Here is a 267738-nt window from a genome sequence, read left to right on the forward strand (position 1 = left end):
AGGGTATCCCAAGGGTGGAGTTGGGGTTGGGGTCAGGGGAGGAGTTCTTAGCAACACAAGAAGGCTGAGATCAAATTCCTGCCTCTTAGCAACAGCAGCACTCCACACAAAACGCGTCCCCAAATCCTAAATTCCCTCTAAAACAACTGAGAAATTATGGAACTTCAGATCTATTTGATCAATTTCCTTCATTTAACCCAGTTTTGGGTGTCCTTAAAGGATGAAGGTGAAGTAGAGGAAAATTAAGGCCAAATGAAAAGGCTAAGCAGCCAGGTGTGTTCCCAACATGGATCACAGGGAATGTGGCTCACCTGGGCTGTGCCCAAAGTGCCTCCTCCAGTGGGGGATGGAGCTGGAGCAGCGCACGAAGCTCTGCCCGCACTCGGGGCACTCGCAGGGCTTCCCTTAGTGGTGCCTCCGTTGGTGCCGGGTCAACTCAGAGCTGCTGGAGAAGCTCTTCCCACAGTGGGGACACTCGTAGGGCCTCTCCCCAGTGTGGATGCGCCGGTGGGTGATGAGGGTGGAGTTGTGCTTGAATCCATTCCCGCAGTCAGGACAGCGGAAGGGCCTCTCCTCTGTGTGAATCCGATAGTGCCGGAGGAGATGGGAGCTGGTCGGAAACCTCTTCCTGCATTTATCACACTCGTAGGGCCTCTCCCCAGTGTGGATGCGCCGGTGTCTGATGAGGGTGGAGTGGTGCCTGAATCCCTTCCCACAGTCAGGGCATTGGAAGGGCCTCTCCTCTCTGTGAATCCGATAGTGCTGGACGAGATCGGAGCTGGTCTGAAACCTCTTCCCACACTTGGAACACTCATAGGGCCTCTTCCCAGTGTGGCTCCTCTGGTGCTTGATCAGTTCGGAGTTCCACCTGAAGCTCTTCCCACACTCCACACACGTGTGGGGCTTCTCCCCATCATGGAGCTGCTCATGGAGCACCAGCTCCGAGCTCTGGCTCCATCTCCGGCCGCCTTCCCGGCCCAGGCTGGTTCTTTCCGCCTCAGATCCCCACCGGCTGCGTTTGCAGCCCCTCCTCGTGCGGCATCTCCGGGGCTTTTCCTCCCCGTTGGCTTCCTGCGCCGTGGAGCCGCTCAAAACGGCCTCTGCCACCAGGTTCTGCCGCGGGCATTTGTCCTCCCTGCTCTCCATGCTCAGCTCCTGCTCTGGGGGAGGAAGGACAAGGACAGGATGGGATTTGCCTCCGTGCCACAGGCAAGGGCAAGGAGATCCCCCCAGGCCTGAGCTGCAGCCGGGGCCGTGCTGGGCTGGGAGATGGAGCAGCACAGAGGGGAAAGGGGCACTGACTTCCTCCTCACCTGCCTCAGTGTCCCGGGGCATCTTCCTCTTCCTCGCAGCCTCCCTGGGGTTGGCAATGGGAAATCCTGGTTTGGGGAAAATAAGGGATGAGCGCGTTTGTAGAAGTGTAAGGGGGTAGGACGGTCGGGACAGATGGAGATGAGAGATCTCTGCAGCCAGGTCGTGGAACTTGCGGTTTATTGCAAAGGGCCTGGGTGCAGGGCCCTGCTGGGAGCTGCCAGGCACAGCTCGGAGCAGGCCCGAGAGAAGAGAGGGGTAGAGAGGGTGGGAGGGTAAGAGGGGAAGAGCGTATGAGAGTAAGGTTCCCGTTACAATACAATCAATCTTCTTCTGTGTTGAATATTCTATTTCTCACTAACCAATCTAGCACAAGATACAAATCCTAGAGCATTTACATACAGCCTGTAAAAATCATTACATCACTATACTGTGTTACATTTTAAACCCAAAATCTCCTCCTTGGACCCTTTCTATTGAGCTAGTAGAGTCTGCTCTGACCCTTGGATCTGTCTGCAAGCAGAAGGAATTGTTTCATCAAAAGGGGATTACCTTCAGTTGGGCCACACCGTTGTTTTCCAGTTGTTCACTAACTGAGGTATCTCAGAGCTTGCTTTCATTTTAATCTTCCTTATACTTTTTATGTTCACAAAATCTTTTGCCAGACAATCATATTTATAAGGCTTTTCTGTTTCATCTTCCCCAACACACATTGAGTTTGAAGGTCCCTCTGCCCAAGTCCATCTCTACAAGTCACTGGCCATCTGGGCTCCAGAAAAACCTCCCAAACACCAAGATACAGCCCTGAAAAAGCCTCCCAGGAGTTCCCCATCCCTGGTCCCTCCCCTCTGGTGTTCAGAGGGTTCCTCATGTCCCAGTAGCTGGGGGTCACGCTTGGATTGGGGGTCCCCTTCTCCTCGGTGCCTGCCCTGCCCAGGCTGCTGGCAGTCCCAGCAATGCCAAAAGCTCCCCCCGCTTCACTCTCCCCATTCCAGGATGCGGGGGTTTTTGGGCTCCGGGGCTCCCTTCTCCCCTCATTCTCTGCTCTGGGCTGTGAATGAGACGAGGGCTGGTTGTCCCAGGCCTGCCAAGTGAGTGCTGGAGTCTCCCACGCTGCGTTTCCAACTTTCCTCGAGGGAAGCTGCCAGTAAAGAGACACAGCGAGTGAGAAGAGGAGTGAGAGAATCCCCCGGGGTAACTGGGACTGGGTCCCAGAGAGGGGCTGGACCCCTCGGAGGTAGGGAGCAGAGGAGTTTTCGAGCCCAATCCACTAGGAAACGGGACAAAAGGGGCTCCTAAAAATTCTGCGGGATTGAGGGATAAGAGTGCCCAAGTACATCCAGAATTAAAACCCGCTGGGTTGAGGAATTAACATTCCAAGGGCATCCAGGGTTGAGCAAAATTTTGCCAGATTGAGGATATGCTCAAGAGCATCTGGGGTTGGACAACACAGTTGGGTTGAGGGATATCCAAGAGCACGGGGACTGGCAAGAAACACCTAAACTTGTAGTAGGTGATGTGAAAGTGTAGTATATGGTAGAGATAATTCATGCTATTAATGTATAAAATATTGTAAAATCCACACTAAGTCTCTTGACCATCCTGGCAGGGAGCAGTGTGTTATTCATATACATCTAGTTCCTGGACTTGGTTGAGATAAACATCGGGGTTTTTAATGAAAGCATAGAAGCTTCCAGGGCGATAATCGCTGGCTTCCCCGGGTCACCAGGTCCAGCCAAGAGTGATAACGCCTCGTGGATTACAGCTACCAAGATGATCCACAGCCCCACTCTGATGCATGTGAATGCTGACTTCCCCAGAGTCTACTGACAACATCAGACACCGGGACTGAGTCTTTGTCTACCTCTGCACAGGTAAAGACACGGTTATGCATGGGAAGAGACACAAAGAACATTCGGTCATCTCTGCCTCGAGCAGAATAAACTGTAAAAGAACTCGCTGCGTCAGGCAGCATTTGTGAACAGGGGGAGACTCTGACATTCGGAGCTCAGATCCGTGTTCACCCAGCACCGAACCCGGGCTCGACGCTGACCCCTGCCTGTGGTGGTTTTGACAACCGAACTTCTGTCTTGCAGACAAATTAATAAATCTTTGCTAAAATTTCTTATAAGTTTGGCTCTCGATTTGATCATTTATAACAAAAGGTACCTTATTGTTGCCTTGTTGTGTGTGAGAGTGAGTCACACACAAAATCAGCCTCAGCTTCCCGGGCGGGTGGGAAGGGGGGCTGTGGAAAGAGGAGTGTGTGACCCACAAATAAGCCATTGTTCTCCTGGGCGTGTGGGGGCTGTGGCATAAGGCACAGGTGACCTGCAAAGGGGCCATTGTCCCCAGGGCGTGTGAGGGGGCCGTGGCTAAAGAGTGTGAGTGACACACACATCAGCCTCACAGGTGAACGGCACCGGAGGCAGCAGAGTCAGGGCCCTCCCAGGAGGCCCGGAGATACTGAGACCCAGAGGCCACCCCAAGGTGAGGGGGGGCCACAGGGACCCTCGATTCTCTGAGGGTGGGAAAGAATGTGTGGAAGTGAAAGAGAAATAAAAGTGAGTGAATGTAGATGAATGAAAGTATAGGTAATGTAGATTCTGTATTTTAAGCTTTACTATATCTCCTTGGAGGGAGGTGTATTGTACTGAAAGTAGTGTGAGAAAAAACTTTTTTATTTTTGTGTGTGTAGTTGAAAGAAAAGTGGTATTTAGGTTGTTAGAGAATGTGAAAAACAGAGGAAGAGGATTAATAGATAAGATCTTGAAAATGAGACAGAAAACCAGTAAGTTGGATACAGGGAAAAAAAAAAAAAAAGAAATAGTCCTTTGGGAGTTATGTTTACTAAAAGAGATAAAACTCCTTGCAAAAGGAGAAAATACAGGGTATGCAGTAGTCAATTGGAAAAACATGCAAACTATGGAAAAAGGGAAATTAACCTCAAACTAGTAAGCTCAAACTTGTGAATTATATACTTTAAAAAGAGCACTAGAATATTTAACACAAATAAAGGAACTATATATACTGATTCAAGGTATGCCTTTAGAGTAGTACATACCTTTAAAAAATTTGGAAAGGGAAAAGATTATTTAATTCAAGAAGAAAAGGATTAATACATGAGGAACTTATTTTAGAGGCATTCCAATTACCTAAAAGAGATAGCTATAGTACATATTATGGAACTCCAAAAGGGAAAGACTCCAGAAAGAGGAGGAAATAATTTGGCAGATCACAAAGCTAAGGATGCAGCAGAAAATGGAGCTGAAAGAGTTATGTTAATAGTAACTCCAAACGAGGAAAAACTGGAAATTCCAAAGTTTAGGGAAGCTGAGAAAAAGGAATTAAACAAGACAGGAAGTGAATAAGAGAAATCAGGGAAATGGAAACTTCTTGATAGAAGACAATTTCAAAATAAAATGTGCTTCTAGGGAAATATTAGAAGACTTGCATCAGAAAATCCGCTGGGGTACTCAAGCTTTGCGTGATCATTTTTTAAGGAACTATACGTGCACTGGGATTCTCGGAGTAGCCAAGCAAGTAACTGAAAGATGCTTAATTTGCCAAAGGATAAATAAAAAGGTGATGAGAAAAACAACATTAGGAGGTCCTGAGTTAGCTCGTTGGCAATTTCAAAGTATCCATGCAGAAGTCTGGATTTGTTAGGTTCTGGGTTTATTTGTTAAAAAAACCCATTTAATCTAGAAGAAAGAGAATATGCCATATGTAAGACAGGAGATTTTAGGAGAATAAAAATCTTTGAAATATCAGAAAGCCCCGAGAAAAAAACAAGAAAAGAACAAGGGGAAATGAAAGGGAGGGGAGCAGGAGGAAAAATCAGAAAGAGAGTGGGATCCTCTGCAGGTCTTGCCCCCTCCGTTCGCGGCCCAGGTGCCTGTCCCGGGTCCCGGCTCGCTGCCCGCCTCAGCTCCGCCTGCCCCGGTTTCCATCCCAGGTGCGGCCTCACTGCCCAGGGCAGCTCCACCTGCCCCGGTGCTCTCGCTCAATTTGTGTGCCCTGCTCCCACTGCCTGGCCCGCGGCCGCTCTGCCGCCCATGCTGGGGAAGATGGGGGTTGCTCTGTCCTGCCGCCTGCTCCGAGGTCATCGCGCCCACCGCACCCAGGGGGGTCCCAGCCATCCCATCCCCGCCTGCCCTGCCCGTGCCACCTGCGCTGGGCACCGCCGCTGCTGCCGGGCTCTCCCACCTGCCTTTGCTCTGCCGGCAGCTGCCGGATCAGCCGCCATCAGCCATGTGGGGGCTACCCACGCTCCGCCTCGGGCTCCACGGGAAGATCCCCCTCTGCCGATTCCGGCAGCAGACCCTGCCCACACTCCCACCGAGCCTCGGCGGGATATCCTCCCCTGACCCCGTCCTGCTCTGAGTTACGTCCCCTTGGAAACCACAGCTCCGGCTGTTCAGGGAAACTCTCTCTCTACAGGAAGCACCTTATCGAAACACTAGGAGCTCAGTTAATAGACAGCCCTCTCCAAATACTGTCCCAAAATAGGGGAGAAAGGCTATAGAAGGTAAAAAAGTGAAAGAGTTAGATGAAGGGATTGCTCTATTTCCGTTCAGAGAGATTCCCATGGGAGGGATGTGCTGCCCCGCCCCGCGGGAGCCACCAGCGCCCCAGCCGGCCGTGCCCGGAACTGCACCCAAGGGCAAAGCGCCGTAGCCCAAAGGCCGGGACTGGGTCCGGGCTCTGTTTGCTGTCACTGCCGCAGCTGTTGGTGTTTCTTTGCTTTATTCTACACACTAGTAAAGAACTGGTATTCCTACTCCCATATCTTTGCCTGAGAGCCCCTTGATTTCACTAGTCTAAAAATTAAGAGGGAGGGGATTTGCATTCTCCATTCCAAGAGAGGCTTTTTCTGCCTTCCCAAGTGGACACCCATCTTCTAAAGCAAGACAAGCACCCACAGGCACTGAGGGGGCTGCAGGAGGGGCACAAGAAGGACCTGCAGCACTTGGGCACAAAGGCACACCAGGTGAATGCAAGAAGGGAGCAGCAAAAGGCCAAGCTCAAGGCAAAGGCCAGGGCACAGTTCCTACAGCCCCTGAGGGATCAACCCCAGGGCCCAAGGGGGCCCCAGCACCCAGGGCACGGGCTCGGCCACAAGCACCCGGCACAGGCATTGCCCTCCTCGGCAGGGGAGAGCCCACCCAAACAGCCCCTGGCAAGGAACCAGGGCTCCAGCTGCAGGGCACAAGGACACTGCAAGCACAGACAGCAGCACCCTCAGGACCAGCAAGTCCACCCCTTGATGGACATGGACTGGCAGGGCTGTCACAGCTCCCATCACACCAGGGACCCTCCACACTGCAGCCCTTGAGAACATTCAGGGTGGACTTGCATTGAGAGAAGGCATTCCCTGATGGACACAGGGGCCCCTCAATGCAATATGAATCTTCGACATATGGGGGGGAAAATGCTAAAAGTATGTTTTATTAGTCAGGAGTTAAGTGGGAAAGATGTGTGGGTTTATTCAACCACTATTGGTACATCTGGGAGAGGGATTTGAAATGCATGAATTTTGACTTGGTCCGAATTGTTATCATGATTTACTGGGAAGGGATTTGATCGCTAAACTACGAATGCAAATTAATATGTTAAAAGGTGATACAGAGGCCAGTACTGTTGTACCTTTGTGTCAAATGTCTGGCGAGGCCTATGCTCAAGTGAATCCAGAAGTGTGGGCAGGCCCAGGGAAATAGGGAAATTTAGATATGGAGTCTCCCTAAAGCACTCTGTACCAATCAGGACAAGTGGTGTCTAACAGCAACACCCTGTTCCAGGGGAGGGAAGGAAGGGGAATCAGACACAGCGCAGGTCACCGCCCCATGCTCAGCTCAACCCACCCAGCTGTGGGTGCTTGTGAGAGCCTGGCACTGAAATGCCCTGAGCAGGAAGGCTTCAATATCTTCTGCTGACACCATGGCACCTAACAGGGGGGCAAAAGCAATTCTCACTGCTTCAGCAACCACTGGAGCAGATATCAAGGCACATTCTCCCACAGGAAGCTGGGCTGGCACTGAGCCTGCCCTGGCACTTTGCTGCTGCCAACACCCAGCCAGGACATCGGCTCCTGCCTAAGGAGTGCCAAGCAGCACCACTGGTGGCCAAGGGGCCCATGCCAAGTGTCCCCGAGGCCAGAAACAGCCGCCAGCACAGCTCAACACGGGGGACCCCTCAGCCTGGCCTCAAGGACTCTGAAGCCCCGCAGATTTGCACTTCCCGCCTGCAGCAGGACAATGGGAGGCCGCCCCTGAGCCTGCCCTGAAGGCAACGCAGCAGCAGCCAGGGCTCCACAGCGGGCCAAGCCCCTGCGCCTGCCCACAGATCCTCGCCTGGAATCCTCTGCAATCCTGGCCACCCTCCTCTGCCATCTCCAGCCACTGGGGCCAAGCCTTGCTGCCACTGCTGCAGCTTCAGCGCTGCCTGGGCCGGCACTGCCACAGCTGCTGGGGAACACCACGGCACAATTCCACTCTGGGGCTCACTGACACCCACACTCTGGGCTGCCTGCCATTGCACTGCTGTAAATGTACCGAGTTTGGTTCTTTTAAACCTAATTTCTCTACTCAGGCTTGGTTTTCTTTGCCTTGGGGAAATGAATTTTAAAGGATTTTTTTAAGGGGTGTTACACCACTCAATGAAGATGAGTTTAGCACCTGAACAGACTGGGAACAGCACAGAAGACCCCCACAGAGATAACGACCAGCAACAAAACATCAACATTGCCCAGCAGCAGGAAGAGAAGCTTCATTCCAGGCAGCCTCCAGAGGAGCTTTAGAAATGTAAATGAACACTGCTGGGCAAAGTGTGGACAATGCACCTGGGTCCCTTGCCTGGGGCAGGAATTGGGCTGATTCCCTCTGCCCCTCACCCCAAGCTCTGCCTGCTTGCACTGATGGAATTTGCACAGCTCAAGGCAGAGCCCAGGGGGAGGATATCTGACCCTGCAACAGAAACGGCTGAAGCTGCAAAGGGAAACAGCACATTGAGAACGTTGGGAAAACTTCACTATAAATAAATGGGAGGGGAATCATCCCGCTGCCCACTCCAACATGTGCTGTCACTGTCTGTGGGGTTTTTTTGCTAGCAAAAATTCAGGGAAAGAAGCTGGGAATCCAAGGATTTGATGATTTAATTAGAGAAAAGCAGTCAATTGATGCAGCCCTGGCTGGAGAGAGCGCCCAAAAATAGGGAAAAGATGAACGGCCACCAGAACAAATCCTACAACACCATGGACCAGCCCCTGCGAACCCAAACCAATTCATATCAGGAGCCACAGAACCCATTTCTCATTGCAATGGCATCATTAGATTACAAGCTCTGCTCGGAATAATAACCAACCAGACAGCTCCAGCTCCTGACCTTCCTCCTGACCAATCCACTGAAATGAGGAACACAACACTTAACCATGGGATGGGATCAGATCATCTCTTAACAGAAAAAGGAGGAGTTTGTGGAAAATAATTGACACAAACTGCTGTTGGCAAAAAGATGAAAAAGGAAAAGTGGTGAAACAGATAACAAAGGAATGAAGAAAGTAGCTCATGTACGGATTCAAACGCGGAAAGGATGGGAATGGGACACGGTTTTGTGGCTCCGTGGCAGATCATGGGTTAAACGAATGCTGTTTCTCCTCTGATGTGCTGCAGCAACTCTCATCTTTTTACCATGCTCCACACCTCGAGAGTGCAGCTCATTCAGCAGCTGAGCGAGGGGCCAGGAACTTGTAGATAAGGAAGCAACGGGCGAAACCACCAGCTTCAATAAATGTTACTAATTAACATGGACTGCTGCTCACACAAAGTCCCGCTAAATTCCCGAACTTCCAGAAGAACAAGGATTTAACAGAGCCGTGAATATCGGCTGTTATACAAAAGTGGGGGTGCACATTAACGAGGACATGCAGTTACAGGATCGGGAGGTCTGAACCTTCCAAGTACCTCAGCCAGTGCACAAAGGGAGAGGGAGATGAGGCCGGGAAAATGAGGATAAAAAGGAGGCTGCGAACTACAACAATGGCAGAGAGCGCACGACAAATGCCCCACGGCCTCTCCCTCTGCTCAGCAATAAAGTCACTTTTACAGGACTCCTCTGTCTCCTCTGCGCACAGAAACCTCCGGCCACGGGAATTTCCCCGCACAGCCCCGGGCACGGGGCAGCCCCCTCTGTCCCAGCCACAGCAACCGGGCCGAGCCAGCGCTGCTCCGGCAGCGGCTCCTGCCGAGGCAGCGGCCGCAAGGAGACCGCGGGCAGCCGCTCCCGCAGCGCCCTCACGCCAGCGACAACACGGGCCGGACACGGCACAACGAACCCGCCCGAGCCCCCTGCCGCCCCCGAGGCCCGCAGCCAGCCCCGAGCCCCCGCACAACCCAGCCCGGCTCCCACCTGCGCTGCGGCCGCCTCCGAGCTCCGCCGCCGCCTCACCGCGCTCCGGCCGCTGCCGCCGCTCACGGGACCGCACACACGCTCCGACAATGGCGCCGCTGCCCAGCCACGGCCGCCCTCAGCCCGCCACCGGGGCCCTGCTCCGCCCCGCTCCCACCAATCAGCGCGCCACAAACACGACTGACGGCACTATCACCCAATCGCCGCCAGGGGCGGGCTCTGAACACAGCACAGCCCCGCCCCGCGTTCTCCGGGCCCCCCGGGCTGCGTGAGGGCAGAGCCGGAGCTGAGGAACAGCCCTGGAACGGGCCCGGCCCGAGGGGGATTGAGCTGAAAACACAAACAAACTTCTCCGCACCTCCCGCCACGGCTTTCCCGGCACTGCGGCTCCGGTGGCTCCGGCTCAGCGGGAAGCCCTGGAGCCTCACTTCTCCTACCCCTAATTAGGAGCATCAGGGCATCGCTTTGATTTCCCTCAAAGAGAGAAAACCGCCCCAAAGCCCTGTGGATGAGTGGGGGAGGGGAGAGATTTCTGACAGAAAACTCCTAAAATTTAGAGCAGGATAATGAGAAGTAAGTGAAGAGCCTTAAATGCAGCTTTCCCCCACGCCTCCCTCTTTCCAGCTGCACCTCCTACCCCGGCAGTGCCGCAGACAGGGAATGGGGCCGGGCTCAGTTCATGCCCCGGGGCTTCTCCCTCTGCTCAGGGACAGGAGTCGTTCCCCTGCTGCACCCTGGGCTCTCTCCCACCGGAGACTTCTCCAGGAACTTCTCCGAGCTGAGTCCATCCCATGGGGCACAGCCCCCTCCAAGTGCTGCAGCGTGGGTCACTGTGCCCCGGGGTCAGTCCTGCCAGGACAGGCTGCTCCAGCGGGGCCCTCTGGCCGCGGGGTCACAGCCTCCTCTGAGGCATCGCCGTGCTCAGCGTGGCTGCTCCGGGGGCTGCAGGGGGATCTCTGCATCCAAATGGATCTGCAGGCGGATCTCTACAACCCCATGGATCTGCAGGGAGATCTCTGCATCCCCGTGGATTTCCAGGGGGATCTCCGCAGCCCCATGGATCTGCAGGGGGATCTGTGCATCCCCATGGATCTCCAGGGGGATCTCTGCATCCCCGTGGATCTGATGGGTGATCTCTGTGTCCCCATGGATCTCTGCATCTGGCACCGCCGTTTTTGGAGGCACCAGGAATAGGCTGAGCTCTGCCTGAAGCTCTTCTCACATTCCCCAAACCGTTCCCAGCACAGGGAGGCTTTTACCTCCTCTCAGCTCCCCAGGCTGGGTTTGCAGACCCTCCTCGTGGGGGATCTCTGGGGCTTTTCCTCCCCATTGGATTCCTGAGCCGTGGAGCCGTTCCAAATGGTCTCTTCCACGAGGTTCTGTGGCAGGGATTTGTTCTCCCTGGTCTTTGTCCGCAACTCAGGACTTGGGGGAGGAAGGACAAGGATAGGAAGAGACAGGGAGAAAGGAAAAGGAAAAGGCAGGAGGAGAGGAAGGAACAAGAAGGAGCAAGGGAGGAAGGAGATTGGAAAGGAACATGGATGGATGTAGGACAGAATGAGGAGAAGGAGGAGGGTGGTCAAGGAGAAGATGGGATTTGCCTCCATGCCAGAGGGAAGGGGAAGGAGATCCCCCCAGCCCATCCCTGGCAGGATGGCGTTGGCAGTGAGGCTGTCCTGCAGCGATGCTGGGCTGGGAGATGGAGCAGCAGAGAGGGGAAAGGGGCAGTGATTCCTCCTGCCCTGCCTGGCTGTCCCAGCCTGGAGCATCCTGGCGCTGCCGAGGCCCTTGGAGCGTCCGGCACTCCGGAGCCTGAAGCTCACGGCTGCTTTATAAAGCTGACAAAGTCGGCAGGATGGGTCTGGGTATGATCGGCAGCAAACTGGGCTTATTGGTACAGGAACAGGGCACAGAGCTGAACAGGGCCCAGGGACAGAGACAGGGTGCAAGCTGAGGGCACAGGGGGTTTTTATATGGGGTAGTGAGGGTGGAGCTGAGGGTCAGGGTCCAATGGATATGGGGGAAAATGGGGCAAAGGAGGGGTTAAGGGTCGGGTCAGCTAATAGGGAAACAGGGGCAGAGGAATGCAGTAAATTAGAGCCAATGGAGGGACAGAGAGGGAGAACATTCTAGGGACTCACCAAAGATGGGTAATAGGGGGTGAACTGGGGTTATTAGGCCAACAGGCCAATGGGGTAACATAACTTTCCATAAATCAGCATGTGCCTGCAAAGATCTATGGGAGAAGCAAGCTTCTTACCATAACCTTAAAATCTATTCTTCTTATTGGGGACCAGTCCCCCACGGGTGGGAGACTGAGACTCCCATGGGCTTCCACACCAGTGCATCTTCTTTTCCTCGCAGCCTCCTTCTCCTCCATCCAGACAAAGGTTAGGATTGACAAATCCTGGCTTTGGGGGAAGAACAAGGGGTGAGCACCTTGGGTTTTGTGAGAAATGAGCCTCACTCTTTAGAATTTTTGAAAGTTTAATAAGGAATAATAAGGGGCAGTAACAGGGCTGGGTGTTCGGCGATGGCCAGAGGCACACTGGTTAACCACAGCAACTCTTCTTGTCTAGTTTTCCCATTGTATTTTTCAAATTCATATTCATAATGATTATACATATTCAAACATTTCTTTGAAGTCGTTTACATGTTCCAGGAATTCTTCAGGTTGGTTTGACCCCCAACTCGCCGTTTTAGAGCACGTGCAGGAATCGTGGATTGCTGTTTTGAGGGTTGTGTGTCACTCCCTCACAAGGGCCCCTGTTCTGTGGTTTCAGCAGGTGACAGTTATTGACAGGGGAAGGGTCAGTGGCAGGGGTCCTCATCACATCCCTTCCTTAAATGTTATCTGACCATGCAGATGGTTTTAGCTATTTCCACAAGTACTTGAAATGAACATTAGCTATTTCACAAATATCTCTGAAGTGTTATTGTCAGTTATTTACAGAAATAAAAGCATTGATTATTATTTCACAACTACAGCTACTTGTGCAAAAGTTAACATTCTAATGTACAACACATGGCATCCACTGTAATATTTTTCAAAAGCCAAAACTATAATGTATGTTTTTCATACTCTCCACAAACTAAAATATCATCCATAAATGATGTTCTGAGGATATGAGCTACACAGGGGCCAGGGCATTGGCCACAAAAAGCTGGCAAATTATACTATAGCAAAAGCAGTTAAAGGTGATTACGAACTGCACTCTATCAAAATCAGTGTGATTAAGAATATTTTGCAGAAGTCAATACATAATAGCAAAAGCCAACACTACCCAGTTATTTATAACAGACCCAGGGCAGGTTTTTCCCTTGCATGGAGCACTTGGGCCTTCCCCGGGCCCCTTCTGCCCTCGCGCAGAGCCGGTGGCATTTTCCAGCACACCCAGTTTGTAACCAAGAGCCGGGTGCAGCCGAGAAGGCTCCAAGCGCCTCCTTCCAGGCTGACTCTGCAGGTGCCGAGGCTGCTCTGGGCTCTGCCAGGGCTCTGCTGGGGCTCAGCTCTGGGCTAGGCTGCGCCCGCTCTCCCCTCACATTGCTCCGGGCAGCTGAGGCACAGCGGGAGAAGGAAGGGACACGGCAAGGCAGTTGAGGGTTAAGAGAGTTTTTATTCAAACAACTGCCGTAACAAACAGGCTGTCATAAGAACCATAACAAACATGCAATCCTAACTACCCTAACCAACTAGTAGTGCTAACTATCATAACTAACTAGTTGTCCTGACTACTAGAACTGAAAGCTGTCCTCAAGGGCTTCATCTCCTCTGCTGCTCCCTCAGTTGCTTTGCTGCAGTGATCAGAGGGGTCAGGCTGGAGAGAGGCTTGGCTGATGATAAAAATGGGTGCTGTCCAAAGGACAAAAAGCAAAGAAATGAACTGTTACTTTCCAGAGTCAAGTTCCTCACAGGATCTGTTGCAACAGGACAAAGGGAAATGGTTTGAAACTCAGGAGAGGGAAGCAGGCTCAGATTAGATCTCAGGAAGAATTTTTTAACCAGCAGAGTGGGGAAACACTGACAGAAGGTGCCCAGAGATGTGGGAGGTGCCTCCTCCCTGGAAACATCCAGGCTCAGGTCAGGCAGGGCTCTGGGCCCCCTGAGCTGCTTGAAGATGTCCCTGCTCGCTGTGGGGCACCAGGCCCAGATGAGCTCCAAAGGAGCTGCCAAGCCACAGCAGGCGAGAATTCTGCTCGCTCTGCGTGTGGAACGCAGCCAGACTGGAGACTGTCGGAGGGGGCCCCACAAGAAAACCCCTCCCTGGCGCTGCTGCTTCCCCTGCAGCCCCTGGCCCTCAGCTGCAGCAGCTCCTGGGCAGCCCAGCGCCGCTCCTCGTCCGGCTCCAGGCTGCACTCGAGGCAGTTCCGCAGCAGAGCCGACAGGCGCCGGGGCTCCTGCAGCTGCGGGGCCCCGTTCTGCCGGATCAGAGCGCGAGCCTGCAGGGAAAGCAAACTCAGCGCTCTGCCAGCTCCCTTCATACCCACACAGGCTCACATCCAGCCCGGGGCCTCAGCCCCAGCTCCAGGGACACTTTCCTCCCTGCCACAGATGCTGCTCAGAGCTCATTTTGCTATGCCAGCCAAAAAACCCAAACCCTGGGGCTGCCACAGCCACTGCAACATCGAAATGATCTCGCCTTGAGAGCCAGTTTCATTGGCTGACTCTGTCAGTAGGAACCTCCATCAGAAATAGCACATTTTGCTTCTCCAAACGTGGACACCAGCTTTACAGGCCATTTTCCTTAGTCAGTGTGGTCCACCTGTGTTATTTCAGAGGATTCTTTCATCAAGAGCATCTCTGCAGTGCCACTGACACTCAGAATCTTCATCTGTGTTGAGGCATGAGTCCTCTGGGAATTCCCTTCCCATGTACAGAAACCTCCAGCTGCTGCTCCCAGCGCAGGGTCCCCCTGTGCTCACAGGCCTCTGCAGCCACTGGAGAATTTGCCTCTTACCATGGCCGCCGTTTCCCTGAAGTAAGGAGGTTCTCCTTCCACCATCCCGATGGTCACAGTGCCAAAGGCCCAGATGTCCACCTTGGGGCCATAAGGAGATCTGGTCACAACTTCTGGGGCCATCCAGTGAGCAGTGCCCAGCATGGAGCTGCGCTGGTCCTGCTCAGGGCTGAGCTGAGCGCAGAGGCCAAAATCAGCTGAGGACAGAAACAAACCCTGTCAAAGGCAGCTGGAATGAGGAAACCAAGCACCAAGATTCCCCACTCTCAGTCTGAGAGTGCAGTAGTGAAGTCAGCTGGAAAAGCCTTCAGGGCTGTAGCCAAGGAAAGATGGAACTGGACTCTTCAAGAAACCCTCAGCTTTCATGCAGTGGCTTTTACTGATTCCCTTGGAGCTTTAGATTCCCACTGCTGCCCCTCTGGCAGGGCCATAGGCAGAGCAAAGGCACTGCTGGCACCCTGCTCCTCTGCTGAGCTCTCTGCAGGGGCAGCCGCTCTCAGCTGGCAGCAGGGGCCGGGCTGTGCCCCCAGCAGCCCTTGTGGGGCTCTGGCCCTCCCTGGGAAGCAGCCCCACACCCGCAGCCCGGGAGCGCCGTGCCTGGCCAGGAACACCCACCCAGCCTGACAGAGGCGTCCATGCCCAGGAGGATGTTGGAGCTCTTCAGATCCCTGTGGATCACCCGCTTGGAATGGAGGAAATCCAGGCCCTGCACACACTGAGAGAGAACAATGTGGTAAATAGGTATGATTCGTGCTGATAAAATTGAAACAGTCATCAATATTGATACAGTAATTAATATTTGGAAATAATAAAACAGTTAAAAGTTGTAATGGCAAAGAAGAAAGGGAGAGGAGGGGCTCTACCCCCCTCTCCTGGCAGATGTTCAAGGATAGGAGGAAAAAGCAAGAGAGAACAGTTACTAAAAATTAACTGAGAGAAGTGAAAATCTGGTTGGGTCCCAGGAAAATGCCCGCTATAAGAGATTTATTGCTTTGATGCTAAAATATAGTAATATCTTAGTTTTGGCTTGCATTATCCTGGCTTGGTGCGCATGTGTAACCCAAAGGTGAATTAAAGGACAATGAAGAAGACTATACGGCCTTCATCAGTGACGACCCCCAAAGACTTGTGCGACCACCAAACCGAGTGGTGGCGCATGCGTGGTAAAGGTGGTGAGGAGGGCGGAGACAGAAAAGTGACGAACCAAAAATAGGAGGAGATGGCATTGACACATGGCATATAAGGGGCGACTTTCACTTGGCAAGATTGTACGTGAAGTGGCAAGGGTCATTGAACCCTGCCCTCCGTACCCCGCGGTTGTTTTTGCTTATGCGCTATTATTTGAACCATATTATCCCTTATTTATATATTTGCTAAACTATTTAATTAAAATTGCTGCTACCTTAAATATTGTTTGGGGTTTTTTTATGATGGGATTATTGGGCAAATATAACACCTGCGAGCAGAGAAGGACACCTGTCAGGGCTGGGCTGGCTGCTGAGAATGCCTCGGGCAGGAGGATCCTCCGGCAACGAGCCCAGAGCCACTCTGGGCACTGAGGCCTCCGTGTCCCACAGCAACGGGAACACCACGGGGACGTGGCGCTGTTCCTGTGACATCCCAGCAGCAGCTCACACAGAAACCGCCTGGAAGGTTCTCCTGTGTCACAAAGGAGCACAAAGAACCCTCCCAGGGCACAGCCTATGGCCCAAAGAGTGCAAGAGGAACTCAGAAAATGCATCAAACAAGGACACCCCACAGCCCAGCCTGAACACTGAGGAGGAAGAAGGACGCACCAAACCAAAGGAAACGTGACCTTTAGTCACTGATAGTTCTGACTAAAAGCAGCGAGCCTTGTTCCCTCTGGGATCTTTGTTCTAGTTCTAAAAACGAGCAAGGTTCCCCACTCTAAATACACAGAAAGCAGGAACTGGGGAGGAGGTGGGATTAGGAAGGAGGAGGAGGAGGAGGAGGGAGAGAGGAAAAGGAGGAGCAGGAAGAGGAGGAGCAGGAGCAGGAACAGGAGGAACAGGAGGTTCCAGTGCCCCCTGTGGCCGCAGCCGCGGGACCATCGCCCCCAGCTCGTCCTGCAGGTGAGCGGGGAGGGGGAGCTCGTCCCAAATCCATCAGGGGGGTCCCTGAGAGGGTTTTTTATTGGGGTGTGTTTGGAGCTCGCAGATTGTGAAATTGACCCCAAATATCATCTGGTGTCTCTGGGAGGTTTTTTTCTCTGTGTGTGTAGGTTTGGATCTTGCAGGACCCCAAAGCTGAGCCCCTTGGGGGGATCTTTGGGGGCCCACGTGGCCATTGTCCAGTATGGGCAGGGGAGGACATTGGTCCTGGGGACCCCCAGAATGGAGAGAACCAGAGAGGGGCGATCCCAGAGCTGGGGGACCCCGGCAGACTGGAAAGGGGGGGAGCCTGGGGAGGAGGGACCCCTGGGATCCCTGGGACCTCAAAGCAGAGCATCAGGGGAGAAGGGACCCCATGGACCCCCAAAAGCCCCTGGATCATCCCTAAGCAGGACGCCGGAGAATGAAGAACCCCTGGAACCATTGGACCCCTGTGATCCCAAGGAAAGGAAACTTCTGGAACCCCAAAAGTGGAGAGATCAGCAATAGGGAACTCCTGGGAGAGTTTTTTCGGGCTAAATCTTGATGTGTGGAGATTTTCATGGACACAAGACTCCTGCTGAGTTCCAGAGATGGACCTGGCCAGCTGGAGCCTCTACTCCATGGCGCTCCCACCTTGGTTTCCCCCAAACCAGGGTTTGTCATTCCCAAGCTGTGTCCGGATGGAGGAGGAGGAAAAGCCCCAGAGATCCCTCACAAGGAGGGGCTGCAAACCCAGCCCAGGGAGGGGTGAGGAGGAAAGAGCCCCCCTGAGCCAGGAAGGCGGCCGGAGATGCAGCCAGAGCTCAGAGCTGGTGGAGAAGCCTCATGGCAGGGAGAAGCCCCACAAGTGCTTGGAATGTGGGAAGGGTTTCAGCTCCAGCTCCACCCTGATGGAACACCTGAACATCCACACTGGGGAGAGGCCCTGGGAGTGTGGGGAATGTGGGAAGAGCTTCAGTGGGACCTCCGACCTCAGCAAGCGCCACAAGATCCACACTGGGGAATGGCCCTAGGAGTGCTTGGAATGTCAGAAGAGCTTCAGGTGGGATTGAGAGATCGTCACTCACCAGCACTTCCTGAGCAGGGAGAGGCCCTGCGAGTGTCCCGACTGTGGGAAGAGCTTCGTGCGCTGCTCCAGCTCCATCCCCCATGGGAGAATCTCCCCTGGATGATCCCCAGTGACCCCCATTAGGCAGAGCCCTGGTGACCCCTGTTCTGGCTGATCCGTGTTTGGAAGGAGGAAGGTGTTGGAGAGATTTCTTTCCCTTCTCCTTGTGCTGCTGTGATTTGGTTGGTAATAAATTCCCTCCGTGTGTCCAGGCCAGGTCTGTTGTGCCCGTGCGGGATTTGCTGAGGGATCTCTCCCGGTCCTTGTCCTCACGCAGGAACCCTCAGTTCCATTTTCTGTCCCTGTGCGGCTGCGGGGGGCAGGGACAGAGCGGTTCTGGGGGTGCCTGGCATCGGGCCAGCGTCACCACTCGCCACGGGCAGCCCTGAGATGCCGCGCACCTGGGCACGCATTGCTGGGCTCACCTGAGCTCCCACCTGCCCAGCGCCCCAAGGTTCCCCCTCCCCAAAATACCCCCAGCCCGGGGCTGCAGCGTCCCGGAAAGGCCTCAGCCAATGGCGGCGCAGGCAGGCGGCGTCTTAGCCAATGAGAGCTCGGGGCGTTGGATTGCCTCATCGGTTGCCGGGCAGAGCCCGTGGCCGATCGCTGCCCCCAAGCGGCGGCAGCCAATGAGAGCGCGCGGCGCTGCCGAGCCCGCCCTGCTCCGGACTGGCGCTCCCAGCGCAGCGCGGCTGCTTTGGGGCTGCTGCTCCCTGCCCGGCCCCGGCCATGGGGCGAGGGGCGGCAGCTGGGGCCCTGCTGGTGGCACTGGTGGTGCTGGGAGCCCCTCCGGCTGCGGGGGCGGAGGTCTCGGGTGAGCGGGGGGCGGGAGGCGCTGGGACAGCGGGGAGGAGGGGGAAAAGGGGCGAAGGGGGGAGCTCGGAATGGAGGGGGAGGAGGAGGGGACCCCCCAAAGGGAGAGCGGGAGGGGAGGGGTGGGAGAGGGTGGGGAAGAGGGCAAAAGCGGAGGGGGGGACCTCAAAACTGATCGATATGGGGACTGGGGATTGGGGAATTTGTGGGAAAATGGGGAAATGGCAACCGAAAGTGATTTGGGGAGCGGCCGGAGGTGGGAGGGGAGAGGATGTGGAAGGGGAAATGGGAGAAGGGCGGCAAAGAGGAAGCGGCAGCTCGGGCAGGAGGGTCCCATGGCGGCCGAGGGGCACAGGGGGTGAGGAGTGGGGATCCTTTGTGGACCCGGAGCTCTGGGGGTGCTGGGGGAGGGCGTTGGAGAGGCACCCACCGATCTATGTTCTGCACACACAGGGGTGTCCCAAAGGATGACAAAGTCCGAGTGTTACTTCATTAACGGTACGGAGAAGGTGAGGTACGTCCAGAGATCCATCTACAACCGGGATCAGTTCATAATGTTCGACAGACACGTCGGGCACTTTGTGGGGTTCACCCCCTATGGGGAGAAGTTGGCCAAGCGCTGGAACAGCAACGCGGTATTCATGGAGGATAGACGGACTGCGGTGGACTGGTTCTGCCGGTGCTGGTACAAGATTTTTACCCCGTTCATCATGGAGCGCCGAGGTGAGCGCGAGGCAGAGCGTGTCCCCTCGGGGCCTGACCTGCCAGTGACCCTGGAGCCCCTCAAAATCTCCATGGGCATCGGCCCAGAGCCCTCAGCCCTCCTTGTGCCGACCCCCGGGGTCTCCAGATCCTCCCAGTCCCTCCCAGTGTCCCCCCCCGCGCGTCCATTTCAGCGACCCGTAAATTTGACGCTTGACAACCAATGAGATCGCATCGTGTTCATGACTCATCTGTTGCCAGGCAGACCCGCAGCACGGAGTGCCTCGCGCCGGACTCGACCTCCCAGTGGCGCGCACTTCATTCCCAGTTCCTCCCAGTGCCACCAAGATCCCTCCCAGTGCCATTCCAGTCCCTCCAAGACCATGCCCAGTTCCTCCCCAGTCTCTCCCAGTCCATTCCCAGTCTCCTCCCAGTTCATTCACAGTTCACTCTTAGACCTCCACCCTCTCTCCCAGTTCCCCCATTCCTTCCCATCTCTCTGTGTCACCCAAGTCCCTCCCAGTCTCTCCCACTCCCTTCCAGCACATTCCCAATCCATCCGAGCCCATTCCCAGTCCCTCCCACCACATTCCCCAATCCATTCCCTGTCACTCCGAGTCCATTTCAGTGCGTTCCCAGTCCCTCTCCAGCCCAGCCCAGCCCTCCCCTCTCTCTCCCAGTGCCCCCCAGCTGATCCCAGTGTGTCCCCGCTCTCTCTCCCAGTGCCCCCCAGCGTGTCCATCTCGCTGGTTCCCCCCTCGAGCTCCTAGCCCGGCCCTGGCCACCTGCTCTGTTCCGTGATGGATTTCTACCCTGCTGCCATCCAGGTGAGGTGGTTCCAGGGCCAGCAGGAGCTCTCGGAGCACGTGGTGGCCACCGACGTGGTCCCCAACGGGGACTGGACCTACCAGCTGCTGGTGCTGCTGGAAACGCCGCCCCGGCGCGGGCTCAGCTACAGCTGCCAGGTGGAGCACGTCAGCCTGGAGCAGCCCCTGAGGCGGCACTGGGGTACGGGGGAGCCCCTGGGGGCGCTGGCAGAGCCACTGGGCTGTGCTGGGAGGCACTGGGAGGGAGCTGGAGAGAGCCGGGCTGCAACTGGGAGAGGAGCTGGGGGCTGGGCAAGGGCTGGGAAGGGGTTTGGGGGACGCTGGGGAAAGTGGGATGGGGTTGGGGGGTCCTGGTGGGCACTGCGAGGGAGTTTGGGAGTACTGGGTGTCACTGGGAGGGAGTTTGGGGGCGCTGGGTGTGACTGGGAGGGAGTTTCGGGGTGCTGGGTGTGACTGGGAGGGATCGCAGTGAGCACCGAGGGGCTGGAAGGAGATCGGCGATGGCAAAGCGGGGCTCGCCATGAGCTCGGTTGTGCTGGACACAGACCAGCAGGGCTCTGGCTGAGTCCTGCTGGGGCTGCCAAGGGACTGCGAGAGGCTTTGGGGGTCCTGGGGCGCTGGGGGCACCTGGGAGGGGGCTGTGGGATGCTGAGAGGGACGGGAGGGGCTTTGGTGGCTCCTGGCCAGGCCAAAAAGGGATCGGGGGGAGCTTTCAGGGGGTTCTGGCTGGGCTGGGGACCACAGGGAGGGCGCTGGTAGGGGCTCGGGGTGTCCCTGAGAGGTTTTGGGGGTGCTGAGCCCTGCGGACCCCCCAGAGATGCCGCCGGACGCCGCCCGCAGCAAGATGCTGGCGGGCATCGGGGGCTTCGTCTTGGGCTTCGTCTTCCTGGCGCTGGGGCTCGGCTCCTCCCTGCGCAAGAAGGTCAGGGCGGGTGCCGGGGGTGGCGTCCCCGCCGTGGCGGAGCGTGTGCGCTCCCGCCGGGCCCCCAGCCCGGTGTCACCCCCTTTTCTCTGCCCACAGAGCTCCTGAGCCGGCGGCGGCCGCAGCCCCTCCCCGTGGGCTCGGGCCCGGCCGGGACCCCCCGCTCCGTCCCCGCTCCGCTGATTTTGGGGGGGTCCCGTGTCCCCCCAGCCCCGCTGGTGCCCTGCCCCCGCCCAGTGCCCGCTCCCAGTGCTCCCAGTAAAGCTTCCCAGTTGGGCCCGGGGGGCGATGGGGACGGATCTGGAAAAAGGGAGGGGGACAAAGGGTGGAGGATTGTGAGAGTTTGTCCAAATTTTCCCTCATCTGCCTCATGATCGTCATTGGGGACCAGTGAAGAGAAGACCCTCCCTGCCTTCTCTGTAGGAAAAAGTCACATGCCACAAGGCCTGGAGACCAGAACTCAGTGCTAAGCCATTGTTTTCACAGCTGTTGTTTGCTGTATGCTAAGAAGGGGACACTGTGCTCTTTGTGCAACAACAGCCTTGGAAGCTGTCCCACCTCTCGGCCTGGCTGGACTTCTCCTGAGTTTCAGGTGGTCCCCCCACAGAAGACGCTCACCTGTTTTACAACCACCGTGACAGACAGACTGGGATGTAAGGAGCCTCTCCATCAAGGACTGAGACATGGAACCCCCATGTGAAAAGGCCCCTCTGCTCCTTCCAAGGACTGGGACTGAAACCCCCAGCCCGGGGCAGGTGTGTGGGGGAGGTGTGGTAGACAGGGAAAGGCGCTGCGGAAGATCTCGCGATGTCACGGAAAGCCAGGACCCTCTGATCCCCTTAGATAAGACCATCTGCTTCCCATAGATAAGAAACTAACATAGGAATGTAACCCGCCTAACCAAATTCCAGTAACTTTCCATCCCCTACCCAGTAACAGTCCACCTCTTACTAACCATAGAAGGTAAAGACAGACCCATGCTGACGTAGAGACCCCTTAGACTATAAAAACCCAAGAGACGAGATAATAAATGCCTTTTGACCGTCCATCACATTGATGTCTGCGTGTGTCATTGGCCCGAGTGGCCCTGGTGAGTGGGCCACCGTGCTGTTCGTCTGAACCAGGTCGCCTGCCTTGCATCAGAAGGCAACAAACTGGTGCCGAACCGGGACTGCTGCAGCCCCCGGGGTTCGGGTATTCTCCTGGCCAGAGATCAGCGGCTGCTGGCAGCAGGTCTGACCACAGCGGGAGGGACGCCTCCGGACCAGCGTGGACCATGGAAGCCATTGCGAAGGTCGTAACAGAGATGCATGCACAATGGGGTATAGAATGTAAACTTAGGGATTTATCTCTCGCATTGCCGAGACTGATTAAGCTTGGGGCTATTGAAAGCCCCGTGGACGTCCTACATTCGGACGTGTGGGATAATTGTACAAAAGCCCTGGCGGAGGACACCATGTCCTTGGGCTCAGGGAAAGCCCTAAAATCGTGGGGCAGGGTTGTCCAGGCTCTGCAAAAGGCTCGACAAGAGCAAGAAACCTGGATAGCCGCGCGAACCTGTTTATTAGCCGTGCCGCAGTTGGGGGTGGGCGCGGCGACACAAACCGCGGAGGGGCCTGACCCGGGCGGGCGCGCGGAGGCGCGAACGCCAAACCCCCCTCAGTGAGCGGATTCACCATCGGAGGGGGGGGAACACCCGCGGACGTTCTGGCGGGGGCTCGCGGAGGAGGCGCGGAACGCGGCCGAATCGGCGGACCCCGTAGGGACCGATAAAAACGCCCCCCCACCTTATGCGTTTGAAAATGGCGCCGAACCGCGTGGTCCGGGCGGAAAGGAGGAGGCGGGGGGCGGAAGCGCGGTCAGCCCGCTTAACAACGCATGCGCGGGCGAGCGGGGAGACGGGGCGGCCCCCGCGGAGGCGCGTAAGATCAATCAGAGCCCTCAGTTCACATTAGGTCCTTATAGGGCAAGGACCTCCCCCAGCAGGAGGCGGGGGGACCCCATGGAGAGGGAACGGCCCGACCCCCGCAGGAGGGGGCGGGGTCGGAGTCCGGGGGAAAGGCAGAGCAGCCCGGAAGCGTCTCCTTATTCAACTTCCGGCTCGGACTCGGGCTCGAGCTCCGAGCCCGAGATAGGATCGGAGGATTCCGATCTGGATTACGGCTTTAACAGAGAGAGGGAAGCGGCATGTAAGGTCACTAGTCACAGCGCTCCCGCGTGGGTGAAGGGGTTACCAGAGAAAAACCAAACCCCGCTCACAAATTGGCGGAAAATAAAAATGGCTTGCGCGGAATGGGCTCCGTCTGCCACTTTAGTGTTCCCGGTCCGTGTGGGGGGGGCAGGCGGAAACCAAAGGACTTATTCACCAGTCAATCCGAAAGATGTGCAGGCAATTGTTAAAGCGATTGCAGATAAGGCAATTAATTGTGCCATGGTTTGCACACTTATAGACGGCCTTTTTGGTGGGGACGATATGCTTCCCTTCGATATTAAGCAGACATGTAGAATGATATTCGATGGTGCAGGGATGATCGTTTTCAAACAAGAATGGGAGGATAATTGCATAAAGCAGCTAGCCTTGGTAACAGGGGCAGACCACCCACTGCACGGCTCCAGCATACAGAGGCTCATGGGAACAGACCCCACCATGATCACCCCCCAGCAACAGGCTGAGGGCCTGTGAGCCCATGAGGTCATGACAACGACCCGAGCTGCCCGAGAAGCCATCCGTGACGCTTCTAAAGTGGTAGCTAAACCCTCTCCATGGTCTTCCATAAAACAGGGTGAGAGTGAGAGCTTCACTCAATTCGTGGATAAGCTCCAGGCCGCATTAGATTCCTCTACGTTACCCTCAGAGGCGAAGGGTCCCGTGCTGGCAGAGTGCTTACGCCAGCAATGCAACTCAGCCACTAAGGACATTTTAAGATCACTGCCACAGGGGTCCAATATAGCTGCCATGATCAGACACGTTGCAAAGGAGGAACACCTAGCTCCCATCCAAGCAGCAGTTCAAACTGCAATAACCAGCGTGATGGCATGCCTTAAGTGCGGCCAGGCAGGCCACTTGGCAGTAAACTGCCCCCAGCCAAGGCGCCTATCAGCAGCTGCTCCACCACGCCAAGCGGGAGGCAGGGGACCGTGCTGGGGGTGTGGAAGGAAGGGGCACTTAGCTAAGGAATGCAGATCCAGACCCCAGGGAAACGGGAGAGGGAGGGGGTGGCCGGGCCGTGTTCAGCCCCCTCCCACCTGGAATATGCAGCGGCCCAGCTACAGCAACCCCCAGTGGGGCAGGGGACCCTCATACCCTATGCCCCCACAGGGAGCAGTCACCTTTGCATCCCCCCCAGCAATACAATGGCAGAGTTGTGCAGCACCCTCAATACCTTCGCACCCCCCACCACCACAAGCCGTGCCGGAGTCACAGGAACAGCAGGGGACGCCCCAGAGCGGGATCCCTGGGTGGCCTTGGTCATAAAAATAGGGAAGGAGCCCTTGATGGTGTGGGGGACATGCCGCCTTTACGGCAGCCAGGATCCTCACGGCATAGGGCTTCAGTTTTGGGCGGACACGGGATCAGACTGCACGATTATTCCCCAAAAGCATTGGCCCGGACATTGGCAATTCAAAGAAGTCCCCCCAGTGAACGGAGTGAGGGGGCAGTCCCGGGCATGGAAAAGCACCCAGCTGGTGGCTATAACACTTCACACGAAAAAGGGACCAGAACAGACAGTAGCAATCTACCCCTACATTTTGCAGAATTCTCCACCCCTGTTAGGAAGGGATGTTCTCTCCTTGCTAGGATTTCGGATCACAAATTTATCATGAGGGCCACTGCCGTACACCCTCCGCTGCCAATCAAATTGACTTGGAAATCATCAGACCCTGTATGGGTTGAGCAGTGGCCCCTGACAGAGCCTCGAATGGCAGCCTTGCTAGAACTGGTCGATCGAGAATTGCAAAAGGGTCACATAGAACCCTCCACCAGCCCATGGAACACCCCGGTATTCGTAGTCCCCAAAAGGTCCGGACAAGGCTATTGTCTCGTCCACGACCTGAGAGAAGTGAACAAGACGATTCGACCCATGGGTCCAGTCCAGACACTGCTACCCGCGAACTCAGCCATCCCCACAGGACAGCCATGTGCAGTACTGGACATCAAGGACTGCTTCTTTTCAATACCCCTGCACCCTGAGGACCGAGAGCGATTCGCCTTTTCCGTGGCATTTCGGAACGGCGAGCGGCCCAACCTTCGCTTCCAATGGAGAGTACTTCCACAAGGCCTGGTCGACAGCCCGACCATATGCCAAATCACCGTGGACAAAGCACTGACGCCAGTCCGACACTCCTACCCCACCGCAACCATCATTCAGTACATGGACGACATCCTGGTCGCAGCACCATCGACAAGCCAAGTGGATCAACTGGTTACCACAGTCACGGAAACCCTTCAAGCCAACGGCTTCGAGATCGCGAGCGCAAAGATCAAGAGAGGACCCTGCGTGACCTTCCTGGGAGTAGGCATCACGAGCACCCACGTGACACCCCCCGAGATGAAGATCAACCGAGACATCGAGACGCTCAACGACGTACAACGCCTGGTGGGATCGCTGCAGTGGCTTCGCAACATCGTCCTGATTCCTCCCGAGGTCATGGACCCTCTGTACGACCTCCTGAAAGGAAAGAACCCCTGGGATCCCAAGGAGCTGACACCGCAAGCAACGAGCTCCCTCGACTTCATCGAAAACCAAATGGCCACTGGCACGCTTGCCAGGTGGAACCCAGCCATGCCACTGGACTTGTACGTCCACTTTACACCGAAGGGGGGAGTGGGAGCACTGGCCCAAGGACTTGCAGAAAAGGCCCGACCGATCCAATGGGTGGTCCTCGGAAGACCCGCTCGTGCATTTTCCCCAGGAATCGAGTGCATTGCCAACCTCATCATGAAAGGCAGGAGACTCGCCTTGAAACACTTAGGGACAGAGCCGACAAGCATCCACCTTCCGTTTCGCAAGCGACCAACCACAGAGTCAGCCGCAATATCGGAGTACCTGGCCCTTGCTCTCTCCGGCTTCGGAGGAGAAATCTCCTACTCCTCCAAGCCACCCTGGACCAAGCTGCTGACCATAGTCGACATGGACATGCCACTGAAGGTCAAGGACAGACCGCAGCCGGGACCAACGGTCTTCACAGACGCTTCCTCCACGACTTCAACCGCAGCAGCAGTGTGGCAGGCAGGAGAGCAATGGCACTGCGTCAAAGCGAGGGACCCCACACTGTCAGTGCAACAGGTGAGGCAGCAGCAGTGGTTTTGGCGTGCGGACTCTTCCAAGACGAACACCTCAACATCGTAACAGACTCCATATTCGTGGCAAGGCTCAGCCTAGCCATGGCAGGACCAGGAGTGTCAACATCAGCAGCAGCCCTAATGTTGGAAGAAGCACTCTCCTCGCGACAGGGTACCGTGTCAGTCATCCACATCAACAGCCACGACCCAGTCAAAGGTTACTTCCAGATCGGCAACGACAAAGCGGACGCCGCAGCGAAAGGCGTTTGGACCTTGCAAAGAGCTCGTCAACTGCACGAGTCGCTCCACATCGGAGTCAAAGCACTGGCGAAGAGATGCGGAATCTCGACGGCGGACGCCAAACATGTGGTAGCCACTTGCCCTCATTGCCAGAAGTCACCCCTTTGGTCCTACGGAGTCAACCCGAGAGGTCTCAAGCCCTCAGAAATCTGGCAGTCGGACTTCACCTGGTGCGAAATACTGAGGCCCCGAGCATGGCTTGCAGTGACAGTAGACACTTATAGCGGAGCGATTGTAGCTACGCAGCACCCCAAAACCAACTCCAAAGCCACAATTCAGCACTGGCTGACAGCCATGGCTTGGCTAGGTATCCCCAATCAGATCAAAACGGACAACGGCTCCAACTTCAAATCCAAACAAGTGCAGGAATTCGCCTCGAAATGGGGTATCACGCTAGTGCACGGCATCCCACATAACAGTACCGGACAGGCCATAGTAGAGAGAGCAAACCAGACCCTGAAAACCAAGATAGAAGTGTTGGCAAAAGCAGAGGGCTTTGCCAACGCCATTCCCCCAGGAGATCAGGCACGCATGCTGGCAACCGCCTTGCTGGCACTGAATCAATTCCCTAGGGGAGACGAAACAAACAGTCCCGTTCAAAAACACTGGGTCACTCGAACGTTAGAAGAGGGCCCGCAGGTGGTAATCAGAAACGAGCTAGGCGAGTGGGAACAGGGTTGGAGGCTGATGCTCACAGAGCGAGGGTACGCAGCAGTCAAAAAGGACGGCAAAATCAGGTGGTGTCCACTTAAGTCGATTAAACCGGACCTTCAGGGCGAGCAGAATGAGACTGACGAGAATTGCGAGTATCTGTTTACAGGACCTGCTCGTGGGACGCCCTCGTGACGCGTACTTCCCGGTTCCGGACGAAAGCGACAGACCACCAAGCCGCCAAGCAGCACCCGAGAGACCCGCACGGGTGAGACCCAAGCACCAAGGGTGTTTCTGTGCGATTTTGCTGTTGGGGCTTGTTGCCAGGGGGCAAGCCAGCCCAGACCACTACCCCCATCAGCCCTTCAGGTGGGTCATGCGACACCTTAGTAGGGGCAAAGCGCTCAGACAAATCACCACACCGAACACCCCATCCTTCGTGCTCCGCATCACCGACCTGTTTCCAGGACAGCCAAGGGTAAACCCCTATTCCCCACACGTCACACACTTGTACCTATCCTACTGGTGCCCAGCTTCAAACCCTGGGAAAAGCTACTGCAATCACCCAGGGTGGGGATATTGTGGGCACTGGGGCTGCGAAACCATAGTTACAGATGCCAGGCCATCGGGGCCTGGGTGGGATCCACAAGAGCCAGACAAATTCTTACAGTTCACCTGGGCACCCATCGGTTGCAAAATACCCCTCTTCTTTCACGGGAACTTCCATCGAAACCAACATAAAGTCCCTAGATTTCGGGCATGCACTGAGTACAACATGACGGTCTTGCAGCCAGATCACCCTAGCTGGGCCACAGGCAGAACGTGGACAGTAGTCCTTCAAGGGTCAACAGAGAGGGCGAACGTGCAAATTATCAGGCTTCAACCGTCAGCACCCCGAGCGGTCGGACCCAACAAAGCGATTAAAAGCGTGCCGAAAGGGAGAAACATAACCTACCCCAAAACCTTACCCACAGGGGTCAGCAATGTCCCAACCGGTCAAGCGGAGACCTTTCAGATGAGCCGCTTAACCGAGTCAGACTCAGACCCAATCCTTCGTATGTTAGAAGCTACCTTTGTATCCCTGAACGAATCCAACCCTAACCTAACCGAGTCCTGCTGGCTTTGTTACGATGTCAAACCTCCCTTTTTCGAAGGAGTCGCCTTAAACACTCCCTTCAGTTACTCCACAGCCGACGCCCCTCACCAGTGCAGATGGGACACCCCTCGCAAGGGAATCACCCTGAGTCAAGTCACAGGCCGAGGCAGATGCTTCGGCAATGCAACCCTAGCTAGGCGGAAAGGCAACGTCTGCACCAAAATAGTCAAGCCTAACAGGAAAAACAATAAGTGGGCAGTCCCAGCCGCATCTGGGATGTGGGTTTGCCAGCGATCCGGAGTGAGTCCTTGTGTGTTCCTTCCCAAATTCAATGACTCTAACGCCTTCTGTGTCCAAGTTCTGATTGTTCCTAGGATCCTGTACCACTCAGACGAAGAAATGTACCATCTTCTTGAGGGACCCGGCCGGATCCACAAAAGAGAAATATTGACAGGTATAACTGTCGCGATGCTGCTCGGCCTGGGAGCAGCTGGAATGGCCACAGGAGTCTCAGCCCTAGCGACCCAGCACCAAGGACTGTCCCAGGTGCAAGCAACAATTGACGAGGACCTGCAAAGGATCGAGAAATCCATCTCCTTTCTAGAGAAGTCGGTCTCCTCACTCTCGGAAGTGGTCTTGCAGAACAGGCGAGGCCTGGACCTCCTGTTCATGCAGCAAGGGGGCCTGTGCGTTGCCTTGAAGGAGGAGTGCTGTTTCTACGCAGACCACACGGGAGTCGTGAGAGACTCAATGGCAGAACTCCGGAACCAACTGGCTCAGAGACAGAAAGACAGGGAGGCCCAACAGGGCTGGTACGAGTCCTGGTTCAATCAATCACCTTGGCTAACCACTCTGATTTCTGTCCTGATAGGTCCATTGGCCATGCTGATTCTAACAGTCACCTTCGGCCCATGCCTGCTGAACAAGCTGGTCTCGTTCGTTCAGAGCCGCCTGGAACGGACCAACATCCTGTACCTAGGCCGACGACAATTGCTGTGAAATCAACCAGAGAAATCAACCAGAGAATTCAACCAGGAAACACCGTCAGTCACAAGATCCTCCGAACTTGTCTGACAAAAGCTTACTCAGGACTCCCAAGACCCTTTTCCCTTGTCAAGCTACAACCTTATACCTCACTTAAGCACCTATGAGCATGACTACCTCATTCATTTGTGAAAAGGGGGGGGAGATGTGGTAGACAGGGAAAGGCGCTGCGGAAGATCTCGCAATGTCACGGAAAGCCAGGACCCTCTGATCCCCTTAGATAAGACCATCTGCTTCCCATAGATAAGAAACTAACATAGGAATGTAACCCGCCTAACCAAATTCCAGTAACTTTCCATCCCCTACCCAGTAACAGTCCACCTCTTCCTAACCATAGAAGGTAAAGACAGACCCATGCTGACGTAGAGACCCCTTAGACTATAAAAACCCAAGAGACGAGATAATAAATGCCTTTTGACCGTCCATCACATTGATGTCTGCGTGTGTCATTGGCCCGAGTGGCCCTGGTGAGTGGGCCACCGTGCTGTTCGTCTGAACCAGGTCGCCTGCCTTGCATCAGAAGGCAACAGGGAGGCAAGCTGACCGAAGCGAGATGTTTGCCTGCAGGTTGTGACCGCTGGACCAAGAAGACAATGGCTCTCGCTTACTGCCAAGAGCATGGACTACCTGTTACATCTATTCCTTATTGTGTCTGTTTCCCTCCCTTGCAATTTCCAATAGAGTTATCATAATAAAAACCTCTGAGTTAGCGAGAGACTTTGAGATCTCCCAGACGTAACCGGAAGATCCTCGACTGGACTGGACCAAAGGACTTCATCTCTACGTTTGGTAGCTCTATCCCCTCTTTCTTTTTCTCTCTTTTGTCTCTCTCTTCCTCTATCTTTTTCTCTCCCTTAATCGCTTTATTGCATTTTGCTGTGGTCATTCAATAAAGGTGCATTTGTTTCGATTATCATTGCAAACCCCCTTGTACTGTGTCGGTTCTTTTTGCACCCTGAGATCAAATCCACGAACCATCACGAAACCCGTCCGTGAGGACGGATTGTGACACCCCCTGAGGACCCCTCCCCAAATTCCTCCCCAAAGCATCCCCAACACCCCCAGACCCCGCTAAAACCCCCTCAAGTTCCCCCCAGATCCTCCCCAAATCCCCCTCAAACCTCCTCAAGACCCCTCCCCAAATTCCCCTCACGACCCCTCCAGGACCCCTCACCTGTCCCTGCGCCTCCTCAGCAGCTCCCGGAGCCCCCCGTCCTCTCCCAGCGCCTCCCCCGCTCTCTCCAGCGCCTCCCGCAGGACCCGCCCGAGCCCGGGGCGGCTCCCGGGGGTCCCTGAGGGGGTCCCGGGGGGCGGGGCGGAGGGAGGGGGCGCCCGCTCCATGCCCGGCCCCGGGGTCAAGGGGCGCTGCTTCGGGCTCGACTCTGATTGGCTGGTACGCGTGGAGAGGGCGGGAGTTGCTATGCGGAGTTGGCCAGTGATTGGTTGGTTTCGTAGAGGGTGCGGTGATTGACAGGAGATGGGTGGGGGAGGCGGGCTTTGCCGAGGGGAGGCACGCGGTGATTGGTTGGATAAAGGCAAAGAAGACGGGAGGTGCTGAGGGAAGACGCCCGGTGATTGGTCGGTTCAGGACGAGAGAGGCGAGAGCAGCTGAGAGGAGAAAGGCGGTGATTGGATTGTTCGGTGTAAGAGGTGGGCGTGCCTGAGGGGAGGCATGCAGTGATTGGTTGGTTCGGTGCACAGAGAGGCTGGTGTTCCTGAGGGGAGACCCGCGGTGATTGGATGGTTTGGAGCCGGGCGCGCAACTACTGGTTGGGAAAAGTCCGGGATTTTTTAGGGAACATTCCCGGATTTTTGGGGGAAAACTCTCAGATTTTTAGGCAAAAATTCCCGATTTTTGCAGGAGAAATATTCCTGGAGCTTTTGACCCTATGTGACCCCAAATAACTCAAATAACCCCAAAACACTTGGAAAAAAATCCCAATAACCACAAAGAACCCCAAATAATACCTAGAAATGCCCCAAATAACCCCAAAAAACGAAAAAAAAACCTCCACCAAGTTAAAGCCAAAAAACCCCAAATGGTATCAAGCACACCGAAAAAAACCTATATACACCAAGATTAACCCCAAGAATCCCAAGTACTTCCAAATAAACCCACATAAACCCAAACAAGCCCAAACAAACACAAATAATTCCAAATAAAATCAAATAATTCCTAATAACCCCAAATAAACAAGAAATAAACCAAGTAAAACCCAAGATAAACCCCAAATAGTCCATCAATAACCCCAAACAAACCCCAAACAAACCCTAAATAAACCCAAATAAACCTCAAGAAACCCCAGTTCCTCCCGTCCCCACCCCAAAGCAGATCCCGACCAATCACAACGCGCGGCACTGATGATGTTCCACTTGCTGCGCACAAACTCAGAGCACTGGCCCCGCTCAGCGACTTTCAGCCAATCAGCGCCCGGCCCGACTCTGACTCATCACTTGCCAGCCACAGACCAAGGCCTCTCACTGCGGTAAATACTCAGAGATCACGCGGGGTAATTTCCAGCCAATCAGAGCGTGTCTCGCTGATGACTCATCAGTTGCCAGGAGCGGAATTGGCAGGGTTGGGGGGGGGGGGGAAGGTGACCCTGGGGATGGGCTGGGGACTCCAAATTAATCCAAAATGGGGTCGGGACTCCAAAACGGAGCAGGAGGGGCCTGGAGCCCCCAAAACCAAACACAGGAGGGGACTGGGGGAACGATCAGAAAGGAGAGAGTGGGGAAAAGAGGGTCGGGGCCCCAAAATTGAGCTGGGAGGGGAATGGGAACCCCAAATTGAGGTAGGAGGAGAATGGAACCCCCAAATTAAGCTGGGACGGGTATGGGGTCCAAAAACTGAGCTGGGAGGAGGATGGGACTCCCCAAATTGAGCTGGGAGGGGGGTTGGACCCCCACACAGGATTAAGCCAATTTTGTTCCTGGAATATATAAAATACTTCATGGATATGCAACAAGGACATGAATATGCAACGCATTGATGTAATGGGAGACAAGGACCATCGAGCAAAGGTTGTTATGGCCACCAAGACCCCCCAGTTATGTTCGGGGACACCCCTTAATTAATCTGGTTTTAATTACATCAGCTTGTTGCATATTCATAGACCCTCATGCATATACATAAACTAATTTACATCTTTCAGGAACTATTTGACATGGCCCAGCCTCGGGGGTATCTCCCCATTAGAGGAGCCTCCACTGAAATGGAAAATGTAAACCCCCTCCCTTTGATTATTATTACTATTTTTATTATTAGTAGTAGTAATAATAATAATAAAAATAATAGTAATTTATTTTGAAATTAAGGGGCTCTCAGGCAAAGATATGGGAGCAGAAAAAACAGTACTTTATTAGCAAAAATTAAAAATACAAATGCAGTAATACAAACAAAAAGAAACAGTGACAGAGTCAGAACCCTCTGGGAATTCAGTGAAAAAAGCTGATCCTCTTAGAATCCAGTGGGAAGGGGCTGATCCTCAGGGAATCCAGTTGGAAAACGGATAATCCTTTGGGAATCCATTTCTTACCCCCCAAAGACAGGGCAAAGGCAGGGCCATGGAGTTTCTATAGGGTATCCAAAGGGTGGAGTTGGGGTTTGGGTCAGGGGAGGAGTACTTAGAAACACAAGAAGGGTGAGATCAAATTCTTGCCTCTTAGCAACAGCAGCACTCCACACAGAACACGACCCCAAATACTAAATTCCCTCTAAAACAACTGAGAAATTATGGAACTGCAGATATGAATTTCCTTCATTTAACCCAGTTTTGGGTGTCCTTAAAAGATGAAGCAGAGGAAAATTAAGGCCAACCCAAAAGGCAAAGCAGCCAGGTGTGTTCCCAACATGGATCACAGGGAATGGGAGTGACCAGGGCTGTGCCCAAAGTGCCTCCTCCAGCGGGGGATGGAGCTGGGGCAGCGCACGAAGCTCTGCCCACACTCGGGGCACTCGCAGGGCTTCCCTTACCGGTGCCTCCGTTGGTGTTGGGTCAAGTTAGAGCTGTGTGAGAAGCTCTTCCCACACTGGGGACACTCGTAGGGCCTCTCCCCCGTGTGGATGCGCCGGTGAGTGACGAGGGTGGAGTTGCGCTTGAATCCCTTCCCGCAGTCGGGGCAGCGAAAGGGCCTCTCCTCTGTGTGAATCCGATAGTGCCGGAGGAGACAGGAGCTGGTCGGAAACCCCTTCCTGCATTTATCACACTCGTAGGGCCTCTCCCCTGTGTGGATGCGCCGGTGGGTGATGAGGTGGGAGTTTTGCCTGAATCCCTTCCCGCAGTCGGGGCATTGGAAGGGCCTCTCCTCTCTGTGAATTCGATAGTGCTGGAGGAGATTGGAGCTGGTCTGAAACCCCTTCCCACATTTGGAACACTCGTAGGGCCTCTCCCCAGTGTGGGTCCTCTGGTGCCTGATCAGTTCGGAGTTCCACCTGAAGCTCTTCCCACACTCCACGCACGTGTGGGGCTTCTCCACATCATGGAGCTGCTCATGGAGCACCAGCTCCGAGCTCTGGCTCCGTCTCCGGCCGCCTTCCCGGCCCAGGCTGGTTCTTTCCCCCTCAGATCCCCGCCAGCTGCGTTTGCAGCCCCTCCTCGTGCGGCATCTCCGGGGCTTTTCCTCCCCGTTGGCTTCCTGCGCCGTGGAGCCGCTCAAAACGGCCTCTTCCACCAGGTTCTGCCGCGGGCATTTGTCCTCCCTGCTCTCCATGCTCAGCTCCTGCTCTGGGGGAGGAAGGACAAGGACAGGATGGGATTTGCCTCCGTGCCACAGGCAAGGGCAAGGAGATCCCCCCAGGCCTGAGCTGCAGCCGGGGCCGTGCTGGGCTGGGAGATGGAGCAGCACAGAGGGGAAAGGGGCACTGACTTCCTCCTCACCTGCCTCAGTGTCCCGGGGCATCTTCCTCGCAGCCTCCCTGGGGTTGGCAATGGGAAATCCTGGTTTGGGGAAAACAAGGGATGAGCGTGTTTGTAGGAGTGTCAGGGGGTAGGACGGTTGGGACAGATGGAGATGAGAGATCTCTGCAGCCAGGTCGTGGAACTTGCGGTTTATTGCAAAGGGCCTGGGTGCAGGGCCCTGCTTGGAGCTGCCAGGCACAGCTCGGAGCAGGGCTGAGAGAAGAGAGGGGAAGAGAGGATGAGAGGGTAAAAGACTAAGACAGGCAAGAGCATAAGAGAGTAACGTTTGCATTACAAAACAATAAATTTTCTTCTGTGTTGAATATTCTATTTCTCACCAACCAATCTAGTACGAGATACAAATCCTACAGCATTTACATACAGCGTGTAAGAATCATTACATCACCATACTGTGTTACATTTTACACCCTAAAAACTCCTCTTTGGACCCCTTCTGCTGAGCTACTAGGCTCTGGATCTGCCTGCAAACAGAGGGAATTGTTTAACAAAGGGGATTACCTTCAGTTGGGCCACATCATTGTTTTCCAGTTGTTCAATAACTAAGTATCTCAAAGCTTGCTTTCATTTCAGTCTTCCTTACACTTTCTATATTCTCAAAATCTTTTGCCAGACAATCATACTTATAAAGTATTCCTGTTTCATCTTCCCCAACGCACATTCAGTTTGAAGGTCACTCTGCCCGAGTCCGTTTCTGCAACTCACCAGCCACCTGGGCTCCAGAAAAACCTCCCAAACACCAAGATTCAGCCCTGAAAAAGCCTCCCAGGGGTTCCCCATCCCTGGTCCCTCCCCTCTGGTGTTCGGGGATTCCCCCCTGTCCCAGCTGCTGGGGGTCACGCTTGGATTGGGGGTCCCCCTTGTGCCAGGTGCCCGCCCTGCCCAGGCTGCTGGCAGTCCCAGCAATGCCAAAAGCTCCCACTGCTTCACTCTCCCCATTTTGGCAATGCCGGGGCTGTTTGGGCTCCCGGGCTCCCTTCTCCCCTCATTCTCTGCTCTGGGCTGCAGCGGCTCCAAGGAGTCCCCCCTGCCCCTCTCCAGGCTCTTGAGGCTCCCGCCAATGGCGGCACTCCCCCCTCTCTGGGCTCCCCACTTTGGGCTCCTGGGGGACACAGGGCTCTGCTCCTCCAGGCTGCCTCTGCCGGCAGCCGCCACCGCCACCCCCGATGTCCTCCCAAGGAGCCTTTTCCGCTCAGCCTTGGACTTCTTCATTCTCCAAACATCCCCCCAAAAAACCCAACCCAGGGACCCCCCGGGATATCTGGGTCGAGCTCCCCCTCCTCGCTCACCAGTGCGATGGGGGGGCGATGATCCCACAGCTGGGGGCTGCGAATTCAGGCAGCGATCGATGGCATGGTTCCCTCAGCTCAGCCTTGATCCGCCTTTGTCCCTCCTCTTCCTCTTCCTCCCAGTCCTCCCCTTCCATCCCCCATCCTCCTCCCCCTCTGTGTTATCCCCACCTCCTTCCATCACTGCTCTCTCTCCACCTTCATCCCTCCTCTTCCGTTCCTCCTCCCCCTGCTCCTCCTCCCTAACCCCACCTCCTCCTCCCCCTTCATCCCTGCCCTTCCCTCCCTCCTCCTCCTCCCCCCCCAGAAGCAGCCACACCCTTGGTGCCCCATTCCGCGGCAGGAGCGGGGATGGAGCCGGGACAGGTCGGGATGGGCAGCGCGGGGCTCTCGGCTGCTCCCAGCCGCTGAGGGCGGGGGGAACCCGGCCCGGGCCAGAGGAGAGGCAAACTGGGCAAACTGGGGGCTGCACATCCAAACTGGGCCTTGCTGGGGACCCTGCCTGGCCACTGCCAGCCCCTGGGGCTCCTCTCGGCACATCCGCCAGGGGAGAACGCACACAGGGCTGGGGGATCCCAGCAGTGGCAGCACTGCCAGGGACTGGGCTGGACTGGGATCGTACTGGGAGTGACTGGGACTGTACTGGGTTTGTACAGATATCATACTGGGATCATACTGGGACTGTACTGGCTTTGTACTGACACCGTACTGGGATCATACTGGGATCATGATGGGACTGTACTGGGCTTGTACTGACATCATACTGGGATCATATTGCCATGCCAGGGCAGACTGTGATCGCACTGATGGACACTGGGATCATACTGGGAGTGAGCAGGAGCCTGCAGGAGGCAACCGAGACCATGTTAGGAGCAAATGGGATATAGTGGGAGTGACTGGGATTATGCTGAGGATGACTGGGAGCAGCTGTGAGTAACTGGGATCATGGTGGGAGCAACTGGGAGGAACAGGGAGTGACTGGGTGCATGCTGGCGGCGACTGGAAACTGCTGGGCTTGTACTGGGATGAACTGGGATCATACTGGTGGTGACTGGGATCATACTGACATTGAGTGCCACTACTCTGAGGCTGACTGGGAGTGCTTGGGAGCAAATGGGATCATACTGGAAGGAACAGGAAAGATTGTAGAGGGAACTGGGGTACCCTGGGAGGTACTGGGAGTGACTGGAAGGAAAGTGAGGGTGAAAGAGAGGAACTGGAACCATGTGGAGCACAACTGGTTTATTCTGGCAGAGACTGGGAGCACACTGGGCTCATATTTGGATCATACTGGGAGGGACTGGACTAATACTGGGAGGAACTGAGTGTCACAGTGAGCACACCCTGCACATCATCCCCCATACTGGGCCTGACTGGGAGCAACTGGGAGCAAATGGCATCATACTGGGACTCACTGAGTTGATTGAGGAAGCAACTGGAACCATGCTGCCAGCAGCTGGGACCAAACTGGGAGAGACTGGAAGTAAGTGGGATTATACTTGTGAAAAATGCGTGTTTTGTGATTGGGTTTTCGCAAATACTGAAATAAATATTATACGTCCTCTGTTAGAATGTACTGCTGTATTAATTCTCGTAAGTAGTGAGTTAAATATGGTTTTAGGTTATTAAAAAAATGTTAAAATAGAAAATATGCATGGTAAGGGGCTTTTTTTAAAGAAAGGACTTGCAGCGAGACAGCAGCCACAGGATACCTAAATCTTTCAGAGAAAAACAATTTATTGCTCTCTTATCAGAAGAAATTAACTTCTTCCCACCTCGAAGTCGCTGTTAGGATTCAGAGGAAGAAGCTGGCACTGACCAGACAGAATCCTGTGTTTGAACGGAATTTATGCATCATGTATGAAGTGTATGAATATGCAACAGGCTATTGTTTTTAAGGGTTAATCATGTGATAACAAGTGTCCTTTTTCGGGCTCCTGCTGCCCAGAAAAGGGTACCCGGACATCCGTAACTCTTGGTATTTATTGTCTCATATTGTCCTAATTCGATTTCTCCAAATTGTGATTACTCTAATTGTATTACTATTTTTCATAACCATTCTATTACTATTAAACTTTTAAAATTTTAAAAGCAAGTGACTGGCGTTTTTCACAATTGTGGTAGCAGAGGATGGTTACTAACACCTCGCTGTTGGTGTTTTAGGAGAGTCAGAGTGGGGAAGGCGCGCCCTGCCCCGTTGGCAGCCTCGCTCTGTTCCCCCTGGGGTGACTGACAGACGCAGGTTATGGTGGACAAAAGGAGACAATAAAACAAAGAGAAGGGAAAAAGGCTCCCTACAACCGCGGTAATTGGCCCCCTAAGAGTAGTAATGTGCACGAAGAACCCGGGACGGAAAAGAGATTGGTAAGTATTTCTCAGGGGGGCAGGTACAGGGGGATGAATGTGTGTGAATGAGAGGAGGGCTGGTTGTCCCAGACCTGCCAAGTGAGTGCTGGAGTCTCCCACGCTGCGTTTCCGACTATCCGCGGTAAGTGGCCAGGAAAGAGACGAAGTGAATGTTAACAGGAGTGAGAGAATCCCCCGGGGTAACTGGGACTGGGTCCCAGAGAGGGGCTGGACCCCTCGGAGGAAGGGAGCAGAGGAGTTTCCGAGCCCAATCCACTAGGAAACGGGACAAAAGGGAACCCTAAAAATCCTGCTGGTTTGAGGGATAAGAGTGCCCAAGAGCATCCAGAATTAAAACCTGCTAGGTTGAGGAATTAATATTCCAAGAGCATCCACGGTTGAGCAAAATTCTGCCGGATTGAGGATATGCTCAAGAGCATCTGGGGTTGGACAGCACAGCTGGGTTGAGGGATATCCAAGAGCATGGGGACTGACCAGAAACACCTAAACTTGTAATAGGTGATGTGAAAGTGTAGTATATGGTAGAGATAATTCATGCTATTAATGCATAAAATATTGTAAAATCCACATTATGTCTTTTGACCATCCTGGCCAGGAGCAGTGTCTTATTCATATACATCTAGTTCCTGGACTTGGTTGAGATAAACATCGGGGTTTTTAATGAAAGAATAGAAGCTTCCAGGGCGATAATCGCTGGCTTCCCCGGGTCACCAGATCCAGCCAAGAGTGATTATTGCCTTGACGATTACAGCTACCAAGATGATCCACAGCGCCACCCTGATGCATGTGAATGCTGACTTCCCCAGAGTCTACTGACAACATCAGACACCTGGACTGAGTCTTTGTCCAACTGTGCACAGGTAAAGACACGGTTATGCATGGGAAGAGACACAAAGAACATTCTGTGATCTCTGCCTCGAGCAGAATAAACTGTAAAAGAACTTGCTGCGTCAGGCAGCATTTGTGAACAGGGGGAGACTGACATTCGGAGCTCAGATCCGTGTTCACCCAGCACCGAACCCGGGCTCGACGCTGACCCTTGGCTGTGGTGGTTTTGACAACCGAACTTCATTCGCACAGACTAATAAATCTTTGCTAAATTTTCTTATACGTTTAGCTCTCGATTTGATCATATATAACAAAAGGTACCTTATTGTTGTCTTGTTGTGTGTGAGAGTGAGTCACACACAAAATCAGCCTCAGCTTCCCGGGCGGGTGGGAAGGGAGGCTGTGGAAAGAGGAGTGTGTGACCCACAAATAAGCCATTGTTCTCCTGGGCGTGTGGGGGCTGTGGCATAAGGCACAGGTGACCTGCAAAGGGGCCATTGTCCCCAGGGCGTGTGAGGGGGCCGTGGCTAAAGAGTGTGAGTGACACACAAATCAGCCTCACAGGTGAACGGCACCGGAGGCAGCAGAGTCAGGGCCCTCCCAGGAGGCCCGGAGATACTGAGACCCAGAGGCCACCCCAAGGTGAGGGGGACCACAGGGACCCGCGATTCTCTGTCAACAGGGATCCACTCTGTGTCCTGAGGGTGTGAAAGAATGTGTGGAAGTGAATGGGAAATAAAAGTGAGTGAATGTAGATGAATGAAAGTATAGGTAATGTAGATTCTGTATTTTAAGCTTTACTATATCTCCTTGGAGGGAGGTGTATTGTACTGAAAGTAGTATGAGAAAAAAAATTTTTATTTTTGTGGGTGTAGTTGAAAGAAAAGTGGTATTTAGGTTGTTAGTGAATGTGAAAAACAGAGGAAGAAGATTAATAGATAAGATCTTGAAAATGAGACAGAAAACCAGTAAGTTGGATACAGGGAAAAAAAAAAAAGAAATAGTCCTTTGGGAGTTATGTTTGCTAACAGAGATACAACTCCTTGCAAAAGGAGAAAATACAGGGTATGCAGTAGTCGATTGGAAAAACATGCAAACTATGGAAAAAGGGAAATTAACCTCAAACTAGTAAGCTCAAACTTGTGAATTATATACTTTAAAAAGAGCACTAGAATATTTAACACAAATAAAGGAACTATATATACTGATTCAAGATATGCCTTTAGAGTAGTACATACCTGTAAAATATTTGGAAAGGAAAAAGATTACTTAATTCAAGAAGAAAAGGATTAATACATGAGGAACTTATTTTAGAGGTTTTAGAGGCATTCCAATTACCTAAAAGAGATAGCTATAGTACATATTATGGAACTCCAAAAGGGAAAGACTCCAGAAAGAGGAGGAAATAATTTGGCAGATCACAAAGCTAAGGATGCAGCAGAAAATGGAGCTGAAAGAGTTATGTTAATATTAACTCCAAACCAGGAAAAACTGGAAACTCCAAAGTTTAGGGAAGCTGAGAAAAAAGAATTAAACAAGACAGGAAGTGAATAAGAGAAATCAGGGAAATGGAAACTTCTTGATAGAAGACAATTTCAAAATAAAATGTGCTTCTAGGGAAATATTAGAAGACTTGCATCAGAAAATCCGCTGGGGTACTCAAGCTTTGTGTGATCATTTTTTAAGGAACTATAGGTGCTCTGGGATTCTCAGAGTAGCCAAGCAAGTAACTGAAAGATGCTTAATCTGCCAAAGGATAAATAAAAAGGTGATGAGAAAAACAACATTAGGAGGTCCTGAGTTAGCTCGTTGGCAATTTCAAAGTATCCATGCAGAAGTCTGGATTTGTTAGGTTCTGGGTTTATTTGTAAAAAAAACCCATTTAATCTAGAACAAAGAGAATATGCCATATGTGCGACAGGAGATTTTAGGAGAATAAAAATCTTTAAAGTACCAGAAAGCCCCGGGAAAAAAACAAGAAAAGAACAAGGGGAAATGAAAGGGAGGGGAGCAGGAGGAAAAATCAGAAAGAGAGTGGGACCCTCTGCAAGTCTTGCCCCCTCCGTTCGCGGCCCAGGCGCCTGTCCCGGGTCCCGGCTCGCTGCCCGCCTCAGCTCCGCCTGCCCCGGTTTCCATCCCAGGTGCGGCCTCACTGCCCAGGGCAGCTCCACCTGCCCCGGTGCTGTCGCTCAATTTGTGTGCCCTGCTCCCACTGCCTGGCCCGCGGCCGCTCTGCCGCCCATGCTGGGCAAGATGGGGGTCGCTCTGTCCTGCCACGCGCTCCGAGGTCACCGCGCCCACCGCACCCAGGGGGGGTCCCGGCCATCCCATCCCCGGCTGCCCTGCCCGTGCCACTTGCGCTGGGCACCGCCGCTGCTGCCGGGCTCTCCCACCTGCCTTTGCTCTGCCGGGAGCTGCCGGATCAGCCGCCATCAGCCATGTGGGGGCTACCCACGCTCCGCCTCGGGCTCCACGGGAAGATCCCCCTCTGCCGATTCCGGCAGCAGACCCTGCCCACACTCCCACCGAGCCTCGGCGGGATATCCTCCCCTGACCCCGTCCTGCTCTGAGTTACATCCCCTCGGCAACCACACCTCCGGCTGTTCAGGGAAACTCTCTCTCTCTACAGGAAGCACCTTATCGAAACACTAGGAGCTCAGTTAAAAGACAGCCCTCTCCAAATTCTGTCTCAAAACAGGGGAGAAAGGCTAGAGAAGGGAAAAAAGTGAAAGAGTTAGATGAAGGGATTGCTCTATTTCCGTTCAGAGAGGTTCCCATGGGAGGGATGCGCTGCCCCGCCCCGCGGGAGCCACCAGCGCCCCAGCCGGCCGTGCCCGGAACTGCACCCAAGGGCAAAGCGCCGCAGCCCAAAGGCCGGGACTGGGTCCGGGCTCTGTTTGCTGTCAGTGCCGCAGCTGTTGGTGTTTGTTTCCTTTATTATACACACTAGTAAAGAACTGGTATTCCTACTCCCATATCTTTGCCTGAGAGCCCCTTGATTTCACTACTCTAAAAATTAAGAGGGAGGGGGTATGCATTCTCCATTCCAAGAGAGGCTTTTTCTGCCTTCCTGAGCAGACACCTCTCTTGTAAAGCAAGACAAGCACCCACAGGCACGGAGGGGGCTGCAGGAGGGGCACAAGAAGGCCCTGCAGCACTTGGGCACAAAGGCACAGCAGGTGAATGCAAGAAGGGAGCAGCAAAAGGCCAAGCTGAAGGCAAAGGCCATGGCACAGTTCCTACAGCCCCTGAGGGATCAACCCCAGGGCCCAAGGGGGCCCCAGCACCCAGGGCACGGCTCGGCCACAAGCACCTGGCAGAGGCATTGCCCTCCTCGGCAGGGGAGAGCCCACCCAAACAGCCCCTGGCAAGGAACCAGGGCTCCAGCTGCAGGGCACAAGGACACTGCAAGCACAGACAGCAGCACCCTCAGGACCAGCAAGTCCACCCCTTGATGGACATGGATTGCCAGGGCTGTCACAGCTACCATCACACCAGGGACCCTCCACACTGCAGCCCTTGAGAACATTCAGGGTGGGTCTGCATTGAGAGGAGGCATTCCCTGATGGACACAGGGGCCACTCAATTCAATATGAATCTTCGACATATGGGGGGGAAAACGCTAAAAATATGTTTTATTAGTCAGGAGTTAAGTGGGAAAGATGCGTGGTTTTATTCAACCACTATTGGTACATCTGGGAGAGGGATTTGAAATGCATGAATTTTGACTTGGTCCGAATTGTTATCATGATTTACTAGGAAGGGATTTGGTCGCTAAACTTGGAATGCAAATTAATATTATAAAAGGTGATACAGAGGCCAGTACTGTTGTACCTTTGTGTCAAATGTCTGGCGAGGCCTATGCTCAAGTGAATCCAGAAGTGTGGGCAGGCCCAGGGAAATAGGGAAATGTAGATATGGAGTCTCTCCAAAGCACTCTGAACCAATCAGGACAAGTGGTGTCTAACAGCAACACCCTGTTCCAGGGGAGGGAAGGAAGGGGAATCAGTCAAAGCGCAGGTCACCACCCCATGCTCAGCTCAACCCGCCCAGCTGTGGGTGCTTGTGAGAGCCTGGCACTGAAATGCCCTGAGCAGGAAGGCTTCAATATCTTCTGCTGACACCATGGCACTTAACAGGGGGGCAAAAGCAATTCTCACTGCTTCAGCAACCACTGGAGCAGATATCAAGGCACATTCTCCCACAGCAAGCTGGGCTGGCACAGAGCCTGCCCTGGCACTTTGCTGCTGCCAACACCCAGCCAGGACATCGGCTCCTGCCTAAGGAGTGCAAAGCAGCACCACTGGTGGCCAAGGGGCCCATGCCAAGTGTCCCTGAGGCAACAAACAGCCGCCAGCACAGCTCAACACGGGGGGACCCCTCAGCCTGGCCTCAAGGGCTCTGAAGCCCCGCAGATTTGCACTTCCCGCCTGCAGCAGGACGATGGGAGGCCGCCCCTGAGCCTGCCCTGAAGGCAACGCAGCAGCAGCCAGGGCTCCACAGCGGGCCAAGCCCCTGCGCCTGCCCACAGATCCTCGCCTGGAATCCTCTGCAATCCTGGCCACCCTCCTCTGCCATCTCCAGCCACTGGGGCCAAGCCTTGCTGCCACTGCTGCAGCTTCAGCGCTGCCTGGGCCGGCACTGCCACAGCTGCTGGGGAACACCACGGCACAATTCCACTCTGGGGCTCACTGACACCCACACTCTGGGCTGCCTGCCATTGCACTGCTGTAAATGTACCGAGTTTGGTTCTTTTAAACCTAATTTCTCTACTCAGGCTTGGTTTTCTTTGCCTTGGGGAAATTAATTTTAAAGGATTTTTTTAAGGGGTGTTACAGTGCTCAATGAACATGAGTTTAGCACCTGAACAGACTGGGAATAGCCCAAAAGACCCCCACAGAGATAACGACCAGCAACAAAACATCAACATTGCCCAGCAGTAGGAAGAGAAGCTCCATTCCAGGCAGCCTGCAGAGGAGCTTTAGAAATGCAAATGAACACTGCTGGGCAAAGTGTGGACAATGCACCTGGGCCACTTGGCTGGGGCAGGAATTGGGCTGATTCCCTCTGCCCCTCACCCCAAGCTCTGCCTGCTTGCACTGATGGAATTTGCACAGCTCAAGGCAGAGCCCAGGGGGAGGATATCTGACCCTGCAACAGAAACGGGTGAAGCTGCAAAGGGAAACAGCACACTGAGAACGTTGGGAAAACTTCACTATAAATAAATGGGAGGGGAATCATCCCGCTGCCCACTAAAACATGTGCTGTCACTGTCTGTGTTATGTAGGTTATATTAGAGCACTGGGGGTTTTTGCTAGCAAAAATTCAGGGAAATAAGCTGGGAATCCAAGGATTTGATGATTTAATTAGAGAAAAGCAGTCAATTGATGCAGCCCTGGCTGGAGAGAGCGCCCAAAAATAGGGAAAAGATGAACGGCCAGCAGAACAAATCCTACAACACCATGGACCAGCCCCTGGGAACCTGAACCAATTCATATCAGGAGCCACAGAACCCATTTCTCATTTCAATGGCGCCAGTAGATTACAAGCTCTGCTCAGAATAATAACCAACCAGACAGCTCCAGCTCCTGACCTTCCTCCTGACCAATCCACTGAAATGAGGAACACAACACTTAACCATGGGATGGGATCAGATCATCTGTTAGCAGAAAAAGGAGGAGTTTGTGGAAAATTAAATTACTCAAACTGGTCTTGGCAAATAGATGACAAAGGAAAAGGGGTGAAACAGATAACAAAGGAATTAAGAAAGTAGCTCATGTACGGATTCAAACGCGGAAAGGATGGGAATGGGACACGGTTTTGTGGCTCCGTGGCTGATCCTGGGTTAAACGAATGCTGTTTCTCCTCTGATGTGCTGCAGCAACTCTCATCTTTTTACCATGCTCCACACCTTGAGAGTGCAGCTCATTCAGCAGCTGAGCGAGGGGCCAGGGACTTGCAGATAAGGAAGCAACGGGCGAAACCACCAGCTTCAATAAATGTTACTAATTAACATGGACTGCTGCTCACACAAAGTCCCGCTAAATTCCGGAACTTCCAGAAGAACAAGGATTTAACAGAGCCCTGATTATCTGCTGTTATACAAAAGTGGGGATGCACATTAACGAGGACATGCAGTTACAGGATCGGGAGGTCTGAACCTTCCAAGCACTTCAGCCAGTGCACAAAGGGAGAGGGAGATGAGGCCGGGAAAATGAGGTTAAAAAGGAGGCTGCGAACTACAACAATGGCAGAGAGCGCACGGCAAATGCCCCACGGCCTCTCCCCCTTCTCAGCAATAAAGTCACTTTTACAGGACTCCTCTGTCTCCTCTGCGCACAGAAACCTCCGGCCACGGGAATTTCCCCGCACAGCCCCGGGCACGGGGCAGCCCCCTCTGTCCCAGCCACAGCAACCGGGCCGAGCCAGCGCTGCTCCGGCAGCGGCTCCTGCCGAGGCAGCGGCCGCAAGGAGACCGCGGGCAGCCGCTCCCGCAGCGCCCTCACGCCAGCGGCAACACGGGCCGGACACGGCACAACGAACCCGCCCGAGCCCCCTGCCGCCCCCGAGGCCCGCAGCCAGCCCCGAGACCCCGCACAACCCAGCGCGGCTCCCACCTGCGCTGCGGCCGCCTCCGAGCTCCGCCGCCGCCTCACCGCGCTCCGGCCGCTGCCGCCGCTCACGGCACCGCGCACACCCTCCGACAATGGCGCCGCTGCCCAGCCACGGCCGCCCTCAGCCCGCCACCGGGGCCCTGGTCCGCCCCGCTCCCACCAATCAGCCAGCCACAAACACGACTGACGGCACCATCGCCCAATCGCCGCCAGGGGCGGGCTCTGCACACGGCACAGACCCGCCCCTCGCTCTCAGGGCCCCCCAGGCTGCGTGAGGGCAGAGCCGGAGCTGAGGAACAGCCCTGGAACGGGCCCGGGCCCGAGGGGGATTGAGCTGAAAACACAAACAAACTTCTCCGCACCTCCCGCCACGGCTTTCCCGGCACTGCGGCTCCGGTGGCTCCGGCTCAGCGGGAAGCCCTGGAGCCTCACTTCTCCTACCCCTAATTAGGAGCATCAGTGCATCGCTTTGATTTCTCTCTAAAAGAGAAAACCGCCCCAAAGCCCTGTGGATGAGTGGGGGAGGGGAGAGATTTCTGACAGAAAACTCCTAAAACTCAGAGCAGGATAATGGGAAGTAAGTGAAGACCCTTAAATGCAGCTTTCCCCCACGCCTCCCTCCTTCTAGCTGCACCTCCTACCCCGGCAGTGCCGCAGACAGGGAATGGGGCCGGGCTCAGTTCATGCTCCGGGGCTTCTCCCTCTGCTCAGGGGCAGGAGTCGTTCCCCTGCTGCACCCTGGGCTCTCTCCCACCGGAGACTTCTCCAGGAACTTCTCCAAGCTGAGTCCATCCGACGGGGCACAGCCCCCTCCAAGTGCCCCGGGGTCAGTCCTGCCAGGACAGGCTGCTCCAGCGGGGCTCTCTGGCCGCGGGGTCACAGCCTCCTCTCAGGCAACGCCGTGCTGCAGCGTGGCTGCTCCGGGGGCTGCAGGGGGATCTCTGCATCCCCATGGATCTGCAGGGAGATCTTTGCATCCCCGTGGATCTGCAGGGGGATCTCTTTACAGCCCCATGGATGTCTGTGTCCGGCACCGCCATTTTTGCAGTCACGAGGAACAGGCTGAGCTCTGCCTGAAGCTCTTCTCACATTCCCCACGCCTTTCCCAGCCCAGGGAAGCTTTTACCCTTTTACCTCCTCACAGCTCCCCAGGCTGGCTTTGCAGCCCCTCCACGTGTGGGATCTCTGGAGCTCTTCCTCCCCGTTGGATTCCTGTACCATGGAGCCGTTCCAAATGGCCTCTTCCACGAGGTTCTGTGGCAGGGATTTGTTCTCCCTGGTCTCTGTCCGCAGCTCAGTGCCTGGAGGAGGAAGGACAAGGAGAGGGAGAGACAGGGAGAAGGGCAAAGGAAAAGGCAGGAGGAGAGGAAAGAACAAGAAGGAACAAAGGAGGAAGGAAATGGAAAAGGAACATGGATGGATGAAGGACAGAATGAGGAGAGGAAGGAGGGCAGACAAGGAGAAGATGGGATTTGCCTCCATGCCAGAGGAAAGGGGAAGGAGATCCCCCCAGTCCATCCCTGGCAGGATGGCGTTGGCAGTGAGGCTGTCCTGCAGCGATGCTGGGCTGGGAGATGGAGCAGCAGAGAGGGGAAAGGGGCAGTGATTCCTCCTGCCCTGCCTGGCTGTCCCAGTCTGGAGCGTCCTGGCGCTGCCGAGGCCCTTGGAGCGTCCGGCACTCCGGAGCCCGAAGCTCACGGCTGCTTTATAAAGCTGACAAAGTCAGCAGGATGGATCTGGGTATGATCTGCAGCAAACTGGGTTTATTGGTACAGGAACAGGGCACAGAGCTGAGCAGGACCCAGGGACAAAGACAGGGTGCAAGCTGAGGGCACAGGGGGTTTTATATGGGGTAGTGAGGGTGGAGCTGAGGGTCAGGGTCCAATGGATATGGGGGGAAATGGTGCAAAGGAGGGGTTAAGGGTCGGGTCAGCTAATAGGGAAACAGGGGCAGAGGAATGCAGTAAATTAGGGCAAATGGAGGGACAGGGAGAATATTCTAGAGACTAACCAGAGATGGGTAACAGGAGTTTAACTAGGGTAATTAGGCCAACGGGCCAATGGGGTAACATAACTTTCCAGAAATCAGCATGTGCCTGCAAAGACGTATAGTAGAAGCAAGCTTCTTACCATAACCTTTAAATCTGTTCTTCTTCTTGGGGACCAGTCCCCCACGGGTGGGAGATTGAGACTGCCATGGGCCTCCACACCAGTGCATCTTCCTTTTCCTTGCAGCCTCCTTCTCCTCTGTCCAGACAAAGTTTAGGATTGACAAATCCTGGCTTTGGGGGAGGAACAAGGGGTGAGCACCTTGGGTTTGTGAGAAATGAGCTTCGCTCTTTAGAATTTTTGAAAGTTTAATAAGGAATAATAAGGGACAAATCAGTAACAGGGCTGGGTGTTCGGCGATGGCCAGAGGCACACCGGTTAACCACAGCAACTCTTCTTGTCTAGTTTTTCCATTGTATTGTTCAGATACATATTCATAATGGTTATACATATTCAAACATTTCTTTGAACTCGTTTACATGTTCCAGGAATTCTTTAGGGTAGTTTGACCCACATCTTGCCTTTTTAGAGTACGTGCAGTAATCGTGGATTGCTGTTTTGAGGGTTGTGTGTCACTCCCTCACAAGGGCCCCTGTTCTCTGGTTTCAGCGGGTGACAGTTATTGACAGTGGAAGGGTCAGTGGCAGGGGTCCTCATCACATCCCTTCCTTAAATGTTATCTGACCATGCAGACGGTTTTAGCTATTTCCAGAAGTATTTAAATGAACATTGGCTATTTCACAAATATCTCTGAAGTGTTATTGTCAGTTATTTACAAAAATAAAAGCATTGATTATTATTTCACAACTACAGCTACTTGTGCAAAAGTTAACATTCTAATGTACAACACATGGCATCCACTGTAATATTTTTCAAAAGCCAAAACTATAATGTATGTTTTTCATACTCTCCACAAACTAAAATATCATCCATAAATGATGTTCTGAGGATATGAGCTACACAGGGGCCAGGGCATTGGCCACAAAAAGCTGGCAAATTATACTATAGCAAAAGCAGTTAAAAGTGATTACAAACTGCACTCTATCAAAATCAGTGTGATTAAGAATAGATTGCAGAAGTCAATACATAATAGCAAAAGCCAACACTACCTAGTTATTTATAACAATCCCAGGGCAGGTTTTTCCCTTGCATGGAGCACTTGGGCCTTCCCCGGGCCCCTTCTGCCCTCACGCAGAGCCGGTGGCATTTTCCAGCACACCCAGTTTGTAACCAAGTGCCGGGTGCAGCCGAGAAGGCTCCAAGCGCCTCCTTCCAGGCTGACTCTGCAGGTGCCGAGGCTGCTCTGGGCTCTGCCAGGGCTCTGCTGGGGCTCAGCTCTGGGCCAGGCTGGGCCCGCTCTCCCCTCACATTGCTCCGGGCAGCTGAGGCACAGCGGGAGAAGGAAGGGACACGGCAAGGCAGTTGAGGGTCAAGTGAGTTTTTATTCAAACAACTGCCATAACAAACAGGCTGTCCTAACTACCATAAACTAACTACCAGTGCTAACTACCCTAACCAGCTACCAGTGCTAACTACCATAACTAACTAGTTGTCCTGACTACTGTAACTGAAACTGTCCTCAAGGCTTCATCTCCTCCGCTGCTCCCTCAGTTGCTTTGCTGCAGTGATCAGAGGTGTCAGGCTGGAGAGAGGCTTGGCTGATGATAAAAATGGGTGCTGTCCAAAGGATACAAAGGAAAGAAATGAACTGTTACTTTCCAGAGTCAAGTTCCTCACAGGCTCTGTTGCAACAGGACAAAGGGAAATGGTTTGAAACTCAGGAGAGGGAAGCAGGCTCAGATTAGATCTCAGGAAGAATTTTTTAACCAGCAGAGTGGGGAAACAATGACAGAAGGTGCCCAGAGATGTGGGAGGTGCCTCCTCCCTGGAAACATCCAAGCTCAGGTCAGGCAGGGCTCTGGGCCCCCTGAGCTGCTTGAAGATGTCCCTGCTCGCTGTGGGGCACCAGGCCCAGGTGAGCTCCAAAGGAGCTGCCAAGCCACAGCAGGCGAGGGTTCTGCTCGCTCTTCGTGTGGAACGCAGCGAGACTGGAGACTGTCGGAGGGGGCCCCACAAGAAAACCCCTCCCTGGCGCTGCTGCTTCCCCTGCAGCCCCTGGCCCTCAGCTGCAGCAGCTCCTGGGCAGCCCAGCGCCGCTCCTCGTCCGGCTCCAGGCTGCACTCGAGGCAGTCCCGCAGCAGAGCCGACAGGCGCCGGGGCTCCTGCAGCTGCGGGGTCCCGTTCTGCCGGATCAGAGCGTGAGCCTGCAGGGAAAGCAAACTCAGCACTCTGCCAGCTCCCTTCACACCCACATGGGCTCACATCCACCCCGGGGCCTCAGCCCCAGCTCCGGGTGCACTTTCCTCCCTGACACAGATGCTGCTCGGAGCTCATTTTGCTATGCCAGCCAAAAAACCCAAACCCTGGGGCTGCCACAGCCACTGCAACATCGAAATGATCTCGCCTTGAGAGCCAGTTTCATTGGCTGACTCTGTCAGTAGGAACCTCCATCAGAAATAGCACATTTTGCTTCTCCAAATGGGGACACCAGCTTTACAGGCCATTTTCCAGAGTCAGTGTGGTCTGCCTGTGTTATTTCAGAGGATTCTTACATCAAGTGCATCTCTGCAGTGCCACTGACACTCAAGTAAATGCATTCCTGATGCCCCATCCCAGAAAGTGCCAGGCAAGAAACAGGAGGTTTGTGATGCTGAAAGCTCAGGCTTGGTGACACAGAGAAAGTAGCTTGGACTAGAAAAGAAATATGTTAGACTATGAGGATGTTAAACAATCATCTTCATGTTCTCAACAAGTTTCCCAGTGAGAAGAATCAGGGGGCAGATCATCTTGCAAAATGTCTTTTAGAAGCTCCTGCAGAAACCTTGTCGTGTTTGGGGCTGGGATTTGGGGTTGGTTTGGGGTTTTCTTGCAAGATAACATTAGAGCTGATGCACTTGCTTCACATTTCCAGGTCATCCTGACAGCCAGATGAGCTGCAACCACATAAATTGCAAAGCAAATTGTTGCTGGAGACTGAAGAATATTCTCCTTTGTTGGGGCTGGAGTCCTCTGGGAATTCCCTTCCCATGTGCAGAAACCTCCAGCTGCTGCTCCCAGTGCAGGGTCCCCCTGTGTTCACAGGCCTCTGCAGCCACTGCAGAATTTGCCTCTTACCATGGCCCCCGTTTCCCTGAAGTAAGGAGGTTCTCCTTCCACCATCCCGATGGTCACCATGCCAAAGGCCCAGATGTCCACCTTGGGGCCATAAGGAGATCTGGTCACAACTTCTGGGGCCATCCAGTGAGCAGTGCCCACCGTGGAGCTGCGCTGGTCCTGCTCAGGGCTGAGCTGAGCGCAGAGGCCAAAACCAGCTGAGGACAGAAACAAACCCTGTCAAAGGCAGCTGGAATGAGGAAACCAAGCACCAAGATTCCCCACTCTCAGTCTGAGAGTGCAGTAGTGAAGTCAGGTGGAAAAGTCCTCAGGGCTGTAGCCAAGGAAAGATGGAACTGGACCCTTCAAGAAACCCTCAGCTTTCATGCAGTGGCTTTTACTGAGTCCCTGACAGAGCCGTCCATGCTCAGGTGCATGTTGGAGTTCTTCAGATCTCTGTGGATCACCTGCTTGGAATGGAGGAAATCCAGGCCCTGCAGACACTGAGAGAGAACAAGAAACACCAGGGCAATAACCAATGGCCGGAATATATCACACAAGAAAGGACAGTTCAGAATTCTGCCAGCAGCAGCTTTGCTGTGACAGGCCAGGAGTGCAGTGCACACAAGCTCCAGGCAAACGGTTCAAGGCAAAGCTGAGAACAGCAAATCAAATCCAAAACAGACAGCGAGTACCACAACAGCAGGAGAGAGAACAAGAACAGAGCAGAAGTGCAGTGATGCTGGCAGGCCATTCACTGCAGAGGCTCTTTCTTCTCCAGCTCACAAAAACAACACAGAAACAAAGCCCTGAGCATGGAGCCACTCCTGTTCTCACACCCTGTTTGGAAGGACCATCGTGTCCCAGCCATGGAGTGACAAGCAGGATCCCTCACCTCCCGACTGACAGCTGCCATCTCTCCTTCAGCCATGCGTGTCTGTCTGACAACGTCCTGCAAAGTTCCTCCATCCATGTATTCCATCACCAGCCAGAGATCTCCATCAACAAAGAAGCTGGAAGAGGAAAGCAATGGCATGGAGATGAAAGTGCCGAGCTCAATTCCCCCATGGAAAAGCCTGGAGTGGAGTTTTGTTTCCAAGTCACTTGTCAGTGAGGACAGAATCAGAATCATCCCCTTCCACCATTCCTTCCAGAACAAGGACACGCGGTTGTCCGGTGTAGCTCCGTGCACCGCTCCAGCTCCACCTCCCGTGGGAGGATCCGCGCTGGATAACCCCGGGCGGCCCCCAGGGTGAAAGCCCCCCGGCTTGAGAACAACTGGTTGGGGGCTCCGCATCTTCCTCGCCCCCGCTGTAGACACCATGATGAAGGCCGGAGCATCCCCGCTACTTTTCTTGTTTCTGGTCCTCTCCTTATGTCCCCCCCTCCTCTTCCTCCCGCCTCTCCTTCCCCGGTTCAATCGCTCCTCCCGCTCCTCCTCGTTCCTCATCCACCTCCTTCCCCTCTCCTCTCTCACGTCCCCCGCCCCTTCCTCCTCCTCTTCCTCCTCCTCCCGCTCCCCCCGGGCCCAGCCCCCACCCTTTGTCCCCCTCCCTTTGCCCAAATCCGTCCCATCGCCCCCCCCAAACCCCTCCCCATCGCCCCCCAATAAACGGCCCCGGGCCCAACTGGGAAGCTTTATTGGGAGCACTGGGAGCAGGCACTGGGCGGGGGCAGAGCGCCAGCGGGGCTGGGGGGGACACGGGACCCCCCCAGAATCAGCGGAGCGGGGACGGAGCGGGGGGTCCTGGCCGGGCCCGAGCCCACGGGGAGGGGCTGCGGCCGCCGCCGGCTCAGGAGCTCTGTGGGCAGAGAAAAGGGGGTGACACCGGGCTGGGGGCCCCGGCGGGAGCGCACACGCTCCGCCACGGGGGGACGCCACCCCCGGCACCCGCCCTGACCTTCTTGCGCAGGGAGAAGCCGAGCCCCAGCGCCAGGAAGACGAAGCCCAAGACGAAGCCCCCAATCCCCATCAATATCTTGATGCGGGCGGCGTCCGGCGGCATCTCTGGGGGGTCCGCAGGGCTCAGCACCCCCAAAACCTCTCACCGACACACCAAGGCGCTCCGAGCGCCCCCTACAGGCTCATTCCAGTCCCTTCCAGTCGCAACCGGCATCCTCTAAACCCCCTGCCCTTTGCACCCAGCGTCCCCAGTCTCCCTCCCAGTGCCCACCACGACCCCTTCAACTCCATCCCACCCTCCGCAGCATCCCCCAAACCCCTTCCCAGCCCTTGCCCAGCCCCCAGCCCCTCTCCCACTTCCAGCCCGGCTCTCTCCAGCTCCCTCCCAGTGGCTCCCAGCACAGCCCAGCGGCTCTGCCAGCGCCCCCAGGGGCTCCCCCGTACCCCAGTGCCGCCTCAGGGGCTGCTCCAGGCTGACGTGCTCCACCTGGCAGCTGTAGCTGAGCCCGCGCCGGGGCGGCGTTTCCAGCAGCACCAGCAGCTGGTAGGTCCAGTCCCCGTTGGGGACCACGTCGGTGGCCACCACGTGCTCCGAGAGCTCCTGCTGGCCCTGGAACCACCTCACCTGGATGGCAGCAGGGTAGAAATCCATCACGGAGCAGAGCAGGCGGCCGGGCCCGGGCTGGGAGCTCGAGGGGGGAACCAGCGAGATGGACACGTTGGGGGGCACTGGGAGAGAGAGAGGAGAGGGCTGGGTTTGGCTGGAAAGGGACTGGGAATGGGCTAGGGAGGGACTGGGAGCGATTGGGGTGGCGCTGAGAGAGATGGGACAGGGTAGGGCACACTAGAACGGATGTTGGACGTCCGGGCTTGAACGGCGAATGAACTGGGAATTAATTTTGAATGGATTTGGAATAGGCTGAGAAGAGGAGGGAGGGACTTTGGAAGTACTGAGAGCGACTAGCATGGCACTCGGAGGGATTTTGGTGGCCCTGGAATTAACTGGCAATGAAGTGCGCGGCACTGGGAGGCCGAGTCCAGCGCGGGGCCCTCGGGATTTCAGCGCCAGGGACTCTGCATGGCAACCGATGAGTCATCAGAGAGACGCGCTCTCATTGGCTGAAAGGAGCCGGCTACACGGACAACCGGGATGGATACGCTGGGCAGGCACAGAGATGGACTGGGACGGACTGGGAGAGCCACGGGGGTCACTGGGTGGGACAGGAGGCCCCGGTGTTGTTCCGAAGGCGGGCTGAAGGCCCTGGGCTGATTCTCAGAGACGTTTTGAGGGGTTCCAGGGTCATTGGCAGGGCAGGACCCGAGGGGACACGCTCTGCCCCGCGCTCACCTCGGTGCCCCGTGAGGAACGGGGCAGCAAGCTCGTAGCCGGCCCGGCAGAACGTGTCCACCGCAGCCCGATTATCCTCCAGTATTTCCGGCATTCCGTTGTAGCACCGAGCCTGTGTCTCCCCATAGGGAGTGTCTCCCACGAACACCCCCACGTCGCTGTCGAACATCATGTACTGCTTCCGGTTGTAGATGTACCTCCTCACGAACCTCACCTTCTCCGTACCAATAATGAAGTGACACTCTCTCGTTCTCATCTCCTGGAACACTCCTGTGAGTGCAGAACGCAGATCCGGGGTTGTCCCCCCAGCATGCCCCCAGCGCTCCGGGGGCCACCCTGGATCCCCACTCCACACCCGCTGTGCCCCACGGCCGCCATGGGACCGTCCTGCCCGCGCTGCCGCTTCCTCTTTGCCGCCCTTCCCCCATTTCCTCTTTCACATCCGCTCCCCTCCCACCTCCGGCCGCTCCCCAAATCACTTTTGGGGTCCCATTTCCCCATTTTCCCACAAATCCCTCAATCTCCAGCCCCCTCCCGCTCAATTTTGGGGTCCCCCCTCCCCTTTTCCCCCCTTCCCCACCCTCTCCCAACCCTCCCTCCCCTCCCCGCATCCCTCAGCCCCTCCCGCTCTCCCTTTGGGGAGTCCCTTCTCCTCCCCCTCCGTTCCGGGCTCCCCCCTTCGCCCCCTTTTCCCACTTCTCCCCCCCTGTCCCAGCGCCTCCCGCCCCCCGCTCACCCGAGAGCTCCGCGCCCGCAGCCGGGGGGGCTCCCAGCACCACCAGTGCCGCCAGTAGGGCCCCAGCTGCCGCCCCTCGCCCCATGGCCGGGGCCGGGCAGGGAGCAGCAGCCCCAAAGCAGCCGCGCTGCGCTGGGAGCGCCAGTCCGGAGCAGGGCGGGCTCGGCAGCGCCGCGCGCTCTCATTGGCTGCCGCCGCTTCTGAGCAGCGATGGGCCACGGGCTCTGCCCGGCAACCGATGAGGCAATCCAACGCCCCGACCTCTAATTGGCTAAGCCGCCTCCTGCCTGCGCCGCCATTGGCTGAGGCCTTTCCGGGACGCTGCAGCTCCGGGCTGGGGGTTTTTTGGGTAGAGGGAACCTTGGGGCGCTGGGCAGGTGGAAGCGGGGATAGAGAGGCGCGGGCTGTGCTGGACCAGCCAATGAGAGCCGGTCATTTCACATTTAACCCCATTTTTTGGGTTACTGAGCTCGTTCAGGATTTTCTGTTCAGAACCCTTGGTCCCGCTGTCCTGGTTTGAAAAGGAAGTGAGTTTGTTGGGATGCTGTGGTCAAACCAGTCAGTGTTCAGATTTAAATACTGGCACCTGGTGTGGCCCCTGAGGACATGGATTCACCTCTGAGCACACAGGGGGTTAAAAGCAGAGAACTCCCGGGGGAAGCTGTCTTGGTTCCGGTGGGTGAAAGGTTCAGAGCTGCCCTGCCCGGCTGCGGGCTGGGTGCGGGAGGGGAAGCCATGCGGCCGGGTGAGGGGAGCCGGGCCTTGGACAGAGAAGGGAGCTGAAGGCCCCTGCACGATGGAAGGGTGGAGGAGTACTGAGAGGCATCGGGCAGCGGCCACAGAGAGAGGGGGAGAGCCGGTGTCTGTGCCTGTGCCACCTTGAAATTTGCCATCTTGTGCTGGCAGCACAGCCGAGAAGGAGAAGGGGTGCAGAGAGAAGGTGCCCGGCAGGGCCAGCGTGGGAGTTCTGGGCAGGCAGAGCCCGAGATTTTAACCCTTTTCTTGGATGATGGAAACCTTACAAATGCTGATCCTCCTGGAGCTGAATGAGAAGATAGGGATGAAATAGGAGAAAATGGGCAAGTGTGATGAAAGTCCATGCAAGTGAAAGATGTCAAAAGAAGTTGAGAAGAATCCTAGGCGGGAGGAGATGATGGAGTGGCCTTTGGCTGGACTTTTCTTGCGTAGCCATGGACAGAACCATTTTTCCTGTGACACAGAGACTACATTTAGGGGGAGACAATGGCTTGGAGCCAAGAGAGTGCAGTGATATGATGTGAAAGAGTGGCATGAACAGAGATGGATGAGGAGGGTGGTGGTGCCCTCTGCCTTCAGTGAGGAAGAAGATCTTTGTTCTTGAGACCCCTCGGCCCCAGGGGGTGAATTTGGGAGGGACAGGTGTGTCGCAGATATTTCTTCACAGAAATCCTTTCTTTTGGATTTCTGCATCTTCTGGAGGGCAAAGGCCTCAGAAGACAAGGTAAACAATTATTATCAGCTGCTGTGGAATGTAACAGGGGCACCTTGATTGGCTCATGCTTCTTGTTTATAATTAAGGGCCAATCACAAGGTGCAAGCTGGGGACTGAGTCCTTGGCCACAGCTTTGTTGTGGATTTCTTTCTATCTATTCTTAGCTAGCCTAGCAGCTCTGCAAATCTCTCTCTTTATTCTATTTAGTATAGTCATAATGTATTATATAGCATATATCAATAAATCCAGCCTTCTGATCTAGAAACAAGATTCATCGTCTCTCTCTCACCAGCAGCGACCCACTCAGGGCACTGTAATATCTGGTGACTCCTCGTGTCAGAGCAGAAATTAATTTGATAAGACCAGAGGAGCAAATTGCTGCACTGGGTAAAAATCCTGTATGTGTAGCATTTGATGGTTGCTTTGAAGCGACCAAAGAAGTGGATTCAAGCCAGGAGCTGAAGAACTGAAGATCCTGATTTGGACAGAGTTCACAGCCAAGGCTGACCACAACGAGAACCTTCTTCTGGAAAACCTTCAGGAAAGATGATAGAAAAGAGCAGCAGACCTGTGGAGCTGGCCAGAGCAAGCTGGACTCTTTCAGAAGGTACTGTTCATTTTTCTATCCCTGATGAACCAGCCCTTCGTAGCTTTTGGCTGTTCGTATGGCAAACACATGCCTTGCCAGAAGAGATTCAATTCTCCCCTTCAGAGGAGAAGCTTATTGCCCTCTGGAAACACTGGTGTAGAGAAGATGGTTTCTTTCTGTCAAAAACAGATCTCTATGAGTTCTTTCGATGGGCAAAGCTTTTTGTGTTTTTTACTGATGTCCTGTACACTTTGGATGTCTTTGTCTGGGAGTGCATGGACTCCATTTTCCAGTTTGTCTGGAGCCAGGGACGTGTCCTTCCTTCTATCTACCCAGCATTTATAAAGCTTTTCCCAGTTCTGAAAGGCAGAGCAGCATCTTTTCAATGGATCTCTAACTGTTATGGACAGGCCCCGTTTCCACCGTCCCTGGGAGAAGACCCGGTGGGGGAGGACATTCTGCTTCCCAGCCCCCACTGCTTCGCGGCGGGGGGGGCTGAAACTTCGCCGTACGAAGAAGTTTTTTTTACTCTTTCTCTGGAGCCTGCGCAGAGGCAACTTTCTCCTTCCCCCCCCTTCTCTCTCTCCGGGGGGATGGGAGGAGGCGGCGCCGCTCAAGCCACAGCCGGCCTCTCAGACTCCACCTCCTTCACACATGGGGGCGGCACCAGTCTCTGAGGCCTCCCCGGCCCTGCCAGCTCCGCCTCTCCGAGTGATCCCATCTCCGCCTGGAGAGGCGGTCCCGCCCACGGCTTCATCGGCCTCCCCGCCCCTGTCAGCGCCTGCGTCGGAGAAGGCAGAAGAGACAGCACTTCCTGTGGTTGAGCTGTTGCTAAGCAGCGGCGATGCTCCTCCGCCGCTTCTCCCGGCTCCGCTGCTGCCTGTGTGCGCTCCGACGGAGACTGCGACTGCGCCTCCGCAGCGGACCCCGGAGTCAGCGGCGGGGGACGGCGCCGGCCCCGTGCCGTGCCTGCCGCCGCTTTCAGGGCCGGGGGACGCGGCGGCGGCGTGTTCCCGCGCGTCCCCGCCGCCTCGGGCCGGGGCGGTCCCTGTTCAGGATGGTGCTGGAGGCGGCGCTGAACCCGCGGGACCCTCGGAGCAGCCCGCGGCTGCACCTACACCCAACGTGATTTCCCGCCCGAGTGTTTCGGGTTGTCCCGGGGCTGCCCCTGCTGGGGGAGCTGGGACAGGGGAAGAGGGTGTCGGTCTCTCCTTCTGTGGAGGGGGGGCTGCCCGCCAGCTGACTCTGGGGGCAGCCTGCCTGCCTGCGTTCAAGATCAGCATTCTCGGCGGGTTGGGGAGTGTTTGGTCGGTTGCTGTCCCATGGGGGCTGCCATCTCTGCCGCCCCTCTTGTGCCCTAGTGGTGAGGGGCAGGTGGGTTCTGCCGAAAGTTCTGCCTTTGGTCCCCAGCCCGGTGGGGGTGGTGCTGTGAGGCAGATGGGAGACACACCTGATGCATTTGCATTGCAGAGGCAGGGGGCACAGCGGGAAGCGATCATGGCTTGCTTGCTGTGGGGAACAAACATTCCTAGATAGGAGTTGAGGATTTTTGGGGCTGCTTCTATTTCCCTGCTGCTGGCATGCCTCAGTGGTTTTGGGGAAAGGAAGCATCTCACTATCCGTGCTGCCATTGTGCTGGCAGCAGGGTTCAGGCCTGCGGGAATGCAGAGCCTGCTTTATGGGTTGGGCCTGGGCCGTTGGGCTCAGATAGTTCCTGGGCCGGGCCCACTGCGTGGCCTCCTTATGTTTTTGGGGATTCTGGTTCTGCCTACCGGTCCTGGTCCCTCTTTGTGAGCCAGTTTTGGGGTTCCTGGTCCAGCATGGGCCAGGGCCCCCAGGGCCTTTTCCTTCTCTGGCACTGCTCTGCTTGGCTGCTGCTCTTTTGTTTTTCAATTTAAAAAAAAAAAAATTTAAAATTAAATAAAAAAGATTAAAAATAGCGGGCAGCAGCTCTGAAGCACTGAAGGGCCAGAAAGGACATTCCAAAGTTGTCCAAATTGTTTAAATTGTTTGAAAATTGTGTTAAGACGGTCAATGGTTTTTTGATAACTATTGATGGAACTCTTTTGCAGAAGTTTGTTTTCAGGACCAAAAAGGACTCTCAGATATTCCAAGGGAAAAACTTCGGCTCTTGGACTGTTCCTGAAACTCAGCTGCATTGGACTTGAATTTTCCTTGCATTGTTTCTTGCAATTCTCTTATATTGTAGGATTGTTTTAGTGATTTGTTAGTATTCTATATTTTATAGGTGAAGGAATTTCCTGTTCATTCCACATCAGCATTTTTCTTTTATTTTATACAATTTAGAAAGGTGAGATGTCGCAGACATTTCTTCACAGAAATCCTTTCTTTTGGATTTCTGCATCTTCTGGAGGGCAAAGGCCTCAGAAGACAAGGTAAACAATTATTATCAGCTGCTGTGGAATGTAACAGGGGCACCTTGATTGGCTCATGCTTCTTGTTTATAATTAAGGGCCAATCACAAGGTGCAAGCTGGGGACTGAGTCCTTGGCCACAGCTTTGTTGTGGATTTCTTTCTATCTATTCTTAGCTAGCCTAGCAGCTCTGCAAATCTCTCTCTTTATTCTATTTAGTATAGTCATAATGTATTATATAGCATATATCAATAAATCCAGCCTTCTGATCTAGAAACAAGATTCACCGTCTCTCTCTCACCAGCAGCGACCCACTCAGGGCGCTGTAATAACAGGTGTCCCAAAAGTGAGAGACTGTGCTCATATTTGGAACTGGGCAAAGCATCCTTAAAAGGGGAACCCCAGAAGCAGCTCTGGTCCATGTGCAGTGGTCAGAGCACTGGGCATGGAAGGAAGATGTCACCATGGGAAATGATCTCCGGGCGGTGCCACGTGAGACATGGAAACGCAAGAGGTTTCAACTGTGTTTCCTGGGGAAGCCTGTGGCACAAGAGGGACTCCTCTCTCCCTGATGAACTGAGAGTTGATTATCTGAGGGGTGGTGATGGACTGACAGTTGGTGACCTGAGGGGTGGCAACTGAATTGCGAGTCCAAGGTTTTGCCTTACTGTGATGTATTGGGAATTTGGCTGGGGGGAGGAGGAATGTTTGGAAGGTTTTCATTCTTTCTGTGTGTTTCTTTTATATATTGTAAGTTAAGAAAGATTTTTTTCTTTGTATTCCGAAGCTGGAGCCTGCTTTGCTCTATTCCTGGTCACATCTCACAGCAGACACCAGGGAGAATGTATTTTCATGGGGGCACTGGCAGTGTGCCAGCATCAAACCGTGACACCAGGGAAAATGGCTGCTCATGCCAGTCCATCCCCTTGCCCAGAAGGCACCCGCTTGTGTTTGGGCACGAGCTGCTGGCCACAGCCAGACGGGCAGCACCCGCAGCATTGGCCATCAGACGCTGGGCTGATGTTTTCATCCAGAGAGAAAGAAAAACAGCCACAAGCACACAAGGCAACTTGACAGCATCTCTGTAAGTATGTCATTGTCCTGTGAATGTCAATAGTGGATGGTGGTTTTGTGCTGCAGATAATCACTTCTGAGCAAAAATCATTCCAGGAAGGGACAACAGCTTCTGCCTTCTGACAGATACCAAGTGTGGCCACCAATTGCTCCAAGTGCTCCTGCCAACAGCCACCTGCAGAAAAGATCACATAGACCCCAAGGCACGCTGGCTTTGGCTGTCCTCTGGCAGAGATGTCCCCCGGGGCCACAGGTCTCTGTGGCAGGAGAGAGGAATCAGCATTGGCAGGCCTTGGGGATGGCAAATCTCCTTTGGCAGAGACTCTTCCACAGCTGCTGCTGCTGTCAGCGTTGCCCAGGGGACAGAGCAGCATTGGAGCTCCGGGTCACACGTCCCGTGTCTGTGTCACGCCCCTGCGAGTGTGCCGGTCACCCAGCACCGGGACTGGTCCCAAAGAGGCCGTGGCAGGGCCTGTGGAAGGCCCCGGTGCCCTTCCTGCTCTGCTGCGCTGGCAGCCGTGGGAGCTCATTCTGCTGCCCTGAGCAGGCAGAGCAGAGGAGCAGCTGCTTCTTGTTTGGGCCCTTGCTAAAGTTGCTGCTGGGCTGTGTCTTCAACACTTGGGGCAAGGTCTTGCCTGCAAGCTGGGGCAGTTTGGGTGGGGTGGGGGTGTCCCCAGGGCACGTGGAGGTGTGTCCTGGGGCTCTCTGTGACACAGTGCACTGTGGTCACCGTGGGATGGAAAGGGACAGGGTGACCCTTTGTGACACGCCGTGACGTAGGTGCTGGCGGCGCCACGGCCATGCCACAGTGCTCAGTGCACGCGACGGGACAGGACGGGACAGAGCAGTGCTGTGAGGAGCCCCCGCACAGCCAGCTCGTTCCTTGCTGACCCGGAGCTTTTCCGAGGCGTTCCCTGTGCAGGTGACCTCGAGGCCAGGCTGCGGGACCGGGGACATGGAGCATTTCCCAAGCGTCTGCCATCCCTGCGGCCCATGCCCTCGAGGACAGACTGCGGGACTTGCAGTCCTATTTCCTTCTTGAGACTTCTCTCTTGCTGCTCCCCTCGAGGACTTCCTGTCCTGTAGCCTTCCCGAGGCTCCTCTGTTGCAGGTGCCTTCAAGTCACGACTGCAGCACTTGCTCATCTTCAGCCCTTCTGAGGCCTCTCTGCTTCAGCAAGCACTCCTACCTGCAAAGAGTGACATGGAGCAGAGAGCCCCCAGCGTGCCCAAGCTGGCCTGGCTGGTGGAGGAAGAGGCTGGAGCTACCTCAGCACAGCAGCCTGAAGAACTGGAGCAGTTCCAGCTGCTGCAGGAGCGTGAGTGTCAGAGCTGGGCCGCAGGGCTGGTGCCTGTAGCCAGCTTGGCCCCATCCCATCCCATCCCATCCCATCCCTGTGGACATATCCATGGATAGGACAGAAGCTGGGCTGGAGCCCCTGGCAGCCGCGCTCCATCCTCCGGGGCATCCCAAGGCTCTCACTGCCTGGGGAGCCCAGGGCTGGGCTGTGTTCTCTGCCCTCTCCTGCAGCCCCTCAGCTCTGGCTGCGCTCGCGCTTTGCCAGATGCAGCCAAGGACGGGACACAAGAACAGGAAGTCGCCCGTGGCCGCTTGGGCAGAACAGCGCAGGTACCTGCGGCCATCCCCACCTGGGCTGGGCCTGCTGGCACTGCTCAGCCAAGCACCAGGCTTGGAGCGCTCCATGGATTCTCCCTCTCTTGCTGCCCTTCTCCTGCAGACCCTCTGTGAATTCATCATGTGCCTTTGGCAGGAAGAGACCGCCGGTGCGGGCACAGGCGTCTTGGCCAACCTTCCGTTCCTCGATGCCGAGACCGGTGCTGCCATGCTGGATTTGCTTGTGGAGAAGGGTGTGTCCAATCCAACACAAGTAAGCAGCCTGGGGCAAGGGCTCGATGGCCCCAGCAGTGGTGTGGCGCCTCCAGCCGGGTCTGCCGGGCTCCCTCGGCCTCTGAGACCCGGCCCAATGCGGTTGGAAGGGAAGCACTTCTCAGGGGAAGTTGCTGCTCTGGCAGCTCTGCGAGTCTCCCCGTGCCCTCTGCAGGTGCCCGCCATGGTGAGGTACATCCACCAGTGGCTCACGGCCAATGAGTCTGCTGGGCACAGGCTGGACAAGGCCCTTTTGGAGCTGACCCAGGAACAGCCCTGTGACGTGCTGATCACCCTCTTGCGCTGGGCCCCATCGTGTGACAGGTAGGGCAGCCCCACGTGCCTTGAGGGCTTAGGCTTCACTGGCCCGTCACCCTGTAGAGCCTGTCCCTGCTGGCTGCCAGACAGGCGGGCAGTTCCAGGATCCTCTGGCTCCTCTGTTTTCCAGTGCTGCCATGTCAGCTCCTGAGCCTGGTGCCACGCTCCCTCCCTGCCCCTCCGGGCCTGTACCCACGTGGGCTGGCTGGCCGCTGCCGGCCAGGGGCAGTGGGCAGAGGCAGGGCTGAGGGCCAGCGCGGGGCCCTGCAGCTGCCCAGGCCACGGTGCTGTGGCCGAGCCCGCCCTGACACAGAGCCCTGACCCCACAGAGCTGCCGCCACCATGTGGGCAACCATCATGTCCTCGAGCAGGACTGCGGAGCTGGCGCTGCAGCTGCTCCTCCATGTGCTGAGCACCTGGCCAGTGCACAGCGTGTGCACCTCCGATGGGGACGACGCAGGAGTCTTTGCCCTGGCTGTGAGTTTCTGGTGCCGGCCTTTGCCAGCCCCCAGGCCGCCTCTCCAGCAGCAAGCTCTCTGTGCTCCCCCCAGCTGCATCTCCCTGCCTCAGGCACTGGGCTGAATCCTGCCTTAGGGGCAGGGCTCAGGGGCACCAGGCCGGCTGCTGCCCCCGTGTCTCCCTCGACCTCTCCCTTGCACACTCAGGCCCTGCCACATGGATGTCTTGGCCACTGAGCATTGTCCCTGGCTGTTTTATTTCTTGCAGGCAACCGTGGCACTGTGGAAAATCTTCAATCGGGCCTGGCGCTCTCCTGTCGTGCTGGACTATTTCCCCAGTCTCTTTCTGCATCTGCTCTTCCAAGCTTACATCAGCACGCAGGAGATGCCAGAGGAGGTTGAGACCTTCTGGCAGGGATGCCAGGAGCAACACGGCCTCTCTGCCAACCCCAACAGGTGCTCCGTGCCAGTCCTCCCAGTCTCCCCGTCCCTCCCATGCCCCAGGGCAGGAGCCGGGGCTCCCAGCGTGACCTGGCCTTTGCTCTGCACACAGCTTTGCGCTGCAGACCCTGAAGGCCCTGCTCTGCCAAATGCGCTATGAGCACGTGGTGCTGTCCATGGAACGCAAGCGTGCCTGGGACACGCTGCTCCGTGCCGACACCCACCACTGTGCAGTGGGTCTGCTGGCCAGGTGAGACCTCGTTGTCCCCACCGCCCCTCTCCTTTGTGCCCGCAACGCCCCACGCAGTCCCCGTGCTCGTGGGCGGCAGGGCATTATCACCAAGGGAGGGATGAGCAGACTGGAAAAGGCCGGCAGAGGAGGGTGCCCGGGAACAGCCGCCTCCCAAAGCGCCCCGGGGAGCTCGGGAGCAGAGCAGAGCTCTGCCAGTCAGCCCTGGGTGAGGTTTGCCTGCCCGGCCCAGGAGCAATGGTGCCTTTTCCTCCCTGCCAGGGAGATGCGCTGTGTCTCCATCATCTGGTGCTGCAGCATGGCATCCTGCCTCTTTGAGCTGCTCAGCCAAGGCGTTTCAGACTGGGAACTGCCCGCCCTGGCCTTCCTGGTGGAGGTGAGCCCCATGGCCAGCGCTGCCTGGCTGAGCTGCCTCCCAGCCCTCTGCCCTCTCGTAGCCGCAGCTGCCTGGGACGCTGCCTGTGCCCTGTGCTGCTGCCTTGGCTCGGCCCTGTGCACTTCTGAGCTCCTGCCAGCTGGGCACCTCTGTGCCTGCTCTGTGCCTTGCAGCTCCTGGATTGCCTGGACTTGAGCGAATGCGCTGAACAAGTCCTGGAGATCCTGACAAGGCACCTGCAGAGCCAGTCCAGGGAGATGCGTCGCGTGGCACTCCGAGGCCTCGTGGGGCTCACCTCGATGGTGAGAAGGAGGCAGCAGCTGAAGCTGTGCTGGCAGTGTGGGGCTGGGGCAAGCAGCCCCTTGGGCTTAGCTGGGCTTTGGCAGCTCTGGCAGCTGCTCTCAGCTCTCCAGGCTCGCTGTTCAGCTGCCTGAGTGCTTTGGGACAGGCCTTTGTCCTCTGAGCCCTGCAGCAGCACCAGCAGCAGCAGCAGCAGCAGCAGCAGCAGCAGCAGCAGCAGCAGCAGCAGTGTGGGGTTGCCCAGCCTTGTTTTGCACACAGGATCCAAGCATGTACAGCCTGAGCGAAAGCCTTGTGAAGCTACTGTGGGATAGGGATGAAGACATCGTGGAGAAGACCCTCATTGTGCTCAGCCTCCTGATGCTGCAGAAAGACCTGGCAATAGCCAGCCCCATCGCCCTGCAGCTGGCTGAGGCGCTCTGGCACCTCTTTGACAATGTGAGGCTCTGTGCCGCCAGCCACGGGCACTTGGGTGCTGCCTTGGGCCTGGGCACAGGGGGGCCTGGAGCAGCGGATGTGGAGGGCTTTGGCTTCCTTTCCAACAGGACAACAGCCTTGTGCAGCTGCTCTCCATTCGCCTCTTCCAAGACGTGATCGCCTTTGTAGTGGCAAAGGGAGAAAAGCCCCTGAAGAAGCCTGTGAGCCAGAGCCTGCTCCCACTCTTCTTCCACTGCCACGATGAGAACCAGTGTGTGGCACAGGTGAGGCCTCCTGGGTGTCCCCATGGGATGGGGGCTCAGCTGTCTCCCCACCCCCTGGCACCTGATGGGCTCCAGCCTCCTCCCGGCCCTGGCACAGAGATGCGGCTCCTGTGCCCTGGGCTGCGGTGCCATCTCTGGCTCTCTGCTGCTCTGCAGGCCTCTCGGGAAACGCTGCTTTCTGCAGTGAGCTTCCTGAAGAGGAAGGATCTCAAGCAGCTGCTGCAGACGGATCAAATGTGGAGATTTGCCGAGTGCTTGGTAAGGACAGCCTGGAATGCCCAGCCCAATCCCCGGAGTAGCCGCCTGCCTACGGCGCCCAGTCTGTGGGGCTGGCAGCTGTGGCCCCTGCCCAGTGCCGCACGCAGGGGCACCGGCCTGCGCCCCACACGCCGCTCCCTTCCCTGGGCCGTGCGGGCTCTGCTCCAGGCTCCTGTGGCCCCAAGGCCGGTGCCGACGGAGCCCCGAGCCAGCCGGGCTCTGCTGCGGGGCGGCACCGCGGCTCGCCGGGCCCTGTGCCCCGTGCCGAGCCCGGCGCCTGCGGCTGCTGGCCGGGCCTCGGGGCTCTGTGGGCAGGGGGAGCAGCGCCGGCCGCAGGGAGCGCCCGGCCCAGGGGCAGGGCCCGCATCAACTCTTTCCCTCCGTGCCCTGCTGCTCTCTGCAGCTCAGGCAGAGGACAGGAGCCGAGCGGCCGAGCACCTGCGCCTGGCCCTGCCCTACCTGCGGAGCGCACAGGAGCCCCTGCGAGAGGCGGCCGTCAGGTTCATGGGTGAGCGCCAAGCCCGGCTCCCACCCCGGCCCGCCCCATTGCCGCAGCTCGGCCCCGGCCCCGCCCGCTGTGCCGGCAGCAGGATCCGGGCGCGGGCATGGGCAGCCCCCGCTGGCCTGGGCATTGCTGCTGCCGCCCTCTGGCAGCCGTGCCCTGGGGCGGCAGCGTGCGCCAGGGGCCCGGGCTGAGCCCTGCCGGGCCAGCAGGGCGTGTGGCCTCAGGGCTGGCAGCGCCCGTGGGCGGCAGCTGTGGCTCTGAAGGCAGGACACGCTCTGTGCTCCCCAGGGATGGCCGGGCGCTACCTGACAGGGCAGCAGCCGCAGTTCCGCATCATCTGCAGCGGTGAGTGAGGCCCGCGGGCTCTCGGCGGGGGCTGCCGCTGGCAGCTGCGTTCCCTGGCCCGCCCGCCGACGGCTCCGCTCCCTGCGTGCCCCAAGGGCAGCGGGGCCACAGCACAGACACCTTGCAGGGGCCTGCGGGACATTCCTGGCCAGCAGCTGCCAGCTCGTCCTTCTTGGCTCCTGCTTCCTCCAGGCCGTGCCAGCAGCTGCGTGGCACGGACGAGGCTGGAGGCTCTGCCCAGCTCCCCGCAGATCCAGCCTCTGACTGTGCCTCTGTTTCTCTCTCTGCAGCCCTTCAGGACATGACGGATGACAGCAGCCCTGCCATCTCATGCCTGGCGCTTCAAGCTCTGCACATCCTTTTAGCTGTACAGAGCGTTCCCTCCTCCCGGCTCCAGAGGATGCGAGACCAACTCCGCCGCCTCTGGAAGTCGCGGCCTTTCCTGTGTGCCCGTGGCTGAGTGTCCTGCCGCGGCGCTGTGCAGAACTGATCCGGGAGGCTGCGTCTGCTGGGGCCGCCTGAGCCTGCGGGGAACACCTCTCCTCTGCCAGCACTTCCTTTCCCTTCACCCACCAGAGGAACATTAAATTGCTGTGTTGGATACCCGGGTGTCCAGGAGCTTTCTCTTGGTGCACAGTGTCTTCAGGCCAATGGGGAAGAGGGGAAAGGCTGCTTGGTCTGCGCAATTTGCCCGAGCGTGTGGTGTGGAAGGGAAAGTGGCCAAACGCCCCTCGGCCTTTGGTGGTTCCTGCAGGAATGTTTTTGTTCCTGCATCAAGTTTTCTGGAGCTGGGGGAACAAGTGTGTTCCGTGTTATGAGAGTCTGTCTGAAATATCCCTCATCTGCCTTACGATTGTCATGGAGAGAGACCACCAAAAAATTAAAACGCTCGTTTGCTGATCCGGTGGCCGGGAAAGTCATGTGCCTGAGGCCTGAAAGCGTTGCTAAGTTGCTGTTTTCACAGATGTTGTTTGTTATACGCTACACTGAGCTCACAGGGCATCCTGCCCTTTTGCACAATAGCTCTGGAATCCTCCCTACCTCTCAGCCTGGCTGGTTTGAGCGTTAGGGTGGTCCCCTCCTCCAAGAGAAGACCGTTCATAACCACCGTGACAGACAAGTAGAGATGTAAGAAACCTCTTCATCAAGGGACTGAGACATGAAATCCCTACGTGAGAAGGCCCCTCTCACCTTCTTCCAGAGACTGGGACCAAAAGCCCCAACTCGGGGGAGGTGTACAGGGCGAGGAAGGAAAGCTGCCCAAAGCAAGATGGATGTTGCAGGTGTAGGCAGTGGACAACGAAAACAATGACTCTCGCCTGCTGCCAAACTTGGACTGTGTGTATCCTTATTTCCCACCCCCCCCAAAGATACAATAAACTACCTTTGTTTCGGCTGCAAAATCCATCCCCCTTGCCCCAATGAAAAAGAGTATAATTGGGGTCCAGATGAACTGGGCCTCTGAGACTTCCCCGATGCAACAGGCGGGTCCTCGACTGGACTGGACCAAAGGACTTCGTCTCTACGTTTGGTAGCTCTATCCCCTCTCTCTTTCTCTCTCTCTCTCTTTTGTCTCTCTCTTCCCCCATCTTTTTCTCTCCCTTAATCCCTCTATCGCGTTTTGCTGTGCTCATTCAATAAAGGTGCATTTGTTTCGATTATCATTGCAAACCCCACTGTACCGTGTTGGTTCTTTTTGCACCCTTAGATCAAATCCATGAACCATCATGAAACCCGTCCGTGAGGATGGATTGTGACACCCCCCGAGGACCCATCCCCAAATTCCCCTCCAAAGCACCCCCAGCACCCTCAGACCCCGCTAAAATCCCCTCAAGTTCCCCCCAGATCCTCCCCAAATCCCCCCCAAACATCCTCAAGACCCCTCCCCAAATTCCCCTCACGACCCCTCCAGGACCCCTCATCTGTCCCTGCGCCTCCTCAGCAGCTCCCGGAGCCCCCCGTCCTCTCCCAGCGCCTCCCCCGCTCTCTCCAGCGCCTCCCGCAGGACCCGCCCGAGCCCGGGGCGGCTCCCGGGGGTCCCTGAGGGGGTCCCGGGGGACGGGGGGGGGGGAGGGGGCGCCCGCTCCATGCCCGGCCCTGGGGTCAAGGGGCGCTGCTTCCAGCTCGGCTCTGATTGGCTGGAGCAGCGCGGAGAGCGCGGGAGTTGGTGACGGGAGATGCCCGGTGATTGGTTGGTTTCGTAGAGGGCGGGGTGATTGACAGGAGATGGGCGGGGGAAGCAGGCTTTGCTGAAGGCAGGCGCGCGGTGATTGGTTGGATAGAGGCAAAGAAGGCGGGAATTGCTGAGGGAAAACGCCCGGTGATTGGTCGGTTCAGGTCGAGCGCGGCGAGAATAGCTGAGAGGAGGAACGCGGTGATTGCTTTGTTCGGTGTGTGAGAGGCGGGCGTGTCTGAAGGGAGGCATGCAGTGATTGGTTGCATCGGTGCACAGAGAGGCTGGTGTTCCCGAGGGGAGACCTGCGGTGATTGGTTGGTTTGGGGCCGGGCGCGCTGCTATTGGCTGGGAAAAGTCCGGGATTTTTAAGAGAACATTCCTGGTTTCTTGGGGGAAAACTCTCGGATTTTTAAGGAAAAATTGCCGATTTTTGCTGTAGAAATTCACCCGGAGCTTTTGACCCTAAGTGACCCCAAATAACTCAACCCCAAAACACCTGAAAAAAAACCCAAATATCCCCAAACAACCCCAAACAATACATAGAAATCCCCGAAATAACCCCAAACAAATCCAAAGAACCCCAAAAAACGAAAAAAACCTCCCCGAAATTAAAGCCAAAAAAACCCAAATGATATCAAGCACACCGAAAAAAAAAAACCCCATATACACCAACATTAACCCCAAGAACCCCAAATAATTCCAAATAAACCCACATAAACCCAAATAAACCCAAACAAACACTAATACTTCCAAAGTACCCAAATAATTCCAAATAACCCCAAATAAACAGAAATAAACCAAGTAAAACCCAAGAGAAACCCCAATTAGTCCATAAATAACCCCAAATAAACCCCAAACAAACCCTAAATAAAGCCAAATAAACCTCAAGAAACCCCAGGTCCTCCCGTCCCCACCCCAAAACAGATCCCGAATAATCAGAACGCGCGGCACCGATGCACTGGCCCCGCTCAGCGATCTTCAGCCAATCAGCGCCCGGCCCGACTCTGACTCATCACTTGCCAGCCGCAGACCAAGGCCTCTCACTGCGGTAAATACTCAAAGACCGCGCGGGGTAATTTCCAGCCAATCAGAGCGTGTCTTGCTGATGACTCATCAGTTGCCAGGAGCGGATTTGGGGAGGGGGGGAAGGTGACCCTGGGGATGGGCTGGGGACCCCAAATTAATCCAAAACGAGGTCGGGAGCCCAAAACGGAGCAGGAGGCGCTTGGAGCCCCCAAAACCAAACATGGGGGAGGGGACTGGGGGAACGATTGGAAACGGGAGGGAGAGCAGGAAAAAGAGGGGGGTAGGACCCCAAAATTGAGCTGGGAGGGGAATGGGACCCCAAAATTGAGGTGGGAGGGAAATGGGACACCAAAATTAGGCTGGGAGAGGTATGGGATCCCAAAACTGAGCTGGGAGAGGGATGGGACACCCCAAATTGAGCTGGGACGGGGGTGGGACCCCAAACAGGACGAAGACAATTTTGTTTGTTCCTAGAATATGTAAATGAGTTTGTGGATATGCAAAAAGTCTATGAATATGCAACAGGCTGATGTCATGGGCGACAAGGACCAAGGGGTGAAGGTTGTTATGGCCTTCAAGACCCCCCAGTTATTTTTGGAGACACCCCTTAATTATTCTGGCTTGATTACATCAGCCTGTTACATATTCATAGACCCTCATGCATAACCATAAACTCGTTTACCTATTTCAGGAACTATTTGACATGGCCCATCCTTGGGGGTGTCTCCCCATTTCAGGAGCCTCCACTGGAATGGAAACTATATACCCCCTCCCTTTGATTATTAATAATAGTAATAACAATATACTAATACTAATACAAATACTGCTAGTACTAATAATAATTTGAAATTAAGGGGCTCTCAGGAAAAGATATGGGAATAGAAATAACAGTTCTTTATTAGGAAAAATAAAAAATACGAATGCAGTAGTACAAACAAAAAAACAACAGTGACAGAGTCAGAATTCTCCTGGAATCCAGTGAAAAAGGCTGACCCTCTTGGAATCCAGTGGGAAAAGGGCTGATCCCCTGGGAACCCAGTAGAAAAAGAGCTGATCCTTTGGGAATCCAGTGGAAAAGAGCTGATCCTCTGTGAATCCAGTGGGAAAAGCTTGATCCTCTAGGAATCCAGTGGAGAATCAGGCTGATCCTTTGCAATCCAGTGGGAAAAGGGCTGATCCTTTGGGAATCCATTTCTTACCCCCCAAAGACAAGACAAAGGCAGTTTTTATAGGGCATCCCAAGGGTGGAGTTGGGGTTGGGGTCAGGGGAGCAGTTCTTAGCAACACAAGAAGGGTGACATTAACATCCTTCCTCTTAGCAACAGCAGTACTCGACACAGAACGCGTCCCCAAATCCTAAATTCCCTCTAAAACAACTGAGAAATTATGGAACTTCAGATATATTCAATTAATTTCCTTCATTTAACCCAGTTTTGGGTGTTTTTAAAGGATGAAGGTGAAGCAGAGGAAAATTAAGGCCAAACCAAAAGGCGAAGCAGCCAGGTGTGTTCCCAACATGGATCACAGGGAATGTGAGTGACCAGGGCTGTGCCCAAAGTGCCTCCTCCAGTGGGGGATGGAGCTGGAGCAGCGCACGAAGCTCTGCCCGCACTCGGGGCACTCGCAGGGCTTCCCTTAGTGGCGCCTCCGTTGGTGTTGGGTCAAGTGAGAGCTGCTGGAGAAGCTCTTCCCACACTGGGGACACTCATAGGGCCTCTCCCCAGTGTGGATGCGCCGGTGGGTGATGAGGGAGGAGTTGTACTTGAATCCCTTCCCGCAGTCGGGGCATTGGAAGGGCTTCTCCTCCATGTGACTCTGATAGTGCCGGAGGAGATTGGAGCTGGTTGGAAACCTCTTCCCACACTTGGAACACTCGTAGGGCCTCTCCCCAGTGTGGGTCCTCTGGTGCTGGATCAGGCCGGAGCTCTGGCTGAAGCACATCCCACACTTGGAGCACTTGTACGGCCTTTCTCCAGTGTGGATCCTCTGGTGCCTGATCAGGTGGGAGCTCAGGCTGAAGCTCTTCCCACACTCTCCACATTCATGGGGCTTCTCCCCAGTGTGGATCCTCTGGTGTGTGATCAGGTGGGAGCTCCGGCTGAAGCTCTTTCTACATTCGGAACACTCATAGGGCTTCTCCCCAGCATGGATCCTCTGGTGCACAATCAGGTGGGAGCTCTGGCTGAAGCTCTTCCCACACTCCCCACACTCGTAGGGCTTCTCCCCAGTGTGGATCCTCTGGTGCTTGATCAGGTCACACTTCCACCTGAAGCTCTTCCCACACTCCCCACACGTGTGGGGCTTCTCCCCATCATGGAGCTGCTCATGGAGCACCAGCCCCAAGCTCTGGCTCCATCTCCGGCCGCCTTCCCGGCCCAGGCTGGCTCTTTCCCCCTCAGATCCCCGCCGGCTGCGTTTGCAGCCCCTCCTCGTGCGGCTTCTCCGGGGCTTTTCCTCCCTGTTGGCTTCCTGCGCCGTGGAGCCGCTCAAAACGGCCTCTGCCACCAGGTTCTGCCGCGGGCATTTGTCCTCCCTGCTCTCCATGCTCAGCTCCTGCTCTGGGGGAGGAAGGACAAGGACAGGATGGGATTTGCCTCCGTGCCACAGGCAAGGACAAGGAGATCCCCCCAGGGCTGAGCTGCAGCCGGGGCCGTGCTGGGCTGGGAGATGGAGCAGCACAGAGGGGAAAGGGGCACTGACTTCCTCCTCACCTGCCTCAGTGTCCCGGGGCATCTTCCTCTTCCTCGCAGCCTCCCAGGGGTTGGCAATGGGAAATCCTGGTTTGGGGAAAACAAGGGATGAGAGCGTTTGTAGGAGGGTTGGGGGGTAGGACAGTTGGGACGGACAAAGACAAGAGAGCTCTGCAGCCAGGTCGTGGAACTTGCGGTTTATTGCAAAGGGCCTGGGTGCAGGGCCCTGCTTGGAGCTGCCAGGCACAGCTCGGAGCAGGCCTGAGAGAAGAGAGGGGTAGAGAGGATGAGAGGGTAAAAGACTAAGACAGGCAAGAGCATAACACAGTAACATTCCCATTACAACACAATAAATTTTCTTCTGCGTTGAATATTCTATTTCTCACTAACCAATCTAGTACAAGATACAAATCCTAGAGCATTTACATACAGCCTGTAAGAATCATTACATCACCATAATGTGTTACATTTTAAACCCTAAAAACTCCTCTTTGGGCCCCTTCTGCTGAGCTAGTAGGGTCTGGATCTCTTTGCGAGCAGAGGGAATCGTTTCATCAAAAGGGGATTACCTTCAGTTGGGCCACACCATTATTTTCCAGTTGTTCACTAACTAAGGTATCTCAAAGCTTGCTTTCATTTCAATCTTCCTTATACTTTCTATATTCCCATAATCTTTTGCAAGACAATCATATTTATAAGGCTTTCCTCTTTCACATCCCCCAACACACATTGAGTTTCAAAGTCCCTTTTGCCCAAGTCCATCTCTACAAGTCACTGGCCATCTGGGCTCCAGAAAAACCTCTCAAACACCAAGATTCAGCCCTGAAAAAGCCTCCCAGGAGTTCCCCGTCCCTGGTTCCTCCCCTTTGCTGTTCAGGGGTTCCCCCCTGTCCCATCAGCTGGGGATCACGCTTGGATTGGGGGTCCCCCTTGTGCCCGGTGCCCGCCCTGCCCAGGCTGCTGGCAGTCCCAGCAATCCCAAAAGCTCCCCCTGCTTCCCTCTCCCCATTTCGGGATGGCAGGGATTTTTGGGCTCCCGGGCTCCCTTCTCCCCTCATTCTCTGCTCTGGGCTGCAGTGGCTCCAAGGAGTCCCCCCTGCCCCTCTCCAGGCTCTTGAGGCTCCCGCCAATGGCGGCGCTGCCCCCTCTCTGGGCTCCCCACTTTGGGCTCCTGGGGGACACAGGGCTCTGCTCCTCCAGGCTGCCTCTGCTGGCAGCCACCACCGCCACCCCCCGATGTCCCCCCAAGGGGCCTTTTCCGCTCAGCCTTGGACTTCTTCATTCTCCAAACATCCCCCAAAAGCCCAACCCAGGGACCCCCTGGGATATCCGGGCCGAACTCCCCCTCCCCGCTCACCGGCACGATGGGGGGATGATGATCCCAGAGGTGGGGGCTGCGAATTCAGGCAGGGATCGATGGTGTGGTTCCCTCAGCTCAGCCTTGATCCATCTTCGTCCCTCCTCTTCCTCTTCCTCCCACTCCTTCTCTTCCGTTCACCCTCCTCCTCCTCTGTCTTATCTCCACTTCCTCCTTCCCTTTATCATTGCCCTTCCCTCCCTCCTCCTCCTCCCCCAGCAGCCGCCACACCCTCAGTGCCTCGTTCCCGCAGCCCTCGCAGCCCGCGGCAGGAGCGGGGATGGAGCCGGGACAGGTCGGGATGGGCAGCGCGGGGCTCTCGGCTGCTCCAGCCGCTGCGGGCGGGGAGAACCCGGCCCGGGCCAAAGGAGAGGCAAACTGGGCAAACTGGGGGCAGAGCACAAAGTGAAGGATGCAGCAGAAAGACTTAAGTTAATATTAACTCCAAACGAGGAAAAACTGGAAATTCCAAAGTTTAGTGAAGCCGAGAAAAAAGATTTAAACACGACAGGAAGTGAACAAGATAAATCAGGGAAATGGAAACTTCTTCATGGAAGACAATTGCTTAATAAAATGTGCTTACTAGGAAAATATTAGAAGACTTGAATCAGAAAACCCACTGGGTAGTCAAGCTCTGTGTGATCATTTTTTAAGGAACTATGGGTGCATTGGGATTTTTGGAGTAGCAAAGCCAGTAACTGAGAGATGTTCAATTTGCCAAAGGAGAAATAAAAAGGTGAAAAAAAAAACAACATTTGGAGGTCATGAGTTAGCTGGTTGACCATTTCAAAGTATCCATGCAGACGTTTAGATTTGTTAGGTTCTGGGTTTATTTGTAAAAAACCCCCATTTAATCTAGAAGAAAAAGAATATGCCATATGTTAGACAGGAGATTTCAAGAGAATAAAAATCTTTGAAGTATCAGAAACACCAAAGACAAAATAAGAAAAGACAAAGGGAAATGAAAGGGAAGGGAACAAGAGAAAAAATCAGAGAGTGGGATCCTCTGCAGGTCTTGCCCCCTCCGTTCGCAGCCGAGGCGCCTGTCCCGGGTCCCGGCTCGCTGCCCGCCTCAGCTCCGCCTGCCCCGGTTTCCATCCCAGGTGTGGCCTCACTGCCCAGGGCAGCTCCACCTGCCCCGGCGCTGTCGCTCAATTTGTGTGCCCGGCTCCCACTGCCTGGCCCGCGGCCGCTCTGCCGGCCATGCTGGGGAAGATGGGGGTTGCTCTGTCCTGCCGCCTGCTCCGAGGTCACCGCGCCCACCGCACCCAGGGGGGGTCCCAGCCATCCCATCCCCGGCTGCCCTGCCCGTGCCACCTGCGCTGGGCACTGCCGCTGCTGCCGGGCTCTCCCACCTGCCTTTGCTCTGCCGGCAGCTGCCGGATCAGCCGCCATCAGCCATGTGGGGGCTACCCACGCTCCGCCTCGGGCTCCATGGGAAGATCCCCCTCTGCTGATTCCGGCAGCAGACCCTGCCCACACTCCCACCCAGCCTCGGCAGGATATCCTCCCCTGACCCCGTCCTGCTCTGAGTTACATCCCCTTGGTAACCACAGCTCCGGCTGTTCAGGGAAACTCTCTCCCTCCACAGGAAGCACCTTATCGAAACACTAGGAGCTCAGTTAAAAGACAGCCCTCTCCAAATTCTTTCTCAAAACACAGGAGAAAGGCTAGAGAAGGTAAAAAAGTGAAAGAGTTAGATGAAGGGATTGCTCTATTTCCGTTCAGAGAGGTTCCCATGGGAGGGATGCGCTGCCCCGCCCCGCGGGAGCCACCAGCGCCCCTGCCGGCCGTGCCCGGAACTGCACCCAAGGGCAAAGCGCCGCAGCCCAAAGGCCGGGACTGGGTCCGGGCTCTGTTTGCTGTCAGTGCCGCAGCTGTTGGTGTTTGTTTGCTTTATTATACACACTAGTAAAGAACTGATATTCCTACTTCCATATCTTTGCCTGAGAGCCCTTTGATTACACTGGTCTAAAAACGAAAAGGGAGGGGGTTTGAATTCTCCATTCCAAGAGAGGCTTTTTCTGCCTTCCCGAGCAGACACCTCTCTTGTAAAGCAAGACAAGCACCCACATGCACTGAGAGGGCTGCAGGAGGGGCAGAAGAAGGCCCTGCAGCACCTAGGCACAAAGGCACAGCAGGTGAATGCAAGAAGGGAGCAGCAAAAGGCCAAGCTGAAGGCAAAGGCCAGGGCACAGTTCCTACAGCCCCTGAGGGATCAACCCCAGGGCCCAAGGAGGCCCCAGCACCCAGGGCATGGGCTCGGCCACAAGCACCTGGCAGAGGCATTGCCCTCCTCACCAGGGGAGAGCCCACCCAAACAGCCCCTGGCAAGGAACCAGGGCTCCAGCTGCAGGGCACAAGGACACTGCAAGCACAGACAGCAGCACCCTCAGGACCAGCAAGTCCACCCCTTGATGGACATGGATTGCCAGGGCTGTCACAGCTACCATCACACCAGGGACCCTCCACACTGCAGCCCTTGAGAACATTCAGGGTGGGTCTGCATTGAGAGCAGGCATTTCCTGATGGACACAGGGGCCTCTCAATCCACTCTGAATCTTAGACCTAGGGAGAAAATAGTAAAGGAATGTTTTAATTTTTAAGGGAATGAGTGGCAAAGATGAGTAGGTATGATTTCTTCAACCACTATTAGAAGCTGTGGGGGATAGGTCAGAAATAAATTAATTGCTTTTTCTTCCTCCTGTGATTGTAATTAACTAGGAAGGAATTTGTGAGCTGGATTTTAATACTGCAAAAGGGATACAGAGGCCAGTTCTGTTCTACCTTTTGCCAAAATCTGACAAGGCCCATAGTGAAGTGAACCCCAAAGTGTGGGCAGCCCCAGAGAAAGAGGGAAAATTAGATATGGAGCCGCTACAAATTACTTTAAAGCAACCAGGACAAGCAATACCCTGTTCCAAGACAGGCAAGGAAGGGCTCACAGCCTGGTATTGAGTCCCTGTTAAAGGCAGGGCTTTTGGAGCCAGGGATGTCTCCCTACAACACTCCTATCCTGCCAGTCAACAAACTGGATGGATGGACAGCAGGAGGAAACACAGAATTTTCAGGTGTTAAAATGAAGATTAACTGAGGCGGCTGGCCTGGGCCTTCCAGACAGGGAAAAAGAATTTGAATTACAGGTGGATGTTAAACAGGGTCTTGCCTAAAGAATTCTTTTGCTAAAATGTTTAACTCTATATAGGATCTCCTATAGTTCACGTCTGACATCAAGTTAAAGGTCTGACAACGAAAAGAGCCTCTAAATGGATGAGCAGGGCTCGGTTATTACAGTATGAAACTTGTTCAATGGTGCAGGAGGATTTAGAACTGAGGACAGGGCAAGGGTTTAACCCAGCCTCCTGTTTGAACAGCCTGGAGAGGGGCTGGCAAGGAACCCAGGACTGCACTCAAGGGACAGAGCTCCACACCCAGGCTGCGACAGATTGATGATGGGACATTCCCTGGCCTGAGGGAGAAAATGTGTTTGTGGATGGCTCTGCAAGGACAGCAGAAGGGAAAAGAGCTACAAGACAGGCTGTTATTAAGGAAGGGGAATCAGACACAGCGCAGGTCACCGCCCCATGCTCAGCTTAACCCGCCCAGCTGTGGGTGCTTGTGAGAGCCTGGCACTGAAATGCCCTGAGCAGGAAGGCTTCAATATCTTCTGCTGACAGCATGGCACCTAACAGGGGGGCAAAAGCAATTCTCACTGCTTCAGCAACCACTGGAGCAGATATCAAGGCACATTCTCCCACAGCAAGCTGGGCTGGCACAGAGCCTGCCCTGGCACTTTGCTGCTGCCAACACCCAGCCAGGACATCGGCTCCTGCCTAAGGAGTGCAAAGCAGCACCACTGGTGGCCAAGGGGCCCATGCCAAGTGTCCCTGAGGCCACAAACAGCCGCCAGCACAGCTCAACACGGGGGACCCCTCAGCCTGGCCTCAAGGGCTCTGAAGCCCCGCAGATTTGCACTTCCCGCCTGCAGCAGGAGGATGGGAGGCCGCCCCTGAGCCTGCCCTGAAGGCAACGCAGCAGCAGCCAGGGCTCCACAGCGGGCCAAGCCCCTGCGCCTGCCCACAGATCCTCGCCTGGAATCCTCTGCAATCCTGGCCACCCTCCTCTGCCATCTCCAGCCACTGGGGCCAAGCCTTGCTGCCACTGCTGCAGCTTCAGCGCTGCCTGGGCCTGCACTGCCACAGCTGCTGGGGAACACCACGGCACAATTCCACTCTGGGGCTCACTGACACCCACACTCTGGGCTGCCTGCCATTGCACTGCTGTAAATGTACCGAGTTTGGTTCTTTTAAACCTTATTTCTCTACTCAGGCTTGGTTTTCTTTGCCTTGGGGAAATTAATTTTAAAGGATTTTTTTAAGGGGTGTTATAGTGCTCAATGAAGATGAGTTTAGCACCTGAACAGACTGGGAACAGCACAAAAGACCCCCACAGAGATAACGACCAGCAACAAAACATCAACATTGCCCAGCAGCAGGAAGAGAAGCTCCATTCCAGGCAGACTGCAGAGGAGCTTTAGAAATGCAAATGAACACTGCTGGGCAAAGTGTGCACAATGCACCTGGGTCTCTTGCCCGGGGCAGGAATTGGGCTGATTCCCTCTGCCCCTCACCCCAAGCTCTGCCTGCTTGCACTGATGGAATTTGCACAGCTCAAGGCAGAGCCCAGGGGGAGGATATCTGACCCTGCAACAGAAACGGGTGAAGCTGCAAAGGGAAACAGCACACTGAGAACGTTGGGAAAACTTCACTATAAATAAATGGGAGGGGAATCATCCCGCTGCCCACTAAAACATGTGCTGTCACTGTCTGTGTTATGTAGGTTATATTAGAGCACTGGGGGTTTTTGCTAGCAAAAATTCAGGGAAATAAGCTGGGAATCCAAGGATTTGATGATTTAATTAGAGAAAAGCAGTCAATTGATGCAGCCCTGGCTGGAGAGAGCGCCCAAAAATAGGGAAAAGATGAACGGCCAGCAGAACAAATCCTACAACACCATGGACCAGCCCCTGGGAACCTGAACCAATTCATATCAGGAGCCACAGAACCCATTTCTCATTTCAATGGCATCATTAGATTACAAGCTGTCCTGGGAATAATAACCAACCAGACAGCTCCAGCTCCTGACCTTCCTGCTGAGCAATCCACTGAAATGAGGAACACAACACTTCACCATGGGATGGGATCAGATCATCTCTTAACAGAAAAAGGAGGAGTTTGTGGAAAATTAATTGACACAAACTGCTGTTGGCAAAAAGATGAAAAAGGAAAAGTGGTGAAACAGATAACAAAGGACTGAAGAAAGTAGCTCATGTACGGATTCAAACGCGGAAAGGATGGGAATGGGACACGGTTTTGTGGTTCCCTGGCAGATCACGGGTTAAACGAATGCTGTTTCTCCTCTGATGTGCTGCAGCAACTCTCATCTTTTTACCATGCTCCACACCTTGAGAGTGCAGCTCATTCAGCAGCTGAGCGAGGGGCCAGGGACTTGTAGATAAGGAAGCAACGGGCGAAACCACCAGCTTCAATAAATGTTACTAATTAACATGGACTGCTGCTCACACAAAGTCCCGCTAAATTCCGGAACTTCCAGAAGAACAAGGATTTAACAGAGCCGTGAATATCGGCTGTTATACAAAAGCGGGGATGCACATTAACGAGGACATCCAGTTGGCGGATCGGGAGGTCTGAACATTCCAAGCACTTCAGCCAGTGCACAAAGGGAGAGGGAGATGAGGCCGGGAAAATGAGGATAAAAAGGAGGCTGCGAACTACAACAATGGCAGAGAGCGCACGACAAATGCCCCACGGCCTCTTCCTCTGCTCAGCAATAAAGTCACTTTTACAGGACTCCTCTGTCTCCTCTGCGCACAGAAACCTCCGGCCACGGAAATTTCCCCGCACAGCCCCGGGCACGCGGCAGCCCCCTCTGTCCCCGCCACAGGAACCGGGCCGAGCCAGCGCTGCTCCGGCAGCGGCTCCTGCCGAGGCAGCGGCCGCAAGGAGACCGCGGGCAGCCGCTCCCGCAGCGCCCTCACGCCAGCGGCAACACCGGCCGGACACGGCACAACGAACCCGCCCGAGCCCTCTGCCGCCCCCGAGGCCCGCAGTCAGCCCCGAGCCCCCGCACAACCCAGCGCGGCTCCCACCTGCGCTGCGGCCGCCTCCGAGCTCCGCCGCCGCCTCACCGCGCTCCGGCCGCTGCCGCCGCTCACGGCACCGCACACACGCTCCGACAATGGCGCCGCTGCCCAGCCACGGCCGCCCTCAGCCCGCCACCGGGGCCCTGGTCCGCCCCGCTCCCACCAATCAGCCAGCCACAAACACGACTGACGGCACCATCGCCCAATCGCCGCCAGGGGCGGGCTCTGCACACGGCACAGACCCGCCCCTCGCTCTCAGGGCCCCCCAGGCTGCGTGAGGGCAGAGCCGGAGCTGAGGAACAGCCCTGGAACGGGCCCGGGCCCGAGGGGGATTGAGCTGAAAACACAAACAAACTTCTCCGCACCTCCCGCCACGGCTTTCCCGGCACTGCGGCTCCGGTGGCTCCGGCTCAGCGGGAAGCCCTGGAGCCTCACTTCTGCTGTCCCTAATTAGGAGCATCAGGGCATCGCTTTGATTTCCCGCAAAAAGAGAAAACCGCCCCAAAGCCCTGTGGATGAGTGAGGGAGGGGAGAGATTTCTGACAGAAAACTTCTAAAACTCAGAGCAGGATAATGAGAAGTAAGTGAAGACCCTGAAATGCAGCTTTCCCCCACGCCTCCCTCCTTCCAGCTGCGCCTCCTGCCCTGGCAGTGCCGCAGACAGGGAATGGGGCCGGGCTCAGTTCATGCCCCGGGGCTTCTCCCTCTGCTCAGGGACAGGAGTCGTTCCCCTGCTGCACCCTGGGCTCTCCCCCACCGGAGACTTCTCCAGGAACTTCTCCAAGCCGAGTCCATCCCACGGGGCACAGCCCCCTCCAAGTGCTGCAGCGTGGGCCACTGTGGCCCGGGGTCAGTCCTGCCAGGACAGGCTGCTCCAGCGGGGCCCTCTGGCCACGGGGTCACAGCCTCCTCTCAGGCATCGCCGTGCTCAGCGTGGCTGCTCCGGGGGCTGCAGGGGGATCTCTGCATCCAAATGGATCTGCAGGGGGATCTCTGCATCCCTATGGATCTGCAGGGGGATCTCTGTATCCCCATGGATCTGCAGGGAGATCTTTGCATCCCCGTGGATCTCCAGGGGGATCTCTGCATCCCCATGGATCTGCAGGGGGATCTCCGCAGCCCCATGGATCTGCAGGGGGATCTCTGCATCCCCGTGGATCTGCTGGGTGATCTCTGTGTCCCCAGGGATCCCTGCATCTGGCACCGCTGTTTCTGGAGGCACCAGGAATAGGGTGAGCTCTGCCTGAAGCTCTTCTCACATTCCCCAAACCCTTCCCAGCACAGGGAGGCTTTTACCTCCTCTCAGCTCCCCAGGCTGGGTTTGCAGCCCCTCCTCGTGAGGGGTCTCTGGGGCTTTTCCTCCCCGTTGGATTCCTGAGCCGTGGAGCCGTTCCAAATGGCCTCTTCCACAAGGTTCTGTGGCAGGGATTTGTTCTCCCTGGTCTCTGTCTGCAGCTCAGTGCCTGGGGGAGGAAGGACAAGGAGAGGAAGAGACAGGGAGAAAGGAAAAGGAAAAGGCAGGAAAAGAGGAAGGAGCAAGAAGGAACACGGGAGGAAGGAGATGGGAAAGGAACATGGATGGATGTAGGACAGAATGAGGAGAAGAAGGAGGGTGGACAAGGAGAAGATGGGATTTGTCTCCATGCCAGAGGGAAGGGGAAGGAGATCCCCCCAGTCTATCCCTGGCAGGATGGCGTTGGCAGTGAGGCTGTCCTGCAGTGATGCTGGGCTGGGAGATGGAGCAGCAGAGAGGGGAAAGGGGCAGTGATTCCTCCTGCCCTGCCTGGCTGTCCCAGTCTGGAGCGTCCTGGCGCTGCCGAGGCCCTTGGAGCGTCCGGCACTCTGGAGCCCGAAGCTCACGGCTGCTTTATAAAGCTGACAAAGTCAGCAGGATGGGTCTGGGTATGATCTCAGCAAACTGGGTTTATTGGTACAGGAACAGGGCACAGAGCTGAGCAGGACCCAGGGACAAAGACAGGGTGCAAGCTGAGGGCACAGGGGGTTTTTATATGGGGTAGTGAGGGTGGAGCTGAGGGTCAGGGTCCAATGGCTATGGGGGAAATGGTGCAAAGGAGGGGTTAAGGGTCGGGTCAGCTAATAGGGAAACAGGGGCAGAGGAATGCAGTAAATTAGGGCCAATGGAGGGACAGAGAGAGAGAACATTCTAGGGACTAACCAGGGATGGGTAATAGGGGGTGAACTGGGGTAATTAGGCCAACGGGCCAATGGGGCAACATAACTTTCCATAAATCAGTATGTGCCTACAGAGATCAATGGGAGAAGCAAGCTTCTCACCATAACCTTGAAATCTATTCTTCTTATTGGAGACCAGTCCTCCACGGGTGGGAGATTGAGACTCCCATGGGCTTCCACACCAGTGCATCTTCTTTTCCTCGCAGCCTCCTTCTCCTCTGTCCAGACAAAGGTTAGGATTGACAAATCCTGGCTTTGGGGGAAGAACAAGGGGTGAGCACCTTGGGTTTTGTGAGAAATGAGCCTCACTCTTTAGAATTTTTGAAAGTTTAATAAGGAATAATAAGGGGCAAATCAGTAACAGAGCTGGGTGCTTGGCGATGGCCAGAGGCACACCGGTTAACCACAGCAACTCTTCTTGTCTAGTTTCTCCAGTGTATTGTTCAAATACATATTCATAATGGTTATACACATTCAAACATTTCTTTGAACTCATTTACATGCTCCAGGAATTCTTTAGGTTGGTTTGACCCCCAACTCGCCGTTTTAGAGCACGTGCAGGAATCGTGGATTGCTGTTTTGAGGGTTGTGTGTCACTCCCTCACAAGGGCCCCTGTTCTGTGGTTTCAGCAGGTGACAGTTATTGACAGTGGAAGGGTCAGTGGCAGGGCTCCTCATCACATCCCTTCCTTAAATGTTATCTGACCATGCAGATGGTTTTAGCTATTTCCACAAGTACTTGAAATGAACATTAGCTATTTCACAAATATCTCTGAAGTGTTATTGTCAGTTATTTACAAAAATAAAAGCATTGATTATTATTTCACAACAACAGCTACTTCTGCAAAAGTTAACATTCTAATGTACAACACATGGCATCCACTGTAATATTTTGCAAAAGCCAAAACTATAATGTATGTTTTTCACACTCTCCACAAACTAAAATATCATCCATAAATGATGTTCTGAGGATATGAGCTACACAGGGGCCAGGGCATTGGCCACAAAAAGCTGGCAAATTATACTACAGCAAAAGCAGTTAAAAGTGATTACAAACTGCACTCTATCAAAATCAGTGTGATTAAGAATAGATTGCAGAAGTCAATACCTAATAGCAAAAGCCAACACTACCTAGTTATTTATAACAAACCCAGGGCAGCTTTTTCCCTTGCATGGAGCACTTGGGCCTTCCCCGGGCCCCTTCTGCCCTCGCGCAGAGCCGGTGGCATTTTCCAGCACACCCAGTTTGTAACCAAGAGCCGGGTGCAGCCCAGAAGGCTCCAAGCGCCTCCTTCCAGGCTGACTCTGCAGGTGCCAAGGCTGCTCTGGGCTCTGCCAGGGCTCTGCTGGGGCTCAGCTCTGGGCTAGGCTGCGCCCGCTCTCCCCTCACATTGCTCCGGGCAGCTGAGGCACAGCGGGAGAAGGAAGGGACACGGCAAGGCAGTTGAGGGTTCAGAGAGTTTTTATTCAAACAACTGCCATAACAAACAGGCTGTCCTAACTACCATAAACTAACTACCAGTGCTAACTGCCCTAACCAACTAGTAGTGCTAACTACCATAACTAACTAGTTGTCCTTACTACTGTAACTGAAAGCTGTCCTCAAGAGCTTCATCTCCTCCGCTGCTCCCTCAGTTCCTTTGCTCCAGTGATCAGAGGGGTCAGGCTGCAGAGAGGCTTGGCTGATGATAAAAATGGGTGCTGTCCAAAGGATACAAAGGAAAGAAATGAACTGTTACTTTCCAGAGTCAAGTTCCTCACAGGCTCTGTTGCAACAGGACAAAGGGAAATGCTTTGAAACTCAGGAGAGGGAAGCAGGCTCAGATTAGATCTAAGGAAGAATTTTTTAACCAGCAGAGTGGGGAAACACTGACAGAAGGTGCCCAGAGATGTGGGAGGTGCCTCCTCCCTGGAAACATCCAAGCTCAGGTCATGCAGGGCTCTGAGCCCCCTGAGCTGCTTGATGATGTCCCTGCTCGCTGTGGGGCACCAGGCCCAGATGAGCTCCAAAGGAGCTGCCAAGCCACAGCAGGCGAGGATTCTGCTTGCTCTGTGTGTGGAACGCAGCCAGACTGGAGACTGTCGGAGGGGGCCCCACAAGAAAACCCCTCCCTGGCGCTGCTGCTTCCCCTGCAGCCCCTGGCCCTCAGCTGCAGCAGCTCCTGGGCAGCCCAGCGCCGCTCCTCGTCCGGCTCCAGGCTGCACTCGAGGCAGTCCCGCAGCAGAGCCGACAGGCGCCGGGGCTCCTGCAGCTGCGGGGTCCCGTTCTGCCGGATCAGAGCGTGAGCCTGCAGGGAAAGCAAACTCAGCGCTCTGCCAGCTCCCTTCACACCCACACAGGCTCACATCCACCCCGGGGCCTCAGCCCCAGCTCCAGGGGCACCTTCCTCCCTGCCACAGATGCTGCTCAGAGCTCATTTTGCTATGCCAACCAAAAAACCCGAACCCTGGGACTGCCACAGCCACTGCAACATCCAAATGATCTCGCCTTGAGAGCCAGTTTCATTGGCTGACTCTGTCAGTAGGAACCTCCATCAGAAATAGCACATTTTGCTTCTCCAAATGTGGACACCAGCTTTACAGGCCATTTTCCAGAGTGAGTGTGGTCTGCCTGTGTTATTTCAGAGGATTCTTACATCAAGGTCATCTCTGCAGTGCCACTGACACTCATGTAAATGCATTCCTGATGCCCCATCCCAGAAACTGTCAGGCAAGAAACAGGAGGTTTGTGTTGCTGAAAGCTCAGGCTTGGAGACACAGAGAAAGTAGCTTGGACTAGGAAAGAAATATGTTAGACTATGGGGATGTTAAACAATCATCTTCATGTTCTCAACAAATTTCTCTGTGAGAAGAATCAGGGTGGAGATCAACTTGCAAAATGTCTTTTAGAAACTCCTGCAGAAAGCTTGTTTTTGGGACTGGGATTTGGGGGTGGTTTGGGGTTTTCTTGCAAGATAACATTAGAGCTGATGCACTTGCTTCACATTTCCAGCTCATCCTCACAGCCAGATGAGCTGCAAAAACATAAATCCCAAAGCAAATTGTTCCTGGAGACTGAGGAATATTCTCCTGTGTGGAGGCTGGAGTGCTCTGGGAATTCCCTTCCCATGTACAGAAACCTCCAGCTGCTGCTCCCAGTGCAGGGTCCCCCTGTGCTCACAGGCCTCTGCAGCCACTGCAGAATTTGCCTCTTACCATGGCCGCCGTTTCCCTGAAGTAAGGAGGTTCTCCTTCCACCATCTCGATGGTCAGAGTGCCAAAGGCCCAGATGTCCACCTTGGGGCCATAAGGAGATCTGGTCACAACTTCTGGGGCCATCCAGTGAGCAGTGCCCAGCATGGAGCTGCGCTGGTCCTGCTCAGGGCTGAGCTGAGCGCAGAGGCCAAAATCAGCTGAGGACAGAAACAAACCCTGTCAAAGGCAGCTGGAATGAGGAAACCAAGCACCAAGATTCCCCACTCTCAGTCTGAGAGTGCAGTAGTGAAGTCAGCTGGAAAAGCCCTCAGGGCTGTAGCCAAGGAAAGATGGAACTGGAATCTTCAAGAAACCCTCAGCTTTCATGCAGTGGCTTTTACTGATTCCCTTGGAGCTTTAGATTCCCACTGCTGCCCCTCTGGCAGGGCCATAGGCAGAGCAAAGGCACTGCTGGCACCCTGCTCCTCTGCTGAGCTCTCTGCAGGGGCAGCCGCTCTCAGCTGGCAGCAGGGGCCGGGCTGTGCCCCCAGCAGCCCTTGTGGGGCTCTGGCCCTCCCTGGGAAGCAGCCCCACACCCGCAGCCCGGGAGCGCCGTGCCTGGCCAGGAACACCCACCCAGCCTGACAGAGGCGTCCGTGCCCAGGAGGATGTTGGAGCTCTTCAGATCCCTGTGGATCACCCGCTTGGAATGGAGGAAATCCAGGCCCTGCACACACTGAGAGAGAACAATGTGGTAAATAGGTGTGATTCATGCTGATAAAATTGAAACAGTCATCAATATTGATACAGTAATTAATATTTGGAAATTATAAAACAGATAAAAGTTGTAATGCCAAAGAAGAAAGGGAGAGGAGGGGCTCTACCCCCCTCTCCTGGCAGATGTTCAAGGAGAGGAGGAAAAACAAGAGAGAACAGTTACTAAAAATTAACAGAGAGAAGTGAAAATCTGGTTGGGTCCCAGGAAAATGCCCGCTATAAGAGATTTATTGCTTTGATGCTAAAATATAGTAATATCTTAGTTTTTGGCTTGCATTATCCTGGCTTGGTGCACATGTGTAACCCAAAGGTGAATTAAAGGACAATGAAGAAGACTATATGGCCTTCATCAGTGAAGACCCCCAAAGACTTGTGCGACCACCAAACCGAGTGGTGGCGCATGCGTGGTAAAGGTGGTGAGGAGGGCGGAGACAGAAAAGTGACGAACCAAAAATAGGAGGAGATGGCATTGACACATGGCATATAAGGGGCGACTTTCACTTGGCAAGATTGTACGTGAAGTGGCAAGGGTCATTGAACCCTGCCCTCCGTACCCCGCGGTTGTTTTAGCTTATGCGCTATTATTTGAACCATATTATCCCTTATTTATATATTTTCTAAACTATTTAATTAAAATTGCTGCTACCTTAAATATTGTTTGGGTTTTTTTTATGATGGGATTATTGGGCAAATATAACACCTGCGAGCAGAGGACAGCTTCTGGGCTGGCTGCTGAGAATGCCTCAGGCAGGAGGATCCTCCGGCAACGAGCCCAGAGCCACTCTGGGCACTGAGGCCTCCGTGTCCCACAGCAACGGGAACACCACGGGGACATGGCGCTGTTCCTGTGACATCCCAGCAGCAGCTCACGCAGAAACCGCCTGGAAGGTTCTCCTGTGTCACAAAGGAGCACAAAGAACCCTCCCAGGGCACAGCCTATGGCCCAAAGAGTGCAAGAGGAACTCGGAAAATGCAGCAAACAAGGACACCCCACAGCCCAGCCTGAACACTGAGGAGGAAGAAGGACGCACCAAACCAAAGGAAACATGACCTTTAGTCACTGATAGTTCTGACTAAAAGCAGCAAGCCTTGTTCCCTCTGGGATCTTTGTTCTAGTTTTAAAAACGAGCAAGGTTCCCCACTCTAAATACACAGAAAGCAGGAACTGGGGAGGAGGCGAGATTAGGAAGGAGGAGGAGGAGGAGGGAGAGAGGAAAAGGAGGAGGAGGAAGAGGAGGAGCAGGAGCAGGAACAGGAGGAACAGGAGGTTCCAGTGCCCCCTGTGGCCGCACCCGCGGGACAATCGCCCCCAGCTCATCCTGCAGGTGAGCGGGCGGGGGGAGCTCGTCCCAAATCCATCAGGGGGTTCCCTGAGAGGGTTTTTTTACTGGGGTGTGTTTGGAGCTCGCAGATTGTGAAATTGACCCCAAATATCATCTGGTGTCTCTGGGAGGTTTTTTTCTCTGTGTGTGTAGGTTTGGATCTTGCAGGAGCCCAAAGCTGAGCCCCTTGGGGGGATCTTTGGGGGCCCACGTGGCCATTGCCCAGTATGGGCAGGGGAGGACATTGGTCCTGGGGACCCCCGGGAGAGAAGAGGAGGGGAACCCCTGGGACCCCAAGAATGGAGAGAACCAGAAAGGGGTGATCTCAGAGCTGGGGGACCCCGGCAGACTGGAAAGGGGGGGAGCCTGGGGAGGAGGGACCCCTGGGATCCCTGGGACCTCAAAGCAGAGCATCAGGGGAGAAGGGACCCCATGGACCCCCAAAAGCCCCTGGATCATCCCTAAGCAGGACGCCGGAGAATGAAGAACCCCTGGAACCATTGGACCCCTGTGATCCCAAGGAAAGGAAACTTCTGGAACCCCAGAAGTGGAGAGATCAGCAATAGGGAACTCCTGGGACAGTTTTTTTGGGCTAAATCTTGATGTGTGGAGATTTTCATGGACACAAGACTCCTGCTGAGTTCCAGAGATGGACCTGGCCAGGAGGAGCCTCTACTCCATGGCGCTCCCACCTTGGTTTCCCCCAAACCAGGGTTTGTCATTCCCAAGCTGTGGCCAGATGGAGGAGGAGGAAAAGCCCCAGAGATCCCTCACAAGGAGGGGCTGCAAACCCAGCCCAGGGAGGGGTGAGGAGGAAAGAGCCCCCCTGAGCCAGGAAGGCGGCCGGAGATGCAGCCAGAGCTCAGAGCTGGTGGAGAAGCCTCATGGCAGGGAGAAGCCCCACAAGTGCTTGGAATGTGGGAAGGGTTTCAGCTCCAGCTCCACCCTGATGGAACACCTGAACACCCACACTGGGGAGAGGCCCTGGGAGTGTGGGGAATGTGGGAAGAGCTTCAGTGGGACGTCCGACCTCAGCAAGCACCACAAGATCCACACTGGGGAATGGCCCTAGGAGTGCTTGGAATGTCAGAAGAGCTTCAGGTGGGATTGAGAGATCATCACTCACCAGCACTTCCACACCAGGGAAAGGCCCTGCGAGTGTCCCGAGTGTGGGAAGAGCTTCGTGCACTGCTCCAGCTCCATCCCCCATGGGAGAATCTCCCCTGGATGATCCCTAGTGACCCCCGTTGGGCAGAGCCCTGGTGACCCCTGTTCTGGGTGATCCGTGTTGGGCAGGGGGAAGGTGTTGGAGAGATTTCTTTCCCTTCTCCTTGTGCTGCTGTGATTTGGTTGGTAATAAATTCCCTCCGTGTGTCCAGGCCAGGTCTGTTGTGCCCGTGCGGGATTTGCTGAGGGATCTCTCCCGGTCCTTGTCCCCACGCAGGAACCCTCGGTTCCATTTTCTGTCCCTGTGTGGCTGCGGGGGGCAGGGACAGAGCCGCTCTGGGGGTGCCTGGCATCGGGCCAGCGTCACCGCTCGCCACGGGCAGCCCTGAGATGCCGCGCACCTGGGCACGCATTGCTGGGCTCACCTGAGCTCCCACCTGCCCAGCGCCCCAAGGCTCCCCCTGCCCAAAAAACCCCCAGCCCGGGGCTGCAGCGTCCCGGAAAGGCCTCAGCCAATGGCGGCGCAGGCAGGAAGCGGCTTAGCCAATGAGAGCTCGGGGCGTTGGATTGCCTCATCGGTTGCTGGGCAGAGCCCGCGGCCGATCGCTGCCCAGAAGCGGCGGCAGCCAATGAGAGCGCGCGGCGCTGCCGAGCCCGCCCTGCTCCGGACCGGCGCTCCCAGCGCAGCGCGGCTGCTTTGGGGCTGCTGCTCCCTGCCCGGCCCCGGCCATGGGGCGAGGGGCGAGGGGCGGCAGCTGGGGCCCTGCTGGTGGCACTGGTGGTGCTGGGAGCCCCCCCGGCTGCGGGCGCGGAGCTCTCGGGTGAGCGGGGGGAGGGAGGCGCTGGGACAGCGGGGAGAAGGGGGAAAAGGGGCGAAGGGGGGAGCTCGGAATGGAGGGGGAGGAGGAGGGGACCCCCCAAAGGGAGAGCGGGAGGGGAGGGGAGGGGAGAGGGTGGGGAAGCGGGCAAAAGCGGAGGGGGGGACCTCAAAACTGATCGCAATGGGGACTGGGGATTGGGGAATTTGTGGGAAAATGGAGAAGTGGCACCCCAAAGTGATTTGGGGAGCGGCCGGAGGTGGGAGGGGAGAGGATGTGGAAGGGTAAATGGGAGACGGGCGGCAAAGAGGAAGCGGCAGCTCGGGCAGGAGGGTCCCATGGCGGCCGAGGGGCACAGGGGGTGCGGAGTGGGGATCCGTTGTGGCCCCGGAGCTCTGGGGGTGCTGGGGGAGGGTGTTGGAGAGGCACCCCCCGATCTATGTTCTGCACACACAGGGGTGTCCCAAAGGATGACAAAGTCCGAGTGTTACTTCATTAACGGCACGGAGAAGGTGAGGTACGTCCAGAGATCCATCTACAACCGGGATCAGTTCATAATGTTCGACAGCGACGTGGGGCACTTTGTGGGGTTCACCCGCTATGGGGAGAAGTTGGCCAAGCGCTGGAACAGCAACGCGGTATTCATGGAGGACAGACGGACTGCGGTGGACTGGTTCTGCCGGTGCTGGTACAAGAATTTTACCCCGTTCATCACGGAGCGCCGAGGTGAGCGCGAGGCAGAGCGTGTACCCTCTGGGCCTGCCCTGCCAGTGACCCTGGAGCCCCTCAAAATCTCCCTGGGCATCGGCCCAGAGCCCTCAGCCCTCCTTGTGCCGACCCCCGGGGTCTCCAGATCCTCCCAGTCCCTCCCAGTGCCCCCCCGCGCGTCCATTTCAGCAACCCGTAAATTTGACGCTTGGCAACCAATGAGATCGCATCCTGTTCATGACTCATCTGTTGCCAGGCAGACCCGCAGCACGGGGTGCCTCGCGCCGGACTCAGCTTCCCAGTGCCGCGCACTTCATTCCCAGTTCCTCCCAGTGCCACCAAGATCCCTCCCAGTGCCATTCCAGTCCCTCCAAGACCATGCCCAGTTCCTCCCCAGTCTCTCCCAGTCCATTCCCAGTCTCTTCCCAGTTCATTCACAGTTCACTCTTAGACCTCCACCCTCTCTCCCAGTTCCCCCATTCCTTCCCATCTCTCTGTCACCCAACTCCCTCCCAATCTCTCCTACTCCCTTCCAGCACATTCCCAATCCATCCGAGCCCATTCCCAGTCCCTCCCACCACATTCCCCATTCCATTCCCTGTCACTCCGAGTCCATTTCAGTGCGTTCCCAGTCCCTCTCCAGCCCACCCCAGCCCTCCCCTCTCTGTCCCAGTGCCCCCCAGCTGATCCCAGTGTGTCCCCGCTCTCTCTCCCAGTGCCCCCCAGCGTGTCCATCTCGCTGGTTCCCCCCTCGAGCTCCCAGCCCGGCCCCGGCCGCCTGCTCTGCTCCGTGACGGATTTCTACCCTGCTGCCATCCAGGTGAGGTGGTTCCAGGGCCAGCAGGAGCTCTCGGAGCACGTGGTGGCCACCGACGTGGTCCCCAACGGGGACTGGACCTACCAGCTGCTGCTGCTGCTGGAAACGCCGCCCCGGCGCAGGCTCAGCTACAGCTGCCAGGTGGAGCACGTCAGCCTGGAGCAGCCCCCGAGGCGGCACTGGGGTACGGGGGAGCCCCTGGGGGCGCTGGCAGAGCCACTGGGCTGTGCTGGGAGCCACTGGGAGGGAGCTGGAGAGAGCCGGGCTGCAACTGGGAGAGGAGCTGGGGGCTGGGCAAGGGCTGGGAAGGGGTTTGGGGGATGCTGGGGAGGGTGGGATGGGTTTGGGGGGTCCTGGTGGGCACTGGGAGGGAGTTTGGGAGTGCTGGGTGTCACTGGGAGGGAGTTTGGGGGCGCTGGGTGTGACTGGGAGGGATCGCAGGGAGCCCCGAGGGGCTGGAAGGAGATCGGCGATGGCAAAGAGGGGCTCGCCATGAGCTCGGTTGTGCTGGGCACAGCCTGGGAGGGCTCTGGCTGAGTCCTGCTGGGGCTGCCAAGGGACTGCGAGAGGCTTTGGGGGTCCTGGGGCGCTGGGGGCAACTGGGAGGGGGCTGTGGGATGCTGAGAGGGACGGGAGGGGCTTTGGTGGCTCCTGGCCAGGCCAAAAAGGGATCGGGGGGAGTTTTCAGTGGTTCCTGGCTGGGCTGGGGGCCACAGGGAGGGCGCTGGGAGGGGCTCGGGGTGTCCCTGAGAGGTTTTGGGGGTGCTGAGCCCTGCGGACCCCCCAGAGATGCCGCCGGACACCGCCCGCAGGAAGATGCTGACGGGCATCGGGGGCTTCGTCTTGGGCTTCGTCTCCCTGGCGCTGGGGCTCGGCTTCTCCCTGTGCAAGAAGGTCAGGGCGGGTGCCGGGGGCAGCGTCCCCCCCGTGGCGGAGCGTGTGCGCTCCCGCCGGGGCCCCCAGCCCGGTGTCACCCCCTTTTCTCTGCCCACAGAGCTCCTGAGCCGGCGGCGGCCGCAGCCCCTCCCCATGGGCTCGGGCCCGGCCGGGACCCCCCGCTCCGTCCCCGCTCCGCTGATTTTGGGGGGGTCCCGTGTCCCCCCCAGCCCCGCAGGCGCTCTGCCCCCGCCCAGTGCCTGCTCCCAGTGCTCCCAATAAAGCTTCCCAATTGGGCCCGGGGGGCGATGGGGACGGATCTGGAAAAAGGGAGGGGAACAAAGGGTGGAGGATTGTGAGAGTTTGTCCGAATTTTCCCTCATCTGCCTCACGATCGTCATTGCGGACCAGTGAAGAGAAGACCCTCCCTGCCTTCTCTGTAGGAAAAAGTCACATGCCACAAGGCCCCGAGACCAGAACTCAGTGCTAAGCCATTGTTTTCACAGCTGTTGTTTGCTGTATGCTAAGAAGGGGACACTGTGCTCTTTGTGCAACAACAGCCTTGGGAGCTGTCCCACTTCTCAGCCTGGCTGGACTTCTCCTGAGTTTCAGGTGGTCCCCCCACAGAAGACCCTCACCTGTTTTACAACCACCGTGACAGACAGACTGAGATGGAAGGAGCATCTCCATCAAGAACTGAGACATGGAACCGCCATGTGAAAAGGCCCCTCTGCTCCTTCCAAGGACTGGGACTGAAACCCCCAGCCCGGGGCAGGTGTGTGGGGGAAGCAAGCTGACCAAAGCCAGATGTTTGCCTGCAGGTTGTGACTGCTGGACCAAGAAGACAATGGCTCTCGCTTACTGCTGAGAGCATAGACTACCTGTTACATCTATTCCTTATTGTGTCTGTTTCCCTCCCTTGCAATTTCCAATAGAGTTATCATAATAAAAACCTCTGAGTTAGCAAGAGACTTCGAGATCTCCCCGACGTAACAGCGGATCCTCAACTGGACTGGACCAAAGGACTTCGTCTCTACGTTTGGTAGCTCTATCCCCCTCTTTCTCTCTCTCTCTTTTGTGTCTCTCTTCCTCTATCTTTTTCTCTCCCTTAATCTCTTTATTGCATTTTGCTGTGGTCATTCAATAAAGGTGCATTTGTTTCGATTATCATTGCAAACCCCCTTGTACCGTGTCGTTTCTTTTTGCACCCTGAGATCAAATCCACGAACCATCACGAAACCCGTCCATGAGGACGGATTGTGACACCCCCTGAGGACCCCTCCCCAAATTCCTCCCCAAAGCATCCCCAACACCCCCAGACCCTGCTAAAACCCCCTTAAGTTCCCCCCAGACCCTCTCCAAATCTCTTCAAGACCCCTCCCCAAATTCCCCTCACGACCCCTCCAGGACCCCTCACCTGTCCCTGCGCCTCCTCAGCAGCTCCTGGAGCCCCCTCGTCCTCTCCCAGCGCCTCCCCCGCTCTCTCCAGCGCCTCCCGCAGGACCCGCCCAAGCCCGGGGCGGCTCCCGGGGGTCCCTGAGGGGGTCCCGGGGGGCGGGGCGGAGGGAGGGGGCGCCCGCTCCATGCCCGGCCCCGGGGTCAGGGGGTGCTGCTTCGCGCTCGGTTCTGATTGGCTGGTACGCGTGGGGAGGGCGGGAGTTGCTATGGGGAGTTGGCCAGTGATTGGTTGGTTTCGTAGAGGGTGCGGTGATTGACAGGAGATGGGCGGGGGAGGTGGGCTTTGCCGAGGGGAGGTGCGCGGTGATTGGTTGGATGAAGGCAAAGAAGATGGGAGCTGCTGAGGGAAGACGCCCGGTGATTGGTCGGTTCAGGATGAGAGAGGCGAGAGTAGCTGAGAGGAGAAACGCGGTGATTGGATTGTTCGGTGTGAGAGGTGGGCGTGTCTGAGGGGAGGCATGCAGTGATTGGGTGGATCGGTGCACAGAGAGGCTGGTGTTCCTGAGGGGAGACCCGCGGTGATTGGATGGTTTGGAGCAGGGCGCGCAACTACTGGTTGGGAAAAGTCCGGGATTTTTAAGGGAACATTCCCGGACTTTTGGGGGGAAACTCTCAGATTTTTAAGGAAAAATTCCCGATTTTTGCAGGAGAAACATTCCTGGAGCTTTTGACCCTACGTGACCCCAAATAACACAAATAACCCCAAAACACTTGGAAAAAACCCCCAATAACCACAAAGAACCCCAAACAATACCTAGAAATCCCCCAAATAACCCCAAAAAACGAAAAAAACCCCTCCACCAAGTTAAAGCCAAAAAACCCCTAATGATATCAAGCACACCGAAAAAAACCCCATATACACCAACATTAACCCCAAGAACCCCAAATACTTCCAAATAAACCCACATAAACCCAAATAAGCCCAAACAAACACTAATACTTCCAAATAAACTTAAATAATTCCAAATAACCCCAAATAAACAAGAAATAAACCCAGTAAAACCCAAGATAAACCCCAAATAGTCCATCAATAACCCCAAAGAAACCCCAAACAAACCCTAAATAAACGCAAATAAACCCCAAGAATCCCCAGTTCCTCACGTCCCCACCCCAAAACAGATCCCGACCAATCAGAACGGGCGGCACTGACGACTTTCCAACTGCTGGGCTCAAACTCAGAGCACGAGGCCCGCCCAGCGATTTTCAGCCAATCAGCACACGGCCCGACTCTGACTCATCACTTGCCAGCCGCAGACCAAGGCCTCTCACTGCGGTAAATACTCAGAGACCGAGCGGGGTAATTTCCAGCCAATCAGAGCGTGTCTTGCTGATGACTCATCAGATGCCAGGAGCGCATTTGGTGGGGGGGGGGAAGGTGACCCTGGGGATGGGCTGGGGACCCCAAATTAATCCAAAACGGGGTCGGGACCCCAAAACAGGGCAGGAGGGGCCTGGAGCCACCAAAACCAAACACGGGGGAGGGGATTGGGGGAACGATCGGAAAGGGGAGGGAGAGTGGGGAAAAAAGGGTTGGGACCGCAAAATTGAGCTGGGAGGGGATGGGACCCCCAAATTGAGGTGGGAGGGGAATGGGACCGCCAAATTAAGCTGGGAGGGGAATGGGATCCCAGAACTGAGCTGGGAGAGGGATGGGACACCCCAAATTGAGCTGGGATGGGGGTGGGACCCCAAACAGGAGGAAGCCAATTTTGTTCCTAGGATATGTAAATGAGTTTATGGATATGCAAAGAGTCTCTGAATATGCAACAGGCTGATGTCATGCGAGACAAGGACCATCGAGCAAAGGTTGTTATGGCCACCAAGACGCCCCAGTTATTTTCGGGGACATCCCTCAATTATTCTGGCTTGATTACATCAGCCTGTTGCAGATTCATAGACCCTCATGCATAACAATAAACTCATTTACATATTTCATGAACTATTTTATATGGCCCATCCTTTGATTACTACTACTACTACTACTACTACTAATATTAATAATAATAATAATAATAATTTGAAATTAAGGGACTCTCAGGAAAAGATATGGGAATAGAAATAACAGTTCATTATTAGGAAAAATTAAAAATACGAATGCAGTAGTACAAACAAAAAAACAACAGTGACAGAGTCAGAATCCTCTTGGAATCCAGTGAAAAAGGTTGATCCCTTGGAATCCAGTGGGAAAAGGGCTGATCCCCTGGGAATCCAGTGGAAAAGAGCTGATCCTCTTAGAATCCAGTGGGAAAAGCTTGATCCTCGAGGAATTCAGTGAAAAATGACGGTGATCCTTTGGAATCCAGTAGGAATAGGGCTGATCCTTTGGGAATCCATTTCTTACCACCCAAAGACAGGGCACAGGAAGCGGAGTTTTTATTGGGTATCCCAAGGGTGGAGTTGGGGTTGAGTCAGGGGAGGAGTTCTTAGCAACACAAGAAGGGTGACATTAAATTCCTGCCTCATAGCAACAGCAGCACTCCACACAGAACCTGTCCCCAAATCCTAAATTCCCTCTAAAACAACTGAGAAATTATGGAACTCAGATATATTCAATCAATTTCCTTCATTTAACCCAGTTTTGGGTGTTTTTAAAGGATGAAGGTGAAGTAGAGGAAAATTAAGGCCAAACAAAAAGTAGAAGCAGCCAGGTGTGTTCCCAACATGGATCACAGGGAATGTGAGTGACCAGGGCTGTGCCCAAAGTGCCTCCTCCAGTGGGGGACGGAGCTGGAGCAGCGCACGAAGCTCTGCCCACACTCGGGGCACTCGCAGGGCTTCCCTTACCGGTGCCTCCGTTGGTGTTGGGTCAAGTGAGAGCTCTGTGAGAAGCTCTTCCCACACTGGGGACACTCGAAGGGCCTCTCCCCTGTGTGGATGCGCCGGTGGGTGATGAGGGTGGAGTTCTGCTTGAATCCCTTCCTGCAGTCGGGGCACTGGAAGGGCCTCTCCTCTCTGTGAATCCAATAGTGCTGGAGGAGATTGGAGCTGTTCTGAAACCTCTTCCTGCATTTATCACACTCGTAGGGCCTCTCCCCAGTGTGGATGCGCCGGTGGGTGACGAGGGTGCAGTTGCGCTTGAATCCCTTCCCGCAGTTGGGGCATTGGAAGGGCCTCTCCTCTCTGTGAATACGATAGTGCTGGAGCAGATGGGAGCTGTTCGTAAACCTCTTCCCACACTTGGAACACTCGTAAGGCCTCTCCCCAGTGTGGATCCTCTGGTGCTTCATCAGGCTGGAGCTCAGGTTGAAGCTCTTCCCACACTCCCCACACTCATAGGGCTTCTCCCCAGTGTGGATCCTCTGGTGGCTGATCAGGCTGGACCTCACGCTGAAGCTCTTCCCACACTCCCCACACTCGTAGGGCCGTTCCCCAGTGTGGATCCTCTGGTGCACAATCAAGTGGCAGTTCCACCTGAAGCTCTTCCCACACTCCACGCACGTGTGGGACTTCTCCCCATCATGGAGCTGCTCATGGAGCACCAGCTCCGAGCTCTGCCTCGATCTCCGGCCGCCTTCCCGGCCCAGGCTGGCTCTTTCCCCCTCAGATCCCCGCCGGCTGCGTTTGCAGCCCCTCCTCGTGCGGCATCTCGGGGCTTTTCCTCCCCGTTGGCTTCCTGCGCCGTGGAGCCACTCAAAACGGCCTCTGCCACCAGGTTCTGCCGCGGGCATTTGTCCTCCCTGCTCTCCATGCTCAGCTCCTGCTCTGGGGGAGGAAGGACAAGGACAGGATGGGATTTGCCTCGGTGCCACAGGCAAGGGCAAGGAGATCCCCCCAGGGCTGAGCTGCAGCCGGGGCCGTGCTGGGCTGGGAGATGGAGCAGCACAGAGGGGAAAGGGGCACTCATCGCCAGCTCGGGGCTGTGCACAAATCACAAACAGGACTGGACTGCTGGGAATGCGTCCTGAGCTGTGTGATTTTCCAACCATCTGTCTCATTACTTGGTTATGACAATGGGAAGATGCCTGTAGCTCACTTCACAGGTAGCAGACAAAGGACTTCATGTTAAAACTTACTTTAAAAGGTTTTTGACCAATCACACAAAACAAAAGAATATTGACAGTAGTTCTATCCAAGCACTATAAGCTCATTGAGGGTTAAAAAAATGCTTGCTTATTTCAAGTACAATACCTGCTTGTAAGCCTTAAAAAACAATGCACAGAGCTCCACTATTAAGCTTGGAACTTCCTAATATCTTGCTAGATACACTTTTCCGCAGGTTAGGGAGTTATTCTAGATAAGTTAATGCACACAGATCATTGCTCTATTCCTCCTTACTTTCTACTTCTTATATGATTTTTCTGCTGATCAATCTATTGCCTGCTACAAAGCTCAAATCAGTTCTACTGTCTCTGAGGTTTGTCTTTTGCAGTTTTCTCAAAACCATCTGATTTTAAGCATTCCAGACACACTGACTTCCTCCTCACCTGCCTCATTGTCCTGGAGCATCTTCCTCTTCCTCGCAGCCTCCCAAGAGTTGGCAATGGGAAATCCTGGTTTGGGGAAAAGAAGGGATGAGCACATTGAGTTTGAAGGTGCCTCTGCCCAAGTCCATCTCCACAAGTCACTGGCCATCTGGGCTCCAGGAAAACCTCCCAAACACCCAGATTCAGCCCTGAAAAAGCCTCCCAGGATTTCCCCGTCCCTTCCCCCTCTTCTCTGGTGTTCAGGAGGTTCCCCCCTGTCCCAGCTGCTGGGGGTCACGCTTGGATTGGGGGTCCCCCTTGTGCCCGGTGCCGACCCTACCCAGGCTGCTGGCAGTCCCAGCAATGCCAAAAGCTCCCCCCGCTTCGCTCTCCCCATTTTGGGATGCCAGGGCTGTTTGGGCTCCCGGGCTCCCTTCTCCCCTCATTCTCTGCTCTGGGCTGCAGCGGCTCCAAGGAGTCCCCCCTGCCCCTCTCCAGGCTCTTGAGGCTCCCGCCAATGGCGGCGCTCCCCCCTCTCTGGGCTCCCCACTTTGGGCTCCTGGGGGACACAGGGCTCTGCTCCTCCAGGCTGCCTCCGCCGGCAGCCGCCACCGCCACCCCCCGATGTCCCCCCAAGGGGCCTTTTCCGCTCAGCCTTGGACTTCTTCATTCTCCAAACATCCCCCAAAAACCCCAACCCAGGGACACCCCGGGATATCCGGCCGAGCTCCCCCTCTCTGCTCACCGGCGCGATTGGGGGGGACAATGATCCCACAGGTGGGGGCTGCGAATTCAGGCAGGGATCGACCGCGTGGTTCCCTACCTCGGCTCAGCCTCGATCTGCCTTTGTCCCTCAGCTTCCTCCCGCTCCTCCTCTTCCTTCCCCCCTCCTCCTCCCCCTCTGTCTTACCCCCACCTCCTTCTCCTCTTCCATCTCTCCCATTCCATCCCATCTCCTCCTCCTCCTTGCTAACCCCCCCTCCTTCCCCTCCTTCCATCGCTGCTCTCTCTCCGCCTTCATCGCTCCTCTTCCATCCCTACCCCTGCTCCTCCCCTCTAACCCCACCTCCTCCTCCCCCTTCATCCCTGCCCTTCCCTCCCTCCTCCTCCTCCCCCAGCAGCAGCCACACCCTCGGTGCCCCCTTCCCGCAGCCCTCGCAGCCGCGGCAGGAGCGGGGATGGAGCCGGGACAGGTTGGGACAGCGCGGGGCTCTCGGCTGCTCCCAGCCGCTGCAGGCAGGGGGAACCCGGCCAAAGGAGAGGCAAACTGGGCAAACTGGGGGCAGAGCACAAAGCTAAGGATGCAGCAGAAAATGGAGATGAACGAGTTATGTTAACATTAACTACAAACGAGGAAAAACTGGAAATTCCAAAGTTTAGGGAAGCCGAGAAAAAAGATTTAAACACGACAGGAAGTGAAAAAGATAAATCAGGAAAATGGAAACTTCTTGATGGAAGAAAATTACTTAATAAATGTGCTTCTAAGAAAATATTAGAAGACATGCATCAGAAAACCCACTGGGATACTCAAGCTTTGTGCGATTATTTTTTAAGGAACTATGGGCGCACTGCGATTTTTTGAGTTGCAAAGCAAGTAACTGAAAGATGCTTAATTTGCCAAAGGATAAATAAAAAGGTCAAGAGAAAAAAAACATTAGGAGGTCGTGAGTTAGCTCATCGATCATTTCAATGTATACAAGCAGAAGTTTAGATTTCTTAGGCTCTGGATTTATTTGTAAAAAAAACCATTTACCTAGAAGACAATATGAAATATGTTAGACAGAGGATTATAGAAGAATAAAAATCTTAAAAGTATGAGTAACCTCCGAGAAAAATAAAAGGGGAAATGAAAGGGAAGGGAAAAAGAGGAAAATCAGAAAGAGAGTGGGATCCTCTGCAGGTCTTGCCCCCTCCATTCGCGGCCCAGGCGCCTGTCCCGGGTCCCGGCTCGCTGCCCGCCTCAGCTCCGCCTGCCCCGGTTTCCATCCCAGGTGCGGCCTCACTGCCCAGGGCAGCTCCACCTGCCCCGGCGCTGTCGCTCAATTTGTGTGCCCTGCTCCCACTGCCTGGCCCGCGGCCGCTCTGCCGGCCGTGCTGGGGAAGATGGGGGTTGCTCTGTCCTGCCGCCTGCTCCGAGGTCACCGCGCTCACCGCACCCAGGGGCGGTCCCAGCCATCCCATCCCTGGCTGCCCTGCCCGTGCCACCTGTGCTGGGCACCGCCGCTGCTGCCGGGCTCTCCCACCTGCCTTTGCTCTGCCAGGAGCTGCCGGATCAGCCGCCATCAGCCATGTGGGGGCTGCCCACGCTCCGCCTCGGGCTCCACGGGAAGATCCCCCTCTGCTGATTCCGGCAGCAGACCCTGCCCACACTCCCACCGAGCCTGGCCGGGATATCCTCCCCTGACCCCGTCCTGCTCTGAGTTACGGCCCCTTGGTAACCACAGCTCCGGCTGTTCAGGGAAACTCTCTCTCTCTACAGGAAGCACCTTATCAAAACACTAGAAGCTCAGTTAAAAGACAGCCCTCTCCAAATTCTTTCCCAAAACACAGGAGAAAGGCTGGAGAAGGTAAAAAAGTGAAAGAGTTAGATGAAGGCACTGCTCTATTTCCGTTCAGAGAGGTTCCCATGGGAGGGATGCGCTGCCCCGCCCCGCGGGAGCCACCAGCGCCCCTGCCGGCCGTGCCCGGAACTGCACCCAAGGGGAAAGCGCCGCAGCCCAAAGGCCGGGACTGGGTCCGGGCTCTGTTTGCTGTCAGTGCCGCAGCTGTTGGTGTTTGTTTGCTTTATTATACACACTAGTAAAGAACTGGTATTCCTACTCCCATATCTTTGCCTGAGAGCCCCTTCATTTCACTACTCTAAAAACGAAAAGGGAGGGGGTTTGCATTCTCCATTCCAAGAGAGGCTTTTTCTGCCTTCCTGAGCAGACACCTCTCTTGTAAAACAAGACAAGCACCCACAGGAACTAAGGGGGCTGCAGGAGGGGCACAAGAAGGCCCTGCAGCACTTGGGCACAAAGGCACAGCAGGTGAGTGCAAGAAGGGAGCAGCAAAAGGCCAAGCTGAAGGCAAAGGCCAGGGCACAGTTCCTACAGCCCCTGAGGGATCAACCCCAGGGCCCAAGGGGGTCCCAGCACCCAGGGCTCGGCTCGGCCACAAGCACCTGGCAGAGGCATTGCCCTCCTCGGCAGGGGAGAGCCCACCTAAACAGCCCCTGGCAAGGAACCAGGGCTCCAGCTGCAGGGCACAAGGACACTGCAAGCACAGACAGCAGCACCCTCAGGACCAGCAAGTCCACCCCTTGATGGACATGGATTGGCAGGGCTGTCACAGCTCCCATCACACCAAGGACCCTCCACACTGCAGCCCTTGAGAACATTCAGGGTGGGTCTGCATTGAGAGGAGGCATTTCCTGATGGACGCAGGGGCCTCTCAATCCACTCTGAATCTTAGACCTAAGGGGGAAAATAGTAAAGGAATATTTTAGTTTTAAGGGAATGAGTGGGAAAGATGAGCAGGTATGACTTGTTCAACTACTATTAGAAGCTGCAGGGGATAGGTTTGAATAAAATTAATTTCTTTTTCTTTCTCCTGTGATTGTAATTACCTAGGAAGGAATTTGAGAGCTGGATTTTAATACTGTAAAAGGGGTTGCAGAGGCCAGTTCTGTTCTACCTTTGTGTGACAAGATTGAAAAGGCCTATGCTGAAGTGAACCCAGAAGTGTGGGCAGAGACAGGGAAAGAGGGAAAATTAGATATGGAGCCACTACAAATTACTTTAAAGCAACTAGGACAAGCAATACCTTGTTCCAAGAGAGAGAATGAAGGGCTCACATCCTGGTATTGAGTTCCTGTTAAAGGCAGGGCTTTTGGAGCCAGGGATGTCTCCCTACAACACTCCTATCCAGCCAGTCAACAAACTCGATAGATGGACAGCAGGAGGAAACACAGAATTTTGAAGTGTTAAAATGAAGATTAACTGAGGCAGTTTTCCTGACCTTCCAAAAAGGAAAAAGAATTTGAATTACAGGTGGATTTTAAACAGGGTCTAGTCAAAGGAATTCTTGTGCTAAAATGTTTAACCCAGTGGCCAGAGAGGGGCCTCGCCTGAAAAGTGATGACAACAGGAGGATCTCCTATACTTCAAGTCTGGCATCAAGGTAAAGCTTTGACAACCTAAACAGCGTCTAAATGGATGAGCAGGGCTCGGTTATTACAGTATGAAACTTGTTCAATGGCACAGGAGGACTTAGAACTGAGGACAGGGCAAGGGTTTAACCCAGCCTCCTGTTTGAACAGCCTGGAGAGGGGCTGGCAAGGAACCCAGGACTGCACTCAAGGGACAGAGCTCCAGACCCAGGCTGGGAGAGATTGATGATGGGACATTCCCTGGCCTGAGGGAGAAAATGCGTTTGTGGATGGCTCTGCAAGGGCAGCAGAAGGGAAAAGAGCTACAAGACAGGCTGTTATTAAGGAAGGGCAATCAGACACAGCGCAGGTCACCGCCCCATGCTCAGCTTAACCCGCCCAGCTGTGGGTGCTTGTGAGAGCCTGGCATTGAAATGCCCTGAGCAGGAAGGCTTCAATATCTTCTGCTGACACCATGGCACCTAACACGGGGGCAAAAGCAATTCTCACTGCTTCAGCAACCACTGGAGCAGATATCAAGGCACATTCTCCCACAGCAAGCTGGGCTGGCACACAGCCTGCCCTGGCACTTTGCTGCTGCCAACACCCAGCCAGGACATCGGCTCCTGCCTAAGGAGTGCAAAGCAGCACCACTGGTGGCCAAGGGGCCCATGCCAAATGTCCCTGAGGCCAGAAACAGCCGCCAGCACAGCTCAACACGGGGGGACCCCTCAGCCTGGCCTCAAGGGCTCTGAAGCCCCGCAGATTTGCCCTTCCCGCCTGCAGCAGGAGGATGGGAGGCCGCCCCTGAGCCTGCCCTGAAGGCAACGCAGCAGCAGCCAGGGCTCCACAGCGGGCCAAGCCCCTGCGCCTGCCCACAGATCCTCGCCTGGAATCCTCTGCAATCCTGGCCACCCTCCTCTGCCATCTCCAGCCACTGGGGCCAAGCCTTGCTGCCACTGCTGCAGCTTCAGCGCTGGCTGGGCCTGCACTGCCACAGCTGCTGGGGAACACCACGGCACAATTCCACTCTGGGGCTCACTGACACCCACACTCTGGGCTGCCTGCCATTGCACTGCTGCAAAATGTCCCGATTTCGGTTATTTTAAAACTTATTTCTCTGCTCAGAAAGGTTTCTCTACTCAAAGGTTTGCCTTTGGGAAAGGAATTTTAAAGGTTTTATTTAAGGGATGTTACACCACTCAATGGAGATGAGTTTAACATCCCAACAGACTGGGAATAGCCGAAAAGATACCCACAGAGATAACGACCAGCAACAAAACATCAACATTGCCCAGCAGCAAACAGCAACCAACAGCTACCCCAGACACTGCCCCCGGCAGAGCTGGAGACACCTGGGCTGGAAAAGGCTGAGAAGGAAATCCAGGAGTGTGGACCGAATTCACATTAGAGGGGAAGAAATCCGGGTCCAACAGGAAACCAAATACTAAAAACTTACACAACTTGGAAGCAATGAACATTAAAGCAGTGGATTTAGACTGGTTCTGACGACATAAAGTTTAGGAAAAATCCAGTAAAACTCACATGGCATGGAATGATTTTCTCTGCACAGCTGGGCTATTTGTGAAAAAAATTATTTCTGTTGCACATCCTGGCCAGAACCAAGCAATGCCTTGACTCTCTAACACTAAAGAGATTCTTGCAGAGTTTTGGTTTTCCCTGCAGTTTCAGTGACAAAATTACAACATGAGAAAAAATTTTCATAATATTCCCACTTTATATGGTCAGGTAGGTTTGGGACAGAAGTGTGAAAATCAAGTTTTGTTCTGCATTTTTCCATGTTTGCCTTTATGTTGCATTTTGCAAAACTGAACAGCTTTAACCATAATACTTTGAACTCATAAAGAGTTAATAATTTTTTTAAAAAAAAACAGATTCTGGGGGACCACATGTGACTCACCAGATGGCTGCCCTGGAAGAGAAGCTCCATTCCAGGCAGCCTGCAGAGGAGCTTTAGAAATGCAAATGAACACTGCTGGGCAAAGTGTGCACAATGTACCTGGGTCTCTTGCCTGGGGCAGGAATTGGGCTGATTCCCTCTGCCCCTCACCCCAAGCTCTGCCTGCTGGCACTGATGGAATTTGCACAGCTCAAGGCAGAGCCCAGGAGGAGGATATCTGACCCTGCAACAGAAACGGGTGAAGCTGCAAAGGGAAACAGCACATTGAGAACATTGGGAAAACTTCACTATAAATAAATGGGAAGGGAATCATCCCTCTGCCCACTCCAACATGTGCTGGCACTGTCTGTGTTATATAGGGTATATTAGAGCACTGGGGATTTTTTGCTACCTAAAATTCAGGGAAATCAGTTGGAAATCCAAGTATTTCATTATTTAATTAGAGAAAAGCAGTCAATTGATGCAGCCCTGGCTGGAGAGAGCGCCCAAAATTGGGGAAAAGATGAACGGCCAGCAGAACAAATTCTACAACACCAGGGACCAGCCTCTGGGAACCCGAACCAATTCATTTCAGGAGCCACAGAACCCATTTCTCATTTCAATGGCATCATTAGATTACAAGCTCTGCTCAGAATAATAACCAACCAGACAGCTCCAGCTCCTGACCTTCCTGCTGACCAATCCACTGAAATGAGGAACACAACACTTAACCATGGGATGGGATCATATTGCCTTTTAGCAGAAAAAAGGGGAGTTTGTGGAAAATTAAATTACTCAAACTACTGTTGGCAAAGAGATGACAGGAAAAGTGGTGAAACAGATAACAAAGGAATTAAGAAAGCACCTCATATTCCAGCCCAAACGTGGAAAGATGGGAATGGGACACGGTTTTGTGGCTCCCTGGCAGACCATGGGTTAAACGAATGCTGTTTCTCCTCTGATGTGCTACAGCAACTTTCATCTTTTTACGATACTCCACACCTTGAGAGTGCAGCTCATTCAGCAGCTGAGCGAGGGGCCAGGGACTTGTAGATAAGGAAGCAACGGGCGAAACCATCAGTTTCAATAAATGTTCCTAATTAACATGGACTGCTGCTCACAGAAAGTCCCGCTAAATTCCTGAACTTCCAGAAGAACAAACCCTTTACAGAGCCGTGAATATCGGCTGTTATACAAAAGTGGGGGGGACATTACCAGGACATGCAGTTGGCAGATGGGGAGATCTGAACCTTCCAAGTACCTCAGCCAGTGGGCAAAGGCAGAGGGAGATGAGGCCGGGAAAATGAGGATAAAAAGGAGGACATGCAGATGGCAGATGGGGAGATCTGAACCTTCCAAGTACCTCAGCCAGTGCACAAAGGGAGAGGGAGATGAGGCCGGGAAAATGAGGATAAAAAGGAGGCTGCGAACTACAACAATGGCAGAGAGCGCACGGCAAATGCCCCACGGCCTCTTCCTCTGCTCAGCAATAAAGTCACTTTTACAGGACTCCTCTGTCTCCTCTGCGCACACAAACCTCCAGCCACGGGAATTTCCCCGCACAGCCCCGGGCACAGGGCAGCCCCCTCTGTCCCAGCCACAGCAACCGGGCCGAGCCAGCGCTGCTCCGGCAGCGGCTCCTGCCGAGGCAGCGGCCGCAAGGAGACCGCGGGCAGCCGCTCCCGCAGCGCCCTCACGCCAGCGGCAACACCGGCCGGACACGGCACAACGAACCCGCCCGAGCCCCCTGCCGCCCCTGAGGCCCGCAGCCAGCCCCGAGCCCCCGCACAACCCAGCGCGGCTCCCACCTGCGCTGCGGCCGCCTCCGAGCTCCGCCGCCGCCTCACCGCGCTCCGGCCGCTGCCGCCGCGCACGGGACCGCACACACGCTCCGACAATGGCGCCGCTGCCCAGCCACGGCCGCCCTCAGCCGGCCACCGGGGCCCTGCTCCGCCCCGCTCCCACCAATCAGCGCGCCACAGCCACGACTGACGGCACCATCGCCCAATCCCAGCCAGGGGCGGGCTCTGCACCAGGCACAGCCCCGTCCCGCACTCTCCGGGCCCCCCGGGCTGCGTGAGGGCAGAGCCGGAGCTGAGGAACGGCCCTGGAACGGGCCCGGGCCCGAGGGGGATTGAGCTGAAAACACAAACAAACTTCTCCGCACCTTCCGCCACGGCTTTCCCGGCACTGCGGCTCCGGTGGCTCCGGCTCAGCGGGAAGCCCTGGAGCCTCACTTCTCCTATCCTAATTAGGTGCATCAGTGCATCGCTTTGATTTCCCCCAAAAAGGGAAAACCGGCCCAAACCCCTATGTATAAGTCGGGGTGGGGAGAGTTTTCTGACAGAAAACCCCAAAAACTCAGAGCAGGATAATAAGAAGTAAGTGAAGACCCTTAAATCCAGCTTTCCCCCACGCCTCCCTCCTTCCAGCTGCACCTCCTGCCCAGGCAGTGCCGCAGACAGGGAATGGGGCCGGGCTCAGTTCATGCCCCGGGGCTTCTCCCTCTGCTCAGGGACAGGAGTCGTTCCCCTGCTGCACCCTGCGCTCTCTCCCACCGGAGACTTCTCCAGGAACTTCTCCGAGCTGAGTCCATCCCACGGGGCACAGCCCCCTCCAAGTGCTGCAGCGTGGGTCACTGTGGCCCGGGGTCAGTCCTGCCAGGACAGGCTGCTCCAGCGGGGCCCTCTGGCCACGGGGTCACAGCCTCCTCTCAGGCATCGCCGTGCGGCATCGTGGCTGCTCCGGGGGCTGCAGGGGGATCTCTGCAGCCCCATGGATCTGCAGGGGGATCTCTGCTGCCCCGTGGATCTCTGTATCTGGCACCGCTGGTTTTGGAGGCGCCAGGAATAGGCTGAGCTCTGCCTGAAGCTCTTCTCACATTCCCCAAACCCTTCCCAGCACAGGGAGGCTTTTACCTCCTCTCAGCTCCCCAGGCTGGGTTTGCAGCCCCTCCTCATGTGGGATCTCTTGGCCTTGTCCTCCCCAGTGGAGATGGGAAAGGAACATGGATGGATGAAGGACAGAATGAGGAGAAGAAGGAGGGTGGACAAGGAGAAGATGGGATTTGCCTCCATGCCAGAGGGAAGGGGAAGGAGATCCCCCCAGTCCATCCCTGGCAGGATGGCGTTGGCAGTGAGGCTGTCCTGCAGCGATGCTGGGCTGGGAGATGGAGCAGCAGAGAGGGGAAAGGGGCAGTGATTCCTCCTGCCCTGCCTGGCTGTCCCAGTCTGGAGCGTCCTGGCGCTGCCGAGGCCCTTGGAGCGTCCGGCACTCTGGAGCCCAAAGCTCACGGCTGCTTTATAAAGCTGACAAAGTCGGCAGGATGGGTCTGGGTATGATCTGCAGCAAACTGGGTTTATTGGTACAGGAACAGGGCACAGAACTGAATAGGGCCCAGGGACAAAGACAGGGTGCAAGCTGAGGGCACAGGGGGTTTTTATATGGGGTAGTGAGGGTGGAGCTGAGGGTCAGGGTCCAATGGCTATGGGGGAAATGGTGCAAAGGAGGGGTTAAGGGTCGGGTCTGCTAATAGGGAAACAGGGGCAGAGGAATGCAGTAAATTAGGGCCAATGGAGGGACAGAGAGAGAGAACATTCTAGGGACTAACCAGGGATGGGTAATGGGGGGTGAACTGGGGTAATTAGGCCAACGGGCCAATGGGGCAACATAACTTTCCATAAATCAGCATGTGCCTGCAAAGGTCTATGGGAGAAGCAAGCTTCTCATCATAACCTTGAAATGTATTCTTCTTATTGGGGACCAGTCCTCCACGGGTGGGAGATTGAGACTCCCATGGGCCTCCATACCAGTGCATCTTCCTTTTCCTTGCAGCCTCCTTCTCCTCCATCCAGACAAAGGTTAGGATTGACAAATCCTGGCTTTGGGGGAAGAACAAAGGGTGAGCACCTTGGGTTTTGTGAGAAAGGAGCCTCACTCTTTAGAATTTTTGAAAGTTTAATAAGGAAAAATAAGGGATAAATCAGTAACAGGGCTGGGTGCTTGGCGATGGCCAGAGGCACACCGGTTAACCACAGCAACTCTTCTTGTCTAGTTTCTCCAGTGTATTGTTCAAATATATATTCATAATGGTTATACACATTCAAACATTTCTTTGAACTCGTTTACATGCTCCAGGAATTCTTCAGGTTGGTTTAACCCCCAACTCGCCGTTTTAGAGTACGTGCATGTTTTGAGGGTTGTGTGTCACTCCCTCACAAGGGCCCCTGTTCTGTGGTTTAAGCAGGTGACAGTTATTGACAGTGGAAGGGTCAGTGGCAGGGCTCCTCATCACATCTCTTCCTTAAATGTTATCTGACCATGCAGACAGTTTTAGCTATTTCCAGAAGTACTTTAAATGAACATCAGGTATTTCAAAAATATCTGTGTTATTATTGTTATTATTATTATTATATTTTTTGTTATTATTGTTATTCTATTGTTATTATTGAGTTATTATTGTCATCTATTTACAAAAATATAAGAATTAGTTATTATTTCACAACTACAGCTACTTCTGCAAATGTTAACATTCTAATGCACAACACATGGCATTCACTTTAATATTTTTCAAAAGCCAAAACTATAATCTATGTTTTTCACACTGTCCACAAACTCAAATATCATCTATAAATGATGTGCTGAGGATACGAGCTACACAGGGGCCAGGGCATTGGCCACAAAAAGCTGACAAATTATACTACAGCAAAAGCAGTTAAAAGTGATTACAAACTGTACTATATCAAAATGGTTGTGATTAAGGATATTTTGCAGAAGTCAATACCTAATAGTAAAAACCAACACTACCCAGTTATTTATAACAGACCCAGGGCAGGTTTTTCCCTTGCATGGAGCACTTGGGCCTTCCCCGGGCCCCTTCTGCCCTAGTGCAGAGCCGGTGGCATTTTCCAGCACACCCAGTTTGTAACCAAGAGCCGGGTGCAGCCCAGAAGGCTCCAAGCGCCTCCTTCCAGGCTGACTCTGCAGGTGCCGAGGCTGCTCTGGGCTCTGCCAGGGCTCTGCTGGGGCTCAGCTCTGGGCCAGGCTGCGCCCGCTCTCCCCTCACATTGCTCCGGGCAGCTGAGGCACAGCGGGAGAAGGAAGGGACACGGCAAGGCAGTTGAGGGTTAAGAGAGTTTTTATTCAAACAACTGCCATAACAAACAGGCTGTCATAAGAACCATAACAAACATGCAATCCTAACTACCCTAACCAACTAGTAGTGCTAACTATCATAACTAACTAGTTGTTTTAACTACTAGAACTGAAAGCTGTCCTCAAGGGCTTCATCTCCTCCGCTGCTCCCTCAGTTGCTTCGCTGCAGTGATCAGAGGGGTCAGGCTGGAGAGAGGCTTGGCTGATGATAAAAATGGGTGCTGTCCAAAGGATAAAGAGGAAAGAAATGAACTGTTAGTTTCCAGAGTCAAGTTCCTCACAGGCTCTGTTGCAACAGGACAAAGGGAAATGGTTTGAAACTCAGGAGAGGGAAGCAGGCTCAGATTAGATCTAAGGAAGAATTTTTTAACCAGCAGAGTGGGGAAACACTGACAGAAGGTGCCCAGAGATGTGGGAGGTGCCTCCTCCCTGGAAACATCCAAGCTCAGGTCAGGCAGGGCTCTGAGCCCCCTGAGCTGCTTGAAGATGTCCCTGCTTGCTGTGGGGCACCAGGCCCAGATGAGCTCCAAAGGAGCCTGCCAAGCCACAGCAGGCGAGGATTCTGCTTGCTCTGCGTGTGGAACGCAGCCAGACTGGAGACTGTCAGAGGGGGCCCCACAAGAAAACCCCTCCCTGGCGCTGCTGCTTCCCCTGCAGCCCCTGGCCCTCAGCTGCAGCAGCTCCTGGGCAGCCCAGCGCCGCTCCTCGTCCGGCTCCAGGCTGCACTCGAGGCAGTCCCGCAGCAGAGCCGACAGGCGCCGGGGCTCCTGCAGCTGCGGGGTCCCGTTCTGCCGGATCAGAGCGCGAGCCTGCAGGGAAAGCAAACTCAGCACTCTGCCAGCTCCCTTCACACCCACATGGGCTCACATCCACCCCGGGGCCTCAGCCCCAGCTCCAGGGGCACTTTCCTCCCTGCCACAGATGCTGCTCAGAGCTCATTTTTCTATGCCAACCAAAAAACCCAAACCCTGGGGCTGCCACAGCCACTGCAACATCCAAATGATCTTGCTTTGAGAGCCAGTTCCATTGGCTGACTCTGTCAGTAGGAACCTCCATCAGAAATAGCACATTTTGCTTCTCCAAATGGGGACACCAGCTTTACAGGCCATTTTCCAGAGTCAGTGTGGTTTGCCTGTGTTATTTCAGAGGATTCTTACATCAAGGTCATCTCTGCAGTGCCACTGACACTCAAGTAAATGCATTCCTGATGCCCCATCCCAGAAAGTGCCAGGCAAGAAACAGGAGGTTTGTGATGCTGAAAGCTCAGGCTTGGTGACACGGAGAAAGTAGCTTGGACTAGGAAAGAAATATGTTAGACTATGAGGATGTTAAACAATCATCTTCATGTTCTCAACAAATTTCTCTGTGAGAAGAATCAGGGTGGAGATCAACTTGCAAAATGTATTTTAGAAACTCCTGCAGAAAGCTTGTTTTTGGGACTGGGATTTGGGGGTGGTTTGGGGTTTTCTTGCAAGGCAACATTAGAGCTGATGCACTTGCTTCACATTTTCCAGGTCATCCTCACAGCCAGATGAGCTGCAAAAACATAAATCCCAAAGCAAATTGTTGCTGGAGACTGAGGAATATTCTCCTGTGTGGAGGCTGGAGTGCTCTGGGAATTCCCTTCCCATGTGCAGAAACCTCCAGCTGCTGCTCCCACTGCAGGGTCCCCCTGTGCTCACAGGCCTCTGCAGCCACAGGAGAATTTGCCTCTTACCATGGCCGCCGTTTCCCTGAAGTAAGGAGGTTCTCCTTCCACCATCCCGATGGTCACAGTGCCAAAAGCCCAGATGTCCACCTTGGGGCCATAAGGAGATCTGGTCACAACTTCTGGGGCCATCCAGTGAGCAGTGCCCAGCATGGAGCTGCACTGGTCCTGCTCAGGGCTGAGCTGAGCACAGAGGCCAAAATCAGCTGAGGACAGAAACAAACCCTGTCAAAGGCAGCTGGAATGAGGAAACCAAGCACCAAGATTCCCCACTCTCAGTCTGAGAGTGCAGTAGTGAAGTCAGCTGGAAAAGCCCTCAGGGCTGTAGCCAAGGAAAGATGGAACTGGACCCTTCAAGAAACCATTGAGGAAGGGGCAGGGGATGTGAGAGAGAAGAGGGGAAGAAGGCGGGAGGAGGAGCAGGGCGGGGGGAGCGATTGAACCGGGGGAAGAGAAGGGGGAGATGAGGAGAGGAGCAGAAACAGGAAAAGTAGCGGGGACACCCCGGCCTTCATCGGGGTGTCCACGGGGGAGCCAGGAAGATGTGGAACCCCCAGCCAGGAGTGTTCCCAACACGGGGGGCTCTGACCCTGGGGGTCACCCGGGATTATCCAGCGCGGATCCTCCCACGGGGGATGGAGATGGAGCGGCGCACGGAGCTCGTCCCACACCGGGCACTGCGGGATCCGCGGGCAGCGACCCCTCCCCCCGGGCCCAGCCCCCACCCTTTGTCCCCCTCCCTTTGCCCAAATCCGTCCCATCGCCCCCCCCAGATCCCTCTCCATCGCCCCCCAATAAACGGCCCCGGGCCCAACTGGGAAGCTTTACTGGGAGCACTGGGAGCAGGCACTGGGCGGGGGCAGAGTGCCCGCGGGGCTGGGGGGGACACGGGACCCCCCCCAGAATCAGCGGAGCGGGGACAGAGCGGGGGGTCCCGGCCGGGCCCGAGCCCACGGGGAGGGGCTGCGGCCGCCGCCGGCTCAGGAGCTCTGTGGGCACAGAAAGGGGGGTGACAGCGGGCTGGGGGCCCCGGCGGGAGCGCACACGCTCCGCCACGGGGGGGACGCTGCCCCCGGCACCCGCCCTGACCTTCTTGCGCAGGGAGAAGCCGAGCCCCAGCGCCAGGAAGACCAAGCCCAAGACGAAGCCCCCGATGCCCGTCAGCATCTTGCTGCGGGCGGCGTCCGGCGGCATCTCTGGGGGGTCCGCAGGGCTCAGCACCCCCAAAACCTCTCACCGACACACCAAGGCGCTCCGAGCGCCCCCTCCAGGCTCATTCCAGTCCCTTCCAGTCGCAACCGGCATCCTCTAAACCCCCTGCCCTTTGCACCAGGCGACCCCAAACTCCCTCCCAGTGCCCACCACGACCCCTTCAACCCCATCCCACCCTCCGCAGCATCCCCCAAACCCCTTCCCAGCCCTTGCCCAGCCCCCAGCCCCTCTCCCACTTCCAGCCCGGCTCTCTCCAGCTCCCTCCCAGTGGCTCCCAGCACAGCCCAGTGGCTCTGCCAGCGCCCCCAGGGGCTCCCCCATACCCCAGTGCCGCCTCAGGGGCTGCTCCAGGCTGACGTGCTCCACCTGGCAGCTGTAGCTGAGCCCGCGCCGGGGGGGGGTTTCCAGCAGCAGCAGTAGCTGGTAGGTCCAGTCCCCGTTGGGGACCACGTCGGTGGCCACCACGTGCTCCGAGAGTTCCTGCTGGCCCTGGAACCACCTCACCTGGATGGCAGCAGGGTAGAAATCCGTCACGGAGCAGAGCAGGCGGTCGGGGCCGGGCTGGGAGCTCGAGGGAGGAATCAGCGAGATGGACACGCTGGGGGGCACTAGGAGAGAGAGAGGAGAGGGCTGGGTTTGGCTGGAGAGGGACTGGTAATGGGCTAGGGAGGGACTGGGAGCGAGTGGGGTGGCACTGAGAGAGATGGGACAGGGTGGGGCACACTGGGACGGATGTTGGACGTCCGGGCTTGAACGAAGAATGAACTGGGAATTAATTTGGAATGGATTTGGAATAGGCTGAGAAGAGGAGGGAGGGACTTTGGAAGTACTGAGAGCGACTAGGATGGCACTCGGAGGGATTTTGGTGGCCCTGGAATTAACTGGGAATGAAGTGCGCGGCACTGGGAGGCCGAGTCCAGCGCGGGGCCCTCGGGATTTCAGCGCCAGGGACTCTGCATAGCAACCGATGAGTCACCAGACAGACGCGCTATCATTGGCTGAAAGGAGCCGGCTACACGGACAACCGGGATGCACACGCCGGGCAGGCACAGGGATGGACTGGGACGGACTGGGAGAGCCACGGGGGTCACTGGGTGGGACAGGACGCCCCGGGGTTGTTCCGAAGGCGGGCTGAGGGCCCTGGGCTGATTCTCAGAGACGTTTTCAGGGGCTCCAGGGTCACTGGCAGGGCAGGGCCCGAGGGGGACACGCTCTGCCCCGCGCTCACCTCGGTGCCCCGTGAGGAACGGGGCAGCAAGCTCGTAGCCGGCCCGGCAGAACGTGTCAACCGCAGCCCGATTATCCTCCAGTATTTCCGGGATTCCGTTGCAGCACCGAGCCTGTGTCTCCCCATAGGGGGTGTCTCCCACGAACACCCCCACGTCGCTGTCGAACATCATGTACTGCTTCCGGTTGTAGATGTACCTCCTCACGAACCTCACCTTCTCCGTACCAATAATGAAGTGACACTCTCTCGTTCTCATCTCCTGGAACACTCCTGTGAGTGCAGAACACAGATCCGGGGTTGTCCCCCCAGCACGCCCCCAGCGCTCCGGGGGCCATCCCGGATCCCCACTCCGCACCCGCTGTGCCCCACGGCGGCCATGGGACCGTCCTGCCCGCGCCGCCGCTTCCTCTTTGCCGCCCTTCCCCCATTTCCCCTTTCATATCCTCTCCCCTCCCAACTCCGGCCGCTCCCCAAATCACTTTTGGTGTCCCATTTCCCCATTTTCCCACAAATCCCTCAATCTCCAGCCCCCTCCCGCTCAGTTTTGGGGTTCCCCCGTCCCCTTTTCCCTCCTTCCCCACACTTCCACCGCTCCCTCTCCTCCCACCACCCCTCAGCCCCTCCCGCTCTCCCTTTCGGGGATCCCCTTCTCCTCCCCCTCCATTCCGGCCTCCCCCCTTCGCCCCCTTTTCCCACTTCTCCCCCCCCTGTCCCAGCGCCTCCCGCACCCCCGCTCACCCGAGAGCTCCGCGCCCGCAGCCGGGGGGGCTCCCAGCACCACCAGTGCCACCAGCAGGGCCCCAGCTGCCGCCCCTCGCCCCATGGCCGGGGCCGGGCAGGGAGCAGCAGCCCCAAAGCAGCCGCGCTGCGCTGGGAGCGCCAGTCCGGAGCAGGGCGGGCTCGGCAGCGCCGCGCGCTCTCATTGGCTGCCGCCGCTTCTGGGCAGCGACCGTCCACGGGCTCTGCCCGGCAACCGATGAGAAAATCCAACGCCCCGACCTCTCATTGGCTGTGCCGCCTTCTGCTTGCGCTGCCATTGGCTGAGGCCTTTCCGGGACCCTGCAGCCCCGGGCTGGGGGTTTTTTGGGGAGGGGGAACCTTGGGGCGCTGGGCAGGTGGGGCGGGGATGGAGAGGCGCGGGCTGTGCTGGACCAGCCAATCAGAGCCGCTCATTTCACATTTAACCCCATTTTTTGGGTTACTGAGCTCGTTCAGGATTTTCTGTTCAGAACCCTTGGTCCCGCTGTCCTGGTTTGAAAAGGAAGTGAGATTTTTGGCATGCTGTGGTCAAACCAATCAGTGCTCAGATTTGAATATTGGCAACTGGTGTGGCCCCTGAGGACATGGATTCACCTCTGAGAACACAGGGGGTTAAAAGCAGAGAACTCCCAGGGGAAGCTCTCTTGGTTCCGGTGGGTGAAAGGTTCAGAGCTGCCCTGCCCGGCTGCGGGCTGGGTGCGGGAGGGGAAGCCATGCGGCCGGGTGAGGGGAGCCGGGCCTTGGACAGAGAAGGGAGCTGAAGGCCCCTGCAGGATGGAAGGGTGGAGGAGCACTGAGAGGCATCGGACAGCGGCCACAGAGAGAGAGAGAGAGCTGGTGTCTGTGCCTGTGCCTCCTTGAAATTTGCTACCTTGTGCTGGCAGCACAGCCGAGAAGGAGAAGGGGTGCAGAGAGAAGGTGCCCGGCAGGGCCAGCGTGGGAGTTCTGGGCAGGCAGAGCCTGAGATTTTAACGCTTTTCTTGGATGATGGAAACCTTACAAATGCTGATCCTCCTGGAGCTGAATGAGAAGAGAGATAGAGATGAGATAGGAGAAAATGGGCAAGTGTGATGAAAGTCCATGCAAGTGAAAGATGTCAGAAGAAGTTGAAAAGAATCCTCGGCGGGAGGAGATGATGGAGTGGCTTTTGGCTGGACTTTTCTTCTGCAGCCATGGACAGAATCATTTTTCCTGTGACACAGAGACTGCATTTAGGGGGAGGCAATGGCTCGGAGCCAAGAGAGTGCAGTGATGTGATGTGAAGGAGCGGCATGAACAGAGATGGATGAGGAGGGTAGTGGTGCCCTCTGCCTTCAGTGAGGAAGAAGATCTTTGTTCTTGAGACCCCTCGGCCCCAGGGGGTGAATTTGGGAGGGACAGGTGTCCCAAAAGTGAGAGAGACTATGCTCATTTTTGGAACTGGGCAAAGCATCCTTAAAAGGGGAACCCCAGAAGCAGCTCTGGTCCATGTGCAGTGGTGAGAGCACTGGGCATGGAAGGAAGATGTCACCATGGGAAATGATCTCCGGGCGGTGCCACGTGAGACATGGAAACACAAGAGGTTTTAACTGTGTTTCTTGGGGAAGCCTGTGGCACAAGAGGGACTCCTCTCTCCCTGATGAACTGAGAGTTGATTATCTGAGGGGTGGTGATGGACTGACAGTTGGTGACCTGAGGGGTGGCAACTGAATTGCGAGTGCAAGGTTTTGCCTTACTGTGATGTATTGGGAATTTGGTTGGGGGGAGGAGGAATGTTTGGAAGGTTTTCATTATTTCTATGTGTTTCTTTTATATATTGTAAGGTAATAAAGATTTTTTTTCTTTGTATTCCGAAGCTGGAGCCTGCTTCGCTCTATTCCTGATAACATCTCACAGCAGACACTAGAGAGAATGTATTTTCTTGGGGGCACTGGCATTGTGCCAGCATCCAACCGTGACACCAGGGAAAATGGCTGCTCATGCCCGTCCATCCCCTTTCCCAAAAGGCACCCGCTTGTGTTTGGGCACGAGCTGCTGGCCACAGCCAGACGGGCAGCACCTGCAGCATTGGCCATCAGACGCTGGGCTGATGTTTTCATCCAGAGAGAAAGAAAAACAGCCAGAAGCACACAAGGCAACTTGACAGTATTTCTGTAAGAATGTCATTGTCCTGTGAAAGTCAATAGTGGATGGTGGTTTTGTGCTGCAAATAATCACTTCCAAGCAAAAATCATTCCAGGAAGGGACAACAGCTTCTGCCTTCTGACAGATACCCAGTGTGGCCACCAATTGCTCCAGGTGCTCCTGCCAACAGCCACCTGCAGAAAAGATCACATAGACCCCAAGGCACATTGGCTTTGGCTGTCCTCTGGCAGAGATGTCCCCCGGGGCCACAGGTCTCTGTGGCAGGAGAGAGGCACCAGCGTTGGCAGGCTTTGGGCATGGCAAATCTCCTTTGGCAGGGACTCTTCCACAGCTGCTGCTGCTGTCAGCGTTGCCCAGGGGACAGAGCAGCATTGGAGCTCTGGGCCGCACGTCCCGTGCCTGTGTCACGCCCCTGCGAGTGTGCCGGCCACCCAGCCCCGGGACTGGTCCCAAAGAGGCCGTGGCAGGGCCTGTGGAAGGCCCCGGTGCCCTTCCTGCTCTGCTGCGCTGGCAGCCGTGGGGGCTCATTCTGCTGCCCTGAGCAGGCAGAGCAGAGGAGCAGCTGCTTCTTGTTTGGGCCCTTGCTAAAGTTCCTGCTGGGCTGTGTCTTCAACACTTGGGGCAAGGTCTTGCCTGCAAGCTGGGGCAGTTTGGGTGGGGTGGGAGTGTCCCCAGGGCATGTGGAGGTGTGTCCTGGAGCTCTCTGTGACACAGTGCACCGTGGTCACCGTGGGATGGAGAGGGACAGAGTGTGCCAGGGTGACCCTTTGTGACACGCCGTGACGTAGGTGCTGGCGGTGCCACGGCCATGCCACAGTGCTCGGTGCACACGACGGGACAGGACGGGACAGAGCAGTGCTGTGAGGAGCCCCCGCACAGCCAGCTCGTTCCTTGCTGACCTGGAGCTTTTCCGAGGTGTTCCCTGTGCACGTGACCTCGAGGCCAGGCTGCGGGACTCGGGGACGTGGAGCATTTCCCAAGCGTCAGCCATCCCTGCGGCCCATGCCCTCGAGGACGGACTGCGGGACTTGCAGTCCTATTTCCTTCCTGAGACTTCTCTCTTGCTGCTGCCCTCGAGGACAGACTGCAGGACTTCCTGTCCTGTAGCCTTCCCGAGGCTCCTCTGTTGCAGATGCCTTCAAGGCACGACTGCAGCACTTGCTCATCTTCAGCCCTTCTGAGGCCTCTCTGCTTCAGCAAACACTCCTAACTGCAAAGAGTGACATGGAGCAGAGAGCCCCCAGCGTGCCCAAGCTGGCCTGGCTGGAGGAGGAAGAGGCTGGAGCTACCTCAGCACAGCAGCCTGAAGAACTGGAGCAGTTCCAGCTGCTGCAGGAGCGTGAGTGTCAGAGCTGGGCTGCAGGGCTGGTGCCTGTAGCCAGCTTGGCCCCATCCCATCCCATCCCATCCCATCCCATCCCATCCCATCCCATCCCATCCCATCCCATCCCTGTGGACATATCCATGGATAGGACAGAAGCTGGGCATCCCGAGGCTCTCCCTGCCTGGGGAGCGCAGGGCTGGGCTGTGTTCTCTGGCCTCTCCTGCAGCCCCTCAGCTCTGGCTGCGCTCGCTCTTTGCCAGATGCAGCCAAGGATGGGACACAAGAACAGGAAGCCGCCCGTGGCCGCTTGGGCAGAACGGCGCAGGTACCTGCGGCCATCCCCACCTGGGCTGGGCCTGCTGGCACTGCTCAGCCAAGCACCAGGCTTGGAGCACTCCATGGATTCTCCCACCCTTGCTGCCCTTCTCCTGCAGACCCTCTGTGAATTCATCATGTGCCCTTGGCAGGAAGAGATCACCGGTGCGGGCACGGGCGTCTTGGCCAACCTTCCGTTCCTCGATGCCGAGACCAGTGCTGCCATGCTGGATTTGCTTGTGGAGAAAGGTGTCTCCAATCCAACGCAAGTAAGCAGCCTGGGGCAAGGGCTCGATGGCCCCAGCAGTGGTGTGGCGCCTCCAGCCGGGTCTGCCGGGCTCCCTCGGCCTCTGAGACCCGGCCCAATGCGGTTGGAAGGGAAGCACTTCTCAGGGGAAGGTGCTGCTCTGGCAGCTCTGCGAGTCTCCCCGTGCCCTCTGCAGGTGCCCGCCATGGTGAGGTACATCCACCAGTGGCTCACGGCCAATGAGTCTGCTGGGCACAGGCTGGACAAGGCCCTTTTGGAGCTGACCCAGGAACAGCCCTGTGACGTGCTGATCACCCTCTTGCGCTGGGCCCCATCGTGTGACAGGTAGGGCAGCCCCACGTGCCTTGAGGGCTTAGGCTTCACCAGCCCGTCACCCTGTAGAGCCTGTCCCTGCTGGCTGCCAGACAGGCGGGCAGTTCCAGGATCCTCTGGCTCCTCTGTTTTCCAGTGCTGCCATGTCAGCTCCTGAGCCTGGTGCCACGCTCCCTCCCTGCCCCTCCGGGCCTGTACCCACGTGGGCTGGCTGGCCGCTGCCGGCCAGGGGCAGTGGGCAGAGGCAGGGCTGAGGGCCAGCGCGGGGCCCTGCAGCTGCCCAGGCCACGGTGCTGTGGCCGAGCCCGCCCTGACACAGAGCCCTGACCCCACAGAGCTGCCGCCACCATGTGGGCAACCATCATGTCCTCGAGCAGGACTGCGGAGCCGACGCTGCAGCTGCTCCTCCATGTGCTGAGCGCCTGGCCAGTGCACAGCGTGTGCACCTCCGATGGGGACGACACAGGAGTCTTTGCCCTGGCTGTGAGTTTCTGGTGCCGGCCTTTGCCATACCCCAGGCCGCCTCTCCAGCAGCCTGCTCTCTGTGCTCCCCCCAGCTGCATCTCCCTGCCTCAGGCACTGGGCTGAATCCTGCCTTAGGGGCAGGGCTCAGGGGCACCAGGCCGGCTGCTCCCCCCGTGTCTCCCTCGACCTCTCCCTTGCACGCTCAGGCCCTGCCACATGGATGTCTTGGCCACTGAGTGTTGTCTCTGGCTGTTTTATTTCTTGCAGGCAACTGTGGCACTGTGGAAAATCTTCAATCGGGCCTGGCGCTCGCCTGCCGTGCTGGAGTATTTCCCCAGTCTCTTTCTGCATCTGCTCTTCCAAGCTTACATCAGCACGCAGGAGATGCCAGAAGAGGTTGAGACCTTCTGGCAGGGATGCCAGGAGCAACACGGCCTCTGCACCAACCCCAAAAGGTGCTCCGTGCCAGTCCTCCCAGTCTCCCCGTCCCTCCCATGCCCCAGGGCAGGAGCCGGGTCTCCCAGCGTGACCTGGCCTTTGCTCTGCACACAGCTTTGCGCTGCAGACACTGAAGGCCCTGCTCTGCCAAATGCACTATGAGCACGTGGTGCTGTCCATGCAACGCAAGCGTGCCTGGGACACGCTGCTCCGTGCCGACACCCACCACTGTGCAGTGGGTCTGCTGGCCAGGTGAGACCTCGTTCTCCCCACCGCCCCTCTCCTTTGTGCCCGCAACGCCCCACACAGTCCCCGTGCTCATGGGCGGCAGGGCCTTGTCACCAAGGGAGGGATGAGCAGACTGGAAAAGGCCGGCAGAGGAGGGTGCCCGGGAACAGCCGCCTCCCAAAGCACCCCCGGGCTGCTCGGGAGCAGAGCAGAGCTCTGCCAGTCAGCCCTGGGAGAGGTTTGCCCGCCCGGCCCAGGAGCAATGGTGCCTTTTTCTCCCTGCCAGGGAAAGAAATGAAAGAAACCTCTTCATCAAGAGACTGAGACATGAAATCCCTATGTGAGAAGGCCCCTCTCACCTTCTTCCAGTAACTGGGACTGAAAGCTCCAACTCGGGGGAGGTGTACAGGGTGGGGAAGAAAAGCTGCCCAAAGGAAGGTGGATGTTGCAGGTGTAGGCGGTGGACAACAAAAACAATGACTCTCGCCTGCTGACAAACTTGGACTGTGTGTATCCTTATTTCCTACCCCCCCCCGCAAAGATACAATAAACTACTGTTGTTTCGGCTGCAAAATCCATCCCCCTTGTCCCAGTGAAAAAGAGTATAATTGGGGTCCAGATGAACTGGGCCTCTGCGACCTCCCCAACGCAACAGGCGGATCCTCAACTGGACTGGGCCAAAGGACTTCGTCTCTACATTTGGTAGCTCTATCCCCTCTCTCTTTCTCTCTCTCTCTCTCTCTTTTGTCTCTCTCTTCGTCTATCTTTTTCTCTCCCTTAATCCCTCTATCACGTTTTGCTGTGGTCATTCAATAAAGGTGCATTTGTTTCGATTATCATTGCAAACCCCACTGTACCATGTTGGTTCTTTTTGCACCCTTAGATCAAATCCTTGAACCATCACAAAACCCGTCCGTGAGGATCGTGACACCCCCCGAGGACCCTTCCCCAAATTCCCCTCCAAAGCCCCCCCAGCACCCCCAGACCCCTCTAAAACTCCCTCAAGTTCCCCCCAGAGCCTCCCCAAATCCCCCCCAAACTTCCTCAAGACCCCTCCCCAAATTCCCCTCACGACCCCTCCAGGACCCCTCACCTGTCCCTGCGCCTCCTCAGCAGCTCCCGGAGCCCCCCGTCCTCTCCCAGCGCCTCCCCCGCTCTCTCCAGCGCCTCCCGCAGGACCCGCCCGAGCCCGGGGCGGCTCCCGGGGGTCCCTGAGGGGATCCCGGGGGCGAGGGGTGGGGGGAGGGGGCGCCCGCTCCATGCCCGGCCCCGGGGTCAGGGGGCGCTGCTTCGGGCTCGGCTCTGGAGCGGCGCGAGGAGGGCGGGAGTTATTGAGGGGAGACGCCCGGTGATTGGTTGGTTTCGTAGAGGGCGAGGTGATTGACAGGAGAGGGGCGGTGGAGCCGGGCTTTGCCGCGGGGAGACGCCCAGTGATTGGTTAGATTGAGGAAAGAGAGGCAGGCGCTGCTGAGGGGAGATGCCCGGTGATTGGTTGGTTCAGCTTGAGAAAGGCAGGAGTAGCTGAGGGGAGACCTGTGATGATTGGTTGGATCGGCGCATGGGGAGGCCGGTGTTCCTGAGGGGAGACCCGCGAAGAGTGGATGGTTTGGGGCGGGGTGCGCCATGATTCGTTAATTTGGGAGATGTAGTGCAGTGATTGGATGGTTTGGGGCAGGACGCGCCGCTATTGGCTGGGAGAAGCCGGTGATTTTTAAGGGAACATTCCCAGTGTTTTGGGGAAAAAGTCGCGAATTTTTAAGGAAAAATTCACATTTTTTGCAGGAGAAATATTCCTAGTTTTTTGAACCCACATGACCCCAAATAACCCAAATAACCCCAAAATACTTGAAATAAACCGCAAAAAACCTCCAAACAATACCTAAAAGTCCGCCAAATAACCCCAAACAAATACAAATTGCCCCAAAAAACAAAAAAAACCTTCCAAATTAAGTCAAAAAACCCCCAAATAATTTCAAATACAACTAAAAAATAATTTCATATACAACAACATAACCCCCAAGAACGTCAAATAATTCCAAATAAGCCCAAACAAACCCAAACACTTCCAAATAAACCCAAATACTTCAAAATAAACCAAGTAAAACCCAAGATAAACCCTAAATAGTCCATAAATGACCCCAAATAAACCCCAAACCAACCCCAATTAAACCCAAAGAAACCCCAAGTAACCCCAGTTCCTCCCATCCCCACCCCAAAACAGATCCTGACCAGTCAGAACGCATGGCACTGATGACGATCCAGTTGCTGGGCAGAAACTCAGAGCACTGGCCCTGCTCAGCGATTTTCAGCCAATCAGCGCCCGGCCCGACTCTGACTCATCAGTTGCCAGGCACATACCAAGTCCTCTCACTGCGGTAATACTCAGAGACCGTACGGGGTAATTTCCAGCCAATCAGAGGGACCCCCAAATTGAGATAGCAGGGAATGGGATCCCAAAACTGAGCTGGGAGGGGGATGCGACATCCCAAATTGAGCTGGGAGGGAGGTGGGACCCCCGAACAGGATGAAGCCAATTTTGTTCCTGGAATATGTAAAGTACTTTCTGGATATGCAAAAAGTTGATGAATATGCAACAGGCTGATATCATGCGAGACAAGGACAACTTAGCAAAAGTTGTTCTGGCCACCAAGACCGCCCTAGTTATTTTCAGGGACACCCCTAATTAATCTGATTTTAATTACATCAGCCTGTTGCATATCCATAAACCAGTTTACATATTTCAGGAACTATTTTACATGGCCCATCCTTGGGGGTGTCTCCCCATTTCAGGAGCCTCCACGGAAATAGAAAATGTACACTCCCTCCCTTTTACTAGGACGACTACTACTACTACTACTACTATTATTATTATTACTATTATTATTATTTTTACAAACTATAAAAATATTAATGCTTTTGAAATTAAGGAGCTCGCAGGCAAAGATATGGGAGTAGAAATAACAGTTTTTTATTAGGAAAAATAGAAAATAGAACTGCAGCAGTACAAATGAAAAAAAAAACAGTGACAGAGTCAGAATCCTCTGGGAATCCAGTGAAACAGGTTCATCCGCTTGGAATACAGTGGGAAAAGGGCGGATCCTTTGGGAATCCATTCCTTACCTCCAAAAGACAGGGCAAAGGCAGAGCCGTGGAGTTTTTATAGGATATCCAGAGGGTGGAGTTGGGGTTGGGGTCAGGGGAGGAGTTCTTAGCAACATAAGGAGGCTGAGATCAAATTCCTTCCTCTAGGCAACAGCAGGACTCGACACAGAACGTGTCCCCAAATCCTAAATACCCTCTAAAACAACTGAGAAATTATGGAACTTCAGATATATCCGATGAATGTCCTTCATTGAATCCAATTTTGGGTGTTTTTAAAGGATGAAGGTGAAGCAGAGGAAAATTAAGGCCAAACCAAAAGGAGAAGCAGCCAGGTGTGTTCCCAACACGGATCACAGGGAATGTGAGTGACCAGGGTTGTGCCCAAAGTGCTTCCTCCAGTGCGGGATGGAGCTGGAGCAGCGCACGAAGCTCTACCCGCACTCAGGGCACTCGCAGGGCTTCCCTTAGTGGTGCCTCCATTGGTGTTTGGTCAAGCTAGAGCTGCTGGAGAAGCTCTTCCCACACTGGGGACACTCATAGGGCCTCTCCCCAGTGTGGATGCGCCGGTGGGTGACGAGGGTGGAGTTATCCTTGAATCCCTTCCCGCAGTTGGGGCATTGGAAAGGCCTCTCCTCTGTGTGAATCCGATAGTGCCGGATGAGTCTGGAGCTGGTCGGAAACCTCTTCCTGCATTTACCACACTCGTAGGGCCTCTCCCCAGTGTGGATGCGCCGGTGGGTGATGAGGGTGGAGTTATCCTTGAATCCCTTCCCGCAGTCGGGGCATTGGAAGGGCCTCTCCTCTCTGTGAATCCGATAGTGCTGGAGGAGAACGAAGCTGGTCTGAAACCTCTTCCCACACTTGGAACACTCGTAGGGCCTCTCCCCAGTGTGGGTCCTCTGGTGCCTGATCAGGCTGGAGCTCTCTCTGAAGCACATCCCACACTCGGAACACTTGTACGGCCTCTCCCCAGTGTGGATCCTCTGGTGCTTCATCAGGTGGGAGCTCTGGCTGAAGCTCTTCCCACACTCCCCACACTCATAGGGCCTCTCCCCAGTGTGGATCCTCTGGTGCACAATCAGGTCACAGTTCCGCCTGAAGCTCTTCCCACACTCCACACACGTGTGAGGCTTCTCCCCATCATGGAGCTGCTCATGGAGCACCAGCTCCGAGCTCTGGCTCCATCTCTGGCCGCCTTCCCGGCCCAGGCTGGCTCTTTCCCCCTCAGATCCTCGCCGGTTGCGTTTGCAGCCCCTCCTCGTGCGGCATCTCCGGGGATTTTCCTCCCCGTTGGCTTCCTGCACCGTGGAGCCGCTCAAAACGGCCTCTTCCACCAGGTTCTGCCGCGGGCATTTGTCCTCCCTGCTCTCCATGCTCAGCTCCTGCTCTGGGGGAGGAAGGACAAGGACAGGATGGGATTTGCCTCCGTGCCACAGGCAAGGACAAGGAGATCCCCCCAGGGCTGAGCTGCAGCCGGGGCCGTGCTGGGCTGGGAGATGGAGCAGCACAGAGGGGAAAGGGGCACTGACTTCCTCCTCACCTGCCTCGGTGTCCCTGGGCATCTTCCTCTTCCTTGCAGCCTACCAGGCCTTGGCAATGGGAAATCCTGGTTTGGGGAAAACAAGGGATGAGCGCGTTTGTAGGAGCATTGGGGGGTAGGATGGTCGGGACAGACAGAGACGAGAGAGCTCTGCAGCCAGGTCGTGGAACTTGCGATTTATTGCACAGGGCCTGGGTGCAGGGCCCTGCTTGGAGCTGCCAGGCACAGCTCGGAGCAGGGCTGAGAGAAGAGAGGGGTAGAGAGGGTAAGAAGGTAAAAGAGTAAGACAGGCAAGAGCATAAGAGAGCAACGTTCCCATTATAACACAATAAATTTTCTTCTGTGTTGAATATTCTATTTCTCACTAACCAATCTAGTACAAGATACAAATCCTACAGAATTTACATACAGTGTGTAAGAATCATTACATCATCATACTCTGTTACATTTTGCACCCTAAAAACTCCTCTTTGGACCCCTTCTATTGAGCTAGTGGGGTCTGCTCTGACCCTTGGATCTGTCTGCAAGCAGAGGGAATTGTTTCATCAAAAGGGGATTACCTTCAGTTGGGCCACACCATTGTTTTCCAGTTGTTCACTAACTGAGGTATCTCAGATCATGCTTTCATTTCAGTCTTCCTTATACTTTCTATATTCTCAAAATCTTTTTCAAGACAATCATATTTATAAGGTTTTCCTGTTTCACCTTCCCCAACACACACTGAGTTTGAAAGTCCTTTTTCCCCAGGTCCATGTCTACAAGTCACCGGCCACCTCGGCTCCAGAAAAACCTCCCAAACACCAAGATTCAGCCCGGAAAAAGCCTCCCAGGAGTTCCCCGTCCCTGGTCCCTCCCCTCTGGTGTTCGGGGGTTCCCCTCTGTCCCACCTGCTGGGGTCACGCTTGGATTGGGGGGTCCCTCTTCTCCTCGGTGCCCGCCCTGCCCAGGCTGCTGGCAGTTCCAGCAATCCCAAAAGCTCCCCCTGCTTCGCTCTCCCCATTTCGGGATGCTGGGGCTGTTTGGGCTCCCGGGCTCCCTTCTCCCCTCATTCTCTGCTCTGGGCTGCAGCAGCTCCAAGGAGTCCCCCCTGCCCCTCTCCAGGCTCTTGAGGCTCCCGCCAATGGCGGTGCTCCCCCCTCTCTGGGCTCCCCCCTTTGGGCTCCTGGGGGACACAGGGCTCTGCTCCTCCAGGCTGCCTCAGCCGGCAGCCGCCACCGCCACCCCCGATGTCCCCCCAAGGGGCCTTTTCCGCTCAGCCTTGGACTGCTTCATTCTCCAAACATCCCCTAAAAACTCCAACCTAGGGATCCCCAGGGATATCCGGGCCGAGCTCCCCATCCCCGCTCACCAGCGCGATGGGGGGGCGATGATCCCACAGGTGGGGGCTGCGAATTCAGGCAGGGATCGACAGCGTGGTTCCCTCAGCTCAGCCTCCATCTGCCTTTGTCCCTTCCTCCCCACTCCTCCCCTTCCATCCCCCATCCTTCTCCCCCTCTGTCTTATCCCCACCTCCTTCTCCTCTTCCATCCCTCCCCTTCCATCCCATCTCCTCCTCCTCCCTAACCCCACCTCCTTCTCCTCCTTCCATTGCTGCTCTCTGCCTTCATCCCTTCTCTTCCATCCCTCCCCCTGCTCTTCCTCCCTAACCCCACCTCCTCCTCCCCCTTTGTAATGAGTTCATGTCTTAATTTGTTCAGCAAGTTGCTAAAGACTACGAAAAGGGGAAAAGTCAATAATAGAAAAACCACAAAGAAAGATGTAACAAGCTAGTATGTTGCAAGATGAATATAACGGGCTAATATACTGCAAAATAAATGTCATAAGGCTTAAACTGCAAAATGTTAGAAGCTATTATGTTGAAAGGCTAAATAAGCAATGTGTAACTATACGTAGCTATGTGCCTATTGTTAGCAGAGGAGTAAGGGGCAAGGCTGTTGACACGGGTAGCGGGCCTGCTATGATTGATAGCACAATATTTGCTTATCTGCTCAGTAAGCTTAAAGTTCCAGGAACCAGAGCAACCATACCAACTAAGGAAAGGTTGACCGTGGGGCAAGAAGTGAAAGAATACCAGCCTTCATCCTCGGACCACCGGGAGGCAGACTACGACTGCCTAGCAACAGGAGGAGAATGCACAGAGTACTACCCTGACAGACACGCCAATCCGGAAGCAGGACTGTATATAAACCCCACGAAATACCAGAAGCGGGCGGCAGTTGGTGGAGCGGAGACTCCCCTGTCGCCCAGCGCTGATTTGCTTTTTGCCTTGCTTGCTGTAATCAATAAAAATTCTTAATCTGATTATACTCACTCGGCAGATTGTCCACTCCAATTTATAACACCCTTCCATCCCTGCCCTTCCCTCCCTCCTCCTCCTCCCCCAGCAGCAGCCACACCCTAGGTGCTCCCTTCCCGCAGCCCTCGCAGCCCGCGGCAGGAGCGGGGATGGAGCCGGGACAGGTCGGGATGGGCAGCGCGGGGCTCTCGGCTGCTCCAGCCGCTGCGGGCGGGGGGAACCCAGCCCGGGGCAAGGGAGACACAAACTGGGCAAACTGGGGGCTGCACATCCAAACTGGGCATTGCTGGGGACTCTGCCTGCCCACTGCCAGCCCCTGGGGCTCCTCTCGGCACATCCGCCAGGGGGGAACGCACACAGGGCTGGGGGATCCCAGCAGTGGCAGCACTGCCAGGGACTGGGCTGCACTGGGATCGTACTGGGAGTGACTGGGACTGTACTGGGCTTGTACTGACATCATCCTGGGATCGTACTGGGAGTGACTGGGAGTGAACTGGGCTTGTACTGATATCATACTGGGATCATACTGGGAGTGACTGGGACTGTACTGGGCTTGTACTGACATCATACTGGGATCATATTGCCATGCCAGGGCAGACTGTGATCGCAATGATGGACACTGGGATCATACTGGGAGTGAGCAGGAGCCTGCAGGAGGCAACCGAGACCATGTTAGGGGCAAATGGGATATAGTGGAAGTGACTGGGAATATGCTGAGGATGACTGGGAGCAGCTGTGAGTAACTGGGATTATGGTGGGAGCAACTGGGAGGAACAGGGAGTGACTGGGTGCATGCTGGCGGCGACTGGAAACTGCTGGGCTTGTACTGGGATGAACTGGGATCATACTGGTGGTGACTGGGATCATACTGGCAGTGAGTGCCACAACTCTGAGGCTGACTGGGAGTGCTTGGGAGCAAATGGGATCATACTGGAAGGAACTGGAAAGATGGTGGAGGGAACTGGGGTACCCTGGGATATACTGGGAGTGACTGGAAGGAAAGTGAGGGTGAAAGAGAGGAACTGGAACCATGTAGAGCAAAACTGGTTTATTCTGGCAGAGACTGGGAGCACAGTGGGCTCATATTTGGATCATACTGGGAGGGACTGGACTAATACTGGGAGGAACTGAGTGTCACAGTGAGCACTCCCTGCACATCATCCCCCATACTGGGCCTGACTGGGAGCAACTGGGAGCAAATGGCATCATACTGGGACTCACTGAGTTGATTGAGGAAGCAACTGGAACCATGCTGGCGGCAGCTGGGACCAAACTGGGAGAGACTGGAAGTAAGTGGGATTATACTTGTAAAAAATGCATATTTTGTGATTGGGTTATTCCAAATATTAAAATGAATATTATATGTCTTGTGTTAGAAAGTACTGCTGTATTAATTCTCTTAATTAGTGAGTTGAATATGGTTTTAGGTTATTAAAAAATGTTAAAATATAAACTATGCTTGGTAAGAGGCTTTTTTTAAAGAAAGGACTTGCAGCGAGATAGCAGCCACACGATACCTAAATCTTTTAGAGAAAAAGAATTTATTGCCCTCTTATCAGAAGAAATGAACTTCTTCCTGCCTTGAAGGCACTGTTAGGATTCAGAGGCAGAAGCTGGCACTGACCAGACAGAATCCTGTGTTTGAATGGAATTTATGCATCATGTATGAAGTGTATGAATATGCAACAGGCTATTGTTTTTAATGGTTAATCCTGTGTTAACAGGTGTCCTTTTTCAGGCTTGTGCTGCCCAGAAAAGGGTACCCGGACATCCGTAACTCTTGGTATTTATTGTCTCATATTGTCCTAATTCGATTTGTCCAAACTGTGATTACTCTAATTGTATTACTATTTTTCATACTCATTTTATTACTATTATGGTTTTAAAATTTTAAAAGCAAGTGATTGGCGTTTTTCACAATTTGGTAGCAGAGGATGGTTACTAACACCTCGCTGCCAGTGCTTTAGGAGAGTCAGAGTGGGGAAGGCGCGCCCTGCCCCGTTGGCAGCCTCGCTCTGTTCCCCCTGGGGTGACTGACAGACGCAGGTTATGGTGGACAAAAGGAGACAATAAAACAAAGAGAAGGGAAAAAGGCTCCCTACAACCGCGGTAATTGGCCCCCTAAGAGTAGTAATGTGCACGAAGAACCCGGGAAGGAAAAGGGATTGGTAAGTATTTCTCAGGGGGGCAGGTACAGGGGGATGAATGTGTGTGAATGAGAGGAGGGCTGGTTGTCCCAGACCTGCCAAGTGAGTGCTGGAGTCTCCCACGCTGCGTTTCCGACTTTCCGCGGTAAGTGGCCAGGAAAGAGACGAAGTGAATGTTAACAGGAGTGAGAGAATCCCCCGGGGTAACTGGGACTGGGTCCCAGAGAGGGGCTGGACCCCTCGGAGCAAGGGAGCAGAGGAGTTTTCGAGCCCAATCCACTAGGAAATGGGACAAAAGGGAACCCTAAAAATTCTGCTGGTTTGAGGGATAAGAGTGCCCAAGAGCATCCAGAATTAAAACCTGCTGGGTTGAGGAATTAACATTCCAAGAGCATCCACGGTTGAGCACAATTCTACCGGATTGAGGATATGCTCAAGAGCATCTGGGGTTGGACAGCACAGCTGGGCTGAGGGATATCCAAGAGCACCAGGACTGGCCAGAAACACCTAAACTTGTAATAGGTGATGTGAAAGTGTATGGTAGAGATAATTAAAGCTATTAATGTATAAAATATTGTAAACTCCACACTAAGTCTCTTGACCATCCTGGCAGGGAGCAGTGTCTTATTCATATTCATATCTAGTTCATGGACTTGGTTGAGATAAACATCGGGGTTTTTAATGAAAGAATAGAAGCTTCCAGGGCGATAATCGCTGGCTTCCTCGGGTCACCAGGTCCAGCCAAGAGTGATTATTGCCTTGACGATTATACAGCTACCAAGATGATCCACAGCCCCACCCTGATGCATGTGAATGCTGACTTCCCCGGAGTCTACTGACAACATCAGACACCTGGACTGAGTCTTTGTCCACCTCTGTACAGGTAAAGACACGGTTAGGTTATGCAAGGGAAAACAAGAGATCAAGGATAGTGCACCCCAGAAAAGGAGCAGGGATCCCCCAGCACAAGCCAGGATAGATGTTGGGGAACAGGGAAAGCAGGATAAAGGCAGGGGGAAAAACCAGCCCAGCCCCAGACACCTGCAGCTCTCCCCAGTGGCTGCTCCGATCCTCAGACCTGCTTAGTTTTAGGCAGCACTAAATAAAGTCAACTCAATTTTAACAGCATAGTTTTGCCTTTAAAATTAAGTCCTGAAATGATGCAAAGCAACACATCAAGGATAGTGCAGGCCCAGAAAGGAGCAGGAATCCCCCAGCACAAGCCAGGATCTCTGCCTCGAGCAGAATAAACTGTAAAAGAACTCGCTGCGTCAGGCAGCATTTGTGAACAGGGGGAGACTCTGACATTCGGAGCTCAGATCTGTGTTCACCCAGCACCGAACCCGGGCTCGACGCTGACCCTTGGCTGTGGTAGTGTAGATGACCGAACTTCTGTCTTCCAGGAAAATTAATAAATCTTTGCTAAATTTTCCTATAAGTTTGGCTCTCAATTTGATCATTTATAACAGAAGGTACCTTATTGTTGTCTTGTTGTGTGTGAGAGTGAGTCACACACAAAATCAGCCTCAGCTTCCTGGGCGGGTGGGAAGGGGGGGGCTGTGGAAAGAGGAGTGTGTGACCCACAAATAAGCCATTGTTCTCCTGGGTGTGTGGGGGCTGTGGCATAAGGTACAGGTGACCTGCAAAGGGGCCATTGTCCCCAGGGAGTGTGAGGGGGCCATGGCTAAAGAGTGTGAGTGACACACAAATCAGCCTCACAGGTGAGCGGCACCGGAGGCAGCAGAGTCAGGGGCCTCCCAGGAGGCCCGGAGATACTGAGACCCAGAGGCCAACCCCAAGGTGAGGGGGGGCCACAGGGACCCGCGATTCTCTGTACACAGGGATCCACTCTGTGTCCTGAGGGTGGGAAAGAATGTGTGGAAGGGAATGGGAAATAAAAGTGAGTGAATGTAGACGAATGAAAGTATAGGTAATGTAGATTCTGTATTTTAAGCTTCACTATATTTCCTTGGAGGGAGGTGTATTTTACGGAAAGCAGTGTGAGAAAAAAGTTTATTATTTTTCTGTGTGTAGTTGAAAGAAAAGTGGTATTTAGGTTGTTAGTGAATGTGAAAAACAGAGGCATAAGATTAATAGATAAGATCTTGAAAAATGAGACAGAAAAGCAGTAAGTTGGGTACAGGAAAAAAAAAAGAAAAAAATAGTCCTTTGGGAGTTATGTTAGCTAACAGAGATACAACTCCTTGCAAAAGGAGAAAATACAGGGTATGTAGTAGTCAATGGGAAAAACATGCAAACTATGGAAAAAGGGAAATTCACCTTAAACTAGTAAGCTCAAACTTGTGAATTATATACTTTAAAAAGAGCACTAGAATATTTAACACAAAATAAATGAACTATATATACTGATTCAAGGTATGCCTTTAGAGTAGTACATACCTTTAAAATATTTGGAAAGGAAAAAGATTACTTAATTCAAGACGAAAAGGACTAGTACATGAGGAACTTATTTTAGAGGTTTTAAAGGCATTACAATTACCTAAAAGAGATAGCTATAGTACATATAATGGAACTCCAAAAGGGAAAGACCCCAGAAAGAGGAGGAAATAATTTGGCAGATCACAAACCTAAGGATGCAGCAGAAAATGGAGCTGAAATAGTTATGTTAATATTTACTCCAAATGAGGAAAAACCGGAAATACCAAAGTTTAGGGAAGCCAAGAAAAAGGATTAAACAAGATAGGAAGTAAACAAGATAAATCAGGGAAATGGAAATTCTTGATGGAAGACAATTACTTAATAAAATGTGCTTCTAAGACAATATTAGAAGACATGCATCAGAAAACCCACTGGGGCACTCAAGCTTCGTGTGATCATGTTTTATGGAACTATGGGTGCATTGGGATTTTTGGAGTTGCAAAGCAAGTAACTAAAAGATGCTTAATTTGCCAAAGGATAAATAAAAAGGTGATGAGAAAAAAAACATTGGGAGGTCATGAGTTAGCTCATTGACTATTTCAAAGTATCCAAGCAGAAGTTTAGATTTGCTAGGCTCTGGATTTATTTGTTAAAAAACCCATTTAATCTAGAAGAGAATATGCCATATGTTAGACAGGAGATTTCAGGAGAATAAAAATCTTTGAAGTATCAGAATGCGCCGAGAAAAAACAAGAAAAGGAAAAGGGGAAATGAAAGGGAAGGGAACAAGAGAAAAAATCAGAGAGTGGGATCCTCTGCAGGTCTTGCCCCCTCCGTTCGCGGCCCAGGCGCCTGTCCCGGGTCCCGGCTCGCTGCCCGCCTCAGCTCCGCCTGCCCCGGTTTCCATCCCAGGTGCGGCCTCACTGCCCAGGGCAGCTCCACCTGCCCCGGCGCTGTCGCTCAATTTGTGTGCCCTGCTCCCACTGCCTGGCCCGCGGCCGCTCTGCCGGCTGTGCTGGGCAAGATGGGGGTTGCTCTGTCCTGCCGCCTGCTCCGAGGTCACCGCGCCCACCGCACCCAGGGGGGGGTCCCAGCCATCCCATCCCCGGCTGCCCTGCCCGTGCCACCTGCGCTGGGCACCGCCGCTGCTGCCGGGCTCTCCCACCTGCCTTTGCTCTGCCGGGAGCTGCCGGATCAGCCGCCATCAGCCATGTGGGGGCTACCCACGCTCCGCCTCGGGCTCCACGGGAAGATCCCCCTCTGCCGATTCCGGCTGCAGACCCTGTCCACACTCCCGCCGAGCCTTGGCGGGATATCCTCTCCTGACCCCGTCCGGCTCTGAGTTATGTCCCCTCGGTAACCACAGCTCCGGCTGTTCAGGGAAACTCTCTCTCTCTCTACAGGAAGCAGCTCATCGAAACACTACGAGCTCAGTTAAAAGGCAGCCCTCTCCAAATTCTTTCCCAAAACACGGGAGAAAGGCCTTAGAAGGTAAAAAAGTGAAAGAGTTAGATGAAGGCACTGCTCTATTTCCGTTCAGAGAGGTTCCCATGGGAGGGATGCGCTGCCCCGCCCCGCGGGAGCCACCAGCGCCCCTGCCGGCTGTGCCCGGAACTGCACCCAAGGGCAAAGCGCCGCAGCCCAAAGGCCGGGACTGGGTCCGGGCTCTGTTTGCTGTCAGTGCCGCAGCTGTTGGTGTTTGTTTGCTTTATTATACACACTAGTAAAGAACTGGTATTCCTATTCCCATATCTTTGCCTGAGAGCCCCTTGATTTCACTAGTCTAAAAATTAAGAGGGAGGGGGTTTGCATTCTCCATTCCAAGAGAGGCTTTTTCTGCCTTCCCGAGCAGACACCTCTCTTGGAAAGCAAGACAAGCACCCACAGGCACTGAGGGGGGCTGCAGGAGGAGCAGAAGAAGGCCCTGCAGCACTTGGGCACAAAGGCACAGCAGGTGAGTGCAGGAAGAGAGCAGCAAAAGGCCAAGCTGAAGGCAAAGGCCAGGGCACAGTTCCTACAGCCCCTGAGGGATCAACCCCAGGGCCCAAGGGGGCCCCAGCACCCAGGGCACGGCTCGGCCACAAGCACCTGGCAGAGGCATTGCCCTCCTCGGCAGGGGAGAGCCCACCCAAACAGCCCCTGGCAAGGAACCAGGGCTCCAGCTGCAGGGCACAAGGACACTGCAAGCACAGACAGCAGCACCCTCAGGACCAGCAAGTCCACCCCTTGATGGACATGGATTGGCAGGGCTGTCACAGCTACCATCACACCAGGGACCCTCCACACTGGAGCCCTTGAGAACATTCAGGGTGGATCTGCATTGAGAGGAGGCATTCCCTGATGGACACAGGGGCTTCTCAATGCACTATGAATCTTCGACATATGGGGGGGAAAATGCTAAAAATATGTTTTATTAGTGAGGAGTTAAGTGGGAAAGATGTGTGGTTTTATTCAACCACTATTGGTACATCTGGGAGAGGGATTTGAAATGCATGAATTTTGACTTGGTCCGAATTGCTATCATGATTTACTGGGAAGGGATTTGATCGCTAAACTTGGAATGCAAATTAATATCATAAAAGGTGATACAGAGGCCAGTACTGTTGTACCTTTGTGTCAAATGTCTGGCGAGGCCAATGCTCAAGTGAATCCAGAAGTGTGGGCAGGCCCAGGGAAATAGGGAAATTTAGATATGGAGTCTCTCCAAAGCACTCTGAAGCAACCACGACAAGTCGTGTCTAAAAGCAACACCCTGTTCCAGGGGAGGGAAGGAAGGGGAATCAGACACAGTGCAGGTCACCGCCCCATGCTCAGCTCAACCCGTGCAGCTGTGGCTGCTTGTGAGAGCCTGGCACTGAAATGCCCTGAGCAGGAAGGCTTCAATATCTTCTGCTGACACCATGGCACCTAACAGGGGGGCAAAAGCAATTCTCACTGCTTCAGCAACCACTGGGGCAGATATCAAGGCACATTCTCCCACAGCAAGCTGGGCTGGCACAGAGCCTGCCCTGGCACTTTGCTGCTGCCAACACCCAGCCAGGACATCGGCTCCTGCCTAAGGAGTGCAAAGCAGCACCACTGGTGGCCAAGGGGCCCATGCCAAGTGTCCCTGAGGCCACAAACAGCCGCCAGCACAGCTCAACACGGGGGGACCCCTCAGCCTGGCCTCAAGGGCTCTGAAGCCCCGCAGATTTGCACTTCCCGCCTGCAGCAGGAGGATGGGAGGCCGCCCCTGAGCCTGCCCTGAAGGCAACGCAGCAGCAGCCAGGGCTCCACAGCGGGCCAAGCCCCTGCGCCTGCCCACAGATCCTCGCCTGGAATCCTCTGCAATCCTGGCCACCCTCCTCTGCCATCTCCAGCCCCTGGGGCCAAGCCTTGCTGCCACTGCTGCAGCTTCAGCGCTGGCTGGGCCTGCACTGCCACAGCTGCTGGGGAACACCACGGCACAATTCCACTCTGGGGCTCACTGACACCCACACTCTGGGCTGCCTGCCATTGCACTGCTGCAAATGTACCGAGTTTGGTTCTTTTAAACCTTATTTCTCTACTCAGGCTTGGTTTTCTTTGCCTTTGGGAAATGAATTTTAAAGGGTTTTTTTAAGGGGTGTTACACTGCTCAATGAAGATGAGTTTAGGACCCGAACAGACTGGGAACAGCACAAAAGATACCCACAGAGATAACGACCAGCAACAAAACATCAACATTGCTCAGCAGCAGGAAGAGAAGCTTCATTCCAGGCAGCCTGCATAGGAGCTTTAGAAATGCAAATGAACACTGCTGGGCAAAATGTGGACAATGCACCTGGCTCTCTTGCCTGGGGCAGGAATTGGGCTTATTCCCTCTGCCCCTCACCCCAAGCTCTGCCTGCTGGCACTGATGGAATTTGCACAGCTCAAGGCAGAGCCCAGGGGGAGGATATCTGACCCTGCAACACAAACAGGTGAAGCTGCAAAGGAAAACAGCAAAAGGAGAATGTTGGGAAAACTTCACTATAAATAAATGGGGGGGAATCATCCCTCTGCCCACTCCAACATGTGCTGGCACTGTCTGTGTTATATAGGTTATATTAGAGCACTGGGGGTTTTTTGCTACCAAAAATTCAGGGAAATCAGTTGGGAATCTAAGGATTTGATGATTTATTTAGAGAAGAGCAGTCAATTGATGCAGCCCTGGCTAGAGAGAGAGGCCAAAAATGGGGAAAAGATGAACGACCAGCAGAACAAATCCTACAACACCATGGACCAGCCCCTGGGAACCCGAACCAATTCATATCAGGAGCCAAAAAGCCCATTTCTCATTTCAATAGCATAATTAGATTACAAGCTGCCCTCGCAATAATAACCAACCAGACAGCTCCAGCTCCTGACCTTCCTGCTGACCAATCCACTGAAATGAGGAACACTTAACCATGGGATCAGATCATCCGTTAGCAGAAAAAAGCGGAGTTTGTGGAAAATCAAATGACTCAAACTGCTGTTGGCAAATAGATGACAAAGGAAAAGTGGTGAAAAAAAAATCAACAATTGAAATTAAAAAGCAGCTCATGTATTGGTCCAAACGTGGAAAGCATGGGAAGGAGACACGGTTTTGTGGCTCCCTGGCAGACCATGGGTTAAACGAATGCTGTTTCTCCTCTGATGTGCTACAGCAACTCTCATCTTTTTACCATGCTCTACATCTAGAGAGTGCAGCTCATTCTGCAGCTGAACGAGGGGCCAGGGACTCGTAGATAAGGAAGTAAAGGGCGAAACCACCAGCTTCAATAAATGTTACTAATTAACTGCACTCCCGCTCCCAAAAGTCCCGCTAAATTCCTGAACTTCGGGAAGAACAAAGACTTAACAGAGCAGTGATTATCGGCTGTTATACAAAAGTGGGGATGCCCATTAACGAGGACATGCAGTTACAGGATCGGGAGGTCTGAACCTTCCAAGTATCTCAGCCAGTAGGCAAAGGGAGAGGGAGATGAGGCCGGGAAAATGAGGATAAAAAGGAGGCTTCGAACTACAACAATGGCAGAGAGCGCACGACAAATGCCCCACGGCCCCTCCCTCTGCTCAGCAATAAAGTCACTTTTACAGGACTCCTCTGTCTCCTCTGCGCACAGAAACCTCCAGCCACGGGAATTTCCCCGCACAGCGCCGGGCATGGGGCAGCCCCCCTCTGTCCCAGCCACAGCAACCGGGCCGCGCCAGCGCTGCTCCGGCAGCGGCTCCTGCCGAGGCAGCGGCCGCAAGGAGCCGGGGGCAGCCGCTCCCGCAGCGCCCTCACGCCAGCGACAACACGGGCCGGACACGGCACAACGAACCCGCCCGAGCCCCCTGCCGCCCCCGAGGCCCGCAGCCAGCCCCGAGCCCCCGCACAACCCAGCGCGGCTCCCACCTGCGCTGCGGCCGCCTCCGAGCTCCGCCGCCGCCTCGCCGCGCTCCGGCCGCTGCCGCCGCTCGCGCAACCGCACACACGCTCCGACAATGGCGCCGCTGCCCAGCCACGGCCGCCCTCAGCCCGCCACCGGGGCCCTGCTCCGCCCCGCTCCCACCAATCAGCGCGCCACAACCACGACTGACGGCACCATCGCCCAATCCTAGCCAGGGGCGGGCTCTGCACACGGCACAGCCCCGCCACGCGCTCTCAGGGCGCCCCGGGCTGCGTGAGGGCAGAGCCGGAGCTGAGCAACAGCCCTGGAATGGGCCCGGGCCCGAGGGGATTGTGCTGAAAACACAAACAAACTTCTCCGCACCTCCCGTCACGGCTTTCCCGGCACTGCGGCTCCGGTGGCTCCGGCTCAGCGGGAAGCCCCGGAGCATCAGTTCTCCTGCCCCTAATTAGGAGCATCATTGCATCGCTTTGATTACCCTCAAAAAGAGAAAACCACCCCAAAGCCCTGTGGATGAGTGGGGGAGGGGACAGATTTCTGACAGAAAACTCCTAAAACTCAGAGCAGGATAATGAGAAATAAGTGAAGATCCTTAATTACAGCTTTTCGCCCCACGCCTCCCTCCTTCCAGCTGCACCTCCTACCCCGGCAGTGCCGCAGACAGGGAATGGGGCCGGGCTCAGTTCATGCCCCGGGGCTTCTCCCTCTGCTCAGGGTCAGGAGTCGTTCCCCTGCTGCACCCTGGGCTCTCTCCCACCGGAGACTTCTCCAGGAACTTCTCCGAGCTGAGTCCATCCCATGGGGCACAGCCCCCTCCAACTGCTGCAGCGAGGGTCACTGTGCCCCGGGGTCAGTCCTGCCAGGACAGGCTGCTCCAGCGGGGCCCTCTGGCCACGGGGTCACAGGCTCCTCTCAGGCATCGCCGTGCTCAGCGTGGCTGCTCCGGGGGCTGCAGGGGGATCTCTGCATCCCCAGGGATCTGCAGGGGGATCTCTGCAGCCTCATGGGTGTCTGCATCTGGCACCGTCGGTTTTGGAGGCACCAGGAATAGGCTGAGCTCTGCCTGAAGCTCTTCTCACATTCCCCAAACCCTTCCCAGCACAGGGAGGGTTTTACCTCCTCACAGCTCCCCGGGCTGCCATTTGCAGCCCCTCCTCGTGTGGGATCTCTGGGGCTTTTCCTCTCCATTGGATTCCTGTGCCATGAAGCCGTTCCAAATGGCCTCTTCCACGAGGTTCTGTGGCAGGGATTTGTTCTCCCTGGTCTCTGTCCGCAGCTCAGTGCCTGGGGGAGGAAGGACAAGGAGAGGAAGAAACAGGGAGAAGGGAAAAGGAAAAGGCAGGAGGAGAGGAAGGAACAAGAAGGAACAAGGGAGGAAGGAGATGGGAAAGGAACGTGGATGGATGTAGGACAGAATGAGGAAAGGAAGGAGGGCAGACAAGGAGAAGATGGGATTTGCCTCCATGCCAGAGGGAAGGGGAAGGAGATCCCCCCCAGTCCATCCCTGGCAGGATGATGTTGGCAGTGAGGCTGTCCTGCAGCGATGCTGGGCTGGGAGATTGTCATGGGATGACCGCTTTTATCCCAATATCGTGTATTATGTCTGGCAGCTGTGTTTTTTTCTCTCTCTCTCTCTCTCTTTTCACCCGCCCCCCAGCCGTCTTGCCGCGGCGGGGCGGGGAGGGAGGAGGGAGGGGGACTGGGTGCACTTTGGCTTTTGGGCTTTTGGCTGCTTGGCTGGCTGGCCTGCTTGCTTCTGCTTGCTACTTCGCTTGCTTGCTACTGCCTTAGCCCTAGCTGATAGCTGCCTTTTTTTCCCTTTGCTGCTTTCTGCGCTGTTTTTTTTTTCCCCTTTCCTTCGTCCTCTCTTTCTTACCCTCCCCTGAAGATACTGGACCGGCTCCGGACCTGACCTGGGACGTCCGGCGGGATCTCCGGAGCCTGCGAGAGACGCTCGGCACCCTCCACAACACTGACTGGTCTTCTTTTCTTTTCTTGTGTTGGGGAGTGTTCTTTTGTTATTTGCCAATAAATAGGTTTTGTTTTCCACTTTGCTCCTCCAAGGAATTCCTTCCCGAACCTGGTATTGGGGGGGGAGGGGTGGTTGGAGGTTTGTTTTTTTTGGGGGGGACTCCCTTTTGGAGATTTCCCCTAATTTGTGCTAAACCAGGACAGAGATGGAGCAGCAGAGAGGGGAAAGGGGCAGTGATTCCTCCTGCCCTGCCTGGCTGTCCCAGCCTGGAGTGTTCTGGCGCTGCCGAGGCCCTTGGAGCGTCCGGCAGTCCGGAGCCCGAAGCTCACGGCTGCTTTATAAAGCTGACAAAGTCGGCAGGATGGGTCTGGGTATGATCTGCAGCAAACTGGGTTTATTGGAACAGGAACAGGGCACAGAGCTGAGCAGGGCCCAGGGACAAAGACAGGGTGCAAGCTGAGGGCACAGGGGATTTTTATATGGGGTAGTGAGGGTGGAGCTGAGGGCCAGGGTCCAATGGATATGGGGGAAAATGGTGCAAAGGAGGGGTTAAGGGTCGGGTCAGCTAATGGGGAAACAGGGGCAGAGGAATGCAGTAAATTAGGGCCAATGGAGGGACAGGGAGGGAGAACATTCTAGGGACTAACCAGGGATGGGTAATAGGAGGTGTGTTGCCTTCTGATGCGAGGCAAGGCGGCCTGGCTCTGAGGAAACGGCACGGCGACCCTAACTCTCCAGGGTCACTCGGGCCAAGAACACATGCTAGCACCAGTATGGTGGACGGTTCAAGACCTTTATTGTCCCGTGTCGTCGGGTTTTATACTGGGAGAGTTTTCTCTCTACGTCAGGGGGTCTTACTTTACTGTAATTGGTTAGTAAGGAGTCGAAAGTTACTAATGTTAGGGGGGACTACATTCTTGGGTGATCCTTTATCACTAGGCATTAGGGGGAGAGGAATTCTACTGCCTTCCGTGACATCGCGAGATTTTTCCAAGCGCCTGACCCTATCTACTACATCTGCCCCCCCTTTTCTGCAAATGAACCAAGTAGTCATATGCATAGGTACTGAGATGAGGCATGGGGTTGTTGACAGAGAAAGGGGTTTGGTAAACTTGGGTAGAAAATCTTGTGACTGGCAGTGTTCCCTGGTCGAATTCACAGCAGTGAATTGCCGGCCTATGAACAGAATGTTGGCCCGTTCTAGGCGGGTCTGAATGAATGAGACTAGCTTGTTCAGCAGGCATGGTCCGAAGGTAACAGCTAAAAGTAGCATTGCCAATGGACCTATTAGGGTAGAAATTAGGGTGGTTAGCAATGGTGATTGATTGAACCAGGACTCGAACCAACCCTGTTGGGCTTCCCTGTCATTCTGTCTCTGAGCCAGTCTGTTTCGGAGTTCTGCCATGGAGTCTCTCACAACTCCCATGTGGTCTGCATAGAAGCAGCACTCCTCTTTCAAAGCAGCACACAGGCCCCCTTGCTGCATAAACAGGAGGTCTAGTCCTCGCCTGTTCTGCAAGACCACTTCTGAGAGTGAGGAGACTGACTTCTCTAGAAAGGAGATGGATTTCTCGATCCTCTGCAGGTCCTCGTCAATTGTTGCCTGCAGCTGGGACAGTCCTTGGTGCTGGGTCGCTAAGGCTGAGACTCCTGTGGCCGTTCCAGCTGCTCCTAGGCCCAGCAGCATTGCGATAGTTATACCTGTTACTATTTCTCTTTTGTGGAGCCAGCTGGATTCCTCGAAAAGGTGGTACACTTCTTCGTCTGCGTGGTACAGGACCCTAGGAACAATCAGAACTTGGACACAAAAGTCATTAGAGTCATTGAATTTGGGAAGGAACACACAGGGACTCACTCCAGATCGCTGGCAAACCCACATCCCAGATGCGGATGGGACTACCCACTTATTGTTTTTCCCGTTGGGTTTGACAACTTCGATGCAGACGTTGCCTTTCCGCCTAGCTAGGGTTGCATTGCCAAAGCATCTGCCCTGGCCTGTGACTTGACTCAGGGTGATTCCTTTGCGGGGGGTGTCCCATCTACATCGGTTGGGTGCATCTGCTGTGGAGTAACTGAAGGGAGTGTTTAAAGCGACTCCTTCGTAAAAAGGAGATTTGACATCGTAACAAAGCCAGCAGGATTCGGTTAGGTTAGGGTTGGATTCGTTCAGGGATAGAAAGGTAGCATCTAACATACGAAGGATTGAGTCTAAGTCTGACTCGGCTAAACGGTCTATCTGAAAGGCTTCCGCATGGCCGGTCGGGATATCAGCGACCCCTGTGGGCAAGGCTTTGGGGTGGGTCGCGTTTCTCCCTTTCGGCACGCTTTTAATCACTTTGTTGGGTCCGACCGCTCAGGATGCCGACGGTTGGAGCCTAACAATTCGCACATTTACCTTTTCTTTTGGCCCTTGAAGGACTACTGTCCACACTCTGCCTGTTGCCCAGCTAGGGTTATGTGGCTGCAAAACTGTTATGTTGTAGCCTGTGCATTTCCGAAATTTGGGGATTTTATGGCGATATCGATGGAAGTTTCCAGGTATGAAGATGGGTGTTTTGCAGCCAATGGGTGCCCAGGTGAACTGTAAGAATTTGTCGGGCTCTTGTGGATCCCACCCAGGCCCCAATGGTCTGGCATCTGTGACAATGGTTTCGCAGCCCCAGTGCCCACAGTGTCCCCACCCTGGGTGATTGCAGTAGCTTTTCCCAGGGTTTGAAGCTGGGCACTAGTAGGATAGGTACATGTGTGTGGCGTGTGGGGAATGGGGGTCTACCTTTGGTCGTCCTGGAAACAGGTTGGTGATGCGGAGCACAAAGGATGGGGTGTTTGGTGTGGTGATTTCTTTGAGCACCTTGTCACTACTAAGGTGTTGCATGACCCACCTGAATGGCCAATGGGGGTAGTGATCTGGGCTGGCTTGCCCTCTGGCAACAAGCCCCAACAGCAAAATCACACAGAAACACCGTGGATGCTTGGGTTCCACCCAGAACTGAAACCCTATGACATGGGGATCCTGACTGCCGTAAAGGCGGCGTGTCCCCCACACTATCAGGGGCTCCCTCCCTATTTTCATGGCCAGGGCCACCGAGGGATCCCGCGCTGGGGCGTCCCCTGCTGGTCCTGTGACACCGGCGTGGCTTGTGGCGGTGGGGGGTGTGAAAGCATTACTGGTGGTGTTGTGCAGTTCTGGCATTGCGATGTAGGTGGGGATGTAAAATTGACTGCTCCCTGTGGGGGCATGGGGTATGAGGGTCCCCTGCCCCACTGGGGGTTGCTGTAGCTGGGCCGCTGCACATTCCAGATGGGAGGGGGCTGAACACGGCCTGGCCACCCCCTCCCTCCCCCGTTTCCCTGAAGCCTGGATCTGCATTCCTTAGCTAAATGTCCCTTCTTCCCACATGCCCAGCACGGTCCCCTAAGTTCTCCTTCTCGTGGTGGAGCAGCTGGTGATAGGTGCCTTGGCTGGGGGCAGTTTACTGCCAAGTGGCCTGCCTGGCCACACTCAAGGCACGCCATCACACTGGTTATTGCAGTGTGGACTGCTGCTTGGATGGGAGCTAGGTGCTCCTCCTTTGCGACTTGTCTGATCATGGCAGCTATGTTGGCCCCAGGTGGCAGTGATCTTAGAATGTCCTTGGTGGCTGAGTTGCATTGCTGGCGTAGGCAGTCTGCCAGCACGGGACCCTTCGCCTCTGAGGGTAATGAGGAGGAATCTAATGCGGCCTGAAGCCTGTCCACAAACTGAGTGAAGCTCTCACTTTCACTCTGTCTTATGGTGGACCACGGGGCAGGTTTAGCCACTACTTTGGAAGCAGAACGAATGGCCTCTCGGGCAGCCCGGGTGGTTGTCATAACTTCATGGGCCCTAAATCCCTCAGCCTGGGCCTGGGGGGTGATCATAGTGGGGTCTCTACCCATCAATCTCTGTATACTGGAGCCGTGCAGTGGATGGTCAGGTCCCGTTATCTGGGCTAGCTCCTTTGTGCATTGATCCTCCCACTCTTGTTCAAAAACAATCATCATCCCCGCGCCATCGAAAATCATCCTACACGTCTGTTTGATGTCAAAGGGAAGCATGTCATCCCCCCCAAAAACCCCGTCTATGAGTGTGTTAACCATGGCAGAATTAATTCCCTTGTCTGCAATCGCTTTAATAATCGCCTGTACCTCTTTTGGATTCACTGGAGAATAGGTCCTTCTTTGGTTTTCGCCTGCCCCCCCTACACGGACTGGGAATACTAGCTTGGCTGAAGGGGTGTACTCGGCGCAGGCTATCTTTATTTTTCGCCAGTCTGTAAGCGGGGTCCGGTCTTTCTCTGATGACCCCTTCACCCATGCGGGAGCGCTGTGACTAGAGACCTTATATGCTGCCGCTCTCCCTCTGTTAAGGCTAGTATCTGAACCGGAGCTCCCCGACTCCCTCTCAGACTCGTCCCGGCTCGAGTCTGAGTTGGAGTCGGAAGCTGAGTGACCGAGCACTTCCGGGCTGCTCTGCCTTTTTCTCGGGCTCCGACCCCGCCCCCTCCTGCGGGGAGGCGGACCGTTCCCTCCCCCTGGGGTCTCCCCGCCCCCTGCTGGGGGAGGTCCTTGCCTTATACGGGCTTAATTTGAATAGAGCGCTCTGATTGGTCTCACCTCCCACCGCGGACACCGCCCCCCCTCCCCGCTCTCCCGCGCATGCGATGTTAAGCAGGCTGACTCCATTTCCGTCCTTTGTCCCCTCTTCTCTTCCGCCCTGACCACGCGGCTGGCCGCCATCTTCAAGCCCATATGGCGGCGGAGAGATTGTATCGATCCGGGCGGTTTCTGACCGTCCCGCGGCTTCCCGCGCCTCCTCCGCCAGTCCCCCCCAAAAACACTGCGCCCGTTGCTCTGCCTCCTGTGCTGGGTCGGCGATCGGCGGGGGGGGAACAGGTAGAGGAGCCGCGGTTTTGTCGGGAGGTTCCAAGGGGGGGCTGGGATCTGGCGGGCTTCGCGGGGGGGTTGGGGGTCTCCCGAGGGTATTGGGCTCGGCCTCGGGGGGAGATGGGACGCGCCTAGCCCCCGCACATCCCCATCTGCCATCTGATCATTTTCCGGGGTGGTCTCTGTCGCTGCCCCCACCCCTAGCTGCGGAATGACTATTAAGCAGCTTCTGGCAGCTTTCCAGGTTTCTTGCTCTTGTCGAGCTTTTTGCAGAGCCCGGATGACTCTGCCCCATGATTTTAGGGCTTTCCCCAAGCCTGAACACATGGTATCCTCGGCCAGGGTTTTCGTACAATTATCCCACACCTCCGGGTGTAAAATACCCACGGGCCTTTCTATAGCCCCCAGCTTAATCAATCTCGACAATGCAAGAGTCATATCTTTAAGCTTACAATCTATTCCCCTTTGTGTGCACACTTCACTTACGACCTTTGTGACTGCTTCCATGATTCGAGGGCGTCCCCTCCGCTGTAGTTGGACCCGCCGCTACAGCCGCCGTCCTCTGTCCAGGTGATTCCCGTTCCCCGGGCACTGGTTCAATCCCGGGTGTCGGCACCACTTGTTGCCTTCTGATGCGAGGCAAGGTGGCCTGGTTCTGAGGAAACGGCATGGCGACCCTAACTCTCCAGGGTCACTCGGGCCAAGAACACACGCTAGCACCAGTATGGTGGACGGTTCAAGACCTTTATTGTCCCGTGTCGTCGGATTTTATACTGGGAGAGTTTTCTCTCTACGTCAGGGGGTCTTACTTTACTGTAATTGGTTAGTAAGGAGTCGAAAGTTACTAATGTTAGGAGGGACTACATTCTTGAGTGATCCTTTATCACTAGGCGTTAGGGGGGAGGAATTCTACTGCTTTCCGTGACATCGCGAGATTTTCCGAGCGCCTGACCCTATCTACTACAGAGGTGAACTAGGGTAATTAGGCCAATGGGCCAATGGGGTAACATAACTTTCCATAAATCAGCATGTGCTTGCAAAGATCTATGGGAGAAGCAAGCTTCTCACCATAACCTTGAAATCTATTCTTCTTATTGGGGACCAGTCCCTCACAGGTTGGAGACTGAGACTGCCATGGGCCTCCACACCAGTGCATCTTCTTTTTCCTTGCAGCCTCCTTCTCCTCTGTCCAGAGAAAGGTTTGGATTGACAAATCTTGGCTTTGGGGGAAGAACAAGGGGTGAGCACCTTGGGTTTTGTGAGAAATGAGCCTCACTCTTTACAATTTTTGAAAGTTTAATAAGGAATAATAAGGAAAAAATCAGTAGCAGCGCTGGGTGCTTGGTGATGGCCAGAGGCACACTGCTTAACCACAGCAACTCTTCTTGTCTAGTTTTCCCATTGTACTGTTCAAATACATATTCATAATGGTTATACACATTCAAACATTACTTTGAACTTGTTTACATGTTCCAGGAATTCTTTAGGTTGGTTTGACCCCCAACTCACCTTTTTAGAGCACGTGAAGGAATCGTGGATTGCTCTTTTGAGGGTTGTGTGTCACTCCCTCACAAGGGCCCCTGCTCTGTGGTTTCAGCAGGTGACAGTTATTGACAGTGGAAGGGTCAGTGGCAGGGCTCCTCATCACATCCCTTCCTTAAATGTTGTCTGACCATGCAGGTGGTTTTAGGTATTTCCACAAGTACTTTAAATGAACATCAGCTATTTCACAAATATCTCTGAGTTATGATTGTCAGTTATTTACAAAAATAAAATAATTAGTTATTATTTCACAACTACAGCTACTTCTGCAAAAGTTAACATTCTAATGTACAACACATGGCATCCACTGTAATATTTTTCAAAAGCCAAAACTATAATGTATGTTTTTCACACTGTCCACAAACTCAAATATCATCCATAAATGATGTTCTGAGGATATGAGCTACACAGGGGCCAGGGCATTGGCCACAAAAAGCTGACAAATTACACTATAGGAAAAACAGTTAAAAGTGATTACAAACTGCACTCTATCAAAATCAGTGTGATTAAGAATAGTTTGCAGAAGTCAATACCTAATAGCAAAAGCCAACACTACCTAGTTATTTATAACAGACCCAGGGCAGGTTTTTCCCTTGCATGGAGCACTTGGGCCTTCCCCGGGCCCCTTCTGCCCTCGTGCAGAGCTGGTGGCATTTTCCAGCACACCCAGTTTGTAACCAAGAGCCGGGTGCAGCCGAGAAGGCTCCAAGCGCCTCCTTCCAGGCTGACTCTGCAGGTGCCGAGGCTGCTCTGGGCTCTGCCAGGGCTCTGCTGGGGCTCAGCTCTGGGTCAGGCTGGGCCCGCTCTCCCCTCACATTGCTCCGGGCAGCTGAGGCACAGCGGGAGAAGGAAGGGACACGGCAAGGCAGTTGAGGGTTAAGAGAGTTTTTATTCAAAAAACTGCCATAACAAACAGGCTGTCCTAACTACCATAAATTACCAGTGCTAACTACCATAACTAACTACCAGTGCTAACTACCATAAATAACTAGTTGTCCTGACTACTATAACTGAAAGCTGTCCTCAAGGGCTTCATCACCTCCGCTGCTCCCTCAGTTGCTTTGCTGCAGTGATCAGAGGGGTCAGGCTGGAGAGAGGCTTGGCTGATGATAAAAATGGGTGCTGCTCAAAGGATAAAAAGGAAAGAAATGAACTGTTACTTTCCAGAGTCAAGTTCCTCACAGGCTCTGTTGCAACAGGACAAAGGGAAATGCTTTGAAACTCAGGAGAGGGAAGCAGGCTCAGATTAGATCTAAGGAAGAATTTTTTAACCACCAGAGTGGGGAAACACTGACAGAAGGTGCCCAGAGATGTGGGAGGTGCCTCCTCCCTGGAAACATCCAAGCTCAGGTCAGGCAGGGCTCTGAGCCCCCTGAGCTGCTTGAAGATGTCCCTGCTTGCTGTGGGGCACCAGGCCCAGATGAGCTCCAAAGGAGCTGCCAAGCCACAGCAGGCGAGGATTCTGCTTGCTCTGCGTGTGGAACGCAGCCAGACTGGAGACTGTCAGAGGGGGCCCCACAAGAAAACCCCTCCCTGGCGCTGCTGCTTCCCCTGCAGCCCCTGGCCCTCAGCTGCAGCAGCTCCTGGGCAGCCCAGCGCCGCTCCTCGTCCGGCTCCAGGCTGCACTCGAGGCAGTCCCGCAGCAGAGCCGACAGGCGCCAGGGCTCCTGCAGCTGCGGGGTCCCGTTCTGCCAGATCAGAGCGCGAGCCTGCAGGGAAAGCAAACTCAGCGCTCTGCCAGCTCCCTTCACACCCACACGGGCTCACATCCACCCCGGGGCCTCAGCCCCAGCTCCAGGGGCACTTTCCTCCCTGCCACAGATGCTGCTCAGAGCTCATTTTTCTATGCCAACCAAAAAACCCAAACCCTGGGGCTGCCACAGCCACTGCAACATCCAAATGATCTCGCCTTGAGAGCCAGTTCCATTGGCTGACTCTGTTAGTAGGAACCTCCATCAGAAATAGCACATTTTGCTTCTCCAAATATGGACACCAACTTTACAGGCCATTTTCCAGAGTCAGTGTGGTCTGCCTGTGTTATTTCAGAGGATTCTTACATCAAGTGCATCTCTGCAGTGCCACTGACACTCAAGTAAATGCATTCCTGATGCCCCATCCCAGAAACTGCCAGGCAACAAACAGGAGGTTTGTGATGCTGAAAGCTCAGGCTTGGTGACACGGAGAAAGTAGCTTGGACTAGGAAAGAAATATGTTAGACTATGAGGATGTGAAACAATCATCTTCATGTTTTCAACAAGTTTCCCAGTGAGAAGAATCAGGGAGGAAATCCTTTCAGAAAACATCTTTTAGAAACTCCTGCAGAAAACTTTTTGGGTTTGGGGGCAGGATCTGGGATTGGTGTGGGGTTTTCTTGCAAGATAACATTAGATCTGATGTACTTGCTTCACATTTTCAGGTCATCCTCAGAGCCAGCAGACCTGCAACAACATAAATCCCAAAGCAAATTGTTGCTAGAGATTGCAGAATCTTCATCTGTGTTGAGGCTGGAGTCCTCTGGGAATTCCCTTCCCATGTGCAGAAACCTCCAGCTGCTGCTCCCAGTGCAGGGCCCCCCTGTGCTCACAGGCCTCTGCAGCCCCTGGAGAATTTGCCTCTTACCATGGCCGCCGTTTCCCTGAAGTAAGGAGGTTCTCCTTCCACCATCTCGATGGTCACCATGCCAAAGGCCCAGATGTCCACCTTGGGGCCATAAGGAGATCTGGTCACAACTTCTGGGGCCATCCAGTGAGCAGTGCCCAGCATGGAGCTGCGCTGGTCCTGCTCAGGGCTGAGCTGAGCGCAGAGGCCAAAATCAGCTGAGGACAGAAACAAACCCTGTCAAAGGCAGCTGGAATGAGGAAACCAAGCACCAAGATTCCCCACTCTCAGTCTGAGAGTGCAGTAGTGAAGTCAGCTGGAAAAGCCCTCAGGGCTGTAGCCAAGGAAAGATGGAACTGGACCCTTCAAGAAACCACGGACGAAGGGGCGGGGGATGTGAGAGAGAAGAGGGGAAGGAGGCAGGAGGAGGAGAAGGGGGGGTGGGGCGGGGGGGAGCGACTGAACCGGGGGAAGAGAAGGGGGAGATGAGGAGAGGAGCAGAAACAAGAAAAATAGCGGGGATCCCCCGGCCTTCATCGAGGTGTCCAGGGGGGGCCAGGAAGATGTGGAACCCCCAGCCAGGAGTGTTCCCAACACGGGGGGCTCTGACCCTGGGGGTCACCCGGGATTATCCAGCGCGGATCCTCCCACGGGGGATGGAGATGGAGCGGCGCACGGAGCTCGTCCCGCACCGGGCACTGCGGGGTCCGCGGGCAGCGACCCCTCCCCCCGGGCCCAGCCCCCACCCTTTGTCCCCCTCCCTTTGCCCAAATCCGTCCCATCGCCCCCCCCAAACCACTCCCCATCGCCCCCCAAATAACGGCCCCGGGGCCAACTGGGAAGCTTTACTGGGAGCACTGGGAGCAGGCACTGGGCGGGGGCAGAGCGCCAGCGGGGCTGGGGGGGACACGGGACCCCCTCAAAATCAGCGGAGCGGGGACGGAGCGGGGGGTCCCGGCCGGGCCCGAGCCCACGGGGAGGGGCTGCGGCCGCCGCCGGCTCAGGAGCTCTGTGGGCAGAGAAAAGGCGGTGACACCGGGCTGGGGGCCCCGGCGGGAGCGCACACGCTCCGCCACGGGGGGGACGCCACCCCCGGCACCCGCCCTGACCTTCTTGCGCAGGGAGAAGCCGAGCCCCAGCGCCAGGAAGACCAAGCCCAAGACGAAGCCCCCGATGCCCGTCAGCATCTTGCTGCGGGCAGCGTCCGGCGGCATCTCTGGAGGGTCCGCAGGGCTCAGCACCCCCAAAACCTCTCAGGGACACCCCGAGCCCCTCCCAGCGCCCTCCCTGTGGCCCCCAGCCCAGCCAGGACCCCCTGAAACCTCCCCCCGATCCCTTTTTGGCCTGGCCAGGAGCCGCCAAAGCCCCTCTCGTCCCTCTCAGCATCCCACAGCCCCCTCCCAGTTGCCCCCAGCGCCCCAGGACCCCCAAAGCCTCTCGCAGTCCCTTGGCAGCCCCAGCAGGACTCAGCCAGAGCCCTCCCAGGCTGTGCCCAGCACAACGGAGCTCATGGCGAGCCCCGCTTTGCCATTGCCGATCTCCTTCCAGCCCCTCGGGGCTCCCTGCGATCCCCCCCAGTCACACCCAGCACCCCCAAACCCCCTCCCAGTCACACCCAGCGCCCCCAAACTCCCTCCCAGTGCCCACCAGGACGCCTCCAAGCCCATCCCACCCTCCCCAGCATCCCCCAAACCCCTTCCCAGCCCTTGCCCAGCCCCCAGCTCCTCTCCCAGTCCCAGCCCGGCTCTCTCCAGCTCCCTCCCAGTGGCTCCTAGCACAGCCCAGTGGCTCTGCCAGCGCCCCCAGGGGCTTCCCCGTACCCCAGTGCCGCCTCAGGGGCTGCTCCAGGCTGACGTGCTCCACCTGGCAGCTGAAGCTGAGCCCGCGCCGGGGGGGGGGGTTTCCAGCAGCACCAGTAGGGTCATCCACTCCCCTTTTCCCCCCTTCTTCACCCTCTCCCTCCCCTCCCCTCCCCTCCCCTCCCCTCCGCTCCCCTCCCCCCACACCTCAGCCCCTCCCGCTGTCCCTTTGGGGGGTCCCCTCCTTCTCCCCCTCCATTCCGGGCTCCGCCCTTCGCCCCTTTTCCCCCTTCTCCCCCCCTTTCCCAGAGCCTCCCGCCCCCCGCTCACCCGAGAGCTCCGCGCCCGCAGCCGGGGGGGCTCCCAGCGCCACCAGTGCCACCAGCAGGGCCCCAGCTGCCGCCCCTCGCCCCATGGCCGGGGCCGGGCAGGGAGCAGCAGCCCCAAAGCAGCCGCGCTGCGCTGGGAGCGCCAGTCCGGAGCAGGGCGGGCTCGGCAGCGCCGCGCGCTCTCATTGGCTGCCGCCGCTTCTGGGCAGCGACCGTCCACGGGCTCTGCCCGGCAACCGATGAGAAAATCCAACGCCCCGACCTCTCATTGGCTAAGCCGCCTCCTGCCTTCGCTGCCATTGGCTGAGGCCTTTCCGGGACGCTGCAGCTCCGGGCTGGGGGTTTTTTGGGCAGGAGGAACCTTGGGCGCTGGGCAGGTGGGGCGGGGATGGAGAGGCGCGGGCTGTGCTGGACCAGCCAATGAGAGCCGCTCATTTCACATTTAACCCCTATTTTTTGGTTAATGAGCTCGTTCAGGATTTTCTGTTCGGATCCCTTGGTCCCGCTGTCCTGGTTTGAAAAGGAAGTGAGATTTTTGGCATGCTCTGGTCAAACCAATCAGTGCTCAGATTTGAATATTGGCAACTGGTGTGGCCCCTGAGGACATGGATTCACCTCTGAGCACACAGGCGGTTAAAAGCAAAGAACTCCCAGGGGAAGCTCTCTTGGTTCCGGTAGGTGAAAGGTTCAGAGCTGCCCTGCCCGGCTGCGGGCTGGGTGCGGGAGGGGAAGCCATGCGGCCGGGTGAGGGGAGCCGGGCCTTGGACAAAGAAGGGAGCTGAAGGCCCCTGCAGGATGGAAGGGTGGAGGAGCACTGAGAGGCATCGGGCAGCCGCCACAGAGAGAGAGAGAGAGCGGGTGTCTGTGCCTGTGCCACCTTGAAATTTGCTACCTTGTGCTGGCAGCACAGCCGAGAAGGAGAAGGGGTGCAGAGAGAAGGTGCCCGGCAGGGCCAGCGGGGCAGGCAGAGCCTGAGATTTTAACCCTTTTCTTGGTTGATGGAAACCTTACAAATGCTGATCCTCCTGGAGTTGAATGAGAAGAGATATAGGGATGAAATAGGAGAAAATGGGCAAGTGTGAACAAAGTCCATGCAAGTGAAAGATGTCAGAAGCTGAGAAGAATCCTAGGCGGGAGGAGATGATGGAGTGGCCTTTGGCTGGACATTTCTTGTATAGCCATGGACAGAATCATTTTTCCTGTGACACAGAGACTGCATTTAGGGGGAGGCAATGGCTCGGAGCCAAGAGAGTGCAGTGATGTGATGTGAAGGAGTGGCATGAACAGAGATGGATGAGGAGGGTGGTGGTGCCCTCTGCCTTCAGTGAGGAAGAAGATCTTTGTTCTTGAGACCCCTCGGCCCCAGGGGGTGAATTTGGGAGGGACAGGTGTCCCAAAAGTGAGAGAGACTATGCTCATTTTTGGAACTGGGCAAAGCATCCTTAAAAGGGGAATCCCAGAAGCAGCTCTGGTCCGTGTGCAGTGGTGAGAGCACTGGGCATGGAAGGAAGATGTCACCATGGGAAATGATCTCCGGGCGGTGCCACGTATGACATGGAAACACAAGACGTCTCAACTGTGCTTCCTGGGGAAGCCTGTGGCACAAGAGGGACTCCTCTCTCCCTGATGAACTGAGAGTTGATTATCTGAGGGGTGGTGATGGACTGACAGTTGGTGACCTGAGGGGTGGCAACTGAATTGCGAGTCTAAGGTTTTGCCTTTACTGTGATGTATTTGGAGTTTGGTTGGGGGGAGGAGGAATGTTTGGAATGTTTTCATTATTTCTGTGTGTTTCTTTTATATATTGTAAGGTAATAAAGATTTTTTTTCTTTGTATTCCGAAGCTGGAGCCTGCTTCGCTCTATTCCTGATAACATCTCACAGCAGACACTAGAGAGAATGTATTTTCTTGGGGGCACTGGCATTGTGCCAGCATCAAACCGTGACACCAGGGAAAATGGCTGCTGGTGCCAGTCCATCCCCTTGCCCAGAAGGCACCCGCTTGTGTTTGGGCACGAGCTGCTGGCCACAGCCAGATGGGCAGCACCCGCAGCATTGTCCATCAGACGCTGGGCTGATGTTTTCATCCAGAGAGAAAGAAAAACAGCCACAAGCACACAAGGCAACTTGACAGTATCTCTGTAAGAATGTCATTGTCCTGTGAAAGTCAATAGTGGATGGTGGTTTTGTGCTGCAGATAATCACTTCCAAGCAAAAATCATTCCAGGAAGGGACAACAGCTTCTGCCTTCTGACAGATACCCAGTGTGGCCACCAATTGCTCCAGGTGCTCCTGCCAACAGCCACCTGCAGAAAAGATCACATAGACCCCAAGGCACGTTGGCTTTGGCTGTCCTCTGGCAGAGATGTCCCCCGGGGCCACAGGTCTCTGTGGCAGGAGAGAGGCACCAGCATTGGCAGGCCTTGGGCATGGCAAATCTCCTTTGGCAGGGACTCTTCCACAGCTGCTGCTGCTGCCAGCGCTGCCCAGGGGACAGAGCAGCATTGGAGCTCTGGGCCACACGTCCCATGTCTGTGTCATGCCCCTGCGAGTGTGCCGGCCACCCAGCACTGGGACTGGTCCCAAAGAGGCCATGGCAGGGCCTGTGGAAGGCCCCCTTCCTGCTCTTCTGCGCTGGCAGCCGTGGGGGCTCATTCTGCTGCCCTGAGCAGGCAGAGCAGAGGAGCAGCTGCTTCTTGTTTGAGCCCTTGCTAAAGTTCCTGCTGGGCTGTGTCTTCAACACTTGGGGCAAGGCCTTGCCTGCAAGCTGGGGCAGTTTGGGTGGGGTGGGGGTGTCCCCAGGGCTTGTGGAGGTGTGTCCTGGGGCTCTCTGTGACATAGTGCACTGTGGTCACCGTGGGATGGAGAGGGACAGAGTGTGCAAGGGTGACCCTTTTTGACACGCCGTGACGTAGGTGCTGGTGGCGCCACGGCCACGCCACAGTGCTCGGTGCATATGACGGGACAGGACGGGACAGAGCAGTGCTGTGAGGAGCCCCCACACAGCCAGCTCGTTCCTTGCTTACCCGGAGCTTTTCTGAAGCGTTCCCGGTGCAGGTGACATGTGACCTCCAGGCCAGGCTGCGGGACCGGGAACGTGGAGCATTTCCCAAGCATCTGCCATTATTGCGGCCGGTGCCCTTGAGGACAGACTGCGGGACTTGCAGTCCTATTTCCTTCTTGAGACTTCTCTCTTGTTGCTGCCCTCGAGGACAGACTGCAGGACTTCCTGTCCTGTAGCCTTCCTGAGGCTCCTCTGTTGCAGGTGCCTTCAAGGCACGACTGCAGCACTTGCTCATCTCCAGCCCTTCTGAGGCCTCTCTGCTTCAGCAAACACTCCTAACTGCAAAGAGTGACATGGAGCGGAGACCCCCCAGAGTGCCCAAGCTGGCCTGGCTGGAGGAGGAAGAGGCTGGAGCTACCTCAGCACAGCAGCCTGAAGAACTGGAGCAGTTCCAGCTGCTGCAGGAGCGTGAGTGTCAGAGCTGGGCTGCAGGGCTGGTGCCTGTAGCCAGCTTGGCCCCATCCCATCCCATCCCATCCCATCCCATCCCATCCCATCCCATCCCATCCTATCCCATCCCTGTGGACATATCCATGGATAGGACAGAAACTGGGCTTGAGCCCCTGGCAGCTGCGCTCCATCCCCCGGGGCATCCCGCGGCTCTCCCTGCCTGGGGAGCGCAGGGCTGGGCTGTGTTCTCTGCCCTCTCCTGCAGCCCCTCAGCTCTGGCTGCGCTCGCTCTTTGCCAGATGCAGCCAAGGATGGGACACAAGAACAGGAAGCCGCCCGTGGCCGCTTGGGTAGAACGGCGCAGGTACCTGCAGCCATCCCCACCTGGGCTGGGCTTGCTGGCTCTGCTCAGCCAAGCACCAGGCTTGGAGTGCTCCATGGATTCGCCCTCCATTGCTGCCCTTCTCCTGCAGACCCTCTGTGAATTCATCACGTGCCCTTGGCAGGAAGAGACCGCCGGTGCGGGCACGGGTGTCTTGGCCAACCTTCCGTTCCTCGATGCCGAGACTGGTGCTGCCATGGTGGATTTGCTTGTGGAGAAGGGTGTCTCCAATCTGTTGGAGAGTTTAGTTCAAGAGTGGCTTAAAGAAAAAGGCCATGAGACATACAATTGAGAGAAAAGAAAAAGGAAAAGTAAAGCAGTCCTAATGCAGTTCTCAGCCTTCTGATTTCTATAAACAATTAGACTCTCTTTATAAACAATAAAGTTCTCAGGCTGTCTTCCCATAACAAGAAGAACACCGTCTCTGGGAAAAGCTGGCACCCTGAGAACTGATGAAGAAGTTTTGGGAACACTGGTTCTGTTTTTAATAAACAATTCTAGGTATTCTAAAACAAGAGGAGTGGTTAGAATTTTCTCTCTTAGCCTATCATGAAATTGGATTACAGAATATGCATGAAGTTCGTTACCATTGTTATTTAAGGTGATTGATTGATCAATAAAGTTGAGTTCGATGCATTAGAGGATGGTCGTTCTCCCCTCATCTCCAACAAATGGTGACCCCGACATGATAATGAATGCTTTCGGGGATTGCGAACACCACGGGGAGGTGAGGACTTGTCCAGGTTTCGAGGAGCAGCTGTGGAACGGCAATAAGCACGAATATACAAAGCGGAGGAAAGCCGCCGAGACATGCCGTGCCCCAAGCGACCGTATAGATGAGTCTTGGCTGGTCCGTGTGGCCGTCGCCCTTGGTGCTGCAAAGCACGCGCATTTATATAGGTATGGAAAGGCAAGCCGCATAGAACTTTTTATTACTTTCTTGCAAAAAAGCCAAATTAAGGGGATGCATTGGCAAAAGGATTTAACAGGACTTTGGAATTACGGCTATGGTAAAGGCATTTTCCGTAAGGTTTACGACTTAACGGGATGGCGTGAATTCGGTGATTTATTGTGGAAGGCTGCTTTAGAAGGTGATAAAACTGTCAAGAAGCTAAGCAAGCCATGGCGGGTGATGTACGGTTCACTTTTTCACTACGCCTCTGAGCGCAAAACAGAAGCCGCAGCTCATGGCGCTTGCGGTGCTGTGCTACTCCAAACTTGGCACGGGCGCGCCGCCATGGCGAGCAGTCGCGGCGAACGACTGCCTGAATTGCTGCGCCGCGCCGCCCCGGGAGGAGAGCGGAGCCGCCGCGCGGAAGCAGCCGCGCCGCCCTGAGAGCGGAGCCGCCGCGGGATCAAAGCCGCCGCCGCAGGAACTGAGCGGCACCGCGGGAGCCGAGCGCCGCGGGGGGAGCGACCGAAGCCGCCGCAGGGGGAGCCACGGGTGCAGCGGTGTCTGCAGCGGAGTCAGCCTGCCAGTCCTGCCAGTGAGTAAACAAAGAGCACAGCGCGGGGGGGGGACTTGTTCGCCCGCTGCGACACGAGCGACGCAGGACCGGAGCACTTTTTCAAGCGGGAGCGTTTCTCCCTCCACCCCACAGCCAGCAAAAGCTACAGTTTAAGACTTAACAGTCATAATAATTGTGAACTTTTGTCAACAAAAGGGAAAGATCTCTGTTGCAATTGAGAAACCAGTGATGGTAAACAAGCGAAGTTAAAGAGATTTTTGTTCTTCCCGGCACAGACTGTGAAGGACAGATCAGCGTAGTGAATGCGGGAGTCAAATTTTGGTCGATTTGGCTCAGCATTGGTTATGCTGTTTTAAAATCACCTGTATTAATAGAGACTGCAAACATCAGAAGCATAGACTCTAATCGGTGGAACATCAAACTCCGAGATTGCATTTTGAAAGGTTTAAAATTGTTTAAGATGTGTTAAAGTGATTGTAGAAGTAAGATGTAATGACTGTGTTTTTTGTATTCTTTAAGCTTTGTTTAGATGTGATAGAGGTAAAAGCAAGCACTGAATTCAAAAGAATTTTTTCACAGGTATACCTTGAATAAACTTATGTTTAAGTGTATTTAAGTATAAAAATGCTATAGCAAACACGTGAAGAAAGTTATTTTAGCTTAATATTTTAGAATCAGGCCTGTAAGTAAGTTATAGTAAATGCTATATATTATTTCTATAGTAAGTTTTATCTGTTATTAAGTAGTTTGAGTTAAGTTATCTATCAAGTGCCATTAAATGTTAAATACTGTTAAGGTTTAATTTTGTTAATTATCTTCTGTTAAGTTTAAGTGTTAGATTCTGTTAAGTTTGAATTAAGTGCCGTTAAAAGTTAAATACTATTAAGGTTATGATCGTTAAGTTTATTTTCGGTTAAGTTCGAGGTCTGCTAAAGCTTCAATTATATATAGATTTGAGTTGTGTGGGATTTGAAGCCAGTTAAGTTCTGTTGAAATTGGTTTCTGTTTAGTTTGAGTGTTATTAAGTTTGGGTAAAGCTAGATTCTGTTTAGATTATATTTGGTTAAGGTATGTAGAATTTAAAGTCAGCTAAATTTTGTTATAGATAAGTTTGAATTAGATTTAAGTGATTTTACATGTTTTGCAAATAAGTCTGCTACAATTAGTCTTGTTAGACTTCCCAGAGGATGAATGAGTAACTGAAATTAACTTTATTTTAATAATTCCGTTTAGTATATTTAATGTAGGCATAATTTCCTCAAAGCAGCTGATCCTGTAAATTACTTTCATATATTCTGAGATTCTTGGAGCATTAATTTATTGCTGCTTTCTAAGTCTGTATCTTCCAGAACACTTTTTTAAAAAGTTATGAGTCTTCAAGTGACATCCTGTCTCCAATTGTAAAGGCTATTAATTCTCTGAATATGAATCAAATATTATTTCCTACTGGGAGCTGAAAGCTGGAAGCCATAGTCATTTGTTAGGAAGATTTGTTAAAGTTTTGCTCCAAGTGTTTCTATTAGCTAAAAATAGGTCTTACAATGGTATTTATTGTCTGTGTCACAGAACATACCAGTAAAAAGATAAAAATGGAAAAACCCTAAGCATCTTTTGTTTGCTGGGGTCGTATTTATTTGCAAAAAAGATATTACAGTAAGTCCTACTCCTTACTGGGAAATAGCTTTAGTTTCTCAGATCATGCTTTTACAGAAGTGTGCAAGTTAATTATCTAGTGATCTCTGTTTGTCAGTTTTAAAAATATGAGAGTCAAGAAAATGACAAATGTTTGCCCTTACTCTAATGAATATACATAGGCATTTTCCAAACCTGATGACTTGCCTGCCTTTTGGGAAGTCCTACTGGAAGTCTTATTATTACATACTTTCTGAAATACTACTTTTTTTTTCACAAGATTCTTGTATGCCCTAGAATTACATCTGTGCATTCTTTACTTTGTAAAGAAATCCTTAGACTTAACAATTCAAGATAAGTTGCACCTTATTAGTATGGTCTAACTCTAGTCCTGCTTTCAGTTCAGAATTATTGATGAAAGAGAAAACAAGCAAAGCAATTCTTGGGGCAAAAAGTTTAAGTAGAGTCAGTAGAGCATGAGCCTTCGTTTTTCAGCAGGATCTAAACACTGCCTCAGCTTTAGACCTTTATGAATCTCATGAGCAGAAAATCTTGGCTTATTATCGGTGGGAGGTACAGTGTATTTTGAAAAGGGTTAAAGCTCAAAGTGCATCATATATAGCCTCGATAAGGTGTAGGAAACTGGTGCCTTTAACACGACATTCTGTTGCAGGTCCTATAAGAGGAGATCCCAATCAAGCATTATATAACTGCATTAGAAGGTTACAAAGGTGTGGTCTTCAGGTGTTGGGAACAGTAAGGTTAAAAACTGAGAAGAAAAGGAAGGTCAATACAAAAACAGAAAAATGAGGTTCACTTTTGTTATATTGCTTGGTATAGTAGTAGCTGAAGAATTAAAAGTAGCACATTTTAGTCAACCTAGAGATAATGTATGGATAACACTTGCTAGACAGATTAATCAGTCATCGCTTTGTCTCAGCCTTGGAGGAGTTACAGCTTTGATTACTCTAATTTTCAAAGGATGAGTCAGCATAAACAGACATGGGCTACTCTGGATTCATCTCTAAGTCCGGAAATAGTGTCCAAACAGGTTTATAACCAGTGTAAAGGCTCTACTATTATGACACCTAAGAAATTACCCACAGGGATATTTCTAATTTGCGGAGATAGAGCCTGGAATGGAACACCAGCCCAACCTCAAGGTGGACCTTGCTATTTAGGCAAGTTATCATTATTCCACCCTAACATATCTGTGCTGATGCAACTAAGTCATAAGACTAGCAGGGAAAGGCGCAGCTTACATAACTTAGACTGTAGTCAAATAGGAGATCCATTGTTCTGGAGTAAATTTAAACAAGTGATGGTTTCAGCTCTCCTACCATGGGGCGCTGCAAGCAAAGCAATGACTTTAGCAAAACAAATAGGGTGTTGGGCTAAGGGTGAATTAAATAAGACATCACAGATATTAGATATGCTAACTGCAGATGTACAAAGTGTTAATCACGCTGTTTTACAAAATAGAGCTGCTATAGATTTTTTACTGCTAGCACAAGGCCATGGTTGTGAAGAGTTTGAAGGGATGTGTTGCATGAACTTATCTGATCATTCTGTATCTATTCATGCTAAGTTAAAAGAGCTACGACTAGGGCTTAACAGCCTTAAGGAAGAAGAAGGATTGGGAATTGATGAATGGCTTAAAAGCTTAGGATTGGGTCCATGGTTAGGAAACCTTGTAATATATGCTATAGGGATATTAGGTGTACTTTTATTGCTTTTAAGTATCTTACCTTGCTTCTGCAGTTGTATCCAAAAGATGGTTAGTAGGATGATAGAGAAAACCTGCCAAGCTAACCTCTTTTCTCTCAAAGAAAAAAACGGGGGAAATGTTGGAGAGTTTAGTTCAAGAGTGGCTTAAAGAAAAAGGCCATGAGACATACAATTGAGAGAAAAGAAAAAGGAAAAGTAAAGCAGTCCTAACACAGTTCTCAGCCTTCTGATTTCTATAAACAATTAGACTCTCTTTATAAACAATAAAGTTCTCAGGCTGTCTTCCCATAACAAGAAGAACACCGTCTCTGGGAAAAGCTGGCACCCTGAGAACTGATGAAGAAGTTTTGGGAACACTGGTTCTGTTTTTAATAAACAATTCTAGGTATTCTAAAACAAGAGGAGTGGTTAGAATTTTCTCTCTTAGCCTATCATGAAATTGGATTACAGAATATGCATGAAGTTCGTTACCATTGTTATTTAAGGTGATTGATTGATCAATAAAGTTGAGTTCGATGCATTAGAGGATGGTCTTTCTCCCCTCATCTCCAACACTAATCCAACACAAGTAAGCAGCCTGGGGCAAGGGCTCGATGGCCCCAGCAGTGGTGTGGCGCCTTGAACTGGGTCTGCCGGGCTCCCTCAGCCTCTGAGACCCGGCCCAATGCAGTTGGAAGGGAAGCACTTCTCAGGGGAAGTTGCTGCTCTGGCAGCTCTGCGAGTCTCCCTGTGCCCTCTGCAGGTGCCCGCCATGGTGAGGTACATCCACCAGTGGCTCACGGCCAATGAGTCTGCTGGGCACAGCCTGGACAAGGCCCTTCTGGAGCTGGCCCAGGAACACCCCTGTGACGTGCTGATCACCCTCTTGCGCTGGGCCCCATCGTGTGAAAGGTAGGGCAGCCCCACGTGCCTTGAGGGCTTAGGCTTCACTGCCCGTCACCCTGTAGAGCCTGTCCCTGCTGGCTGCCAGACAGGCGGGCAGTTCCAGGATCCTCTGGCTCCTCTGTTTTCCAGTGCTGCCATGTCAGCTCCTGAGCCTGGTGCCACGCTCCCTCCCTGCCCCTCCGGGCCTGTACCCACGTGGGCTGGCTGGCCACTGCCGGCCAGGGGCAGTGGGCAGAGGCAGGGCTGAGGGCCAGCGCGGGGCCCTGCAGCTGCCCAGGCCACGGCGCTGTGGCTGAGCCCACCCTGACACAGAGCCCTGACCCCACAGAGCTGCCGCCACCATGTGGGCAACCATCATGTCCTCGAGCAGGACTGCGGAGCCGGCGCTGCAGCTGCTCCTCCATGTGCTGAGCGCCTGGCCAGTGCACAGCGTGTGCACCTCCGATGGGGACGACGCAGGAGTCTTTGCCCTGGCTGTGAGTTTCTGGTGTCGGTCTTTGCCAGCCCCCAGGCCGCCTCTCCAGCAGCCAGCTCTCTGTGCTCCCCCCAGCTGCATCTCCCTGCCCCAGGCACTGGGCTGAATCCTGCCTTAGGGGCAGGGCTCAGGGGCACCAGGCCGGCTGCTCCCCCCGTGTCTCCCTCGACCTCTCCCTCGCACGCTCGGGCCCTGCCACGTGAATTTCTTGGCCACTGAGCGTTGTCTCTGGCTGTTTTATTTCTTGCAGGCAACTGTGGCACTGTGGAAAATCTTCAATCTGGCCTGGCGCTCGCCTGCCGTGCTGGAGTATTTCCCCAGTCTCTTTCTGCATCTGCTCTTCCAAGCTTACATCAGCATGCAGGAGATGCCAGAAGAGGTTGAGACCTTCTGCCAGGAGCAACACGGCCTCTGCACCAACCCCAACAGGTGCTCCGTGCCAGTCCTCCCAGTCTCCCCATCCCTCCCATGCCCCAGGGCAGGAGCCGGGGCTCCCAGCGTGAACTGGCCTTTGCTCTGCACACAGCTTTGCGCTGCAGACCCTGAAGGCCCTGCTCTGCCAAATGCGCTATGAGCACGTGGTGCTGTCCATGCAACGCAAGCGTGCCTGGGACACGCTGCTCCGTGCCGACACCCACCACTGTGCAGTGGGTCTGCTGGCCAGGTGAGACCTCGTTGTCCCCACCGCCCCTCTCCTTTGTGCCTGCAACGCCCCACACAGTCCCCGTGCTCATGGGCGGCAGGGCCTTGTCACCAAGGGAGGGATGAGCAGACTGGAAAAGGCCGGCAGAGGAGGGTGCCCGGGAACAGCCGCCTCCCAAAGCACCCCCGGGCTGCTCGGGAGCAGAGCAGAGCTCTGCCAGTCAGCCCTGGGAGAGGTTTGCCCGCCCGGCCCAGGAGCAATGGTGCCTTTTCCTCCCTGCCAGGGAGATGCGCTATGTCTCCACCATCTGGTGCTGCAGCATGGCATCCTGCCTCTTCGAGCTGCTCAGCGAAGGCGTTTCAGACTGGGAACTGCCCGCCCTGGCCTTCCTGGTGGAGGTGAGCCCCATGGCCAGCGCTGCCTGGCTGAGCTGCCTCCCAGCCCTCTGCCCTCTCGTAGCCGCAGCTGCCTGGGACGCTGCCTGTGCCCTGTGCTGCTGCCTTGGCTCGGCCCTGTGCACTTCTGAGCTCCTGCCAGCTGGCACCTCTGTGCCTGCTCTGTGCCTTGCAGCTCCTGGATTGCCTGGACTTGAGCGAATGCGCTGCACAAGTCCTGGAGATCCTGACAAGGCACCTGCAGAGCCAGTCCAGGGAGATGCGTCGCGTGGCGTCCGAGGCCTCGTGGTGCTCACCTCGATGGTGAGAAGGAGGCAGCAGCTGAAGCTGTGCTGGCAGCGTGGGGCTGGGGCAAGCAGCCCCACGGGCTTAGCTGGGCTTTGGCAGCTCTGGCAGTTGCTCCCAGCTCTCCAGGCTCACTGTTCAGATGCCTGAGTGATTTGGGAAAGCCTTTGGCCTCTGAGCCCTGCAGCAGCACCAGCAGCAGCAGTGTGGGGTTGCCCAGCCTTGTTTTGCACACAGGATCCAAGCATGTACAGCCTGAGCGAAAGCCTTGTGAAGCTACTGTGGGATAGGGATGAAGACATCGTGGAGAAAACCCTCATTGTGCTCAGCATCCTGATGCTGCAGAAAGACCTGGCAATAGCCAGCCCCATCGCCCTGCAGCTGGCTGAGGCGCTCTGGCACCTCTTTGACAATGTGAGGCTCTGTGCCCCCAGCCACGGGCACTTGGGTGCTGCCTTGGGCCTGGGCACAGGGGGGCCTGGAGCAACGGATGTGGAGGGCTTTGGCTTCCTTTCCAACAGGTCAACAGCCTTGTGCAGCTGCTCTCCATTCGCCTCTTCCAAGACGTGATCGCCTTTGTAGTGGCAAAGGGAGAAAAGCCCCTGAAGAAGCCAGTGAGCCAGAGCCTGCTCCCACTCTTCTTCCACTGCCAGAATGAGAACCAGTGTGTGGCACAGGTGAGGCCTCCTGGGTGTCCCCATGGAAGGGGCTCAGCTGTCTCCCCACCCCCTGGCACCTGACGGGCTCCAGCCTCCTCCCAGCCCTGGCACAGAGATGCGGCTCCTGTGCCCTGGGCTGCGGTGCCACCTCTGGGTCTCTGCTGCTCTGCAGGCCTCTCGGGAAATGCCGCTTTCTGCAGTGAGCTTCCTGAAGAGGAAGGATCTCAAGCAGCTGCTGCAGATGGATCAAATGTGGAGATTTGCCGAGTGCTTGGTAAGGACAGCCTGGAATGCCCAGCCCAATCCCCGGAGTAGCCGCCTGCCCACGGTGCCCAGTCTGTGGGGCTGGCAGCTGTGCCCCCTGCCCAGTGCCGCACGCAGGGGCACCGGCCTGCGCCCCACATGCCGCTCCCTTCCCTGGGCCGTGCGGGCTCTGCTCCAGGCTCCTCTGGCCCCAAGGCCGGTGCCGACGGAGCCCTGAGCCAGCCAGGCTCTGCTGCGGGGCGGCACCGCGGCTCGCCGGGCCCTGTGCCCCGTGCCGAGCCCGGCGCCTGCGGCTGCTGGCGGGGCTCTGTGGGCAGGGGGAGCAGCGCCGGCCGCGGGGAGCACCCGGCCCAGGGGCAGGGCCCGCATCAACCCTTTCCCTCCGTGCCCTGCCGCTCTCTGCAGCTCAGGCAGAGGACAGGAGCCGAGCGGCCGAGCACCTGCGCCTGGCCCTGCCCTACCTGCGGAGCGCACAGGAGCCCCTGCGAGAGGCGGCCGTCAAGTTCATGGGTGAGCGCCAAGCCCGGCTCCCTCCCCGGCCCGCCCCATTGCCGCAGCTCGGCCCCGGCCCCGCCTGCTGTGCCGGCAGCAGGATCCGGGTGCGGGCATGGGCAGCCCCCGCTGGCCTGGGCATTGCTGCTGCCGCCCTCTGGCAGCCGTGCCCTGGGGCGGCAGCGTGCGCCAGGGGCCTGGGCTGAGCCCTGCCGGGCCAGCAGGGCGTGTGGCCTCAGGGCTGGCAGCGCCCGTGGGCGGCAGCTGTGGCTCTGAAGGCAGGACACGCTCTGTGTTCCCCAGGGATGGCCGGGCGCTACCTGACAGGGCAGCAGCCGCAGTTCCTCATCATCTGCAGCGGTGAGTGAGGCCCGCGGGCTCTCGGCGGGGGCTGCCGCTGGCAGCTGCGTTCCCTGGCCCGCCCGCCGACGGCTCCGCTCCCTGCACGTCCCAAGGGCAGCGGGGCCACAGCACAGACACCTTGCAGGGGCCTGCGGGGCATTCCTGGCCAGCAGCTGCCAGCTCGTCCTTCTTGGCTCCTGCTTCCTCCAGGCCGTGCCAGCAGCTGCGTGGCACGGACGAGGCTGGAGGCTCTGCCCAGCTCCCGGCAGATCCAGCCTCTGACTGTGCCTCTGTTTCTCTCTCTGCAGCCCTTCAGGACATGACGGATGACAGCAGCCTTGCCATCTCATGCCTGGCGCTTCAAGCTCTGCACATCCTTTTAGCTGTACAGAGCGTTCCCTCCTCCCGGCTCCAGAGGATGCGAGACCAACTCCGCCGCCTCTGGAAGTCGTGGCCTTTCCTGTGTGCCCGTGGCTGAGTGTCCTGCCGCGGCGCTGTGCAGAACTGATCCGGGAGGCTGCGTCTGCTGGGGCCGCCTGAGCCTGCGGGGAACACCTCTCCTCTGCCAGCACTTCCTTTCCCTTCACCCACCAGAGGAACATTAAATTGCTGTGTTGGATAGCCGGGTGTCCAGGAGCTTTCTCTTGGTGCACAGTGTCTTCAGGCCAATGGGGAAGAGGGGAAAGGCTGCTTGGTCTGCGCAATTTGCCCGAGCGTGCGGTGTGGAAGGGAAAGCGGCCAAACGCCCCTTGGCCTTTGGTGGTTCCTGCAGGAATGTTTTTGTTCCTGCATCAAGTCTTCTGGAGCTGGGGGAAGAAGTGTGTTCCATGTTGTGAGTCTGTTTGAATTATCCCTCATCTGCCTTACGATTGTCATGGAGAGAGACGACCAAAAAATTAAAACCCCCATTTGCTGATCCGGTGGCCGGGAAAGTCATGTGCCTGAGGCCTGAATGTGTCGCTAAGTTGCTGTTTTCACAGATGTTGTTTGTTATACACTACACTGAGCTCACAGGACATCCTGCCCTTTTGCACAATAGCTCTGGAATCCTCCCAACCTCTCAGCCTGGCTGGTTTGAGCATTAGGGTGGTCCCCTCCCCCAAGAGAAGACCGTTCATAACCACCATGACAGACAAGTAGAGATGTAAGAAACCTCTTCATCAAGGGACTGAGACATGAAATCCCTATGTGAGAGGGCCCCTCTCACCTTCTTCCAGAGACTGGGACTGAAAGCCCCAACTCGGGGGAGGTGTACAGGGCGAGGAAGGAAAGCTGCCCAAAGCAAGATGGATGTTGCAGGTGTAGGCAGTGGACAACGAAAACAATGACTCTCGCCTGCTGACAAACTTGGACTGTGTGTATCCTTATTTCCCACCCCCCCCCCCCGCCCCGAAGATACAATAAACTGCCTTTGTTTCAGCTGCAAAATCCATCCCCCTTGCCCCAGTGAAAAAGAGTATATTTGGGGTCCAGATGAACTGGGCCTCTGAGACCTCCCCGATGCAACAGGCGGATCCTCAACTGGACTGGACCAAAGGACTTCGTCTCTACATTTGGCAGCTCTATCCTCCTCTTTCTCTATCTCTCTCTTTTGTCTCTCTCTTCCCCCATCTTTTTCTCTCCCTTAATCCCTCTATCACATTTTGCTGTGCTCATTCAATAAAGGTGAATTTGTTTCGATTATCATTGCAAATCCCCTTGTACCATGTCGGTTCTTTTTGCACGCTGAGATCAAATCCATGAACCATCACGAAACCCATCCGTGAGGACGGATCGTGACACCCCCCGAGGAACCCTCCCCAAATTCCCCCCCAAAGCCCCTCAGCACCCCCAGACCCCGATAAAACCCTCTCAAGTTCCCCCCAGACCCTCTCCAAATCGCCCCCAAACCTCCTCAAGACCCCTCCCCAAATTCCCCTCACAACCCCTCCAGGACCCCTCACCTGTCCCTGCGCCTCCTCAGCAGCTCCTGGAGCCCCCCCGTCCTCTCCCAGCGCCTCTCCCGCTCTCTCCAGCGCCTCCCGCAGGACCCGCCCGAGCCCGGGGCGGCTCCCGGGGGTCCCTGAGGGGGTCCCGGGGGGCAGGGTGGGGGGGAGGGGGCACCCGATCCATGCCCGGCCCCGAGGTCAAGGGGCGCTGCTTCCAGCTCGGGTCTGATTGGCTGGAGCAGCGCGGAGGGCGGGCGAGCTGGTGACGGGAGACGCCCGGTGATTGGTTGGTTTCGTAGAGGGCGAGGTGATTGACAGGAGATGGGCGGGGCAGGCGGGCTTTGCCGATGGCGCACGGTGATTGGTTGGCTAGAGGCAAAGAAGACGGGAGTTGCTGAGGGAAGACGCCTGGTGATTGGTCGGTTCAGGTCGAGAGAGGCGAGAGTAGCTGAGAGGACGAACGCGGTGATTGGTTTATTCGGGGTGAGAGGCGGGTGTGTCTGAGGTAAGGCATGCAGTGATTGGTTGGATTGGTGCACAGAGAGGCTGGTATTCCTGAGGGGAGACCCGCGGTGATTGGATGGTTTGGAGCAGGGCGCGGTGTTATTGGTTGGGAAAAGTCCGCGTTTTTTAAGGGAACATTTGCGGTTTTTTGGGGAAAAACTCTCGGAGTTTTAAGGAAAAATTCCCGATTTTTGCAGGAGAAAAATTCGCTGAGGTTTTGACTCTACCTGCCTCCAAATAACTCAAATAACCCCAAAACACTTGGAAAAAAACCTAAATAACCCCAAGCAACCCCAATCAATACCTAGAAATCCCCCAAATAAATCCAAATAACCCCAAAAAACGAAAAAAAACCTCCCCCAAGTGAAAGCCAAAAAACCCCAAATGATATCAAGCACAGCGAAAAAAACCCAATATATACCAACATTAACCCCAAGAACCCCAAAAAATTCCAAATAAACCCACATAAACTCAAATAAGCCTAAACAAACACTAATACTTAATAAACTCAAATTATTCCAAATAACCTCAAATAAACAGAAATAAACCAAGTAAAACCCAAGATAAATGCCAAATAGTCCATCAATAACCCCAAATAAACCCCAAACAAACCCTAAATAAACCCAAGTAAACACCAAGTAACCCCAGTTCCTCACGTCCCCACCCCAAAACAGATCCCGACCAATCACAACGCGCGGCACTGACGACGATCCAGTTGCTGGGCACAAACTCAGAGCACTGGCCCCGCCCAGCGATTTTCAGCCAATCAACGCCCGGCCTGACTCTGACTCATCACTTGCCAGCAACAGACCAAGGCCTCTCACTGCGGTAAATACGCAGAGACCACGCGGGGCAATTTCCAGCCAACCAGAGCGTGTCTCGCTGATGACTCATCAGTTGCAAGGAGCGGAATTTGGTGGGGGGGGCGGAGAAGGTGACCCTGGGGATGGGCTGGGGACCCCAAATTAATCCACAACAGGGTCGGGACCCCAAAACGGAGCAGAAGGGGCCTGGAGCCCCCAATACCAAACACAGGGGAGGGGACTGGGGGAACAATCAGAAAGGAGAGAGTGTGGAAAAGAGGGTCGGGACCCCAAAATTGAGCTGGGAGGGGAATGGGACCCCAGAATTGAGGTGGGAGGGGAATGGAACCCTTAAATTAAGCTGGGATGGGTATGCGGTCCCAACACTGAGCTGGGAGGAGGATGGGACACCCCAAATTGAGCTGGGAGGGGGGTTGAACCCCGAGACAGGATTAAGCCAATTTTGTTCCTGGAATATGTAAAGTACTTCATGGATATGCAACAAGGTCATGAATATGCAACGGATTGATGTAATGGGAGAGAAGGACCATCAAGCAAAGGTTGTTATGGCCACCAAGACCCCCCAGTTATGTTCGGGGAAACCCCTTAATTAATCTGGTTTTAATTACATTACCTGTTGCATATTCATAGACCGTCATGCATATACATAAATTAATTTACATCTTTCAGGAACTATTTGACATGGCCCAGCCTTGGGGGTGTCTCCCCATTTCAGGAGCCTCCTCTGAAATGGAAAATGTAAACGCCCTCCCTTTGATTACTATTACCATTATTATTATTATTATTATTATTATTAATAATAATAATAATAATAATAACAACAATAATTTATTTTGAAATTAAGGGGCTCTCAGGCAAATATATGGGAGCAGACAAACCAGTAATTTATTAGCAAAAATTAAAAATACAAATGCAGTAATACAAACAAAAAGAAACAGTGACAGAATCAGAATCCTCTGGGAATTCAGTGAAAAAGGCTGATCCTCTTGGAATCCAGTGTGAAAAGGGCTGATCCTCTGGGAATCCAGTTGGAAAACAGCTGATCCTTTGGGAATCCATTTCTTACCCCCCAAAGACAGGGCAAAGGCAGGGCTGTGGAGTTTTTATAGGGTATCCCAAGGGTGGAGTTGAGGTTTGGGTCAGGGGAGAAGTTCTGAGAAACACAAGAAGGGTGAGATCAAATTCCTGCCTCTTAGCAACAGCAGCACTCCACACAGAACGTGTCCCCAAATACTAAATTCCCCCTAAAACAACTGAGAAATTATGGAACTGCAGATATATTCGATGAATTTCCATAATTTAACCCAGTTTTGGGTGTTTATAAGGATGAAGGTGAAGCAGAGGAAAATCAGGGCAAAACCAAAAGGAGAAGCAGCCAGGTGTGTTCCCAACATGGATCACAGGGAATGGGAGTGACCAGGGCTGTGCACAAAGTGCCTCCTCCAGTGGGGGATGGAGCTGGAGCAGCGCACGAAGCTCTGCCTGCACTCAGGGCACTCACAGGGATTCCTTTACTGGTGCCTCCGTTGGTGTTGGGTAAAGTTAGACCTGTCGGAGAAGCTCTTCCCACACTGGGGACACTCGTAGGGCCTCTCCCCTGTGTGGATGCACCAGTGGGTGACGAGGGTGGAGTTGCGCTTGAATCCCTTCCCGCAGTCGGGACAGCAGAAGGGCCTCTCCTCTGTGTGAATCCGATAGTGCTGGAAGAGATGGGAGCTGGACTTAAACCTCTTCCTGCATTTATCACACTCGTAGGGCCTGTCCCCTGTGTGGATGCGCCGGTGGGTGACGAGGGAGGAGTTGTGCTTGAATCCCTTCCCACAGTCGGGGCATTGGAAGGGCCTCTCCTCTCTGTGAATCCGATAGTGCTGGAGGAGACTGGAGCTGGTTGGAAACCTCTTCCCACACTTGGAACACTCATAGGGCCGTTCCCCAGTGTGGGTCCTCTGGTGCGTGATCAGGCCGGAGCTGTGGCTGAAGCTCTTCCCACACTCCCCACACTCGTAGGGCTTCTCCCCAGTGTGGATCCTCTGGTGCACATTCAGTTCGGATTTCCACCTGAAGCTCCTCCCACACTCCACGCACGTGTGCGGCTTCTCCCCATCATGGAGCTGCTCATGGAGCACCAGCTCCGAGCTCTGGCTCCGTCTCTGGCTGCCTTCCCGGCCCAGGCTGGCTCTTTCCCCCTCAGATTCCCGCCGGCTGCCTTTGCAGCCCCTCCTCGTGCGGCTTCTCCGGGGCTTTTCCTCCCCGTTGGCTTCCTGCGCCGTGGAGACGCTCAAAACGGCCTCTTCCACCAGGTTCTGCTGCGGGCATTTGTCCTCCCTGCTCTCCATGCTCAGCTCCTGCTCTGGGGGAGGAAGGACAAGGTCAGGATGGGATTTGCCTCCATGCCACAGGCAAGGGCAAGGAGATCCCCTCAGGGCTGAGCTGCAGCCGGGGCCGTGCTGGGCTGGGAGATGGAGCAGCACAGAGGGGAAAGGGGCACTCATCGCCAGCTCGGGGCTGTGCACAAACCACCAACAGGACTGGACTCCTGGGAATGCGTCTTGAGCTGTGTGATTTTCCAGCCATCTGTCTCATTACTTGATTATGACAATGGGAAGATGCCTGTAGCTCACTTCACAGGTAGCAGACAAAGGAGTTCATGTTAAAACTTACTTTAAAAGGTTTTTGACCAATCACACAAAGCAAAAGCACAGAGCTCCAGTATTAAGCTTGCAACTTCCTAATATCTTGCTAGATATACTTTTCCGCAGGTTAGGGAGTTATTCTAGCTAAGTGTTAATGCACAGACCATTGTTCTATTTCTCCTTACTTTCTACTTCTTATACAATTTTTCTGCTGATCAATATATTGGCTCCTGCAAAGCTCAAATCAGTTCTAATGTCTCTGAGGTTTGTCTTTTGCAGCTTTCCCAAAACCATCTGATTTTAAGCATTCCAGACACACTGATTTCCTCCTCACCTACCTCATTGTCCTGGGGCATCTTCCGCTTCCTCGCAGCCTCCCAGGAGTTGGCAATGGGAAATCCTGGTTTGGGGAAAACAAGGTATGAGCATGTTGAGTTTGAAGGTCCCTCCGCCCAAGTCCATCTCTACAAGTCACTGGCACTCTGGGCTCTAGAAAAACCTCTCAAACACCAAGATTCAGCCCTGAAAAAGCCTCCCAGGAGTTCCCCGTCCCTGGCCCCTCCCCTCTGGTGTTCAGGAGGTTCCCCCCTGTCCCAGCTGCTGGGGGTCACACTTGGATTGGGGGTCCCCTTGTGCCTGGTGCCCGCCCTGCCCAGGCTGCTGGCAGTCCCAGCAATGCCAAAAGCTCCCCCCCGCTTCGCTCTCCCCATTTCGGGATGCCGGGGCTGTTTGGGCTCCCGGGCTCCCTTCTCCCCTCATTCTCTGCTCTGGGCTGCAGCGGCTCCAAGGAGTCCCCCCTGCCCCTCTCCAGGCTCTTGAGGCTCCCGCCAATGGCGGCACTCCCCCCTCTCTGGGCTCCCCACTTTGGGCTCCTGGGGGACACAGGGCTCTGCTCCTCCAGGCTGCCTCTGCCGGCAGCCGCCACCACCACCCCCGATGTCCCCCCAAGGGGCCTTTTCCGCTCACCCGTGGACTTCTTCATTCTCCAAACATCCCCCCAAAAACCCCAACCCAGGGACACCCAGGAATATCCGGGCCGAGCTCCCCATCCCCGCTAACCGGTGCCATTGGGGGGACAATGATCCCACAGGTGGGGGCTGCGAATTCAGGCAGGGATTGACTGCGTCGTTCCCTCAGCTCAGCCTTGATCCGCCTTTGTCCCTCCGCTTCCTCCCGCTCCTCCTCTTCCTTCCCCCCTCCTCCTCCCCCTCTGTCTTACCCCCACTTCCTTCTCCTCTTCCATCTCTCCCATTCCATCCCATCTCCTCCTCCTCCTCGATAACCCGACCTCCTTCCCCTCCTTCCATCGAGCTCTCTCTCCGCCTTCATCGCTCCTCTTCCATCCCTCCCCCTGCTCCTCCCCTCTAACTCCACCTCCTCCTCCCCCTTCATCCCTGCCCTTCCCTTCCTCCTCCTCCTCCACCAGCAGCAGCCACACCCTCGGTGCCCCGTTCCCCGCAGCCCTCGCAGCCCGCGGCAGGAGCGGGGATGGAGCCGGGACAGGTTGGGACAGCGCGGGGCTCTCGGCTGCTCCCAGCCGCTGCAGGCAGGGGGAACCCGGCCCGGGCCAAAGGAGAGGCAAACTGGGAAAACTGGGGGCAGAGCACAAAGCTAAGGATGCAGCAGAAAATGGAGATGAAAGAGTTATGTTAAGATTAACTCCAAACGAGGAAAAAATGGAAATTCCAAAGTTTAGGGAAGCTGAGAAAAAAGATTTAAACACGACAGGAAGTGAACAAGATAAATCAGGGAAATGGAAACTTCTTGATGAAAGACAATTACTTAATAAAATGTGCTTCTAAGAAAATATTAGAAGACATGCAACGGAAAACCCACTGGGGTACTCAAGCTTTGTGTGATCATTTTTTAAGGAACTATGGGTGCACTGGGATTTTTGGAGTTGCAAAGCAAGTAACTGAAAGACGCTTAATTTGCCAAAGGATAAATAAAATGGTGACGAGAAAAACAAGATTAGGAGGTCGTGAGTTAGCTCATCGACCATTTCAATGTATCCAAGCAGAAGTTTAGATTTCTCAGGCTCTGGATTTTTTGTAAAAAAAAACCATTTACCTAGAAGAGAATATGCAATATGTTAGACAGAGGATTTTAGAAGAATAAAAATCTTTAAAGTATGAGAAACCTCTGAGAAAAAAAATAAAAGGGAAATGAAAGGGAAGGGAACAAGAGGAAAAATCAGAGAGTGGGATCCTCTGCAAGTCTTGTCCCCTCCGTTCACGGCCCAGGCACCTGTCCCGGGTCCCGTCTCGCTGCCCGCCTCAGCTCCGCCTGCCCCGGTTTCCATCCCAGGTGCGGCCTCACTGCCCAGGGCAGCTCCACCTGCCCCGGCGCTGTCGCTCAATTTGTGTGCCCTGCTCCCACTGCCTGGCCCGCGGCCGCTCTGCCGCCCATGCTGGGGAAGATGGGGGTTGCTCTGGCCTGCCGCCTGCTCCGAGGTCACCGCGCCCACCGCACCCAGGGGGGGTCCCAGCCATCCCATCCCCGGCTGCCCTGCCCGTGCCACCTGCACCGGGCACCGCCGCTGCTGCTGGGCTCTCCCACCTGCCTTTACCCTGCCGGGAGCTGCCGGATCAGCCGCCATCAGCCATGTGGGGGCTACCCACGCTCCGCCTTGGGCTCCACGGGAAGATCCCCCTCTGCGGATTCCAGCAGAAGACCCTGCCCACACTCTCACCGAGCCTCGGCGGGATATCCTCCCCTGACCTCGTCCTGCTTTGAGTTATGTCCCCTTGGTAACCACAGCTCTGGCTGTTCAGGGAAACTCTCTCTCTCCACAGGAAGCACCTTATCGAAACACTAGGAGCTCAGTTAAAAGGCAGCCCTCTCCAAATTCTTTCCCAAAACATGGGACAAAGGCTAGAGAAGGTAAAAAAGTGAAAGAGTTAGCTGAAGGGATTGCTCTATTGCCGTTCAGAGAGGTTCCCATGGGAGGGATGCGCTGCCCCGCCCCGCGGGAGCCACCAGCGCCCCTGCCGGCCGTGCCTGGAACTGCACACAAGGGCAAAGCGCCGCAGCCCAAAGGCCGGGACTGGGTCCGGGCTCTGTTTGCTGTCAGTGCCGCAGCTGTTGGTGTTTCTTTGCTTTATTATACACACTAGTAAAAAACTGGTATTCCTATTCCCATAGCTTTGCCTGAGAGTCCCTTGATTTCACTAGTCTAGAAATTAAGAGGGAGGGGGTTTGCATTCTCCATTCCAAGAGAGGCTTTTTCTGCCTTCCCGAGCAGACACCTCTCTTGGAAAGCAAGACAAGCACCCACAGGCACTGAGGGGGGCTGCAGGGTGGCACAAGAAGGCCCTGCAGCACTTGGGCACAAAGGCACAGCAGGTGAGTGCAAGAAGGGAGCAGCAAAAGGCCAAGCTGAAGGCAAAGGCCAGGGCACAGTTCCTACAGCCCCTGAGGGATCAAGCCCAGGGCCCAAGGGGGCCCCAGCACCCAGGGCATGGGCTCGGCCACAAGCACCTGGCAGAGGCATTGCCCTCCTTGGCAGGGGAGAGCCCACCCAAACAGCCCCTGGCAAGGAACCAGGGCTCCAGCTGCAGGGCACAAGGACACTGCAAGCACAGACAGCAGCACCCTCAGGACCAGCAAGTCCACCCCTTGATGGACATGGATTGGCAGGGCTGTCACAGCTCCCATCAGCATTGAGAGGAGGCATTTCCTGATGGACACAGGGGCCTCTCAATCCACTCTGAATCTTAGACTGAAGGGGGAAAATAGTAATGGAATGTTTTAATTTTTAAGGGAATGAGTGGTAAAGATGAGCAGGTATGATTTGCTCAACCGCTATTAGAAGCTGTGGGGGATAGGTCTGAAATAAATGAATTGCTTTTACTTCCTCCTGTGATTGTAATTAACTAGGAAGGAATTTGAGAGCTGGATTTTAATACTGTAAAAGGGGATACAGAGGCTAGTTCTGTTCTACCTTTGTGCCAAAATGTGACAAGACCCATGCTGATGTGAACCCCAAAGTGTGGGCAGCCCCAGGGAAAGGGGAAAAATTAGATACGGAGCCTCTACAAATTACTTTAAAGCAACCAGGACAAGCAATACCCTGTTCCAAGACAGGGAATGAAGGGCTCACAGCCTGGTATTGAGTCCCTGTTAAAGGCAGGGCTTTTGGAGCCAGGGATGTCTCCCTACAACACTCCTATCCTGCCAGTCAACAAACTGGATGGATGGACAGGAGGAGGAAACACAGAATTTTCAAGTGTTAAAATGAAGATTAACTGAGTCGGCTGGCCTGGGCCTTCGAGACAGGGAAAAAGAATTTGAATTATAGGTGGATGTTAAACAGGGTCTTGCCAAAGGAATTCTTGTGCTAAAATGTTTAACCCTATATAGGATCTCCTACAGTTCAAGTCTGGCATCAAGTTAAAGCTCTGACAACCAAAAGAGCCTCTAAATGGATGAGCAGGGCTCCGTTATTACAGTATGAACCTTGTTCAATGGCACAGGAGGATTTAGAACTGAGGACAGGGCAAGGGTTTAACCCAGCCTCCTGTTTGAACAGCCTGGAGAGGGGCTGGCAAGGAACCCAGGACTGCACTCAAGGGACAGAGCTCCAGACCCAGGCTGGGACAGATTGATGGGACATTCCCTGGCCTGAGGGAGAAAATGTGTTTGTGGATGGCTCTGCAAGGGCAGCAGAAGGGAAAAGAGCTACAAGACAGGCTGTTATTATGGAAGGGGAATCAGACACAGCGCAGATCACCACTCCATGCTCAGCTCAACCCGCACAGCTGTGGCTGCTTGTGAGAGCCTGACACTGAAATGCCCTGAGCAGGAAGGCTTCAATATCTTCTGCTGACACCATGGCACCTAACAGGGGGGCAAAAGCAATTCTCACTGCTTCAGCAACCACTGGGGCAGATATCAAGGCACATTCTCCCACAGCAAGCTGGGCTGGCACAGAGCCTGCCCTGGCACTTTGCTGCTGCCAACACCCAGCCAGGACATCGGCTCCTGCCTAAGGAGTGCAAAGCAGCACCACTGGTGGCCAAGGGGCCCATGCCAAGTGTCCCTGAGGCAACAAACAGCCGCCAGCACAGCTCAACATGGGGGGACCCCTCAGCCTGGCCTCAAGGGCTCTGAAGCCCCGGAGATTTGCACTTCCCGCCTGCAGCAGGAGGATGGGAGGCCGCCCCTGAGCCTGCCCTGAAGGCAACGCAGCAGCAGCCAGGGCTCCACAGCGGGCCAAGCCCCTGCGCCTGCCCACAGATCCTCGCCTGGAATCCTCTGCAATCCTGGCCACCCTCCTCTGCCATCTCCAGCCACTGGGGCCAAGCCTTGCTGCCACTGCTGCAGCTTCAGTGCTGGCTGGGCCTGCACTGCCACAGCTGCTGGGGAGCACCACGGCACAATTCCACTCTGGGGCTCACTAACACCCACACTCTGGGCTGCCTGCCATTGCACTGCTGCAAAATGTACCGAGTTTATTTCTTCTAAATCTTCTTTCTCTGCTCAGGCTTGGTTTGTCTTTGCCTTGGGGAAAGGAATTTTAAAGGTTTTATTTAAGGGGTGTGACACCACTCAATGGAGATGAGCTTAACTTTTGAACAGACTGGGAACAGCACAAAAGATACCCACAGAGATAATGACCAACAACAAAACATCAACATTGCCCAGCAGCAGAAAGAGAAGCTTCATTCCAGGCAGCCTGCAGAGGAGCTTTAGAAATGCAAACGAACACTGCTGGGCAAAATGTGGACAATGCACCTGGGTCTCTTGCCTGGGGCAGGAATTGGGCTGATTCCTCTGCCCCTCACACCAAGCTCTGCCTGCTGGCACTGATGGAATTTGCACAGCTCAAGGTAGAGCCCAGGGGGAGGATATCTGACCCTGCAACAGAAACGGGTGAAGCTGCAGAGGGAAACAGCACATGGAGAATGTTGGGAAAACTTCACTATAAATAAGTGGGGGGAATCATCCCTCTACCCACTCCAACATGTGCTGTCACTCTCTGTGTTATATAGGGTATATTAGGGCACTGGGGATTTTTTGCTACCAAATATTTAGGGAAATCAGTTGGGAATGCAAGGATTTGATGATTTAGTTAGAGAAAAGCAGTCAATTGATGCAGCCCTGGCTGGAGAGAGCGGCCAAAAATGGGGAAAATATGAACGGCCAGCAGAACAAATCCTACAACACCATGGACCAGCCCCTGGGAACCCGAACCAATTCATATCAGGAGCCACAGAACCCATTTGTCATTTCAATAGCATCATTAGATTACAAGCTGCCCTCGCAATAATAACCAACTGGACAGCTCCTGCTCCTGACCTTCCTGCTGACCAATCCAATGAAATGAGGAACACACCATTTAACCATGGGATGGGATCATATTACGTTTTAGCAGAAAAAAGCGGAGTTTGTGGAAAATTAAATGACTCAAACTGCTGTTGGCAAAGAGATGACACAGAAAAAGTGGTGAAACAGATAACAAAGGAAGTAAGAAAGCACCTCATGTTCCAGCCCAAACGTGGAAAGGATGGAAATGGGACACGGTTTTGTGGTTCCCTGGCAGACCATGGGTTAAACGAATGCTGTTTCTCTTTGGATGTGCTACGGCAACTCTTATCTTTTTACCATGCTCCGCACTTGAGAGTGCAGCTCATTCAGCAGCTGAGGGAGGGGTCAGGGATTTGTAGATAAGGAAGCAAAGGGCGAAACCACCAGCTTCAATAAATGTTACTAATTAACATGGACTGCTGCTCACAGAAAGTCCCACTAAATTCCTGAACTTCCAGAAGAACAAAGACTTAACAGAGCCGTGAATACCGGCGGTTATACGAAAGTGGGGGTGCACACTAACGAGGACATGCAGTTGGCGTATCGGGAGGTCTGAAACTTCCAAGCACCTCAGCCAGTGGGCAAAGGGAGGGAGATGAGGCCGGGAAAATGAGGATAAAAAGGAGGCTGCGAAGTACAACAATGGCAGAGAGCGCACGGCAAATGCCCCACGGCCTCTCCCTCTGCTCAGCAATAAAGTCACTTTTACAGGACTCCTCTGTCTCCTCTGCGCACACAAACCTCCGGCCACGGGAATTTCCCCGCACAGCCCCGGGCACGGGGCAGCCCCCTCTGTCCCAGCCACAGCAACCGGGCCGAGCCAGCGCTGCTCCGCCAGCGGCTCCTGCCGAGGCAGCGGCCCGAGGAGACCGCGGGCAGCCGCTCCCGCAGCGCCCTCACGCCAGCGGCAACACGGGCCGGACACGGCACAACGAACCTGCCCGAACCCCCTGCCGCCCCCGAGGCCCGCAGCCAGCCCCGAGCCCCCGCACAACCCAGCGCGGCTCCCACCTGCGCTGCGGCCGCCTCCGAGCTCCGCCGCCGCCTCACCGCGCTCCGGCCGCTGCCGCCGCTCGCGGGACCGCACACACGCTCCGACAATGGCGCCACTGCCCAGCCACGGCCGCCCTTAGCCCGCCACCGAGACCCTGCCCCGCCCCGCTCCCACCAATCAGCGCGCCACAGCCACGACTGACGGCACCATCGCCCAATCCCTGCCAGGGGCGGGCTCTGCACACGGCACAGCCCCGTCCCGCGCTCTCAGGGTCCCCCGGGCTACGTGAGGGCAGAGCCGGAGCTGAGGAACAGCCCTGGAACGGGCCCGGTCCCGAGGGGATTGAGCTGAAAACACAAACAAACTTCTCCGCACCTCCCGCCACGGCTTTCCCGGCACTGCGGCTCCGGTGGCTCCGGCTCAGCGGGAAGCCCTGGAGCCTCACTTCTCCTACCCCTAACTCGGAGCATCAGTGCATCGCTTTGATTTTCCCCAAAAAGAGAAAACCGCCCCAAAGCCCTGTGTATGAGTGGGGGAGGGGAGAGATTTCTGGCAGAAAACTCCAAAAACTCATAGTAGGATAATGAGAAGTATGGTAAATCGGTATGATTCGTGCTGACAAAATTGAAACAGTAATCAATATTGATACAGTAATTAACATTTGGAAATAATAAAACACTTAAAAGGTGTAATGCCAAGAAAGAAAGGGAGAGGAGGGGTTCCATTCCCCCCCCTCTTTCCTGCAGATGTTCAAGGCAGGAAACAGCAAGAGATAACAGTTACTAAAAATTAACAGAAAGAAAGGAAAATCTGGTGGGGTCCCAGGAAAATGCTAGTTATAAGAGATTTATTGCTTTGATGCTTAAATATAATATTATGTTCGTTTTGGCTTACATTATACTAGCTTGGTGTGCATGTGTAACCCAAGGGTGAATTAAAGGACATCGAGGAAGAGGAGAGGCCTTCATCAGTGACGACCCCCAAAGACGGGTGTGACCACCAAACCGAGTGGTGGAGCATGCGCGGTAAAGGTGGTGATGAGGGCGGAGGTAGAAGTGTGATGATTCGAAAATGGGAGGAGATGGCATTGACACATGGCACAAAAGGGGGAATTTTCGCTTGGCAAGCTCGCATGTGAGGTGGCAGGGGTCCAAGGGCCCTGCACTCCGTACCCCTCGCTGTTTGGTTTTTTTTGCTAATGCGCTATTATTGGAACCAAATTATCCCTTATTTCAACCAAATTACATTGTCAATATTTCAAGTGTATCCGATTTTATATATTCTAAGCTATTCAATGAAAATTGCTGCCACCTTTATTAGTGTTTGGTTTTTTTGATGATGGCATAATTGGGCAAATATAACACCACTCTTCTCCCTCTCTCGGGCCTGCTCCAGCTGTGCCTGGCAGCTCCAAGCAGGGCCCTGCACACAGGCCCTTTGCAATAAACCCCAAGTTCCATGGCCTGGCTTCAGAGATCTCTTGTCTCTCTCCATCCCGACCATCCTACCCGTTTTCCTACAAAAATACCCCAAAAAAACCCCAAACTCTAGTGAGAGATCACAAAATTACTCCAAAATAACCCAAAAAAATCCCCAAGCTCTGGTCAGGGACCATGAAATTACCCCAAAATGGCCAAAATCTGGTGAGGAACCCCAAAATGACCTGAAAATACCCCAAAATCCAGTCAGGTATGCCAAAATATCCCAAAATCAGGACAAGGACCCCAAAATCTGGTCAGATAGCAAAACTTACCCCAAAAACACCTGAAAATACCCCAAAGTCCCCTCAGGGACTCCTAAATTACCCCAAATCCTCCCAGAATCCAGTCAGGGACCCCAAAATTATCTGAAAATACCCCAAAATTCAGCCAGGGATCCCAGAATTCCCCAAATGCCGCAAAATCCATTAAGGGACCCCAAAATAACCCCAAATCACCCCTAATCCAGTCAGGGACCCACAAAATCCACTCGGGGATCTCCAAAATTCCCTCAGGATGCCCCAAATCTAATCGGAAACTCCCAAAATCCTCCCAAACCCACTCAGAATGCCCCCAAATGCCCTCACAACCTCCAAACTACTCTCAGTACCCCATGTCCCCCACAGAGCTCCCATATCTTCCTTAGGACCCTCGAAAATCTCCTCAGAATCCCCCCAGATTTCCTCATGAGTTCTCTATATCCCCTCAAGCCCCCCCCAGATCTCCTGAGAACCCCACAAAACCCCTCAGGATTCCTAATTCTCCCCCAGGACCCTCCACATCCCCTCACCATGTCCCAAACCCCCTCACAACCCCTCAGCCCCCTCACATCCCCTCACAATCCCCCCAAACCCCTCAGGACCCCCCAAATACCCTCAGGATCCCCAGTTCTCCCTCTTACCCCCTCACATCCCCTCACAACCCCTCCAATCCCCTCAGGAGCCCCCAGATCTCCTCACGACCCCCAGTTCTCCCTCTCGATCTCCCCAAACGCCCTCAGAACACCCCACATCCCCTCAGGACCCCCAGTTCTCCCTCAGTCCCTCCCGATCCTTTCATAACCCCTCCAAACCCCCCCTCAACGCCCCTCCCCCTTTCCCCGCTCCCGGTGCTGACCGCGGTCGCTGTCGCCCATCCCGCGCTGCCGGGGGGGTCCCGGGGCTCCCTCGGCGCCCCCAAATTCCCGCCTCGCCCCCTCCCCGCCCCGCGGCCTCAGCCCCGCTCCGCCGCCGCTGGGCCCCACCGGGACCACAATGCCCACAATGCACCGCGGATTCGCCGGAAGCAGCTGCCGAAGCAATGGGAACTTCTGCCAGTACTTCTGGCCGTTGCGGCTTCTGATTGGTCCGCGCCGCCTTTGGGGCTTCTCGGCAGAGGTCTCGCGAGGGAAGCAGCGCGGCCCTGTTTGTTGAGGGCAACTCTGTGGGCTCCTCAGAGCGCTCCACGTTCCCTCGTAAATCCAGCCGGAAACGGCGGAATTAATCCGACTAGAAATGGTGGGATGGAACCTAAATCCCCTGGGGATGGAGCCTAAATCCCCTTCTACTGAGCCTAAATCCCCTGGGATTCAACCAAAACGGCCAAATCCAGGCGCTTTCCATGGATAGGGGCGGTACTGGAAAGGGCGGGCGGTGACGTCACCTCGCCAAACCCCTTTTCCTGCCCCTCCTGAGGGGGCTCCGCCTTTTCCCGGCGCAGGCCCCGGGGCCTGTTCTGGGCCGGGACCGGAGCTGGTGCCGGGGCTCCTTCGGCAGCGGAGCGTCCCCAAGGTGTCCCCAGTGAGCATGGAGCCCCAAGAGGTGCGACGGGAGGGGGGAAAACGTGGGGTGCTGAAAGAGGGAGAGGATACCGGGGCGGGTGGGGAGGTGGCAGAGGGGACAGCAGTGAGGGCAGGAGGGTGCCAGGCGCTACCAGGGACGTGGCAGGGGTGGCAGCGGTAACAAGGGAGGGACAGACGGTCAGCAGAGCCCTCCAGGGAGGGGTAAAAAGGGCCCTTCGGGGGCAGGGGGCCACCCCAGGAGGCCGTAAGTGCCACCAGGTCCCTGACACCTTCCTTTTTCCCTCCCCAGCTGTCCCCGGCCCTGCTGCAGCCACAGGTCACCGTGGTGGCCACCCTGGGTGAGCTGCTGGGCACGCTGAGCAGTCAGGACGAGATGATGCAGCCCTGGTCCCCATGGTCCCTGTACTGGGACCTGGAGTTCTTCACCAGGGAGCTCTGGGTCACCCTGCACCGCATTGATAACGCCTGGTGGCCCCAAGATGTCACCTCCGACGATGATAGCCCTTTCAACGCCCTGAGGCAGACCCTGGCCGCCTACAAGAGCATCCCAGGGACCACCTTGTTACCTGTGGGATTGGCGGTTGGTGAGTGGCTGTGGTCGGTGTCTGCGCTTGTGAACAGCTGGGTCCGGCTGGCCAGGGCAGCCACCAAGCTCCGCAAGGCCTGCAGGGATTTGGCCACCAAGGCGGCCGACAGGGTGGCCACCGCCGCCACCCAGGCCAGGGAGCTGCAGGGGAAGGCTGCACGTTATGGGACAGCTCAGGAAAACATGGTGGAGCTGGGTCAGGCCCTGGGCAGGGAGGAGGGGGCCGAGGTGGTGGCCAGGCATGGAGCCCAGATGAGGAGAGAGGCCAGGGTGGCTGCCAGTGAGGCAACAAGGGCCACCATGGAGAGACAGCGGCTGGAGGCGGCCCTGGGGCTGCTGGAGCGCTTGGTGGCCGCGTGTGACAAAGCCACCGCGTTCCCCCGGGAGCTGCTGCGCCTGCTCAGGGACACCAAGGCCGCCTTGAAGGGGATAAATGAGGCATCTCTCAATGTCCTCAAGGGCTTGGTGGCCAAGGTGGCCCAGGCCGAGCGGCTGTGGGAGGCCAACGCCTGGTGCGTGGGTGGCCAAAGATCACCTGCTGGGGGCAGTTGACAACATCATCAAGGTCTATTTCACCGATTGCGCCAGACCCAGTGCCTGTGAGGTGGCTGAGCGGTGTCAAAGAGCCATCGAGGACATCCCAAGGCTCCTTCGACCCCCAGAGCATCCCCAGAGTGTCCCCAATGTATCCCCAGTGACCATGGAGCCCCAAGAGGTGCGATGGTGGGGAGAGGGGAACAGAGGGGACACTGGAGGGGACACGGGGGGTGGCGGGAGGTGGCAGTGGGGACAAGACGCTGACAAAGGGACGGAAGGGCAGAGGGGACTACTTGAGGGCACCGAGGCCACCGCAGGAGGCCAAAAGTGCCACCAGGTCCCTGACACCTCCCCTGTCTCCTCCACAGGTGTCCCCTCCACAGCTTCAGGTGCTGGTGGCCGTGGTGGCCACCCTGGGCGAGTTGCTGGCCACCATGACTGGGCCACACAGCGACAAGTCCCCAAACTCCTTACATGAGGACCTGAAGAACTTCACCTGGAGCCTTCGTGCAATCCTGAACCACAGCAATGCCACCTCCCTGGGCCACCCTGGTGTCGCCTCCCTGGGCCGGGCCCTGGCCACCCTCGGGGCCACCCCTGGGACCACCTGGGCCAATGGGAGAGCCACAGCCAAGGCCTGGCGGGAGTTGGTGGCCAGGCTCATGGACCGCTGGGACTGGCTGTCCAGGGAGGCCACCAAGCTCCGTGACAACCACAGGAAGGTAATCGCGAACCAGCAGCTGATGGTGGCCCTGGACAAGGAGGAAGTGGCCAGGGAAATGGCCACATACAATGCCCAGGTGGCGGCAGCCACCAATGAGGGAATGGGAGAGGCTATGGTAGCCACCAGGAGGGGACGTTGGGCAGTGGTGGCCCTGGGGCTGCTGCAGCGCTTGGTGGCCACCTGTGACAGAGCCACCTTGTTCTACTGGAACATGGAGTGGCGGCTCAGGGACATCGAGGCCATCCTGAAGGGGACAAACGAGGTGTCCCCTGATGTCCTCCAGGCCTTGGTAGCCAAAGTGGCCAAGTTTGAGTGGCTGTGGGAGGCCAGCACCCGCCTGGCCAAGGATCACCTGCTGAGGACACTTGGGGTCATCGACAATATCCTCTTGAGTCCCTATGATGGTTGTGGTGGCCCCGGTGGCCCTGGCAGCTGCACAGTGGCCAAGCAGTGCCAAAAAGCCATCGAGGACATCCCGAGGCTGCTGCAGGAAAGTTTCACATGGGAGCACTGACATCATCAGGGACATCACTGCTGTCACCTGTGCCCTCCCTGTGCAGTATTTGAGACAGATTTGGGGAGCAGAGGAATTTTCTAGGAATTTTCAATGATACTGTCCCAAATCCTGATGGGAATTCCTGGGGTGACATCACTGGGGACACTCTGGGGACACTCAGGGACACTCGGGGGACAGTCAGGGACAGGGGACAGGGGTGAATGGGTCCCCTCAGCAGCTTCCAGCTTTCCACTGTGCCTGCAGCACAGCCGGGTCATAAATGGCAATTTAATAATTGCCTTTTGCACTCTTGTATTGCCTTTTACACATTGTTATTGATCACCAGCAATTTGATACAGTGTTTGATACCGATATCGATTATCGATGATTCATTGTAGCTGCTGGTTGGTGCAATATAATCTCTTAGTTCATGTGTGTACCATACAGCCTATTAATAATTAAATAAATAAATGAATAATTGAATAAATAAATGAATGAATGAATAAATATATAAATGCCCTCTGTATGAATCACACCGGGCTGATCTGAAGTCTGTGTGAGACACATCACTTGACCATTGTCACTGCCATATTTTCTGAAAAAATCCTCTTTGCCCAGGATTCTTCTCCTGGGAAGCCGAGAAGCCTCAGAGAAAAAAAGAAAATAATTATCTGATTTGCTTCTCCTGTGCTTTGCTGCTTTGGGATGTGGTTGGAGATTGTTTATGCAACATGTGAATTGTTTTTACTTAATGACCAATCACCATCCAACTCTGTCGGGACTCTGGAAGGAGTCACAAGTTTTTGTTATTCATTCTTGTTAAGCCTTCTGTCTGTATCCTTTCTCTATTCTTTAGTAGAGTTTTAGTATAGCATTCTGTAATATAAAATAATAGCATAAAATAATAAATTAACCTTCTAAGAACATGGAGTCAGATTCTCAGTTCCTGCTTCATCCTGGGGACCCAGCAAATACCACAGACCCCACTGAGGGACGAGTGGTCAATAAATCCACCTCAATGTTCCTTGAGGAGAGCACAGCCAGGGAGCAGCTTCAAGGTGCTGTCACTGAGATATTTCCCCTTGGAAACCCTGGGTGGGATGCAAATACGCCCAAGCAGGTGGCAAAATTAAAATGATATCAAAGTCTCATGGAATGTGGGTTAAAACATGGGGTCTCTAAAGCTGTAAATTAGTCAAAGTTTTACCCAGTGAGGCAAAATTATGATGAATCACCCACTGATTTTTGAACAGGTGAAGAGATCTGCCATCAAATATACTGATCTAGATCCTGAATCAGTTGATGGTAAAGCACACCTGGTTTTGTTTTGTGTGGGTCAGGCTTCAAAAGACATAAGGAAAGATAAAGGGAGTTGAAGACATGGATAAACTGCTGGAGGTTGCCTGGAAGGTGTTTTGAGACAGGGGCCCAACTGAAAGAGTTAATCCCAGCGCAGCAAGAAGGCAACTCAGGAAAAGTCACCCAAGAAAGCTTCCCCTCCGGAGAAGGCTCAGAGTGCATCCTGTAAGAAATGGGGGCATTGGAAAAAGGACTGTCCAGTGCTGAAAGAAAAATCATCAGTCCCTGTTGTAGCAGCAGTCCCCAGCGGGGAATAATGAGCATTGACTCCATGATTGCAGCAGGCTGTCCAATCCCTTTGTTATACCATCCTTTACTACTAAGAACAACCCATGGCCCTTGCCTGACAGTCACAACACACACGCGGATCCAATTGGTCAATCAAGCCAAACAACCATCGCCAGCGGCCAGTTGTTCTGGTTTGAAAGCAAAACCAGTGAGAGACTCCAAGTCAGAAATAAGAGTTTTTACAAAAAGGGAAAAAACCCCAAAATACATGAAACACAAAAGAAAAAGAGATATAAATGTATAATGCACATAATAATGTATATAAAAGATATATAGATGTATAGATATATTGATATATATAAAATACAGAATGAAACCTTACACACAGATCTCACTTAAAATTAGGTCTCTTTGTGGTACACAAGGGGTTTCCCCGTCCTTCTGCATTACCCACCCAGAGTAACCAGGTCCTTGAGCAAAAACATTGGTGCCCTACCTTGGGCACCAACATTATGTTCTGGTTTGAAAGCAAAAGCAGTGAGAGACTCCAAGTCAGAAATACAATTTATTAGGAAAAGGGAAAAAAACCCCAAAAGACATGCAATAATAAAAAATAAAACTGCTGACAGAGTCAGAATATATCCTGACACCCTGCTGGTTAGGGCAGTGGTAACAGTTCAGATGAAATGGTCTTGTTGAAGTGGTGATACTGTAGAAAAGATCTGGCAGCTCTTGTCCTCTGGAAACCAGTGGGTAAGGGCTGCCTGTTCTGTCCCAAAGCCCAGATGATATCCAGGTGGGGATGCTGAGCTCCTCCCCCCTGGGTGGAGCATCTCCCAATGGGTTGATACCGTTCTGAGTCATGATTGGTCCTTGATTGCCCATCAAACAGAAATGGCTCCTGGAGGGAGTTACCTCTGAGTCATGGGGCAAGGGATTGAGGGGCCCATTAACAGGAGATAAGGAAAAAACAATGCCTCTGCTGGTCTGAACAGCTCTTGAGGATGGGAATAGAATCAATCTTTATGTTTTAACCTAGGACATAATCCACCCCTTATCCTATTGCCATCTCTACCCAAAACAATACTCTGTTACAGTTATACATATCTATAATGTAAAATGAAACTTTATACACAGTTCTCACTTAAATATAGGTCTCCTGGTAGTATACAAGAGGTTTCCCCATCCTTCTGCATTACCCACCAAGTGGAACCAGGTTCTTGAGAAAAAACCTTGCTGCTCCACTTTGGGTGCCAAAATTATGTTCTGGTTAGAAAGCAAAACCAGTGAGAGACTCCAAGTCAGAAATACAATTTATTAGGAAAAGGGAAAAAACCCAAAAATACATGCAATAGTACAAAATGAAACCACTGACAGAGTCAGAATAAAACCGGACACCCTGCTAGTTAGGGTGGTGGTGGCAGTCCAGATGAAACGGTCTTGTTGAAGTGGTGATTCCGTAGCAAAGATCTGGCAGCTCTTGTCCTCTGGAAACCAGTGGGTAAGGGCTGCCTGTTCTGTCCCAAAACCCAGATGATATCCAGGTGAGGATGCTGAGCTCCTCCCCCCTGGGTGGAGCATCTCTCAATGAGCTGATACTGTTCTGAGTCATGATTGGTCCTTGATTGCCCATCAAACAGAAATGGCTCCTGGAGGGAGTTTTCTCTGAGTCATGGGGCAAGGCATTGAGGGGCCCATACAGTAAGGGTGTGATAGCTCTGAATCCATGTGCTTGCCTTCCAGTGGAAGTTAAAAATCCATGAATTCCTCACCTTATTAACCTGTAAAGCAAACCAGACAACAGCCTTGGTTATAGGACCCATGTTTAGATGAGGGCGTGCAAATGGGACAAATACAGCCATGGTCACATGCCCCCCAAACCAGGGCAAGCTGGACCACATGGTGACACCTAACAAGGTTTCTATATCAGCACACAAAATTAGATTACTCAAGAACTGTTATCCCCTTTTTGTTTCTATGCCCTCGAGCTTCACGTTGGGCGCCAAAATCTGTCTTGGTTTGGGAAAGACAGGAGTCTGCTAAGGAAGGCAGCAGCCTCCCCTGAAACGGAGAATGTAAACCCTCCCCACCCCTCCAAATTGCTATAAATTTGGAATTAAGAGACCCTCAGGCAAAAATATGGGAGCAGGAAATAACAGTTCTTTACTAGGCAAGAAAATAAAAAGATAAAATAAGCAATGCAGTGCACTAGAACAACACTGACAGAGTCAGAACACAACCTGACACCCTGTTGGCCAGGTTGTTGGTAGCAGTCCCATTGGAAATGTGGCTGCAGTCCTCCTGGAGCGTCAGGTGTGGTTCTGTTGGAGCAGGGATCCTGTAGAAAGGTGCAGTCTTCCTCTAAGATCCAGTGGAAGGAGAGGCAGCTGCTGTTCCTCTGGGGATGCAGTGGAGAAAGCCATGCTGGTGGTCCAGAACCTCAAGATTATATCCAGGTAGGAATGTTTGGCTCTCCCCTCTGGGCGGAGCATCTCACACTGGGATGCTGTAGTTCTTATCAGTCAGGCAGTGACTTTCAATAGCCTGTTATCAACAGATATCTCCCCAGTTGTAGAAGAGATAAGGAAAACTGCCTACTTAACAGAAAACAACTGCCATACAGATGGTAAATAGAATACAATTTGCGTGACAATCCAGGACATTGCCCAAAGCAGGATTTATTGCCACAAGTAGATTTATTGCCCAAAGCAGGATAATTTCACACCAGAACTAAAGCATTGTAAATATTTGTGGTTCTTGCCTTTAAAACACTGGGAAATGGAAAACTGGAAATGAATCCGTTAGAAAGACCTGTGGGGTGGGTGGGAGCAGCAGGATCAGCTCTGGTGGCAGCTCTCAGCTTTCCTGGGAAGAGGGAAGGGGCCGGATCCAGCTCCATGGATCACTCAGGCAGTGATTCCTGCCAGGATGAGAGAAGGTCACAGTGTCACCCTGTCCCTGTCCCCATTCCACAGGGTAGACCTGGCTGGAGTCCATGGAGAGCAGGAGCTACTCCAGGATCCCACATGATCCTACCCGAATCCTGCCACAATCCTGCTCCATCCATCCCACCCAATTCAGAACTGGAATCCTTCCCTGATCTCATGCTATCCATCCTGGACCGATCCTGCTCCATCCATCCCACCTAATCCTGCTCCAGAATCCAGCCCCAGTCCCACTCTACAATTCCCCCTGATCCCCCACTCTGCATGGACCCCTGCCCTGATCCAGAATCCCTCCCTGATCCCAGTCCATCCATCCTGCCCCAATCCCCCTCTGGAATCCCACCCTGATCCTGCTCCATACCTGTGCTGCAGCTGTTGGTTCCCGTGTCCCTTCCTGCAGAAAGAGAAGATCCATGAGATTCCAGCACGGATCACACACTGGGATTAACCCCTGGATCCATCCTGGGATCTGCACAGAGGGGATCTAGAGCTGGATCCACCATTGGAACTCACCGGCTGCTGGGTTGTATCCATTCCTGTCTCTCCTCCCTGTGGAAACAAAGTGGGATCAGTGTCAGTGGCACAGGATTCCCAGAACGGTGCCGGGTGGATCCGTGTCCCTTCCCGACCCCCATCCCGTGTGTTACCGGATTGGAGCTTCCAGACACCGAATCCGATGAGGACAATGAGGATGAAGATGGCAGTGATGATGGACACAGCGACCACCATGGTGAGATTCCCGCCAGATGTCAGCTCTGGGAAACGCGGGATAGTGAGGAGGGGAGGGGGATGCCCATTTGGGAATTCCAAATTCCCAATCCCCACATTCCCAGCCTCACCCCAAGCGAAGATCCTGGGCTCCGGCATTCCGGGATGCTTCACCCTGCACCGGTACTGCTCCCGCTCCTCCGGCAGCGCCTCGATCCTGGCTCAGGTGTGGAAGGTGCCGTTGCTGTTGGGAACGATCCCGCCCCACTCCGTCTCCTGATCCAAGGTTTCACCCCCCTTCATCCAGCTGACTGCGATGGTGTTGGGGTAGAATCCGTACACGTGGCAGGACAGGATCAGCGTCTTGTGTTCCTCTCTTCCGGACACATGGACATCAGGGGGCTCTGGAATGGGATAATGGTGATAGACATCATTGGAATTCCATGGGAGTGGGACTGGGGTGAGTTCTACCTATGGAATTCCCACAGGAACGGCATGAGAGTGAGATCTACCCATGGAATTCTCACTAGAGATGAAATGTATCCATAGAATTCCCACAGGAATTACTGTGTTCCCAAGTCCCCTATCCCCAAATCCCCACAGGAATTCTGCTCCCACCTTTGCGCTCCAGCTCCTTCTGCCCGTATCTGATGTATTTCTGGAGCCATTCGGGGCATTCGTGCTTCAAGTAATTCATCCAATACTCAGCCACGGTCCCATCCTGCTCCCAGCGCCTCCTGATGATCTCACCAACGCTGTCGGCCGCCACGAATCTCCTGGATTCCAGGTCAAAGGAGATTAAATCCCGCCCATCGTAGGCATTCCACTGGGATCCACGGATGCTCCCATCGGACAGGAGGTCACAACCGGAAACTCGCAACCTCGTGTGGAGACCTGGAGGGATTGTACCCACAGAGACCCATGGAATTGTGTCCCAGCCCCACAGAGCCCCATTCCAGCCCCATGGAGCCCCAGAGTCTGATGGAGACCCACAGAGCCTCATCCCAGCTCCTTGGAGCCCCATGGATGCAAATCCTAACTCCACAGATTCCAACCCAAGCCCACAGGTCCCATCCCAGCTTCACAGATCCCATCCCAGCCCCATGGATCCACATCCCAGCCACATGGATCACAAGATATCCCATCCCAGCCTAATGGATCCCCATTTCAGCCACTTGGAGCTCTGTGAATCCACATCCGTAACCTATAGATCCGATCCCAGCCCTGTGGATGCTCACCCCAGCCCTACAGTTCCCATTTCAACCCTACAGATCCCATCCCAGCCCCATGGATGCACATTCCAGCCCTACAATTCCTATCCTAGCCCCACAGATCCCATCCCAGCCCCATGGGTCCCCATCTCAGCCCTACAGTTTCTATCCCAGCCCCACAGTTCCCATCCCAGCTGCATGGATCCAATCCCAGCCCCACAGATCCCATCCCAGCCCCATGGATCCACATCCCAATCCATGGATCACAAGATATCCAATCCTAGCCTAATGGATCCCCATTTCAACCACCTGAACCCCATGAATCCACATCCGACACCTATAGATCCCATCCCAGCTCTATAGATCCCATCCCATCCCCACAGATCCCCCCACTCACCCCTGCTCTGGTTGTATCGCTCCTGCAGTGTCTCCAGGTTCTTGGCATCCATGTGCTGGTTCCTCATACTGTTCCGGGTCTGCCACTCCCAAAATCCTGGCTCGACTCCATCCTTCATCCACTGCGTCAGCGGCTCCAGCCGGCCCTGCTCGCTGTCGTAGCGCACAAAGGGGATCCCATCCATGAACCCCATTTGCATGTACTGGGGGATCCCTGGGCTGGGCTTTGACACTGCCACGTGCAGGAAACGCAGGGAGTGGAGAACTGGGGGAACACGGAGATTTGGGGGGTTGAGGGGATCATGGATCAATGAAAGGGGAACTGGGAGAGCTGGGAAGGGGTTTGGGGATCCTGGGGCCAAGGAAAGGGTGTGCAGGGTGGGAGAGGTGGGATGGACAGGAAAGGGCCTGCAGGGGGTCCTGGTGTCCAGGAATGGGGGCTCAGAAGGGGGAGGGGGTGGTGCAGGGACTAGGAGAGTGGGATGGGGGTTCCAGGGGATCCCTGTGCCCAGGAAAGGGGGTCCAGGGATCCCCAGTCCCAAGGAATGAGGGGTCAAAAGGTGAGAGGACCTGGGAATAGGAGTCTTGGGGATCCTTGATGCAGAGGAAAGGGGAGTTGGGAGCTGAGAAAAGCAGGAATGGGTGTCCAGGGGGTCTAAGGGTCAAGGAAAAGGGGGGACTGGGGAAGGCGGGATGGATGAGAAAGGGGGTGCAGAGGGGGATTGGTACTGGATAAGGGAGTGCAGGGGGGTCCCAGTGCCCAGAAGTGAAAATTCAGGACCCCAAGGAACCCCCCGCCAGCAGGACACACGGGTGAAGAACTGGGGGGACGCAGAGACTGGGGGGTCTGGAAGCGTCCAAGGGTCGGGAAGTGGAACCAGGAGAGCCGGGAAGGGTCCTAGGTCCAATGAAGGGACTGGGAGAGGCGGGATGGGGGATCCAGGGGTCCCCGGTGCCCACCAAAGGGGGTCCAGGGGTCCCCGGTGTTGAGGGCAGTGGGGTCTGGGAGCTGGGAAAGGCAGGAATGGGGGTTCAGGGGTCCCTGGGTCATGGAAAGGGCGATCTGAGGCTGGGAGAGGCGGGCGGATCCCGGGGACGCAGCTCGGGAGACGGAAAAATGAGACGGGGAAAAGGGAAATTCCAGGGAATTCATCTGGATCCCACTGGATCCTCGCTGAGACTCCCTGGGACCCCTAGGACCCTCTGGGACCCCTGGAACCCCTTCCAGGAAGCACCGGGAATAGAGAACTGGGAGGACGCAGAGATTCGGGAGATCTGGGGGTGCAAAAGCTGAGGAAAAGGGCGGGTCTGGGGTCTGGGAAGGCCGGGATGGCCGGGAATGGGGGTGCAGGGGGTCCCGGAGCACTGATGGGGGTGCAGGGAGATCCCAGTCCCGGATCAGGGGTGCAGGGGGGTCCTTGCACCTGGACATGGAGATTCAGGGATGTCTCAGTGCCCAGGAATGGGGGTTCAGGGGGGTTCCCCCGTCGTTATTCGGGGTTCAAAAGGATCCTGATCCAAAGGAATGGGAGATGCGGTGGGTCCCTGGGCCAGATAAGGGGGTGCAGGGGGATTTCCCCGCCCAGGAATGGAAGTTCAGGTGACTCTTTTCCCAGAATTCGGGGTTCAGGTGGGTCTCAGAAAAAGCAGTTTCACGGGGTTCCGGTGCTGGGGAAGGGGGCACAGAGGGGTCCCTGTGCCCAGAAATGGGCGCTCAAGAGGTGCTCGTGCTCAGGAATGGGGGCTCAGTAGATTCTGATGCCCGAGAATGGGGGTTCAGGAGGGTTTCCCTGCCCAGGAATAGGGTTCAGGGCAGTCCCGGTGCCAGATGAGGGGGTACAGGGGGGTCCCGGTTTGGGGGAGGGGATAGAGGACCCAAAATGGGGCTATGGGGGGTTCCCGCGCCCGGTAATAGAAGTTAAGGAGGGTCCCGGTGCCTCCTTAATGGAAGTTCAGGGAGTTCCCGGTTTCGGGGTTCCCACTCACCTTTGGTCGTGCCCCCCGGGTCCCCCAGGAGCCCCCAGCGCAGCCCCAGACCCAGCGCTGGAGCCATGGCGCTGCTCGGCTGCGGCCCCACCCCAGCCATGGCCAGGCTCCCTGAGCCGCATCCGGCCCTGCCATTAGTCCCGCTTTTTACTGCCCGCCAATGGCAGCCCGATCTGTCAGTGACGTCACCGGTCACCGGGCAGATTCCGGTCTCGCAGGTTGGGACGCGGAAGCGAAAGGGACCGAGGAGGGCGGGGCGGGGACGGGGGAATTGCAGAGAATCCCTCTGGATCCCGCTGCGACCGCCCTGGAGCCCTTTGAGAACCACCTGGGAACCCCTGGGACCCCCTTAAGGAAGCGCCTGGAGGGGAGAACTGGGGGGATCCGGAAATTTGGGACATCTGGGGGTGCAAAGGTGAAGGAAAAGGGCGGGTCTGGGGTCTGGGAAGGGCGGGAGGGCCGGGCAGGGGTGTAGGGGGTCCCAGAACACGTGAAGGGGGTCCAGGAGGGGTCCCAGTCCCGGATAAGGGGCTGCAGGGGGGTCCCCCTGCCCAGGAACGGAGGTTCAGGGGGTCCTTGTGCCCAGGAATGGGGGGTGAGGGCAATGGGGGTTCCAGGGGGTCCCTGTGCCCAGGAGGGTGCACGGGCCCCCGGTGTTGAGGAAGGTGATGGGTGGGGGCTGGGGAAGGCAGGAGGGGGGGGGATCCAGGAAAAGGGGGTGCGGGGGGGCATTGGGGCTGGATAAGGGGGTGCAGGGGCATCCCCGGGCTGGATGAGGGGAAGCAGGGGGATCCCGGTGATGGATAAGGGGGTGCAGGGGGGCCCTGTGCTGGATAAGTGTTTCATTCTTGTTGTTATTAATATTTCTCAAGTCCCATACTGTAGCAAGCTGTTTTCTCTGCAGCACAGTTCTTCATGTGTCTTCTCAGGGGCTCCTCCTGGGCTCTCAACCCACCCCTTTTATCCCAGCTGTCTTTACGAGCCACAGCTGCTGCCCAACCAAGGACTTCGCAGCTGTGACTCATTTAGAATAGCTAGGACCCACTTATCTAATACATAGGACTCTCACTACATTTCAGTTGTTGTATTCTTATTGCTGTTATAACAATACATGTATTCAGGCCCCCACAGATAAGGGGGTGCAGGGGGGGTCCCTGTGCCTGAGAATGGAGGCTTTGGGAGGGTTCCAGTCCCGGATGTGGGGGTGAACAGGGGTCCTGGTGTTGAATAAGGGCATGCAATGGGGTCCTGGTATGGGGGTTCAGGGGGAGTCCCTTCCTGGGAATCAGGGTTTGGGGGGGGTCCCAGTGCTAGATAAGGGCCTGGCTGGGATCCAGTGCAGGGGGTCCTCGTTCACTGGAATGGGGGACTCAGGGGGGTCCTGATCCTGTTCAGGGTGTGAAAATCAAAATTAAAAGTTTAATAATGCTAGTAATAGTAATAGTAATAGTAATAGTAGTAATAATAATAATAATAATAATAATAACAATAACAATAATAATAATAATAATCCAGAAAAGGACGATATTTCCCCCCCTCCCATGCGCTGGAGTGCTCTTGGCCAACAGCCAAAGAACACAGGGGTGTACACAGACAATGTTATCTTTATACTGTTACATTGCTGAGATATATGCACATTCATGTGTTTCATGCATTATTCAAAAATTCTTGTGAACTTTCTGATGTTTTGGGAAGTTCTTTCTTTGACTTCTTCACACTCCAGCTTATCTACACAACATCCTGTGTGTCAGGTCAATATATTTTATTTATTTTTGTGTCTCCATCCTGCTGTTTCACATCCTCTGATAAGGATTCAGTATGGCCTCCCTAATTTTAACATGGTATTGTCTAATTGTCCTCTGGTGCTCTGCTTTGTGTCACGGTTATCTTATTACTTGGACAGGCTGGTCAGTGGATGGCCTTACACTGTTTTTAGTTACACAAAAGCCTTTTTCACATCTTATGTTTTGCTGAGTCCTATTGAATCATGATTTTAAAGGGTTAGGATTTTAGCTGAGTGTTAGAACCAATTCATATTGAAGTTAGATACACCAAAGTTAGGTTAATGATTATTGGATGCTTAAGCTAAAGCTAATTGTTATATTATGAGCTCATTTGTAGAAAGAAGTGGAGCAAGTGAACCATTATAGGAACATATTGAAACCAGCAGAACAATGCCTAGCACCTGGACTCTGTGTCAATCCATCACGAAGCAGGGGGCCTTGGATTGTGCCAGAGGGTCACAGAGACCTGACCAAGACCTTCCTGACTTCATCCCTGGGACCACTGGCCCAATTTGAGACCACTGACCCAATTCAAGAGAAGAATTGCGCACGCGTGAAGGACTACTAACCTCATTTTAATACAACGCGGGGATGGGAGGTGCTGGGGTTATGTATATGTATTATTTTGGCAAATAAATAGAAGGCAAAAATCCTTGTGTGGTGCGGTCACGCATTTTGAGAATGATTCCCCCGTGCTGCCCACCGGTATAATAAACATACAACTTTCTAACTTTTGACTAGTTACAGAGTCTTTGTCCATGATCTTCAGTTTTAATGATTCAGTTAGCAAGCCAGCCAGGAGGAGACTCTGCTGGGCTGTGAGACCAGCTCAGGTCATGGACCCCCTTGGTGCACCCTGTGGAGAAATGGCTACATGATAGAGGTCACGTAGACATTCGCTTGTTAGCCGACCAGGAGCTGGGAAAGTACCAAACACAGCTAGTTGGAGTTTTTGCACCTGCAAGATAGCGTGTGCTTGGGCCTAGCTGGGTATGATAACGAGTGGACAGAGAGACGTGGGAAATAGAGAATGTAGGCCCAAAGGAATGAGGAAGAGTTGATGGTATAGTTTAACCAATAGTTCGCTTGGCTTACAGAATATTCATAAGCTTATTACTTGCTGTATAAGTGTCTGATGCTCTCTTCAATAAACGGAACTTGCTGTTGACTCATATTGAGCCCCGAGTTTTCCCTGCACCTGACAAATGGCTCATCCCCGACAAAGGCCGCATTCTGCAACAGCACCCCCAGGATATTCCTGGAAGAGTGGGCTCTGCTGCACAGACTGTTCATCCAGCAGCAGACAAGGAGCCCTGAGTACTAAAACTCCAGACAAAACGGTATGTTTAAAAATTGAAACAGTTTTAAACAGTGACCGGTAAGGCGTGGTCAGGAGAGGCCCTTTGGTAAGTCGTGGCAGATGTCCCACATGCAATTTGTGCCTCTGTAGTGTGCTTGCAAGCTGAAGTTGCAGTTGAAATCTGCTTGCCAGCAGAAAGAGTTGTTGAACTGTTGCACTGAGCTCGGGCTTTTGGTGCTGCCATTTGTTTCAGCATAGAGAGCTCAGTTTGCCACCAACTGGGGCTAGCAGTCGTAAGGGCAAATGCTGGTCTAAGGTTGTTATAATTGAGTTAGTGTGTGTGGAAAGAAATACCCCTTTCACAGTGAGTTTGTGTGTGTGGAAAGAAATACCCCTTTCACAGTGAGTCTGTGTGTGTGAACTTTCTAGTTTTGGGGAGCAGCATTCGCTGTGACACCTGGTATTTGAGTATAACCAGTCTTTATAAGGCTTTGTGTTCAGTGTTAACCAATCCTTTGCCTGTGGGACCTGGGAGGCAAGGATCAAACGCTGTAACACGGTGCCTTTGTGGTCCCTCTCCTTGTGGAGTTTGCAAAGTTGCGACTTTGGATTCATCTGGTGTAGTGTGAGATTTTGCTGACTATTGTGTAAAAGTTACAATTGTAACAAGCTGGTAATTTTTGTTGTGTGTCATCTGTGTTAAGCTGCGTATTAAGCTTGAGCCTGGGTCAAAAGGGTTAAGCCACCCTTTTAGAAGGGTTTTAACTTAAACCGGTGTTTGTGGGCTGTCAGAGCTGTAATAGAGACAGCTTGTTATAAGTTGATTCCCAAGACTTGAGGTACAGGAGAGCTGTGTGGGTTTTTTCCCCTGCATTGTGGTAATTTGATTCTTGGGACTGTATAGCTCTGTGAGATTTTAAGATTTTGTTTACAACAAGTGCAGCATTTTATGTGGAAAAACTAGTGTGGTGATTTATGTGCATTAAAGCAAATTAAAAGATTTCCAGGAAATCCCCCCCGCCCCCATTTGTGGTGTTTGTGGGCATATCAGATTTTTTGCTGTAACAGGGACAGCCTTTTTATTTATTTTATTTGTGGTTAGACAGATTAAAGGAATCCCTTTACCTTGGCAGTGTGAAAAGTGCATGTTATATGTCTCTATGCAGATATAAAATACTATATGTATTTTGTTGTAGTGATTAATAGGGCAGTATCAACATTTTAACAGTATGGTAAATGTAGTTTTGTAGTTAAAGTAGGAATTATGTATGTGGGATACTTTTTTAAGAAATGAATGAGGTACTTGCACCAGATAGCAGCCACAGGACACCTAAATCTTTCAGAGAAAGAGAATTTACTGCTCCGTTATTAGAAGAAAGGAACTTCTTCCCACCTTGCTCAGCCATGAAGACGCTGCTGAGGATTAGGAGGAAGAAGTTGACACTGACCAGACAAAATCCGTTGTTTGAATGGAATTTATGCATCATGTACGAAGTGTGTGAATATGCAACAGGCTATTGCTTTTAAGGGTTAATCCTCTGTTAACGGGTGTCCTTTTTCGGGCTTATTTTGCCCAGAAAAGGTACCCCGTCCTCCGTAACTTTCTTCTTATTGTCTCGTATTGTCCTAATCTCAATTGTTCAAATTTTTATTACTCTAATTATATTACTATTTTTATGACAATTTTATTACTATTAAACTTTAAATTATTTTTTTAAAGTGATGGGCGTTTTTCACAATGGAGGCATGGGAGGAAAAGTGGATTTAAGGGTCTTCACTTAGTTCTTATTTTTCTGGTCTGCGATTTTGGAGTTTTCTGTCAGAAATCGCTCCCTTCCCCCACTCATCCACAGAGCTTTGGGCAGTTTTCCTTTTCTTGCGGTAAATTAAAGCGGTGCACTAATGCGCCTAATTAGGGGTAGGAAAACTGAGGGCTTTCCTCGAAGCCGGAGCCACCGGAGCCGCAGTGCCGGGAAAGCCGTGGCGGGAGCTGCGGAGAAGTTTGGTTGTGTTTTCAGCTCAATCCCCTCAGGCCTGGTCCCGTTCCAGGGCTGTTCCTCAGCTCCGGCTCTGCCCTCACGCAGCCCGGGGGGCCCTGAGAGCGCGGGGCGGGGCTGTGCCGTGTGCAGAGCCCGCCCCTGGCTGGGATTGGGCGATGGTGCCGTCAGTCGTGTTTGTGGCGCGCTGATTGGTGGGAGCGGGGCGGAGCAGGGCCCCGGTGGCGGGCTGAGGGCGGCCGTGGCTGGGCAGCGGCGCCATTGTCGGGGAGTGTGTGCGGGCCCGTGAGCGGCGGCAGCGGCCGGAGCGCGGTGAGGCGGCGGCGGAGCTCGGACGCGGCCGCAGCGCAGGTGGGAGCCGCGCTGGGTTGTGCGGGGGCTCGGGCCTGGCTGCGGGCATTGGGCGGGTTCGTTGTGCCGTGTCCGGCGCGTGTTGCCGCTGGCGTGAGGGCGCTGCGGGAGCGGCTGCCCGCGGTCTCCTTGCGGCCGCTGCCTCGGCAGGAGCCGCTGCCGGAGCAGCGCTGGCTCGGCCCGGTTGCTGTGGCTGGAACAGAGGGGGCTGCCCCGTGTCCGGGGCTGTGCGTGGAAATTCCCGTGGCTGGAGGTTTCTGTGCGCAGAGGAGACAGAGGAGTCCTGTAAAAGTGACTTTATTGCTGAGCAGAGGGAGAGGCCATGGGGCATTTGCCGTGCGCTCTCTGCCATTGTTGTAGTTCACAGCCTCCTTTTTATTCTCATTTTCCCGGCCTCATCTCCCTCTCCATTTGCCCACTGGCTGAGGTACTTGGAAGGTTCAGATCTCCCCATCTGCCAACTGCATGTCCTCGTTAATGTGCACCCCCACTTTTGTAGAACAGCCGATATTCACGGCTCTGTTAAGTCTTTGTTCTTCTGGAAGTTCAGGAATTTAGCGGGACTTTGTGTGAGCAGCAATCCATGTTAATTAGTAACATTTATTGAAGCTGGAGGTTTCGCCCATTGCTTCCTTATCTGCAAGTCCCTGGCCCCTCGCTCAGCTGCTGAATGAGCTGCACTCTCAAGGTTTGGAGCATGGTAAAAAGATGAGGGTTGCTGCAGCACATCAGAGGAGAAACAGCATTCGTTTAACCCATGATCTGCCAGGGAGCCACAAAACCGTGTCCCATTCCCATCCTTTCCACGTTTGAATCTGTACATGAGCTACTTTCTTCATTCCTTTGTTATCTGTTTCACCAATTTTCCTTTTTCATCTTTTTGCCAACAGCAGTTTGTGTCTATTCATTTTCCACAAACTCCTCCTTTTTCTGCTAACAGATGATCTGATCCCATCCCATGGTTAAGTGTTGTGTTCCTCATTTCAGTGGATTGCTCAGCAGGAAGGTCAGGAGCTGGAGCTGTCTGGTTGGTTATTATTCTGAGCAGAGCTTGTAATCTAATGATGCCATTGAAATGAGAAATGGGTTCTGTGGCTCCTGATATGAATTGGTTCGGGTTCCCAGGGGCTGGTCCATGGTGTTATAGGATTTGTTCTGCTGGCCATTCATCTTTTCCCTATCTTTGGGCGCTCTCTCCAGCCAGGGCTGCATCAATTGACTGCTTTTCTCTAATTAAATCATCAAATCCTTCGATTCCCAACTGATTTCCCTGAATTTTTGGTAGCAAAAAATCCCCAGTGCTCTAATCCACCCTATATAACACTAACAGTGGCAGCACATGTTGGAGTGGGCAGAGGGCTGATTCCCCCCATTTGTTTATAGTGAAGTTTTCCCAACATTCTCCATTTGCTGTTTCCCTTTTCAGCTTCACCCGTTTGTGTTGCAGGGTCAGATATCCTCCCCCTGGGTTCTGCCTTGAGCTGTGCAAATTCCATCAGTGCCAGCAGGCAGAGCTGGGGTGAGGGGCAGAGGGAATCAGCCCAATTCCTGCCCCAGGCAAGAGACCCAGGTGCATTGTCCACACTTTGCCCAGCAGTGTTCATTTGCATTTCTAAAGCTCCTCTGCAGGCTGCCTGGTTTGAAGCTTCTCTTCCTGCTGCTGGGCAATGTTGATGTTTTGTTGCTGGTCGTTATCTCTGTGGGCATCTTTTGTGCTGTTCCCAGTCTGTTCAAAAGTTAAGCTCATCTCCATTGAGTGGTGTCACACCCCTTAAATAAAACCTTTAAAATTCCTTTCCCCAAGGCAAAGACAAACCAAGCCTGAGCAGAGAAATAAGGTCTAAAAGAACCAAAATCGGTACATTTTGCAGCAGTGCAGTGGCAGGCAGCCCAGAGTGTGGGTGTCAGTGAGCCCCAGAGTGGAATTGTGCCGTGGTGTTCCCCAGCAGCTGTGGCAGTGCAGGCCCAGCCAGCGCTGAAGCTGCAGCAGTGGCAGCAAGGCTTGGCCCCAGTGGCTGGAGATGGCAGAGGAGGGTGGCCAGGATTGCAGAGGATTCCAGGCGAGGATCTGTGGGCAGGCGCAGGGGCTTGGCCCGCTGTGGAGCCCTGGCTGCTGCTGCGTGTCCTTCAGGGCAGGCTCAGGGGCGGCCTCCCATCCTCCTGCTGCGGGCGGGAAGTGCAAATCTGCGGGGCTTCAGAGCCCTTGAGGCCAGGCTGAGGGTCCCCCCGTGTTGAGCTGTGCAGGTGGCGGTTTGTGGCCTCAGGGACACTTGGCATGGGCCCCTTGGCCACCAGTGGTGCTGCTTTGCACTCCTTAGGCAGGAGCCGATGTCCTGGCTGGGTGTTGGCAGCAGCAAAGTGCCAGGGCAGGCTCTGTGCCAGCCCATCTTGCTGTGGGAGAATGTGCCTTGATATCTGCTCCAGTGGTTGCTGAAACAGTGAGAATTGCTTTTGCCCCCCTGTTAGGTGCCATGGTGTCAGCAGAAGATATTGAAGCCTTCCTGCTCAGGGCATTTCAGTGTCAGGCTCTCACAAGCAGCCACAGCTGTGCGGGTTGAGCTGAGCATGGAGTGGTGATCTGCGCTGTGTCTGATTGCCCTTCCTTAATAACAGCCTGTCTTGTAGCTCTTTTCCCTTCTGCCGCCCCTGCAGAGCCATCCACAAACACATTTTGTCCCTCAGGCCAGGCAATGTCCCATCATCAATCTGTCCCAGCCTGGGTCTGGAGCTCTGTCCCTTGAGTGCAGTCCTGGGTTCCTTGCCAGCCCCTCTCCAGGCTGTTCAAACAGGAGGCTGGGTTAAACCCTTGCCCTGTCCTCAGTTCTAAATCCTCCTGTGCCATTGAACAAGGTTCATACTGTAATAACCGAGCCCTGCTCATCCATGTAGAGGCTCTTTTGGTTGTCAGACCTTTAACTTGATGTCAGACTTGAACTATAGGAGATCCTATATAGAGTTAAACATTTTAGCAAAAGAATTCTTTAGGCAAGACCCTGTTTAACATCCACCTGTAATTCAAATTCTTTTTCCCTGTCTGGAATGCCCAGGCCAGCCGACTCAGTTAATCTTCATTTTAACACTTGCAAATTCTGTGTTTCCTCCTCCTGTCCATCCATCCAGTTTGTTGACTGGCAGGATAGGAGTGTTGTAGGGAGACATCCCTGGCTCCAAAAGCCCTGCCTTTAACAGGGACTCAATACCAGGCTGTGAGCCCTTCCTTGCCTGTCTTGGAACAGGGTATTGCTTGTCCTGGTTGCTTTAAAGTAATTTGTAGCGGCTCCATATCTAATTTTCCCTCTTTCTCTGGGGCTGCCCACACTTTGGGGTTCACTTCACTATGGGCCTTGTCAGATTTTGGCAAAAGGTAGAACAGAACTAGCCTCTGTATCCCTTTTGCAGTATTAAAATCAGCTCACGAATTCCTTCCTAGTTAATTACAATCACAGGAGGAGGAAAAAGCAATTAATTTATTTCTGACCTATCCCCCACAGCTTCTAATAGTGGTTGAAGAAATCATACCTGGTCATCTTTCCCACTCATTCCCTTAAAAATTAAAACATTCCTTTACTATTTTCTCCCTAGGTCTAAGATTCAGAGTGGATTGAGAGGCCCCTGTGGCCATCAGGAAATGCCTCCTCTCAGTGCAGACCCACCCTGAATGTTCTCAAGGGCTGCAGTGTGGAGGGTCCCTGGTGTGATGGGAGCTGTGACAGCCCTGGCAATCCATGTCCATCAAGGGGTGGACTTGCTGGTCCTGAGGGTGCTGCTGTCTGTGCTTGCAGTGTCCTTGTGCCCTGCAGCTGGAGTCCTGGTTCCTTGCCAGGGGCTGTTTGGGTGGGCTCTCCCCTGGTGAGGAGGGCAATGCCTCTGCCAGGTGCTTGTGACCGAGCCCGTGCCCTGGGTGCTGGGGCCCCCTTGGGCCCTGGGGTTGATCCTTCAGGGGCTGTAGGAACTGTGCCCTGGCCTTTGCCTTCAGCTTGGCCTTTTGCTGCTCCCTTCTTGCATTCACCTGCTGTGCCTTTGTGCCCAAGTGCTGCAGGGCCTTCTTGTGCCACCCTGCAGCCCCCCTCAGTGCCTGTGGGTGCTTGTCTTGCTTTACAAGAGAGGTGTCTGCTCGGGAAGGCAGAAAAAGCCTCTCTTGGAATGGAGAATTCAAACCCCCTCCCTTTTCGTTTTTAGACTAGTGAAATGAAGGGGCTCTCAGGCAAAGATATGGGAGTAGGAATACCAGTTCTTTACTAGTGTGTATAATAAAGCAAACAAACACCAACAGCTGCGGCACTGACAGCAAACAGAGCCCGGACCCAGTCCCGGCCTTTGGGCTGCGGCGCTTTGCCCTTGTGTGCAGTTCCAGGCACGGCCGGCAGGGGCGCTGGTGGCTCCCGCGGGGCGGGGCAGCGCATCCCTCCCATGGGAACCTCTCTGAACGGAAGTAGAGTAATCCCTTCATCTAACTCTTTCACTTTTTTACCTTCTCTAGCCTTTCTCCCATGTTTTGAGAAAGAATTTGGAGAGGGCTGCCTTTTAACTGAGCTCCTAGTGTTTCCATTAGGTGCTTCCTGTAGAGAGAGAGAGTTTCCTTGAACAGCCGGAGCTGTGGTTACCAAGGGGACGAAACTCAAAGCAGGATGAAGTCAGGGGAGGATATCCCGCCGAGGCTCTGTCAGAGTGTGGGCAGGGTCTGCTGCCGGAATCAGCAGAGGGGGATCTTCCCATGGAGCCCGAGGCGGAGCGTGGGTAGCCCCAACATGGCTGATGGCGGCTAATCCGGCAGCTCCCAGCAGAGCAAAGGCAGGTGGGAGAGCCCGGCAGCAGCGGCGGTGCCCAGCGCAGGTGGCACGGGCAGGGCAGCCGGGGATGGGATGGCTGGGACCCCCCCTGGGTGCGGTGGGCGCGGTGAACTCGGAGCAGGCGGCAGGACAGAGCAACCCCCATCTTCCCCAGCATGGCCGGCAGAGCGGCCGCGGGCCAGGCAGTGGGAGCAGGGCACACAAATTGAGCGACAGCGCCGGGGCAGGTGGAGCTGCCCTGGGCAGTGAGGCCGCACCTGGGATGGAAACCGGGGCAGGCGGAGCTGAGGCGGGCAGCGAGCTGGGACCCGGGACAGGTGCCTGGGCCGCGAACGGAGGAGGCAAGACCTGCAGAGGATCCCACTCTCTGATTTTTTCTCTTGTTCCCTTTCCTTTCATTTCCCTTTGTCTTTTCTTATTTTGTCTTTGCTGTTTCTGATACTTCAAAGATTTTTATTCTCTTGAAATCTCCTGTATAACATGTGGCATATTCTCTTTCTTCTAGATTAAATGGGGTTTTTTTACAAATAAACCCAGAACCTAACAAATCTAAACTTCTGCATGGATACTTTGAAATGGTCAACCAGCTAACTCATGACCTCCAAATGTTGTTTTTCTTTTCACCTTTTTATTTCTCCTTTGGCAAATTGAACATCTCTCAGTTACTGGCTTTGCTACTCCAAAAATCCCAGTGCAGCCATAGTTCCTTAAAAAATGATCACACAAAGCTTGACTACCCAGTGGGTTTTCTGATTCAAGTCTTCTAATATTTTCCTACTAAGCACATTTTATTAAGCAATTGTCTTCCATGAAGAAGTTTCCATTTCCCTGATTTATCTTGTTCACTTCCTGTCGTGTTTAAATCTTTTTTCTCGGCTTCACTAAACTTTGGAATTTCCAGTTTTTCCTCGTTTGGAGTTAATATTAACTTAAGTCTTTCTGCTGCATCCTTCACTTTGTGATGTGCCCCCAGTTTTCCCAGTTTGCCTCTCCTTTGGCCCGGGCCGGGTTCCCCCTGCCCGCAGCGGCTGGAGCAGCCGAGAGCCCCGCGCTGCCCATCCCGACCTGTCCTGGCTCCATCCCCGCTCCTGCCTGGGGCTGCGAGGGCTGCGGGAACAGGGCACCGAGGGTGTGGCTGCTGGTGGGGGAGGAGGAGGAGGCAGGGAAGGGCAATGATAAAGGGAAGGAGGAAGTGGAGATAAGACAGAGGAGGAGGAGGGTGAACGGAAGAGAAGGAGTGGGAGGAAGAGGAAGAGGAGGGACGAAGACGGATCAAGGCTGAGCTGAGGGAGTCACACCATCGATCCCTGCCTGAATTCGCAGCCCCCACCTCTGGGATCATCATCCCCCCATCGCACTGGTGAGCGGGGAGGGGGAGCTCGGCCCGGATATCCCTGGGTGCCCCTGGGTTGGGGATTTGGGGGGATGTTTGGAGAATGAAGAAGTCCAAGGCTGAGCGGAAAAGGCCCCTTGGGGGGACATCGGGGGTGGCGGTGGCGGCTACCGGCAGAGGCAGCCTGGAGGAGCAGAGCCCTGTGTCCCCCAGGAGCCCAAAGTGGGGAGCCCAGAGAGGGGGGAGCGCCGCCATTGGCAAGAGCCTCAAGAGCCTGGAGAGGGGCAGGGGGGACTCCTTGGAGCTGCTGCAGCCCAGAGCAGAGAATGAGGGGAGAAGGGAGCCCGGGAGCCCAAAAATCCCCGGCATCCCGAAATGGGGAGAGGGAAGCGGGGGGAGCTTTTGGGATTGCTGGGACTGCCAGCAGCCTGGGCAGGGCGGGCACTGGGCACAAGGGGGTCCCCCAATCCAAGCGTGATCCCCAGCTGATGGGACAGGGGGGAACCCCTGAACAGCAAATGGGAGGAACCAGGGACGGGGAAGTCCTGGGAAGCTTTTTCAGGCCTGAATCTTGGTGTTTGGGAGATTTTTCTGGAGCCCAGATGGCCAGTGACTTGTAGAGAGGGACTTGGGCAAAAGGGACTTTGAAACTCAATGTGTGTTGGCGGATGTGAAAGAGGAAAGCCTTATAAATATGATTGTCTTGCAAAAGATTATGGGAATATAGAATGTATAAGGAAGATTGAAATGAAAGCAAGCTTTGAGATACCTTAGTTAGTGAACAACTGGAAAATAATGGTGTGGCCCAACTGAAGGTAATCCCCTTTTGATGAAACAATTCCCTCTGCTCGCAGAGAGATCCAGACCCTACTAGCTCAGCAGAAGGGGCCCAAAGAGGAGTTTTTAGGGTTTAAAATGTAACACATTATGGTGATGTAATGATTCTTACAGGCTGTATGTAAATGCTCTAGGATTTGTATCTTGTACTTGATTGGTTAGTGAGAAATAGAATATTCAACGCAGAAGAAAATTTATTGTGTTGTAATGGGAATGTTACTGTGTTATGCTCTTGCCTGTCTTAGTCTTTTACCCTGTCATCCTCTCTACCCCTCTCTTCTCTCGGGCCTGCTCCGAGCTGTGCCTGGCAGCTCCAAGCAGGGCCCTGCACCCAGGCCCTTTGCATAAACCGCAAGTTCCACGTCCTGGCTGCCGAGATCTCTCGTCTTTGTCCGTCCCGACTGTCCTACCCCCCAACCCTCCTACAAACGCTCTCATCCCTTGTTTTCCCCAAACCAGGATTTCCCATTGCCAACCCCTGGGAGGCTGTGAGGAAGAGGAAGATGCCCCGGGACACTGAGGCAGGTGAGGAGGAAGTCAGTGCCCCTTTCCCCTCTGTGCTGCTCCATCTCCCAGCCCAGCACGGCCCCGGCTGCAGCTCAGCCCTGGGGGGATCGCCTTGCCCTTGCCTGTGGCACGGAGGCAAATCCCATCCTGTCCTTGTCCTTCCTCCCCCAGAGCAGCAGCTGAGCATGGAGAGCAGGGAGGACAAATGCCCACGGCAGAACCTGGTGGAAGAGGCTGTTTTGAGCGGCTCCACGGCGCAGGAAGCCAACGGGGAGAAAAAGCCCCGGAGAAGCCGCACGAGGAGGGGCTGCAAACGCAGCCGGCGGGGATCTGAAGGGGAAAGAGCCAGCCTGGGCCGGGAAGGCGGCCAGAGACGGAGCCAGAGCTCGGAGCTGGTGCTCCATGAGCAGCTCCATGATGGGGAGAAGCCCCACACGTGTGGGGAGTGTGGGAAGAGCTTCAGGTGGAAGTGCGACCTGATCAAGCACCAGAGGATCCACACTGGGGAGAAGCCCTACGAGTGTGGGGAGTGTGGGAAGAGCTTCAGCCAGAGCTCCCACCTGCTTGTGCATCAGAGGATCCATGCTGGGGAGAAGCCCTATGAGTGTTCCAAATGTAGGAAGTGCTTGAGCCGGAGCTCCCACCTGATCACACACCAGAGGATCCACACTGGGGAGAAGCCCCATGAATGTGGGGAGTGTGGGAAGAGCTTCAGCCTGAGCTCCCACCTGATCAGGCACCAGAGGATCCACACTGGAGAAAGGCCGTACAAGTGTTCCGAGTGTGGGATGTGCTTCAGCCAGAGCTCCGGCCTGATCCAGCACCAGAGGACCCACACTGGGGAGAGGCCCTATGAGTGTTCCAAGTGTGGGAAGAGGTTTCCAACCAGCTCCAATCTCCTCCGGCACTATCAGAGTCACCTGGAGGAGAAGCCCTTCCAATGCCCCGACTGCGGGAAGGGATTCAAGTACAACTACTCCCTCATCACCCACCGGCGCATCCACACTGTGGAGAGGCCCTATGAGTGTCCCCAGTGTGGGAAGAGCTTCTCCAGCAGCTCTCACTTGACCCAACACCAACGGAGGCACCACTAAGGGAAGCCCTGCGAGTGCCCTGAGTGCGGGCAGAGCTTTGTGCGCTGCCCCAGCTCCATCCCCCACTGGAGGAGGCACTTTGGGCACAGCCCTGGTCACTCCCATTCCCTGTGATCCATGTTGGGAACACACCTGGCTGCTTTGCCTTTTGGTTTGGCCTTAATTTTCCTCTGCTTCACCTTCATCCTTTAAAAACACCCAAAACTGGGTTAAATGAAGGAAATTGATTGAATATATCTGAAGTTCCATAATTTCTCAGTTGTTTTAGAGGGAATTTAGGATTTGGGGACGCGTTCTGTGTCGAGTACTGCTGTTGCTAAGAGGAAGGATGTTAATGTCACCCTTCTTGTGTTGCTAAGAACTGCTCCCCTGACCCAAACCCCAACTCCACCCTTGGGATGCCCTGTAAAAACTGCCTTTGTCTTGTCTTTGGGTGGTAAGAAATGGATTCCCAAAGGATCAGCCCTTTTCCCACTGGATTCCAAGAGGGTCAGCCTTTTTCACTGGATTCCCGGAGAATTCTGACTCTGTCACTGTTGTTTTTTTGTTTGTACTACTGCATTCGTATTTTTAATTTTTCCTAATAATGAACTGTTATTTCTATTCCCATATCTTTTCCTGAGAGTCCCTTAATTTCAAATTATTATTATTAGTAGTAGTAGCAGTATTAGTATTAGTATTAGTATATTGTTATTACTATTATTATTAATCAAAGGCAGGGGGTATATAGTTTCCATTCCAGTGGAGGCTCCTGAAATGGGGAGACACCCTCAAGGATGGGCCATGTCAAATAGTTCCTGAAATAGGTAAATGAGTTTATGGTTATGCATGAGGGTCTATGAATATGCAACAGGCTGATGTAATCAAGCCAGAATAATTAAGGGGTGTCTCCAAAAATAACTGGGGGGTCTTGAAGGCCATAACAACCTTCACCCCTTGGTCCTTGTCTCCCATGACATCAGCCTGTTGCATATTCATAGACTTTTTGCATATCCATAAACTCATTTTCATATTCTAGGAACAAACAAAATTGTCTTCGTCCTGTTTGGGGTCCCACCCCCGTCCCAGCTCAATTTGGGGTGTCCCATCCCTCTCCCAGCTCAGTTTTGGGATCCCATACCTCTCCCAGCCTAATTTTGGTGTCCCATTCCCCTCCCACCTCAATTTTGGGGTCCCATTCCCCTCCCAGCTCAATTTTGGGGTCCTACCCTCCTCTTTTCCCTGCTCTCCCTCCCGTTTCCAATCGTTCCCCCAGTCCCCTCCCCCATGTTTGGTTTTGGGAGCTCCAAGCCCCTCCTGCTCCGTTTTGGGCTCCCGACCCCGTTTTGGATTAATTTGGGGTCCCCAGCCCATCCCCAGGGTCACCTTCCCCCCCTCCCCAAATCCGCTCCTGGCAACTGATGAGTCACCAGCGGGACACGCTCTGATTGGCTGGAAATTACCCCGCGCGGTCTCTGAGTATTTACCGCAGTGAGAGGCCTTGGTCTGTGCCCGGCAAGTGATGAGTCAGAGTCGGGCCGGGCGCTGATTGGCTGAAGATCGCTGAGCGGGGCCAGTGCATCGGTGCCGCGCGTTCTGATTATTCGGGATCTGTTTTGGGGTGGGGACGGGAGGACCTGGGGTTTCTTGAGGTTTATTTGGGTTTATTTAGGGTTTGTTTGGGGTTTATTTGGGGTTATTTATGGACTAATTGGGGTTTCTCTTGGGTTTTACTTGGTTTATTTCTGTTTATTTGGGGTTATTTGGAATTATGTGGGTACTTTGGAAGTATTAGTGTTTGTTTGGGTTTATTTGGGTTTATGTGGGTTTATTTGGAATTATTTGGGGTTCTTGGGGTTAATGTTGGTGTATATGGGGTTTTTTTTTTTCGGTGTGCTTGATATCATTTGGGTTTTTTTGACTTTAACTTCGGGGAGGTTTTTTTCGTTTTTTGGGGTTCTTTGGATTTGTTTGGGGTTTTTTCGGGGATTTCTATGTATTGTTTGGGGTTGTTTGGGGATATTTGGGGTTTTTTTCAGGTGTTTTGGGGTTGAGTTATTTGGGGTCACTTAGGGTCAAAAGCTCCGGGTGATTTTCTACTGCAAAAATCGGCAATTTTTCCTTAAAAATCCGACAGTTTTCCCCCAGGAAACCAGGAATGTTCTCTTATAAATCCCGGACTTTTCCAGCCAATAGCAGCGCGCCCGGCCCCAAACCAACCAATCACCGCAGGTCTCCCCTCGGGAACACCAGCCTCTCTGTGCACCGATCCAACCAATCACTGCATGCCTCCCTTCAGACACGCCCGCCTCTCACACACCGAACAAAGAAATCACCGCGTTCCTCCTCTCAGCTATTCTCGCCGCTCTCGACCTGAACCGACCAATCACCGGGCGTTTTCCCTCAGCAATTCCCGCCTTCTTTGCCTCTATCCACCCAATCACCACGCGCCTGCCTTCAGCAAAGCCTGCTTCCCCCGCCCATCTCCTGTCAATCACCCCGCCCTCTACGAAACCAACCAATCACCGGGCGTCTCCCGTTACCAACTCCCGCGCTCTCCGCGCTGCTCCAGCCAATCAGAGCCGAGCTGGAAGCAGCGCCCCTTGACCCCAGGGCCAGGCATGGAGCGGGCGCCCCCTCCCCCCCCGTCCCCCGGGACCCCCTCAGGGACCCCCGGGAGCCGCCCCGCGCTCGGGCGGGTCCTGCGGGAGGCACTGGAGAGAGCGGGGGAGGCGCTGGGAGAGGACGGGGGGCTCCGGGAGCTGCTGAGAAGGCGCAGGGACAGGTGAGGGGTCCTGGAGGGGTCGTGAGGGGAATTTGGGGAGGGGTCTTGAGGATGTTTGGGGGGTATTTGGGGAGGGTCTGAGGGGAACTTGAGGGGATTTTAGAGGGGTCTGAGGGTGCTGGGGGTGCTTTGGAGGGGAATTTTGGGAGGGGTCCTCGGGGGATGTCACAATCCATCCTCACGGACGGGTTTCGTGATGGTTCATGGATTTGATCTAAGGGTGCAAAAAGAACCAACACGGTACAGTGGGGTTTGCAATGATAATCGAAACAAATGCACCTTTATTGAATGAGCACAGCAAAATGCGAAAGAGGGATTAAGGGAGAGAAAAAGATGGGGGAAGAGAGAGACAAAAGAGAGAGAGAGAGAAAGAGAGAGGGGATAGAGTTACGAAACGTAGAGACGAAGTCCTTTGGTCCAGTCCAGTCGAGGACCCGCCTGTTGCATCGGGGAAGTCTCAGAGGCCCAGTTCATCTGGACCCCAATTATACTCTTTTTCATTGGGGCAAGGGGGATGGATTTTGCAGCCGAAACAAAGGTAGTTTATTGTATCTTCGGGGGGGGGGGGGGGGGGGGTGGGAAATAAGGGTACACACAGTCCAAGTTTGTCAGCAGGCGAGAGTCATTGTTTTCGTTGTCCACTGCCTACACCTGCAACATCCATCTTGCTTTGGGCAGCTTTCCTTCCTCGCCCTGTACACCTCCCCCGAGTTGGGGCTTTCAGTCCCAGTCTCTGGAAGAAGGTGAGAGGGGCCTTCTCACATAGGGATTCCATGTCTCAGTCCCTTGATGAAGAGGTTTCTTACATCTCTACTTGTCTGTCACGGTGGTTATGAACGGTCTTCTCTTGGAGGAGGGGACCACCCTAAAGATCAAACCAGCCAAGCTGAGAGGTAGGGAGGATTCCAGAGCTATTGTGCAAAAGGGCAGGATGCCCTGTGAGCTCAGTGTTGCGTATAACAAACAACATCTGTGAAAACAGCAACTTAGCAACGCTTTCAGGCCTCAGGCACATGACTTTCCCGGCCACCGGATCAGCAAACGAGCGTTTTAATTTTTTGGTGGTCTCTCTCCATGACAATCGTAAGGCAGACGAGGGATATTTCAGACAGACTCTCACAACACGGAACACACTTGTTCCCCCAGCTCCAGAAAACTTGATGCAGGAACAAAAACATTCCTGCAGGAACCACCAAAGGCCAAGGGGCGTTTGGCCACTTTCCCTTCCGCACCACACGCTCGGGCAAATTGCGCAGACCAAGCAGCCTTTCCCCTCTTCCCCATTGGCCTGAAGACACTGTGCACCAAGAGAAAGCTCCTGGACACCCGGCTATCCAACACAGCAATTTAATGTTCCTCTGGTGGGTGAAGGGAAAGGAAGTGCTGGCAGAGGAGAGGTGTTCCCCGCAGGCTCAGGCGGCCCCAGCAGACGCAGCCTCCCGGATCAGTTCTGCACAGCGCCGCGGCAGGACACTCAGCCACGGGCACACAGGAAAGGCCGCGACTTCCAGAGGCGGCGCAGTTGGTCTCGCATCCTCTGGAGCCGGGAGGAGGGAACGCTCTGTACAGCTAAAAGGATGTGCAGAGCTTGAAGCGCCAGGCATGAGATGGCAGGGCTGCTGTCATCCGTCATGTCCTGAAGGGCTGCAGAGAGAGAAACAGAGGCACAGTCAGAGGCTGGATCTGCCGGGAGCTGGGCAGAGCCTCCAGCCTCGTCCGTGCCATGCAGCTGCTGGCACGGCCTGGAGGAAGCAGGAGCCAAGAAGGACGAGCTGGCAGAGGCTGGCCAGGAATGTCCCGCAGGCCCCTGCAATGAGTCTTTGCTGTGGCCCCGCTGCCCTTGGGGCGCGCAGGGAGTGGAGCCGTCGGCGGGCGGGCCAGGGAACGCAGCTGCCAGCGGCAGCCCCCGCCGAGAGCCCGCGGGCCTCACTCACCGCTGCAGATGATGCGGAACTGCGGCTGCTGCCCTGTCAGGTAGCGCCCGGCCATCCCTGGGGAACACAGAGCATGTCCTGCCTTCAGAGGCACAGCTGCCGCCCACGGGCGCTGCCAGCCCTGAGGCCACACGCCCTGCTGGCCCAGCAGGGCTCAGCCCGGGCCCCTGGCGCACGCTGCCGCCCCAGGGCACGGCTGCCAGAGGGCGGCAGCAGCAATGCCCAGGCCAGCGGGGGCTGCCCATGCCCGCACCCGGATCCTGCTGCCGGCACAGCAGGCGGGGCCGGGGCCGAGCTGCGGCAATGGGGCGGGCCGGGGAGGGAGCCGGGCTTGGCGCTCACCCATGAACCTGACGGCCGCCTCTCGCAGGGGCCCCTGTGCACTCCGCAGGTAGGGCAGGGCCAGGCGCAGGTGCTCGGCCGCTCGGCTCCTGTCCTCTGCCTGAGCTGCAGAGAGCGGCAGGGCACGGAGGGAAAGGGTTGATGCGGGCCCTGTCCCTGGGCTGGGCGCTCCCTATGGCCGGCGCTGCTCCCCCTGCCCACAGAGCCCCGAGGCCCGGCCAGCAGCCGCAGGCGCCGGGCTCGGCACGGGGTACAGGGCCCGGCGAGCCGCGGTGCCGCCCCGCAGCAGAGCCCGGCTGGCTCGGGGCTCCGTCGGCACCGGCCTTGGGGCCACAGGAGCCTGGAGCAGGAGCACGGCCCAGGGAAGGGAGCGGCGTGTGGGGCGCAGGCCGGTGTCCCTGCGTGCGGCACTGGGCAGGGGGCACAGCTGCCAGCCCCACAGACTGGGCGCCGTGGGCAGGCGGCTGCTCCAGGGATTGGGCTGGGCATTCCAGGCTGTCCTTACCAAGCACTCGGCAAATCTCCACATCTGATCCGTCTGCAGCAGCTCCGTCAGGAAGCTCACTGCAGAAAGCAGCGTTTCCCGAGAGGCCTGCAGAGCAGCAGAGACCCAGAGATGGCACCGCAGCCCAGGGCACAGGAGCCGCATCTCTGTGCCAGGGCTGGGAGGAGGCTGGAGCCCGTCAGATGCCAGGGGGTGGGGAGACAGCTGAGCCCCTTCCATGGGGACACCCAGGAGGCCTCACCTGTGCCACACACTGGTTCTCATCATGGCAGTGGAAGAAGAGTGGGAGCAGGCTCTGGCTCACAGGCTTCTTCAGGGGCTTTTCTCCCTTTGCCACTACAAAAGCGATCACGTCTTGGAAGAGGCGAATGGAGAGCAGCTGCACAAGGCTGTTGTCCTGTTGGAAAGGAAGCCAAAGCCCTCCGCATCCGCTGCTGCAGGCCCCCCTGTGCCCAGGCCCAAGGCAGCACCCAAGTGCCCGTGGCTGGGGGCACAGAGCCTCACATTGTCAAAGAGGTGCCAGAGCGCCTCAGCCAGCTGCAGGGCGATGGGGCTGGCTATTGCCAGGTCTTTCTGCAGCATCAGGAGGCTGAGCACAATGAGGGTCTTCTCCATGATGTCTTCATCCCTATCCCACAGTAGCTTCACAAGGCTTTCGCTCAGGCTGTACATGCTTGGATCCTGTGTGGAAAACAAGGCTGGGCAACCCCACACTGCTGGTGCTGGTGCTGGTGCTGCTGCTGCTGCTGCTGCTGCTGCTGGTGCTGCTGCAGGGCTCAGAGGCCAAAGGCCTGTCCCAAAGCATTCAGGCAGCTGAACAGCGAGCCTGGAGAGCTGGGAGCAGCTGCCACAGTTTTAAACCCCAGCTAAGCCCAAGGGGCTGCTTGCCCCAGCCCCACGCTGCCAGCACAGCTTCAGCTGCTGCCTCCTTCTCACCATCGAGGTGAGTACCACGAGGCCTCGGAGCGCCACGCGACGCATCTCCCTGGACTGGCTCTGCAGGTGCCTTGTCAGGATCTCCAGGACTTGTTCACCGCATTCACTCAAGTCCAGGCAATCCAGGAGCTGAAAGGCACAGAGCAGGCACAGAGGTGCCCAGCTGGCAGGAGCCCAGAAGTGCACAGGGCCGAGCCAAGGCAGCAGCACAGAGCACAGGCAGCGTCCCAGGCAGCTGTGGCTACGAGAGGGCAGAGGGCTGGGAGGCAGCTCAGCCAGGCAGCGCTGGCCATGGGGCTCACCTCCACCAGGAAGGCCAGGGCGGGCAGTTCCCAGTCTGAAATGCCTTGGCTGAGCAGCTCAAAGAGGCAGGATGCCATGCCACAGCACCAGATGATGGAGACACGGTGCATCTCCCTGGCAGGGAGAAAAAGGCACCATTGCTCCTGGGCCGGACGGGCAATCCTCTCCCAGGGGTGACTGGCAGAGCTCTGCTCTGCTCCCGAGCACCCCGGGGGTGCTTTGGGGGACGGCTGTTCCCGGGCACCCTCCTCTGCCGGCCTTTTCCAGTCTGCTCATCCCTCCCTTGTGACAAGGCCCTGCCGCCCATGACCACCGGGACTGCATGGGGCGTTGCGGGCACAAAGGAGAGGGGCGGTGGGGACAACGAGGTCTCACCTGGCCAGCAGACCCACTGCACAGTGGTGGGTGTCGGCACGGAGCAGCGTGTCCCAGGCACGCTTGCGTTCCATGGACAGCACCACGTGCTCATGGCGCATTTGGCAGAGCAGGACCTTCAGGGTCTGCAGCGCAAAGCTGTGTGCAGAGCAAAGGCCAGGTCACGCTGGGAGCCCCGGCTCCTGCCCTGGGACATGGGAGGGACGGGGAGACTGGGAGGACTGGCACGGAGCACCTTGTGGGGTTGGCGGAGAGGCCGTGTTGCTGCTGGCATCCCTGCCAGAAGGTCTCAACCTCTTCTGGCATCTCCTGCGTGCTGATGTAAGATTGGAAGAGCAGATGCAGAAAGAGACTGGGGAAATACTCCAGCACGGCAGGCGAGCGCCAGGCCAGATTGAAGATTTTCCACAGTGCCACAGTTGCCTGCAAGAAATAAAACAGCCAGAGACAACACTCAGTGCCAAGACATCCACGTGGCAGGGCCTGAGCGTGCAAGGGAGAGGCCGGGGAGACACGGGGGGAGCAGCCGGCCTGGTGCCCCTGAAGCCTGCCCCTAAGGCAGGATTCAGCCCAGTGCCTGTGGCAGGGAGATGCAGCTGGGGGGAGCACAGAGAGCTGGCTGCTGGAGAGGCGGCCTGGGGTCTGGCAAAGGCCGGCAACAGAAACTCACAGCCAGGGCAAAGACTCCTGCGTCGTCCCCATCAGAGGTGCACACGCTGTGCACTGGCCAGGTGCTCAGCACATGGAGGAGCAGCTGCAGCGCCAGCTCCGCAGTCCTGCTCGAGGACATGATGGTTCCCCACATGGTGGCGGCAGCTCTGTGGGGTCGGAGCTCTGTGTCAGGGCAAGCTCGGCCACAGCGCCGTGGCCTGGGCAGCTGCAGGGCCCCGCGCTGGCCCTCAGCCCTGCCTCTGCCCACTGCCCCTGGCCGGCAGCGGCCAGTCAGCCCACGTGGGTACAGGCCTGGAGGGACAGGGAGGGAGCGTGGCACCAGGCTCAGGAGCTGACATGGCAGCACTGGAAAACAGAGGAGCCAGAGGATCCTGGAACTGCCCGCCTGTCTGGCAGCCAGCAGGGACAGGCTCTACAGGGTGACGGGCCAGTGAAGCCTAAGCCCTCAAGGCACGTGGGGCTGCCCTACCTGTCACACGATGGGGCCCAGCGCAAGAGGGTGATCAGCACGTCACAGGGGTGTTCCTGGGTCAGCTCCAGAAGGGCCTTGTCCAGCCTGTGCCCAGCAGACTCATTGGCCGTGAGCCACTGGTGGATGTACCTCACCATGGCGGGCACCTGCAGAGGGCACGGGGAGACTCGCAGAGCTGCCAGAGCAGCAACTTCCCCTGAGAAGTGCTTCCCTTCCAACCGCATTGGGCCGGGCCTCAGAGGCCGAGGGAGCCCGGCAGAGCCGGCTGGAGGCGCCACACCACTGCTGGGGCCATCGAGCCCTTGCCCCAGGCTGCTTACTTGTGTTGGATTGGAGACACCCTTCTCCACAAGCAAATCCAGCATGGCAGCACCGGTCTCGGCATCGAGGAATGGAAGGTTGGCCAAGACGCCCGTGCGCTCACTGGCGGTCTCTTCCTGCCAAAGGCACGTGATGAATTCACAGAGGGTCTGCAGGAGAAGGCAGCAAGAGAGGGAGAATCCATGGAGCGCTCCAAGCCTGGTCCTTGGCTGAGCAGTGCCAGCAGGCCCAGCCCAGGTGGGGATGGCCGCAGGTACCTGCGCCGTTCTGCCCAAGCAGCCACGGGCGGCTTCCTGTTCTTGTGTCCCATCCTTGGTTGCATCTGGCAAAGAGCGAGCGCAGCCAGAGCTGAGGGGCTGCGGGAGAGGCCAGAGAACACAGCCCAGCCCTGAGCTCCCCAGGCAGGGAGAGCCTCGGGATGCCCCGGGGGATGGAGCGCGGCTGCCAGGGGCTCCAGCCCAGCTTCTGTCCTATCCATGGATATGTCCACAGGGATGGGATGGGATGGGATGGGATGGGGCCAAGCTGGCTACAGACACCAGCCCTGCAGCCCAGCTCTGACACTCACGCTCCTGCAGCAGCTGGAACTGCTCCAGTTCTTCGGGCTGCTGTGCTGAGGTAGCTCCAGCCTCTTCCTCCTCCAGCCAGGCCAGCTTGGGCACGCTGGGGGGGTCTCTGCTCGATGTCACTTTTTGCAGTTAGGAGTGTTTGCTGAAGCAGAGAGGCCTCGGAAGAGCTGAAGATGAGCAAGTGCTGCAGTCGTGCCTTGAAGGCACCTGCAACAGAAGAGCCTCGGGAAGGCTACAGGACAGGAAGTCCTGCAGTCTGTCCTCGAGGGCAGCAGCAAGAGAGAAGTCTCAGGAAGGAAATAGGACTGCAAGTCCCGCTGTCTGTCCTCGAGGGCACCAGCCGCAGGGATGGCAGACGCTTCGGAAATGCTCCACGTCCCCGAGTCTCGCAGCCTGGCCTCGAGGTCACCTGCACAGGGAACGCCTCGGAAAAGCTCCGGGTCAGCAAGGAACGAGCTGGCTGTGGGGGGGCTCCTCACAGCCCTGCTCTGTCCCGTCCTGTCCCGTCGCGTGCACCCAGCACTCTGGCGTGACCGTGGCACCGCCAGCACCGATGTTACGGCGTGTCACAAAGGGTCACCCTTGCACACTCTGTCCCTTTCCATCCCACAGTGACAATGGTGCACTGTGTCACAGAGAGCCCCAGGACACGCCTCCACGTGCCCTGGGGACACCCCCACCCTACCCAAACTGCCGCAACTTGCAGGCAAGGCCTTGCCCCAAGTGTTGAAGACACAGCCCAGCAGGAACTTTAGCAAGGGCCCAAACAAGAAGCAGCTGCTCCTCTGCTCTGCCTGCTCAGGGCAGCAGAATGAGCCCCCACGGCTGCCAGCACAGCAGAGCAGGAAGGGCACCGGGGCCTTCCACAGGCTCTGCCACGGCCTCTTTGGGACCAGTCCCGGTGCTGGGTGGCCGGCACACTCGCAGGGGCGTGACACAGACACGGGACGTGCGGCCCAGAGCTCCAGTGCTGCTCTGTCCCCTATGCAGCGCTGGCAGCAGCAGCAGCTGTGGAAGAGTCCCTGCCAAAGGAGATTTGCCATGCCCAAAGCCTGCCAATGCTGGTGCCTGTCTCCTGCCACAGAGACCTGTGGCCCCGGGGGACATCTCTGCCAGAGGACAGCCAAAGCCAATGTGCCTTGGTGTCTGTGTGATCTTTTCGGCAGGTGGCTGTTGGCAGGAGCACCTGGAGCAATTGGTGGCCACACTGGGTATCCGTCAGAAGGCAGAAGCTGTTGTCCCTTCCTGGAATGATTTTTGCTCGGAAGTGATTATCTGCAGCACAAACCCACCATCCACTATTGACTTTCACAGGACAATGACATTCTTACAGAGATACTCTCAAGTTGCCTTGTGTGCTTCTGGCTGCTTTTCTTTCTCTCTGGATGAAAACATCAGCCCAGCGTCTGATGGGCAATGCTGCGGGTGCTGCCCGTCTGGCTGTGGCCAGCAGCTCATGCCCAAACACAAGCGGGTGCCTTCTGGGCAAGGGGATGGACTGGCACAAGCAGCCATTTTCCCTGGTGTCACGGTTTGATGCTGGCACAATGCCAGTGCCCCCATGAAAATACATTCTCCCTGATGTCTACTGTGAGATGTTATCAGGAATAGAGCGAAACAGGCTCCAGCTTTGGAATACAAAGAAAAAAATCTTTCTTAACTTACAATATATAAAAGAAACACACAGAAACAATGAAAACATTCCAAACATTCCTCCTCCCCCCAGCCAAATTCCCCATACATCACAGTAAGGTAAAACCTTGGACTCGCAGTTGTCACCCCTCAGGTCACCAACTGTCAGTCCATCACCACCCCTCAGATAATCAACTCTCAGTTCATCAAGGAGAGAGGAGTCCCTCTTGGCCACAGGCTTCCCCAGGAAACACAGTTGAGACCTCTTGTGTTTCCGTGTCACACGTGGCACTGCCCGGGGATCATTTGCCATCGTGACATCTTCCTTCCATGCCCAGTGCTCTCACCACTGCACATGGACCAGAGCTGCTTCTGGGGTTCCCCTTTTAAGGATGCTTTGCCCAGTTCCAGAAATGAGCACAGTCTCTCACTTTTGGGACACCTATCCCTCCCAAATTCACCCCCTGGGGCCGAGGGGTCTCAAGAACAAAGATCTTCTTCCTCACTGAAGGCAGAGGGCACCACCACCCTCCTCATCCACCTCTGTTCATGCCACTCCTTCACATCACATCACTGCACTCTCTTGGCTCTGAGCCATTGCCTCCCCCTAAATGCAGTCTCTGTGCCACAGGAAAAATGGTTCTGTCCATGGCTATACAAGAAAAGTCCAGCCAAAGGCCAATCCATCATTTCCTCCCGCCTAAGAGTCTTCTCAACTTCTCTTGTGGCCCATCTCCTCTTATCTCATCTCTATCTCTCTTCTCATTCAGCTCCAGGAGGATCAGCATTTGTAAGGTTTCCATCATCCAAGAAAAGGGTTAAAATCTCGGGCTCTGCCTGCCCAGAACTCCCGCGCTGGCCCTGCCGGGCATCTTCTCTCTGCACCCCTTCCCCTTCTCGGCTGTGCTGCCAGCAGAAGATATCAAATTTCAAGGTGGCACAGGCACAGACACCGGCTCTCCCTCTCTCTCTGTGGCCGCTGTCCGATGCCTCTCAGTGCTCCTCCACCCTTCCATCCTGCAGGGGCCTTCAGCTCCCTTCTCTGTCCAAGGCCCGGCTCCCCTCACCCGGCCGCATGGCTTCCCCTCCCGCACCCAGCCCGCAGCCGGGCAGGGCAGCTCTGAACCTTTCACCCACCGGAACCAAGAGAGCTTCCCCTGGGAGTTCTCCGCTTTTAACCCCCTGTGTGCTCAGAGGTGAATCCATGTCCTCAGGGGCCACACCAGGTGCCAATATTCAAATCTGAGCACTGATTGGTTTGACCACAGCATCCCAAAAAACGCACTTCCTTTTCAAACCAGGACAGCGGGACCAAGGGATCCGAACAGAAAATTCTGAACGAGCTCAGTAACCCAAAAATACGGGTTAATTGTGAAATGAGCGGCTCTGATTGGCTGGTCCACCACAGCCCGCGCCTCTCCATCCCCGCCCCCACCTGCCCAGCGCCCCAAGGTTCCCCCTCGCCAAAAAACCCCAAGCCCGGGGCTGCAGGGTCCCGGAAAGGCCTCAGCCAATGGCAGCGCAGGCAGGAGGCGGCTTAGCTAATGAGAGGTCGGGGCTTTGGATTGCCTCATCGGTTGCCGGGCAGAGCCCGTGGCTGATCGCTGCCCAGAAGCGGCGGCAACCAATGAGAGCGCGCGGCGCTGCCGAGCCCGCCCTTCTCCGGACTGGCGCTCCCAGCGCAGCGCGGCTGCTTTGGGGCTGCTGCTCCCTGCCCGGCCCCGGCCATGGGGCGAGGGGCGGCAGCTGGGGCCCTGCTGGTGGCACTGGTGGTGCTGGGAGCCCCCCCGGCTGCGGGCGCGGAGCTCTCGGGTGAGCGGGGGTGCGGGAGGCGCTGGGACAGGGGGGGAGAAGGTGGAAAAGGGGGCGAAGAGGGGAGCCCGAAATGGAGGGCGAGGAGGAGGGGACTCCCCAAAGGGAGAGCGGGAGGGGCTGAGGGGTGGGGGGAGGAGAGGGAGGAGTGGGAGACGGCGGGACTCCCCCGAGGGGGCTGGGGATTGAGGGATTTGTGGGAAAATGGGGAAATGGGACCCCAAAAGTGATTTGGGGAGTGGCTGGATGTGGGAGGGGAGAGGATGTGGAAGGGGAAATGGGGGAAGGGCGGCAAAGAGGAAGGGGCAGCGCGGGCAGGAGGGTCCCATGGTGGCCGTGGGGCACAGGGTGTGCTGAGTGGGGATCCGGGGTGGGCCCCGGAGCTCTGCAGTTTCTGCTGGGGTGTGCTGGGGGGGCACCCCCCGATCTATGTTCTACACTCACAGGGGTGTTTCAGGAGCAGATAACATCGGAGTGTCACTTCATTAACGGCACGGAGAAGATGCGGTACGTGGAGAGGTTCCTCTACAACCGGATGCAGTTCGCGATGTTCGACAGCGACGTGGGGCACTACGTAGGGTTCACCCTCTATGGGGAGAAGGTGGCTAAGTCCTGGAAGACCGACTCGGCTAAACTGGAGTACAAAAGGGCTCAGGTGGACAGGTACTGCCGGAACAACTACGAGGTGGCCACCCCGTTCCTCCTGGGGCGCCGAGGTGAGCTCGGAGCAGAGCGTGTCCTCTCGGGCCCTGCCCTGCCAATGACCCCGCAACACCACAAAACCTCCCTGGACATCGACCCAGAGCCCTCAGCGCTCCTTGAACACATCTCCGGAACCCCCTGACCCACCCATTGACCTTTGTGGCTCGCCCAGTCGATCCCCGTTCCTCCCAGTGCCTCCCCGCGCCTCCAGCTCAGCCGAGCGTGGAGCTGACGCTTCTCAGCCAATCAAAGCACGAATCTCTGATGACTCGTCTGTTGCCAGGCAGACCCGCAGCGCCGACTGCCCCGGGCTGGGCTCGGCCTCCCAGTGCCGTGCACTTCATTCCCAGTTCCTCCCAGTGCCACCACAGTCTTCAAACTCCCTCCCAGTCCCTCCCAGTCCATTCCCAATCCCTCCCAGTACCTACTCAGTCCCTCCCAGTCCTACTGAGGTCATTCCCAGTTCATTCCAAGTTCATTCCCTCAGCACAATCTCCAATTCCAGGGCCCCTCATCTCCTCCCATTTCTCTCAAAACCACCCCAGTTCCTCTCCGTCCATTTCCAGTTACTCCCAGTCCTTCCCAGTTCGGCCCACCCACTCCAACTCAATTCCCAGTCTATTCCCAGTTCACTCCCAGTCCTCCACCCTCTCTCCCAGTACTCTCTATCCCCTCCCACCTCTCCCAGTGCCATTCAATTCCCTCCCAGTCCATCCCACTCCATCCCAGTACATTCCCAATCCATCCCAGCCCATCACCAGTCCCTCCCACCACACTCCGCTGGCCATTCCTTGTCACTCCCAGTCCATGCCAGTCTCTCACCAGCCCACCCCAGCCCTCCCCTCTCTTTCCCAGTGTCCCCCAGCTGATCCCAGTGTGTCCCGATTTCTCTTTCTCTGTCTCTCCCAGTGCCCCCCAGCGTGTCCATCTCGCTGGTGCCCCCCTCGAGCTCCCAGCCCGGCCCCGGCCGCCTGCTCTGCTCCGTGATGGATTTCTACCCTGCTGCCATCCAGGTGAGGTGGTTCCAGGGCCAGCAGGAGCTCTCGGAGCACGTGGTGGCCACCGACGTGGTCCCCAACGGGGACTGGACCTACCAGCTGCTGGTGCTGCTGGAAACGCCGCCCCGGCGCGGGCTCAGCTACAGCTGCCAGGTGGAGCACGTCAGCCTGGAGCAGCCCCTGAGGCGGCACTGGGGTACGGGGGAGCCCCTGGGGGCACTGGCAGAGCCACTGGGCTGTGCTGGGAGTCATGGGGAGGGAGCAGGAGAGACCCGGGCTGGAGCTGGGAGAGGGGCTGGGGGCTGGGCAAGGGCTGGGAAGGGGTTTGGGGGGTGCTGGGGAGGATGGGATGGGCTTGGGGGGGTCCTGGTGGGCACTGGGAGGGAGTTTGAGGGTGCTGGGTGTGACTGGGAGGGAGTTTGGGGGTGCTGGGTGTGACTGGGAGGGATCGCAGGAGCCCCGAGGGGCTGGAAGGAGATCGGCGATGGCAAAGCGGGGCTCGCCCTGAGCTCGGTTGTGCTGGGCACAGCCTGGGAGGGCTCTGGCTGAGTCCTGCTGGGGCTGCCAAGGGACTGCGAGAGGCTTTGGGGGTCCTGGGGCCCTGGGGGCAACTGGGAGGGGGCTGTGGGATGCTGAGAGGGACGGGAGGGGCTTTGGCGGCTCCTGGGCAGGACAAAAAGGGATCGGGGGGAGGTTTCAGAGGGTCCTGGCTAGGCTGAGGGCCACAGGGGGGGCGCTGGGAGGGGCTCGGGGTGTCGGTGAGAGGTTTTGGGGGTGCTGAGCCCTGCGGACCCTCCAGAGATGCCGCCGGACGCTGCCCGCAGCAAGATGCTGACGGGCATCGGGGGCTTCGTCTTGGGCTTGGTCTTCCTGGCGCTGGGGCTCGGCTTCTCCCTGCGCAAGAAGGTCAGGGCGGGTGCCGGGGGTGGCGTCCCCGCCGTGGCGGAGCGTGTGCGCTCCCGCCGGGGCCCCCAGCCCGGTGTCACCCCCTTTTCTCTGCCCACAGAGCTCCTGAGCTGGCGGCGGCCGCAGCCCCTCCCCGCGGGCTCGGGCCTGGCCGGGACCCCCCGCTCCGTCCCTGCTCCGCTGATTTTGGGGGGCTCCCGTGTCCCCCCAGCCCCGCTGGCGCTCTGCCCCCGCCCAGTGCCTGCTCCCAGTGCTCCCAGTAAAGCTTCCCAGTTGGCCCCGGGGCCGTTTATTGGGGGTGATGGGGAGGGATTTGGGAAAAGGGAGGGGGACAAAGGGTGGTGGCTTCGGAGAGTCTGTCTGAATTTTCCCTCATCTGCCTCACGATTGTCATTTGAGGACCACTGAAGAGAAGACCCCCGCCCCCCGTCTCCTCTGTAGGAGAAAGTCACATGCCACAAGACCTAGAGACCCCAGAGCACAGTGTTCAGTTACTGTTTTCACAGGTGTTGTTTGCTGTGTGCTACACTGAGCCCAATGAGAAGAAGGGGGCACCGTGCCCTTTTTGCAACAACAGCCTTGGGAGCTGTCCCACCTCTCGGCCTGGCTGGACTTCTCCTGAGTTTCAGGTGGTCCCCCCACAGAAGACCCTCACCTGTTTTACAACCACCGTGACAGACAGACTGAGATGGAAGGAGCCTCTCCATCAAGGACTGAGACATGGAAGCCCCATGTGAAAAGGCCCCTCTGCTCCTTCCAAGGACTGGGACTGAAACCCCCAGCCCGGGGCAGGTGTGTGGGGGAGGCAAGCTGACCAAAGCGAGATGTTTGCCTGCAGGATGTGACCGCTGGACCAAGAAGACAATGGCTCTCGGTTACTGCTGAGAGCATGGACTACCTGTTACATCTATTCCTTATTGTATCTCTATCCCCTCCCTTGCAATTTCCAATGGAGTTATCATAATAAAAACCTCTGAGTTAGCAAGAGACTTCGAGATCTCCCCGACGTAACAGGCGGATCCTCGACTGGACTGGACCAAAGGACTTTGTCTCTACGTTTGGTAGCTCTATCCCCTCTTTCTCTCTCTCTCTCTTTTGTCTCTCTCTTCCCCCATCTTTTTCTCTCCCTTAATCCCCCTATCGCATTTTGCTGTGCTCATTCAATAAAGGTGCATTTGTTTCGATTATCATTGCAAACCCCTCTGTATTGTGTCAGTTCTTTTTGCACCCTGAGATCAAATCCATGAACCATCACAAAACCCGTCCGTGATGATAGATCGTGACAGCCCGAGGACCCCTCCCTAAATTCCCCCCCAACACCCCCAGACCCTGCTAAAACCCCCTCAAGTTCCCCCCAGACCCTCCCCAAATCCCCCTGAAACATCCTCAAGACCCCTCCCCAAATTCCCCTCACGACCCCTCCAGGACCCCTCACCTGTCCCTGCGCCTTCTCAGCAGCTCCCGGAGCCCCCCGTCCTCTCCCAGCGCCTCCCCCGCTCTCTCCAGCGCCTCCCGCAGGACCCGCCTGAGCCCGGGGCGGCTCCCGGGGGTCCCTGAGGGGGTCCCGGGGGCGGGAGGGGGAGGGGGTGCCCGCTCCATGCCCGGCCCTGGGGTCAGCGGGCGCTGCTTTGGGCTCAGCAGTGATTGGCTGGTACACGCGGGGAGGGCGGGAGCTGCTGATGGGAGACGCCCGGTGATTGGTTGGTTTCGTAGAGGGTGTGCTGATTGACAGGATGGGGCACGGGAGGAGGGCTTTGTCGAGGGGAGGCGCCCGGTGATTGGTTGGATAAAGGCGAAGAAGGCGGGACTTTCTGAGAGGAGACTCGCAGTGATTGGTTGGTTTGGGGCAAGGTGCACCGTGATTTGTTAATTTAAGAGATGAAGGGCGGTGATTGGATGGTTTGGGGCGGGGCACGTCACTATTGACTGGGAAAAGTCATGGATTTTTAAGGGAACATTCCCGGTTTTTTGGGGAAAAAATCTCAGATTTTTAAGGAAAAATTCCCGTGTTTTGCAGGAGAAACATTGACGGATTTTTTGACCCCACATGACCCCAAATAACCGCAAAACACTCGAAATAAACCCCAAAGAACCTCCAAAAAACCCTAAACAATACCAGAAAATGCCCCAAAAAACCCCAAAAAAACAAACAAAAAAACCCAAATTAAACTCAAAATTCCCCAAATGATTTCAAGTACTCCCAAAAAAACCCATACACAATAACATTAACCCCAAGCACCCCAAGTAATTTCAAAAAAAACCAAGTAAACTCAAACAAACCCAAATACTTCCAATAAACACAAATATTTCCAAATAACCCCAAATAAACAGAAATAAACCAAGTAAAACCCAAGATAAAGCCCAATTAGTCCATAAATAACCCCAAATAAACCCCAAACCAACCCTAAATAAACCCAAAGAAATCCCAAGACAACCCAGTTCCTCACGTCCCCACCCCAAAACAGCTCCCGACCAATCACGACGCGCGGCACTGATGACGTTCCACTTGCTGGGCACAAACTCAGAGCACTGGCCCCGCTCAGCGATTTTCAGCCAATCAGCTCCCGGCCGGACTCTGACTCATCACTTGCCAGCCACACACCAAGGCCTCTCACTACGGTAAATACTCAAAGACCGCGTGGGGTAATTTCCAGCCAATCAGAGCGTGTCTCGCTGGTGACTCATCAGTTGCCAGGAGCAGATTTGGTGTCGGGGGGCAAGGTGACCCTGGGGATGGGCTGGGGACCCCAAATTAATCCAAAACGGGGTCGGGACCCCAAAAAGGAGCATGAGGGGCCTGGAGCCCCCAAAACCAAACAGGGGAGGGGATTGGGGGAACGATCGGAAAGGGGAGGGAGAGTGGGGAAAAGAGGGTCGGGACCCCAAAATTGAGCTGGGAGGGGGTGGGACCCCCAAATTGATGTGGGATGGGGGTGGGACCCCAAACAGGATGAAGCCAATTTTGTTCCTAGGATATGTAAATGCATTTATGGATATGCAAAGAGTCTATGAATAGGCAACAGGCTGATGTCATGCGAGACAAGGACCATCGAGCAAAGGTTGTTATGGCCACCAAGACCCCCCAGTTATTTTCGGGGAAACCCCTCAATTATTCTGGCTTGATTACATCAGCCTGTTGCAGATTCATAGACCCTCATGCATAACAATAAACTCATTTACATATTTCATGGACTATTTTATATGGCCCATCCTTTGATTACTACTACTACTACTACTAATACTAATAATAATAATAATATTAATAATGAAAATAATTTGAAATTAAAGGGCTCTCAGGAAAAGATATGGGACTAAAAATAACAGTCCTTTATTAGGAAAAACTAAAAATACAAATGCAGCAGTACTAACAAAAAAACAACAGTGACAGAGTCAGAATCCTCTTGGAATCCAGTGAAAAATGTTGATCCTCGAGGAATTCAGTGAAAAATGAGGGTGATCCTCTGGAATCCAGTAGGAATAGGGCTGATCCTTTGGGAATCCATTTCTTACCACCCAAAGACAGGGCACAGGAAGTGCAGTTTTTATAGGGTATCCCAAGGGTGGAGTTGGGGTTGGGGTCAGGGGAGGAGTTCTTAGCAACACAAGAAGGGTGACATTAAATTCCTGCCCCATAGCAACAGCAGCACTCCATACAGAACCAGTCCCCAAATCCTAAATTCCCGCTAAAACAACTGAGAAATTATGGAACTTCTGATATATTCAATCAATTTCCTTCATTTAACCCAGTTTTGGGTGTTTTTAAAGGATGAAGGTGAAGTAGAGGAAAATTAAGGCCAAACAAAAAGTAGAAGCAGCCAGGTGTGTTCTCAACATGGATCACAGGGAATGTGAGTGACCAGGGCTGTGCCCAAAGTGCTTCCTCCAGCAGGGGATGGAGCTGGAGCAGCGCACGAAGCTCTGACCACACTCGGGGCACTCGCAGGGCTTCCCTTAGTGGTGCCTCCGTTGGTGTCGGGTCAAGTTAGAGCTCTGTGAGAAGCTCTTCCCACACTGGGGACACTCGTAGGGCCTCTTCCCCAGTGTGGATGCGCCGGTGCCTGATGAGGTTGCAGTTGTGCTTGAATCCATTCCCGCAGTCGGGACAGCGGAAGGGCCTCTCCTCTCTGTGAATCCGATAGTGCCGGAGGAGATTGGAGCTGTTCTGAAACCTCTTCCTGCATTTATCACACTCGTAGGGCTTCTCCCCAGTGTGGATGCGCTGGTGGGTGATGAGGGTGCAGTTGCGCTTGAATCCCTTCCCGCAGTCGGGGCATTGGAAGGGCCTCTCCTCTCTGTGAATATGATAGTGCTGGAGCAGATGGGAGCTGGTCGGAAACCTCTTCCCACACTTGGAACACTCGTAGGGCCTCTCCCCAGTGTGGGTCCTCTGGTGCATGACCAGGCTGGAGCTCTCTCTGAAGCACATCCCACACTCGGAACACTTGTACGGCCTCTCCCCAGTGTGGGTCCTCTGGTGTTCATCAGGCTGGAGCTCAGGTTGAAGCTCTTCCCACACTCCCCACACTCGGAGGGCTTCTCCCCAGTGTGGATCCTCTGGTGCCTGATCAGGTTGGAACTCACGCTGAAGCTCTTCCCACACTCCCCACATGCATAGGGCCGTTCCCCAGTGTGGATCCTCTGGTGCCTGATCAGTTCGGAGTTCCACCTGAAGCTCTTCCCACACTCCACACACGTGTGGGACTTCTCCCCATCATGGAGCTGCTCATGGAGCACCAGCTCTGACCTCTGGCTCCATCTCCGGCCGCCTTCCCGGCCCAGGCTGGCTTTTTCCCCCTCAGATCCCCGCCAGCTGCGTTTGCAGCCCCTCCTCGTGCGGCATCTCCGGGGCTTTTCCTCCCCGTTGGCTTCCTGTGCCATGGAGCCGCTCAAAACGGCCTCTCCCACCAGGTTCTGCCGCGGGCATTTGTCCTCCCTGCTCTCCATGCTCAGCTCCTGCTCTGGGGGAGGAAGGACAAGGACAGGATGGGATTTGCCTCCGTGCCACAGGCAAGGGCTAGGAGATCCCCCCAGGGCTGAGCTGCAGCCAGGGCCGTGCTGGGCTGGGAGATGGAGAAGCACAGAGGGGAAAGGGGCACTCATCGCCAGCTCGGGGCTGTGCACAAACCACCAACAGGACTGGACTGCTGGGAATGCGTCCTGAGCTGTGTGATTTTCCAACCATCTGTCTCATTACTTGGTTATGACAATGGGAAGATGCCTGTAGCTCACTTCACAGGTAGCAGACAAAGGACTTCATGTTAAAACTTACTTTAAAAGGTTTTTGACCAATCACACAAAGCAAAAGCATATTGACAGTAGTTCTATCCAAGGACTCTAAGCACACTGAGGGTTAAAAAAATGCTTGCTTATTTCAAGTACAATACCTGCTTGTAAGCCTTAAAAAACAATGCACAGAGCTCCAGTATTAAGCTTGGAACTTCCTAATATCTTGCTAGATATACTTTTCCGCAGGTTACGGAGTTATTCTAGATAAGTGTTAATGCACAGACCATTGTTCTATTTCTCCTAACTTTCTACTTCTTATACAATTTTTCTGCTGATCAATATATTGGCTCCTGCAAAGCTCAAATCAGTTCTACTGTCTCTGAGGTTTGTCTTTTGCAGCTTTCCCAAAACCATCTCATTTTAAGGATTCCAGACACACTGATTTCCCCCTCACCTACCTCATTGTCCTGGGGCATCTTCCGCTTCCTCGCAGCCTCCCAGGAGTTGGCAATGGGAAATCCTGGTTTGGGGAAAACAAGGGATGAGCATGTTGAGTTTGAAGGTCCCTCTGCCCAAGTCCATCTCTACAAGTCACTGGCACTCTGGGCTCCAGAAAAACCTCCCAAACACCAAGATTCAGCCCTGAAAAAGCCTCCCAGGAGTTCCCCGTCCCTGGCCCCTCCCCTCTGGTGTTCAGGAGGTTCCCCCCTGTCCCACCTGCTGGGGTCACGCTTGGATTGGGGGTCCCCTTGTGCCCGGTGCCCGCCCTGCCCAGGCTGCTGGCAGTCCCAGCAATGCCAAGAGCTCCTCCCGCTTCGCTCTCCCCATTTCGGGATGCCGGGGATTTTTGGGCTCCCGGGCTCCCTTCTCCCCTCATTCTCTGCTCTGGGCTGCAGCGGCTCCAAGGAGTCCCCCCTGCCCCTCTCCAGGCTCTTGAGGCTCCTGCCAATGGCGGCGCTCCCCCCTCTCTGGGCTCCCACTTTGGGCTCCTGGGGGACACAGGGCTCTGCTCCTCCAGGCTGCCTCTGCCGGCAGCCGCCACCGCCACCCCCCGATGTCCCCCCAAGGGGCCTTTTCCGCTCAGCCTTGGACTTCTTCATTCTCCAAACATCCCCCCAAAAACCCCAACCCAGTGACCCCCCCGGGATATCCGGCTGAGCTCACCGGCGCGATTGGGGGGACAATGATCCCACAGGTGGGGGCTGCGAATTCAGGCAGGGATCGACTGCTTGGTTCCCTCAGCTCAGCCTTGATCCGCCTTTGTCCCTCCGCTTCCTCCCGCTCCTCCTCTTCCTTCCCCCCTCCTCCTCCCCCTCTGTCTTACCCCCACTTCCTTCTCTTCTTCCATCTCCCCCATTCCATCCCATCTCCTCCTCCTCCTCGATAACCCCACCTCCTTCCCCTCCTTCCATCGAGCTCTCTCTCTGCCTTCATCGCTCCTCTTCCATCCCTCCCCCTGCTCCTCCCCTCTAACCCCACCTCCTCCTCCCCCTTCATCCCTGCCCTTCCCTGCCTCCTCCTCCTCCACCAGCAGCAGCCACATCCTCGGTGCCCCATTCCCGCAGCCCTCGCAGCCCGCGGCAGGAGCGGGGATGGAGCCAGGACAGGTCGGGATGGGCAGCGCGGGGCTCTCGGCTGCTCCCAGCCGCTGCGGGAGGGGGGAACCCGGCCCGGGCCAAAGGAGAGGCAAACTGGGCAAACTGGGGGCAGAGCACAAAGCTAAGGATGCAGCAGAAAATGGAGATGAAAGAGTTATGTTAACATTAACTCCAAACAAGGAAAAACTGGAAATTCCAAAGTTTAGGGAAGCCGAGAAAAAAAGATTTAAACACGACAGGAAGTGAACAAGATAAATCAGGGAAATGGAAACTTCTTGATGGAAGACAATTACTTAATAAAATGTGCTTCTAAGAAAATATTAGAAGACATGCATCAGAAAACCCACTGGGGTACTCAAGCTTTGTGTGATCATTTTTTAAGGAACTATGGGTGCACTGGGATTTTTGGAGTTGCAAAGCCAGTAAATGAAAGATGTTTAATCTGCCAAAAAAGAAATAAAAAGGTGAAGAGAAAAAAAACATTTGGAGGTCATGAGTTAGCTGGTTGACCATTTCATAGCATCCATGCAGAAGTTTAGATTTGTTAGTCTCTGGATTTATTTGTACAAAAAATTTCATTTAATCTAGAAGAAAGAGATTATGCCACATGTTAGACAGGAGATTTTAGGAAAATAAAAATCTTTAAAGTATCAGAAACACCAGAGGGGGAAAAAAAAAAAATGGGGGAAATGAAAGTGAAGGGAACAAGAGGAAAAATCATAAAGAGTGGGATCCTCTGCAGGTCTTGCCTCCTCCGTTCGCGGCCCAGGCGCCTGTCCCGGGTCCCGGCTCGCTGCCCGCCTCAGCTCCGCCTGCCCCGGTTTCCATCCCAGGTGCGGCCTCACTGCCCAGGGCAGCTCCACCTGCCCCGGCGCTGTCGCTCAATTTGTGTGCCCTGCTCCCACTGCCTGGCCCACGGCCGCTCTGCTAGCCATGCTGGGGAAGAGGGGCTTGCTCTGTCCTGCTGCCTGCTCCGAGGTCACCGCGCCCACCGCACTCAGGGGGGGTCCCAGCCATCCCATCCCCGCCTGCCCTGCCTGTGCCACCTGCGCTGGGCACCGCCGCTGCTGCTGGGCTCTCCCACCTGCCTTTGCTCTTCCGGCAGCTGCTGGATCAGCCGCCATCAGCAATGTGGGGGCTACCCACCCTCCGCCTCGGGCTCCACGGGAAGATCCCCCTCTGGCGATTCCAGCAGCAGACCCGGCCCACACTCCCACTGAGCCTTGGCAGGATATCCTCCCCTGACTTCGTCCTGCTTTGAGTTACGTCCCCTTGGTAACCACAGCTCCGGCTGTTCAAGGAAACTCTCTCTCTCTACAGGAAGCACCTAATGGAAACACTAGGAGCTCAGTTAAAAGGCAGCCCTCTCCAAATTCTTTCTCAAAACATGGGAGAAAGGCTAGAGAAGGTAAAAAAGTGAAAGAGTTAGATGAAGGGATTGCTCTATTTCGCTTCAGAGAGGTTCCCATGGGAGGGATGTGCGTCCCCGCCCTGCGGGAGCCACCAGCGCCCCTGCCGGCCGTGCCTGGAACTGCACCCAAGGGCAAAGCACCGCAGCCCAAAGGCCGGGACTGGGTCCGGGCTCTGTTTGCTGTCAGTGCCGCAGCTGTTGGTGTTTGTTTGCTTTATTATACACACTAGTAAAGAACTGGTATTCCTATTCCCATATCTTTGCCTGAGAGTCCCTTGATTTCACTAGTCTAGAAATTAAGAGGGAGGGGGTTTGCATTCTCCATTCCAAGAGAGGCTTTTTCTGCCTTCCCGAGCAGACACCTCTCTTGTAAAGCAAGACAAGCACCCACAGGCACTGAGGGGGGCTGCAGGGTGGCACAAGAAGGCCCTGCAGCACTTGGGCACAAAGGCACAGCAGGTGAGTGCAAGAAGGGAGCAGCAAAAGGCCAAGCTGAAGGCAAAGGCCAGGGCACAGTTCCTACAGCCCCTGAAGGATCAACCCCAGGGCCCAAAGGGGTCCCAGCACCCAGTGCACGGGCTCGGCCACAAGCACCTGGCAGAGGCATTGCCCTCCTCGGCAGGGGAGAGCCCACCTAAACAGCCCCTGGCAAGGAACCAGGGCTCCAGCTGCAGGGCACAAGGACACTGTAAGCACAGACAGCAGCACCCTCAGGACCAGCAAGTCCACCCCTTGATGGACATGGATGGGCAGGGCTGTCATAGCTCCCATCACACCAGGGACCCTCCACACTGCAGCCCTTGAGAACATTCAGGGTAGGTCTGCATTGAGAGGAGGCCTTTCCTGATGGACACAGGGGTCTCTAAATCCACTCTGAATCTTAGATCTTAGGCGGGAAAATGCTAAAAATATGTTTCATTAGTGAGGGGATAAGTGGGAAAGATGTATGGTTCTATTCAATCACTTTTAGTAGATCCGGGAGATGGGTTTGAAATGCGTGAATTTTTATTTGCTCCTAATTGTTATCATGATTTATTGGGAAGGGATTTGATCACTAAACTCGTAACACAAATTAATATTATTAAAAGGGATACAGAGGCCGGTTCTGTTGTACCTCTGTGTCAAATGTCTAATGAGGCCTATCTGAAGTGAACCTAGAAGTGTTGGCAGCCCCTGGAAAATAGGGAAAATTAGATATGGAGCCTCTCCAAAGTACTCTGAAGCAACCAGGACAAGTGGTGTCTAAAAGCAACACAAGGTTCCGGGGCAGGGAAGGAAAGGGAATCAGACACAGCGCAGGTCACCGCCCCGTGCATGCACTGTCACATGCTCAGCTCAACCCATGGAGCTGTGGGTGCTTGTGAGAGCCTGGCACTGAAATGCCCTGAGCAGGAAGGCTTCAACATCTTCTGACAACACCATGGCACCTAACAGGGGGGCAAAAGCAATTCTCACTGCTTCAGCAACCACTGGAGCAGATATCAAGCACATTCTCCCACAGGAAGCTGGGCTGGCACAGAGCCTGCCCTGGCACTTTGCTGCTGCCAACACCCAGCCAGGACATCGACTCCTGCCTAAGGAGTGCAAAGCAGCACCACTGGTGGCCAAGGAGCCCATGCCAAGTGTCCCTGAGGCAACAAACAGCCGCCAGCACAGCTCAGCATGGGGGGACCCCTCAGCCTGGCCTCAAGGGCTCTGAAGCCCTGGAGATTTGCACTTCCCGCCTGCAGCAGGAGGATGGGAGGCCGCCCCTGAGCCTGCCCTGAAGGCAACGCAGCAGCAGCCAGGGCTTCACAGTGGGCCAAGCCCCTGCGCCTGCCCACAGATCCTCGGCTGGAATCCTCTGCAATCCTGGCCACCCTCCTCTGCCATCTCCAGCCACTGGGGCCAAGCCTTGCTGCCACTGCTGCAGCTTCAGCGCTGGCTGGGCCTGCACTGCCACAGCTGCTGGGGAACACCATGGCACAATTCCACTCTGGGGCTCACTGACACCCACACTCTGGGCTGCCTGCCATTGCACTGCTGCAAAATGTACCGAGTTTGTTCCTTTTAAATCTTCTTTCTCTGGTCAGGCTCGGTTTGTCTTTGCCTTGGGGAAATGAATTTTAAAGGTTTTATTTAAAGGGTGTTATACCACTCAATGGAGATGAGTTTAACACCTGAACAGACTGGGAATAGCCAGCAGCAAACAACAACCAACAGCTACCCCAGACACTGCCCCCGGCAGAGCTGGAGACACCTGGGCTGGAAAAGGCTGAGAAGGAAATCCAGGAGTGTGGAAACCGAATTCACATCAGAGGGGAAGAAATCCAGGTCCAACAGGAAACCAAATACTAAAAACTTACACAACGTGCAAGCAAGGAACATTAAAGCAGTGGATTTAGATTGGTTCAGACTACATAAAGTTTAGGAAAAATCTAGTAAAACTCACATGGCATGGAATGATTTTCCCTGCACAGCCGGGCTACTTGTGAAAGAAATTATTTCTGTTGCACATCCTGGACAGAACCAAGGAATGCTTTGACTCTCTAACACTAAAGAGATTCTTGGACAGTTTTTGTTTTCCCGGCGGTTTCAGTGACAACATTATAACATGAGAAAAATTTTTCATAATATTCCCACTTTATATTGTCAGGTGGATTTGGGACAGAAGTGTGAGAATGAAGTTTTGGTCTGGATTTTTCCCACATTCTCCTTTATGATGCATTTTGCAAAATCGAAGAGATTTAACTGTAATACTTTGAACATAAATAGTTAATACTTTTTTTTAAAAAAGCATATTCTTGGGGGGCCACATGTGACTCACCAGATGGCTGCCCTGGAAGAAAAGCTTCATTCCAGGCAGCCTGCAGAGGAGCTTTAGAAATGCAAATGAACACTGCTGGGCAAAGTGTGGACAATGCACCTGGGTCCCTTGCCTGGGGCAGGAATTGGGCTGATTCCCTCTGCCCCTCACCCCAAGCTCTGCCTGCTGGCACTGATGGAATTTGCACAGCTCGAGGCAGAGCCCAGGGTGAGTGAAGCAAATTGAAAATTTTCCAGGATAGAAATTCATTTTAATTTAAGTGAAATGTACATTTTTGAGTTGAGTCTGTAGTTAGAAACCATAGTTATTTAGCTAGACTGCAAGGTCTAAGCTCAGTGGAGTTACTTCAGCAAAGGACAGAGATAAAGGGGAGGAGACAGAAGATGAAAGAAGGAGACAGGGACTGCTGGAAGGGCAAGTCAACCTGACCTCGGAATTTTTTCTGATACAAAGGAACTAGTGGTAAATGTCACACGAAATCCATAAAAATGAATATGTATGAACCTATTGTGAAACTGTATGCATATGTATTTAAGAGAGAGATAAAAAGAGACCTGAAGTTCTCAGATACCCATGCCTTTTTTGAAGAGAGCAATCTCCGCATGCATCCAGCGCTGTAATAAACATACCAACTTTACAACTTTTACAAAGTTGTAGAGTTTTCTTCTTTTCTCCGCAAAACATTATGGCGAGCCAAGGCAGGAATTCTCTGTCCTTGCAGGGGTGGGGGGGTAGATAGACCTCCAAGGTGCTCCCTACAATTTTTTTCCTGGTGGGCCTCTGCTCGTCTCGACTTGCGTCCTGCGAGGACACACAAGGACCTGCTGGCTGCGGAGGAAGATATGGTATGTACTGAGGGGCCCCCGGGGGAAAAGAGAGCTAGGGAGAAAATCACTCAGAGATGTCTAGGTGGAGCAGCTGGATTAGAGATGGGGGGTTCATTGTTCTGATAGAGCAGCCGCTAGCGACCCTGGGGGCTGGTTGACTGGACCTCTACGTGTGTGTATGTGTGTAGTGTCTGGACACTGTACTGGGGGCTCATTGTCTGATACAGCAGCCGCTAGCAACCCTGGGGGTGGGTTGAATGAATCTCTATATGCATGTGTGTGTCAAACACTGTGTGACTGTATGGTTAATGCATTGTGTGGTCAGTGCGCTGTGTTTCTAATCGTGCAAGTGTATAAGTGTATGGTGTATAAAACAGAGTAGATCTACAGTGCCCCACAGTGCGGGGGAGTGAGAGTACTACCCGTGTTTGAAGCAGCCGAGTGGGGCCTGAGGCTGCAGCAGGCTGTGGGGGCAAGGAGAGAAGTGTCCCGCGGAGAAGCGGGTGGAGAAACGTCAGTGACGGTATTTATTGTGTTTAAATATAGTGATTTGTGTAGATTTGGTACATTTAAACTGTGAGTACAAGCTCAGAGAGCTCCTTTGCCCTGAATGTTTGGACTCGATCTCTGGACTGTGTGCTGTTATTTTGATTTGTGTCCAGGGAAAACTGATGTGAGTAAATGCTGAATTATGGTATGCTATGTTGTGTTGAGAAAAGTGGGCACTTTGAGAGATATGCCCTTTCCCAGTGATTTTATGTGGTGATTTTCTTCCACTGCATTATGGTAATTTGATTCTGGGGTTGTAGAGTGGTGTTTGTGGAGATTTTCAGATTTTGTTTGCAACAAGAGTTGCATTTTACACAGAAGAACTATGGTATGGAGATTTATGTTTAACTATAGTAAAGCAAATTAAAGGAATTCCAAGAATTCTCCCCCACCAGCAATTCAAGCCCTGGCTCTAGTGAATTTGAGATAAAGGGGGGGGTGCGTGTGTCTGTGTCTGTGGGCGCATCAGAGTTTCTGCTGTGACAAGCACAGCCGTTCTGCAAGGCAGTAAAACGAGTGTAAGTAGACACAGTGCTTAATTAGATTGTGCAAGAAGAGAACTAGAAAAGACTGATATTTTGTAAAACGGAGTTTAGATAGAAGAGATGAATGAGTTTATGAGACTTCAGCTGGTACTATAGTAAGTCTGGACTGGGACCAGCCTGCTGTAGGGATTTAGAGTTCTCTGTAATAAACAGAATAGCCTGCCTCTGAGGGCAATTGCTTCGGTGCATCAAGAGGCTGGCATGCTGTGTTAGTATTATTTCAGTGCGGTGTTTGTGAGAAACGCTGGTATTGCTGTTCTAATAAGGGTCAGGGCACATGCCCCGAGTGTAAATTAAAGGTTTCTGATCAAGCTGATTCAGAACCTAAGATTTTAAAGCTCGTGTGTGGGAAATCACATCTGATACCTGCCACCTGGAGCTGTGTGTGTGAGTGTGTAGGAGGAAGACTGAGAAACTACAGTGAAGCTTTGTAAAGAGAAGATTGGGTGGAAGCGAGATAGGGCAAGGGGAAAGAGATAATGAGAACTGACCAGAGCAAAGAGTTTGCTAAATTAGCCCCTTTTAGGAGGGGCTCACTGGGAGAAGACTGCCAGTAGGAGCAGCTCAGAAAATAAGAAGATTTATAATACTTCATTGCAGTTAATACTGTTTTAAAATAGGAAGGTAAATGGGATGCGGTTTTGTATGCTGATATGTCTTTTTGTTTTAAGAAATCACCCAGAATGGCAAAGAGACTGTGAGATCAGACCGCCCTCTGGTCTTGGCCCTTGAAAAGGAAGACAAGGCAAAGAGAAAGCAAATCAAATGTGTTGTTCAGCATGCAGCATAAGATAGCAACATATGAAGTCAAACAAAGATTATCATGCTGAAATGCAAAGCGATTACAGTTCCCAAAATGAGTACACATGATTTGTTAAAGGCTCCTCCTAAGGTAAGGGAGGAAGGATAAAGATGACCTCCCCAAAAGGGAAGAAGACTTAGACTCCAAAATTATACCCACTTGAACCCATCCCCCTCCTGGCAGTTCAATATCATCCAGAACTATGATGTAACAGACCCCTCTGCAAGAGGCAGTGAGATCAGAAGAAAGAAAAGGGTAGAATTTTAGTCAACACAAGGGCCATATATTCAGATTTAAACAAAGCTTTAGTATATGTGGAGAATGTTTAGGTTGTAGTGTGGGGAACAACTGGCCAGTCTGAGAAGGCATACGTTTGCAAACCTTTAAAGTAACATGTGTACTATGTGTACTTAGAAGCTTTTGTACAATTCGCTCAATTCGCTAAACATTCCCAAATGAGAAAGGTTACTCTGGAGGCAACTGACATAAAGATGTCAGGCTTAACATTAACAGCCATTGAAATTAGGAAAGACATTAGTAAAGAGATAGTAAATATACTAGAATAAGTAAAAAAGTCTTTTCGAGTGTATGGGCCTCTGCTGTACCAGGGAGGGTGAAAAATGCCCCCACACAGTAATCAAGCTTAAGGAAAGAACACAACCAGTGAGAATTGAGTAGTACCCTCAAAACGAAGATAGGGAAGGAATCAGCCCAATAATTGATAGTACTGGATTGAGGGCTGTCAATAAGATAACACAGAATTTATACCCTGTGGTAGCAAATCCATATACTTTACTAACTTGTTTAACACCTGAGCTAACCTGGTTCACTGTTTTAGGCCTAAGAGATGCCTTCTTTTGCCTCCCTATCCACAAAGCCAGCCAGAAAATTTTTGCATTCAAACACAGCTCACATGGTCCATGTGCCTGAAGGCTTCAAAATTCCCCACTCTGATTGGAGAACAGCTTGCAAAGACCCAGAGTCCCTGGAAGCTCCACAAGAGGAAAGGAGGCTGTTGCAGTACGTGGATGATCTTCTAGTAGCCACTCAGACAAGGGAAGCCTGGACGGTAAGCCTTTTGAATTTCCTAGGACTCCAAGGACACAGAGTCTCAAAGAAAAAGGCACAGGTAGTGAAACAGAAGGTAATCTACCTGGGGTAAGAAGTGAGTGCTGAGCAGCAGACTTTAAGGCAGGGAAGCCATATGCCAAACCCCGAAACCCCAGACAACGAAGGAACTCCCAACTTTCTTAGGCATGGCAGGGTGGTGCCGGCAGTGGGTTTATAGTTATGCACTACTCGTCACACCCCTCTATGCTCTTATTGCCAATGGAAACAGAGATCTTCAGTGGACAAAAGGAGCCACACGGGCCTTTCACCAGCTAGAGAGTGTCCTTACGTCAGCTCCAGCCTTGAGACTTCCAGATGTAAGTAAACCATTCTTTCTATTTTTCCATGCAAGGAATTGCCCTGGGAATACTGGCTCAGGACTTGGGTCCATACCGAAGGGCAGTTGCTTACTTCTCTAAGCAACCAGATGCAACAGCCAAAGGATGGCCAGGTTGCCTCAGAGGTGTAGCAGCAGTTGTGCTGAATATTCAAGAAGCACCCAAGTCTACCCTAGGACAAAAATGACTGTGCTAGTATCCCATACAGTGTCCACAGTCCTGGAAGTAAAGGGTGGCCACTGGCTTTCACCACAGAGGTTTCTGAAATACCAGGCCATCACGGTAGAGCAAGATGATGTAGAGATAGTGGTGACTAATATTGTCAACCCAGCTTCTATTCTCAGTGGAATCAAGGAGGAGCAGTACACCATGACTGCCTAGAAACCATTGAAGCTACCTACTCCAGCCGCCCAGACTTAAAGGACACTCCTTTGGACAATACAGAGGCCTGGCTCACTGACGGGAGCAGCTACATTGCCAGTGGAAAGCGACATGCAAAGTACACTGTGACTACCTGCAGAGAGGTAATAGAGTCTGGACCCTTACCAACAGGTACCTCTGCACAGAAGGCTGAGATAAATGCATGGACCCACGCCTTAGAAACAGCAAAAGACATTCAGAGTTGTGCATGCGCATGGAGCCATCTGGAAGGAGAGGGGACTGCTGACCTCACAAGGGAAGAAGAGACAAACCGGCTCCTGGAAGCAGTTCAGCTACCTGAAAAAGCATATTAAGGCACACCAGAGAGTGAGCTTAAAATTGGAGGAAAGAAATGAGCTGGCGGATAGAGAGGCAAAGAAAGCAGCAAAGGGTGAGGTAATTATGGACAGATTTTCCTCAAAGGTAAGCCATAATACAATAATACTAATCAAAACAGACATACAACTACAAGGGGTGTGTCACCCTGGCTTTTTAGGATTTTCTATGCCTTCTGATGTTGACATTCTTGTAGTGAACTTTCTCACACACTTTCTGTAAATAAGTCATTGTTTTGCATTCCTTGATGGAGGAGGAGAGAGTTGATGGACTGTTGGTTTAACCATTGTCATTGGAGAGGTGTCACTGTCACCCTCCAATCCGCTGTCACTTTTCTAAAACTATAAATATTGGAGTCAGAAATTAAACTTCCCTTTTTTCCTTCACCTTGAGAACGGTGGTGTGCTTGTGTTCTTTCGTGTCCTACAGCAACATCTGGTGACCGCCCAAGTGCTCCTCACCACCTTTACTGCAATCAAGATTAAGGAACAAAGCACCTAGATCCATCATTCCCGAGTAAAGAAGGCTCCTGAGGGACTTTAGAAAGTTACAATGGGTAACAACAAACTGAAATTAAAACTTTCTCGAGAAAATAAATAGAGTGTGAGTAAAATGATAAGCACAGTGTAATAATCCCCCAAAGAATAGAACTACTTGTAGTTGTAATAGATAATCAAGTAGGTGCAGCTTAGAGAGTTGTGGCAGTTATGATTATTGCTGTAACCACAGCTAATGCAGCACCACTTCCATATCATGTGACTAGTATATAAGTGCCAAGGGAAAGCCTATGATTTTAACTCCTAAAAGTCTCTGGGTCAAATACTAAAAATTACAAATGCAACTGCGTAAAAAGAAGAAATGGTTGGGGATGTAAATATGTGTTTGTCCAAGACAGATTCCATGAATCTCATCAAGAATTCTAAATACCGTGACAAATGCTTAACTAGCTGCTCTGAGTTTAGACTTAGATACAGAGCGAAGTATTTCTCACTTTGAAATGCATCCCGTTAACCAGACAACCTTGCCTGTGTATACAAGACAAGGTTGTATCTGCCTCAGAACAGCATGCCCCACTATAATAGCAGATGAGATCACAGTGAAGGAAACTCAATTTAACTTGTGCATTTGTAACTTTGTCAAAATCAAAGGATGTGCTTTTTCCTATCAGGCACCTGTCGTATCATACCAACATAGAAAGGCGAATTTGATCACTGTCCAAGAAATATTGCCTGTGCCCATAGGGATGAACTTAACTTTGGTTACCAAATTGTTAAAACATTATGAATTAAAGAAAATTCTTAAAAAAGTTAAAGATAAAAGGAAAAGAACTTTGATTACAATACACCATGACACAGAGACTACACGGAAAGTATTTAAAAGATTGGAAAAAGGCCCATCCCATCATTAGTGGGATGTGCTTTGTGAGCAGTCTCCAATGGCAGCTGACTTGCTCAATACCTTCGTTCATCCAATTATTGTTTTACTTCTCTTGGTTAGTATAAGTTTGATTTTGTCTATTACAGTACTTATTTAGAATTAGAGACTGTTGCAGCAAGTAGCAGCTTTAACTTCAATATTGAGAACATATGGTAAGGTTTTAAGAAACACCACATAAGTTGGCTAGACAAAGAAGAATCTATATGTTAGTGAAAGAATTTACCAGCCTTAAAGAAGGAGTAGGGATTGAATTATGATTTAAAAAATTTAAGATTTTAGCTGAGGGTTAGAACCAATTCATATTGAAGTCAGATACACCAACAACTGGTTAATGATTATGAGATGCTTAAGTTAAAGCTAATTGTTATATTATGAGCTCATTAGTAGAAGGAAGAGGAGCAAGTGAACCAATATAGGAACATATTGAAACCAGCAAAACAATGCCCAGCACCTGGACTCTGTGTCAATCCATCACGAAGCAGGGGGCCTTGGATTGTGCCAGAGGGTCACAGAGACCTGACCAAGACCTTCCTGACTTCATCCCTGGGACCACTGGCCCAATTTGGGACCACTGACCCAATTCAAGAGAAGAATTGCACACACGTGAAGGACTAATAACCTCGTTTTAATACAAAGCGGGGATGGGAGTTGCTGGGGTTATGCATATGTATTATTTTGGGAAATAAATAGAAGGCAAAAATCCTTGTGTGGTGCAGTCACACATTTCAAGAATGACCCCTTCGAGGCCACCAACCATCATAATAAACATACCACTTTCTAACTTTAACTAGAGAGTCTTTGTCCCTGATTTTCAGTTTTAATGATTAAGTGACAATGCTATAGACCCAAAACTGACTACATCTGGGACTGCACAAAAGATTATGTGCATACAAAATAATAAGAAAGACCACTTGGAAGAAGCAAAAATTATTTATGAACAAAAAAAGCAAATAATGGAGGAAAGAAAAAAAGAAATACTGCTCAAGCCAAATTATTTGTAAAAAGGGAAGAGGAAAGATTATTATAGGTGCTTATTATATTGTTATATTCAGACGAATCTTATATGTACAATGTTAAAATAACTTTGCTTTTATTTCTGCTCTTAATAAAAACTTAGACATGGCAGTAGTGGTAGCTGATCTAGTCAGGAGTGAACTGTCTGCTTGGTCGGGATAACATCCAGTGAACATGTCACGAGCACCCTGCTATTGATGTGCCAACTATCAGCATCTGCTGTCTGAAGAAAGTGTGGACCAAGGCCCAGAGTGGAAGTGATCAAGAGAGGGAACCAAAACCACAGCCAAGAAACACACATGCTCTAAAAAGGCAGAGCTGAGGAGGAGCCATGCTAAACAGTTCCTGAAATGTGTAAACTAGATGATGGATATGCATAAGAGTCTATGAATATGCAACAGGCTGATGTAATAGAAATGGTATAAAAAGGGTGTTTCCCAAACTAGCAGGGGTGCTCTTGGCTTAGTACCAAGATGCACTGAGCCGTAATTTTTGTTTTACTGTCTCTGTCTCCTACTGTCCTTTATTGAAGTTTTAAATTTTAACAGGAAAGTGAACCGTGTTTTTCACAAGGGAAGATGGAACCTTAACGTGTATCGGTCCCTGGTTGCCAACTGCTGGTCGCAGTGGGGATTGTAAAACCGGTTCTTTTCTCATTTTTTAGCTTGTACGTTTCACTATGGGGCTACATGTCGGATTTTGGTGCTGTTTAGATGGTCTGGAAAAAGCCCAAAGATGGCCTTGGGCCCCCGAGTTCGAAAGGACGAGAGGAAACTTCCGATCTGTTCTCAGTCTCGGTGTTTATTAATTGCTTATCTAAAAGATTTTCTCTTGGCCTGACAGAGTTCTGCTCAGCAGTCAGCCATGGGCACACACTGAGAGCCCCTGGGGTGGTCGTCTATCTTTATACTTGGAGTTACGTATACAATATTTATCATTTTTCTCCAATACCCTCTACCCTTATTAACCCGTGTTCCCCTAGTAAGGTCCAATCCCGGAGTGCCAACATCACCACAGAAGATGGAGGCCTAGAGGAAGAAGAAGAAGGAGAAGGGCACGCCCCAATTCCTCCATCTTACCTCTCTAGACCCCCCTGTACAGAGATCTTAAACCCTGTATCTCACACTCCAATTAACTTGCCCCTTCACCATTCACCCCAGTGAAATCCTCCTGTCCTCATACTGATGTCATCTCCCATGTGGGATCAAAGTCCAGCCACCAGACATTTCTGGCAACATTCCAGGACTCCCGAGCCCCCCAGGGGTGGTCTTGTTCACCCTGCGCCCCAGTTCTGAGAGGCTGAGATCCCACAGCTACACTCTTTGATGGCTTTTCTCACGATCTTTCCCCTCCTTCGCTTGCTCAAGGCTGCAATGAGTTCATCAATTTCACCTTCCCCGGAGCTGCTGGAGAAGGAGCTCTATGGTTCGGCTGACCCTGCTGTACCATATAATCTATTTTGCCTCCCCCCGATCCTAGGGAGCCCCACGCAGGATTTGCTGCATCTTTTAACCCGGGCTGCGCGTCCGCCCGCGGCGGTGACGTCATCCCCCGAAGCCGCTGTCCGGCGTTCAGGGTTGCCATGGAAACTGACAGGGCTGGGAGCGGAGAGACCCCGCCCCCATGGGAGGTTCCCTCTCTGCCCTCCCGGCACAAGGCTCCGCCCCCGGCTCCTCCTCCTCCTCTGGGGGCGGTGCCGTGGGCGGTGCCCGCCATCCATCCCCTCCCCTCTCCCGGCACAAGGCTCTGCCCCGGCTCCTCCTCCTGGCCCGGGGCCGGCGCCATCCCTGCCTGCCCGGGCTCGCCTTTCTCCTCCTTCCCTGGCTGGGCCCCGTCTCAGCTGCGCCTCCCCCGCCCCCCGATCGTGTCGGCGCTGGCGGCGGCAGCGGCGGGGGGGCGCGCCTTGGCCCGGACCTGACCGACCCCACCCTCAGGGCGGCAGCGACTCGATCTGAGCCTTCTTCCTCCCTTGTTTTACTTTTCTTTGCCAATATTGGCTCTTTTTTCCCTTTTCTCCCCTTTTCCCTTTCAGACTAAGGGATGCTCTTCCTTTTGCTTTCCTGCGGGACTCCCCTGACATGCTGACACCATAAAGAGCCTCGCATACTCCAGCTCACCTGAGCACCCTGAGTATTTATCTTCGCATCTACGGCAAATCAAACTTAATATTAATCTCCTATCCCAACTACCAAACTCAGGCCTCGTCTGATTGTCCTCTAGCTCCTCTATACCGCGGCGAGATCTTTTTTGAGAGTCCAATGAGTTTGCATTTGAAAACAAGGCTCCCCCCGGTAAGGGCTCCCCAGTTTCTCAGTGCTAATCTCAGGGCAATGTCTCTCGGGATATTATCACTACAGCACTCGCAGCAGAATATACACACGGAATTTTAACAGTTCTGAGCAGAAATTAAAAGAACCAAAGAGAGAGAGAAAGAGCGAGATTCCGATCGCGGCGCTCCGGAGCGGCGCTGTGGAAACGATCCCTGCGCCAGCACTGCCGGCCCCAGGCCAAGCCCAGCCCCGCAATCCAACCCCGCTGCTCACAGCGCCCGCCCTCCCCGGCCCGGGGCACAGCGAGCCCCGCATCCGCTGCGCTCCCGAGCACAAAACGCCCCTTCCCACCGCGCTCACCCGATAAACACAGCGCCCCTGCAGCCGCTCACGCCTCTCTCGCTCCTCCCGAGCTTCTCGGCCTCCCGCACCCTCTGCCCCGCACCTGGGCCCCGCCAGTGCTGCGGGCTGGGGGCAGCAGCTGCACCTTCCTCTGCCTCTGCTCCAGCCCTGCCCAGGTGCCTCGGCTCCCTTCGTGCTCGCCACAAACTGAGGCCTTCACAAGGCTGACCTAGAACAGAGGCCAGACACGGTTACACAATAAAGCAGGCATTTGTTAAAAGGCCTCCATGGATACACCTTGGGCAGAACAAGAGCCCAGCCAGGGCTACGCCCAAGATGGACCAAAATGGCCACAAAATGGACGGCCGGTCACGAGGTCTGTCACTTTTATAAGTTCTGCTCCATTTGCATATTGGAGTTAATTGTCCAGTTATGTCTTTAGATGATGAAGTCCCATCCTTCTTGTTTTTCTCACTTCAGTGCCCCTTTTTTATGCTCTTGGGCCTGAAGTTTGGATTATTTGTCCTTGGGCTCCCAGCTAGAGCAGGAATTGTTTTGTCTCCCTGCTCTGTGAACAGAGCTCAGCATCCCTTAATATGAAGCCCAGACCCACAGAGTAAAGCAGCACAGAATCTGAAAAACAGAAAAGCCAAAACCTGAGGCATCAAATCCATGAGAGCCCCCCACACACTCACCACACCTCCCCCTCGGCACCCCCCAGGCCCTCCCCATTGATTGAAGCCCCCAAAATGCTCCCAGGCCCGAGCCCCTCGGCCCCCCTGAACCCCCGGCCCGTGTTCTCACCTGGGAAACCCCAAATCTTTGGGAATTCTCAACTGGGATTACCCAATTCCCTGGAAACCTTACCTGGGACCCCCAAAACCTGACTTGGGGCCTCCAAACCTTCCAGGATCCCCCCAACCCCCCCAGGACCCTCCAAACTTTATCTGGGATTCCCCCAAACTCCCCCGGGAGCCCCCAAACTCCACCTGGGATCCCCCAAACCCCCCAAAACACTGGTGACAGTGGGACAGAACTGGTGGCACTGGCTTGGTGACAGTGGAATGAGGCTGGGGACACCAGATTGGTGGGACTGGAATGATGACACAGGGGTGGTCACACTGGGACAGCCCTAGGGACACTGGGGTGGTGACAGTGGGATAGAACTGGTGGCAGTGGGATGGAATTGGTGGCACTGGGCTGGTGGCACTGGGATGGAACTGGGGAAACTGGGACAGAACTGGTGGCACTGGCTTGGTGACACTGGAATGAAGCTGGGGACACCAGATTGGTGGCACTGGAATGATGACACAGGCGTGGTGGCACTGGGACAGCCCTAGGGACACTGGGGTGGTGACAGTGGGATAGAACTGGTGGCACTGGGGTTGAATTGGTGGCACTGGGCTGGTGGCACTGGGTAACTGGGGATACTGGGACAGGACTGGTGGTAGTGGCACAGGGACACGGGGATTGAACAGGTGGCACTGGGCTGGTGGCACTGCCGTGTCCCTGGTGCCACCTGTTCCAGTGTCCCCATGTCCCTGCAGTGTCCCTGGGGGTGGCCGAGGATGGTCACCTGCTGCTGGCCCTGGCCATGGTGGCTGTGTCCTGCAAGGTGGCCTGGCGGGATCTGAGGACATTGCAGCATCACCTGGCCACCAGCGGGGCCACCAGCGGGACATGGCCCTGCGCCTGCATGACCGCGCCCAGTAGGTGGCAGCCACCAGGGCCAGCGCCGAGGCCACCGCGGCCACCAACGAGGCCACCGCGGATGTGCTGGGGCAGCTGGAGGAGGTGACGCTGGCGCTGGGGACGTTGGTGGCCGCTGTCACCCGGGACAGGGAGGTGACGCTATGGGGGACACGGGGACAGGGCTTCCCCAGCGCTGCCTGGGTGCTCGGGGACATCGTGGTGGCCTTGGGGACACCGGGGGAAGGGCACAAGGAGGTGACACAGAGGCTGGAGGTGGCCCAGGGGGCGCTGGCGGGGCAGGGGTAGGGACAGGGTGGGGACACGTGGGTGGCACTGTCACCGCTGGGGCACGGGGACACCCTAAGGGACATTAGGGACCTTGGGGACACACCCATGTCCTTCCCTTGGGGACACCAGGGCCAACTTGACGTCCCCTGTCCCATTTTGGGTCACCATAATGTCCCTGATGTCCCCGCAGTGTCCCCAACAGGACATTGGGGGACACTTGGGCCTTGTTCAGGACCCTGAGGAGACATCAGGGCCATGTGGGGACACTCAGGGGACATTGGGGTCTCGTTGGGGACATCGGCGGGACATTGGGGACCCCGCCCTGGCCCTGCCGGCGGGGGGGCGGTGCTGGGGGGTGACCTCACCTTTCCCTCGCCCCTCCCTACCCCCCGGCCACCCCATTTGGGCGAGTCTCTGACTGTCACTCGGGTGTGTTCACGCCCCGGAGCATCACCAAAGTGTCACCAGAGTGTCTCCAAGGCGTCCCCGGCGTGTCCCCCAGCAGCCATGGAGCCCCGTGAGGTGCGACAATCCCGGCGCGGGGACGGGAGGGGACACAGGGGACACAGGGGACACAGGGGGTGGCAGGAGGGGCCGGGGGGGCCAAGGGTGACCATGGTGGTGGGGGGGCAGGAGGGGAGAGGGGTTCACAAGGGGGACAGGAGGGTGTGGCAGGAAGGGGGGACGTGACAGAGGGGTGGAGGGGACTGAGGGTGGTGGGGTTGGGGGGACAGTGGGGGGCAGGGTGTGACAGAGGGGATGAGGGGGTAACAAAGGGACAGAGGGGACACCAGAGCCCTCCAGGGAGGGGACAAATGGGACCCTGGGAGGGCACAAAGGCACCACCGCATGAGGCCACAAGAGCCACCAGGTCCCTGACACCTCCCCTGTCCCCTCCTCAGCTGTTCCCATCCCTGCTGGAGTCGCTGGTCACCGTGGTGGCCACCCTGAACAAGGTGGCAGACACCACGGCCCCGCTGGAAAAAATCGATGCGGTGCTGGATGTGCCCCCAGAGTGCCTGCACGCAGGCCTGGAGGGCTTCGCCAATCGCCTCCGGAACACCCTGGACCACGGTGGCATCACCTGGTGGCACCGTGGTGTCACCTTCGAGCGCAAGTACACTCTCACCTCCCTGGACCAGGCCCTGGCCGCCTATGAGAGCACCCCATGGACCACCTGGGCCCAGGTGACGAGGGTGGCCAGGGCCTGGCGGAAGTCGGTGGCCACACTCATGGACAGCCGGTTCCAGCTGCTGGGGAAGGCCACCGAGCTCCGGGACGCCTGCAGGGACGCGGTCGCCGGTGAGGGCACCACTGCGGCCATAGAAGACGCTATGGGAGAGGCCGAGGTGGACAGCAGTGAGGAGGAGGAGGAGGAGGCCACCACAATGAGAGAGGAGGAGGAGGCGGCCTTGGAGATGCTGGAGCAATTGGTGGCCGCATGTGACGAAGCCACTGCGTTCCCCGGGAAGCTGCGGCGCAGTGTTCGGGACATCGAAGCTGCCCTGAAGGGGACAAATGAGCCATCCCGCGACTTCCGTGTGACCTTGGCGGCCAAGGTGGCCGAGGCCGAGCGGCTGTGGGATGCCAGCGCCCGCCTGGCCAACGATCACCTGCTGCACACACTCGGGGACATGGAGTGCATCTACTGGGATTCCTGTTGTGACCCTTGGCTTGATAACCATAGCCACCGTGAGGTGGCCGAGAAATGCCAAAGAGCCATCGAGGACATCCCAAGTCTGCTGTGGGAACAGTGATGTCACCACTGTGCTGTCACAGGGGACAGTGACATCATCGGGGACATCACTGGTGTTACTTGTCCCCTCCCTACTCCCCACATGGGATTTGAGACAAATTTAGGGAATTTTCTGGGAATTTTCTTTGAAATTGTCCCAAATCCTGATGGGAATTCCTGGGGTACTGTCACTTGGGATGCTCAGGGACACACAGGGACACTTTGGGGACACTTTGGGGACACGCAGGGACATGCAGGGACATGGTAGCAGGTCAGAGGGTGAATGAGCCCCCTCGGTGCCTTCAGCAGAGGCAGCTTTCCGCCGTGGCTGCAGTGGAGCCGGGTTATAAATGACAATATAATAATTGGCTTTTGCAATTCCTGTATTGGCTTTTGCAATTCCTGAATTGGCTTTTGCAATTGTTGTTATTGATCACAAGTATTTTGCTATGGTGCTTGATATTGATACTGATGACTGATAATCCCTTGCAGCTGCTTGCTGGTACAATATAATCTATCCGTTGATGTGTGCACTGTGTTACCGATTTATTGTTTGCCTAATGGTGCCTTGAGTCGCTGCCTCTGCCCCCAGCCCTGTTATCATCAAGGACCTCCCTCCCAATTTACCAGGACCCCCCCATTCACTGCTCCTCCCCTTCACCGATTCCCCCAAAGCGCTGGGACCCCCCGATCCATGAGCTCCCCCCAGTTCGCCAAGACACCGACACCACCATCCATGGGACCCGACCCCCACCCCCCACCCCTCACTGCCCTCCCACTCACCAGGACCCCCCCAATCCATGGGACCCCCCCCGCACTCCCCAGGACCCCCCTGGCACCCCCCCATTGATTGAACCCCCCCGAAACACCCCCAGCCCCTCCCCGGCCCCCCTGAACCCCAGCCCGTGTTGGGCCTCGGTGGGGCCGCCGCTGAGCGGAGTCTGTCAATCAACGCCGATCGGGCTTGTAGTCACGCCCACGGGGAAGCGGGGTCCTGAGGGACGGCCAATGGAGACTGGCAGAGCGGGGAAGGGGCGGGGATTGGAAAGGCGAGGAATGGGAGAGTAGAAAAGGGGCGGAGCCCCATAAGCGGCAGCCAATGGGGAAGGGAGAGGGCGTGGCCTGGGATGCGAAAAAAGGGGAGCGCGGGAAAAAGTGGGCAAGGAATGGGGGTGTGGGAAAGGGGCGGGGCCTGGAGGGAAACAAAAGTGGGCGTAGCTTGACAGAGAAGGAATGGGGTGGGGAAAGGGGCGGGGCCTAAAAGGAAACAAAACTGGGCGGGGCCTGGCGAGAAAGGAATGGGGCGTGGGAAAGGGGCGGGGTTCCAAGCGGAGCCTGGGAAGGGGAGAAAAAGAGACCCCTTGGGGACACTGGGGGGTTGTTGGGGACACCAAGGCTCCCAAGCGATCCCAAATCCTACTGGATCCCAAGGAATAACCCCAAAGGGTCTCAAATCCCAAATCCTGGATCTAAAACTTCTCAGATCCCAAATGCTGCTGGATACCCCAAATCCAGTCCTAAAAGGTCACAAATCCTGGATCCAAACCAATCCCAAATCCCAGACCCCTACTGGATCTCCGAAAACAATCCACAAAAACCAATTTCAAATCAAAATCCTGGCAGGAAAATGGACAGGGATAGTGGGACAGGAAGGGGGACACTGGGGTGAAACTGGTGGCAATGGGATGGAGACATTGGTATGGGGACAATGGGGTGGTGGCACGGGGAGCACAGGGATGGAACTGGGCAGGTGGCACTGGAGCAGGACTGAGGACACTGGGCTGGAGCTGGGGACAATGAGAGGGGACTGGGAAGACTGGGATGGTGACATTGGTATGGGGACAGTGGGGTGGTGGCACTGGGCTGGCACTGAGAGCACTGGGATAGAACTGGACTGGTGGCACTGGGATGAACCTGGTGGCACTGGGATTGGACTGGGGACACTGGGGTGTGACAGTGGGGCAGCCCTGGGGACACTGGACTGCTGGCACTGGACTGGTGGCACTGGGATGGAACTGGGGACATGGGGACAGGGCTGGTGGCAGTGGCACAGGGACACTGGGATTGAACTGGTGCCACTGGGATTGAACAGGTGGCACTGGATGGGTGGCACTGCTGTGTCCCTGGTGCCACCTGTGCGGTGTCCCCGTGTCCCCACAGTGTCCCTGGGGTGGCTGAGGATGGTCACCTGCTGCTGGCCCTGCCCGCAGTAGCCGTGTCCTGCCAGGTGGCCCCGCGAGTGAGGGGACATCGCGGTGTCGCCTGGCCACCAGCGGGGCCGCCAGCGAGCTGTGGCCATGCGGGGGGGGCGGGGCCTGGTGTTGTGACGTCACCTCGCACCGCCCCTTTCCGGCGGGCGCCATTCCTTGGACATCGGCTCTGGCTCTGCGGGGAGATCGAACCGGCACCGAGAGATCACAGGAACGATGGGAAGGGTTCCCCTGAGCGATGGATGCAAAAAGAGATTTGCCTTCACAAACAATCGGGGCTTGGGGGGTTAATTAATTAATTAATTCTGGCATCAGCAACCCAGTGCCATCCCAGTGTCCCCAGTCCTGTCCCAGTGCCACCAGCCCAGTGCTCCCAGTGCCAGCCCAGTGCCACCGCCCCATTGTCCCCATACCAATGTCATCATCCCAGTGTCCCCATCCTGTCCCAGCGTCCCTGTCCCAGTGCTCCCATTTCTGTCCCAGTGTCCCCAGTTCCACCCCAGTGGCAAAACAGCAAAAAAGAAGAATTAATGAATTCTTCTCTCGTCACCAGAGAGTGAAAACCCAACACGATTTAACTGCAAGGAGAAATAAAATAAATTGGTTTAATGCACAAGATAGCGTGGAGGCAAGTCAAGGGTTAAAACCAAACAAAAGAGCATCTGAACTCGCAGGAATGTTTGAAAATAATTTATATAGAATATAGAAAAATATATGCATAATTTTATATAAAAAGGAGCAAATTTTTAGTTAATATATTAATAATACATAAGTATAATATAAATTCTGTTAGTATAAAATACATTAATGTAAAATATTTCAAATATATGATATTTCTATTGTATTACTCTCTCTATATAATACTAATAAATATTTTGATTAACATTATATTATGAATGTTCATAAACCCTAATGAATATGCATGAAAACCTCTTTGATGTAACAGGACGTAAAGAACATGGCTTAATTTACGGTGAGCTTTTGGCAATTAGCACCAGAATTTTAACCTTTAACAAACTTTTATAAAAATTTCAATTCTGACCCGTGTTTCTCACAGGGGGTCCCGGCTGATAATGGGGGAGGGGGGCACAGGACTGAGCCCCAAGAGACCCCCCCAGTGCTGGGGACCCCCCTGTGCCCCCCAGCACTTGGAGCCCCCTGGTCCCACTCCCGGTTCCCCCCAGTCCCGGTGCTGCTCCCGGGGGTCCCGCGGCTCTGGGGGCTCAAAGGGGAGGGGGCAGAACCCTCGTGATGGGTGGGGGGGCACAAAGGGGGGTCCCGGCCCGGTGCTCGGGGGGGTCGGTACACGAGGGGGGGTCCAGTCCCTGTCCCAGTGCTCGGTGAGGGGGGATCAGGGCACGAGGAGGGTCCAGTCCCGGTGCTGGTGCACAGGGGGTGCTCAGTGATTCGGAGTCTCCAGCGGCCCCAGTGCACGAGGGGGGGATCTAGGTGCTCGGTGATTTGGGGGGGTTTCTGGTGGTCCCAGTGCCTGAGGGAGGGTCCCAATGAACGATGACAGCACTGATTGATGGGGGGGTCTCCGGTGGTCCCCGTGCACCAGGGGAGGGTCCTGGTTCCTCGGGGGGGGTCCAGTGGTGCCGGTGCATGAGGAGAGGGAGGGAAACTCGAGGGTCCTGATGCCTGAGGGGAGGTCCTGAGGGGGGCGTCCCGGTGCATGAGGACGGTGAAATTCGGGGGTCCCGGTGCTCAGGGGGGTCCCAGTGGGTGCTCAAGGACAGCGTGTGACACAGAGAGAGACCCCGGTGACACCAGGGACCCCCACACAGCGACTGGGCCAGTCCTGGTGACACTCGGGGGTCTCTTGGTGGCACTTGAGGAACCGGTGGCACTCCGGAGGCTCGTGGTGACATAAGGAGCTGGTGGCACTGGAGGTGCTCTTGGTGACACGAGAAGCTGGTGGCACTTGAGGGGCTCTTGGTGACACACAGCGCTGTGGCACTCAAGGAGCTGGTGGCACTCGACTGTCCACAAGTCTCTCCAGTGACATCACTGCACCAATGACATCACAGTGGTGACATCACTGTCCCCGCAGCAGCCTTGGGATGTCCTCGACGGCTTTTTGGCACTGCTCAGCCACTGCACGGCTGCCGCGGCCACCCGGGCCACTGCGGCCACTATGGGGACTCAAGAGGAGGTCGTGGATGTCCCCAAGTGTCCCCAAAAGGTGATGCTTGAACAGGCGGGCGCTGGCCTCCCACAGCTGCTCAAACTTGGCCACTTTGGCCACCAAGTCCTCAGGGACATTGGGGGATGCCTCCTTTGTCCCCTCCAGGGCAGCCTCAATGTCCCTGAGCTGGCACTCCGTGTAACTGATAAACTCAGTGGCTCTGTCACACGCATCCACCAAGCGCTGCAGCGGCTCCAGGGCCACCTCTGCCCAATGTCTCCTCCTGATGGCCGCCCTCGCCCGCCTGGAGGCCACCACAGCCTCTCCCATGGCCTCATTGGTGGCCATTGCCACCTGGGCATCACGTGTGGCCCCCACTGAGGCCTCCTCATCCCTGTCCAGGGCCACCATGAGCTGCTGGGCTGTGGCTGCCAGGTTGTCCCCAGCTGTGCCCCTGCGGGTGGCCTTGTCCTGCTGGTCCCTGGCCCAGGCGAGGGCCACGTCCTTGCAGGCATCACGGAGCTTGGTGATCTCCTTGACCAGCTGTTTCCATCTCTCCTCACACGCAGACACCAACTCCCGCCAGGCGCTGCCCGCGGCTCTCACATCGGCCCAGGTGGCCCCAGGGGTGGCCCCGAGGGTGGCCAGGGCCTGGCCCAGGGAGGTGACACCGGGGTGTTCCAGGCCCTTACGGAGGCTCCAGGTGAAGATCCTCAGGGCCGCGTGCAGCAACTTTGGGGGCGCACAGCGTCGCACGCCCCGGTGTGGCCCGGTCACAGTGGCCGTCACATTGCCAGAGTGGCCAGCACGGACACCAGAGCCTCCAGCAGCTGGGGAGGGGACAGCTTAGGAGGGGACAGGGGAAGTGTCAGGGACCTGGTGGCACATGTGGCCTCTTGTGTGGCCCCTGTGCCCTCCTGGGATCCCATTTGTCCCTTCCCTGGAGGGCTCTGCTGTCCCCTCTGTCCCTTTGTCACCCCCTCATCACCTCAGCCACCCCCTGCCACCCTCCCTGCTGTCCCTGCTGCCAGGCCCTGCCACCACACTCGTAGCCTCTGCCACCCTCTGCTGTCCCTTCTGCCAGCCCTCATGTCCCCATCCCCGTGTGTCACCCCCATCCCCTCCTCCCCCTACACCATTTCCCCACCCCCTCTGTCACCTCTCCCCTTCCTGCCACTGTCTCCCGTCCCCTTTGCGACCCCCTGTCACCTCCCACAACATCCCCCATCTCCCCCCATTCCCCACTGCCCCTCACCCCCAGTGTCCCCTCTGTCCCCCTCTCCCCCCACCCCATCGCACCTCTTGGGGCTCCACACTCACTGGGGACACACTGGGGATGCTCTGGGGGTCGAACGAGCCTTGGGATGTCCTCGATGGCTCTGTGGCACCACTTGGCCACCTCACAGGGACTGGGGCAGGCAGGACCACCAGTGAAATAGACCTTGATGATGTCATCAACTGCCCCCAGCAGGTGATCCTTGACCAGGTGCGTCTTGGTCTCCCACAGCTGCTTGGCCACGGCCACCTTGGCCACCAAGTCCTCAGGGACATCAGGGGACGCCTCATTTGTCCCCTCCAGGGTGGCATCGATGTCCCTGAGCAGGCGCCGCAGCTCCCAGGGGAACGCGGTGGCTTTGTCACACGCGGCCACCAAATGCTCCAGCAGCCCCAGGGCCGCCTCCACCCGCTGTCTCACCATGGTGGCCCTTGTTGCCTCACTGGCAGCCACCCTGGCCTCTCTCCTCACCTGGGCTCCATGCCCGGCCACCACCTCGGCCCCCTCCTCCCCGCCCAGGGCCTGACCCAGCTCCACCATGTTTTCCTGAGCTGTGCCATCACGGGCAGCCGCATCCTGCAGCTCCCTGGCCCGGGCAGTTTGGAAGGCCACCATGTCGGCCGCTTCAGCGGCCACTTCCATGCAGGCGTTTTGGAGCTTGGTGGCCTTCCTGGCCAGCTTGGCCCAGCTGTTCACAAGCTCATCCACCGATCACTGCCACTTGCTGGCCACCATTGTCACATCATCCCAGGGGTCCATGAGATGCTCTTGTAGGCGGCCAGGGCGTGGCTCAGGGAGGTGAGAGGCTCATCATCATCGGAGATGACACTGCGGCACCACCAGGCATCATCAATGCGGTTCAGGGTGTACAGGAGCTCCTCAGTGAGTTTCTCCAGTTTCCGGTACAGGCACCCTGGGGACACGGGCAGCATCTCCTCATCCTGCCAGGGCAGGGTGGCCAGCAGCGCGCCCAGGATGGCCACCACAGTGACCTGTGGCTGCAGCAGGGCCGGGGACAGCTGGGGAGGGGACACAAGAGGTGTCAGGGACCTGGTGGCATGTGTGGCCTCCTGAGGCAGCCCCTGTGCCCTCCCAGGGTTCCCTTTGTCCCCTGTCCCTTTGTCAGCCTCTTTGTGCCTCTGCCATGCCCTGCTCCACCCCTCATAGCCCCTCCTCCCACCTGCCCAACTGCTGTCCCCTCTACCACCCTCCTGCAAGCCCCCATGTACCCTCCCCCATGAATCATCCCCATACCCCACTGGCACCTCCTCCCATGTCTCCTCCCCTGCCATCAGCTCCCCCCTTCCTGCCACTCACTCCTGTCCCCTTTGTGACCCCCATCCCCTCCTGAAATTCCCGTGTTCCCTCCATTCTCCATTGCCCCCTCTCTCACCCCAGTGTGCCCTCAGTCCCCCTCTCCCCCCCCTGCCCCGACCCGTCACCTCTTGTGGTTCCATGCTCACTGGGGCCACCTTAGGGACTCTCTGGGGACACTCCAGGGGTCGAGTGAGCCTTGGGATGTCCTGGATGGGTCTTTGGCACTGCTTGGCCAGCCCAGCGGCAATGGGGGCTGTCGGGACCACAACCGTCACAGAACTCGATGATGTCATGAAGTGTCCCCCCCAGGTGATCCTTGACCAGGCGGGCGTTGGCCTCCCACAGCCACTCGGCCTCAGCCACCTTGGCCACCAAGTCCTCAGGGACATCAGGGGACGCCTCATTTGTCCCCTTCAGGGCGGCCTCAATGTCCCCAACCCTGAGCTGCAGCTCCCGGGGGAACGCGGTGGCTTCGTCACACGCGGCCACCAAGCGCTCCAGCAGCCCCAGGGCCACCTCCAGCCGCTGTCTCTCCATGGTGGCCCTTGTTGCCTGGCTGGCAGCCACCATGGCCTCTCTCCTCACCTGGGCTTCATGCCCGGCCAACACCTCAGCCCCCTCTTCCCTGCCCAGGGCCTGACCCAGCTCCACCATGTTTTCCTGAGCTGTGCCATCACGAGCAGCCTCGTCCTGCAGCTCCCTGGCCCGGGCGGTGGCTGTGGCCACCTTGTCAGCCACCTCAGCGGCCAAATCCCTGCAGGTGTTGTGGAGCTCAGTGGCTGTCCTGGCCAGCTCAGCCCTCCTGTCCACAAGCACAGACACCAACCGGTGCCACTCGCTGGCTGCCATTGTCACATCATCCAGGGTGGTCTCTGGGGTGCTCTCAAAGGCAGCCAGGGCCTGGCTCAGGGAGGTGGGAGGGTCATCATCATCCACGGTCACATCCCTGTACCACCAGGTGCCATCATTGTGATACAGGCTGGCCTGGAGCTTCCTGGAGAAGTCCTCCAGGTCGCGGTACAGGCTCACTGAGGACACGAGCAGCAGCATCATCTCGGCCCTGGGCAGGGTGGCCAGCAGCTCGCCCAGGGTGGCCACCACGGTGACCTGTGGCTGCATCAGGTCTGGGGACAGCTGGGGAGGGGACAGAGAAGGTGTCAGGGACCTGGTGGCACTTGTGGCCTCCTGGGGTAGCCCCCTGCCCCCGACGGATCCCCTTTATCCCCTCTGTCCCTTTGACAGCCTCTTGTTCTCTCTGCCACCTCCTGCGCCTCCCTCATAGCCCCTCCCACCGCCTGCTGTCCCCTCTGCCACCCTCAGTGTCTCCATCTCCTGTGCCCTCCATCACCCTGTCCCCTCCCCCGCCATGTCCCCTCCCCTCTCTGCCAACTCCTCCTTTCCTGCCACTGTCTCCTGTCCCCTTTCTGACCCCCAGTCCCATTTGCCACCCTCTGTGTCCCCTCCATCCCCAACTACCCCCTCCCCCCCGTGTCCCCTCTGTTCCTTTCTCTTCTCCCCCAGACCCGCCCCTGTCACACCTCTTGGACCTCCATGCTCACTGGGGACACCGTGGGGACACTCTGGGGGTCGAAGGAGCCTTGGGATGTCCTCGATGGCTCTTTGGCACTGCTCGGCCACCTCACGGGCACCGTGGCTGGTGGGACCATCATGGAAATATGTGGGATCTCAGCCTCTCAGGGCTGAGGGGTGCAGGGTGAACAAGACCACTCCTGGGGGGGCTCAGGAGTCCTGGAATGTTGCCAGAAATGTCTGGTGGCTGGACTTTGATCCCACATGGGAGATGACATCAGTATGAGGACAGGAGGATTTCACTGGGGTGAATGGTGAAGGGATAAGTTAATTGGAGTGTGAGATACAGGGTTTAAGATTTCTGTACAGGGGGGTCTAGAGAGGTAAGATGGAGGAATTGGGGTGTGCCCTTCTCCTTCTTCTTCTTCCTCTAGGCCTCCATCTTCTGTGGTGATGTTGGCACTCCGGGATTGGACCTTACTAGGGGAACACGGGTTAATAAGGGTAGAGGGTATTGGAGAAAAATGATAAATATTGTATACGTAACTCCGAGTATAAAGATAGGTGGCCGCCCCAGGGGCTCTCAGTGTGTGCCCATGGCTGACTGCTGAGCAGAACTCTGTCAGGCCAAGAGAAAATCTTTTAGATAAGCAATTAATAAACACCGAGACCGAGAACAGATCTGAAGTTTCTTCTCGTCCTTTCAAACCCGGGCGGCCCAAGGCCATCTTTGGGCTTTTTCCAGACCATCTAAACAGCACCAAATCCGTCAAGTGGCGTCCGCTGCGCGGGCTATCTCCCACCAAACCTTTCGGGGGGGGAAAAGCACTGAAGAGCTGAAGAGCCAAGAGGACAGCGCTGATAACTCCTGAGGAGAGAAGCCTGAAGAAAGAAAGAAGAAAAAGAAAAAACCGGCCAGGAGGAGCTGCAAAAATCAGCAGTCACTGAGAATTCCATCTCTCAGCTTCTGCCGAAGACAGTTCGTAGCAGAGCGGCCTGGACTGGGACCAGAAAGGCGCCTCTGGATCCATCTCTCGTGATCTGCTGGACGGAGAACAGGAGCCTTCAGACCACTCTGACGACAGATTCGGTAAGAAGGCCAAAATAAGATCATGGGGGCCACACTCTCCCAGGAACAACGGGAAATCTTATCCACCTTACAAAGTGTGGCTGAATTATATACAGAAGGGATCCCAAAGAAAGAATTAAAACAGTTGTTACTATGGGCAAGGCTCAATTACCCACTTGCAGAGACATGTCTGTTGTTCGTAGTGGGGTTTTGGCAAGAAATAAATAGGCATTTATATATTTTAGCAACGAAAAAAGATGAGACAGCGTTAAAGCTACTCTCACCAGCAAGAATCATGTTACAAGGTATCTCAGTGCAGTCTAAAAGACTGGAAAAGCAGCGAGAAGCTGCGGTACCCTCAGAAGAGGGGGCGGGGAGAAGCTCTGGGAAAAAATTAGCTCTGGCTTTAAAAAGCCAGGGGGAAAGGGCTCTCGAAAAAAGAGAGCAGGAAAAAATATTAAACCCCCCGATCAAAAAATACAACAAACCCCAAGAGCGTCCTGAAGCTCCAGAGAGTGTAGAGGAGTCAGGAGCGGAAGGGGGGGAGCAGGAAGATAAGGGATCGGGGGGGGGCGCTTGTTCGCGGCGGGCAAAGCGGCGAAGCGGCGGCAGCGGCAAACGCGGGCAGCGCGGGTGAAGATGAGGAGACGCGCGCGGAGGGCGAAATTCGCAAAAACCGGGGTGCAGACCCACATACCAGCGCGGGGGCGGCGAACGCGGGCGGCGAACTAGGGGTAAATGTGCAGCCTCAGAGGACCACCGTGGCGAGACGCAGGAGGCGCGCGGTTGTGACGTCAGACCCGGTGCGGAAATCGGCTCGGATAGCGGCGCGAGCTGGGGTGCCGGAGGGAGAGGTGAACACAACGTCAGAGGAGGAGGAGGTGGACTCAGGGACAGACCGAGGGCGGAATACCTCGGAGGTGGGACGGGGGGGAGAGGATGACGTCAGCTTGGGAGACACAGGGAGCGGCTCGGAGAGCACACATGCGCAGAAAGTGGGGCACGGGCCGAGCCGAGCCCGGTCCCCTGTGACGTCTCGGGTGAGGAGGGGCCGTGTTAGGGATTCTACGTCCCGGGGCTCCACACCGTCTCCAGACCTGGTGCCTTTGGTTCAAACCCTCGGCGTCCCAGTCCCTTCCCTTCACGGGAGACGCTGAGCCGGAAGAGGAAGTGGGGCAGTCGAGCTTGCTCCGTCATCCGAGCCAGGGAGGCCGGTGACAGCGCCACCTAGTGGCAGGAGGGCAGAAGTGCACGACATGCCGGGTCGGCTCGGCGGAGCCACAGCGCCATCTCGTGGCGAGACTGCAACAATGCAGCAATTTTTTCCAACAATATATAAAAAGAAAAGCACTTCAAAGAAGACAATGTTAACACGACAAAGGGATTACCTATCCACTTCGGAATTTCATGAAGATGATGAAAGCTCAGATGAAGAACAGCTATAAGGGGAAGATGTCATAAGGATCACAGCATCGGAAGGTGTCCCAACATGGATGCTATCAGCAGCAGAAGCAGCAAAAAGCTTCTTGCATTCATTCGATACAGTAAAGAAGAAATATCAACAGGATCCTCGAGTTTCCTTTTCGGATTTAGGAGCAAGGCCAAAAACCTCAAGGCGAAAAATGAGACACCATGAATCACCGATGACGTCCACAACACCATTATTCATGCAAATCCCAATGGAGTCTGACGAAGAGGGGTTTCAAGAGCCGGTGAAGACAATGGATTGGAGGCAAATCAGAAAAGCATTGGAAAAGGAAAAGCATTTATTCCCGGGATCAGGGGATTTGACAATGCCAGTGACATATGATGCCCAGGGACAGAATCCAAGGTGGGAAAGGATGGGTCATGAGACACTCAAAGATTTAGGGAAGGCGGCTCAAACTTTTGGGCTGAACTCACAATACTTCAAACAGCTACTCAGAGGGACATTCACTATGTATGATCTCACACCATATGACATTCGAAGTATTGTGGCAATGATCCTCACTGACACACAGAGTCTTATCTGGGAAAAAAGGTGGAGAAAATATCTTGCTGAGTTGCGGAACAGATACCAAGGTGGGCCAAATGCGAACCTCACAGAAGGGCAATTAGCAGGGGATCCTCCAGATGACAATCCAGGGGAACAAGCAGCGCAGCTTCCACGAAGAGTGTTAAACGACATCAAAGAAGCAGCGCGATTGGCAATCGTACAAATTACGCCGACAGGAGCTCCGGATGTTCCATTCTCTTGCATCAGGCAAGGTCCCACAGAGCCATTCATGTCATTCATCGACCGACTCACGCAAGCTGTGGATCGACAGGTGACAAAAGAAGAAGTGAAGAGGCCTCTCTTGGAGAATTTAGCTTTTGGCAATGCCAACCCGGATTGTCAACGGGTGATTAGCACCATGCCAGGACAGCCATCCTTGGCAGAGATGGTGGAGGCATGCAGCAAGGTGGGGACGCCTCAGCACGTCGCAGCGATTGTGAAGAATGAATTAAAAGAGGAATGGGAAGAACAGCTGAAGGGACCCTCAGAAGGGCAATCAGAGAACAAGACATTGGAGAAGATGCTCGAGAAATTACTCCATCAACAGGACGAGAACGTCAACAAAGTTCTTGCGGCAATGCAGAAAGAGAACAACCCCCAAGGAGGACAGTGCTACAGATGTGAGGGAGATCATTAGTGCTTGTCCAGACTGTCAGCTTGTGCAGCCACCTTCTTCTACCGGGGCCATCAATCTGCGGGGGCTGCAAAGTCTTCAGTTGTGGCAAGCTGATGTGACGAAATATCCATCTTTTGGGAGGCTCAAAAATGTCCATGTTTCTGTAGATACATTCTCAGGTGCAGTCTTTGCTTCAGCACATGCTGGGGAAACAGCAGACCATGCTTGCCGACACTTTCTGCAGGCATTTGCAGCATTAGGTGTGCCTCAGGAGATAAAAACAGATAATGGTCCAACATACACAGGCAGGGTGCTTGACAGATTCCTGAAAAGATGGGGTGTCAGACACACGTTTGGTATTCCGCATTCACCCACAGGTCAGGCAATCATTGAGAGAACACATCACACCCTAAAATCCCTTGTGGACAAACAGAGAAGGGGTGAGCCAGAGGCAACACCTCACATGAAATTAAATAAGGCGCTGTATGTGCTGAATTTCCTAAATAGCTCATCCTCGGAACCTGATCCACCGATCGTGAGACATTTTCTAAACAACACACAGGCAAAGCTAAGGGAAAATCCTTTAGTTTTGATCAGAAACCCAGAGACAGGACAAATAGAGGGTCCTTTGAAACTAATCACTTGGGGCAAGGGTTTCGCTTGTATTTCCACAGATAGAGATCTGAAGTGGGTGTCGGCGCGGCACGTGAAACCATTCCAAACGCGAGAACACGAGAACGCTGATCCGAGAAACAAAGAGACGAGTACTCAGACAGAAGTCGAGACTCAGGCTGCGAAAAACGACCCGGAAGAGAAATAAAAAGAAACTAAGGACTTTGGGGAGTTTTCACATAAAAACGAAAAAGATCTTTTTGGTGCAAACAGAAGGGGGAGATGTGGGATCTCAGCCTCTCAGGGCTGAGGGGTGCAGGGTGAACAAGACCACTCCTGGGGGGCTTGGGAGTCCTGGAATGTTGCCAGAAATGTCTGGTGGCTGGACTTTGATCCCACATGGGAGATGACATCAGTATGAGGATAGGAGGATTTCACTGGGGTGAATGGTGAAGGGATAAGTTAATTGGAGTGTGAGATACAGGGTTTAAGATTTCTGTACAGGGGGGTCTAGAGAGGTAAGATGGAGGAATTGGGGCATGCCCTTCTCCTTCTTCTTCTTCCTCTAGGCCTCCATCTTCTGTGGTGATGTTGGCACTCCGGGATTGGACCTTACTAGGGGAACACGGGTTAATAAGGGTAGAGGGTATTGGAGAAAAATGATAAATATTGTATACGTAACTCCGAGTATAAAGATAGGTGGCCGCCCCAGGGGCTCTCAGTGTGTGCCCATGGCTGACTGCTGAGCAGAACTCTGTCAGGCCAAGAGAAAATCTTTTAGATAAGCAATTAATAAACACCGAGACCGAGAACAGATCTGAAGTTTCTTCTCGTCCTTTCAAACCCGGGCGGCCCAAGGCCATCTTTGGGCTTTTTCCAGACCATCTAAACAGCCCCAAATCCGACAGAAATAGAACTTGATGATGTCCTGAAGTGTCCCCACGAGGTGATCCTTGACCAGGTGGGCGTTGGCCTCCCACAGCCGCTCAGCCACGGCCACCTTGGCCACCAAATTGTCGGGGACATTGGGGGACGTCTCATTTGTCCCTTCCAGGGTGTCCAGGGTGTCCCTGAGCAGACGCTGCAGCTCCCGGGAGAACGAGGTGGCTTCGTCACACGCGGCCACCAAGCGCTCCAGCAGACCCAGGGCCACCTCCAGCCGCTGTCTCTCCATGGTGGCCCTTGTTGCCTGGCTGGCAGCCACCATGGCATCTCTCCTCACTCAGGATTCACGCCTGGCCACCACCTCGGCCCTCTCCTCCCCACCCAGGGCCTGACCCAGCTCCACCATGGTTTCCTGAGCTGTCCAATAATGGGCAGTCTTGGCCTGCAGCTCCCTGGCCCAGGCAGTGGTGGTGGCCACCATGTCGGCCGCCTTGGTGGCCAAATCCCTGCAGGCATTGGGGAGCTTTGTGGCCATCCGGGCCAGCTGGGCCCAGCTGTCCTTGAGTGCAGCCACTGACCGCTGCCACATCCAGGCCACCATTTGCACATCGAACCTGCTGGTCCAATGGGTGCTCTTGTAGGCGGCCAGGGCCTGGCTCAGGGAGGCGGGAGGGTCATCATCATCGTAGGTGACATTGCGATGCCTCCAGGTCTCATCAGTGCACAGGCTGTTGTGGAGCTCATTGGTGAAGTCCATCAGGTCCCAGTACAGGTGCAATGGGGACACGAGCAGAGTCATCTTGTCCAGGCTGGGCAGGGTGGCCACCAGCTCACCCAGGATGGCCACCACGGTGACCTGTGGCTGCAGCAGGGCCGGGGACAGCTGAGGAGGGGACAGGGGAGGTGTCAGGGACCTAGTAGCACTTACGGCCTCCTGCGATGACTCCTGTGCCCTCCCGGGCTCCCCTTTGTCCCCTCCCTGGAGGGCTCTGTTGTCCCCTCTGTCCCTCTGTCAAGCCCCCGACCCCTCTGCTACCCTGCACTGTCGCTCGCGTGTGCTCCCCACTCCCCACTGCCCCCTCCCCCACCGTCGCACCTCTTGGGACACCTTGGGGACGCTCCGCTGCCGAAGGAGCCCTGGCACCAGCTCCGGTCCCGGCCCAGAACAGGCCCCGGGGCCGGCGCCGGGAAAAGGCGGAGCCCCCTCAGGAGGGGCCGGAAAAGGGATTGGGCGACGTGACGTCACCGCCCGCCCTTTCCAGTACCGCCCCTATCCATGGAAAGCGCCTGAATTTGGCCGTTGTGGTTGAATCCCAGGGGATTTAGGCTCTGTAGAAGGGGATTTAGGATCCATCCCCAGGGGATTTAGGTATTTGCAAAGTTCAGACCTCCCGATCTGCCAACTGCATGTCCGTGTTAATGTGCACCCCCACTTTCGTATAACAGTTGATTTTCATGGCTCTGTTAAGTCTTAGTTCTTCTCCTGAAGAACAAAATTCCTGAAGTTTAGGAATTTTAGGGGGACTTTCTCTGAGCAGCAGTCCCTGTTAAATAGCAACATTTGTTGAAACTGATGGTTTCTCCCTTCCTTATCTATGAGTCCCTGACCCAATCTCCAGGCAGATTCACTCAGTGAATGTTTTTTCTTTTTAATTTTGTTTTCTTTTTATTTTCAGGTTTTTTTCTCTTTTTTCCTTACTGAGTCTTCCTTGGTTTTGAGATTATTATCAGTGCCCTCATTCCCTGTCTTTCTGTGGCCATTTCTGGATCTGGAGGCCTGGCTGCCACCTGCATCCTCCACTCTCAAGGTGTGGAGCATGGTAAAAAGATGAGAGTTGCTGTAGCACATCAGAGGAGAAACAGCATTCGTTTAACCCATGGCCTGCCAGGGAGCCACAAAACCGTTTCCCATTCCCATCCTTTCCACGTTTGGACCAATACATGAGCTGCTTTCTTGTTTCCTTTGTTATCTGTTTCACCACTTTTTCTTTGTCATCTCTTTGCCAACAGCAGTTTGAGACATTTAATTTTCCAAAAATTCCTCTTTTTTCTGCTAACAGATGATCTGATCCCATCCCATGGTTAAGTGTTGTGTTCCTCATTTCAGTGGATTGGCCAGCAGGAAGGTCAGGAGCTGGAGCTGTCTGGTTGGTTATTGCAAGGACAGCTTGTAATCTACTGATGCCATTGAAAGGAGAAATGGGTTCTGTGGCTCCTGATATGAATTGGTTTGGGTTCCCAGGGGCTGGTCCATGGTGTTGTAGAATTTGTTCTGCTGGCTGTTCATCTTTTCCCCATTTTGGGCGCTCTCTTCAGCCAAGACTTCATCAATTTACCACTTTTCTGTAATTGAATCATGAAATACTAGATTTCCAACTGATTTCCCTGAACTTGTGGCAGCGAGAATTTCTCGGTGCTCTAATCCACCCTATATAACACAGACATTGACAGCACATGTTGGAGTGGGCAGCGGGATGATTCCCCCCATTTATTTATAGTGAAGTTTTCCCAACATTGTCCATGTGCTGTTTCCGTTTGCAGCTTCACCCGTTTGTGTTGCAGGGTCAGATATCCTCCCCCTGGGCTCTGCCTTGAGCTGTGCAAATTCCATCAGTGCAAGCAGGCAGAGCTTGGGGTGAGGGGCAGAGGGAATCAGCCCAATTCCTGTCCCAGGCAAGAGACCCAGGTGCATTGTCCACACTTTGCCCAGCAGTGTTCATTTGCATTTCTAAAGCTCCTCTGCAGACTGCCTGGAATGAAGCTTCTCTTCCAGGGCAGCCATCTGGTGAGTCACATGTGGCCCCCCAAAAATCTGCTGTGTTTTAAAAAAAGTATTAACTATTTACAAGCTCAAAGTATACGGTTAAAGCTCTTCACTTCTACAAATGCCCCATAAAGGAGAACTTGGAAAAACCCAGACCAAAAATTGATTCTCACACTTCTGTTCCAAACACACCTGACAATATAAAGTGGGAATTATTATAAAAAATTATTATCATGTTGTTATCTCATCACTGGAACTGCAGGGAAAACAAAAACTCTGCAAGAATCTCTTTAGTGTTAGAGAGTCAAGGCATTCCTTGGTTCTGGCCTGGATGTGCAACAGAAATAATTTCTTTCACAAATGGCCCGGCTGTGCAGAGAAAATCATTCCATGCCATGTGAGTTTTACTAGATTTTCCTAAACTTTATGTAGTCTGAACCAATCTAAATCCACTGCTTTAATGTTCATTGCTTTCAAGTTGTGCAAGATTTTAGTATTTGGTTTCCTGTTGGACCCAGATTTCTTCCCCTCTGATGTGAATTCGGTCTCCACACTCCTGGATTTCCTTCTCAGCCTTTTCCAGCCCAGGTGTCTCCAGCTCTGCCGGGGGCACTGTCTGGGGCAGCTGTTGGTTGTTGTTTGTTGCTGGGCAATGTTGATGTTTTGTTGCTGGTCGTTATCTCTGTGGGTGTCTTTTGGGCTGTTCCCAGTCTGTTGGGATGTTAAACTCATCTCCATTGAGTGATGTAAAACCCCTTAAATAAAACCTTTAAAATTCCTTTCCCAAAGGCAAACCTTTGAGTAGAGAAACCTTTCTGAGCAGAGAAATAAGATTTGAAAGAACCGAAATCGGTACATTTTGCGGCAGTGCAATGGCAGGCAGCCCAGAGTGTGGGTGTCAGTGAGCCCCAGAGTGGAATTGTGCCGTGGTGTTCCCCAGCAGCTGTGGCAGTGCAGGCCCAGCCAGCGCTGAAGCTGCAGCAGTGGCAGCAAGGCTTGGCCCCAGTGGCTGGAGATGGCAGAGGAGGGTGGCCAGGATTGCAGAGGATTCCAGGCGAGGATCTGTGGGCAGGCGCAGGGGCTTGGCCCGCTGTGGAGCCCTGGCTGCTGCTGCGTTGCCTTCAGGGCAGGCTCAGGGGCGGCCTCCCATCCTCCTGCTGCAGGCGGGAAGTGCAAATCTGCGGGGCTTCAGAGCCCTTGAGGCCAGGCTGAGGGGTCCCCCCGTGTTGAGCTGTGCTGGCGGCTGTTTGTTGCCTCAGGGACACTTGGCATGGGCCCCTTGGCCACCAGTGGTGCTGCTTTGCACTCCTTAGGCAGGAGCCGATGTCCTGGCTGGGTGTTGGCAGCAGCAAAGTGCCAGGGCAGGCTCTGTGCCAGCCCAGCTTGCTGTGGGAGAATGTGCCTTGATATCTGCCCCAGTGGTTGCTGAAGCAGTGAGAATTGATTTTGCCCCCCTGTTAGGTGCCATGGTGTCAGCAGAAGATATTGAAGCCTTCCTGCTCAGGGCATTTCAGTGCCAGGCTCTCACAAGCACCCACAGCTGCGTGGGTTGAGCTAAGCATGGGGCGGTGACCTGCGCTGTGTCTGATTCCCCTTCGTTAATAACAGCCTGTCTTGTAGCTCTTTTCCCTTCTGCTGCCCTTGCAGAGCCATCCACAAACACATTTTCTCCCTCAGGCCAGAGAATGTCCCATCATCAATCTGTCCCAGCCTGGGTCGGGAGCTCTGTCCCTTGAGTGCAGTCCTGGGTTCCTTGCCAGTCCCCCCCTCCAGGCTGTTCAAACAGGAGGCTGGGTTAAACCCTTGCCCTGTCCTCACTTCTAAATCCTCCTGTGCCATTGAACAAGTTTCATACTGTAATAACCGAGCCCTGCTCATCCATTTAGAGACTCTTTTGGTTTTCAGACCTTTAACTTGATGCTAGACTTGAACTATAGGATATCCTATGTAGGGTTAAACATTTTAGCACAAGAATTCCTTTGGCAAGACCCTGTTTAATATCCACCTAGAATTCAAATTCTTTTTCCCTGTCTGGAATGCCCGGGCCAGCCGCCTCAGTTAATCTTCATTTTAACACTTGCAAATTCTGTGTTTCCTCCTCCTGTCCATCCATCCAGTTTGTTGACTGGCAGGATAGGAGTGTTGTAGGGAGACATCCTAGGCTCCAAAAGCCCTGCCTTTAACAGGGACTCAGTACCAGGCTGTGAGCCCTTCCTTCCCTCTCTTGGAACAGGGTATTTCTTGTCCTGGTTGCTCTAAAGTAATTTGTAGAGGCTCCATATCTAATTTTCCCTCTTTCCCTGGGACTGCCCGCACTTTGGAGTTCACTTCAGCATGGGCCTTGTCAGATTTTGGCACAAAGGTAGAACAGAACTAGCCTCTGTATCCCTCTAACAGTATTAAAATCCAGCTCTCAAATTCCTTCCTATTTAATTACAATCACAGGAGGAAGAAAAAGCAATTCATTTATTTCAAACTTGTCCCCCACAGCTTCTAGTAGTGGTTGAACAAATCATACCTGCTCATCTTTCCCACTCATTCCCTTAAAAACTAAAACATTCCTTTACTTTTTTCCCTCTTAGGTCTAAGATTCAGAGTGGATTGAGAGGCCCCTGTGTCAATTAGGAAATGCCTCCTCTCAATGCAGACCCACCCTGAATGTTCTCAAGGGCTGCAGTGTGGAGGGTCCGTGGTGTGATGGCAGCTGTGACAGCCCTGGCAATCCATGTCCATCAAGGGGTGGACTTGCTGGTCCTGAGGGTGCTGCTGTCTGTGCTTGCAGTGTCCTTGTGCCCTGCAGCTGGAGCCCTGGTTCCTTACCAGGGGCTGTTTGGGTGGGCTCTCCCTGCCGAGGAGGGCAATGCCTCTGCCAGGTGCTTGTGGCTGAGCCGTGCCCTGGGTGCTTGGGCCCCCTTGGGCCCTGGGGTTGATCCCTCAGGAGTTGTAGGAACTGTGCCCTGGCCTTTGCCTTCAGCTTGGCCTTTTGCTGCTCCCTTCTTGCATTCACCTGCTGTGCCTTTGTGCCCAAGTGCTGCAGGGCCTTCTTGTGCCTCTCCTGCGGCCCCCCTCAGTGCCTGTGGGTGCTTGTCTTGCTTTACAAGAGAGGTGTCTGCTCGGGAAGGCAGAAAAAGCCTCTCTTGGAATGGAGAATGCAAACCCCCTCCCTTTTCGTTTTTAGACTAGTGAAATCAAGGGGCTCTCAGGCAAAGATATGGGAATAGGAATACCAGTTCTTTACTAGTGTGTATAATAAAGCAAACAAACACCAACAGCTGCGGCACTGACAGCAAACAGAGCCTGGACCCAGTCCCGGCCTTTGGGCTGCGGCGCTTTGCCCTTGGGTGCAGTTCTGGGCACGGCCGGCAGGGGCGCTGGTGGCTCCCGCGGGGCGGGGCAGCGCATCCCTCCCATGGGAACCTCTCTGAACGGAAATAGAGCAATCCCTTCATCTAACTCTTTCACTTTTTTACCTTCTATAGCCTTTCTACCGTGTTTTGGGAAAGAATTTGGAGAGGGCTGTCTTTTAACTGAGCTCCTAGTGTTTCGATGAGGTGCTTCCTCTAGAGAGTTTCTCTGAACAGCCGGAGCTGTGGTTTCCAAGGGGATGTAACAGGGCAGGACGGGGTCAGGGGAGGATATCCCGCCTAGGCTCGGTGGGAGTGTGGGCAGGGTCTGCTGCCGAAATCGGCAGAGGGGGATCTTCCCGTGGAGCCCGAGCCGGAGCGTGGGTAGCCCCCACATGGCTGATGGCGGCGGATCCGGCAGCTCCTGGCAGAGCAAAGGCAGGTGGGAGAGCCCGGCAGCAGCGGCGGTGCCCGGTGCAGGTGGCACGGGCAGGGCAGCCGGGGATGGGATGGCTGGGACCCCCCTGGGTGCAGTGGGCGTGGTGACCTCGGAGCAGGCGGCAGGCCAGAGCAACCCCCATCTTCCCCAGCATGGCTGGCAGAGCGGCCGCGGGCCAGGCAGTGGGAGCAGGGCACACAAATTGAGCGACAGCGCCGGGGCAGGTGGAGCTGCCCTGGGCAGTGAGGCCGCACCTGGGATGGAAACTGGGGCAGGCAGAGCTGAGGCGGGCGGCGAGCCGGGACCCGGGACAGGCGCCTGGGCCGCGAACGGAGGGGGCAAGACCTGCAGAGGATCCCACTCTCTTTCTGATTTTTCCTCCTGTTCCCTTCCCTTCCCTTTCATTTCCCCTTTTTCTTTTCTTGTTTTTTCTCGGGGCATTCTGATACTTCAAAGATTTTTATTGTCCTGAAATCTCCTGTCTAACATATGGCATATTCTCTTTCTTCTAGATTAAATGGGGTTTTTTTACAAATAAACCCACAACCTAACAAATCTAAACTTCTGCTTGGATACTTTGAAATGGCCAACGAGCTAACTCAGGACCTCCTAATGTTGTTTTTCTCATCACCTTTTTATTTATCCTTTGGCAAATTAAGGATACATCCTAAATCCAAAAATCCCAGTGCACGTATAGTTCCTTAAAAAATGATCACAGAAAGCTTGAGTGCCCCAGTGCGTTTTCTGATGCATGTCTTCTAATATTTTCCTAGAAGTAAAGTAATTTATTAAGTAATTTTCTTCCATCAAGAAGTTTCCATTTCCCTGATTTATCTTGTTCACTTCCTGTCTTGTTTAATTCTTTTTTCTCGGCTTCCCTAAACTTTGGAATTTCCAGTTTTTCCTGGTTTGGAGTTAATATTAACATAACTATTTCAGCTCCATTTTCTGCTGCATCCTTAGCTTTGTGGTCTGCCAAATTATTTCCTCCTCTTTCTGGGGTCTTTCCCTTTTGGGGTTCCCTAATATGTACTATAGCTATCTCTTTTAGTTGATTGTAATGCCTCTAAAATAAGTTCCTCATGTACTAGTCCTTTTCTTCTTGAATTAAGTAATCTTTTTCCTTTCCAAATTTTTTAAAGGTATGTACTACTCTAAAGGCATAGCTTAAATTAGTATATATAGTTCCTTTATTTTGTGTTAAATATTCTAGTGCTCTTTTTAAAGTATATAATTCACAAGTTTGAACTTACTAGTTTAACAGTAATTTCCCTTTTTCCATAGTTTGCATGTTTTTCCCATCGACTACTACATACCCTGTATTTTCTCTTTTTGCAAGGAGTTGTATCTCTGTTAGCTAACATAACTCCCAAAGGATTATTTTTTCATTTTTTTTCCCCCTGTGTCCAACTTATGGTTTTCTGTCTCATTTTTCAAGATCTTATCTATTCAGCGTCTGCCTGTTTTTCACAGTCACTAACAACCTAAATAACACTTTTCTTTCAACTACACACACGAAAATAAAAAATCTTTTTCTCACACTGCTTTTAATACAATACACTTCCCTCCAAGGAAATAGAGTGAAGCTTAAAAAACACAATCCACATTACCTATACTTTCATTCATCTACATTCACTCACTTTTATTTCTCACTCACTTCCACACATTCTTTCCCACCCTCAGGACACAGAGTGGATCCCTGTTGACAGAGAATCGCGGGTCCCTGTGGCCCCCCCTCACCTTGGGGTGGCCTCTGGGTCTCAGTATCTCCGGGCCTCCTGGGAGGGCCCTGACTCTGCTGCCTCCGGTGCCGTTCACCTGTGAGGCTGATTTGTGTGTCACTCACACTCTTTAGCCACGGCCCCCTCACATGCCCTGGGGACAATGGCCCCTTTGCAGGTCACCTGTACCTTATGCCACAGCCCCCACACACCCAGGAGAACAATGGCTTATTTGTGGATCACACACTCCTCTTTCCACAGCCCCCCCTTCCCACCCACCCGGGAAGCTGAGGCTGATTTTGTGTGTGACTCACTCTCACACACAACAAGACCACAATAAGGCACCTTCTGTTATAAATGATCAAATCGAGAGCCAAACTTATAGGAAAATTTAGCAAAGATTTATTAATTTGTCTGTGAGACTGAAGTTTGGTCGTCAAAACCACCACAGCCAAGGGTCAGCGTCGAGCCTGGGTTCGGTGCTGGGTGAACATGGATCTGACCTCCGAATGTCAGAGTCTCCCCCTGTTCACAAATGCTGCCTGACACAGCGAGTTCTTTTACAGTTTATTCTGCTCGAGGCAGAGATGACCGAATGTTCTTTGTGTCTCTTCCCACGCATAACCGTGTCTTTACATGTGCAGAGGTGGACAAAGACTCAGTCCAGGTGTCTGATGTTGTCAGTAGACTCCAGGGAAGTCAGCATTCACATGCATCAGGGTGGGGCTGTGGATCATCTTGGTAGCTGTAATCGACGAGGCGTTAATCACTCTTGGCTGGACCTGGTGACCCGGGGAAGCCAGTGATTATCACCCTGGAAGCTTCTATTCTTTCATTAAAAACCTCGATGCTTATCTCAACCAAGTCCAGGAACTAGATGTATGTGAATAAGATGCTGTTCCCTGCCAGGATGGTCAAAAGACTAATGTGGATTTTACAATATTTTATACATTAATAGCGTGAATTATCTCTACCATATACTACACTTTCACGTCACCTATTACAAGTTTAGGTGTTTCTTGCCAGTCCCCGTGCTCTTGGATATCCCTCAACCCAGCTGTGTTGTCCAACCCCAGATGCTCTTGAGAATATCCTCAATCCGGCAGAATTTTGCTCATCCATGGATGCTCTTGGAATGTTAATTCCTCAACCCAGCAGGTTTTAATTCTGGATGCTCTTGGGCACTCTTATCCCTCAAACCAACAGAATTTTTAGAGTTCCCTTTTGTCCCATTTCCTAGTGGATTTGGCTCGGAAACTCCTCTGCTCCCTTCCTCCGAGGGGTCCAGCCCCTCTCTGGGACCCAGTCCCAGTTACCCCAGGGGATTCTCTCACTCCTCTTATCACTCGCTGTGTCTCTTTACTGGCTGCTTCACTCGAGGAAAGTTGGAAACGCAGCATGGGAGACTCCAGCACTCACTTGTGAGACAGAGTAAAGATCCATTCTGAATTAGGTAAAGTGTCAAAGAAAGGTGAAAAGTCTGTGAGGCCAAAGCTGAAGGAAAAACTCGCATGCTGAGACAGCAAGGAGACAGAGAAAGAAAAACAGAAAAGACCACAAAGTCGATTTGCCCTCGACTTAGAAATTCTTTTGATAAAGAAGAATTGGTGCTAAATGTCACACAGAATGAATATGTATGAACTTATTGTGAAACTGTATGCATATGCATTTAGAAAGGAGATAAAAGAAGACCCGAGGTCTTCAGAGGCACAGGCACGCATGCCTTTTTGGGGGACTTGCGTCTGGCGCGTCATAATAAGAGCATACCGGGCTTTACAACTTTTACAAAGTTGTGAGGTTTCTTCTTTTCTCCGCAAAACACTTGGCAGGTCTGGGACAACCAGCCCTCATCTCATTCACAGCCCAAAGCAAAGAATGAGGGGAGAAGGGAGCTCGGGAGCCCAAACAGCCCCGGCATCCTGAAATGGGGAGAGCGAAGCTGGGGGAGCTTTTGGCATTGCTGGGACTGCCAGCAGCCTGGGCAGGGCAGGCACTGAGGAGAAGGGGGACCCCCAATCCAAGCGTGACTCCAGCAGCTGGGACAGGGGGGAACCCCCGAATACCAGAGGGGAGGGACCAGGGACGGGGAACTCCTGGGAGGCTTTTTCAGGGCTGAATCTTGGTGTTTGGGAGGTTTTCCTGGAGACGAGGTGGCTGGTGACTTGTAGAGATGGACTTGGGCAAAAGGGACCTTCAAACTCAATGTGTGTTGGGGAAGGTGAAACAGGAAAGCCTTATAAATATGATTGTCTTGCAAAAGATTTTTAGAATATAGAAAGTATAAGGAAGACTGAAATGAAAGCAAGCTCTGAG

General features: G+C 54.6%; 1 protein-coding gene and 2 pseudogenes across 2 annotated transcripts; 1 reads left to right on the forward strand and 2 right to left on the reverse strand.

The window, feature by feature from the left end:
- Positions 1-405: 405 nt before the first annotated feature.
- LOC128945559 (zinc finger protein 850-like) lies at positions 406-223445 on the reverse strand (annotated as a pseudogene).
- LOC128945511 (uncharacterized) lies at positions 178231-180789 on the forward strand. Of its 2 annotated transcripts, XM_054289276.1 has the most exons (3): positions 178231-178340; positions 178611-178905; positions 179813-180786. In XM_054289276.1, the coding sequence occupies exon 3, from the start codon at positions 179879-179881 to the stop codon at positions 180680-180682; it is 804 nt and encodes a 267-aa protein (XP_054145251.1). In that variant the 5' UTR covers positions 178231-178340; positions 178611-178905; positions 179813-179878; the 3' UTR covers positions 180683-180786. The 2 variants fall into 2 exon arrangements, with proteins under 2 accessions (XP_054145251.1, XP_054145250.1); XM_054289275.1 differs by lacking the exons at positions 178231-178340; positions 178611-178905 and adding an exon at positions 179499-179622 and having other exon boundaries at positions 179813-180789.
- On the reverse strand, positions 183849-187712 carry LOC128945508 (class I histocompatibility antigen, F10 alpha chain-like; annotated as a pseudogene).
- Positions 223446-267738: the final 44293 nt, after the last annotated feature.

This window comes from Melozone crissalis, unplaced genomic scaffold (assembly GCF_028551555.1).
Source record: "Melozone crissalis strain CALT ecotype California unplaced genomic scaffold, PUWL_Pcris_2 ptg000066l_1, whole genome shotgun sequence".
NCBI lineage: Eukaryota > Metazoa > Chordata > Aves > Passeriformes > Passerellidae > Melozone > Melozone crissalis.